This window comes from Geotrypetes seraphini, chromosome 1, assembly GCF_902459505.1.
Source record: "Geotrypetes seraphini chromosome 1, aGeoSer1.1, whole genome shotgun sequence".
Taxonomy (NCBI): domain Eukaryota; kingdom Metazoa; phylum Chordata; class Amphibia; order Gymnophiona; family Dermophiidae; genus Geotrypetes; species Geotrypetes seraphini.
This window is the reverse complement of record NC_047084.1, coordinates 218,662,541-218,925,642: the sequence shown is the minus strand read 5'-3', so window position 1 is coordinate 218,925,642 and position 263,102 is coordinate 218,662,541. Positions and strand designations below refer to the sequence as shown.

At 43.2% G+C, this 263,102-nt stretch overlaps 2 protein-coding genes across 12 annotated transcripts; one reads left to right on the top strand and one right to left on the bottom strand.

The window, feature by feature from the left end:
* Nucleotides 1–16,508: 16,508 nt before the first annotated feature.
* GNPDA2 (glucosamine-6-phosphate deaminase 2) lies at nucleotides 16,509–49,118 on the top strand. 4 transcript variants are annotated; one of them, XM_033946300.1, is made up of 7 exons: nucleotides 16,509–16,632; nucleotides 17,522–17,688; nucleotides 20,769–20,870; nucleotides 29,888–30,070; nucleotides 42,428–42,612; nucleotides 43,025–43,199; nucleotides 48,452–49,118. In XM_033946300.1, the coding sequence occupies exons 2-7, from the start codon at nucleotides 17,565–17,567 to the stop codon at nucleotides 48,511–48,513; spliced, it is 831 nt and encodes a 276-aa protein (XP_033802191.1). In that variant the 5' UTR covers nucleotides 16,509–16,632; nucleotides 17,522–17,564; the 3' UTR covers nucleotides 48,514–49,118. The 4 variants fall into 4 exon arrangements, with proteins under 4 accessions (XP_033802191.1, XP_033802198.1, XP_033802206.1 ...); XM_033946307.1 differs by lacking the exon at nucleotides 16,509–16,632 and adding an exon at nucleotides 17,167–17,185; XM_033946315.1 differs by lacking the exon at nucleotides 16,509–16,632 and adding an exon at nucleotides 17,211–17,287.
* Nucleotides 49,119–77,018: 27,900 nt separating this feature from the next.
* Nucleotides 77,019–206,268, bottom strand: GUF1 (GUF1 homolog, GTPase). Of its 8 annotated transcripts, XM_033946218.1 has the most exons (20): nucleotides 205,560–205,623; nucleotides 201,983–202,046; nucleotides 199,430–199,512; nucleotides 199,141–199,334; nucleotides 197,306–197,417; nucleotides 192,707–192,855; nucleotides 191,870–191,950; nucleotides 184,977–185,054; nucleotides 183,307–183,390; nucleotides 176,602–176,666; nucleotides 166,568–166,771; nucleotides 164,447–164,586; nucleotides 133,367–133,490; nucleotides 117,581–117,713; nucleotides 114,334–114,477; nucleotides 106,468–106,601; nucleotides 99,078–99,179; nucleotides 91,229–91,348; nucleotides 90,247–90,283; nucleotides 77,019–77,344 (listed from the first exon to the last, which is right to left on the bottom strand). In XM_033946218.1, the coding sequence occupies exons 1-20, from the start codon at nucleotides 205,606–205,608 to the stop codon at nucleotides 77,207–77,209; spliced, it is 2,235 nt and encodes a 744-aa protein (XP_033802109.1). In that variant the 5' UTR covers nucleotides 205,609–205,623; the 3' UTR covers nucleotides 77,019–77,206. The 8 variants fall into 8 exon arrangements, with proteins under 8 accessions (XP_033802109.1, XP_033802118.1, XP_033802152.1 ...); XM_033946227.1 differs by lacking the exons at nucleotides 201,983–202,046; nucleotides 205,560–205,623 and adding an exon at nucleotides 206,208–206,268; XM_033946261.1 differs by lacking the exons at nucleotides 201,983–202,046; nucleotides 205,560–205,623 and adding an exon at nucleotides 205,194–205,532.
* Nucleotides 206,269–263,102: the final 56,834 nt, after the last annotated feature.

Genomic DNA, 263,102 nt, shown 5'->3' with positions numbered 1-263,102 from the left:
GTTCATTTGGCCTTTTGTCAAAAAGAAGTTGGGTTGAACAACAATCTTTCCAGTTAAAAAGAACCAAACAGTTATTTTCCTAACAGTTAAGAATGAATTTCACCAAATATCTTCTCAACTTCCATTTTATTTATAACATTCTTGCTCAGAGTAATTCTGACCCCTGAGGCAGGCATACAACACACTGAAACATGGTGCCATGTCGGGTCTTCATTGATGTGAATTTACACAATAAATACATGGTTTTATTGATCCGTTTGGTTCTCTCTTTAATTGGAAAGACAGTTGTCCATCCCCACGTCTTTTGTGACTATTGATCTTTTCATGGGTATTTTTTTCTGTTGAACTTTTTTTTCTTCTTATATTATCATTTGGCCTTTTTTCAGGACTTTTAGGACCTATTTTCAGTTTGTTTCACAAATTTGGCTAATGAAAATACTTAACTCGAGACGAAATCAAGATGGCGACGAGAGCGGACGCCTAAGAGGGAGGCTCCGCTAAATTGTCCTTACCGGCATTACTGAACAACAATCCCCATATTTTAATTTGGGGAAGAGGAAGGGAGCCCCTCACATTAACCCTCCAGCAATGGTGGTGACCCCACAATGGCTGATTCAGACAACTATAGAGGGAGACTTTTGCGATCAGGTGAGCCTGCTATAACTACTTCAGGAGAGAGCCTAAGTTCTTAGGGCAAACTTGGATTACAGGAATGGGTGATGCTAAGCCCGGAGCAAAGGTCAGCTCCACCCCAACCAGGAAGCCGGTGGAGGAAGCGTCTGTGGAGCCGAAGTCCGGACAGGAGGTTTTGGTCCTCAGTGTTGGAGGGCCAGCTGCACCACCCTCACCAGGTGATGGAGTGGCAGGAGAAATACATCAATTATTCCACACCAGGGCAGAGGTTAGAGGTCCTACTAGTGGGTCTAACATAAATTTGGGGGTTTTGGAGAGACCTGATAAGATAGACAAGGAAGCCTTAATGCAGGCCATTTCAGTTATGGATGCAAATCTTAAGCTTTCCTTTTCTACTTTAAACACGGATTATGGGACTATCTACTCCAAAGTAGAGCAGCAGGGTTTAGCTCTAAAATAAGCGAATGAGAAATTGGAAAAAAAGGAAGAAAAACTGACAGAAATGAAAGCTTTAGAAACTGAGTTGTTTAAAGAAATAATTTTTATTTTAAGAAAAATGGAAAACTTTGAGAATCAGTTGAGAAGAAATAATTTGAGATTCCATAATTTCCCTAAGTGTCCCTTGATTGCACCTCTGGAGATGGCAAGGAAATATTTTAAGGAAATTTTGGCTATTCCATCAGAAAATTTGCCTCCTATTGTGAGAGCTAACTATCTTCAATTAAAGAAACCTGTGATGGTGTCAACTCCTAATAGGAAACAAGGAGAAAGTGGGCCAGATTTCAACTTAACTAATTTTCTAGAGAACTCTTTGGAGATTAATACAGAGAGAAAAACCTTGCTTTTAACACTTGCTTTGGAAAGTGATAGGAAGTATGTATTACAAATGTATTTCCATCATATAAATGATCAGTTCTTGGGCTCTAATGTTCATGTATTTCCAGATTTATCTCAGAAATCCCAAAGGTGGAGGAAGGAATTCCTGGCACTGGGCCAAGAATCCTCACCTTGGGAGGTATGTTTCTACTAAAGTTTCCAGTAAAATCTTTTGTTATATATCAAAATAAGAATTACCTATTTTTTAAAACCCAAGCAACTGTTAGAATTTATAGAATCAAAAGAACAAAGGGCCTGTTTTACAAAGCCGCGCTAGTGACTGCAGCACGGTAACAGCCCCGAAGCCCATAGAGATTTAAAGGGCTTCGGGGCTGTTCCCGCTTGGCTTTGTAAAACAGGCCCAAAGTGTATCTGTAGCTTATGAAGTGTAACCTGACATAAACCGGTTGTAGGATATGCAGAGCACTGCTATTCTTTCGTTAGTTCTATGTTTCCACAGATGTTATTTTTTCCTGTTGATTTCGTCTAAAATTGTGGACTAAATAATGGTTGAATTACTTATGTTTTACTTTTCTATTTCTATTCTATAGAATTATTGATCTGTTTCAAGTTTGTATACTTGATTGAAATAAGAAAAATGTTATAAAATAAAGAAAAAAAAGAAAGAATATACTTAACTCACACTATGGGCTCCTTTTACTAAGCTGCGCTAGCGGTTTTAGCACACGCTACATTGCCGCACAAGCTACATGATAACACCTCCATAGAGCTTGCATTAGTATTTTTCGTGTAGCGTGGGGGTTAGCGCACGCTAAAAATGCTAGCGCACCTTAGTAAAAGGAACCCTATAAGTTTTTAATGGGTTCAAATGGTTGAGTTTGACTTTTTATGCATTAATTATGCAAATACAAGTTAATTTAATTTTATATGCACTTGACTACGTTATTTAAGACATTGTTGCTAATTTTTATGTTGGGGCCTTTTTGGGTCCAAAAGAACTGGAGAGCCAACAAATATCTTCCTGCTTGGGGTCATGACACCAACCATTGCTTCTCAACTTCCATCCCCACCAGAACACCTGGCTTGTCACAAAAGCAGAAAACAAATAATCCTCTTCAAATATAGGCCTTCAAAGTAAAAGTACTAATGCATACAAATTAAATCAAGATACTAGACTCTGCACACAGTACACCACCAGAAAAAGAAATGCATTTCTTTCTGAACAAACCTGACCTTTTTCAGTCACTAAACTGAAAAATAAAATCATTTTTCGTACCTTTATTTTTCTGATCATCTTGTTCCCGGTCTCTGGTTACACTTCCCTCTGTTTATGCTCTTAACTCTGTTTCCAGGGTCTCCTTATCTGTTTGAGTTTCTTTTTTTCTCTTTCACTTTTTGCCCTACATCCATCTTTTGAACTTATTTTCATACTCAGCTTACATCCATTTTTCTGCCTCCATCTCAAAACTGTACTTTTCCATCTCTTCCCTGCCCATCTATCCATGAATAGCATCCCCTCCCTCTCTTCTTTTCCCTGACCCTCCATCCATGTGCTCCATCCCTTCCGTCTCTCTTCTCTTTTCTTCCCCTCCCTTCCATCCTTGTGCACTCTCCTCCCTCTCTTCTCTTCCCCTTCGTTCATGTGTATCAACCCCTCCATCTCTTCTTTCCCCTCCATGCACACCATCCCATCCATCTCTATCTACCCTTCTCTTTCATTCAAGTACATTTCCTCCTTCTCTTCCCTTTCCCTCCCCATCCATGTGCATCATCTCTTCCCTTTCTTTGTATCCCTTCTCTTTATTCCTCTGTTCCCCATGCCCATCAGCTCCCTTCTGTGTTCTTAACCCTATACTCTCTCCCCATCTGTCTCTTTACTTCCCTATATGCAGGTTCTCTCCTCTTTTTCATTCTTTTCACCTGCATCCCAAATAAAACAACCACCCCCATATCCAGGCTCTCAAATTTATCTTTCCTTCTTTTCTTCAGCATCCCATGGTAAACAGTCTTCCTGCTCCCCACCTTGGTCTCGCCTCTAGAATAACTCATTCTATCTCTTTCTAAGCATGGTGTTTCCTGCCACCCCCTTCTGGTTGATATTTCTTTCTCTTTCCCCGCCCTACAATCCCTCCCCAATTCTCAAGCCTGGCATCCCTCCTTGCCTACCTCTCTCTTACAAAGAATCAGCTTCACAGCAGCAATTCATCCAGGCTCTCTCTGACAAACCCTTGGGGTCTTTCATTTGCAGCAACTTCCTGTTGGCATATGGGAGGGACACTCAGAGGAAAGACCTCTGGAGTTGGCCAGAGTAAACCTAGCTGAATGGCTGCTGAGAATGGCTTGTCAGGCCATTGGGTAGGCAGGAAATAGGCAGGCAGGCAAGGAGAGATGTCAAATGTACAAAAGGGGTGGGGGGGGGGGAAGAAAGAAAGTTTAGACTGGACCAGGCAGTGTCCTTCAATAAAAACCCTACAACCTGTATGGATCAGCAAATAAATAAAAAAAATTAGGAGGACTGTGTGAGCCACACAAGAGGTCCCCAAAGACTGTCATTGGTTTGTGGGCCTTGCATTAAGGAATACTGATTTAAGGCATGAAAACTAAGGTGACCATATGTCCCATTTTGAACGAGACATTCCCTTTTTCAAGTTTCAAGTTTCAAGTTTATTATTTATTTGTTTAATCGCCTTTTCAATATTCAAGGCGATTTACACATTAATAAAGTTACAAAATAAAATAATTTTAAAATAATTAAAAACTCACAAGACTAGACGATAACTGAACAAACTGGAAACAAAAGGAAGGTAGGGGAAGAAGTTACAATGTAATTGAGCAAAGTGGGGAACCAAATAAGGAAAACACAAAAAGGATGGGATAAAAATAGTTGAATATGTGAAGAAAAGAGAAATAGAAACAAATGTAGTTGGATGATGTTAAAAAGAAAACAATAAATCAGATAACAAATGCATCGTTAAATAAAAAAGTTTTCAGTTTGTTTTTAAATTTGTCTAGATGAAGTTCTTCACGTAAATAGATGGGAAGAGAATTCCAAGTTTGGGGAGCCGTTACTGAGAAAATATACTGACGGCGCGTATTTATTATTTTTAATGATGGAATCATTAATAAGTGCTGTTGGTCTGATCTTAGGGTTCTATTGGAGGAATAAGGAATTAATAGTTTATGAATGAAGGCCGGAGTTTTAAACAGAAGAGATTTAAATGTGAGCAGACAAAGTTTGTAAGTTATTCTGTGAGCTACTGGAAGCCAGTGAGGGTAGGATGGGAGGGGGTGTAGCATTATATACTAAAGATGACATTAAGGTCACGAGAATCTCAGATGTCCAGTATACTGGGGAATCCCTTTGGGTTAATTTGGCCAGAGGGAAGGACAAATGCTTGTATCTTGGCGTAATTTACAGACCCCCAAGACAACAGGATGACCTGGATATGGAAATAATCGAAGATATAGAAAATATCACCTTGCGTGGGGACACAGTACTGCTAGGTGACTTCAACATGCCTGATGTGGATTGGGTTACACTTACCTCTGCTTCCGGCAGCAGCAGGAGGCTATTAAACTCTATGAAAGGAGCAAAACTCAGGCAACTGGTGTTGGAACCAACAAGGGATCAGGCAATACTGGACCTGATACTTACCAATGGAGAAAGTGTCACAGAGGTCTCGGTGGGCGACACATTGGCCTCCAGTGACCACAACATGGTATGGTTCAATATCAGGAAAGGTTTCACTAAATCTACTACACTAACCAAAGTCCTCAAATTCAAGGACACAAATTTCAAAGATATGGGAGACTTCGTTCACCAGGCGCTACAAAGCCAAGAAGAAACCGATAACGTGGAAGACATGTGGTCGACTTTGAAGGCAACCATACAAGAAGCAACAAACCGCTATGTAAAATCAGTAAGTAAACGAAGAAGGAACAATAAGCCACAGTGGTTTACTGCGGAGATCTCAGACCTGATCAAGGAGAAGAAAAAAGCATTCATCTCTTACAAACAATCAGGGAAGCAGGACTCTAGAGCAGACTACCTGACCAAATCAAAAGCCGTCAAAACAGCAGTCAGGGAGGCTAAATTCCTCATGGAGGAGTCTCTAGCAAAGAACATCCAGAAGGGAGATAAATCCTTCTTCAGGTATATCAGTGATAGAAGAAAAAACTCAGGCGGGATTGTACGTCTTAGGACTCCAGATGGAGACTATGTGGAAAAGGATTCGGAAAAAGCCCAACTATTAAATGAATACTTCTGCTCAGTCTTCACCCGAGAAGCACCAGGGCTCGGCCCTCAGCTACAGGCAAGGGTTGGCTCAGTTGACCCGTTTAGTAACTTTGAGTTTACGCCCAGCAGTGTCTACGGTGAGCTGTCAAAGCTCAAGGTTAACAAAGCAATGGGGCCGGACAACCTGCACCCCAGGGTGCTTAGGGAGCTGAGTGATGTCTTGGCGGAGCCACTGTCCGCGCTCTTCAACCTCTCCCTTAGTACAGGCAGCGTCCCGTTGGACTGGAGGACGGCTAACGTCATTCCACTGCACAAGAAAGGCTCAAAGATGGAGACAGCAAACTACAGACCAGTGAGTCTAACATCGATAGTGAGCAAACTAATGGAAACTCTAATCAAACACCAATTAGATAAGATCCTGGAGGAGGAGAATCTACGGGATCCCCGACAACATGGATTTACTAAGGGGAGATCCTGCCAATCCAACCTGATCAGCTTCTTTGATTGGGTGACAGGGAAGCTGGATATTGGGGAGTCCCTGGACATCGTGTACCTGGACTTTAGCAAAGCATTCGATAGCGTACCACACCGCAGGTTACTGAGCAAGATGAGTTCTATAGGATTAGGTAACACATTGACGAAATGGGTTGGGAGCTGGCTTGGAGGTAGGCTCCAAAGGGTGGTGGTGAACGGCACCCCCTCCGAAATGACGGAAGTGATTAGTGGAGTACCACAGGGCTCAGTCTTGGGCCCAATCCTATTCAACATCTTTATAAGAGACTTGGCAGAAGGGCTTCGAGGTAAAATAACATTATTCGCCGATGACGCCAAACTGAGTAATGTAGTGGGCAAATGCACAACAGACGAAGATTCAATGCCTGACAACATGATGCACGACCTACTCCTACTGGAGCGATGGTCTAGGACATGGCAACTCAACTTCAATGCCAAAAAATGCAAAGTTATGCACCTGGGCAGCCAGAATCCATGCAAGTCTTATACCCTTAATGGCGAGATCCTAGCAAAAACGGTAGCAGAACGAGACTTGGGGGTAATCGTCAGTGAGGACATGAAGTCTGCCAATCAAGTGGAGCAGGCTTCGTCCAAGGCAAGACAAATCATGGGCTGCATACGAAGGGGTTTCGTCAGTCGTAAGGCGGAAGTCATTATGCCATTGTATAGATCCATGGTGAGGCCCCACCTGGAATACTGTGTGCAATTCTGGAGGCCGCATTATCGCAAGGATGTGCTGAGACTGGAGTCGGTGCAAAGAATGGCCACCCGGATGGTCTCGGGACTCAAGGATCTACCATACGAAAAACGGCTTGACAAATTACAGCTATACTCGCTCGAGGAGCGCAGAGAGAGGGGAGACATGATTGAGACGTTCAAGTATCTTACGGGCCGCATCGAGGCGGAGGAAGATATCTTCTTTTTCAAGGGTCCCACGACAACAAGAGGGCATCCGTTGAAAATCAGGGGCGGGAAACTACGAGGTGACACCAGGAAATTCTTTTTCACTGAAAGAGTGGTTGATCGTTGGAATAGTCTTCCACTGCAGGTGATTGAGGCCAGCAGCGTGCCTGATTTTAAGGCCAAATGGGATCGGCACATGGGATCTATTCACAGGGCAAAGGTAGGGGAGGGACATTAAGGTGGGCAGACTAGATGGGCCGTGGGCCCTTATCTGCCGTCTATTTCTATGTTTCTATGTTTCTATGTTTCCTTAAGAAGAGGAGTTATATGGTCGAATTTTTTAGCTTTTGTGATAAGTCTGATGGCTGTATTCTGAATAATCTGAAGACGTCTGATTTCTTTTTGTGCTATACCATTAAATAAAGCGTTGCAGTAATCTAATTTTGAAATTACAAGAGAATGGATGAGAATTTTCAAAGAGTCATTATTAAATAGCTGGGAGATAGAGCGTATCTGTCTCAGTCTAAAAAAAGAAGACTTAATAACACTGCTGATATGATCGTGAAAAGTAAGTTTATGGTCCAGAATTACACCAAGAATTTTGGTTTTTTGTACTACTTGTAAAGGGAGTCCATTGATAGAGATTGGCGAAATAAGAGTAGGGTTGTCTTTCCAAGGAAAAAGCAGTATATTGGATTTATTGATGTTCAAAGCTAAACGATTATTGATTAACCAGTAGTGAATTTGTTCAAGTTTTGTGTTAATTTGGGCTATGTCAGAAGGGTTGTCAGGATTAATAGGATGCAGAAGCTGTATATCGTCAGCATAAGCAAAAGTATTGAAACCAATTGATTGACATAAAGTCAACAAAGGAGCAAGAAATATATTGAATAAGAGAGGAGAGAGTATAGAACCTTGAGGAACACCGTACGTTGTGGAAAAAGTATCAGAAATTGTATTATTGAAAGAAACAGATGAGGAGCGATTTGAAAAATAAGATTGGAACCAGGATAGTACCTGGTCTGTAATACCTATTGTTTGGAGTCTGTTTATTAGTAAATCATGATCAATTGTGTCAAAGGCTGACGATAGGTCAAGAGAGACTAGAAGAACTGATTGGTGATGGTCAAGGAAATAATGAATAGAGGTGGTCATACCTATTAAGGAGTGTTCTGTGGAATGGTATTGCCTGAAACCAGTCTGATTAGGATGAAGAATGTTGGTTTTTTCGATAAAGTCGGAGATTTGGTTATAGACTACCTTCTCCGTTAACTTGGATAAGAAAGGGATGTTGGCTATGGGTCTATAGTTTGTACAATCCTCAGTGCTTATTTTGTGATTTTTTGAAATGGGATAAATAATTGAATGTTTCCAATCCTTTGGCATAATGCCTTGTTTTAAACTTTCACTCACTAAAGTATGTATTGTTGGACCAAAAATGCAAAAATATCGTTTTAGAAGAAAAGGAGGAATAGAATCGGTTTGTGAACCTTTTATGTTGATGGTTTTGATGATAGATTCTATTTCAGTAAGACTTGGAATATTAAAAGAAGAGCATTTGGAAGAGAGTGAAATGAGATCTTGTGATGAATGAACTGATTTGAAAGTGGAGTTTATTGTGAAAGAGGATCGAATCTCTTCGATTTTCTTTTGAAAGTATGAGGCAAGTTCATGGGCTGTGAGGTTAGCCTGTCCCGTTGTCCCCACTTACAGCCTCGGGATGCCGAAATGTCCCATTTTCAGTGACGGCGTCCCGAAGCTGTGTGTGGGGACAACGGGATAGGCGATCGCGGGAGAATGGGCTCTCTCCCTGCTTCCCTGCCTGCCACCGCAACAAAAGCTGGTAAGGCATGTCTAGGCGCCAGCCCAGAAGCCTTCTCCCCGATGTTAATTCTGACGTCGGAGAGGAAGTTCCGGGCCTGCCAATCGCTGCCTGGCTGGCCCGGAACTTCTTCTCCGACATTAGAATTGACGTCGGGGAGAAGGCTTCTGGGCTGGCGTCTGGACCTTCTTTTCTTGTTGTGGCGGCAGTAAGCGGGAAGCAGCAGCGGGCAGCTGCAGACTGGTGGAACTGAATAATCTGCGGTAGGCTTCGGAGGGAGGGAGGCAGACAGGCAGGCTGTTGGTTGCTGAGCTTTCCCATATTCAGCGTGGCAGGGAGGGAGGCTGGCTGGCTTTAGGGGTGGGACAAAGGCTGGAAGGCAGTGAGGGGGAGGCAGGCAGGCAGACTGGCTTTGGCAAGAGAGGGAGGGAGGCAAGCTGGCTTGCTTCAGGGGAGGGGGTGGGACAAAGGCTGGAAGGCAGTGAGGGGGACATAGGAAGGAGGGAGGGAGGAAGGAGAGAAAGAAGCAGAGAAGGGGGGTGTTGTAAGCAGAAGAGGCTGTTGGCAGAGGGCAGACGCGAGGTAAGGGGTGCTGCTGGACAGGGGAAGAGATGGGGGGGTTAGAAAAAGGAAGTGAGGCCTACTGATGGACGGGGGAGCAGGAAAGAGGTGCTAGGGGGGAAGAAAAAGGAAGGGAGGCCTACTGCTGGACGGGGGAGCAGGAAAGAGATGCTAGGGGAGAAGAAAAAGGAAGGGAGGCCTTCTGCTGGATGGGGGAGCAGGAAAGAGGTGCTGATGGACAGCGGAAGAGAAGGGGGGGGAGAAAAAAGAAGGGAGGCCTACTGCTGGACAGGGGGACAGGAAAGAAGTGCTGCTGGACAGGGGAGAGATTAAAAAAAGGGAGAAGGGCTGCTGCTGGATAAGGGGAGCAGTGAAGGGGTGGTGGTGGACAGGGAAGGTAAAAGGAAGGGAGAATGGGTGGACAGCCGAGGAAAAAGAAAGACAGAAATACAGGAGAGAGAGAGAGAGAGAAAGAATAAAGACAGAGACACACACATATATTCTAGCACCCGTTAATGTGACGGGCTATAAGACTAGTGGTGTATAAAACAATTGGACAGTTATCCTGCAGTAACTTAAAAATGATACACAGAATCTTGTAGCAAATTGTAACCGGTAAACTGTATACACTAAAACCTTGGATTGCAAGTAACTTGGTTTGCAAGTGTTTTGCAAGACAAGCAAAACATTTGATTAAATTTTAACTTGATATACAAGCAATATCTTGCAATACAAATACATACAGTATACATATATCACAACTGAGCCAATGGTTCTTCTCTCTCTGACGCTGCAGGAGTGCAGTGACTGTTCTTGCAATATAAGTACGTATAATATTTTGGGTTGTGGAACGAATCACCTGAGTTTCCATTATTTCCTATGGGGAAATTTGCTTTGATATAGGAGTGCTTTGGATTACAAGCATGCTTCTGGAACAAATTATGCTCACAAACCAAGGTTTTACTGTATTAATATTAGATCCCTAATATGTGTGTCATATTAGGATAAAAACTTATATCACAAACTTGTACTGAAATTATGTACACTTCTCCCTCCTTATTTGCGGTGATTGGGGCTGGATTGACTCGCAAATACGTAAAAACCGCGAATAACTTTTCATATGGTGTTTCAGCCTCCCCTGCCTTACCTGCAGCCTCTTTCAAACTGAGCCCAGTCCTCCTCAGCAGCTGAGAGAGGGGAGATGATGGGCAGCATTATTTTATGTTAAAAGGCAAAAGGCAGTCTTTCTCTACTATCATTTCAATGTCACTGTCTTTCAATGAGTTCTAGAGCACAATTATTACTAGAGCTCTAGATTCATTTACAGGGGCAAAAAGGTTGAAGAAAGAAAGAAGAAGCAGGGGGTTGAAACCTGTCTTTTATAGATTTGTTTGTTCTAACAATAGTATCTTCCACTTATCAGAATTTGAAATTTGTTTGAAACAATGGCCCTTTATTGACTCTTGACGAGACCAGGTAGATGGAGCCTGTCTTTCTGGGACCCTTTGTTCTACTCAAGTGCCTGTCATTATCATATCTTTTGAAAGTTCAGTGCTTTGCAGGATACTCCCACACATTGGATTTAAGATATGTAGATTGGCAGGAACCATTCAATATGCAGACATTCCCAGGGTCAGATTGTTCAATATAGCAGTGGTTCCCAACCCTGTCCTGGAAGACCAGTAGGCCAATCGGGTTTTCAGGCTAGCCCTAATGAATATACATGAGAGAGATTTGCATATAATGGAAGTGAGAGGCGTGCAAATCTGCTCCATGCTTATTCATTAGGGCTATCCTGAAAACCCGATTGGCCTGGTGGTTCTCCAGGACAAGGTTGGGAACCACTGCAATATAATATCCCAGAATCCATTGCTTGCACTATGGATATACAAGCACACAGCAATGTAATGCTGCCAAACTCCATTTTATGTCTTTTGGGTTCTGCAGCTTCCATGCTCCTATGCTTAGGAAGCTGCTGTTCCGGGCCTCTGGGAGAGATTTTCTCCTGGCAGACAAGCCCTTCAATGTCTCTTCAGCCCTAGAGATCTGAGGGGAGGCTAAGCCCGAAGCTCCCATCCCCTTTACACGCTGCACTGCATATGGCGCAAGAACACTCTTATAGCATCCATTCAGCACACATTTGGCATGAATTAGGGATAAAATAGTCTGAGGACTCCATCCCTGCAAGTTTTTGAGACAAAACAAGGAGCTTTGAAGAGTTTGGAGAACTCTGACAATAAAAAAAATTGGGAAATGCAAGATGGCTGCCAAAGCACCATTTGGTGACTATTGGTTCAGTTATGGCCTGAGTCAAAGTATATAGGTCAGGAGCAATGGAGTCGTCAAAGTAGGCCTTAAATTTCTTATTTATATTACATTACATTAGTAATTTCTATTCTGCCATTACCTTGAGGTTCAAGGTGGATTACAAATGAATTGTCAGGACATTAGAAGTGTGTTGGGAATAGTTAGTACACTTCTCCCTTCGTATTTGCGGTTTCAACAATCGCGGTTTTGATTATTCACGGTTTATAGCTTGTTGGCTCCTCCCCCAAATTACATCTGCTTGCATAAAGAAATCGCTGATTCCAAGCATTTACAGAGAAAATCACCAATTCCCAGCACTTTCTTCACTGTGTTTGCCTCTCCTTCAGGAACAGGCCAGGTCTCCCACAATGTTATTCGCGGTTTCACCATATTCACGATGGTTTTTAATAGAAAACAGCGAATAACATATGAAAAAGTTATTTGCGGTTTTTCTGTATTTGCGGGTTTGTTAATCCCCCTATACGGAGGGAGAAGTATACATTTTTTTAAGTTGCTAAGGATTATATCTGAATTGTCATGATATTAGAGGTACATAAGTAGTTGCAGGTGATGCTTGGGGTAGTTCTGACTGTGTTAGTTCAGTTTTATGTGTTTTTTAAATAGAAGGGTTTTTATTTCTTTTTTGAAGGTTTTGTAGTCTGTGGTCAAGGTCAATAGATTGTAGAGTTGGATGTCAAGTGTTGCAGCTCGAGTCGCTAGGAGGTTGTCGTATAGTTTTTTTCATTTGACGTTTTTGGTTGAAGGGTGTGTTAATGATGCGTGGGTTCTCCTATGTCTGGTTGAGGTGGATTGAATTAGTCGATTGTTCCAATAGGCTGGGCTGTCTCTGTTTATTGCTTTAAATAGTAGGCAGTAAAATTTGAAGTGTACTCTTGCTTGTATTGGGAGCCAGTGTGAGTCGTGGTATGCCTCTGTGATGTGGTTGAATTTCTTCAGCAAATAGACCAGTCTTAGGGCTGTGTTTTGTATTGTTTGTAATTGTTTCATCATGGTTGCTGGACAAGGGAGATATAGTATGTTGTAGTAGTCTATTAGACCTAGGATTAGCGATTGTACCAAGAGTTGGAATTGTTTTCTGTCAAAGAATTTTCAAACTTGTCTTAGATTTCTCATGACTGCAAATGATTTTTATATTGTTTTGTTGATTTGTGGTTGCATTGTACAGCCTCTATCAGTACTCCCAGGAGTTTTAAGGTGGGTTGAATGGGGTATGTTATAGAGTTTATTACCAGGTTTGTTACTGTTGGGGTCTTGTTATTTTTAGTAGGATGAAGTTTGTTTCGTCAGGATTTAGTTTGTGGTCTTTCATCCATGTTGCTACAGTTTCAAGTGTTCTGTGTATTGTATCTGCCATGGATGGTGCTAGTTGATTAATTGGAAGAATGGTGATGTCATCTGCATAGCTGTCGGAGGTTAAGCCTTGTTTGTCTAGGTAGGAGCTGAGGGAGGCAATGTATAGATTGAAGACTGTGGGAGAAAGAGGTGATCCTTGGGGTACTACACAGGGATTGGACCATGGCTTGGATTTTTCTTTGTATGTTTTAACTCTGTAGGTTCTGGATTGTAGGAATCCTTTAAACCAGGGATGTCAAAGACCCTCCTCGAGGGCCGCAATCCAGTCGGGATTTCCCCAATGAATATGCATGAGATCTATTAGCATACAATGAAAAGCAGTGTATGCAAATAGATCTCATGCATATTCACTGGGGAAATCCTGAAAACCCAACTGGATTGCAGCCCTCGAGGAGGGTCTTTGACAGCCCTAGTTTAAAGGACACCCCTGCTTTAAACCATGATAATACCTTACCACTGATTCCTATTGAGTCTAGTATTTGTAGAAGGATGTCATGGTCTATCAGGTCAAAGGCTCTGGAGCGATCTAGTTGGATATTGAGCATTTTTTCGCCTGTACTGAGGTGTTGTCTAGTGGTGTCCATGAGTGAGCCTAGTAGGGTCTCAGTGCTGTGGTTGGTTCTGAAGCCAGATTGTGTAGGGTGGAATAAGTTGTTGTTTTCTAGGTATGAGTTTCTTTAGATCTTTGGCTACTAGGCTTTCCATTAGCTTGACACAAATTGGTATTGAGGCTATGGATCTGTAGTTGGTTGGTTGGTTTTTTTCTCCTCTGGGGTCTTTCAGGATTGGAGTGATGATGATTTTGCTGAGGTCTTGAGGGAAATGGCCGTCAGTGAGCAGATTTTGTATCCATTGCAAGAGCAGGGTGCAAAATAGTGTACTGGAGGTTTTCAATAGGTATGGGGGCAGTGGTTGAGGTCGCAGGCTGCGTGGCTGTATTTATTGTAGAGTTTGCTGAGGTCTGACCATTGCATTGGTGAGAAGTGGGACCATGTTCTGTCTGCTGGAACTACTTCGTTTTCTGTGGAGGGCTTTGTGATCTCTTCTAGGTACATAGGTGTTCCTTTAAATGTGGATCTTATGGTTGCGATTTTGTCTTTGAAGAATGTTGCTAAGAGTTTGCTGGCCCATAAAAAGGGAGGCAAGCTCATGTTAAGTTCCAAACTTTGTACAGGAATTTAGTACTAAGGGTTATAATAATCCAAGCAATTTCAGTCCCCCGACAGGTTTTGTTGGGCTGCAATGCCTGGACAAATTAGCTGTTTTGTGTTATTGAGAGCATTCCATTCAGCTGCCTATTTCAAGCCAATTTAGATCCAGACAAAAAAATTTGAACTGTTTTCTTTAAGACCCTATGGAACATCAACTTAAAATTTTGTTCAATTTGAAGGCAGTTAAGCATGGACTCCTGCCCCACTTGATATGGAATGCCCCATAACACTTACCTCTCTAGTGATAAACCACTGTTAACAAGCACTGTGTAGCAAGTCCTCAGAGTCCTTGTTTCAATAATCAGACAGTTTATATCAGGGCTGTGGAGTCGGAGTCGAGGAGTCGGAGGAAATTTCGGGTACCTGGAGTCGGAGTCAGAAGTACAAAAAACTGAGGAGTCGGAGTCGGAACATTTATCTACCGACTCCATTTTTGAACTTGGCATACCAATCACGAGCGATTCTTTCAGCTATAGCACCCACTATATACACAGTACAAATGTTGTGAGCAGCTTCTGCGGCCTTAGAACCTTGATTAAAAGCAAAAAGAAAGTGGTGTCGAAAATGCTCATTTCTCTCAACTTGACATTCCATTTTAACGATCTGAAAATTAACCAGTGCTGTGGAGTCGGAGTCGGAGGAAATTTCGGGTACCTGGAGTCGGAGTATGAAGAACAAAAAACTGAGGAGTCGGAGTCGGAACATTTATCTACCGATGCCACAGCCCTGGTTTATATAATAAGGGTTACCTGATGTGTGGGGAAACCCAGTCATCTCCTCTTTTTAGAGGACTGTCTGAGTGCCCAGAGGGACTTCCAAACCTGTCAGTTTGTCCAGGTTTTGGAAGTCATGTCTAGATAACGTGACCATTTATTTTTTTCATCAAAACAGGACATCTGTTAATTGTCAGTCCCGCCCCAATCCTGCCCTAGCCCCATCCCAATTTCTTCCATTCATTTTTCATGCACACATATCTTATTAATTCACAATGGTAACCATAAAATTAAAAAAAAAAAACACTATTCGCAGAGAAAATGTTAATTATCATTTATATTTGGGGGGGGTTTCAAAGATGTCAAGGCAGATGACTTTAAAATATACGTCACCTTAAGTAACTATAGAAAAATAGACAAATATAGTGCAAAATATAGACAGTAGATATAAATTCTCAAAACTGACACATTTTGATTACTAAATTGAAACTAAAATCATTTTTCCTACATTTGCTGTCTGGTGATTTCATGAGTCTCTGGTTGCATTTCCTTCTGACTGTGCATCCTTTCTTTCATTTCTTTCTGCACTCAGGCCCAACAATTGTCCCTTTCTATTCCCTCCCTACTTCTTTCCTATGTCCTTAGTGCCCCTTTCTATATCCTTAGGGGTCCTTTTATCAAGCTGTGGTAGGGGTTTAACGCGTATAATACCGCACGTTAAGCCGCCTGCCGCGCTAGCCGCTAATGTCTGCATTGAGCAGCTGTTAGTTTTTTAGTTGTTTAGCCGGCCGCGGGGGGTTAGCGCGTGATGAAATGTCTGATGTGCTAACCCTGCAAGCGCGGCTTGATAAAAGGACCTCTTAGTGTCCTCAGTGCCTCCTTCTCATGTCTTTAGTGCCCCCTTCCTATGTCCTTAGTGCCTCTTCCCATGTCCTTAGTGCCCCTTCCCATGTCCTTAGTGCCCCCAATGCCTCCTTCCCATGTCCTTAGTGCCCCCAGTGACTCCTTCCTATGTCCTTAGCGCCCCCAGTGCCTCCTTCCTATATCCTTAGTGTCCTCAGTGCCTCCTTCCTATGTCCCCCTCACTGCCTGCCAGCCTTTGCCCCACCCCCTCCCCCAAAGACAGCCTGCCGCGCTTGCCTCCCTCCTTCCCTCCAGGGCCGATTCAAACACCACCACCCGTATCGGACTGTTGCCGCCGCTGCCTGTCAGCCTCCCTCCAGCGCCGATTCAAACCCCCTTCTGTCCGCTGCCTTCTTCCCAACGTCAATTCTGATGTCGGAGAGGAAGTTCCGGGCCAGCCAATCGCTGCCTGGCTGGGCCGGAACTTCCTCTCCGACGTCAGAATTGATGTCAGGAAAGCTTCTGGGCGGCAAGAAGGTGCAGCAGAGATGGGCGGATGGGGGTTTGAATCGGCGCTGGAGGGAGGGAAGGAGGAGAAGCGATCGCCTGTTCCATTTTCCCCGCACACAGCTTCAGGACGCTGTACCTAAAAACAGAACATTTCGGCATCCCAAAGCGGTGGGTCGGGACAACGGGATAGCCAGTCCAATATCGGGATAGTCCCATTTAAAACGGGATGTATAGTCACCTTATGTCTGGAGGGTGTTTGCGCATACATGAACATCAACACAATGTCATATGCATATGTGACACCTCAACATCCGCACATACACAGACACCCTCCAGATGCGGTCTCGAGCTCAGGGAGGTTTGTGTGGGAGTGGAACCAGGTGCCCTCTTTTTTTTTATATAGAGGAAATCTGGAAACCCTATCTAAAAATTATGTACAGTGTACAAACACATCCATAAGCTACGAAATAAGTCCACTACCAATGGCAGATGGGTGAGGCGACCTCCACCCGCAGCGACCTAGATGCACGTGAAGGTCGCCACACGCAAGCGCCAGTAGATCAGGCGGCCTCTGAAGTTGCGGCACGTGCACGTGTTGGTCTGAGCCTAAGCAAACAGCAAGAGTTGCTGCGCTGAATTCATGAAGGGAACAGGAGGCGGTACTCGGACGTCTCAGAAAACCCTCGGTACATAGTTGATCACTGAGAATCTCCGCTACTTGGCAAGTGAACCCGCAGAAACAACATCCATCCCCTTTGGCGTCTCGCCCTCCTATTACGCAACTTCCTGTTTCCGGCAACGCGGACGTATCCGGAGGAGAGAGGTTGTTTCATAGTGGGACGGAAGAAAGAAAGCTGCGGGATTGGTGCTGGGCAGTTTCATATCAGTTTGACGGTAGGAGGGGGAGGTGCTGGCTCGCCGACTGGGAGGAGGGGGTGAGGGGGACAAGTTAAACTGGAGAAACAGAGATGCTGATCACGGGAAGGGGGAACAGGTCCTTTTGGAAACCTTGTACTATCTAATGTAATCGTGTGTGTGTTGGTTTTTTTTCCTACAGATTTAGACTGGCTGTTTGAGATTCGGTGCTGTTCATCATCAGAATGAGATTAGTTATTCTTGATAATTATGATCTAGCTAGTGAATGGGCAGCAAAATACATCTGTAATCACATTATCCGGTTCAAGCCAGGTCCTGGGAAATATTTTACTTTAGGTTTACCAACAGGTATGAATTGGTTTCATTTTTCCTTTGTCCAGCAACATTTCTGAGTTGTATAAATGGCAGAATATAAATATATTTATATACTTTTTTTTTTTTGGGGGGGGGGGGAGCTGATGGTGCTTACATCTTTAAGTTTCTCTTTGAGATGATGAGAGTTTCAGACTACTTGAGGAACATTTGATTTTAAAATTTGCACTCCCTGACAGAGGGCTTTTTTTTTTTTTTACACTAATAGAAGGTATCAAAAATCTAATCAGTGCAGAATTGTTTGTACTCTAGAATGTTTGTGGTTTTTTTTAAAATATATATATATTACCACCATAGTTGAAGTGTACGTGAATGCTTTTAAAGATATCTAAGCAGTTGTGTACTCAATTTTTTGTGAGGGGAATGGATAGAAGATTGACATAGGAATACAAAGGGGTCCTTTTACAAAGGCGCGGTAGCGGTTTAACGCGCGGAATACCGCACGTTAAACCGCCTACCACGCTAGTACCTAATGCCTCCATTGACAAGGCGTTACGATTTTAGGCTGCCGCGGGGGTTAGCGTGTGATGAAATGTCCGACGCGCTAACCCCTGTAGCGCGCCTTGATAAAAGGAGCCCAAAGTTTTCTACACTTTGCTGTATGTTTTGCAACCATAGGGCATCTTAAGGAGCAAAAGCTATCAGTACGGAGACACTATTTTCATAGATTGGTGGTTCTAGGGCTAGCTGTAAATTATTTGTATAAAAGGCAGTTCTATAATGTACAGTATATCTAATGTAAGGTGCCAATGTGTGCATCAGATTTATAGAATAGCTGCCATAAATTGGCAATTATGTGCCCAAATGCTAGGTGCTAGTCTCTGTACTTTATGCTTATGTTGCTTCATTTTTTCTCCTACAGATATATATATATATATTTTTTTGCTCCTGTTTTTTTATATATAGAAAGTGTCTTTCTTTCTTCCTTCCTGTGGTCTTATCTGCAGATAGTAAGTAGACTGCAATAGTAGTATCTCCTCTCAGGGTCTAGCCCAGGGGTAGGCAACCTTTTCTCTTTTCTGCAGATAGGAAGTAGACTGCAATAGCAGTATCTCCTCTCAGGGTCTAGCTCAGGAGTAGGCAACCTTTTTAAAGCAAAGAGCCATTTTATCCTAAATGTTTCACCCAAGTTTTACAAACAGGATGGATAGAGAAGGGGTTTGAGATATTTAGGTCTCTTGCACTTTTCCCTCCCCAAGGTCTAGCTTCAATCCCCTCCATTACATTACATTACATTACATTACATTAGGGATTTCTATTCCGCCATTACCTTGCGGTTCAAGGCGGATTACAAAAGGTTAATTTAAAAAAGACAGAATTACAATGATTAGCTAGAGAGGTAAGTTGTAGATCTTAAGAGCATTTAGAGGTCGTGTTGTTATTGCTGTTTCAGGAGTTTCTTGAAAAGTGTGGTTTTTATTTCTTTTCTGAACGTCCTATAGTCTGGGGTGGTCATCAGAAGGTTGGAGATCTGGTTGTCCAGTCTTGCGGCTTGAGTGGCTAGGAGGCCGTCGTGTAGTTTTGTTCTTTTTACTTCTTTGATTGGGGGGGGTATGAATGGGGAGTGCGTTTTTCTGTGTCTGGTACTGGGTGCTTGGATGAGGCGATTGTTCAGGTATGATGGGCTGTCTCCGTGTAGGGTTTTAAATAATATGCAGTAGAATTTGAATTGGATTCTTTCTTGGATTGGGAGCCACTGTGAGTTGATGTAAGCTTCAGTGATGTGGTCATGTTTTTTCAATGAGTAGATGAGTCTCAAAGCTGTATTTTGGATTGTTTGGAGTTGTCTTATCGTGGTTGCAGGACATGGAAGGAAGAGTATGTTACAGTAGTCCATCCCTTGCAGATCTCTACACCTCTCATCCCTCCCCCAGTCCATAGCCAAGGCTTTCTTCCCTCTCCAGGCCCTGACCCTGACCCTTTGAAATCCTTTCCAACCCCACGATTCCCCTCTCCCCAAGGGCCTACTTACCTCAACACGGAGTCTCGGGCAGCAGCGATTAAAACACTCTGCTTTCAGCTGCCTGGAAGCCTCACTTCTGCTGCATCTGGCTCAGTGTGATAGGCAGTGGTGGCGATTAAGACTCCATAATTTATTATGAAGAAAGCTATTGAAATGTTCAACAAAGCTACCTTCTCCTTGCCTTTAACATTGCAGTGCTGAAAGTATGCTGATTCTCACTGCCCAAAGCCTCTCTCTGTTTCACCCTAGCTCTGGAAGAACTTCCTATGTACAGGCAGTAAGAAGCAGCATGTGTTATGAAATGTTAAAGGCAAGTCTGAAGGGCCACCAGGAATGTGGTTGAAAGAGAGTGAGGGTGAGAGAAGTTAAGAACGAGTGAGTGCATGGGGCAGTAGGGTGCAGTAAAGGAAAAGATGCTGTGGGGTAGAGAAAGAGGTAAGCTAGAATGCTGGGACATGCAGGAGGGGGAGGAGAGAGAGACGAAGGGGGGGGGGCTGCAAAAGGAAGAGATTCCATAGAGTAAGCAAAGGGAAGAGGTGAGAGATGTGGGTTTTGTAGGAAAGAGAATTGAGAGGGAAGATGTTAGAAATAAGGGATGAAATAAACAAACGAAGGGTGATGGTTCCCGTGGAAGGGAAGAAAAGAGATGATGTCCATGGAAGGGAGGGAAGGGGAGAGGATATGGTGTTTATGGAGGTGAGGGAACCAGAGAGTATATGGTTAAGGTTATCGCCAGCTGTTAACACCCTTTTTAGAACCCTAAGGGCCCTTAATGCAAAGTCGTGATGGCGAGTCCAACTTGGCAAATGTGACGTAGCCCATTCATTTCCTAAGAGTTGCATCTCATTTACCATGCCAGGATTTGCTACTGCAGCTTTGTAAAAGGAGGTCTTAAGTTTTCTTTCCGAACGTGACTTGGGAGTAGAAGATGAAAGAGGGGTACTAACTAAATGGAATCAACATGAGGCTTTGCTCTTTACATGAAATTTTTTATTTCTTTGTTTAATATATTTTGATCTGCTAGTACACATAAAGCTCTGATGAAATATTTTTTTTTCTCCTGATGCACAATTGTGATTATACTTGTGTGCAGGGAGAACGCCATTGGGATGTTACAAAAAACTGATAGAATATCATAAGAATGGTGATCTCTCTTTCAAATATGTTAAGACATTCAACATGGATGAATATGTGGGTAAGTGATTTCAGGTTCTGTTTTTTGATTTTTTACTTTTTTTTTTTCCTCCTCATGAAGGCCTTCAGACATAGAGGCCCCTATTAACTACATTTTATTAGATATTGAATGCCAGTTTTAATGAGTACGTAACTTAATAGCACATTCCAAAATTATGTCATATTAAAACAACCACTGTGGCATTTCATATTGGGATGAGGGTTAATTACTAATGTGGCAGATAACATGGAATAGATAAGTACATTTGAAGTTGTGCAATTAACTACAGGTACATTCCATGTTAGCAGCTTCCTTCCTGTTAGATCTTCTGTGAAGGGTATCATCTTCAAAACTGTTAACACAGCTTTTATGTGAGAGGGTGCTGAAAAGTTCTCAGCCCAACCAAGAAGGGAATGACATGGAGCCATGAAACTTATTAGTTATTCCACATATTCACCCCTAAGTTCAACACATTTGGCTCATCATGTTTGAAGTTTCTATAACCCTTCCAAAAAAATACTCTTATCTGGTCTCTGAAATTCTGCTTTGCTGCTGCAATCACCTCCATATCTCTTGAAAATTGTCACCCTTTCAAACTATTTTTAGGGTTTGGAAAGAGAAAATGCTACCTTTCAAAACACTGCCATGCTTTCAACTTTCATGTCGCATTAAAAACACTTAATGAGAAATGTTCCCTTTCTGATGAATTAGGTATTTGAGAAGTTGCAAAACAGTCAACTAGTCTATCTTGTTGCTCTTATGAGTTTTTCCAGGTTTTATTTGGCAGGGTTATTAGTTGCATTGGGTAATTTTCTTCCCTATCCTCACCCACCTCCCCTTTCCAGAATCAATTAATAAGACCCCTTCTCACAACAAAAGAGAACTAAATTAAGCGAGCACACAAGAAATGCCCAAAAAATGACTACTTGTAGTTAAAAATGAACAAAGCACATCATTTTTAATATGCAGATAGATATTAACTTATGAAAATGTGCCACAGAATTTGCAAATTCTTGCTGTGGAATCTTGAAAAATCTGCCTTAGGAAAACATAGTCTGTGTTTGCTTGTGATTAGGACTGCATTTTGATTAATTTTTAATTGCATAATTAAAGGCGGGGCATAGCCAGCAGCCCATGGGTGGGGGCACAGGAGGGGCCTGGGAGGGCTATGCTTTCTTCTTTCCCTCCCCACATTAGGGTAAAGGAGCTGGGACTAGATATATTGCTTTTATTGTGTGGGAGAAAGTGACTAGTGGTGTACCCCAGGGCTTGGTACTTGGACCAATCTTATTTAATATTTATATCAATGACCTAGAAGAAGGAACATCCAGTGAGATCATCAAGTTTGCAGACGACGCAAAGCTATGCCGGGTAATCAGATCGCAGAAGGATAGCGAGGAACTCTAGAGCGATTTGTGTCAGTTAGAGAAATGGGCGGAGAAATGGCAGATGAAGTTTAATGTGGAGAAATGCAAAGTAATGCACTTAGGAAGTAAGAATAAGGAACACGAATATAGAATGTCAGGTACAATTCTGGGTAAGAGTAAACAAGAAAAGGACCTGGGTGTACTGATAGATAGGACCCTGAAATCGTCAGCACAATGTGCGGTAGCGGCGAAAAAAGCAAATAGAATGTTGGGCATGATAAAGAAGGGAATCACGAGTAGATCGGAGAGGGTCAGACCCTACTTGGAATACTGCCTCCAACATTGGTCTCCCAACCTAAAGAAGGATATAAAACTGCTGGAAAGGGTGCAGAGACGAGCAACGAAACTAGTAGAGATTCTAGGGAGTTTAGATTATGGGGTGCAAGAGGAATTTTAAGATTGGAACACATACTGGGAAATGAGGGGGAACTATTGAATCATAATGAATTAATGGCTAGGGTGGGAGAAACTTGGGGAGCGCAATTTGCATACATACAAGTGGAACATTATAGAAACATAGAAGATGACGGCAGAAAAGGGCTACAGCCCATCAAGTCTGCCCACTCTGCTTACCCACCCCCTGTCTATGCCCTAATGACCCTAATGACAGAGTGCAGTTGAGTATGCATTTGGGTATTAGATTGAGAGAGTTCTTTGCTCAGGAGGAGGGGATGTCTCTTTCGGTGTATATGTAATTACAACCAGGCAAGGACTATCAGAAAATTAGGGATAAATGGGAGAATGAATTACAACTTAATTTAAGACATTGGGATGTTGCCCGTACTTTAAGAGCGACACCTGGAGTGACATCTTGTTCATGGTTAAGAGAAACATATTATACGTGCCTATTACACACGAACACAATTGTTTTAAAGTGGAGGTCTTCCTACTTCTTTGTGTCATAAATGTGGGAAGGAAAGTCATACATTAGGTCATGCATTTTGGTTTTGTCCCATAATTCAGCACTACTGGAAACGAATAATAAATTATATGTCAAAAATAATTGGAAGATCATTGCGCTTCACTTCTTCTTTCTTTATTTTGGATTTGCCAGAAGCTCTTGGCCATTTACTAAAAGGAAATAGGGTGTTGTGTAGAAAAATGAGTCTCTTGGCTAGAAAATGTATATTACAATATTGGACGATCCCCGATCCTTCGAGGTTCTGGCATTGGAGGAACCAATTACATCAGTTGGCCATTTGGGAAGCTAGAGATGCAGGAATTGTAAGAAAGCCGAAAGTTGTTATTTATACAAATTTGGGATTCATATTTGCAAGATTTGCATCCTAAGGGTCGTAATGCGATTTTAAGTTGGATCTCTTAATTGGGCTTTTTATTAAGTTAAATGAAGAGAGTAACATTGGGTAGAGAGTACTATTGGATGAGAAGGGGTGTGGAGAGGGATGGTTAAGGTTCAAATTCATATAGATAAGTGGGGGTTTAATGATATTGGAATTTCTTTTTTTATTATGTACATTAATAATTGATGCATTATTGATGTCTTTTGATGCTGTATTTATTGGCAAGTTTTGTACCTTAAGGGCTGTAATGAGATTTTAAGTTAAACTTCTTTATTTATGAGAATATCATTGGGTAGAGAGTACTATTGGGTGGGTATGGAGAGGGAAGGTAAAGGTTCAAATTAATATTAGAAGTTGTCTTTTATTATGTTTATTAATAATTGATGCATATTGATGGTTTTTTTTTGATCTAATCTAATCTAAATCTTGGGTTTATATACCGCATCATCTCCTCAGATGGAGCTCGACACGGTTTACATGGTTAGGGAAGGAACGGAACTCCAGTGGAATTATATAAGTATGAGAGAAGAGAGGTTGGTGTGAGAGTGCCAGGAGCGGGACGGGGTTACGTTCTGGAGAAGAGCCAGGTCTTCAGATGCTTACGGAATGGTAGAAGGGGGCTCAAATTGCGGAGAGGGGAAGGGAGACTGTTCCAGAGCTGAGTGATTCTGAAAGGGAGGGAAGAGCCAAGTTTACCAACAAGGGAGATGCCTTTTAAGGAGGGGTAGGATAGTTTTAATTTTTGAGTGGATCTAGTGGAGGTTGGATTTGAGGAATTCCAGGATAGAGGGATAAAAGGAGGAAGGATACCGTGGAGGATCTTGAAGGTTAGGCAGGCACATTTAAAGTAGACCCTGGAAATAACGGGAAGCCAGTGGAGTTTGGATAGGAGCGGTGTGACATGGTCAAATTTACTTTTTGAGAAGATAAGTTTGGCCGCGGTGTTCTGGATTAGTTGGAGTCTGTGGAGGCTTTTCTTTGTTAAGCTTAGGTAAATGGAATTGCAATAATCCAATCTGGAGAGGATAATGGATTGTACGAGGACGGCAAAGTGTTTTTGGTGGAAGCAGGATCTCACTTTCCTCAGCATGTGAAGGCTGCAAAAGCATTTTTTTATCAGGGAGTTGAGGTGGTCGTTGAAGGATAATGATGAATCTATGGTGATGCCCAGAACTTTGCTAGAGAATTCCAGCTGTAGAGAGGAGCCTGTGGGCAGTGGGATGGAAGTGGGTAATTGATCAAGTTTAGGGCCGAGCCAAAGTAGTTTAGTTTTGGACTCGTTCAATTTCATTTGTACAGTGTGAGCCCAGGATTGAAGTTTGGTTATGCAAGAAGAAATGTTAGCTGCGAGATTGGTGAGGTTCGCGTCGGTCTCGATGAGGACCAGGATATCGTCGGCGTAAGTGTAGAGTGTTTCTAGGGGGGATAGGTGGAGAAGATTCAGGGAGGACATATAAATGTTGAAGAGGATGGGAGAAAGGGGGGAGCCTTGTGGGACTCCACAAGTCGGTTTCCATGGGGAGGAAGAGGAACCATGTTTGGTGACGGTGTAAGAGCGAGAACGTAAGAAGTTCGAGAACCAGTCCAGGACTGTAGAACTAATGCCTATCTCGGAGAGTAGGAAGATTAGAATGTCATGGTGGACAACGTCAAAGGCAGCAGAGAGGTCGAATTGAAGGAGAACGGCAAATTTTTTGTGAGAGTGAAATTGTTGGATCTTCGAGATTAGGGAGGCCAGGAGGGTTTCGGTACTGAAGTTGGGTCTGAAGCCGTATTGATAGGGTAGGAGGACAGAGAATCTTTCCAGGTAGGCTGAGAGTTGGGAGGAGACGATGGACTCTAGCAATTTGGTTAGGAGCGGAATGTTTGCTATTGGGCGATAATTGGATGGGGAGGAAGGGTCTAGGTCAGCTTTCTTCAGTAGAGGGGTCAGTGCAATGCGTCCCATTTCAGGGGAGAAGAGGCCCGATGATAGGGCAGAATTTATGAGTATGGTGAGAGAAGAGATGGCCTGTGTGGGTATTTTCTCAAATAGATAGGATGGGAATGGATCCAAGGTGCAGTTACAGGATTTCAGTTTCAGGCAGAGTTTGATGCTGTATTATTGTATTTGATGATATTTGTATCAATAAAAACTGTTTGAATCTAAAAGGGATGTAGAACCTGGAATACGAGGATCGACGTAAGAGATTGGGATTGTTCTCCCTTAAGAAAAGGAGACTGCGAGGGGATATGATCGAGACCTTCAAAATACTGAAAGGAATCAATAAAATAGAGCAGAAAAAATTATTTACATTGTCCAATTTGACATGGACAAGAGGACACAGAATGAAGCTAAGGGGGGACAAGTTCAGGACAAACATCAGGAAGTTCTGCTTCACGCAGAGAATGGTTGACACCTGGAATGCTCTCCCAGAAGAGGTTATTGCGGAATCGACTGTCCTAGGATTCAAAAGCAAACTAGATGCACATCTCCTTACGAGAGGCATAGAAGGATATGGATGACTATAAATTACGCCATGTGTACACTTGGCAGTGCCTCCACGTGTGCGGATCGTCGGACTTGATGGACTGAAGGACTAATCCGGAGATGGGGCTTCTTATGTTTAGACAGGCGCTTACGAGGGTGGTTTGAAAAGTTTGGTTAAAAAAGCAAGTTAATAACCATAGCCTTCATTTAGGGCTATAGACTTAGTCTAGCGAGTTTCCAGTTTCTTCGTGTCATAAGAAAAATAGCTTATGAAAAAATTGGAAACTCGCTAGACTAAGGGGAGTCTTTCACTAAAGCGTGCTAGCTGATTTAGGGCGTGCCCATAGAATATAATGGACGCATTAGGATTTAGCATGCACTAATATGTAGAATGCGCTAAATCAGCTAGCGCACCTTAGTAAAAGACTCCTTAAGTGTATATCCCTTGATGGAGACTACGTTATTAACTTGCTTTTTTACCAAACTTTTCAAACCATCCTCGTATTTGTACCTTTTGCAATGAAGTGTTAAGTGACTTGCCCAGGGTCACAAGGAGCAGCAGTGGGAATCAAACAGGGTGCTGAGGCAGCTGCTCTAATCACTAGGCCATTCTTCCACCTTGGCCAGTCAAAAGAAATCCATTATCAAAGCTACTTCCTTCCTCCTTATGCTGCCTCAGGAGCAAGGAAATCAGCGGGGTGCCTCCAGCTGGCAATGCTGGCATTCCCCAAGCATGCTCAGTTCAGTCACAAACTCAGCATTTTTGGGGTGTGCAAGTGTGGATGGCTGGAGGCACACTGCTGATTTCCTTGCTCTTGAGACAGTATAAGGAGGAAGGATGTGACGCCGGCAGCAAATTACTTTGGCTGACAGGGCTTCAGCTATCCCAGGTACTACAACTTTTCAGGGGACCTGAGCCCAAATGGAGGAAATCGAAGTCTATGAACCCCCCCCCCCCAGTGCCTGTCTCTCTGCCTCCCCTCACCCTGCCCCGTCCTCCCAAGGTCCAACTAAGTCACTTTCTTGCTCTGTACCCCCAGGTCTAACTCTCCTTCATCAGGGGCATTTTTCCCTGTTTCCTTCCTTCCTGTTGGACCTAGTGCTGCTGCTCTTCCACTTCGCTGCCCCCCTCTCAGGCCCACATGATCCAACATCACCTCCCTTCCACTCCCAAACACCAATGTGTACGCTCTGCCACCCACCGTCCATCTTTAAATTTAGTCTTCGACCCTATAGGCCAGCAATAGACTTATAGAAAGGCCAGTTGCAGGCCACAAGCAGCCTTTCTGACAACTTAGTATGGCCCTTTTGACACTACTTCTTGTTTCAGAAGGGCAGGCTGTGTCAGAGGGATAGGCCTGGTGCAGACCACAAGCAGCATTTCTATATGGCTGCTGCTGGTCTGGAGGGCTAACACCTCTGAATTTAAAGGTAGGCATTAGGCACGTGACAGAGAGCAGCCACTTGGGGTGGGGGGTGGTAGTGATGCTGGACTGGGTGAGCAGGCAGGCAAACGGGCATTAGAGGGTTGAATAATTAACTGTGATTCATGTGCAGCCCTGCTTGTAATGAAGCTACATTCATTCACAGCTGATAGGATGAATGATCACTGAAATGTATTCTTATTTGATAATCCATGAATTTTTAGGTTTTTCTGCTTTGGTCCAGAAATGACTTTCCTCCCTGATTTCACATGAGATGGTCTTAAGATTAGCCTCACTAGTTTAGACCAATGGTCCTTCCAGCCCAGCATCCCACCTTGAAGGTGGCAAAGCCAGGTCATAATCACCTAACATAAACCCAACCTATCCGTTTCAATAGCAGACTATGGACTTTTCCTCCAGGAACTTGTCCAAACCTTTTTTTTAAACCAGCTACGTTAACCGCTCTTACTACATCCTCTGACTGTGCATCCAGAGCTTAACTATTCTGAGTGAAAAAATATTTCTATCTATTGGTTTTAAAAGTATTTTCCTGTAACTTCATCAAGTGTCCCCTAGTCTTTAATTTTTTGATGGAATCAAAAATTGATCCACTTGTTCCCGTTCTACACCACTCAGGATTTTGTAGACTTCAATCATATCTCACCTCAACCATATGTTTTTCCATGCTGGAGTGCCCTAACCTCTTTAGTCTTTCATCATAAAAGAGGACTTCCATTCCCCTATTCCCCTTTTCTAGTTCCGCTATATCTCTTTTGTGATGAGGCAACCAGAATTGAACGTAATGCTCAGTGAGGTCACATCATGGAGCGATACAGAGGCATTATAACATTCTTAGTCTTGCTTGCCGTCCCTTTTCTAATAATTTCTAGCTCTTGTTTGCTTTTTTGGCCACCGACGCACATTGGGCTGAAGGTTTCAGTACGCTTGTCTACAATGACATCCAGAACTCTTTTCTTGGGTGCTGAGCCCCAAGTTAGACCCTAGCATCTGGTAATTATGATTTGGGTTATTCTTCCCAATGTGCATCACTTTGCATTTGCCCACATATTTCATCTGTCATTTGGATGCCCAGTTCCTCCAATTTCCTAAGGTCTGCCTGCATTTGTTTTAAAAATTTTATTTATTTAATTAATTAAATTAATTTTCTAGCTCTTTCTCCCCAATGAGCTTCGAGTACTCCAGGGTTCAATTCTTTCTCCACTGCTCTTTAAGATCTTTCTCGCACCACTGATCACCCTCTGTCAATCTATATAGGATTTGCTATCTATGCTGATATACAGCTTCTATATCCTCTCAACACAGAGAATCCTAATGAATTAACAGAAGTAAACGAGAAATTAGAAAAAAAATTAACCAATGGCTTAGGAACAATATGTTATCCCTGAACATCAACAAATTGCAAACTATCTTATTTCCTTGGAAAGAGGGTCTATCTCTAACCGCTCCTATTCAATTAAACAACATTCCCTTACAACAGGTTTCGAGCAATAAAATCCTTGGAGTTATCCTAGACCAAAAATTAACATATCGGGATCAGATAAGTCATGTAGTAAAAAAAACTGATTTTACAAATAACGTATGATCAGATCTTTGGCAAAAGTTCTTGAACCATCCGCCCTTAATAGCCTTATTCATTCCCTCATAATATCAAAATTGGATTATTGTAATTCATTACTTAAATGCATTACTCAGAAATAATTAAGGAGACTGCAATTAATCCAAAATACTGCACTAAAAGTTATAACGAATTCCAAAAAATATAATCATGTAACTCCGTTTCTGAAAAATGCTCACTGGTTGCCTATTCCTCACCACATTTCTTAAAAAATTGCCCTATTATCATTCAAAATTCAACAAACAAACTGCCCTATGTTCTTACATAGACTATTAATGCCCTACTACCCTCAAGAGCTTTACATTTGAGCAAGCAAAATCTTCTTTCAGTGCCCTTGTTAAAAATCATTAATACTAGATGCAATGAAATCTCAACCACTCCCCCCAATTAGGGAACTCTTCCAGCCCACCTTAGAGAAGATAGATTCAAGAGTTCCTTAAAATCTTTTCTCTATAAGGCCGTGTTTGAAATTTGAAAACATTAATCCAAACTTATCCAAATAGAACAATACTTATTCCTTTGCACTCCCCTCCCTTCTTTAGAAGATTTTGTTGTGTCCCTGACCCTTTTCTTTTTTCCTTCATTGTTATCTCTCCTAAAATCATTGTAGTTCTACCCCTTTTTTCTATCACGTTTCTGTTTGTAAATCATCTTTATTCATTTGGTCTTGTTTTAACTTTAATTGTTTCGCATCCCACATTTCTTTGTACTTCACTTAGAAATTTTTATAAGCATTTTAATCAAATTTTAAATAAACTTGAAACTTGAATATTTCCCCAGGACTTCCCAGAGATCATCCTGAGAGCTATCATTCTTACATGTGGAACAATTTCTTCAAATACATTGACATAGACCCGAACAATGCTTACATTCTTGATGGGAATGCTGCAGACCTACAGGCAGAGTGCGATGCATTTGAAAGGAAAATCAAAGAAGCGGGGGGAATTGATCTGTTTGTTGGAGGTATGAAAAATTACCTAGAAGCAATCAGTCAGTCATATGCTGACATTTCTCTAATAATCCAATTGAGAACCTTGTATTCCCTCTGCTCCCAGGAACATGAGAATCGCTGTGAGAAAAATTAATGTTGCTGTTATAGCAAGCAGTGCAAGAAATCCTATTTTGAATTACACTGAAATGTGTTTTGTTCTCAAGTTATAGGGATAACATTCAGTGTGTGTGTAGATGAAGTTTAAACATGGCAACAAAATTAGTCACGATGAATGTTACAGTACAAAGATAGAATGGTGACATATTGTAGAAAGTCCATGTGGCAGAATTTCCTTTTCACTTTTCTACACTAGTCCATACTGATAGGGTGATATAATCTAGCACAGTGGTTCTTAAAACTGTCCTGGGGGATCCCCAGCTAATTGGGTTTTCAAGATATCCCTAATGAATATGCATGAGGCAGATTTGCATGCCTGCCACCTATATTATGTGCAAATTTGCCTCATGCATATCATTAGGGATAACTTGAAATCCCAACTGGCTGGTGGTCCCCCAGGACAAGTTTAAGAACCACAAGCAGATGGAGACTCTGACCTTTGCAATATAAGGAAAGTGATGCAATTTTTAACTTGTCAGTATTTCTCTGCCTATAGCAAATGGTGCAGCAGAAATTCTTCTAAGAAGGTCTGACTCCCCAGGGTACAGTTCACAGGCTGCATTTCTTGAAGCAATTCCGCTGGTGTTCACTACTAAGGATCAGTCCACAGTCCCCTAGTTGAGCGCAAAGGGGTCCCATCCTCTGTAGGTCTGAGCCTTAGTCCATAGGCCAGGGGTGGACAAACTTTTTGACTCGTGGGCCACAATGGGTTCTTAAATTTGCCAGAGGGGCTGGGGGGGGGGGGGCGCCAGGCAACTGGCGACTGGGTTCTGATGTGCTGCACAATGATGATGGAAACAGAGAGGGCTAAAGCAGAAAAAAAAGGGCAGACTGGTCTCTGGTTTCTGCTTTTATCTTCTTTTCACTCTCTTCCTTCCAGCGTCTGCCCTCTCTGTCTCATCAATCCAGCATCTGTCCCGTCCATCCACTGTCTGCCCTCTCCCCTTCTATATGGTATCTGCCTTCTTTCTGTGCCCTTCTCCCCTTTCCATCCAGCCTGCGCCTCCTCTCTCCTTTTTACATTATTCATTCCAGCTTCACTGTTCTCATTTTTATCTCTCCTACACCATGTCTAGTATCTTTGACCCTCTCTCCTTATTTTTCTGCTGACCCCATTCCCAGCATCAATCTCTCTCTATTTTCTCTTTCCTTTGTCTCTCCCCTTTCCCTCATCTGATATTTCCATTCCACCCTGACCCCTTCCCCTCCTCTAATCTCCCTGCCAGCTGTTTCCTTCCTTTTTTCCTCCTCTGCTGTCCAGCAGTACTCCTTCTCCCTTCCTCCTCACCCTATCCAACAGAAACTCTCTTCCCTTCCCTTTCCCTCCTCCACTCCCAGCAGCATCTCTCCTTCTCCCTCCCTCCAGGTCCAGTAGCAGCTCTCCCTTTATTTTCCTTAGTCCAGCAGTTTCACAGCCCCCAACACTCCCCTCTCTTCTCAGTACTTGCCTGGACTAGCAGTGCTGGTGCTTTGCACGGTGGCCCCACTGCGCAGGAGAAGAACCAAGGAGCAGCTCCCCTAAAGCGCTGCAGCTTGTGCCTTCCACAAGCACTTCATCCACTCAGTTGTGAGGCCTCCTCTCGGCCATTTGCGACACATGACCGCGCCACCTGCTATACCGCGCAAATGGAGGTTGGTGGTGATGCTCACGCTCCTTCCACACACTAGTCATGGAGAAGGACTGAACGGTCGGCAGGCTGTAGTTTTCCCATGTCTGCCATAGGCTCTCACTCCCTGAGGTCAGTTAGCAGGGGGTCCTGTGGAGACTCTGGTAGTGGGGTTGCTACTTTTCTGTTTGTAGCCCCCTGCCCTTCCCAGACTAAAAATGTGAAAGAAAGCAAAAGAGAATGGGGGAGAATTGAATAGGTATTTCTGCCGTCTACCTGAAAGTTGTATTAAAATTAGGGCTGCATTTTGATTAAAATTTTAAACATAATTAATTCTTTAGCACTCTCCAGACCAGTAGAGGTTAATTTTTACGAATGGGTATATATCCAATCATGACCAGCAGGTGGAGACTGAAAACAAAACTGTGGAATAGTATATAATATATTCCCTTCTCTATTCTCATCAGTCTTCTTTCATTTTCCAGCAGGTGTTGAGTGATCTGTACCCATCTCCCTTGGTAGGGCTGTTGGAATTTGTTTAGGGGGTTTCTAGTCCCTGTTTTTGGCCGGACAGAGCTTGGGTGGGCCCTGTTTGGGGGTCCGTCCAACCTTGGGGGTGTCACACCCGGCGGGTCTCGAGCGGGGTCCCTCCCCCCACTTCCTCCACCGCCCCACATTTTTTTAGAGGAGCCTCAGCAATAAGCCTTGCCCCCTAAATCAAGCAAGACATATTGCTTTGAGAGCCTGTGGAGTCTGTTCTAAAAAAAAAAAAAATCCAGCGGTAGTGCTGGTCTGCAGGGTTGCTTCCTTGTCAGTTTACTGTATTTTTGCACTAACCGGCACTTTTTATCCTAGCTAGGTCGCGTGTGGAGCAATTGTGCCCTTCTCTGGGGGAGTGTGACACAATTTGGTCCAGCCGCGAGGCACTCGCGTCCGGTCTGAACTCGGCGGTTTGGGCTGGTGTGGTCATGGAGCTCTGTCGGCAGCGGTTGCAGGCATCCAGAGCTCCCCGGCCTTAGTGCCAAGTGAGCCAGCTGAAGGCAATGAGGCAGCCCAGTCTGCTCTCACTACCTCCGGAGGGATTCCCCAAACCGCTGATGGTAGAGGAAAAAGGATTCCCTCTCAGCTGATTTTTCAACAGCTGATGCTGGCTTGCCTGCTTTAGCATCTGGGACAGTTTAGGTTTCCCAGCCGCTACAGGCCCTGGAGGGGTTATTTTGGGTGGGATCTTCACCATTTTGACAGACAGTTCCCTCCATTTTGTCTGCAACCTCAGGTGACCTTCCCCCTGTATTGCAAACACAGGGGCAGGTTTTAGCAGGGACCCCTGGGGGTTTTTTTTGCCCCCAATTTAATTTCTTTCTTTGTGCAGACAATTGGGGGTCCCACGTGCATCTGGGGGGTTTCGGGGGGTGGTTTCCCTCCACACCCCCTGTGGCTTTGCCTCCCTCTTTTCATTTGGCTTCCCCTCTTCCTCCTCCCTCATCCAAGCGCCCGCGGGGGGCTTGGATTGCGAATTGATGGTCGGAGGAGCGTGTTGGCGTGGATGAGGACCTGGCCGCTTTGGCGGGCTTCCAGGATCCTCTAGAGGGGACGGCTGCTGGCAGCAGATGCGTCCATGGTGTGCTTTTTATTCAGAGGGATGCGCTTTTAGTCCTGATTTAGCAGGTCTCCTAGGTGCTGCATTTTTGAAGTTGCGCCACTGGAGACCCCGCCTATGGAGGCCTCTCTGCTTCAGGGGGGTCTGTCCTGTTTCCCGCTCTTTTCCTGTGTGTCAGGATTTTCGGGATTTTGTGCTGGCGCAGTGGACTACGTCGGGGCGCCGTTTTGGTTGGTGCACACCTTGGCACATGGGTATCCCATCCTGGAAGGGGATAGGGCTACCTTAATTTCGCCAGTGGTGGACGCGGTGGTCTCGGCGCTTGCTAAGTGGCATACAGTGCCTGTTAAGGGCGGTTCTGCCCTTAGGGTCTCTGAGGAGCTTATGTTAGAGACACTTCTTAAGTATAATTTTGATGTCTCTGCCTTGGGGGTCAAGGCGGCTATTTGTGTGGGGCTGGTGGCTCGCACCGTGTTTCGGTGGTCTGAGCGTGTCCTGGATCATGAGTCTGATGACTGGTCCTTAGTGGATCAGGAGGTGGTGACGATTGAGATGACTGCCTCGTTCTCTCGGATGCTCTTTGTGACTTGGTGCGGCTAAGTCTGGGGCTTTTGGTGGCCGCGCGCTGTACCTTGTGGCTTCGCGCTTGGTCGGCGGTTGCTGCGTCCAAAACTGAACTTCCCAAAATTTCCCTTTCGGGGGTTGTTTTTGTTTGGAGAGGACTTGGATATGGTGGTTCAGACTCAGCCGGACTCTAAGGTGCCCCGTCTGCCTGAGGACTGTGCCCGCCCGGCGTCTCAGGGTGGCACTGCCCGGGGGCATCTACAGGAATTTAGCAAATTTCGCCCGGGGCGTGGGGCTGCTTGTCTCCAGGCTTCTGGTTTTTCCCAGGGGTCGGTTGGCTCAGCGCATGCAGTCCTTTCAGGGGGCCCGTTGGGGGTCTGGGAGTTCCCCCCCGGTTCCCCTGCTGCCCGTCCTGCACGTAGGCTCTTTGCCGGCGCCCCTTTGGTTCCCGTGGGCGCCTTGCTGAGCAACTTGTTTCCCAAGTGGGCCGAGATCACGTCCGATCAGTAGGTCCTGGTGGTGGTGCGGGAAGGTTATGCTCTGGAATTTTGTCCGCTCTCTGCCGGATCATATCTAGCCTCTCCGTGTCAGGTGGCATGGGAGATGCTAGCCTTTCGCCAGAACCTTCAGCACTTGCTAGATCTCAAAGCGGTTGTCCAGTGTCCCCTCAGGAGTGCGGCACCGGCTGGTACGCCATTTCCTTTGTGGGGCCCTAAAAGGAGGGGACCTTTCAGCCCATCCTCGGTTTAAACCAGGGTCAACAGGGCTCTCAGAATTCCCTTTTTTTCGCATGGACACACTGCAGTCTGTCCTTCTGGCGGTTCAGCCGGGGGAGTTCCTGACTTCTCTCGCTCTGGCGGAGGCCTCCTTGCCTGGTTCTATTCGGGCCTCTCGTCAGCTCTTTCTTCGCTTTGCGATATTGGGTCAGCACTATCAGTTCTGTGTGCTTCCCTTGGGCCTGGCCACGACTCCCTGAACGTTCACCAAGATGATGGTGGTCGTCGTGGCGGCATTGCAGTCGGAGGGCATTGCAGTCAGCAGGGCATCCCCTACTGGGATGACTGGTTGATTTGGGCGAAGTCGTTGCAGGAGAACACCCGGGTTACGGCTCGGGTGGTTGAGTTTCTCCGGTTGCTGGGCTGGGTGGACAACCTTTTCAAGAGTCGGTTGGTCCCAGCTCAGCGTCTGGAGTACCTTGGGGTTCTGTTCGACACCTCCTTGGGGAAGGTCTTCCTTCCAGAGGCCCGGGTAAGCAAATTGCAATCTCAGATTCGCCTTCTTTTGGTGTCCCGGTGTCCTTGGGCGCAGGATTTCCTCCAAGTCTTGGGGTCGATGGCAGCGTTCCTGGACGTGGTGAGGTGGGCGTGGGAACACATGTGACCTCTTCAGTATGATCTGCTCCGGGGGTGGTCACCCTAGAGGCACAGTATGGATGTCCCTGTCCCTCTGCGAGGCTTGGCGCACTGCAGTCTTCGTTAGTGGCTCCAGACCTCTCATCTGATCCAGTGGGTGAGTCTGGATCTACCGCAGTGGATGGTGCTTCTCACGGATGCCAGCCTCCTTGGTTGGGGGGGGACTCATTGTCTAGGTCACTCATCTCAGGGCACCTGGTCCATGGAGGAGACGTCCTGGTCGATCATCGTGTTGGAGACCAGAGCTGTTCGTCTGGCGCTGTTAGCCTTCTGCTCCCTCTTGATGGACAAGACGGTCAGAGTCCTGTCGAACAATGCCATGGCGGTTGCTTATGTCAATCAGGGCACCAAGAGCGCTTCGGTGACGCAGGAGGCGGCTCGGCGGAGCCACACCTTCTGGACCTCTCAGCCTCTCACATAGCCAAGGTGGAGAATGTTCAGGCGGACTTCCTCAGTCTTCACATCTTAGATCCCGGAGAGTGGTGTCTCAGCCCCGTGGCTTTTAAGTTGATAGTGTAGGCTTGGGGTCAGCCCCTGATGGACCTGATGGCCACGAGTGGCAATGCCAAGGTGTCCCGCTTCTTCAGTCATCGCAGGGATGGACTGGCCGGGGGTCTGGATGCTCTGGTTCAACCATGGCCAACAGAGGGGCTGTTGTGCATGTTCCCTCTGTGTCCATTAGTGGGCAGAGTTCTTCTCCGCATTGTTCTCCATCCGGTTCTGGTGGATCTGGATTAGTCTCGACATCCATGGTACGCGGATCCGGTGATGCTCTGGTGGCGGATCCTCTTCCTCTGCCTCTCTTGGACTACCTTCTGACGCAGGGTCCCATTCCCATCTTCGACCCGTCTCCCTTTGGTCTTACGGCTTGGCTTTTGAAAGGGGTCGCCTTGGTAAGAAAGGGTATTCAGATAAGGTGATCTCTTTTCGCGCTTCTCTACCTAAAATCCTAGAGTTCTTGCAAGATGGCCTGGATAGAGGCCTGGCTTGGTCTTCTCTCCGGGTTCAGCTTGCAGCCTTGTCAGCCTTTCGGGGGTTAGTGACAGGTCAGCGTTTGACAGCCATTCCTGATGTGATTCGCTTTTTGTGGGCGGCCAAGTTGCTCAGGCTTCCCGTGCGGCCCTTTGTTCCCTCTTGGGATCTCAATCTGGTTCTATCTGTTCTGGTGCACCCACCCTTCGAACCGTTGGGCGGCTGCTCTTTGAAGGACCTTACTCTGAAGGTGGCCTTTTTGGTGGACATTTCTTCCACTAGGTGTGTTTCTGGGCTACAGGTTTTCTCTTGTAGGGCTCCCTTCTTGGAGTTTTCTAGGGAGTGGGTTGTCTTGAGGCCTGTTCCTTCTTTTTCTGCCAAAAGTAGTTTCTCCTTTTCATGTCAATCAATCTGTGGTCCTCCGGGTCTTGGGTAGTCGGGAGGGCTCTTCTGAGCAAAGACTGCTGCACAAGTTGGATGTTGGTCGGGTCCTTCGCTCTTATGTGCAGCGGACCCAGGAGATCAGGAAATAAGATCATCTCTTTGTCCTTCTGGCGGGTCCTCGTAGGGGGGCTGGCGCTTCTAAGGCTACTATTGCACGCTGGATCAAGGAGACTATTGCTGCCGCTTCTCTTCTGAGGCAGAAGCCCGTTCCGGAGTTTCTCAAAGCTCATTCCACTCGGGGTCAGGCGGAGTCATCGCTCGTGCCTCCAGTGGACATTTGTAAGGCTGCGGTTTGGTCTTCCTTGTATTCCTTTGTCAGACACTTTTGGGTAGATGTTCAGGCGCGTCGGGACACAGTGTTCGGTGTGCGTGTTCTGGTGTCAGCCCTTCGGGGGTCCCGCCCGTGTGATGGACTGCTTTGGTACGTCCCATTCATAAAGATTAACCTCTACTGGTCTGGAGAGTACTAAAGAAGGAGTAATTAGGTTCTTACCTGCTAATTTACTTTCTTTTAGCTTCTCCAAATCAGTAGAGGTCCCCACCCTGTCTGTTTTTGTTGTGTTGGGGCTGTTGCGCGGGCAGTTTTGTTTTTTGCTGCGGGTTCTAGTATTTTTCTAGGGCCGGTGAGAATTAAAGAACAGCGGCTGTGGCTCGGCTGGCGAGCTGTGGGGACATTTTCCTTCTGGTATTTCTCCTCTGCATTTTCCAACAGCATTTGGGTATGTTAGTTGTTACTCCTGTTCGAAGTATTGTTTATTTCTGTTTCAAGTTCTTAGTTCTGCTTGGCTATTCGGCAGACTGATGAGAATAGAGAAGGGAATATATTATATACTATTCCACAGTTTTTTGTTTTCAGTCTCCACCTGCTGGTCAGGATTGGATATATACCCATTTGTAAAGATTAACCTCTAATGGTCTGGAGAAGCAAAAAGAAAATAAATTAGCAGGTAAGAACCTAATTACTCCTTGCGGGACATAGCCAGAAATTCATTGGGTGGGGGGACAAAGGAGGGAATCGGGGGTGGGGCAATGTATTTCCTCTCCCTCTTCTCCACATTAGGTATCATACCTTTGCTGGTGGGGATGCCAAAGCGCCACCAATAGAAGAAATCCACTGCCAAAGCCGTCTCCTTTCCCTTTGGGATTTCTCAAGAGTGAGGAAGTCAATGGAGTGCCTCCAGCCACCAACACTTAAAACTACCCAAGCTTGCTCAATCCATACACATGCTTGGGGAGAGGGGGAGTGCAAATGTTGGTCCTTGCTCTATGGCAGTACGAGGAGGAAGGAGGTGACTTGGGCAGCAGATTTCTTTGGCTGACAGGGCTACAGCTTTGGAGGGGCTTGTGCCTGAAGGAAGTGACCCAGATTTCTGAGAACCCCTCTCAATTTCTTCCTTTTCCCATCCCCAGGTCTCACCCCCTCCCAGCCTCCAGTCAATCTCTCTCTCTCAAGCTTCAGGTGGCACCACTCCTTATATTGATGAGGACACTGGAAGTACAGCTTTTTTGCCTCTCTCTGCTATTTGGGCAACAAAACACGTCATTCCGAACTGATCTAGAAGGAACTGGAGGAAATTTATTAAATTAGTGTAATAGATGAGACATTCTAGACCAGGGGTGCCCACACTTTTTTGGCTTGTAAGCTACTTTTAAAATGACCAATTCAAAATGGTCTACCAACAATAAAATTTTAAAAAACACAAAGCACATTATACGCAGAGAAAATGTTAATTATCATTTGTATTTGGGCTTTTTTTCAGAGGTCAAGGCAGATGACTTTAAAAAATGCAATGTCACCTCAGTAACAACTATACAAAAATAGACAAAAGGTAGGGAAAATGATTTTATTTTCAATTTAGTGATCAAAATATGTCCGTTTTGAGAATTTATATCTGCTGTCTATATTTTGCACTATGGCCCCCCTTTTACTAAACCGTGATAGCGTTTTTTAGCGCAGAGAGCTGTGCTGAATGCCCCTTGCAGCTCCCGACGCTCATAGGCTCCCTGCGCTAAAAACCACTATCGCGGTTTAGTAAAAGGGGGGCCATAGTGCAAAATATAGACAGCAGATATAAATTCTCAAAATGGACATATTTTGATCACTAAATTGAAAATAAAATCATTTTCCCTACCTTTTTGTCTGGTGATTTCATGAGTCTCTGGTTGCACTTCCTTCTGTAAATCCAATATTTCTTTCTGCCTTTCTTACTTCCCCTGCTCCCCTCTTTCTGTCTTTCTCCCCCTGCCTCCCTCTTTATTTCTATCTTTCTTTCTCTCTCCCCCTGCCCCCCCCAAGCCATTGTGTCGACTTCTCCACTTCCCTGATTCTTTCTCTCTCCCTGCCCCCTTCCCAAGCCCTAAGCTCCAAGCCGATTTTTCCCTGCTTCCCTGAGCCAGGCCTGACGTGTACAAATGCTGGGCCCACAAGCCTTCCTCCCCCCCAAACATCAATTCTGACGTCGGAGAGGAAGTTCCAGGCCAGCCAGGCAGCGATTGGTTGGCCCAAAACTTCCTCTCCGATGTCAGAATTGATGTCTGAGGTGAAGGCTTGTGGGTCTGGCGCTCATACGCGCCTGGCGTGGCTCGGGGAGGCAGGAAGAACAAGATCGCAAAAGCAACCCGATCGACTCACGTTGCCTTTGCGATCGACGATTTGGGCACCCTTGTTCTACACAATAGGGCTATTTCTCCATACTTACATGCTCTGCAGAAGAAATTCACTCTGGAATTTTCACTTTGCCTCTGCAGTACTTCACTGATCAGTTTAGCGCCCTCTACAGTCTTTCCTTCTGCATGCATGTCTGCAGCTGTGTGCTGCTCTCCCCATTTTATTGTTTTAATGTCGATGTAGTTTCGTCCCTTTTGCGGGTATTTTCGTGTTTGAAGCAAATTTGGAGCTCTGCCTGCTTGAGAATTAAGACTTTGGTCTGTAGCTGACAGGCTGATCCCTTTTGGGTACCTGCTAGCCAGTCTGCATAGTTTTCCTTGGAGTTTGGGACTGTCCCTGAAGTAGTCTCACCTTCTGTTAAGCAGGGGTCGAGCGTAGACTGTTTAGCATGCTTAGGGGGCTCAGCATGCCAGCTGCATTTTTGTGCCTCTGCCCATCCTGGTTCGCATCCGGTGGTTCGTTGATGTGGAGGCATAGTCACAGTGGAGTCTGACCGGCAGCCCAAAGATCAGCTTTGTGAGAGCATTCCCAGCATTGTGGCAGTGAATTCAAATACAGCTACTGAGTAAGAGCTGTGAGCAGGTGGATTTCAGTGTATCAGGTCACAGTGAGTACAAGGAGATGACAGCTTGTGAGAGACATTGGGGAAAGTTTAAAAAGTGGGGTTTTCTAAGTTTCTGCATGTTCCCCCTCCTGAAAAATCCTAAAATTGCCATTTTTGGACTTTGGGAAGTGTGAGAAATATTGTGTTTTTAGTGCGAATTTGGTGCCGGCGGCCATCTTGGATTTTTAGTGATTTTTTTTTTTTTCTCTTCTCTTCTCCCTGCTTCTTCAAAACTGTGATTTTTGCCTGGAAAACTGCTGGGATGGAGTCCTTTAGGTCTCATGCGAATTCATGTCAGGATTGCACAAATTTAGCACTTTTAGTGCGTCCTTGCACCACATGCCATGTGTGTGTGGGGGGGGGGGGGAGAGGGGGCTTTAGCGACTGGCTTAGCTTTCCCCCTCAGAAGCAGGTGATCATACGCTCAGCCAGCCCAGTGGGGTTATCTAAGGGTGACTCCATGCCCCATCAGAGCTGCTATGGCGATGTCTTTTGTTGCACGTGCCTATTTCTCTCGGCTGCGCATGCTAGAGACTGATGCAGTGAAGCCTCCTCACCTGCTGCTGGCTGGGACACTTTATATAGCGAATGTCTTATATGACCTTTTGACAGTTCTGACAAAGGCGTTAGCATTCTCACTTTTGGCCTGCTGAATGCTCGGTGTTAGGCAGTGGGCTGGTGTTTCCACTTTCACGGTGACTTTAGTGAGGCTGTCTATTAAGGGGCAGTTATTTTTGGCACAGACCTGGAGAGTCTCATGATTTCGGTAATTACCGTCACCCAAGGTCCCTGTCTGAAAGTAGACCCAGACCCTGCAGGGGTTCTGGGTGTTCTAATTTTTGTGGCTCCAGATGCTTCAGACAGTAGGCACATTCAATATCACAGTGATTTTCATAGAGCTACAGGCATTCCCAACCTTCTGCCGCCTGTCCTGCACAACCTACCAGAAAGATACAATGACGCCGAATGCCCCTCTGTGGATAGGGAACTGGTTGCCTGCCTGGATGCACATTACAGCAAACCAGTGGGTCTTGGACATTATTCGATAAGGATACAACCTGGAATTTGCCTAGCCTCTGTTCGTGGTTTGTGGTTTCTCCATCCGGATGACCGGACAAGGTGCTCAGAGTCCAGGCTACTAGCTATAGAGCTGGTGTCACGTGACCTCTCCGGCTTAGTGTGCCAAAGAACTGCTTTGATGATTGGAGGCCTGTTCTGGATCTTCAGCATGCCAGTACAGCTCTCAAATTTCCACGCTTCCGAATGGAGACCGTGCTGTTGGTCATTGCAGCAGTGGCTTCGGGGGACTTTCTAGTCTCTCTGGATCTTATGGAGGCGTGCTTGCACATTCCCATATTTCCAGCCCACCGCAAGTTTCTGCGGTTTCATGTTCTGGAGCAGCTTAGTTTTCGGCCCTGCCCTTTGGACTGGTGATGGCTCGTCAGACTTTTGCTAAGGTGATGGTGGTGGTGGCAGCTTACCTTAGGAAGATGGGTCTGCAAGTTCACCCTTATTTAGGTGACTGGTGGATCAGAGTTCCCTCGTTGGCCAGGGATGTTGCACAGTGGAGCAGGTGCTGGAGGACTTGAGCTGGATTGTCATCCTTAGAATGAGTCCTCTTTAGCCCATGCAGTCATTGGAATTCTTGGGAGTCCTAGTCGGTATGGCTCCAGCCATGTATACCTGCCCAGGACTCGTAGACAGAAGCTGTGTATACAGATTTCTGCGCTTTTGGAGCAGCCGGCTCTAGTTCTAGGTTTTGTGGTTGCCACACTGGATGAAGTTTCTTGGGCGAGGGCGCACATGCGTCCTCTTCAGTCTGCCTTACTCTCTCGTTGGACACCACACCAAGATGCCTTGCAGATTTGTCTGCCATTGCCTCTACAGACTTGAGCAAGAACTGATGGCAACCATTCAGAACGTGGCGCAGGCCCAAGCAGGAGCACAGAAAGCTTGCTTCTGCTGGCTGATACACCACTAGACCACCAGGCTATAAGGAGCATTTTAAAAGGTACGATGATGGGGGGGGGAGGAGTGTTAAAATGGTAACCCTATTTTCTAGAATGTCTCACCTATCTACTGGAAAAGAGCTTACCAGGGTAAGTGCATAATCTCTTTTTCTGTACACTTTCCAGTGCTGAATAGTGGAATTATATTTTAAGTGCCTAGGATTTACTAAGAAACGTAACTCCTGTTTTTTCTTAGAGTTGTATAAAAATGCCCCTGTGTTAAACTTTCTTCTTCTTCCCTTAGTGTAAAATTTGTGTGAGCAGAAGTCTTATCTTACCATTCTTAAGCTGTTTTACATCTTCACAATTATATTTTCCCTTTTTATTTTTAGGGATTGGCCCAGATGGCCATATTGCCTTTAATGAACCTGGGTCTAGTTTGGTGTCACGGACCAGGCTAAAGACTTTAGCAATGGACACCATTCTGGCAAATGCCAAATATTTTGATGGCGATCTGTCTAAAGTGCCAACCATGGCATTGACTGTTGGCGTGGGAACCGTGATGGATGCCAGAGAGGTAGGAACATCAGGCACTTTATTAAAACAAGTAGTGCTTTATAATGGTTCAGTTTGTTAAACATACTTAACTTTGGTTTATGAAGTTACAGTATTATCTTTATCCAACCATTTAGCTATGTTTGAAATGTGGATTTTCAACCTAGTCCTCAGGACATACCTAGTCAGTCAAGATTTCAGAATATCCCACAGTGAACATGCATAAGACAGATTTATATACATTGGAGGTAGTAATTTAAAATTTGTCTCATGCATATTCATTGTGGGTATCTCGAAAATCTGACTGATTAGTTGTATCTTAGTTCTGATATTCAAATTTATTTTATTAATACAAGCAATGCATATTTGTAGTATTAGGTAAGAAATTTATTTAACTGACTTAGCTGCTGCTCAGTCATTTTCATGTTTTCTAGGTGATGATTCTCATCACAGGTGCACATAAAGCATTTGCATTGTACAAGGCAATAGAAGAAGGAGTGAATCACATGTGGACTGTTTCAGCCTTTCAGCAACACCCTTGCACAATATTTGTGTGTGATGAAGATGCTACTTTGGAACTACGAGTTAAAACTGTTAAGTATTTTAAAGGTGAGCAAAGAAGCAGAAATATTTCAGTTTGCAGACTGGGCAGTTTTAACTTATGCTGAGTGTCACATAGAAATTGAAGGTTTGTAGAAATTGAAATTGTGAAGAAAAAAAATGAACTACATTTTTGCTTCTAAGTTAGTGTCTAAATTAAGTCTGTTATAGTTCCCCTGTTGTTAGGAAAACAGTATGTGTTGTACCAGCATGTGAAGTTCCTATATCCAGTTCTTGAATAATCCTCAATTTTGGTTTTAAGGGTAACAAAATATGCAGATTAACTTAGTTGTCCAAATACATATTATCCTTGTGGAATTTTATGCAACTTTGCATTGCAAAAGTTGTACTGAATTGCACAGTCAAACAGAATCCCCCCTTCCCCGCGCAGAATCTCGGATGATGCCATATATTGATAGCAATTCCCACACGCTGCCTGCTGCTAGCCCAAAAGTCTCTCCATGGCAGAGGGGAGGCTTCCATGTTAGTGGCAGGCAGTGTGTGAGAATCGCTGCTGATGCTATGTCCCAGTGAAGAAAGCCTTACTAGGGAGAGTACAAGGGAGAGGAGGAAGAAAAGTTGCTAGCACAGAGGGAGGGGAGGAGTGAGAGGAAAGAAAGATGCTGGCACATGTGGAAGGGAGGGGAGGGAGACATGCATGGTAAGGGGAGAGGATGAAATGTTGCACATGATAATGGAGGAGAGGAAGAAAGAGATGGTGCATGGAGATGGTTAGAGAGGTTTGACCCAGGGCACAAGGCAGGGTGAGAGAGAGAGATGGTGGACATATCAGCGGAAGGGGAGAATGCTGCATGGGGAGAGGGATGTAAGGGAGGGAGAAAGTGAGGTATTGGACATGGGGGTAGATGAGAGGGATGGAGAGATACACAGGAGGGGGAGGAGGAGGGAGATGTTGGATCTAGGAGCAGAATGGAGAGATGTCTGGCAATGGGAGTGAGGGAAAAATGGGAGAAATGCTGGACCATGGGGGAGAGTGCAGGAGGGAAGACAGAGGATGGGAAGGAAGAGCAGATGCTGAGTTATAAGGGTGGAGGAAGGAAGATACTGAGAATGGTAGGAGGAGAAGAGGGTGGCAAGAAAGTGGATGAGATGATAGATATTATAGAGGGTAGAGATATAGTAATGGGGGTATGTTGAAGATGAAAGGGAATAGAGGGCTGAGGAAGGAGTGAGATGGGGAATGGGAGAAAAGATGGAAATTTGAGGTGGTGAAAAGTGAAAAAGAAAAGAAGGGTAAGAACGAGGCAGAAACGAGCTAAAAGGGAATTATCAGTATGTCAGAGGCATAGATAGGAGAGAAGAGAAAAGACTAATGGATAGCAGCTGCTTGAAGGAGAATTAGCGGAAAACAGGAAAGCAGAAAAGAGAAGCTAGAACAACATGATAGAAAAATAAAACATCCAGACAACAAAGGTAGAAGAAAAGCATTTTATTTTAAGTGTTTTAAATGGAATATGGATAATAATTTGCAAAAATATTAAAATTGACAAACTTGCAGAATTTTCTAATTTTATGCACAGAATTTTGAATTTTTTTGCTTAGAATTCCTCCAGAAGTAACATATGCAGATTAATGTTGTCTCTATTTATTGATCAGATTCTCAACACCATGACCTTTTATATATCTGAGGCCTGGATCTGCTTGAAAATAATGAGCCCACTAGTAATAACAGCACATACATAGAATATATATGGAACAACATGGGTGGGCAAGTGGGGATGGGGTGGCGGGAAGCTAGAGGCCAACTGAAACATATTTTCAGTCTGAAAGCTTTTGGCCAAAACCAAAATTGCAGTCAGAGCTCAACACCCGATTTTGGCTGAAGCCAAACTGAAAACTCAATGAAAGCAACTGGGGAATGTCAGAGTTTTCAGCCTGTATCTCTTTACTAATAATAATTTCTGGTGCACATGGTATACGAGTCCTGACGATTGGGTTACTTTCCCCAAACCTTGAGTCTTTGCAGAAGTATGTCATCTACATTCTTTTCAGCTCTGCCGCATTCTTCAGTGGGCTGTACTGTTTCTCTTCAGTTTTTCCTTCTGAAAGGTGTCTTATCAACTGGCAGGGAAGTACCAGAAGTGCTCCGTCATTGTTCCGTTGGGCAGGTCCATTTGCAGGCATTAGCAGCGCATATAGCGAGAGTGGAAAAGGTGCAAGCTGTCTATATCAGCCAGCAGTCTCTGGATCCAGTGGAGTGGTCATCACAGAAGGCCTTCAACTGCATTGTGCTTCATTGGGGATGACCAATGGTTGAATTGATGGCTTTGGCAATAAACAAGAAAGTAGATTGTTTCTTTATCCGAAGATTTGAGCCCAGAATTGCTGATTTGGAAGCTGTAGTTCAACCAGGACTGAAAAAAGTCCTGTTGTACATGTTTCCCCTAGGGCCCATGATAAGCGTCATCTGTGATGCACAGATCTAGTACACCTGTAGAGGGACAAGGGTCTCAAATTGCCAGTTCTTACAGATTTTCTATCACAGGGTCAGTTCCCGTAGAGAATCTGGAATGCTTTGGTCTAACGCCAGGGCTCTTGAGCACACAAAGTTTACTCGGAGGTGGTTCTCCTGAGAGCTAAAATGATGGTGATGGTCTCAGCCTATGCTAAGGCCTGGAAGAAATTTCAGCGCTGGTGTGCTAAAGATAATGTGGAGCCCTTAAGAGCCCCCATCTCGGTAGTCATAGCATTTATGCAAGCTGGATTCAAGAACAGTATAGCTGTTGGCTTCCTCAGATTACAAGTTGGCAGGCCTGTCATGCTTTAGAGCCCGAGAGGAAAAGATTTTGCTGTATGATCATCCAAATGTAGCCAGGTTCTTGAAGGGGGCACTCTGGTTGCACCCTCCTGTAAGACAACCTTTTCATTCATGGAACCTTAACATTATTTTACAGGGCCTCAGTAAGGCTTCATTTAAGCCTTTGCAGGAGGCGTCACTGCTGGATCTTATAGTTAAGACAGTCTCTTAGTGGCTATCGCTTTGATGAGATGAGTCTCTGAGGTGCAGGAACTTTCATGCAGAGAGCTGTTCCTCATGGTTACAGAAGTTGGGGTCTCTGCGCATGGTCCCTTCCTTTTTGCTGAAAGTAGTTTCAGCTTTTCATGTCAATTGAGAGGTTTGACTGCCCACATGCCAGTCCATGGGTTTGAAGAAACAAGACAAATGGTTGAAGTTGCTGGAGGTGTGGAGAGATTTTTTTTTCCCACTCCATTATCTAGAAGTAACTAATAACTTTCAGGCCCTCTGGTCATCTTTTTTTCCTAACTAGTATAACCAGGCTCAGCAGACCAGTGGCTAAGACATATATTTCCAGATAAATTTGCATAGTGAGTTCGTCATCATACATTGGCTGTATGAAACAGTCACTAATATCTTTGAAAGTACATTCCATGAGAAGTGTAGCTTCTTCATGGGTGGAGGCCTGAGCGGCTACAGGGTCCACACTTCATACCTTTACTAAGTTTTATAGATTGGGTGTAGAGGCGCAAGATGCCACTGCCCTTGCATCTTCGGGGTTAAGGGCAGACTCATCCTGCTTTAGATTCAAGGGACTGCTTTGATACTTCCCAGTTGTCAGGACTCGTATGCCATGTACATCAGAAGGGAAGATTAGGTTCTTACCTCAATCTTCTTTCTGGTAACATGGCATATGAGTTAACACTCCACCCTGTCAGTGTAATTATTCACCTACATAATATCTAGGACAAGTATATCTGTCCAGAACTTGAGATCTTCTCATGTCAGTCAGGTATTATTATTACAATGCCATATTATTACAAATACATTAGAGAATATACAAACTTCATAAATGTTGATGTTGGTTCCACTCAGGTGTCTTGGTTGTTCCACTTTGCTTAATATAATATGTTTTGATTAACATTGTTCACTATACTTGTCACAGAGCAGAACAGAAGTGTCTTGTCGGGGAAGTTACCCATACCCCTCCTTCTTATGTCTCCTATTGTTGTGGTTCTTGACTGCTTTGGTATAACCTGAAGGGAGACAATACAGTCCGCTGGGGAAGGAGACAGAGCTGAAAAGAATGTAGATATCCTGCAAAGACTCATGGTTTGGGGAAAGTAACTCAATCGTCAAGACTCATATGCCATGTTACTAGAAAGAAGATTATCGAGGTAAGAACCTAATCTTCCCTTAAATAATGAGACCATATTTTATATTCAAGCAATATAACCTCCACACAGATGGACTACATGCAGTTAATAAAACTGTGGTTTTTAGGGTTTGTTTTTTATTTGCAGTGGTTGACTTTGTACCACGCTTGGAGTGACATCTGATGTCAAAATTCCACTGAGTGGGTATTGAGGGAGGTTTGAGCCTGAGCAAGTTGCAAGCTCAGAACATAATTGCCGCTGCTGAGTCAGACAAGTGGTCCATCGTGCCCGGCAGTCCGCTCCTGCGGCGGCCCGTAGGTCAAAGACCAGTGCCCTAACTGAGTTTAGCCTTACCTGTGTACTTTCTGGTTCAGCATTAGCAGAACATTAGGCAGAATTTTCAAAATTTTTGTGCAGAATTCACCCTGGAGTAAAGTGGTGGTCTTTCATGCACCTTCAAGTATGTTTAAAATAGAAATTAATATTCAGCAGGGCAGTGACTGTAAAGAGATGTGTAAAGTTATCTGTATATCTTTTTTGCATCTATTTAGCCAGTCTTGAATAAATTCTAGTTTTATATGGATAAGTTTTTTTAGATTTTCCCTACTGTCTTCCTGCTCAACTTTATTCTCATACTTGTTGGCTACATACATACAAAAGTTATCTGTTTAGAGGGGCAGCGTTTTTAAAGCAATAGACTTTATACTTAAGACTCTGGAAATTTTATATTGCCCAGATTGATTGTACTTTCTGTTTGTTGATATTTTTAGTATTTGAAATAAATAATATTCAGCCTTTTTTTCCAAATGGATTAAATTACCAAACTAAGTTGACTACTGGTGTTCTGTTTGAGCACGGGATGAAGTACTTCAGATTGTACGCAAAAAACCTCCCAAACAACAACAAACCAAAACTTATCTACATTTGTTCCCATAATGTACTGCATCAAGATTGGTTCTGTTGTTTGAATGGCTCCTACCACACTGTCCCCGTATTCCATTGGATAATGCAGTTTTGGTGTTCTCATTGATCTCCCTCGGAGCATCAAGTAAAAAAGAAAATGTCAGGTATGGACTGTAAATAAATACTAGTAGGGACTGAAATGGTGACTCTCTTTATTCTCCAAGGTTTGATGCGTGTACACAATAAGCTGGTGGATCCACTTCATAGTATGAAAGAAGAAAATTGATGGACTGGTGAAGAGTAAATAGGTCAATGAAGAAAAAGAACTCACTGCTATGCAATGATTTACACTGGTCTGAAGCTGGGAATCTTAAGTACTGTATTTTTTTTTTTAAGTCCTTGACATTCCACATCTGTGTGAACATTTTACTTTGGGGAGACATGTTCTTTAGGTCTTTAGGCATGTATTTCTATACCAGATTTCCCTTTGTGTGTCTGCAAGGACTATGGCAGCTGTTCAGGACCACTCTCATGTAAAGAGAGTATTGGGTAAGCAATCTTGGCTACAATTCTTTTTATTTTGATTATAGATATGGTATGTGTTGTATGTTCACACATAAAAGGCAAGATGCATGTTTCTTTTTTTGAACTATTATTATTATTTGTATTACAGACCAGAATATTTAGATTTGCACAATGTAGTTCATGCCCTTTTAAGATGTACTTGATTTACTGTCACATTGGCTTCTATGCTTTGCTATGATTGCCTGTGTTTGGGTCTGTTATCCAACAGGACTACAGGAGATGTGGCATTCTTCTAAGACTTATCTTTGAGAAGTACTATGTACCACATAACCTGTGAGAAAATAAAGAATACTATGTTATCATGCATCAATCCCCGATGGTGTGTTCTTCTAGACTGCGGCATCTTCATTTATAGGTTTTCCTTTCAAAGCTACAAGAGAACTTTTTACATTTAGTCTCTTCAAAAGGTTTTAGCTTGACAGCATGGTGTGTGGCCGGAGCATAGCTATAGCTAATATGTTAGTAATTCAGACTGTCTTATCCTGCCCTGTGATAGATACCCTCTTATATATAAAAAAAAAATTTTGTGAAGTGCTCAGTACTATATACCAAGCAAGCATTGGTATTATCACATCATAGCACCAGCCCAACCAAACTAGCCTGATGGCTAGGGATAAAATTTATCAGAAAGTATACAAGTTCATAGAAGAGAAAAGTACTTATCTCAGGGTTGATATAAATGTTTCAACTCTTATCTGGTTCGTGGCAGCTGGTAGTTGTAGTCACAAGGCTTGGTTAGTGTAAATCCTCAGGTGAAAACGCGTGAAAGAAATGAAAAAATCCACAGTGCAAAATCAGTCCACAGTTCAAATACTGTGGACTGATTTTGCACTGGATTTTTTTCATTTCTTTCAACCCTGAGATAAGTACTTTTCTATGAATTTGTGTTTGATATGCTCTCTGAAGCAAACAATCCAAAACTGCAGATATGTACACGATGCAGGCAAATTTTATTTGTGACAAATAAATTATGTCTAAAAACCTTTATACCAGGCAAGGGACCCAACATGGTCCGTGTTTCGGACAACCTTCATCAGGGGTCCTATTAGGTACAGATATGATACAAAATACAATATTAAAATTATTATGCAATGTAAACTATTATATAAAATATTTATAAAAACATTTATAAAAACCTTTTAATCTTGTTTGTGCATGAAACAAGTTATAAAAGGAAAGAAGAACCGCATGCGAATAAAAGTAATAATAAACTTTTCATAACATGCATTAATAAACAAACCGAAACATAGTGAACAAACAGTAGGATTCAATAAAAAATTTGTGAAATAGATAATAAGATAACCAAAAACAACCAAGTATTGATAAAGGGGCAAAATGTAACCAAAGTCAACTTAAATGTAAATATTTGAAAAATTTATGAATAGAATAAAATAGAGATAGAAATAGAAACAAACCATGGGCAGAGAGAAAGTGGAAAGAAAAAGAAAAAAATATATATATAAATAAATGAATATATACATACCGTGGTAAAAAAGAAAGGAAAAAATTGTCACAAAAAAATGGAAAGATAAACTATCATAAGACAAAAGAGAAAATTTTTTAAAAAAAATAAGCATACAGACTTAAAATGATACTCAAAGAATATATGGCATTCATCTTAAACCAGCAGACACAACATAAGAACAAAATAACCAACATATATTACCTAAACCAGAAATATGATATATCAAAAAAGGTAATAAATAATAATAATAATCATGCAGAAGCTTCATATCTGAAGCCTCCCATTGGATAGAAATTAACTTGAACTAATACTGATGAGTGGACATAAATAAAAAAGTAAAACAGTATATCATGTAGCTTTAGAGAAAATTGCATTAGACACAAAATGATGGCAATGTTATTCATGCTTTATCCATAAGCATTTGAGTCAACCCCTAGGCCGTGCACTGATATCAAACGCATTGAATCAAAATGAGCATAAGATCTAAATATCTTAAAGATAGAAATTAACCAACTACAGACCCATATATATGTGAGATAACTACTGAGTCTTGTAGACCGGAATTAGATATAAGGGGGAATTATAAAGTGTATAAAAGGCAAGCTGGGCTGTCCGTTTGTGGATACTTTAGAAGAAACTTGCTGCCAAAGAAGAGCCCCGATTACGATCCGCAGTATGTGAATGCATTAAAAAAAACATTTTAAAAAATGAGCCGTCAAAGAGAACCCCAGCTACGATCATGCTAAAAGAAGTTGCAGGTCAAAGTTGCATGAAATAAAATCGCCAAGATGCAAAGATAAAAACCTTACCGTTGTGTATTTCGCCAAAGTTCGCAAACTACTATGGGTAAACGCCAAAGTAAAAATTGCTGTAAAATCGTCATGAAATATAAATGAGCTGGAAACGTAAACCAATGTTGTAAAAACATCGCAAAAAATAAGGATTGTGCACATAGGGAACTAAGCTGATAGATATGTGTATTACTAAAATTTTATGTTTAGGAGGGACAAGAGCCTATAAAAAGCACCCTGTAATACCTACCATATACATATTGCCTAAGATCCACAAAACAATGATTGATCCACCAGGAAGGCCCATTATTTCAGCTATTGGATCCGTTTTAGAACCCCTTTCGGATTTTACTGATTTTTTTCTCCGACCATATGTACCCCTTATACCCTCATATATTCGGGATTCAGCCCATATGATTAATACTTTAGATAATTTTGACGGAGATTTAGAAGACATCATTCTGGTAACACTTGACATTGAATCCCTTTACACTAATATTCCTCAAATGGAAGCAATCAGCATTATTGAAAAAACATTGAACAATAGAAATACCTCAGAACGTATACCGAATAGATTTATTATTACAGCTGCGACCATGGCACTTACACAGAACTATTTCAGTTTTTTAGGTCAATTCTTTCTGCAAATCAAGGGGACAGCTGTGGGAGCATCTATGGCTCCTGATATTGCTAATTTATATGTAGCTGACTTTGAGGAAAAATTTTTGTCAGCACATGAATATCAGAATGAGGTTCGACTCTACAAAAGATACATAGATGATATCTTCATCCTATGGAAAGGAAGTGTCCCCAAACTTCATGATTTTTTAGAATAGATGAATGCGTGTGACCAAAACCTGAAGTTCAAAATGGAATTCCATGAAGATCACATTGCATTCTTGGATATTATGATTTCAAAAACCCGATATGGTTTTCATACTACAATTTACAAAAAACCTACAGACAAGAATAATTATCTTCACTATTCCAGCTTTCATCAACATACCCTTAAAAAAAACTTTCTATACAGTCAATTTTTGAGACTGAAAAGACTATGCACAACACAAAATGAATTTGAACGACAAGCTCCATATATGGCCCATAGGTTTGTCCAAAGAGGTTATCCCCCCACAGAGGTTTCAGAGTGTTACCAACGATCTCAACGCCAACATCGTGAAGATTTACTGCAGACAGGAAACAAAGCACGCAAGGCACCAGACTTCACTTGCGTTCTGAAGCATTCACACCTCTCTGGAAAAATTCAACGCATTATCAAATCACATTGGCAAATTTTGGAATTACATCAGTGTTTTAAGGGCAAGACACCTCTGATCGCTCTTTCCCGTAATCCAAATCTTAGAGACCAACTTGTGCCCTCTGCACTTCCAGCAGTGACCACAATCCAGCACCATCATACAGGACACCAACCATGCATGTCCTGTTCAGTATGTAAGCACTCTTTACAAGCAACCTCCTTCAAACATCCACGGACAGGAATAATATATAATTTAAATTTTAGCAGTAATTGCAACACTCAGCATGTCATTTATATTATTATATGCCCATGTAATCTTCTTTATGTGGGTAAGACCAAGAGGAAAATTAAAACAAGAATTATAGAACATAGACGCTGTATCCTGAGAGAGATTACAACAGCACCCTTGGTCCAACATTGGAAAGATCTTTCTCACACCATCAATGAATTACGTTTTCTTGTTTTCAAAACCTTCAAAAACAGCTGGAGAGGTGGCAACATTGATAGTGTCTTGCTACGCACAGAACAAAGGACTATCTTTGAACTTAACACTATTATACCTGCTGGCCTTAATTCAGAAATAGACTACCGCCCCTTTCTTTGATTTGATTTATAATTAATAGTGCTGCTTTGTTACTGGACTCTATATATTTTACATATAGTATTTCCCATTGTACCTCTATGTGGTTTTTTAATACATATAAATCTATTAAGTCTTTTTAATATTGCACATATCTGTTTTAACTTTAATTTTAAATACGTTTTTATCATTAGCTTTTTTATATATTCTTTTCATTATTATGGCACTTATTTTCTTTAGGAGTGTATGTAAATTAGTTTTTTCGTCTCCCCCCAAAAATATAATATTTAAAACTCCTTATATTTCTTTACATCAAACAGACACGCCCACAACTTAGCCGATTGGCTGGTTTTGCCCTTGGATTAGTTGCTTTTGTGCACAATTTTACCTTTTTCCCACTTTTTATACTTCAACATATAAAGCAAGTTTTGACTTTTTCTAGGATTGTGTGCTGATTTAGCTTTTTTATTAGCTTTTTATAGGCTCTTGTCCCTCCTAAACATAAAATTTTAGTAATACACATATCTATCAGCTTAGTTCCCTATGTGCACAATCCTTATTTTTTGCGACGTTTTTACAACATTGGTTTACGTTTCCAGCTCATTTATATTTCATGACGATTTTACAGCAATTTTTATTTTGGCGTTTACCCATAGTAGTTTGCGAGCTTTGGCGAAATACACAACGGTAAGGTTTTTATCTTTGCATCTTGGCGATTTTATTTCATGCAACTTTGACCTGCAACTTCTTTTAGCATGATCGTAGCTGGGGTTCTCTCTGACGGCTCGTTTTTTTAAATGTTTTTTTTAATGCATTCACACACTGCGGATCGTAATCGGGGCTCTTCTTTGGCGGCAAGTTTCTTCTAAAGTATCCACAAACGGACAGCCCGGCTTGCCTTTTATACACTTTATAATTCCCCCTTATATCTAATTCCGGTCTACAAGACTCAGTAGTTATCTCACATATATATGGGTCTGTAGTTGGTTAATTTCTATCTTTAAGATATTTAGATCTTATGCTTGTTTTGATTCAATGCGTTTGATATCAGTGCACGGCCTAGGGGTTGACTCAAATGCTTATGGATAAAGCATGAATAACATTGCCATCATTTTGTGTCTAATGCAATTTTCTCTAAAGCTACATGATATACTGTTTTACTTTTTTATTTATGTCCACTCATCAGTATTAGTTCAAGTTAATTTCTATCCAATGGGAGGCTTCAGATATGAAGCTTCTGCATGATTATTATTATTATTTATTACCTTTTTTGATATATCATATTTCTGTTTTAGGCAATATATGTTGGTTATTTTGTTCTTATGTTGTGTCTGCTGGTTTAAGATGAATGCCATATATTCTTTGAATATCATTTTAAGTCTGTATGCTTATTTTTTAAAAAAAATTTTCTCTTTTGTCTTATGATAGTTTATCTTTCCATTTTTTTGTGACAATTTTTTCCTTTCTTTTTTACCACGGTATGTATATATTCATTTATTTATATATATATATATTTTTTTCTTTTTCTTTTCACTTTCTCTCTGCCCATGGTTTGTTTCTATTTCTATCTCTATTTTATTCTATTCATAAATTTTTCAAATATTTACATTTAAGTTGACTTTGCTTACATTTTGCCCCTTTATCAATACTTGGTTGTTTTTGGTTATCTTATTATCTATTTCACAAATTTTTTATTGAATCCTACTGTTTGTTCACTATGTTTCGGTTTGTTTATTAATGCATGTTATGAAAACAGTTTATTATTACTTTAATTCGCATGCGGTTCTTCTTTCCTTTTATAACTTGTTTCATGCACAAACAAGATTAAAAGGTTTTTATAAATGTTTTTATAAATATTTTATATAATAGTTTACATTGCATAATAATTTTAATATTGTATTTTGTATCATATCTGTACCTAATAGGACCCCTGATGAAGGTTGTCCGAAACACGGACCGTGTTGGGTCCCTTGCCTGGTATAAAGGTTTTTAGACATAATTTATTTGTCACAAATAAAATTTGCCTGCATCGTGTACATATCTGCAGTTCTGGATTGTTTGCTTCTGGTTGGTTTTTTACTGCAGACAAGGTTGGACCCCTTGTTTCCTTTGGTTTTGTTGCTTTGATATGCTCTCTGATAAATTTTCTCCCTAGCCATCGGATTGGGCTGGTGCTATGATGTGATAAGTATACCAATGCTTGCTTGGTTGATATATAGTACTGAGCACTTCACAAAATGTTTTTTTGATATGTGAGATTTTTCTATGTTATAGTTATTGAGTTGAAAAATCTATATTTATTTTTGTTAGAGGTTACTTCTATATTTTTTGTTATACCCTCTTATGACAGGAGTAGGTAGTATTTTCTATTCCTGTTCAGCGCTTCGCCTCTGCAGTGAAACTGGCTTCTAGAATGGCAACTAGTATCAGTTTTGAAGTGGACTGAGATTGTCAGCTTATTCCATTTTATTCCCCATATAGCTTTAAAAGTATAATAACTTTAAACTGCTCAGTTACTTGAGCAGGATTTAAAGTACTGTATATACTTATCTACAAGTTGATCTTGTATACAAATTGAAGTTGGGTACCACATTGCTCCCTCTGTCTTTCTCCCTTCCACTTCTGGGTCAAATACTGCTCCCTTTCTCCTCTCCAGCTTCTCCTCTGCCTTTCCCTAACCCACTCTTAACTTCCCATAGCCCATAAATTAACAGATTTCAAAAGGGTTAAACAGTGGTGTAACGAGAAAGAGAGAGTTGCTCAGAGCAGTGGCACCTGGCATTGCCGCATTAGGCCCCCCTGTGTAGTTCTTTAAATGTTTGTTGGCGTGAGCAGCATCTTCCACCTACTCGTGCTGGCCTCGACTTCTTCTGATGTCACGTTCTAGTCCTGCGACCAGGAAGTGATATCAGAAGGGAACCAAAGCTGGCATGAGCAGGAAATGGAAGAGGCTGCTTACACTGGATTTAAGGGGTGGGGGTGGGGGTAGGAGAGGTACCAGTGCCCCTGCCAAGATGGCACCCAGGGTGATTTGCCTCTCCTCCCTCTTACTACGTCACTGGGGTCAGAACAAACTTAAAGCCAGAAATTATCAAATTTCAGTATGTAAGGATTGTATATTTATCCCTCACTCTAAACTTTGGGAAGTTCACTAAAGCAAAATGTATTTTCACAAATCCTATCTAAGGAGAATGTTTTATTCAGAAAATGGGAGGGGGAAGGGGATTTGATATACCGCCTTTCTGTGGTTACAATCAAAGTGGTTTACATATTATATACAGGTACCTAATTTTGTACCTGGGGCAATAGAGTGTTAAGTGACTTGCTTAGAATCACAAGGAGCTGCAGTAGGAATCGAACCCAGTTCCCTAAGTTCTCAAGCTGCTGCACTAAGCATTAGGCTGCTACTCCACAATATTTCTCAGCACCCACACATAATTCTGTTTTTTTCTTTTATTCAAAAATGCAATCAATTTCACTCTCCAATTCTTTTAACATGACTCAGCTAAACATCCTCTTTGAGCCTACTGCTTGAGCCTTCAGCCAGTCAAATGACTTTTAGCTGTAACTGTCACCTAATAATCAATTATGCACACTTCCCAGGATGCATGCCCTCCTCTCAGTGTATATGCTCAGAACAAACTTTCACCCAACCAGAAATTTAGGATTCTAAAAACACTTGCTACTATTTTTTTTATCACTCTCCAGATCCATTTGCACACCACACCCCATTCCTACCTAAGCGATGGCACATCTCTTGTTTGGGCGAATTTTACCTAGTGGATGAATTATCGCCAGATGAGAACCTTGGTCTTTCAGGTGACCATCAGGACCCTCGGGGGGAAGACACGAGCGACTGGGTGTCAGAGTTGTCTGCGGGGAAGGACTCTTTAGTGATCTGCATTTTTCAACGGGATGAGTTGCAGGAATTTATTCTCCAGGTGTCTTCTGTTTTGTGTTTTGAGGATGATGCTAAAGACCCCCCCCCCCCCCCGAATGGTGGATCCTCGTCGTAGGATTTGGGAAGCTTCATGTTTGTTTCCCATACATCAAGATATATGGGTTATTGTGCTAATACAGTGGAAAGTCCCAGATGACCCTTTTCAGCTGGCACCATGACCCATTTGTATCCCATTCCTGATACTGATTGGGATTCCTTACACCTGCCGATAATGGATGTAGTGATTTCATCAAAGAGACACACAGTCCTGGTAGAAGGGGGCTTTGAAGCAAGAAATGGTAACACAGGGTCAGCAACAGGCTGACGCTTTGGCAAAAGTAATGTCCCAGATCCAAGGGATAGAAAATAAAATAGCTGGTAGTCAGTCCCAACAGCAGGAGATGTTACAACAGTTTAAAAGCATACAGACAACGCAGGAAGTATGGGCGATTGAAGGAGTAGAGCCTGATAAACTGGATAAGCAGGGCCAGACCAATAAGGCTCAGTTGGAATTGCAAGCCCTGCAGATAGGGACCGCCAAGGATTCTTTAAAAGAGGTGGTGGTGGGTGGGAGTGATATCAATCGTCTACAAAACCAGATGCAGGAAGGGCAACTGGAGGATAGAAGGGTTAGAAGACACAGAGCCCCAAACTAAGTCTGAGAACTCAAAAACCCCTGAACCTCCGGTCCTTCATTGACCGGAGGACTTTGAAAATCTTTGTCCTGACCCAGTCCCTGAGGAAAGGAAATATAGGAATAGTCGTTGTCATTGATACATAGGTTCCTACATTTTCATGCTTATCAGGATAAGCATTCTTTTAGTGAGGGGGTATGTGACCAGTCAGGCTCCGTGTCTGCCTTGGTCACTGTGGTTTGCCTTTTGTCCAGCAGGGGAGCAAGAGAGAAGCAGGACCTGAAAGCAAACAGAGGTCCTATTATCCAGGTCACCACCGGGGGAGCCAGAGAGAGAAGAAGATCCCTGCTGACTCAGGTAGATCAGGGCGTGTCCCTCCCCTAGAAAGGCCAGCAGTCCTCAACAAACTATTAGGTAGGATAGGGAGGAAGCTGAGGGCTCTCTCCCACAAGGACCTGCCTGGCTCAAGCAGAGGTAATGGCTGTGTGCCCATGGAGGTGGAGGAAGCTGGAACACCTCCAGAATTACCAGTAGCTGATGAAGAAACTCCCATGGAATTACAAGGAGAGATGCTTGTTGAGGAACTGTGTGTGATTCCAGAACCGATTGATGTGGGAGTGGCGATCAGCTCAGACTGAGCAAAGACTGTGAGTGTTTGTTCCTATTTTTGTGGCTGGGTTCTTTTTTCTGCTCCTAGTCATTTTACAAGGGCTTTCTGAACTGTGCAGTTGTGAGTAAAGCTAAGAGTGAGTGGGAGGGGGGGGGGGAAGTTTGTTTACATTCGGGAGGGAGTTTTTGAAAGCTGTTTCTGTGCTTTTGGAAAGGCAAACTTATAGCACTCCTCTTTACCCAGCCCTGATATATTTTAGGCTGGAGGCTTTAGGTTTTGGTATTTGCACTAAGGATGTTGGAGTGAAAAAGCATATTCTACAGGCACTGTTTTGAATACTGTGGACTGCATTTAACTGAGCGCTGCTGTGGAGCAGACTTGGGGAAAAAGGAAGTTTGGGATATAAGCAGCCCTGTGAAAGAATATTTCACAAGCAGGAATGGTTCATTAAGAGAGAAATCCTGAATGCTGTCAGGGTTTTCCCTCTGCCTTTTTTTTTTTCCTGTTTGAACATTTATTCGCTACATTGAACTGTGAGCCATTTTGATTCTTTGAGCCATTCTGACTTTATTTTGCAAAGTGAATTTTCTTTATTACCATTTAAACAACTGCGTTGGTGTTTTTTGTTTTTTTTTAGTTCCTTAGAAATCCTGCAGGGTGAATCCAGTCTGAGTCGCATGTCGGTGCACTTTTTTATTGATGGCCACTGGAGGCTCTGCTGAGTCCCGGCCTAGGGCTTCAGTGCTGGCTACAATGTTGATGTAAAATCCGTTTAATATCACCTCTCCTCTCTGTGACAGGAATATGTTCTAATATACTACATTTAAATCCACCAAATTCATGCTTCTTGGCCACTCAGTGATGTGTAAGCACATCAACCTCTTTCCTATGGGTTACATTGGATCGATGTTCAAACAACCTCGTTTTAAATTTTATAGCTATGTGGCCAATATATGCCAAATCACAAGGGCAGATCATCACATAGACCACCTCCTTGGTCTCACAGGTGGTAAACTTCCATAAATTAATCCTTTTTCAGCCAGGAATGTGCATCTCTGTCCTTTCTAAGATGTTATCACACACTGCATATTTGCTGCCGTCTACTGTTGAGAACAAGTGTTGGTGAAGACATAGAATATGACGGCAGAAAAGGGACGGCGGCCCAACAAGTCTGCCCAATCAAGATCCCTCCCACCCTTGAGAAACTATCCCCTGTTATACCTCTGTAGCGACCCTATCTGCTTGTCCCATCGTCTCTTGAAGTCTAGCGTACTACTGGCCTCGACCACCTGATGTGGAAGACCATTCCATCTATCAATCACCCTCTTGATAAGTACTTCCTGGTGTCCCCATGAAATCTTCCTTCCCTAAGTTTTAGCGGATGTCCTCTTGTCACCATGGAACCCGTAAGAGTAAAGATTTCCTCCTCCTCGATGCGGCCCGTTATGTATTTGAAGGTTTCTATTATGTCCCCCTTTCTCTGCGCTCCTCGAGCGAGTATAAGCGCAGCCTGCTCAGACGATCTTCATATGGAAGATTTTTGAGTCCTGAGACCAATCATGTGGCCGTTCTCTGAACCAACTCAATTCTCTTCACATCCTTTTGGTAGTGTGGCCTCCAAAACTGGACGCAGTACTCCAGGTGCAGTCTCATCATGGATCTGTATAACGGCATTATAACTTTGGGCTTTCGGCTGATAAAGCTTCTTCTGATGCAGCCAAGCATTTGTCTAGCCTTTGCTGAGGCTTTTTCCACCTGATTTGTAGCCTTCATGTCTTCACGTTTCATGTTTTGCAGCTAAGTGGAAACTTTCTCTTTTTTCAATATCCTGTGCACAGTGGTGGGATTGTGCCCGTTGAGAGATTGACATTAAAGTGTGTGGAGTTTTTTTTATGCCAATGACAGGTTAAAGAGCAGCTTAAAATCATTATAGATTGCTGCCAAATCATTTTATTTGAAACATTTTCTATATATTTTTTTAATTTTGTAATTTAAACATCTCTATCATATCTCCCCTCTCCCACCTTTCCTCTAAAGTATAAATATTGAGATCTTTAAGTCTGTCCCCATACACCTTATGACGAAGACCACACATCATTTTTGAAGCCTTCCTCTGGACCCACTCCATCCTTTTTATATATTTTTGATGGTGCGGTCTCTAGAATTGTACAGAATATTCTAAATTAGTTCTCACCAGAGTCTCATACTGGCCATACCTCTTCCTATGCACCCTAGCATCCTTCTAGCTTTCGTTGTCACCTTTTCAACCTGTTTGGCCATCTTAAAATTATCATATACAATTATACCCAAGCCACACTCTTCTGTCATGCCCATAAGTAATTCACCCCTAAACTGTATCATTCCTTCGAGCTTTTGTAGCCCAAACGTATGACCTTGCATTTCTTAGTATTAAATTTTAGCTGCCAAATTTCAGACTATTCTTCAAGCTACGCTAGGTCTTTCTTTATGTTATTCACACCATTCGGGGGGGTCTACTCTTTTGCAGATTTTGGTATCATCCGCAAAGAGGCAAATCTTACCTGACAGCCCTTAAGCAATATCGCTTATAAAAATGTTAAAAAGAACAGAACCTTAAGGCACACTACTGGTAACATCCCTTTCCTGAGAGCGATATCCATAAACCACTACCCTCTGTCCTCTTCCACTCAATCAGTTATTGACCCAGCCCGTCACTTTGGGGGCCATCCCGAGGGCACTCAGTTTATTTATTAGACGTCTGTGTGGAATGTTGTCAAAGGCTTTGCTAAAATCTAAATACACCACATCTAGCGTACTCTACCCAATTCTCTGGTAACCCAGTCAAAGAAATTGATCAGATTTGTCTGACAAGATTTACCTCTGGTCCTGAAATCGGCCAAGATTTCAAAATCTTCACCATTCTGTTTTAAAAGCATTTCCATTAATTTGCTTACCACAGAAGTGAGACTTGCCTGTAATTCCCTTCTTCCGTACTTCCACTTTTGTATTGAGGGACCACATCTGCCCTTCTCTAGTACCACTCCTGACTCAAGAGAAGCATGAAAAGATCAGTCAGTGGAGCCACCAGAACTTCTTTAAGTTCCTTCAGCATCCTTTGATATACACCATCCGGCCCCCATCGCTTTGTCTACCTTTAATTTAGCTAGCTCCTCACTATTTTAGTATTTATATATAATATTTTAGTATTTATATACAATATTTTAGTATTTATATACAACTTATAGCCTAAGTGGTTTATATTCAGGTACTCAAGTATTTTTCCCTCCGTCCTGGTGGGATCACACTCTAATATACCTGGGGCAAAGGGGGATTAGGTGACTTGCCCAGGGTCACAAGGGTATATGATTTAAACCTACAGCCTCAGGGTGCTGAGGCTGTAAGCTCTAACCACTGCACCACACAATCTGACATCTTTCTCCTCTTCTTCCTATACATCTGGCATCAGTCTCCCCTCCTCTTCCTTCCTTTCCCTTTGTAGTCTGGCATTTCTCTGTCCTTTGCTTTCCTCTCTCCCCTACAGCACAGTTACTTACCGTAACAGGTGTTATCCAGGGACAGCAGGCAGATATTCTTAACGCATGGGTGACATCACCGACGGAGCCCCGGTATGGACATTTTTCACTAGAAAGTTCTAGTTGGCCGCACCGCGCATGCGCGAGTGCCTTCCCGCCCGACGGAGGAGTGCGTGGTCCCCAGTTAAGATAAGCCAGCTAAGAAGCCAACCCGGGGAGGTGGGTGGGTCGTAAGAATATCTGCCTGCTGTCCCTGGATAACACCTGTTACGGTAAGTGCTTTATCCCAGGACAAGCAGGCAGCATATTCTTAACGCATGGGTGACCTCTAAGCTAACAGAGAGGGAGGAGGGATGGTTGACCATTAGGAAAATAAATTGTGTAACACAGATTGGCCGAAGTGCCCATCCCGTCTGGAGAAGGTATCCAGACAGTAGTGAGTAGTGAATGTGTGAACTGAGGACCAAGTGGCCGCCTTGCAGATTTCCTCGATGGGCGTGGAACGGAGGAAAGCCACAGAAGCAGCCATAGCTCTGACCCTGTGGGCCGTGACAGCACCTTCCAGTGAGAGACCGGCCTGAGCATAACAGAACGCAATGCAGGCAGCAAGCCAGTTGGAAAGCGTCCGTTTGGAGACAGGACGACCTAGACGGTTAGGGTCGAAGGACAAAAGGAGCTGAGGAGATGAGCGGTGAGCCCTGGTACGGTCAAGGTAGTAAGCAAGGGCACGCTTACAGTCCAGCGTGTGCAATGCCTGTTCCCCAGGATGAGAATGGGGCTTAGGGAAAAAGACAGGCAACACAATGGACTGGTTGAGGTGAAATTCCGAGACCACCTTGGGAAGGAATTTAGGATGGGTACGCAGAACCACCTTGTCATGGTGAAAAACAGTGAAAGGTGGGTCGGCGACCAGTGCATGCAGCTCACTAACCCTCCTGGCAGAGGTGATGGCAATGAGGAAAAGCACCTTCCATGTAAGAAATTTGAGTGAAGTTGTGGCAAGAGGCTCAAACGGAGGTTTCATGAGTGCTGATAAAACCACATTCAGGTCCCAGACGACTGGAGGAGGCTTCAGAGGTGGTTTGACATTGAAGAGGCCTCTCATGAACCGGGAAACCAGGGGATGAGCCGTAAGAGGTTTTCCGGAGATAGGCTCATGGAACGCAGTGATGGCACTGAGGTGGACTCTGATGGAGGTCGACTTGAGGCCAGCGTCGGAGAGAGAGAGCAAATAGTCCAGTACGGTTTCCACCGCCAATGAGGTGGGATCGTGATGATGAAGCAGACACCAAGAGGAGAACCGGGTCCACTTCTGATGGTAACATTGGAGGGTGGCCGGTTTCCTGGAGGCATCCAGAATGTGACGGACAGGCTGAGATAGATTCTCTGAAGAGGTCAGCCCGAGAGAAACCAAGCTGTCAGGTGGAGCGAGGACAGATTGGGATGTAGTAGAGACTGATGCTGTTGAGTAAGTAGAGTAGGAAACACAGGAAGAGGAATGGGCTCCCTGGAGCTGAGCTGGAACAGGAGGGAGAACCAGTGTTGGCGAGGCCATCGAGGGGCGATGAGAATCATGGTGGCTTTGTCCCTGCGGAGTTTGAATAACGTCCGCAACGTCAGAGGTAGAGGAGGAAAGGCATAGAGGAACCGATCCGTCCAGTTGAGCAGGAATGCATCCGGGGCCAGACGATGAGGAGAGAAGAGTCTGGAACAGAAAAGGGGCAGCTGATGGTTGTGAGGAGCTGCAAAGAGGTCCACCTGAGGAGTGCCCCACCGAGCAAAGATGGAGCGGAGTGTGGGAGGATCCAGAGTCCACTCGTGAGGTTGAAGGATGCGGCTGAGATTGTCGGCCAGGGAGTTCTGTTCGCCCTGGATATAGACAGCCTTGAGGAAGAGACTGCGGGCCGTGGCCCAGGTCCAGATGCGGATGGCCTCCTGACAGAGGAGGGGAGATCCGGTGCCGCCTTGCTTGTTTATGTAGTACATGGCGACTTGGTTGTCTGTGACAGGAGAAGAACCTGAGGGTAGAGAAGGTGCTGGAAGGCCTTGAGGGCATAGAACATGGCCCTGAGTTCCAGGAAATTGATGTGATGTTGACGTTCCTGAGGGGTCCAGAGTCCCTGAGTGCGAAGGTCTCTCAGGTGAGCTCCCCATGCATAGGGGGAGGCATCTGTGGTTATGATCATGGAGTGAGGGGATAGATGAAAGAGTAGACCCCTGGAAAGATTGGAGGAGTTCAACCACCATTGAAGAGATTGCTGAAGAGACGATGTCACAGAGATGGGATGAGAAAGAGGATCCGTGGTCTGTGACCATTGGTTGGCTAGAGTCCACTGAGGTGTCCTGAGGTGGAGTCGTGCCAGAGGAAGCACATGGACCGTCGATGCCATGTGGCCCAGGAGGACCATCATCTGCCGAGCTGGAATGGAGTGACGGAGGAGCACCTGACGGCAGAGGTGGAGCAGAGTTCGTTGGCGGTCGGAGGGGAGAAACGCCCTCATCAGAGTGGTGTCGAGAACAGCTCCAATGAACTGAAGTCGCTGTGTGGGAAGTAGATGCGACTTGGGGTAGTTGATCACGAACCCCAGGAGATGGAGGAAGGAGATGGTGTACTGAGTGGCTTGTAGCACAAGTGGAGACGTAGGTGCTTTTACCAACCAATCGTCCAAGTAGGGGAACACCTGGAGGTTGTGAGACCTGAGAAAGGCCGCCACCACAATAAGGCACTTGGTGAACACCCTGGGCGATGATGCGAGGCCAAAGGGTAGCACCTTGTACTGATAGTGGCGGTGCTGTATCTGAAATCGGAGGTAGCGACGTGAATTCAGATGGATTGGAATGTGAGTGTAGGCCTCTTTGAGGTCCAGGGAACATAGCCAGTCTTGTGGAGAGAGAAGAGGATAAAGCGTGGCCAGGGAGAGCATTTTGAACTTTTCCTTGACCAGACACTTGTTGAGATCCCGGAGATCGAGGATGGGACGAAGGTCTCCTGTCTTCTTGGCAACCAGGAAGTAGCGGGAGTAGAATCCCTGGCCCCTTTGGTCTGTGGGAACCTCTTCGATGGCATTGAGGAGAAGGAGGGATTGGACCTCCCTTAGGAGGAGAAGGGACTGGGAGGAGTGGGCCGCAGACTCTATAGGAGGGTTGTCTGGTGGGAGAGTCTGGAAGTTGAGAGAGTAGCCGTGGCGGATGATGTTGAGGACCCACAGGTCTGATGTGATGACCTCCCAACGGTTGAGGAAGAGTTGGAGACGTCCTCCGATTGGCTGAGGAAGAGGTAATGATGGTGGAAGACTGGCTATGCCCTGGAGAAAGGAGTCAAAAGGGCTGAGATGGTTTTGACGGAGGAAGAGGCTTGGCAGGTTGGTGAGATTGAGAGCGAGCCTGAGTGTGTTGTGGTTGACGAAGTCTGCGAGGCTGCTGTTGAGGCGGGTTGAGAGGCCTGGCCGAGAACCTGCACTGGTTGTCTATAAGGACGAGCAGGTGGAGCCTTCTTTTTAGGTTTTATCAGAGTGTCCCATCTGGTCTCATGTGCTGAGAGCTTCTGGGTGGTTGAATCCAGGGACTCCCCAAAAAGTTCATCCCCAAGACAGGGTGCGTTAGCTAGGCGGTCTTGGTGGTTGATGTCAAGATCAGATACCCTCAACCAGGCCAGACGCCGCATGGCAACAGCTATGGCGGACGCTCGGGAGGTCAGCTCAAATGAATCATAAATAGAGCGCACCATGAATTTCCGCAGTTGAAGGAGGCTGGAAATTTGTTGTTGAAAGGCTGGAACTTTGCAGTCAGGTATGTATTTTTGTAGGGCGGATAGTTGTTGTATGAGATGCTTCATATAAAATGAGAAGTGAAATGTGTAATTATTCGCCCTGTTGGCTAGCATGGCATTTTGATAGAGGCGTTTGCCAAACTTATCCATCGTTTTGCCTTCTCTGCCAGGAGGGGTGGAGGCATAAACACTGGAGCCCTGAGTTTTCTTTAATGTAGACTCAACTAGGAGAGACTCATGGGGCAATTGAGGTTTGTCAAAGCCCGGAATTGGGATGATCCTGTATAGGCTGTCAAGTTTACGAGGAGCTCCGGGGACAGTGAGTGGATTTTCCCAATTTTTAAAAAAAGTTTCCCGCAGTATGTCATGGACGGATAACTTGAGGAACTCTTTGGGAGGTTGTTCAAAGTCTAAGGCATCCAGAAAGGCCTGGGACTTTTTGGAGTCGGACTCTAAAGGAATTGAAAGAGCCGCCGACATCTCCCTGAGGAATTTGGTGAAAGAGGATTGCTCAGGCTTGGAAGCGGTATCGGTCACTGAGGGTTCCTCGTCTGTGGATGATGCGTCCTCCTCGGTACCGGGTGGGGATTCTTCCCATAAGTCCGGGTCCCTGATATCAGTGTGCGCACGCCGAGATGTCGGGGTGGAAGGCTCGGTGTGGCGGGTCTTAGAAAGAGACTTGCCAGAGCGCATGGAGACGGTACCGGGAGAGGAAGACCGGTGCTGATCCTGGTCCTGGGAAGAGCAGTGCTGTTCAGGGTCCCGGGGAGACCGGTGCCCTTCCTGGTCCCGAGGGGGATCGACCTCAGAGCGGGTCTGTACCACAGGATGAGAACGGGGTGGTTGAGCCGAGAGGACTGGCATGGAAGTGTTGAGTGGCACCGAGGGGGTGGACTGGTGCGAGGCTCGGGCCGGTCTGGTACCGAAAGAAGTGGAGCCAAGAGGGTCGGTAACAGGTGCTGGAGTTGTTGCTGCAGCTGTTCCTGCAATTTGTCATGGAGTATGGCCGCGATGCGGTCATCCAGGGGTGGCACCGGGACCGCTTTTTTCTTTTTCGGTTCCATAGGTGCTGCTCCACGCCCCGGCGATGAGGAGGCCGATGACAAGGCACTCACCGAGATCGGGGCGGAGCGTTTGCGGGGTCGGCATGAGGCCGGGAGGATCGGCGTCGCCACTGTGGCAGGCGGGCGCTCAAGGGAGGTGGAAGGCTTCTTAGCCGGCTTACCTGGTGCCAGTGACCCCGAGGAAGGATCGGGCGTCGTCGAAGTGGTCGGTGCCGTCTTTTGCGGTACCGTCGACGTTGCGGCAGGTTCCATAGCAGATCCGGTACTGAAAAGGATGTTCTGCTGGATCTGCCGATTTTTTAGGGTGCGTTTCTTAAGAGTGGCACGGCGGGTGCAGGTGTCAGCCCGATGCTCTGGACCCAAACACTGTAGGCACCAATTGTGTGGGTCAGTGAGGGAGATCGGGCGTGCACACCGCTGGCACTTCTTAAAGCCCGGTTGAGGGGGCATGAAGGGAAACACGGCCTCCGCAAAATCAAAACCGGAGGCCTGTATGGTGGCAACAGGCCCCGCTGGGGCCGGTTTCAAAAAATAGAGAAAATCGAGAGATTTTTTTTTTTTTTTTTTTGAATCGAATAAAAAAGAGAACCCGAAGTGGGAAAAAGAGAAAAAACGAGAAAAAAGCGCGAGCAGGAAGGCAAAAAGGATGTTTTCAACGGCCGTTGAAACCACATGCGTCTTCTTCGCTCCACGGAAACGAAGAAACTGGGACCACGCACTCCTCCGTCGGGCGGGAAGGCACTCGCGCATGCGCGGTGCGGCCATCTAGAACTTTCTAGTGAAAAATGTCCGTACCGGGGCTCCGTCGGTGACGTCACCCATGCGTTAAGAATATGCTGCCTGCTTGTCCTGGGATAACTCTCCTTTCCTGGTCTGGCATTTCTCCCTCCTCCTCTTTCTTTCCCCTTGTGATCGGTTATCTCTCTCCTCTCCTTCCTCCCTACTTTAGTTTGGGATCTCTCTCCTTCCCTTCCCTTCCCTGGTCTGGCATCTGTCTCTCCTTCCCTCCCCCCTCCAGTAGTCCATCTCCCTCTCCTTCTGCCTTGTGATCAGGTTTCTGCCCTCTTCCACCTCCTCCCTACCATGGTCTAGCATCTCTGTCCTCCCCTCCCCCAAGGTCTGGTATCTTTCTTTTCTTTTTCTCCCCATCCCTGTAGATCACCCCCTACCCTCTTTCTGAACAGATTATAGCCCAGTATAACTAAATCCCAGTCATGGGTCTGTGGACCACGTCTCTGTGATCGCCACTATATCCAACTCATCTTCTTCCATCACAGCTTCTAGATCCAGAATCTTTTTTCCCATTCTTCGAGCATTAGTATATACTGGTTTTGAGACATTGCCCCCTTTTTCCATCCGTGTAGAGGTATTCAGTGATTTACTTACCTGAGGGCCTTACCTGTGCCTCACCCGGGGGCTTTGATCACACTGCCCTATCACTTCTAGGGAGCGAGTGAATACATTGGGACAATGAAGCGAGAGGGGGGCATGAACTTGGGACATGGGAGGCACAAATTTAGGACAAAGGCTAGAAGGAAGGAGGAGGCAAAAACAGGACACAGAAGGGAGCGATGTGGCATGAACTTGGGACAAAGGGTGGAAGGAAAATGAGGGAGGGGGCACACACTTGGGACACAGAAAGGAGGGAGGGAGCATGAACTTGGGACACAAGGGAGAGAGGAAGGGGGCATGAATTTTGAACATAGGATGGAGGGAGGGAAAGATAGGAAGAGGAGATAGGGAAAGATAGGGGAGAAAATAGGAAAAATTGTTGGGCATGGATGTGTGAGTGAGAGGGAAAAAGAGATGGTGCACATGGGGAATAGAAGAATTGTTGGGCATGGAGGGAGAGGAGTGAGGTAGAGATGCATGGTGAAAAAGATGAGGGAGAAATGTTGGATAAGCTGGTGGAAAGGGAATAGTGGGACAGATTGAAAGGGATGCAAGAGGAAGGCATATTGGAATTGGTGGAGGGAATGGAGGGAGAGATGTGAAATGGAAATGGAGAGGGGTGATGGAAGGAGAAATGTTAGACATAGGGCTGGTAGGCAGGGACGAAAGATGCATACGGTCTGGGGGATTTGAGAGGGAGAAATGTTGGATGTGGCAGTAGAGGGGGTAGGAGAGATGCACCATGGAACTCTTTCACTCTTTCCCCTATCTCTTTGCAGTAAGGGAGGGAATGAGAGAAAGAGATGGTGAACAGTGAGAGCGTTGTACTTGGGGGTGGAAGAGAGGGAGAAATGCTGTGCAGGATTGGGGAGGGAAAAAAGAGGGAGAATGATCCAGGATAGAAGGGAGTGAGGATGTTGTACAATGGGAGGAAGGGAGGGAAGAGAGAAATGCTCAACCATTGTAGGAGGAACCAATGGACAGCATGTGGTTGAAGAAGAATTTGCAGAAGACAGGAAAGCAGAAAAAAGAGAAACTGGAACCAACTTAATGAAAAAAATAAATCTCTAGACAACAAAGGTAAAAAAGGGAATTTATTGACTGAAATATATTAGCTTTGGGAAATATACAATATATAGCAGATGTCTGTATTGTGTTTCAACAGAAAATGAAATGCATTTCTGGTTTTCTTTCTCCAGTGTTGAAGTACTTGCTGACCCTTGCTGTGGCTAGTGGGGATCCCCAAGCACCACAAGCTTGAGAACCTCCTCCAAAGGCGGCCAGAACTTCCCTCCACCAAGCATAGCAGTCACAAGCAGCATCTTTGAGCCACTGAGGTGCAAGCATCTGTGATTCGGGGACGCTGCTGCTGCCGTTGCCTTCCAAGCTTGGCAAAAGGGACCCCCAGCCAGCTTCAGAGGACATCCTCAGCTGAGAGTCTTCATCGGCTGGAGTATTTATATTTACGTTAGAGGCTCTGGCAGTCACCTATTTACAAAGTATGTATTCTTCCTAATTTATATTTCCAAAATAATAAAGTATTTTTGCTTTTTTGTAAATGGGTCTCTACCAGAGCCTTTAATTCAATAGCATAATTAAATGGAAAATAAAACTACTTTTGAAGTTCATGGGGACAGGTTTGATTTCTGTCCCCAGGTAACTCTCTCTATACCTTTTCTAATTCTAATGTATCTTTTTTGAGATATGATGACCAGAATTGCACACAGTATTTCAGATGTGATGGCAACATAGAATGATACAAAGGCATTATAACATTCTCATTTTTGTTTTCTGTGCCTTTCCTGATCATTCCTAACATTCTGTTTGCTTTCTTAGCAGCCACTGCACACTAAGGGCTCCTTTTACAAAGGTGAGCTAGCGGTTTTAGTGCACCCTTAGTGCACGGTACACATTAATGCCTCCATAGAGCTGGCGTTAGTATTTTCTGGGGTTAGTGCGTGTGGCATTGTAGCGCGTGCTAAAAACACAGGCGCACCTTCGTAAAAGGAGCCCTTAATGTTAATGATGTACACCTTTTACCTTTGCAACTGCTCCTGTAACTAATTTTTTTACCATTTTCCTTGTTTTGGGGTCCTTTTACTAAGGCGCGCTAGCCGTTTTAGTGTGCGCTAAATGCTAATGCGTTCATTATATAATAATAATAACTTTATTCTTTTATACCGCCATAACTAAAAGTTCTAGGCGGTTTACACTAAAAAGAACTGGACAATCAGCGAAATACAATAATACAGTAAAAAATACAAATATTTGTAAAATAGAATTTCAATAATAAAACTCTCATTAAGTAATAAACTTATCAAACAAAATGGTCTTAATTAATTTCCGAAAACAGCAATAGGATAACATAGCTGAATACATTTACCTAACCAAGAATGTTGCCTACCAGCTTGAAATGCTAGGGTCTTACCTATGAAGGTCTTATATCTATACCCATTAATTTTGGATAAGCAAATAAGTAGAAGTTTCTAGTTTCTCTTGATGGTCTATGCAGCACAAAATGAAGAAAAAGGTAAGCTGGAGACAATCTCGATATCAGCTTAAAGCAGATACAGGAAAATTTGAATAATACTCTTGCCTCCAAAGGCAGCCAATGAAGTAAACGATAATATGGACTAATATGATTGTTCTTTTTTAAACCAAAAATCAATCGAACATCTGTATTCTGAATTATCCTTAATTACCTTAGAATTTTTTGGGTGCTCTATGAGCACAAGCTAAAACGGCTTGCATGCCTTAGTAAAAGGACCCCTCTACTTTTTGAAAGTTAAATGCTAATGTATTGGATTTTCCGTGTGTACTTCAGATTTTATATCAAATCTGACCATGTTATGATCACTGTTAACTATTACCAAATCATATGCTGCACTAAGGACTAGAAGTGTTTCTCCTCTTGTTGGCTCCTGAACCAGCTGCTTCATAAAGCAGTTCTCAATTTCATCAAGGAATTCTGCCTCTCTATCATGCCTTGATGTTATTTTTACCCTTGGGGTAATTAAAATTAACCAGGATGAATAGACGCCTATCACTATCCTTTTCCCCTTTACACATGGAATTTCTATCCATAGGAATTCCAAAGTGTGTTTTGTATCCCGTAGACCAGTGTCTTGTAAACTTCTGGAAATCGCAGTACACTAAACCCTGTGCAGCAGCTGGAGGGCATCCGGAAATGTGTGGATGTCAACATGATGATATGCGCAGGTGTGATGTCATCACATCGACATCTGCGCATGTGTGAAAGCCTACCAGACAGGGCCCTGAGTGGCCAGTAGGGAGGGGGACATGCTTTAAGTGGAGAAGCGCTGGCACCGGCTGCCTGCCTACAGAATATGCTTTTCGCTGTGAAAAGCACGTCTTGTAGGCAGTCAGCCAGTGCCTTTCCTCCTAGCCAGCGTTCGCGATACACTGCTGTAGACACTTCAGATGGTGTGAATAACATGAAGAAGGACCTAGTGAAGCTTGAAGAATGGTCTGGAATTTGGCAGATAAGATTTAATGCTACGAAATGCAAGGCCATGCATTTGGCTGCAAAAACCTAAGGGAACAGTACAGTTTGAAGGGTGAAGAACTTATGTGTACAAAAGAGGCACATGACTTGGGTATGATTGTATGTGATGATCTTAAGGTAGTTAAATAGGTAGCAAAGGCAATGGCAAAAGCTAGAAGAATGCTTGGGTGCATAGGAAGAGGAATCACAAGTAGGAGTCAATACAGAGAATGGCTACTAAAATGGTTGGTAGTCTTCGTCATAAAGCATATGGGGACAAACTTAAAAAGATAATATGTACATTTTGGAGGAAAAGTGGGAAAGGGAAGTTATTATATAGAGACATAAATTATATATTACATATAAACATTTAAATACCTAAGTGGCTTAAATGCACATGAGGTGAGTCTCAATTGATAGCAAACTCTGGAATGAAGGCATAGGATGAAGGTGAAAGGGGAAGAGTCTAAGAACATAAAAATAGCCTTACTGGGTCAGACCAATGGTCCATCAAGTCCAGTAGCCCGGCCTCAAGGTAGCCAATCCAGGTCACTAGTACCTGGCAGAAACCCAACGAATAGCAACATTCCATGCTACCTATCCAGGGCAAGAAGCGACTTCCCCCATGTCTTTCTCAATAACAGGCTATGGACTTTTCCTCCAGGAAATTGTCCAAACCTTTCGTAAAACCAGCTATTCTATCTGCTCTTACCACAACCTCTGGCAATGCATTCCAGAGTTTAACTATTATCTGAGTAAAAAAATATTTCCTTCTATTGGTTTTAAAAGTATTTCCCTATAACTTCATGGAGTGTGCCCTACTCTTTGTAATTTTCGACAGAGTGAAAAATCGATCCACTCAGACTTTTGTAGACTTCAGTCATATCTCCCCTCAGCCATATCTCTTTTCCAAGCGGAAGAGCCAACCCTTTTTAGTTTTTCTTCATACTCAAGGAGTTCCATCCCCTTTATCATCTTGGTCACTCTTCTTTGAACCTTTTCTAGTGCTGCTATATCGTTCTTGAGATGCAGAGCAGGAGATCACAAAATAAATAGGATTTCCTGCACATCAGTATCCCAAAAAAATCCTATCAACTCTCCAAATGTTAATAAATATTATGATCGTGCGGAATTTGAAAACAAGTATGACATAAGAACATAATATAAACAACTGGGTATGATTCAAAAGAATGTTCCTAAAGGGCCTTGACAACAAAGTAACACATAAAGGAACATTGTTCCTTTATGTGTTACTTTGTTGACATAAGAACATAACATAAGAATTGCCGCTGTTGGGTCAGACCAGTGGTCCATCATGCCCAGCAGTCCGCTCACGCAGCGGCCCTCTGGTCAAGGCAGTGGTTGATAGCCATAAGGTAACTTATTTGGACACAGTGGTCATGAAGTCTGCTCACAAATTATCCACTTCGGTCTATAGGAAATCTACTGACCTAACACATTATGCCAGTTGCCATCCTTCTATACTGAAGCAGTCGTTACCTATTAGTCAGTTTTTGAGAATTCGGTGGATTTGTTCCACCACCGCCAAATTCAAGATTCAAGCCAAGTTGTTAACGCACCGCTTTAAGGACAGGGGCTACCCTGATTGGGTAATCAAATGTGCCTACCATAGAGCTCAGTATGCCAACCCTGAGCTATTGTTAGATCCTCATAACACCTCTGCCGCTGATCGCCAAGTGTGTGTCATTTCTTTTTCTGATCAAGCCCAAACAGTGGCTAGTATTATTAGGAGACAATGGCATATTCTAGGCATTCATGACAGCTTTAAAGATTTGCTAGAATTGCTTTTTCTCACCCTAAAAATTTGGGAAATTTACTGAGTCAATCATATGTCAACAATCCTCAAATGCAGGGTAGTCATAAGCCTTGTGGTCATTGTAATGTGTTTTCAACTCTTTGTCCATTTCTACTTGGTGTCATCCTGTTTCCCAGCATGAGTACAAGCTGAGACAACATATGACCTGCTCATCTCAATGGGTGGTGTATGTCATCATCTGCCCTTGCAGACTTCTGTATGTGGGACGGACCAGCCGTAAAATCAAAATTAGACTCTCAGAACACAAGAGCCGGCTGAACACCTCTGCTATTTCTGTTCCTATGGTTTCTCATTGTTTGGACAAAGGCCATGGGTTTGCTGATTTGACCTGGTTCATTATTGAACAAATTCCTGTGAACTTTAGAGGTGACAGGTTGGCTCATATTCAGCTACGGGAACAGTTTTGGATTTTTGAACTTGATGCAGTTCATTCCCATTGACTGAATGAATCTATCGAGTGGAACACTATTGTATATTGCATCTGGGCCTGATTGGCTGTTTCTTTATGACGTATGTGCTCTGTTCAGTTTTTAAGCGCTCCTTGCCTGCAGTTCTGTTAGCTCCTCCCCCCTTCGCTGGCGTGTTTGCTGCTGCTGCTGCTCATGGCCGAATGACTGCTGTCCACTCAATGTTACAGGTTCCTGAGGAAGGGACCCAGAGTCTCCGAAACCGGGCTGGTAGAACCTGACTTTGGCAGTAGGTTCTTGTGCCCTGCCACTGTTTTCATCTCCGGACTATGTCTGTAAGCTAAGTCTGCTTTATTTTTTCCTGGGAGTCGGCTGGGGGACTTTCAGAGTATCTTACTCTGTCTTTACTTTAGCACTGTGAAAATGTGATTTATTAATTTGCTCACTGATTTATTTGGTTTGTGCACACGGGAGGGACCCGATGGTGTGCAGGTGGAGGTTATTAGACCTTCACTGGAATACGTGAGCGGTGGAGATTTTTCTCCTGTCACTGAGCCTTCACACTGAGGATCCCTCTTTCACAGTTTATATGATATTATTGGAAGTTCAATGCATTAGACATAGAGAGCTACTTTGAAAGTCTATTAGACTTTTTTTTGCTGCTGTTTGTGGTGGTTTCTGTTCAGTATCTTGTGCAGTATTTTTTGGAGTCCTAAAAATAGAACTCATCCATCTGATCATAGGGTCACTTGTTGTGTGTTACCCTTCTTTATGTCTTCTCAATTGCAAAAAGTAATTTGTAAACATTGGGATATCTTAAAATATCACCCAGAATTTACAGAACCACCTATTTAAAAGGGGCAAGAATTGAGGAGAACGTTTAAGATATAATCCCAAGAAAGAGTTATGCAAGCAACAGGGAAGCAACTCCGGTTGTGGTACATGTAGTTGCTGCCCTTATTCTATGACTGTGGACAAAATTGACATCTCTAATGTGAATATAACATATAAATTGAAGAACAGGACCAATCAGCTCACATCACTTATGTCATTTTCTGCCCATGTCATAAAATCTATGTGGGTCAGACTACGAGGGCAGTTAAACTTAGGATAGCTGAACACCTCAGCTGCATTCGCACCGGTAAAATAGAGGCTCCTTTAGTCAATCACCGGCAGGAAAAACATTATTCTTTGAGTGATCTGAGATTTTGTGTAATCAGGCAATTTTAATATACCAACAGGGGCAATATTGCTTAGTTTCTCATTTAACATGAGCAACGATTCATTTATTTGTGGCGCACAATAACTCCTCTGGGACTCAACAAAGAAATTGAATAGATAATATCTTGCTAAATAAAGGAATATTTGTTTATCAAGTCCATTACCAAAGTGTACATGTTTAGCTACAGTATTAGCAAAGTATGTTAAATTTCTGTTATTTTTCCACAATAAAGGGCAAATATTGAAGTTTCATTTAATAAAATACTGCTAGATGTTTTGCATAAAATGTCTTTTTATGAATGCATGTTTGCTGAATGTGAAAACATAAACGTTATAGCTATAATACCATTAATTAAAAATAATAGCAAATTTTAAGAAAAATGAAGCTTTATGCAATCAGTGGCTTTGAGCGACCCCAGCATAGATTTTAAACATTATTTTCTTATCAGTCATCTACCAATTGCGTTCCAAACACTCAAGCATTCAATGTCATCTTGAGATAATCAGTGAGGCCTTGCTGCAAGGAGTTAACAGCATCGCAGGCTTTATCTTGACTTATCTCAAGAAGATATTGAATGCTTGAGTGTTTAGAATGCTACTGGTAGATGATTTATTAGCATCAGTTGGCTTTCTATAAACATCAGTTAAAAACGAACCATTATTAACTGAAATTAGGATATAAAGAAAAGGTATACTAGATGTGTGGGAGCCATTAACAAAATATTGTACTGATTAGAGGACATCTTTTCCCTTGAATTTACAAGTTCAATTGTAAGGGCAGGAGGGAGGGTAATTTATTATTACAAATTGTACAAGGTATTTGATTATATGATAAGAAAGGGTGGGAAGGGTAGGTGATATGAGCACATTATTTGTACCATTGATGATTATTAAGTGATATATTTGTTGTTAATTTATTTGAATATATTGTCACACTTATTGTAAGCTTGAAAATGAATAAAGATTTTTTTTTTAAAGGTATACTTTTAGGGCTCCTTTTACGAAGGCGCATTAGGGCCTTAACACACGGAATAGCGCACGCTAGCCGCTACCGCCTCCTCTTGAGCAGGTGGTAGTTTTTCAGCTAGCACGCGCCAAAAATGCTAGTCCACCTTCGTAAAAGGAGCCCTTAGTATCAAACTGCATTGCAAACTTAATATTGATGCCTGGTTTACCCAACCATAAAATTCTTAAAGCACCTCTGTGGTGCCCTGCCAGATAATAAAAACACCCTCAATATATCTCTTCCAAGGTATAATGTTCTCACTAGATCTCTCTCAGACCGGTGTCAAAACATTTCATTTTAACCACAAAGGTATTACATTCTTGGATTGTCTTAAAAAAATTATTCTTAGTATTTTGATCATAAAGCCTGGCATTGCAAAGTGTTCCCCACAAATGTGTTACTGGTTAGCTTTGTGGTGTTTGTAATATACAATTCAGAGCTGGAAATACTGAGAAAAGATCTGCAGCTGCTACTCTAGGACAGTGTTTCTCAACTCGGTCCTGAAGTACCCCATTGCCAGTCAGGTTTTCAGGATATCCACAATGACTATGCATGAAAGAACTTGCATAGAATGGATACAGTATATGCAAATCAAGTTTATGCATATTCATTGTGGATAGCCTGAAAATCTGACTGGCATGGGGTACTCCAGGACTGATTTGAGAAACACTGCTCTAGGAGAATGAATTACTGAAAAATATGTTTCCATTTCCACCAGTGCTGGCCTTCCAACAACTTAATCTGAAACAATGGAGAAACAGGACTCGTGCTAAAGACAAGAATCAACTCGCACAAACACCACATTATTTAACACAAAGCAAACCAGGTAACACATCTGTGGGAGAGCACTTTGCAAGACCAGAACACTGCATTGATGACTTTATGGTCAAAATACTAAAAGAAAATTTTAAAACAATCTAGGAATGTAAGATCTTTGAAGTTAACATGATGAAATATTTTGATGGCTACCAACTAGGACTTAAAGATCTGGGTTTCCTATTGCATTCTAAAATCATAAGATTTTACACTTTGCCACCCTCTGATCGCCTCTCTCCATTTTTCTCATTTCTTCACTACCCTGCCCTACCTTTCCCTGTGAGATTGTCCTTGGAATGCTTTTATGTTTTACTTATACTTTATGATATAGTCATGTTTTGTTCATTTCTGACCTGAAGGCATTGCCTTCAAAAACTGTATTAGTCAAATAAAAAAGGTCATCTTATTATTATTTTTATTTATTTTCATTAAAGTGTATCAACACAGTAGTCACACTATTGCAGAATCAAAAGGCTGATTTTCTATACAGAGTATCTTATCAAAACATAATGGAAAATTACATCAACAGCTACCTCCCATTTGATTTGTGGACTAGTTATTGCATGATTTGCTCAGATCTGGTTTCCCACTATTTGCTTGGCTGTTTTTTTAACACATCGATAAATACATCCTTTGGCACCTCCACATTTCCTATTTTTCTCATTTTCTTTTTGCCTTCTGCTTGCCTCTTCAGAAGCTTCATTTTTCTTGTTATATCACCACCATACTATAAAGAGAGAGAGCACCAAAATGTTAAGAATTTTTTTTTAAAAAAAAGACTGCATGTGATCTACAATGCCTGTAAAACCTCCACAGCTGTTCAAGTACATGCACACACAACACGTAAAAGGAATTTGACAACTGGCAAAGATTAAATTGACACTCCTGAATTTAAGAGTATTTTTCATCTTTTTTGGAGAAATTCACCCAAGGCTGTCTACAGGTAGTTTATAATTTTAGGGGATAACTACAGAGTGCAAGACAAACATTTAGGCCTGTGCTTGTAAATCCAGGGCAGTATTATATAAAATGTTCTCCACGATTTTGTGAGATATGAGTCTCGGGCAGAGTTGATTTCCTATGTAACCTGTCCCCAAATGAAGAGAAGGGATTGCTTTAGAGCTGGGACAGGATAAAGCCTCCATGACAATATGTTCACAAATCTAGAAGAATGTTGCCTCTAAGCAATCAAAATGGGAAACCAAGAGAGCTTGCATGTGTAGTTATTTTGAATAGAGGGCGAATAAAAGATTTTTTACCAGTTTCAGCCCAAACCAAATCAGCCAAAATTCACCATGCAATTTTGGCCGAATCTGAAAATGGAATGTCAACCCTTTGAACAAAAACAAACCCCATTATCCCCCTTAGAACATAATTGACCCCACCCGGGGCTACCTTACAAAACCTGACTTGGATCATTCCTGCCTATGTTGGTACCAATCAAAACATAGCTGCTACAACCTCCCACGGGAAGTTGTGGCAGTCATTTTGACTGCAGAACTAGCATGGGCAGGAGTGATGTGGGATCAATCCCACTCGACTAGGGTACTAGGCAACCATGGTTTATAAGATAGGCCTTGGGGGGGGGGGAGGGGGAAGAAGGCACAGAATGGAGCCCTCTTTTCCTCTTTTGTTTGGGGAGAGGGGAAGTTTCAGTTTCAGCTGAAAATCCACCAGTATGTTCAGCTGAAACCAAAACAAGGTTGAATTCAAATTTTGGGCTAGTTTTGCAATTGAAGCTAAAATTCCGTTAGACCCTAATTTTGAAGTGAGAAATTTTCAACAAGGTCAAATCCTACTAGCCCTGTGTAGACAGAAGCTCTTTATTACATTTTCCCCTATCAGAACATTGATATTCTTTGGCTTCGACCTATACTTCTAGTCTGAGCAATGCAAGAGAGGTAAACTTGTGTTGAGGTTAGCAAATCTTGGACTGTATAAACAGAACAAGACAGTAAGGAGTCAGTCCCTATCTATTTTGGATTTTATTATCGAGAGTATGGAGCTATTTTTGCTGGACATGATCAGATTGGGAAGGTAGCATGAAGTCTCTTTCGTCAGGCTGGGCCCAACCAGTTTAATGTGAAATCATTCAATGGGTGCTACAACTGGACATATTTTTTTATGATTCCTGATGGGGAACCTCCTCTAGTAACATCTCATTGTAGAAAACAGCAAAAGTAGTAGAAGGAAATTTTCAGCAGTGGTATATAAATGGACTACAAATCTAGCCCAATGTTGTTCAGCAACACAGAGGGTCTGCTGTGATCATTTATCATAAACAATGTGACAATAGTGAAAATGAAAAATTAAGAAAACTTGATAAATGTCTGATATGTGTAACTAAAATACAAAAAGGAATAAATAAATCAATAAAAGATGTGAAATCTGTACAAATTATATAAATCTCACAAAACAGCAAATAGTCTAATGAGATGCTGCACCTTAGATAATAAGCAAACTTGAAACTGAATGCATGCTGAAATTGGGGGTGGGGGGAGTTCTACAGATATTCTTCTGACATGTTACACAGGTTTATGCCTCCAGTGAGGCTTCTTGTCAGAAGGGAAACCTTCCTCCCCCAATATTTCCAAATGGGAGCTCTAGACTGATTCACCTCTAAGCCCACAATCTAAAAAAAAATAAAAAAATTATACTGCTTTTTGTTCTGGATTGGTCATGCCTTTTTTCTTTTCCAGCTCAAATGGAACAAATGTGCAAGCCTTGATTTAATGTATATGTTGGTAAATGTTAAAAAAGTGTACCAGGTCACTGTGGTGGCTAGAAATTGGATCCTGGTGAGGATTTTTTCTATATTTTCTATCACTGATGAAAACATTATCTTCTGCAGTGCAACTCAGTTTAAGTTTGAGCTGCGTGGTGCAAAACTCTTTTGGTTTCAAGTCCTGTAAGCAGTGGCGTACCAAGAGGGGGCGGTCCACCCCGGGTGCACGCTCCAAGGGGGTGCACAGCTGGCCGGATCCGGAACCTCCCGCGCTGCTTCAAACGGCACTTCAGCGCGGCTGCCGTACTTAGAGCAGAGTCGGCAGCCGCACTGAAGTGAAGAAGGTCCCGCGATGACTGGGAAGAGGTAAGTGATGTCGGGGGGGGGGGGGACGGGGACCGGCAGCTGCAATCATCGCGGGATTTGCCGCAACTAACTGCGTCTGCCGGCCCAGCCCCCTCTGACGTCACTTACCTCTTCCATCCGAGCAGAAGCAGTCATCGCCGGACCTTTGGGATGCAGAAAGAAAGGAGGTCAGGGTGGTATGGAATCATGCTGAAGGGTGACAAAGGGGGGGGTCAGGGTGGTATGGAATGGTGAAGGGTGACAAAGGGGGGTCAGGGTGGTATGGAATCATGCTGAAGGGTGACAAAGGGGGTCAGGGTGGTATGGATGCGTGGTGGAGGGAGAGAAAGGGGCAGATGCTGATGGAATTGCAGGGAAGGAGACAAGGGGGAACAATACTGCATGGAATTGGGTTGTAGGGAGCGAAAGGGGGCAGATGCTGATGGAAGTGGGGGGAAAGAGAGAGAAGGGGCAGATGATGGAAGTGGGGAGAGAGAAGAGGGCAGATGATGGAAGGAGGGGATAAATAAAAGGAGGGCACATGATGGGGGAAAATGATTGAGTTAAGGAAATACTGGAGGGGCTGAGGGAAAGAGGTGGTAAGCTATAGGTAGACAGTAAAAAAGGAAATTGATGAGAGGGTAGTAAGAACGTAATCTAGATGAATGCAGAAAATAAATTGAAAAGGAAAATGAGGGAAGAAAGGGATTGCAGAAGAGGTGTGGGAGAGGGAAGGAGAGGAGAGAGATGCCAGACCAATGGGGGTGAAAGGAGAGATGGAAGGGGGAGGTATACAGTTTCTGGAAGGGGCATCAAAGGATAGAAGATGCCATATAGGGGCAGAGAGATGGCAGACAGTGGATGGAAGGAAGAAAGTAACAAGAAGATGAGGAAAGCAGAAACCACAGAAGACAAAGGTAGAAAAAAAAATTATATTTATTTATTGCTTTAGGAGACAGTGTCACTGTTTCTGTGGTGTTGCATTGTATGCAGAGTTCAGCTTCTTGCTGGTTCAATTTAACCTTTGTCTATGTATTTCTATTATATCCCCCCTTTTACAAAACTGTGGAGCGGTTTTTAGCACCAGCCGTGGTGGTAGCAGCTCTGATGCCCAGAATTCTATGAGCGTCAGAGCTGTTACCACCGTGGCTAAAATCCACACTACAGTTTTGTAAAAGGGGGAAGGGTTAGTTTGTGATGACATATTCCATACTAGGCAAAGGTGTTTTCTGTGTTCTGTGTGTTCGAAAGACATGGTTTTCTGTTAGGATTGACGTTGTAGGATTGATCTGTACTAGTCTGGCTTGTTTAGTTTTACAATGGGTGTATTGATGTTGTACTGCTCTCTGCATATGTAAGATGCTGCCTTTTCCTAGGCACTCATGTGTGACGTGTGGATTGTTACTAAAAATCATGTTTTTCGTACAGATGGGGGGGGGGGTGCCAAAAAATGATGGGCCCCGGGTGTCACATATGCTAGGTACACCACTGCCTGTAAGAATTAAGAACAAGAGACCAAACTTGAGCTGAGTGGTGCTGTATTGAGGAATATATTTGAACAGTGATGCCTTTGCAACACGAGGAACTGAGAAAGCAAAGGGGGAGGGGAGGCAGGAGGCATCAGAAGAAAACAAAAATGTGTAAAAAAGAAAAAGGAAGGTGAGAAAAATATTGGATGAAGAAACAGGACAAAGAAACAAGAAAAGAGCAGGAGACAAAATGAAAAGATTAGAAGTACTAAAAGCAAGAAAACAGGAAAAAAAGAAAATAAATGAGAAAAAAATATTAAAAAAAAAAAAAATCATAAGATGAGGAGGAGCTTGCTAGCGCCTACATTTTGCTAGTGAGAGAGACCATGAGAGAGATTGGTGGACTTATCACCTTCCTACATATAACAGTACCAATCCTGCAGCTCTCTAGGACAACCAATCCCTCTCCACTACGACTTTTCAAAATTATTGAGTGTGTTAGAACCAATGGAAATTATCTCTCTGGACAGAGTCAGAGTTTGTTCAATATTGAGAGTGCTCAAGCACCCACCGAGCTGGCTCTTTTAGTAATTAAGCTGAGGGATGGATGAAGTCACCTATTCCCAACTTATATATTTTTTCTGAACAGACTGTTGATAAGTTAACAGATATTAAGAAGAAAATTTGTACTTTGGTACTGATATTACATTACAGACTGTTAATTCTTTGGCTATTAAAGATTACTTGTTAATACACCTTCAGACAGAACTAGAAAATGTTTAAAGGGCCAAGATTTTGAGAATTTTTAATTTTTTTATATATTGCCTCTTATCACCAGATATTTTATTGAACTGTTATTTTAAGGACATTTTGCTTTTTGATGATTATGAAAAAATTAGGATTCTGAAAATGAATTGAGAGAATGAGGGAAGTTGTAACAATTTCAGACAGATGGAGAACAATCTTCAGATTATCTTTTTCATGAGACATCTAAAGATATAACTATTTTATTTATTTCTAAAATTTTTAGACTGCCTGTACCCAGTGGCGTACCTAGGGTATGTGGCACCCGGGGCCCATCATTTTTTGACACCCCCCCCATCTATATGAAAAATATGATTTTTAGTACCAATCTACATATCGCACCACAAGAGTGTACCTAGGAAAAGGCTGCATCTTAAACATTGCAGTGAGCACTAGAACACCAACACATACATTGTAAAACTAAACAAGCCAGATCCCGCACAGTCAATTGGTCCTGTAGTCAATGCCAACTGAAAACTATGTCTTTTTCAGAACACACAGAACAGAGATACACCCTCGCCCAAAATGGAATAATCACAAACTAAAAATAGAAATATGTAGACAAAAGTTAAACTGATCCGCCAAGAAACCAGACCCTGGATACAATGCAACACCACAAAAAACAGTAACACATGTCCTCTAATACAGTGCAAAATATAAAGACAGTAGATGTAAATTTGAAAAACCTGATACATAACAATCACCACTTTATAAATTAACAAATAAAAATAAAACAAATAATGAGAAATAAAAAAATACCATTTTATTGGACTAATCCCAATGTTCCCGCTAAGCTGCGCTGGGTGCGCTGGCGCACAAAATATTACCTCGCAGCGCACATGTTTCTCGTCACAGCGCACACAGTGTAGAGCACAGTTCTTCAACCGCCGGTCCGCAAACAAAATCTTGCCGGTCCGCGAAGGATTCGGTCCCCGCCGCAACGAAAGGCCGGCGTCAGCTGACTTGCAACTTCCTGTTGCAGTCGCTGTGCCGGGACTCCTGCCTTCGCCGGGACTCCTGCCTTCGCCGGGACTCCTGCCTTCCACCGCGTTTGCCTCCTGCCTTGTCTCCGCACCTCCAGACCAGCAGCGGCAGCTGTGTATGCTTTTAACTTCGGCACAGAGCTGCCCCTAATCAATAGTTTAGCGCGGTTTCATAAGGCAGCCTCGGGGCCTTTGCTAGGCCGGCCCACATCGCATCATCGAAGCGGGCCGGCTATCAAAGGCCCCGAGGCTGCCTCATGAAACCGCGCTAAACTATTGATTAGGGGCAGCTCTGTGCCGAAGTTAAAAGCATACAGAGCTGCCGCTGCTGGTCTGAACTCTTGGGCCGCTGAAGGAGGGCAAAAAGCAGCTGTCCTGGAGGTTTCCCTTCCTCTCGCCTTTACAGGTTCCTTTTTTCCACCTTTTTTTTTTTCCTTCAAACGGCAACGGGCCCCAGCATCGACATCAATCAAGTAAGTTCCACTGTCAATCAAGCGGTTCTGCTCGGCCAAAGCTTCCCCTGTGACATGAGCCACCCTCAGGGGAAAGAAAGTGACCCACAAAGGTGAGGGGAAGGGGGGCAGATGATGGAAGTTGGGGGGGGGGGGAGAGAGAGAGAGAGAGAAGGGGCAGATGATGGAATGGAGGAGATGAGAGAGAGAGAGAAGGGGACAGATGATGGAAGTGAGAAGAAGGGAGAGAGAGCAGAAGGCAGATGGATGTAAGTTGAGAAGGGAGAGCAGATGCTGAATGGAAGTGGGGAAAGAACACATACTGGATGGAAGGAGGAGATAAATAAAGGGGGAAGAAAATAGTAAGATAATGGAGGGGTGAGGGAAAGGGGTGACAAGCTGTGTGTAGACACAGTGAAAAGAGGGAAACGGGACTAAATAGTAAGAAAGAATTTAATTTAGATGGAGGCAGAAAATAGAGAAGGAAGACCAGAGAAGAAAAGGGAAGAGAGAGCAGAGAATGATCAGATCTGAGTGGAGGAAATGAGAAGAGAGATATGCTAAAAACCACAGGGGGGAGGGAAGGATAGAGATGCCAGACCATGAAGGGAACAGAAGGAAGATGATGGATGCTAGACCAAATTGGGGGGTGGGGGGGGGGGGCAGGAGGAGAGATGGCAGGGAAAGACAGACAGTGAATGGAAGGGGCAGATGCTGGACTGAAGAGACAGAGAAGGTTATCATGCTGCTGTACCGGGCCATGGTACGCCCTCACCTGGAGTACTGCGTCCAGCACTGGTACTTTAAGAAGGACACGGTACTACTCGAAAGGATCCAGAGAAGAGCAACTAAAATGGTTAAGGGGCTGGAGGAGTTGCCGTACAGCGAAAGATTAGAGAAACTGGGCCTCTTCTCCCTTGAGCAGAGGAGATTGAGAGGGGACATGATAGAAACATTCAAGGTACTGAAGGGAATAGACTTAGTAGCTAAGGCAGGGAGAACGAGAGGGCACTCTCTAAAGTTGAAAGGGGATAGATTCCATACAAACGTAAGGAAGTTCTGTGGTAGAAAGCAACATATTTATTTGGCTCATAACTTGCTGGCGCCCGATATTTTTAGCTCACAGTGAAAAAAGTTTGCTCACAACACCCGCCCGCTTAGAGGGAACACTGGTCCCCATCCCCGCAAACCACCTGATTCCATCCACACAAGCCTTGAATTGTTTATATTAAAGTATAAAAAGAAACAATATTCTGTACAATTGTCAATTTATAAATCAGCGTCTTCTCCCCACTCTCTTCCCCATTTCCCTTCAGCATCCTCAGCCCACTCTCTCTCCACTTTCCTTCAGCGCACGCACATAAAAACAAGCAAGTAATTTTATATCATTTTCATTCTATTCATTCATAGAAATTAAAGTCTAGATAATGCCAGTCACATAACAAAACATGATTTTACAAAAATAATTCCCTGCAGTCAAGCCTGCAAGGATTACTAGATGTCTTTCAGCAGTTCCCCTCCCTCCCTCCCCCTTACCTTTGTGGCCATGTCAAAATGATCTACCAACAATAAAATTTTAAAAACACAAAGCACGCTGTACGCAGAGAAAATGTTAATTATCATTTATATTCCGCGGGTTTTCAAAGAGGTCAAGGCAGATGACTTTATGCAATGTCACCTCAGTAACAACTATACAAAAATAGACAAATATTCCCCCTCCCTTTTTACTAAACTGCGATAGCGGTTTTTAGCGTAGGAAGCTGCGCTGAATGCCCCACGCTGCTCTCGACGCTCATAGGCTCCCTGCGCTAAAAAACTCTATTGCGGTTTAGTAAAAGGGGGCCATAGTGCAAAATATAGACAGCAGATATAAATTTTCAAAACGGACACATTTTGATCACTAAGTTGAAAATAAAATCATTTTTCCTACTTTTTTGTCTGGTGATTTCATGAGTCTCTGGTCCTTCTTCTGGTCCTTCTTCTTTCTCTCTCCCCCTGGCTCCCCTCTTTATTTCTGCCTTTCTTTCTCTCTCCTCCTGGCCCCCCTCTTTATTTCTGCCTTTCTTTCTCTCCCCTTGGTCCCCCTCTTTCTTTCTGCCTTTCTTTCTCTCTCACCCTGGCCCTCCTCTTTCTTTCTGCCTTTCTTTCTCTCCCCCTTGACCCCCTCTTTATTTCTGCCTTTCTTTCTCTCCCCTTGGTCCCCCTCTTTCTTTCTGCCTTTCTTTCTCTCTCCCCCTGGCCCCCCCCTCTTTATTTTTTCCTTTCTTTCTCTCTCCCCCTAGCCCGCACAAAGCCATCGTGCCGATTTCTCCACTTCCACGATTCTTTCCCTACCCTCACCCCCAAGCCAGCAGCCGATTTCTTCCTGCTCCTTCCCCGATGTCCTGATGTCCTGAACTTCATCGGGCAGCAGCAGCATTCACAATTCACTGCTGTTGCCCGCTTCAGGCCTTCCTCTCTGTCGGGTCCTGTCTTCATGAAAACTGGAAGTAGGCAGGACCAGGCAGAGAACAAGGCCTGAAGCCGGCAACAGCAGCGAATTGTAAACGCTGCTGCTGCCCGAAGAAGGTAATGGAGCACCGAGGCAGTCCGCTTCTCCCCCCTCCCAGCCGAACCCCCGCTGACCCTCCTATCTCCCCCCCCCCCCGTGAACCTTTCCGACCTTCCCAGCGAGAGCAGCAAACCTCCTTCGCGGCTTTCTCCTCCCTCTGCCGCGTTACTGATGACGTCATCAGTGATGCGGCAGAGGGAGGATAAAGCCGACGCTACTGGAGGGAGGTTTGCTGCTTTCGCTGGGAGGGTCGGAAAGGTTCACTTGGGGGAGGAGAGATAGGATGGTCAGCGGGGTTTCGGCTGGGAGGGGGGAGAAGCGGTCTGCCTTGGTGCTCCAAGGCCTGGCGCCATTACCTTTTTCGATAATGGCGCCGATGCTGCTTTCGCTGGGAGGGTAGGAGCGCGATAGGGACCGGGCCAGCTGTGCACCCCCCCCCTAAGGCGGCACCCGGGATGGACCTCCCCCTCGCCCCCCTTGGTACGCTACTGCCCTGGGGAAACAGCCTGCAACAAGATCGCGCGATGCCAGAGATCTTTGCCTGCTTCGGCTGTTTCCTCCGCCGCGGTCCCGCCCCTCCTCTGACATCAGAGGAGGGGCAGGACCGTGGCGGAGGAAACAGTCGAAGCAGGCAAAGATCTCTGGCATCGCGATCTTGCTGCAGGCTGTTTCCAGACGCGACACCCGGCGCAGGGGGGAGAACTGGACCGGACCGGGAGCACCCCCTCAGGGCTTGGTACCCGGGGCGGACCGCCCCTCCCGCCCCCCCCTTGGTACGCCACTGCCTGTACCTAAGCGGTTAACAGGTAGAACATTCACAAAAGTTCAAGGATAGTACAATTACAAAATACATTCAATTAAATCACAATCATATAATAATCTAGTTTACTTGAGTTACATCAAAAACTTAAGGAATCTACATATTATCCGTCCTCACTTAATAAAGTGCAGTAAGTGTAATTCAGATTTCTTATCAAATATGGCTACTAGCGAAGTTTCAAAGGAAAGCCTCAACATATAGTTGTGTCTTAACATCTTTCTAAACTGTAAACGATCAGAAATTTACTTACTCCACTCTCATGCCATTTCGATTAGACAATACGCTGAAACCTTCTACCCAATGTGCGGAGGGGGCCCAAAAAGCAACGAGATACTAGGAATTATTATAAAATGGATGGTAAATAAGACTAAGGGCTCCTTTTACGAAGGTGCGCTAGTGCAGTGGTCTCAAACTCAAACCCTATGCGGGGCCATATTTTGGATTTGTAGGTACTTGGAGGGCCACAGAAAAAATAGTTATGTCTTATTAAAGAAATTACAATTTTGCATGAGGTTAAACTCTTTATAGTTTATAAAACTTTCTTTTAACAGTTAAAAGAAAAGATATATAAACTATAAAGAGATTTACCTCATGCAAAATTGTCATTTCTTTAATAAGACATTAACTATTTTTTCTGCGGCCCTCCAAGTACTCTGTTTTTTTCTGCAGCACTCACATTTAAAGTTTAATATCTTTTCTTTCTCAAAACTGGCACATTTCAATCACTAAATTGAAAAAAAAATCATTTTCCTACCTTTGTTTGGTAAATTCATCAGTCTCTGGTTGCACTTTATTCTTCTGACTGTGCATCCAATATTTCTTCCCTTCTTTCAGCCTCCTGTATGCTTCCTCTCCTCCTGACCTCATTCCCTCCCCCAACTTTTTCTTTCTTTATCTATGTCTGTCTTTCTCTGATTCCGTCTCCCATTTTTTGCTTTGTTTCTGGCTCCCTGTCCCCCCCCCTTCTTTCTTTCTTCCTTCCTTCCTGCCCTCCCCCATGCCACTACCGCTGGGAATAGGCTGCTGCCGCTGCCGCCATCGGGAACAGGCCGAGATCTCCCTGCTTCTCTTCTCCATGGGGCCGCCCAACTCTCGCCGCCCAACGTCAATTCTAACATCGGAAAGGACATTCCGGGCAGCCAGGCAGCGATTGGCTAGCCAGAACATCCTCTTGACATCAGAATTGATGTCGGGCGGCGAGCGGGAGATCAAAGAACACGTTGCCGGCCTGTTCCCCGAAGGCAGCGGTGAGAAGGGAAGGGAAGCAGGTTGGGCACCACTGCTCTAAACGAGCCACGAGCCATACTCTAGGAAGAACAGTGGAGAGTGGCCAGCTGTGCACCCCTTGGGGCAGGCACCCGGGGCGGACCGCCCCACCCCCCCCATTGATACGCCACTGGAGCAGCAGCGTGTCTGGCTGGCTCATTCCATTCAAAACTGCGGGTGGCGGCTTCTTGCGAGATCTGCGCCTGCGTTGAAGCCTCTCTCATGTTGTGATGTCAGAGAGGCTTCCGATGCAGGAGTGGATAGCGCAAGGAGCCGCCAACCTGTGGCTTTGAATGGAACAAGCCGGCCAGACATGCTGCTGCTCCAAAAGGAAGAGAATGATCCAGTCTAGACCGCGGGCCGCAAATAAAACCTGGAGAGCCACATGTGGCCCGCGGGCCGCGTGTTTGAGACCGCTGCGCTAGTGTTTTTAGTGCACGCACAAGATTAGCGCGTACAATAGCGCACGCTAGCCGAAAAACTACCGCCTGCTTAAAAGGAGGCGGTAGCGACTAGCGCATGCTAAAACCGATAGCACACCTTTGTAAAAGGAGCCCTAAGAATATAATGCCACTGTATAGCTCAATGGTGCGACCTCACCTTGAGTACTGTGTTCAATTCTGGTCGCTGTATCTCAAAAAAATATATATAGTGGATTTAGAAAAGGCTCAAACAAGAGTGACCAAGATGATAAAGGGGATGGAACTCTCTCGTATGAGAAAAGGTTAAAGAGGTTAGAGCTTTTCATATTCACAAAGAAATGGCTGAGGGGAGATATGACTGAAGTCTATAAAATCCTGACCGATGCAGAACGGGTACAAGTCATCAAAAATTATAAAGAATAGGGGATGCTTAATGAAATTACAGAGAATAGTTAAACTCTGGAACACATGGTCAGAGGATGTGGTGCCAGTGTTAACATAGCTGGATAAGTTCCTGGAGGAAAAATCCATAGTCTGCTATTGAGACAGGTGTGGGAGAAATGTTAGATCATGGGGAACGGGGTCTGGGGAGATGGATAAATGTAAGACCATGGGAATGGGAAGAGGGGATTTTGGGAAGGGGACACGTCAGACTGTAAAGGGTGGGAGTGGAGAGAAGAGGACACCTCAGACCATGGGGGCTAGGAGAAATGTCAGACCAGTGGGGGGACAGAGATGCAGCACTGCACAGGGTACATGGAGGGGGGGGGGGGAGATGCCAATATACAAACCCCAATGCCCTCTTCTGTCTCAAGTTGTGTAGGTGGTAAACTTCTCTTAGAAAGTTTTCAATTCCAGTGCGCAGTTAGCTACCTATACAGCCCAAAAAGGAGGACATTGGGATTTGTATAGCTGCATCTCATGCTACCAAGCTGAGTTTTCTGCAGTCACCTTCCCCTTCAAGCTACTGCTTTGCTGAACACTGAAGTTGCACCTTTTGGTTTGAGGAAGGCAGACACAGATCTTCTGGGTTGTAATGTGGAAGGGGAGAAAGAGACAGTGGGGAGGGGGATGGGGAGGATACAGGAAATTGCTGGATCATAATGGGGAAGAAAGGGGAGAGGTAATAAGGAAATGCTGGACCATGGGATAGAAGAAAGAAGAGAGAGAAGCAGAGCTAGACCATAGCAGTAGGAGAGAGAGGTGGGCAGCAGGGAGTTGTTACACCAAACTTTCAACTCTGACTCCTGGAAAAAGTAAATTGATATTAGGTTTTAAACTTTTTTTTCCTGGATCTAAAATACTGACAAATTTAGCATATTTACTAGTACTTTAGATCTAGGACAAAAGCAAAATCCATTTAAGTATAAAAAGATAGGTTTACCATATATTTAAATTAATCTTTTTATTTTGAAGCTGGAGTCCGAGTTGGTACATTTTTACCAACTTAAATTCTGACCACCTAAAACTACTTTCAGCTCTACAATTCTGGTGGGCAGGGCAGGGAGATGCTGGGCTACAAGTATGTGCAGAGAAAAAGAGGAAATGTTGGGATAATGGGTGGTAGAATGTAAAAGTGAAGACTCAGCTACTGGATCCTGGAGTGAAAGAGAAAAAATTTGTCAAACCATGTGTTAAAAATAATGCCACTCTATCATCTATAAGACTTGATTCATTTATAGGTCACTTCAACAATTTCCTGTTTCAATCTGTTATATTCTGTATAGACGCAAAATCTCAGAATTTCAAGTCTATGCCATGTACACTTATAAGTTATACATATATTACTTACACATTTTGCCAAGACATTCTTCCTGTAAGCTTTCACTCTGGAAAAACAATTTAAATGAAAACAGTATTATTTTTTATTTTTTTACCACAGTCCCCTTCCCTCCCCAAAATATAGAACTATACAGTATATACTCCCAAATTAACACAACGTAGGCCTAATTCTTAGACTTATTGTATTTAAGTATTGTTGCTAATTATCCAGTAGACTTAAAGAGCAGTAGAAGGTATAGATAGGCCCTTGTCTGAGTACAAAGGATAGTACTGTGACATTTGTAGGGTGTAAATAACCTTAAGGAACAGAAAGCCTTATAAAGAACCAGTATGTATACAATATGGACAGGTAAATCACCATTTTAGATATATTTTTCTGGGTGTCAATGGTACATTTTGGTTTCTCACTTCCCTAATAGTTTCTCATAAAAACCATTTAAGTAGACGGTGGTATATACATGACGTTGGACACAAAGGCAAGCTACTGCAACCTATAGCTACTTTCATGTACCTTGAAACTGAAGTTTATAATGTAACTGATGTATTTGCTGCTTTAGAAAACTGTGGTCAAATAGTACAAATCCATTTATAAACCTTCAATTTTTAGAAACATGGGAGGGTGGTCAGGGAGAGGAATGAAATGAGGACAGTGATTACAGAATATAGAAATGCAGTAGGGTAGATGACAGAAGAGGACAAAAGTGAAATTGACAATGGTAAAGTTGGGGGGGGGAAGGTTTTAGAAAGAAGGAGATGGGACCTGAGAATGAAGGGGACTGAAATGACTGCCAGTCACTCCTGCTCTGGTGGCTGCCTTATATGGCAGCTTGCATACCCTAATGATAATACTGTAAAAGTAATGCTAAAGATCAACAGCACCATTTTGAAGGCCCTTGAATGTTCGATTTTAGGGCGCATTTTGAAGTAAATGGTGATTACTTCTTTTCCCACTACCACTGTAGTGCAAGAAAGAAAAGAAAGGAAGAACTCACGTTTCTCTAGCAAGGATTTTGCTACCAATGGCAGCTTGGATAGCTATTTCAAATAGCTGTCGGGGTATGGAATCTCTTAGCCGTTCACACATGGCTTTACCCACAGAGTATGCCTTTTCTCTGTTAAAGAAAGCATTACATGATTTTTAGCATGCCATCTCTCTACTCTCCATCAAGCTGGTTCACATTCTCGTGCTTTTCTGTCTCACATTTTCATGACAACCAGCAAAAGCATTTCCAGTCTCAAAACAGGGTTTCATAAACAGATACAGAACTTTTAAAACCAATTCAACACACAGGTGTGAGTGTCCTTCATATTCTTAAGCAGTAAATTTACTTATACAAAAGAAATCTAAAAGTATGAGCACATGTTTTCACATAAAATGTATTCACACAATTAAAAGGTATAAATGTGTGTGCATATGTTTCACAAGGTAATTTTCAAATTTAAAGCAAAATTTATTCTTTTGAAAACTGATATGTCTATGGGTATAACATATCTACATAATTTACACATATGTGTTTTCTTTCATAGTTGCTCCATTTATATTCACGTTTATCAGCCACCTCAATTAGCTCTAAGTCCTTTAGTTGTAAGAATATATACAGTGGCTATCGAGAGGCTATACTCCTCTTTCAAAATGAATGCATTCAAGCTCAACATAATGACACAACAAAAATGAGAAAAATGTTCATAGGATATATACAATTTCTAAAGCTACAGCAACTAGTGAATTAACAGCAGGTAGAGTCCAGAGGTAGTTGCAAAAGTTGTAAAATTAGGCAGCTATTTAGCACTGGAACATGTAAACAGTCTCACTGGAAGCAATGGAACATCTCTATGGTCTACTGAAAGCATTCAGCCATTATGGGGCAGTTCTAAAAATGAGTACCTCTATTCTGGCACCCCAAGGTAGGTGCCTATTCTCTAACAATATCTTGTAGGATACTGAGTGTATTTTAAGGATGTGCACACACAAACTCATTTTAAAGGTACAAAACAACTCTTATTGGTTCAGAAATCTGAGCCTTGATACTACACAGGCTCAGGGTTTGCAGAATAATCTCTTTGTTCAAAATAACAGTGTAATCCAACAACCTGTCTTTAATTATTATCTGGTTTACAAAGTCCAAGATATTCTTGAGGTCAATGTTTGCCACCCTCCAAACACCAGCTGCAACAGTTCATTCGGCATGAAAGGTTGGCTTACCTTAGCTAAGCAGATAGCAACCATCTCACCTTGACAGTCTGCCTCACAACTCTACTCCTTCCCAGGGCTTCTCCCAGCCCATATCTAGGGAAGGCACAACTCCTTTCCTTCCTAGGGCTTCTCCCAACCCACAGTTAGGGATAGTTTCTCCCTCTGGAGAATTCTCCTTTCAGGACCTCTCTCAATTCATAAAAGTGGTCACAGGGATGAAACAGGAAACTACAGGCCGGTGAGCCTCACTTCAGTTGTTGGAAAAATAATGGAAGTGTTGCTGAAAGAAAGGATAGTGTACTTCCTTGAATCTAATGAGTTACAGGATCCGAGGCAATATGGCTTTACAAAAGGTAAATCGTGCCAAATGAACCTGATTGAATTTTTTGATTAGGTGACCAGATTAGGTGGATCGAGGACATATGCTAGATGTAATTTACTTAGATTTCAGCAAAGCCTTTGATACAGTTCCTCATAGGAGGCTGTTGAACAAGCTTGAAGGGCTGAAGTTAGGACTCAAAGTGGTGAACTGGGTTAGAAACTGGCTGTCAGACAGACACCAGAGGGTGGTGGTTAATGGAAGTCGCTCGGAGGAAGGAAAGGTGAGTAGTGGAGTCCCTCAGGGTTCGGTGCTGGGGCCAATCCTGTTCAATATGTTTGTGAGTGACATTTCTGAAGGGTTAGAAGGAAAAGTGTGCCTTTTTGCAGACGATACCAAGATTTGTAACAGAGTAGACACCAAAGAGGGAGTGGAAAATATGAAAAAGTTAGAGGAATGGTCTAATGCCTGCCAACTAAAATTCAATGCAAAGAAATGCAGAGTAATGCATTTGGGGATTAATAATCGGAAGGAACCGTATATGCTAGGAGGAGAGAAGCTAATATGCACGGACGGGGAGAGGGACCTTGGGGTGATAGTGTCCGAAGATCTAAAGGCAAAAAACCAGTGTGGCAAGGCAGTGGCTGCTGCCAGAAGGATGCTGGGCTATATAAAGAGAGGCGTAGCCAGTAGAAGGAAGAAGGTGCTGATGCCCCTGTACAGGTCATTGGTAAGGCCCCACTTGGAGTATTGTGTTCAGTTTTGGAGACCGTATCTGGCGAAGGACGTAAGAAGACTTGAAGCAGTCCAGAGGAGGGTGACGAAAATGATAGGAGGCTTGTGCCAGAAGATGTATGAGGAGAGACTGGAAGCCCTGAATATGTATACTTTAGAGGAAAGGAGAGACAGGGGAGATATGATTCAGACGTTCAAATACTTGAAGGGTATTAACGTAGAACAAAATCTTTTCCAGAGAAAGGAAAATGGTAAAACCAGAGGACATAATTTGAGGTTGAGGGGTGGTAGATTCAAAGGCAATGTTAGGAAGTTCTACTTTACGGAGAGGGTGGTGGATGCCTGGAATGCGCTCCCGAGAGAGGTGGTGGAGAGTAAAACTGTGACTGAGTTCAAAGAAGCGTGGGATGAACACAGAGGATCTAGAATCAGAAAATAAGATTAAAAATTGAACTAAGGCCAGTACTGGGCAGACTTGCACGGTCTGTATCAGTATATGGCCATTTGGTGGAGGATGGGCTGGGGAGGGCTTCAATGGCTGGGAGGGTGTAGATGGGCTGGAGTAGGTTTTAACGGAGATTTCGGCAGTAGGAACCCAAGCACAGTACCGGGTAGAGTTTTGGATTCTTGCCCAGAAATAGCTAAGAAGAAAAAATTAAAAAATTTAAATTGAATCAGGTTGGGCAGACTGGATAGACCATTCGGGTCTTTATCTGCCGTCATCTACTATGTTCTTCTGGTCCGTTCCTGCCGACGTAAAGCTAGCTGGCGTTTCGCTATATAGCTGTGTCAGGGCAGTGGACTCCTGTGAAAATAATGCAAAAAACAGCGCTATTAGAGTAAGACCAGTGCGAGAATACTCCTCTCCATACTTCTACTTACTTGGCGAATGTATGAACGCTCAAAATGGCAAAGATGGCCACTGCTTTGAACTGCCCAGAATTTCAATGTATGGTCCTGGATCATGTGCCACTTACAACCAGAGGAGGAGATAGGTGACGGATCCTCGTGCAGAAAGAACAGGAATGGATTTTCCATTTGGACACCGAAGAGCCCAAAGGACTAAATGCTAAAATAGAGTGCCACATATTTTTTTGACTTTGAAATGAACAACTTTATGGCTAATGACATTTTAACACAGTGATCATCAGTTTCCTATTCAAAGAATAGTAGGTGCAAGCCCTTTCAGACTATTGGATGATGCAATTAGGCTCTTCCCATGTGATGTCATATGTTAGTAGTATAAAACTGGGCAGTTCAAAGCAGCAGCCATCTTTGCCATTTTGAGCGTTCATACATTCGCTGAGTAAGTAGAAGTATGGAGAGGAGTATTTTGGCATTGGTCTTACTCTAATAGCGCTGTTTTTTGCATTATTTACACAGGAGTCCACTGCCCTGACGCAGCTATACAGCGAAACGCCAGCCAGCTTTACGTGGGCAGGAACGGACCGAAGCAAAGAAAACAGAAGCTGAGAGATATAAGAACTCCCTGCCTAATTGAAGCTAAATTCATTATCAGTTTTTTGAGCGTTTTTTGATATACATCATCTTAAAATTAGGCAGGAGGGGGAGAGTGCCGATGAGGTTAGTTCCCTATCTAGTGCTGTTGTATAGTTAATCACTGGCAATGCACGGGGATCTGAGGCTTCTCCTCTATAAAGAACTTCAAAAGTGTGATTAGTGGAGATAAGTCTGATATGAGAAAACTTCATCACTGTTTCTAATTAAGAATTTGAAAATTGAATATAAGGGAGGTATTTTTGTGAACTCCATATTAACTTTTTAACATATTTATCAATGATCTAAAGATGGGAATAGCAAGTGAGATAATTACATTTGTTGATGTCACAAAGTTGTGCAAAGTTGTCAAACACAAGAGGATTGTGAAAAATTGCAAGAGGACCTTGTGAGACTAGAAGACTGGGCGTCAAAATGACAGATGACATTTAATGTAAGTGCAAAGTGATGCATGTGGGAAAGAAGAACCCGAACTATAGCTACATGATCCTGGATTCTAAGTTAGGAGTCACAGCCCTAGGAAAAGGATCTAGGTGTCATTGTTGAAGATATGTTGAAACCCTCAGCTCAATGTGCGGCGGCGACAGCTAATAAAGCAAATAGAATGTTAGGCATTACAAGGAAATGCATGGAAAACAAAGATGAAAATGTTATAATGTCCTTGTATTGTTCTATGGAGCAGCCATAACTTGAATACTTTGTGCAGTTCTGGTTACTGTATCCCCCAAAAATATAAATAATAAAATATAGTCAAATTAGAAAAGGTACAGAGAAGGGCAACAAAAATGATTAAAGGTTTGGGACAACTTCCCTATGAGGAAAGGCTAAAGTGGCTAGAGGTTTATAAAACACTGAGTGGAGTGGAAAGGGTAGATGCCATTCGCTTGTTTGCTCTTTCCAAAAATAGTTGGATTAGGGGGCATGCAATGAAGCTACTAAGTAGTAGATTTAAAACAAAGCGAAGAAAATATTTCTTCACACAAAGTGTAATTAAACTCTGGAATTCATTGCTGGAAAATATGGTGAAATCAATTAGCTTAGTGGGGTTTAAAAAAATGCTTGGATAATTTCCTAAAAGAGAAGTCCACAGACCATTGAGATGGCTTGGGAAAATCTACTGCTTATTCATAGGATAAGCAGTATAGAATCTGTTTTACTACTTGGGATCTAGTTAGGTACTTGGTACCTGGGTTGGCCACTATTGGAAACAGGATACTGGGCTTGATGGACCTTTGGACTGTTCCAGTATAGCAATTCTATGTTTTTATCCTTAAGGATACCCAGAACCCCTATACTTATAGGGAATTCCTGAGATTGCCCCAGGGCTATCACCAAATCATCACCCTGTACACTCCATGTCTCAAGCATACCCACGTGAACATGGCAAAGTAAGCACAGCAGCCATTGGGCCCCGTCACACTAATGACCTTGCAACCTTTGAACGTGACCATCCATTAAACACTCAGAAGCTGTGTCCTCTAGCTGCTGGAACTCTCAGATTCTCCGCTTCCTTCTTCTCAGACCATCCTTTACACTGTAGCTGCTTCCGAGCCTACCTCTTCCGTTTTAAAGGGAAATTGAAAGATTATCTATTTAAAGATGCATTCTCGTTATAATTTCAAAGTTACTTGACTTTGCTATTCTTAAAGAAAGAACCTAGCCTCTCTCTACTAGCCTCCCTAACTGTTTTATCCTTGAATGTTCTTCTTTCCTCAACAACTGTAGTTCCTCCCCGCCTACCCTCATGTTTTTGGTATGCCTGGTAAGTCTGATGTTATGTTTATAAATTTTTATACCTGTATAATTTTACTTTTGTATTTCACCTAGAAATCCTCAAATAGGTAATTATATCACATTTTAATAAAACTTGAAACTTAAAACTTCCTTTTCTTGAACTCTTTGGCTGTTATTGTTATACGGTTTTGTTAACTCCTTCCACAACTGGAAAACTCAGTATCTGCTAATCCTCTGGTTGCTCCCCTTCTTCTATGTGGGATTAATGCTGAGATTGCATATACACCATACTGCTGTTCAATGGTGTAGCAAGGGTGAGGGCGTGTCCACCCCCCACTCCTTCCCGACCTCCCTGCCGTGCACGCGCCCTCCCCCCTCCTTTCTCCCGTACCTCTTTAATTTTCCCAGTGCGAACAGCATCATAAACTTGCTGCCCATGTCATGTCTGCTCTCCCTCTGTCAGTTCCTAGGCATGGGACCCGGAAGTTACGTCAGAAAGAGCCAACAGTGATGCAGGCAGTAAGTTCATGATGCTGCTCCTGCTGGGAAAATTAAGGAGGTTTGAGGGGAGGGGTGGGTCACGCGTACGCGGTGGGGTCAGGAAGGAGCAGGAGGGGCGGAGAGGAGGACAGGTGCCAGCGCCCAGGGCCCCCCACCCCTTACTACACCACTGCTGCTGTTCCCTTCAGCCCTCCGTCTTCAATATCCATCAGGTTGCACTGACCTGATACTTCCAGTTTCAGAATCGTGTCTGCTCCCGGGATTCCAGTTCACCTTGCTCCTGTAATGGTTCAGGGTGAAGTACCAACCCAAAACACATGGGTGTCCTACTCGCTGAGAACTTCATCGTAATGTCCTTTAGCTGCTGCATGGTGGCTCCCTCATAGGTCTGCAGCAACTCACTTAATAGATCTGCATTCTTAGTGTCTGTTCTCCAGAACTCAGGGACACTGGACTAGCCCTCCTTCTCAATACTGGTCAATTTCTGTCTGTTGTGGTCTCTTGGTTTGCAATTGTTCACTTGATACAGCTCTGGTTTGCCACTGAACAACTTCTATCAATGCTTGGACTAGCGCTTACTGGTGTCCATTCCCAGCATCTGGGTCAGTTCTCGGCTGGCCATCTGTAATGCATCTACCATGGCCCTCTTAACTTCAGATTCTTCTTCTAACTCTTGAAGTCTTCCATCTGCAGGGAATTTCTCCCTGATCTGGGCCAAGGCACATGTGCTCTGCATCTGCCACTCCTTGGTCCTGCTCCATCTGATATCCTTAAGCTGGTTCTCCAACCAAGCTCTTGTCCAAGCATCCTTCTTGCACTGGAAAGCTGTCTACTTCAAGTCCTTCAATGTCTTCCCCCTGAAGATTTTCACCTGTCAGCTGTGCTTGGTTTTGGGCCAGTTGGCCTTGTAGTATATGCACTGTGTTCTCCAGTACTGCCAGCTTTTCTTGGTGCTCCTTCACAGACATACTCGGTACTCAAGTCAGATACTTAAGCACCTAGAGAATGTCCCCATAATGAAAAGCAATTTCTTTTTATAAGGCCCTTAATATGTGCGGTGCCAGAACAAATGTATTTTCCAGTCAACTTAACATCCTCATTTTGCCAGTTCTATGGGAAAACTATGAACAGAAATAGAATTATTATGGTTATGAAAGGTTAGTCAAATAATAGTATGGTCAGCGAGTGGTAGCTGAGAGGAAGAAAGAAATAAGAAATATTGGATCTGAGATAAAATAAAATAGCACCAACACACAGTATTGCTTGAAGTTGGTTTTATTTAAACACAGAACATGCCAAATGATGACCAAAAGGCCCATCCAGCATATCAATTTGATCCCCTTACTGCAATACTTCAGACTTTACTTGGTCACTGTCTTTATCCTCTTTCTTTTCTGTTGAGATCAGTGCTTGGCACATGCTTTTTTGAAATTTATTACATATTTTTTCCCCTCCGTAATCTATACTATAAGGCTCTTCTATACATTTCCTACTTTACTGTGAAGAAATACTTCCTCATGTAACTGCTGAATTTACTCCATTTTACTAGAATTTCCTTTCTTCTAAAAGCATTCCATGTTTATACTGGTTTATCACTTTACTTCCATGCAATATTCACTGATTTGAGCTCGAGATTCATACGGTAACTTTCTAACACCAAACTAGGAAATACAATCACTAAGCTATTAGGTCAACTCTCCTGAAGAATTATATTAGTCTTCAGAATTTCATTATAAAATACAAATAAAGGTATTTGATAGAAGAACTGAAAAAAGAGCCTGTTTGCATAATATCAAATTACAGTTCCCCACAACAAAATTCTCTCATTGCCGAGACTTACTTGTGTACAATTGTAGTTAGTTCTTCTACGGGGCGTCCATTTATAAGAATGTCCATTTTAATAAGATCTGTCTGCTGGTATCCGGCTTCCTCATAATCAAAGCTGTAGAAATAAAGGGGATTTAGATTCAGATACATTGTACAAATTGCTTGTTTCAGAGTGGAGGAGTGGCCTAGTGGTTAGAGCAGCTGCCTCAGCACCCTGAGGTTGTGAGTTCATTCCCACTGCAACTCCTTGTGACTCTGAGCAAGTCACTTAACACTTCATTGCCCCAGGTAAAATAAGTACCTGCCTAAAATATGTAAACCGCGTTGATTGTATAAACCACACAGAAAAAGTGGGATCCCTTTTACCCTTTATTTACTGTATTTTTTGCTCCATAAGATGCACTTTTTCCACCCCCAAAAAGCAAATACAACCCCCCCTGCCTCCAGGTACCTTTTCTTAACAGGCGGTGGTCCAGCGCGGTCTCCTGCTGGACGGCTGCTTTTCTCCTTGCAGAGTGGCGCACAATGCAGGAACGCAACCTTTGTGTTTCCTGCCTGGTCCCACGCTGCTCCGTGATTGGCTGCCATCAGTGAACTAATCACGGAGCAGCGCAGGACCAGGCAGAAAGCGCAAAGGTTGTGCTCCTGCATTGTGCGCTGCTCTGCAAGGAGAAAAGCAGTCATCCAGCAGGAGATTGAGCTGGACCACCACCCATTAAAAAAAGTTACCTGGGGATGGATGTGTGTGTTATGTGTATTCACTGCTGCTACAGGCTGCTTCTTCCTAGCACCAGACCACCAGATGCACCTATGTGTAGAGGAGGAAGAACAAAAAAAAAAAAAAAAATTCTAAACCAAATTGTTTTTCTTGGTTTTTCTTCCTCTACAGGGGGTGCGTGCTATGGTCAGGTGCGTCCTATAGAACGAAAAGTACGGTATGTGCCTTCCAAAGACTTCTGATCAATCCACCATTTTATTTCAAGGTTTCTTAAACAACTAAAGGTGTGTATGGGTGTGTGTGTGGGAGGGGAGGGTGTATCAGTCTCCAGCGTAGGAAGGGGGGCATTGGTAGCCCACACTTAGGAATGTGTCAGTGTAACTTGAAACTGTCAGTTTCTGTAAAGCTCAGAGCAGGAGGGGGGAACAGCCCCTCCTTTTTATAGTACTAACAGGGCCATGAAGTTTTCAGCACTTCCAATGCAGTTTCTCCTGAAACAGATAAGTAGGTTTAGATTTAAAGTTTCTTTGGCTATGTTATAAAATGTTTATGTATATTCAGAAATGAATGTAAACAAAAAATATGATTTCTGGAACTTTTATTCCATGTTAAAAAGAAGTTCTTTGTCCAAATTTAAGGACAACCTCTGTTAATGGATTGGTTGACAGCCAATGATGTCTTGCAGGACAAAAGGTATATATTGGGGAGCTACAAATTATTGAGTTGAGATCGTTATCAGAAGGCCAGCATTTTGGCAACTATAACGACCTCCCAGATGACGTAACCAATCTTTTGAGTTCCATGATGAAAATAATAAAAGCAACAATTATTTTGATATTAAACTTGCGTCATGTGTGATTTTCCATATGTATTTTTTAATTTACACACCTTGAGTGAAAGCTAGCAGTTCAATTGGCAACTGCTGCTTGAAGAGTGCGCTGGCGTCCACTTACCCATGCTCATTTGTTAACCTTTGAAATTTCTGTGGATTTACTTGCATTGCAACAGAGTACCAATTTACTTTGCATATGAGGAGTTTTTTTATGCCTATGAGGTTTACCTGCCACCTGTCACTGTAGGATGGAGGTTAGGATCTGAGGCTTTCTCCTCATTTTATTGGTTGCTCGTTTCCTCTGGGCACTTGTTGCAGTGCCCCTATATTAGTGTTTGGTTACACATATGTACCTGTTTTGTTATTATGAAAAGTGTTTGGTGTTGTGTTTGGTTATTATTATGGACTATTTTTATGACATTGATCCATCCATGGTATGTGCCTTGAAGGTGAAGGAGTTAGCAGAAGCAGCAATGTCTATATATACACAAATATATATATAAAGAAATGAAGAAGCAAAACAGCCAGACTGAAATCACAATGTATTTCCAGTGGCATACTAATGGGAAGGGGGGGGGAGCAGACCGCCCTGGGCGCCGGCAACCCATAAATGACTTCAGAAGAGAGCCAGGCTGGTGCAAGCTGCGGGCGGGAGAAGTTGCTCACACTGGCAAAGATTTAAAGAGGCACCGGGGAGGGGGGGGTCCACACCACACTTGAATCCCCCCCTTCATACCTCTTTAAATCTCCACCAGTGCAACTTCTTCCACCCGCGGCTCACGCCAGCCTGGCTCCCCTCTGAAATCACTTCCGGGTCACAGGGCCAGGAAGTGATGCCAGAGGGAAAGCCAACGCCAGCATGAACAGCAGGCTGGAGAAGCTGCTTGCACTGGGGAAGATTTAAAGAGGTATGGTGGGGCGTCAGTGCGGCATAGGGGGTGGGGAAGGAGAGGGGGCGCCACTGCCCTGGGTGCCTCCTACCCTTGCCACGCCACTGTCCCCATCCACCTCTTCCACATCAGCCACCCATGAGGCACCCCCTTCATCGACGCCGCCGCCTCCTCCTCCTCCTCCTTAACCGCAAACTGATGATGAGGATGAAGACACCGCCTGAATAAGTGATCGATACGTGTTACAGTATTATGTTTAACATTAAGAATTACAGTACTGTATATGAATATTGTATATGAACCTGTGTTTAACAAAAACAAAGAAGTGGGTTTTAGTTCATTCTGTACCCTGATATTTTCTATATTGTTGGATTTTCCATGATTTAATGAGATTACAGTACATAGTCAGTTCTATACTATAGCACTTGAATTGTACTGCTAAAGTGTACAGTACAATGCAAGAACTTGTTTATTTCAAATCAATCTACGCACATAAATATGAAGGAAATGTTTATTATTCCTAAATTGATGGTATTCTCAAGGGAATGTTTATTATTCCTAAATTTATGGTATTCTCAAGGGCTATACCCCAAACCCTGCGAATATAAAAGGAAAAGGTTATTTCTAATTTTTTGATATTCACGAGGGGGCTGCACCCCTAACCTCTAACCCCTATATAGTCGTTTATAATCCACTTAACCAAATTCTATGGCTCAAGGTGGATCAGAAGCCTTAAAAGAACTGGGCTAACATCGCAAAAGTATAGAAAAATTTAAACTCTGAAACATCCTAAAAAAAAAAAAGGAATTTATTCCCTCAATAAATAAACAGAAATGTTTTCAAAGAGTATCTGAATGTATAATAATCATTTATCTCTCTTAAGCTGCTTGGTAGTTTGTTCCAGAGCTCAGGTCCACAACCTACAATAGATCTTTGTCCAAGTTAAAATTTTTCAACATTGGAGATTAGATGGAATGGTCAATCTGATTTTATGAGAGGAGTGCAGAGACCTTCCAGCTGACTTCTGCGAGATTATGTAAATTTTTTAAAACAAATAACAGTTTAAAATGAATTCTTGCCCTCACTGGGAGTGAATGTAGTCTAAGAAACAGAGTAGCATGATCAACAGATTTACCCCCTAGAACCAACTTTGCCGCCTTTATAGCCCCTTCTCCTCCTTCTTCATTCAGCCGAATGACTGTAATGATAGTTCCGAATCAGGGGCCAGAGGCTTTACATCCTTCTACTGTATCCCCAGTGTCAGCAGAGCCAAGGAACAGAAACTGAGCTTGGGAATCAAACCCAAGTCTCTTGCATGGTAAACTGAAAGACAGACACTAAACTGGCCCTTGATAACTACATCAAAACTAGAGAGTTGCACATGAATGGAGACCATAGGGATCCTATAGGTTTGACTAACAGGTCTGCAGGATTCCCACAGAAATGGAAAATATTGCTATGGGTTTCCCACAGGAGTGTAGTCTAGATCAGTGTTCTTCAACCACCGGTCCATGGACCAGTGTCAGTCCACAGAAATTTCCTGCCGGTCCACAGAAATTTCCTGCCGGTCCACAGAAATTTCCTGCCGGTCCACAGGGCCAGCACGTGCATCAGGCCCAAAACAGTGTTCTTCAACCGCCAGTCCATGGTGCGATTGATGCGGCGTTATCTTCGAGCCAGCTCCCTCTTCCTTACTGATTCAGTGCACAAAGCCACGGGCAGTGGCTCCTACGGGCATTCTGCACCTGAACCGGAAGCCTTATCTCTGACGTTGCAATGTCAGAGGGAAGGCTTCCAGATGAGGCAAGGTGCAATTATTACTATTATGGAGGTGGGGTCTGGGGTGGAGATTGGGTAGAGATGGGCGGGGTCTGGCCCACGACTTAGCCCAGTGTTCTTCAACTGCCGGTCCATGGACCGATGCCGGTCCACAGAATAATTATTTTATTTCTGCCGGTCCATAGGTGTAAAAAGGTTGAAAAACACTGGTCTAGATCACCAGATGCTAGAGTGAAGCTTGGAATGCCCAGAGAGGCCAGCTGAGGGCTTGGAACATTCACTGGTTAAACAGAAAACACTGCCTATAGAAACCACAGAACTCACTTCTAGAAAGGAGGGGGAAGGCTGTTGAGGTTAAGAAGAAATGGGGTAAAAGACAGTTTGGGTATTAGAAAAGTACCTTTAGGTATGTGACATGATGGAGGAGATAAATTATGGGGACAGGAGGGAGTGGACATGGAATGGATCTTAGCAGGTACAGGTAGCTAAAAGGTTAGAGTTCAGTAGGGACAAGCACAGATGGGTGAAATTTCTGTCCCCATACAACTCACTAGTCTGAATAACTTACTCTGGCACATGGCTTGATGGTTGTTGATACAAGAAATCAGAGTTCAAATAAAGTTTTAAAAGGGTAGATGATTAACTTCCTTTTAAAATATATATGATGCAATTTAGACTTCTGTTGTATATCTTGAAATTTGTCATTTATTTTCTCAAGTAGTACAGGCTAGCCTCTGATAAATGGTTTGTATGGATATAAGATCCACAAAATAATTAACTGTCTTGAAATTATGGCATACTTAATACAGATTGTGTAAATTATGGCCTTTATCTGGTCAGCTTTAAGCAAGAATGTAGCCAGCTTTATATGGTGAGGATGTGTCAGTGGATATTTTCTTATCAGTTTCTGAACTTCTTCATCAGGATTCATTTATGTTCTATTTGATGAGAAATTCAAAATTGTACAATATTTGCATGTTTTTATGGGTGGAAGGCTACAGGTGAATAATATTTCTGGCTATGCTTAGGATAGAGAGGGACAGTGAATGGAGAAAAATGTAAATATCTATATTCATACAATTATAATCCTATAAATATCAGCCAAGGTTAATTTTATTACATATCTTTATAAAAGATTCAGCTACCTCACTGTAACAGGAAAAACGCTACCTTTAAGCTCAACAGCAGAACTGATGAACATAAAGGTAGAGATGCTGAAAGCTTCATTTCACTGATATTTCAATGTGCCTCTACCTTAGTTAAAAATTAGCTCAGTCTCCAGTCAGCAAGGTGTGTCAAACAGTGTCTACCCTATCTACTTTTTCTCTTCCCCTCCACAACAAGAATCTACACTAGAGCCTCCCCAATGGGGTCACAAGTCCCATGTTTGGAGTCTTGGATGGGACAAGTGCCCCAAAAAGTCCAACAGGACAGAGAACCCACGGGTCTAAAACAGTACAAAAGGAAGTGGGAACGGACAATGAACACTCCACTGAAGATCACTGATGTAAAACCAACTTGTTTATTTCATAAAAGGACACAAGCAGAAGCTGTAGACCCAACACAGTATCTGCTTGTGTTTCGGCATCTGAGGAACGCCTGCATCAGGCGACAGGTCTGGGATAAAACAAAGCTCGGTAACTGCCATAGCTTTTCAGTGATTTTGGTTACACTGGCATGTTAGTTGGACTGAGCTTTGTTTTATCCTAGACCTGTCATCTGTGAACATATATGCCACAGTGACCCCCGATGCAGGCGTTCCTCAGATGCCGAAACACAGTGCTGCATCGGGTCCACAGCTTCTGCTTGTGTCCTTTTATGAAATAAACAAGCTGGTTTTACATCAGTGATCTTCAGTGGAGTGTTCATTGTCCGTTCCCACTTCCTTTTGTACTATAGTCCTGTGACACCCAGGAGTCATGGCTGCAGACAGATTAGTGTGCACTGTTTTACACCATCCTTAGTATGCTCAAGTCATTGTGTTTCTTGAAGTATTTAAAGTACAGTTGTCCAGCTTCTGACAGCACTGAATACAAGTTATTTTTAAACAGTTGTTGCATGGGCATAAGTACATAAGTGTTAACATACAAGACCAATCCAGGTCACAAGTACCTAGCAAGATCCCAAATGAGTAAAACAGATTGAATGCTGCTTATCCCAGAAACAGACTGGATTTTCCCAAGTCCATCTTAATAATGGTTTATGAGTTTTTCTTTTAAGAAATTATCCAACCTTTTTTAAACCCTAAGCTAACTGCTTTTACCACATTCTCTGGCAACAAATTCCAGAGTTTAATTGCATGTTGAGTGAAGAAATATTTCTCTGTTTTGTTTTAAATTTATTATATAGTAGCTTAATTGCATGCCCCCTAGTCTTTATATTATTGGAAACAGTAAACAAGTGTTTTATGTCTACTCATTCTACTCCAGTCAGTATTTCATACTGTAGACATCTATATCCCTTCTCAGCCATCTGTTCTCCAAGCTGAAGAGATATAGCCTCTTTAGCTTTTCCTTTCATGAAACGCTTAAATCTGGATTGACAACATAAGAACAGCCTTACTGGGTCAGACCAATGGTCAATCTAGTCCAGTAGACTGTTTCCAATAATAATCAATCTAGGTCACAAGTACCTGGCAGGAATCCAAATAGTAGCAACATTCCATGCCACTAATCCCAGAGCAAGAAGTGACTTCCCCCATGTTTTTCTCAATAGCAGATTATGGACTTTTCCTCCAAGAACTTGTCCAAACCTTTTTTAAACCAAGATATGCCAACTTTTGTTACAACATCCTCTGGCAATGAATTCCAGAGGTTAACTATTCTTTGAGTGAAAAAATATTTCCTTCTATATGTTTTAAAAGTATTTCCATGTAATTTCATTGAGTGTCCCTTATACTTTTTGTAGCTTTTGTGCAGCGAGTTATATGTACATAGAGAACTGGCATATAATCAGAAAACTGGAAAATGTGATAACTTAAATACTAGATTTAAAAAAGTAATAACTATAGCAACAAACTACACCATATCTGTACTAAATGAACCTGCCTGGACTAGAGAACAACTGAAGAATTATGTCATATTCTTTTGTTATTCATCTTCGTAGGTTTGCAGGCTCATCCATTTATTGTCACTTGCAATCCAGTTCTAATACATATCCTTTTCCCCTAAGTATTAATCTTTACCTTGCATATCCTGAAGAAAGGAATTTCAAGCTGTCATAAAAATCGACCACAATTTCATTCAGTGGAAAGAGATATTTCAGCAAAACTCTCTGGTCATCGATATAAACCATGCTCTTCTGAACTGCCCTTCGACCCTAATCAAACAAAACCACTGTAAGGTACACAGTATATAAACTTAGAGACCAGGAAAAGTACAAAGAAGGGAAACAAAACTATCAGGCGACATAACACAACTTATTTTAGCAAAGCGTAAATACAAAATCTGTGCAGGACTCTATCTTATAAAAAAGAATTACTGAGTGGTAGATATAGTAGAAGAACATGGGACAGAGTAATGGTGCGGTTTGTGAAGGGAGAGAAGAAAATTGTGGGAGGGGGAAAATTTAATCAATGGCTCTTGGAATGTTAATGGGTTGAATAATCTGGGAAAACAAGAGTATTTTCTTTAAGGAAACTTGCTAGGATGAAATAGGTTAATAGTTTGATACAGTGCTACTACAGTGTTCCCCCGGTCGTTCGCGGTCGGCGGTTCGTGGTCCTGATCATTCGCTGTATTTTACAACCGTGAACCACTGACAAGGAGAGGGCAGCGGGAGAGGCAGAAGAGAGCAGCCAGAGTGCCGGCGAGTGCAGGAAATCACTCGCGGTATGCTCCGACTGCCTCTTCCTGCACTAAGTCGGGCCTTATCCAATCAGGAGTTGCTTTGACACGCAGCTCCTGATTGGATAAGGCCCGACTTAGAGGCGGTCGGAGCATACTGCGAGTGATTTCCTGCACTCGCCGGTGCTCTGGCTGCTCTCTCCTGCCTCTCCCGCTGCCCTCCCCAGTCTCCTCCATGAAAAACCGTATTTGCGTTTTTTCAAGATTCGTGGGGGTTCCTGGAACTGAAACCCCGTGAATATCGGGGGAGTACTGTACTACTAATCATTTTTATAGCGCTACCAGATGTACACAGCGCTGTACATTAAGGGCCAGATTCTGTATAGGATGCCGGTTTCCGTAGCCACCTAAGAAGCGGCTGAGAATTGCACACATTGGCATCCTAAAGCATGACTTCTGGAAACTAGGAGAGACTGACAGTGAGTGGACTTCTCTATACACATCCAGATTCTGATAATTCTTTCAAGCACCCACTGCTTATCACCAATGGAGAGAATATGCTGGGCTAGAGGGATTCTTGGTTTCAAAAAGTTAAAGCAATTGTATTCAAAAAGTAATTACAGTACACGCTTCAGTGTTTGTTTTCAAAATGGCATTGCCAACCATATGTACACTAGATATGCAGATGGTAAAAAAAAAAAAGTTTGGGTTCATTTTCTAATCAGTTTTAGGGCTCTTTTTATAAAGGTGCACTTATAGCACATGCTAGCCAAAAAATTACCGCCTGCTTAAAAGGAGGCGGTAGTGGCTAACGCGTGCGGCATTTTAGAATGCGCTAAAACCGTAAAAGGAGCCCTTAGTGTGTTTTTTTTTTTTAAACCAGAGTTTTAGCTTTTTTAGTTTCAGACATTAATGCATTTTAAATTTCATTAAACATGTAAAATTTGCTAATACAACAAAATCAATTTTATGTGCATTAATTCAGAGATCTTATTAGTGTGCTTTACATGCACAGAACTTTCTGATCCTAAACTGCAAATTATCCCCCAGATTCTATATATGGTATTCAAAATTGAGTCTCAAAACAGAAATATAAATGTGGGAGAAAATACTGATTATATTATGAATTCACTGAAAACAATAAAAAATATATAAGAATCAATTATTTATCAACCTAATTATAATTTATAAATCAAAAAAATAATAAAAAACTGTATATTAATTATAAGTGAGTGCTCAGTTTATAATATCATTCAATCACAGCAGTGTTATAAAACAATGATATATCTTTCCATCATTGCACCCTCCTATCTCCTTGCGTTGTTTATAGTTGATTAAATAACTTGATGTTAATATGTTTGATCTGCAACTAAAACATATATATAAAAAAAGAAAAAGATGGTACTTAGCTTCAAACAGTAATTATTGATGTCAGGATTCAAGTGCAAGAGGTTAAAGAATTTCCTTTACGATCATTGTCGCTGGTTGGAAATCAAGTCCAAAAAGTTCAGGTGTTCTTGTGACAATAAGTCCCCAAAAAAGAAAGAAAAAATCCCAACGTGTTGTATCAAAAAACCAAATCCTCAGTGTAAAATGCTGTATAATAATCCACAAGACTCGGTCTTCACCGCTACTTCCCTCAACACTGACCGTGTTTCACAAAAATTGCTTCATCATTAATCCTGGATTCTTTTTTACGGTTACCAACCACCGGAGGAAGAACATCAGATTCCAATTTGACGCAGAGCAAACTCAAATCATGCAAGCTGAACAAGAATCATTGACACTGGTATTTAACAATTCTTCTAGGATACTAACAAGTAAGATCATCAATTTTTAAAATATTAATTCAATGATTCATTTTTTGTTTAGTTCACCAGTATGGCTTTATGTTTACATGAATTTTTACTTTGTATTTTGTAGCATTTTAATTGTGTTATCATTTATTAATGTATTTTATACATGGTAATTACCCCTGATATAGGCAGATGCCCAAATATGGCCATTTTAGGTCGATGTGCTGATAAATTTTATCATGGTTGCTATACTGGTGTTCATTGCCATTTTTACTGCTGGCCCTCCTGGAATTACCACTCCAGGTGGTATTTCTTCTGACTCTTTTTTCATTGCCTCTTCATAAAACATAGAAGTTGCCATACTGGGACATATCAAAGGTCCAACAAGCCCAGAATCCTGTTTCCAACAGTTGCCAACCCCAGGTTGCAAGTACTTGACAAGATCCAAATGAATAAAATAGATTCTATGCTGCCTATTCTAGGAATAAGCCGCATATTTCCTGAAGTCCATCTTCATAATGGCTTATAGACTTCTGTTTTAGGAAATTGTCCAACGTTTTTTAAACCCTGATAAGCAAACTGCTTTCACCACATTCTCTGGCAATAAATTCCAGAGTTTAATTACACATCGTGTGAAGAAATATTTTCTCTGGTTTGTTTTAAATTTACTACTTAGTAGCTTCATTGCATGTCCCCTTGTCCTAGTGTTTTTGGAAAGAGCAAAGAAGCAATTCACATCTACCCATTCCACTCCACATAGTATTTTATAGACCTCTATCATGTCTCCCCTGAGTCTTCTCTTCTCCAGGCTGAAGATCACTAGCTGCTTTAGCCTTTCCTCAGAGGTGTCGTCCTATTTTTTATATCATTTTCATTGCCCTTATCTGTACCTGATCTAATTCTGCTATATCTTTTTTGAGATGCAATGACCAGAATTGCACACAGTATTTAAGGTGCAGCTGCACCATGAAGCAATACAAGAGCATTATAACATTCTCATCTTTATTTTCCATTCCTTTCCTGATAATTTCTAACATTCTATTTGCTTTCTTAGCCCCCATTGCACGCTGAGCTGATGGTTTCAATATCTCCTTAACAATGACACCTAGATCCTTTTCCTGGGTGGTGACTCCTAACGTGGAATCCTGCGTTGAGTAACTATAGCTTGAGCTCCTCTTTCCCACTTTGCACTTGCTCACATTAAACATCACCTGATGTTTTGATGTCTAGCCACTTAAGGTCCTCTTGCAATTTAACTTTACACAACTTTATGTCATCAGCAAATTTAATTATCTCACTAGTTATTTCCATCTCTAGATAACTGATAAATATGAAAAAAGCAGCAGTACAAGCAGAGTCCCTTGGAGAACTCCATTATTTACCCTTCTCCATTGAGAATATTGACCATTTAACCCTACGCTCTGTTTTCTATCTTTTAACCAGTCCTTAATAAACAAGACATTACCTCCTATCCATGAAGTCTTTCATGAGGTACTTTGTCACATGCCTTTTAAAAATCCAGATTCACAGTATTGACCAGCTCACTTTTATCCATGTTTATTCACCCCCTTCGAAGAAATGTAGTAGATCAGTGGTTCTCAACCCACCAGCCAGTTGGGTTTTTGGGATAACCCTAATGAATATGCATGAGAGAGATTTGCATATAATGGAGGTGACAGGCATACAAATCTGCTCCATGCATATTCATTAGGGCTATCCTGAAAACCTGACTGGCTGTTCGTCCTCCAGGACAGGGTTGGGAACCACTGTAGTAGACTGATGAGGCAAGATTTCTCTTGACTAAATCCATGTTGGCTTTGTCTCATTAATCTATACACTTAAGAACATAAGAATAGTTATACTGGGTCAGACAAATGATCTATCTTGCCTAGTATTCTGTTTCCAGCAGTGGCCAATCCAAGTCATAAGTACCTGAAAGAAACTCAAATAGTAGCAGAATTCCATGCTACCGATCCCAAGGCAAGCAACGGCTTCCTCCAGCTATACTAACCACTGTTACCACATCCTCGGGCAAAGAGTTCCAGAGCTTAACTATTCCATTTAACTTCTTTGAATGTCCCCTAATCTTTGTAATTTTTGAAACAGTAAAATTTAACTCATATTTACCTAGTCTACATTACTCAGGATTTTGTGGATCTCAATCATATCCCCTTCAGTCATTTCTTTTCCAAGTTAAAGAGCCCTATCTTTTTTAGCCTTTCCTCATATGAAAGGAGTTCCATCCCCTTAATCATTTTGGTAGCTCTTTTTGAACCTTTTCTAATTCTGTTATATCTTTTTTGAGATATAGCGACCAGAACACAATATTCAAGGTGAGGTCACAACACGGAATGATACAGAGGCATTATAATATATCTAGTCTTTAAGCCCGTTACATTAACGGGTGCTAGAATATATGTCTGTCTGTCTTTCTTTCTTTTTCCCTTCCGCTGTCTTTCTTTCTGTCTGTCTCTCTCTGCCCCTGTGTCTTTCTTCCTTTCTTTCTGTCTCCCTCCCTCCCGCTGTCTGTCTTTCTTCCTATCTGTCTCTCTCCCTGCCCCCTATGCAGTAGCAACATTTCCCCCCCCCACTTCCCTGTGCAGCAGCATTTCCCCCACACGCCACTTCCCTGTGCAGCAGCAACAGCATTTTCCTCCCCCCACTTCCCTGTGCAGCAGCCGCAGCAGAAATCCCTCCCCCTCCATTTCCCTGTGTAGCAGCATTTCCCTCCCCTCTTCCCACTTACCTGTGCAGCAACAGCCCCAGTATTTCCATCCCCCTCCACTTCTCTGTGCAGCAGCAGCAGCATTTCCCCATACCCCCTCCTTTCCCTTCTCACGGTCTGGCCTGCTTCCTTAGTCCCTTGCCGCCCCCCTTCCCTTCCCGCGGTCTAGCCTGCAGGATTAGTTTGAGTCCAGAGTTTATTTTTAAGTTTAAAGGTGCCACGGCAGCTTCTCTCACGATCGCCGCCTGTGTCAGAAGCCTTCTCCAACGCAGGTGCAGCTCGTGAGAGGAGTCGCCGAAGTGGCTTTTAACTTAAAAATAAACTTCGGCTGGTAGGGCCGTATTTCCTGGATGGAGGACTGTGCGAGGTGGAGAGCAGGGAGGCCATTGGTTTTGCAATTTGTCTGGCAGTCACTGGCACAGCTAAGCTCGCATGTGCACTCCTGCCGGCCAGGGACCTACGGATCACGCAGGTAAGAGAGCGCATGCGCGCTTAGCGTTTTATTATAGTAGATGGTCTAACTTACTATCCCTTTCCTAATAAATCCTAACATTTTGTTTGCTTTTTGGCCATCGCCGCCCACTGGGTGAAAGTTTTCAGCATATTGTCTACAATGACATTTAATAACTTTTTCTTGGGTACTAACCCCTAAGGTGGACCCTAACATCTGATAACTATGGGGTCCTTTTACTAAGATGACCTAACCGATTTATTTATTTAAAAATTTATATACTGTATATTAACTATACGGTTTACAAAGATTACAATCATAACACATTAAATACCATATACAGACACAAATGCAGAACAGCTCTCATAAAAAAAAAAAAAAAAAATTTAACACAGGAACGTGCTAACAAACAATTGAGTTTCTAGCATGTTCTTAAAATTCATCCTCCTAGTACAGTATCGCAAAATTCCAGGCAACACATTCCAAAGCTTACCACCTGCCACAGACAGCATCGCTGCACCAATCCAAACATGATGGATTGACATCTTACCCTCTAAGCTCAGTTTCATACTATTTTCTGATCTCAGACACCTTCTAGGCTGATAAATTTCAAAAACAACCGGAGAAATATGATATAAAATCTGATGTATAGTTGAAAGAATCTTAAAGTGAACTCTTTGCTGCATGGGTAACCAATGCAATTGCTTCAGGACTGGGGTTATGCGAGTCATTCTTGGAAAACCAGCAATCAATCTTGCAGCAGAGTTAATCAATATTTGCCCTCATCTTCACTTTAGCAACTCCCAAGTATAGTGCATTGCAATAATCCACCCTACTCAGGATCAGTGCTTGTACTACACTACGGAAGTCAAATGCTGGTAACATAGGTTTTAATCGATTTAGCATGCGCTAAAGATTAGCGCACGCTAAATTCTAAGGCACCCATGGAATATAATGGGCGCCTTAGCATTTAGAATGTGCTAATCTTTAGCGTGTCTTAGTAAAAGGACCCCTATGTTTGGAATTATTCTTTCCAATGTGCTTCACTTTTGAATTTGTCCACATTATGGGCTCCTTTTACAAAGGTGCCCTAGCGGTTTTAGCGCACGCATCGGATTTGCGCGCGCTAGATGGAAAACTACCGTTATTCCGCGCGTTAAGGCCCTAACACACCTTTGTAAAAGGAGCCCTAAATTTCAACTGCCATTTCATGCCCAGCCTTGCATATGTTTTAACAACTTTGGATACTTTTCTTCTAGGGACTTCACCTTGAGAAAGCATTTATGCAAAACATGTCGGTGAACTAGCTGTCCCTGTATTCAGACCACAATGAAAAGCTAAGTAATAGCTAAAGCTATTAAATTATATTTATAAATATTTAAAGTTTAAAAACACTAATGAAATATATTTATTGATATTACGAATACTTTATATGAAATTTAAGAATAATCTGGATCCTATGATGATTCAACACATAATGTAATGAAATTATTAGACACAGAGTGGTGTTTCTGAGGACCATAAAATTGTATAAAAGGTGTTATATTATAAGAGAATATCCCTTAATTTAAGTTCTGATTGAAATAACACCTCTATGATATATTAAAGTTGCCTAATATCTGATAATACTATTAAATTAAACAACAGCACAGACCTGAACTAAATGTATAAATTATCCATATGGTGGCTGAATGTCATTAGTATGGAGGAAATTTTATCATCATGATATTTTCATGTATATATAAATAGTACATGTGCATAAAATAGCATTTATAAATTACTCCCATGTAAATGTATGCACAATGACCAGAATGTGTGACACAAGTATAGGGATGTCCATTGGATGAAGTTGAGAGTCACATGTGCATTTAAAAACAACAACACACAGTTTGGGTTGTATTTTATGCATGAAAATTTATACTGTACTTGTTTCTACAAATTCATTTTAGGTATGACTTCTGCTAGATTTCTGTTTGTACTTTAAAAAGACGCAGGTGTCTTTATAAAGCTGCCTTCTTGTCCTCTCAATCTAGGCAACGTTACCTTCCAAACACATATGGCCTCTTTTACAAAGCCGCGTGGCAACAGCCCTGAAGCCCTTTAAATCTCTATGGGCTTCGGGGCCATTAGCACAGCTTTGTAAAAGAGGCCGTTAATTTCATGTTATCTTTCTCATTCTACTTTCCTATTCTGTGAACAATATTGAGGTAGCTACACTTGTTTTCAGCTTGTTTTGTATTGTGGCTAACACAGATGGATGAGAAAGTTACATTGACCACACATGTCTACAAACCTGACATAAAGTAATTATCTTTCCAACATGTTCTTCAGGTGTTATAAGTGTTCCTAAAACCATGGGCTCCAAGTATTGTGACACCTGGGATTTATCAGGAAACTGAGCAGGATTGACAATGGTAACCTCTTCTCTGCCAAACTCCTGCAAAACAAAATGTTATCTATGTGATCAACCAAGCTTGGCTTGCTATAGTAGATAGTATATAATGCAATCATTGCCATTTATTTAACTCTCTTTGATATAGCTAACACTTTCCAAACCTGTCTTCATGACCTCACTACCAGTCGGATGATCAGAATCTACCAGGGCTATCTATGAGATAAAATTTGAATAGAACAGATATGCAACCTATACAAATTTATTTGTGGGAGAATATAAAAACATAGCAAAGTTTTATTTACATACTGCGATAAACCATGAAGTTTGATGCAGTTGACAAAAATTACACAGGCTCCCCCCCCCAAAAAAAAAAAAAAATTATTGGTGCTTTTTTTTTAAACTTATTCCAGGGGTTATTTGGGGCGCTGATTCAGAAAATTGCATCAGCTCTAGTTTTTTACCCCTCTTTTATGAACACATAGCGCATGTTTTAGTACTGGCAGCGCCGGTAACTGCTCCAACGCTCATAGGAATTCTATGATATGGTTGAAATAATTAATTTTTTTTTTACCACTTTTTAAAAGATCTCATCTGCAAAATCAGGATATCATAACAAGCTTTTTTGAATGGGAAATTTATTATTTAAATTATCCACATTTTTTTTGTGTATAATGACCTTTGTTTCACAACTATTCGTCTACTTCCTTTTCTATAATGTACAGTACACTAGCATAAAAATGTAAAGCTCAAATGACACAATGTCATGTTATATTACATAATTATGTGCAAAAAAATTAGATGGTAAACATGGTTTCCTTAGACCAGTGTTTCTCAACCTTTTCAAGCCAAGTACCCCCCAAGCCAGCGGTCGTAAACTCACAGCACCCCAGGTATTATTTTGAGGCCCGCGGTCTGGCCGGCTCCTTTGCTGAAGTCATTCTTCAGTTCAAAGCTACGGGCAGCGGCGGCGGCTCCTCATGTGATCCACGCCTGCGTCGGAAACCTCTCTGAAGGCAGGCTCCCTTGCCGAAGTCATTTTTCAGTTCAAAGCCACTGCAGTGGCTCCAAGAATGCATCAGAAGCCTCTCTGACATCACGATGTCAGAAAAAAGGCTTCCGACACAGGAGCGAGGAGCCACCGCCACCTGCGGATTTGAACTGAAAAATGATTTTGGCAAGGGAGTCAGCCAGAAACGAGGAAGAGAAATGCTGATGCTCACTCAATTGGGGAGAGAGAGGGAAGGAGGGAGAAGGAAGACAAGGGAGAGGAGAGGAACAAGAGATGCCAAGTCCATGGGAGGGAGGGAAAGGAAAAAAGGAAAGGAGATACCAGACCATGGAGGGGGAGGGATAGATGCCAGGGCATGGAGGGAGGGAAGGAGACAGATGCCAGACCAGGGGAAAGGAAGGAAGGAGGTAGGGAGAGAAAAGAAGAAGAGAGATGTCAGACCATGGAAATAGGGAGGAAAGGAGAAATAGGAAGGGAAGGAGAGAGAGATAGGGAAGGTAAGACATGGAAAAGTAGATTTTGAGAAGAAAGCAGAAAAATGGAAAAATTGAATGTTAAGTTAATGCCAAAGATGGATGAAAATACAACAAAGCAAACTGACTTCAATGAAAAAACTGTCTATAGAAGGTGATCAATTGTGTATATAAAGTGCTCAGAGACATGAAACTCTGAAGGGAAGGCTAAAAAAACCACCCTGCGATAAGAGTCCACCTTCCAGTCATTGCAACCTCATAAATCAGTGATCACGCTCTAAGATGTAGTGAACAAATTATGTTAGTCTTATAGTTCTTTTAGTCATTCAGAATTGCTGAGAGTGATATCTTCTCTTCATATATCAAAATACAGCCATCACTGCTTTAATTGAGTGTGATACTATTCACTTAGCTTTTAAATGTATTTTAAGGGGTCCCTTTTGGCAGTTGGAATCTTCAGAACTAACACTGATATCCAGCAGCGATGTGACTGCACATCACAAAGTTAACAGAATTATTACAATCTACAGCACTAAGCATTTTTGAAAATCCATAATCGGGTCTCCTGAAGCAGAGATCGAAAAGGGGCCAAAAGGGACCCCTTAAACTACATTTAAAGTCACCAGACAACATAGATAGGGAAAATGATTTTATTTTCAATATAGTGATTGAAATGTGTCAGGTTTGAGAAAGGAAAGATGTTAAACTTTAACTGTGAGGGCCGCAGAAAAAATAAGGTACTTGGAGGGCCGCAGAAAATAGTTAATGTCTAATTAAAGAAATGACAATTTTGCATGAGGTAAAACTCTTTATAGTTTATAAATCTTTCCTTTAACAGTTTACGCCACATAGATATTTAAACATCTCTATCATATCTCCCCTCTCCTGCCTTTTCTCTAAAAGTATACATATTGAGATCTTTAAGTCTGTCCCCATACGCCTTATGACGAAGACCACGCACTATTTTAGTAACTTTCCTCTGGACCAACTCCATCCTTTTTATATCTTTTTGAAGGTGCTATCTCCAGAATTGCACACAATATTCTAAATGAGGTCTCACCAGAGTCTTATACAGGGGCATCAATATTTCCTTTTTTCTTCACACACTGAGCACACCTACTGGGTTTGATGAACCTTTTGTCTGTCCAACTATGGAAACTCCTATGTTCTTATGTTTTAAAATAGGCATGGTATTTAGGAATAAGAAAGCTACATTTTTTTACATTTGCAATGAACTGTAAGCCAATAACAGTAGCAGTGTTTTGATAGTGGCTTAATACCACATACTCTAATCAAAGCAAGATTCTTCTCATCACATTACTTATCTAAAGGAGACTGCTAATATAATTTTTGTGGATTAATACATTTATCTTTATAAGCGGAGGGAGGTAAATTCTCCCAACTAATGTAACCTGATTTCCATTTCTTTAAAAAAGAGCACAGTTATATATACAGGATAAGATCAATATAAGGTTATACACTATTACACAGACATCACACACAGAACATTTGTTAGAAATAAAAATGATTTTCTGAGAAGATTTAAATGTGTTATGATCCCAGACAAGGGCTTGTTTGCTTTTTGCATGTTTACAGCAGAAATGGGCTTAAGGCTGCCGTTCATTTCAAGCACCATTAAATAGGTCCATCATTAGCAAAGTACCTTTATCAGTTTTGTTGAAGAAAGAATAGCCTTGTACGGTACAGTGGGTGCAGTCAAGATGACCGATGCATTGTACTCCTGCTCCAAACGCTGATAAAATACTTCCATGTGTAAAAGACCCAGAAAGCCCAACCTGTTATAAAAACAAAACAAAACATTTTGGCAGTCAATTATAAACATCAGTGTTCTCCCTAGTGTGTTTTAGCCGGGCACTCCACCCGGCTACTTTAGGTGAGCGCCCGGCTGTCATTTCAGAAGGTCGCGAATCAACCTGACTGATCGCGAACATCACTAAGACTCAAACTAAATATTTTGGGTTTTGATACCACAGCTCCTCAGCTGCCTTGCACTGACCAAAGGAAGAGCCAACACTTAGATTGTTTGTTAACTTTCAACCATGTAACTTTTCTACCAGCCACCACTTCATTTATTGACCAATTGCAAAGCGTTGTGCTGGAAAATTTAAAGAGAGTTTTGGAATGCAGGTTTGGGGGGAATCTGCATTTCATGTATGGTTTCTGGAGAAGGCTGGTTTCTCCTCATTGGTCAAGGGTTTGGACGTTGGACGTGGCCTGTGTGGCGGGAATATTTGGATATCATTGGTTTTTTAAGCTATCAGAGGCCTTGAAGTGTAAAGGCATTTTGGTGTTGGCTAGTGACTCGCCCGTCCCGTGCTGGATTAAGTGGGCTCTCCAAGCAAGACCACTTCAACAGGGGAAGATGGAGTCATGCTGTCCTTCCCGAGACTTGTCCTCGGCTCCTGGTAGAGAAAATAAGTTAAACAGTAAGTGTCGGTGGACTGTCCGCAGGCGCATTTTTCGGCGGCCCTGGAAGCGATGACCCTGAGAAGAAGGTCTCTTAAGTTTAATAGTATCCTGACCCTCCTCTCTTTACTGAATTGAGGCCTAGACTTCTCAGTTCACTGTCATGCCGCTTCTTCAAGGCGCCTGCATCACCTCTTCCTGTCACTTTATTGCCTTAACGGTTCAAACCAACTTGTTAATTCTGCGATCTTTTAAGTAACTAATGTGTTTGTGTTTATGATGCCTTAGCACGGGTTGAACAAACTGTCAAGAGCCCATTTTTTAGGTTTGGATTGGCAATTTGAACTCTCACAAAAGAAATGTGTGGGAATGATTTAATTTTGTACCATACTGAAGCCGGTATTTCTTTTGTTTAGTTTTTTAAAGTTTTGTTTGTGGAGTCCTGTCATTGTTGACTTCTTTGCATGTGCTGAGTTTTCTAGTTACTAGGAAATGAGTTTTTACTGCCGGTGATATTGCTATAATTAAATGGGCATCTAGGGATAAAATTAAGACGGGGCCCTTATAATGCCATATTGCTTGTTATAGAGTGAAGACTGTCCTGTTTTCAATGCTTTAGGGAGGGAAACGGTGTATGTATGGAACTTGGATATGGGAATCTGGAGCAGGTACATGTGTAGAGGGCATTTAGGATAATGTATGTGGGTTAGTTTGTGAAATGGGGAAACTAGGATGCTAGTAGTTTTAAGGAAAGAGATGGCAAATAAGACAGAGAATATTACAAGGTCTCTGTACTGCTGTATGGTGTGACCTCACCTTGAGTATTGTGTTTGGTTCTGGTTGTCCTATCTCAAAAAAGATATAGCGTAATTAGAAAAGGTTCAAAGAATACTCCTAGTGGAATTCTGTGGAACTGCACAGAGCAAAATGTGCACAGAATTCCCCATTCACACAGAATTATGCACAGACTTTCTGTTCTGCCCTGACCACTCTCCCGACCGACTGAAAACCCCCCTCCCCCTTCCATGAGAGCCGACATACCTGTGAGCCTCCTAAAGAAGCAGCAACGGTTAACAGAGGCAGCGCTATGACCAGGCTGTTTGCAACCAGCCCCACCAGGGCCTTCTGATGCATCACTTTTTGTAGATGGGTGAAGTGGCAGAAGGAAGACTCGGGCAGCCGAAAACAGCCACTTCACAGTACTGCCCACAGGTATGTCAGCTCTCATGGGGGGGGGTGTCGATAGAAGAGAGGCCAGACCTGCATGGAGAAGTGGTGGGGACATGGATGCTAGGCCCACATGGAGAGGAGGGGACATGGATGGAAATACTTTTAAAACAAATAAGAGGAAATATATTTTTCAGTTAAAGAATAGTTAAGCTCTGGAATTCATTGCCAGAGGATGTGATAACAGCGGTTAACATAGATGGGTTTAGAAAAGGTTTGGACAAGTTCCTGGAAGATAGGTCCATAGTCTGCTATAGAGACCTAGGGGAGCCACTGCTTGCCCTGGGATTGGAAGCATAGAATGTTGCTGCTATTTGGGTTTCTGCCAGGTGCCTGGATTGGCCACTGTTGGAAAAAGTATACTGGTCTAGATCGGCCATTGGTTTGACCTAATATGGCTGTTTTTATTTATACATGGGGTTTCTGGGGCAGCAGTATAGTGGAGTTCTTTTGAGATGGACTAGGTATGTGTTAAGGACAAAAAAGGTGCTAGTGTGTACAGGTAAGCAGCAGGATGCGAGTTGGTGGAAGGGTTACGTCTAAGGAGGGTGTTTAGGAGAGTGTTGTGGGAAAGGAGCCCTATAGGAGAACCCTGATGTTGATAAAGCTGCTTTGTTCAGCACATAATTCACTACTTGCGCTGTAACCACCTTTTTACGCTGCCCCTAAATTGTGATCAAGAGGCTAAAAGAAAACAGCCATCAATATCTGATACCTGAGCATTGGAAAATAATAATAATTAACTAATAAAAATAGTGCACATTTAATTTTCCCCACCACCAAATTTCCCTGTCCGCCCCACCCGGCTACTTTTTCGTGCCACCCTGCTGGAAAAATTTTCTGGGGAGAACACTGAACATATTGTGACAGGGAAGCTCCTGTCACAGTGAAAACTACTGCTAAAACTCCCCAACATGCAGCACAGGGTCCTGTAAAACCCGGCATGGAGCCAGGACAGCTGGTTCAGCCAGGAGAGTGCAGGAAAAGGCAGGTCCCAGCACAGCCCAAGAGCCAGATAGGGAGGGCTCTGAAAACCACTAATTTCCCCTATCACTCCTTTCCCCAAGTCAGGGAGAAACCTGACACCAATTTGCAAAGGGGTGGAGTCAGACCCCGGAGTTTGCAGGCTGGGAAGCCACAAAGGCAAAGTCAGGTGAAGTGGAAAGGGGAGGACACAGCTGGCCCTGATTACAGAAGCCAAACGAATCATGGAGTTGCCAGCGCTCACCAGTTACCTAAGCCCCATCAGGACCGTGGTGCAGGAAGCCAGCTCATAAGGAGAGGCAGGACAACACTCAGGAGGCAGCTTAAGCCCCAGGGAGAAGGGTTGGGAAATGATCCCCATGGAAATGCTGCAGAGGTTTTGGCAGACATGCAGGAAGGGGGATGGGATGCAGAAATGGAAAGCCAGAGTTCCCATGAGGGTGAATGGGAAATGTGTAGTGTCCCTGGGGATAGTATAAGTGAAGAGGACATGGATCTGGGAGGGCACTGTGTGTGAGAGTCCTCAGCTGATTGCATGAAGAAAGTTTTCCGTGGTTTTTTTTCACACTGAAGCCAAAGCATCTTGGCAGGCAGAGCTGAGGCAGCCCTGCCTAATTAGGTGAGAAAAGCTTGTGTAAATACAGAAAGAGCTGAGACGTGAAAAGGCTGGCATAAGCCGAGCTCAGCTAAAAAGATATAAAGGGGTTGTAGTTCCGAGAGACCGATATTTCTCAGAGGGGATACGAGACCAGGAGAGCACTGGACTAATGTAAAGTTTTGGAGTTTGAATTATATTTTGTTGGATAAAGATGGGCAATCCCGTTCCTCAGTCAAAGCCCATATGACTCACCTGGACTGAGCTATACCAGAATGCAGGAAGCACCTAAGGGAGTCTAAACCCAATTGTGAAGGGTTTTTTTTTTTTTTCCTATTTTGATTTGGGACATTAATAAACCTGATACTGTTTTCCAGAAATCCGGTATCCGGGTTTTCCTTCATACAACCATATAAAAGGCGTTTCAAAATTCTTGCTTGTGGTCCGAGCCAGGCTTTCCCACCTACTCAGGGACAGGCCCGGCCACAATATATATATATATATATATATATATACCGTATTTGCCGGCGTATAAAGCAATGTTACTTACCGTAACAGTTGTTATCCAGGGACAGCAGGCAGCTATTCTCACTAGTGGGTGATGTCATCCGACAGAGCCCCGATACGGACATCTTGCAAGCATGTCTTGCTTGAAGAAACTCAGAAGTTTCGAGATGCCCGCACCGCGCATGCGCCAGTGCCTTCCCGCCCGATGTACCGGGCGTGTCTCCTCAGTTCAGGTAGCTAGCCTGAGAAGCCAACCCAGGGGAGGTGGGTGGGACGTGAGAATAGCTGCCTGCTGTCCCTGGATAACAACTGTTACGGTAAGTAACATTGCTTTATCCCAGGACAAGCAGGCAGGTATTCTCACTAGTGGGTGACCTCCAAGCTAACCCCAATGGGATGGTGGGAGAGTTGGCAACTTAAGAGAACAAATTTTGTAACACTGTTTGGCCAAACTGTCCATCCCGTCTGGAGAAAGTATCCAGACAATAATGAAAGGTGAATGTATGAACCGAGGACCAAGTGGCAGCCTTACAAATCTCCTCAATCGGTGTCAAGAGCCGTCAAAGCGGCAGTTAGAGAGGCCAAATTCCGCATGGAGGAGTCTCTAGCAAAGAATATCCAGAAGGGAGATAAATCCTTCTTCAGGTATATTAGTGACAGGAAAAAGAACTCAGGCGGGATAGTACGACTCAGAAAACCAGACGGAGACCATGTGGAGACGGACTCGGAAAAGGCCCAACTGTTAAATGAATACTTCTGTTCAGTCTTCACCCGCGAGGTGCCGGGAATCGGCCCTCAACCACATACAAGGATTAAATCAGTAGACCCGTTTAGTAATTTCAAATTTACACCCAGCAGCGTCTACTGCGAGCTGTCAAAAATCAAGGTCAACAAGGCAATGGGGCCTGACAACCTACACCCTAGGGTACTCAGGGAGTTGGGAGATGTCTTGGCGGAACCACTATCCGCGCTCTTTAATCTCTCCCTTAGTACAGGTAACGTCCCGATGGACTGGAAGACGGCTAACGTCATTCCACTACACAAGAAAGGCTCCAGGGTGGATATGGCAAACTACAGACCAGTGAGTCTCACTTCAATAGTGAGCAAACTAATGGAAACCCTAATCAAACACCAAATGGATAGGATCATGGACGAGGAGAATCTGCGGGATCCCCGCCAACATGGATTTACTAAGGGGAGATCGTGCCAATCCAACCTGATCGGCTTCTTTGACTGGGTGACGAGGAAGCTGGATGTTGGTGAGTCCCTGGACATCGTCTATCTGGATTTCAGCAAAGCATTTGATAGCGTGCCACACCGCAGGTTGCTGAACAAGATGAGTTCTTTAGGTTTGGGCGACACTTTAACAAAATGGGTTGGGAACTGGCTTGGAGGTAGGCTTCAGAGGGTGATGGTGAATGGCACTCCCTCCGAGATGTCGGAGGTGATAAGTGGAGTGCCACAGGGCTCCGTCCTAGGCCCGATCTTGTTCAACATCTATATAAGAGACCTGACAGAAGGGCTTCGAGGTAAAATAACATTGTTTGCCGATGATGCCAAACTGTGCAATGTAGTGAGCAAAAGCACAACAGACAAAAAAGCAATGACAGACGATATGGTGCATGACTTACTGCTGCTGGAGCACTGGTCTAGGTCCTGGCAACTCAGTTTCAATGCCAAAAAATGCAAAGTCATGCACCTGGGAAGCCAGAATCCATGCAAGATCTACACCCTAAATGGCGAGATCCTGACAAGAACTGTAGCAGAAAGAGACTTGGGAGTGATTGTCAGGGAAGACATGAAGTCGGCAAACCAAGTGGAGCAAGCTTCATCCAAAGCAAGGCAAATCATAGGTTGCATACGCAGGAGTTTCATCAGCCGTAAACCTGAAGTCATTATGCCACTATATAGATCCATGGTGAGACCGCACCTGGAGTACTGTGTGCAATTCTGGAGGCCGCATTACCGCAAGGATGTGCTGAGACTGGAGTCGGTCCAGAGAATGGCCACCAGGATGGTCTCGGGACTCAGGGAGCTCCCGTACGAGGAGCGGTTGGGGAATTTGCAGCTCTACTCACTCGAGGAGCGTCGAGAGAGGGGAGACATGATCGAGACATTCAAATATCTCACGGGCCGCATCAAGGTGGAAGAAGACATCTTCTTCTTCAAGGGTCCCGCGGCAACAAGGGGGCATTCGTGGAAAATCAGGGGCGGGAAACTGCACAGTGACACTAGGAAGTTCTTCTTCACTGAAAGGGTGGTTGATCGCTGGAATAGTCTTCCACTTCGGGTTATTGAGGCCACCAGTGTGGCGGATTTTAAGGCCAGATGGGATAGACATGTGGGATCTATCCGCAAAGATAGATAGTGAGGATCACTGGGGTGGGCAGACTTGATGGGCCTTGGCCCTTATCTGCCGTCTATTTCTATGTTTCTATGTTTCTATGATCTGAGGACGGCAACAGAGGCTGCCATTGCTCTGACCTTATGGGCTGTGACCTTACAGGGAAGGGATAATCCAGCCTGGGCATAGCAGGAAGAGATACAAGCCGCCATCCAGTTAGAGATGGTGCGCTTCGATACAGGTCGTCCCAACTTGTTTGGATCAAAGGAGACGAAAAGTTGAGGAGCAGTTCTGTGTGGCTTTGTGCGATCCAAGTAGAAAGCTAGAGCACGTTTACAGTCCAGAGTGTGCAAAGCAGATTCCCCAGGATGAGAATGAGGCTTTGGAAAGAACACTGGAAGCACGATGGATTGGTTGATGTGAAATTCAGAGACCACTTTAGGCAAGAATTTTGGATGAGTACGAAGGACCACCTTGTCATGATGGAATACAGTGAACGGTGGATCCGCCACTAGGGCCTGAAGCTCGCTGACCCGGCGAGCTGACGTGAGGGCCACCAGGAAAACCACCTTCCAGGTGAGATACTTAAGTGGAGCCTTGTTGAGAGGTTCAAACGGAGGCTTCATAAGATGAGACAGGACAACATTGAGATCCCAAACCACAGGAGGAGGTTTGATAGGAGGGTTGACATGGAAAAGTCCCTTCATAAATCTGGAAACCACAGGATGAGCAGACAAAGGTTTCCCCTGTAGAGGCTGATGGAAAGCCGCAATAGCACTCAGGTGGACTCGTATAGAGGTAGACTTGAGACCAGACTGAGACAGGTGTAGAAGATAGTCCAATACAGAAGATAGGGAAGCTCGCTGAGGTTCCGTGGCATTGGAAATACACCAGGAAGAGAATCTAGTCCATTTTTGGGAATAGCATTGTCGAGTAGCAGGCTTCCTGGAAGCCTCCAAGACCTCCCTCACTGCTTGAGAGAACTGGTGAGGAGTTATGTTGAAAGGAACCAAGCTGTCAGGTGGAGGGACTGCAGATTGGGATGAAGTAGTGAACCTTGATGTTGAGTGAGTAGTGAAGGAAACACTGGAAGAAGTACTGGCTCCCTGCTGCTGAGTTGAAGTAGAAGGGAGAACCAAGGTTGTCTGGGCCACCGAGGAGCAATTAGAATCATGGTGGCATGGTCTGATCTCAACTTGACTAGAGTCTTTTGAATGAGAGGAAAAGGAGGAAACGCATATAGGAAGCGATTCCCCCAATCCAGCAGAAAAGCGTCTGCCTCGAGGCGATGGGGAGTGTAGATCCTGGAGCAAAACTGAGGCAGTTTGAAGTTGTGGGGGGCTGCAAAGAGGTCTATCTGAGGCGTCCCCCACTGTGCAAAGACTCGATGAAGAGGGTCGGAGTGGAGCGTCCATTCGTGAGACTGGAGAAGACGACTCAATTTGTCTGCCAAGACATTGTCTTTCCCCTGAATGTAGACAGCCCTGAGGAAGGTGTTGTGGCGGACCGCCCAATCCCAGACTCGAAGAGCTTCCTGGCAAAGAGGGGCCGAGCCCGTGCCCCCTTGTTTGTTGACATAATACATGGCGACCTGATTGTCGGTGCGAATTAGGACCACCATGTCGTGAAGCAGATGTTGAAAAGCCTGGAGAGCATTGAAGATGGCTCTGAGCTCCAGAAGATTGATTTGATGGAGTTGTTCCGCACTGGTCCAGAACCCCTGAGTGCGAAGACCATCCAGATGAGCTCCCCATGCATAGTTCGATGAATCGGTCGTGAGAACTTTCTGGTGGGGAGGAGAGTGAAACAGCAAACCTCTGGATAGATTCGAAGAGGTCATCCACCAGAGAAGAGACTGCCGTAGAGCAGGAGTGACCACAATGTGGCGGGACAACGGATCGGACACCTGAGTCCACTGAGATGCCAAGGTCCATTGAGGAATTCTGAGATGTAGTCTGGCAAAAGGCGTCACATGAACCGTGGACGCCATGTGACCCAAGAGGACCATCATGTGTCTCGCTGAGATGGATTGGCGAGAAGACACCGAGTGGCAGAGGAGAAGAAGAGCATCCATGCGTTGAGGAGGAAGGAATGCTCGAAGTTGGATGGTATCCAAGACAGCCCCGATAAAGGGGAGAGACTGGGTGGGCTGAAGATGTGACTTGGGAAAGTTGATCTCGAAGCCCAAGTTCTGCAGGAAACAAATTGTAGTCAAGGTCGCCGAAATGACCCCTGGAGCCGACGGTGCCTTGATGAGCCAGTCGTCGAGGTATGGAAACACCTGGAGACCCATGTTCCGGAGTGCAGCGGCCACCACCACCAGACACTTCGTGAAGACTCTGGGCGACGAGGAAAGGCCGAATGGAAGCACTCGATACTGCAGATGTAGATGTCCCACCCGAAATCTGAGGAACTTGAGGGAGGCCGGATGAATCGGAATGTGAGTGTAGGCCTCCTTGAGGTCCAGAGAGCATAACCAATCGTCCTGCTCGAGGAGGGGATAGAGAGAGGCAAGGGTCAGCATACGGAACCGCTCCTTGACCAAAAACTTGTTGAGGACTCGAAGGTCCAAAATGGGCCGCAGATCGCCCGTCTTCTTCGGGACCAGGAAATACCGGGAGTAAAACCTTGGTTTTGCTGATCCAACGGAACCGGCTCGACGGCCCGAAGCCGAAGCAAAGTCTGAGCCTCCTGGAGAAGAAGAGCGGTCTGCGTTAAGTTGGAAGGATACTCTCTTGGAGGGTGGTCCGGGGGGACCCGTTGGAAATGAAGAGAGTATCCCTCTCTTACAATGGTAAGGACCCAAAGGTCCGTGGTGATTGACTCCCATCGATGATAAAAATGATGGAGTCGACCCCCTATGGGAAAAACAGGGGAAGACAGAACGTCGGTTATGCTCCCTGGAAGAGAGTCAAAAAGGCTGAGTAGCCTTGGGTGCAGCCGGCATCTGAGGCTTCTGTTGAGTCTTCTGGGGAGGCTGTCTCTTCGCAGGCTGTCTCGCAGGAGGAGTCTGCCTCGGTTGATAACGCCTCTGGTAGATTTGAGGCGGTCTAGAGGGACGAGACTGCTGAGGCTTCGGCTTAGGTCGCAGAATAGACTGAAAAGACTTCTCATGGTCCGAAAGCTTTTTAGTAACAGTCTCGATAGACTCATCGAACAGATCCGCTCCCGCACAAGGCACATTAGCAAGTCTGTCTTGGAGGTTCGGATCCATATCAATAGTGCGAAGCCAGGCCAGGCGACGCATGGCGACCGAACAGGCCGCAGCACGTGCCGAGAGCTCGAAGGCATCGTAGGAGGATTGCATCAGCTGCAGCCGCAACTGGGACAGGGTCGCCACCACCTCCTCAAACTGGAAACGAGCCTGAGCATCGATGAAAGGGATGAACTTGCGGAGCACCGGCAAGAAGAAATCCAAATATGAAGAGAAGAAAAAATTGTAATTGAGCACTCGAGTCGCCATCATCGAGTTTTGGTAGATACGTCTACCAAACTTGTCCATCGTTCTCCCCTCCCTGCCCGGAGGCACGGAAGCGTAGACTTGGGAAGGGTGAGAACGCTTGAGAGAAGACTCGACCAGAAGGGACTGATGAGAAAGTTGAGCCCCCTCAAACCCCTTGTGGTGAACGATGCGGTATCGAGTATCCAGCTTACTGGGAACTGCAGGTATGGAATACGGTGTCTCAAAACAGCGCATGAAAGTCTGGTCCAGCAGTTTATGCAGAGGAAGCCGAAGTGTCTCCGCCGGAGGGTGAGGCAAATGCATGGTGTCCAAATACTCTTTAGAATATTTAGACCCAGTGTCCAAAGTCACATCCAAGTCATCCGCCATCTGTCGGAGAAAGGATGAGAAAGATAGTTGGTCTGCCAAGGCCGGCCGACGAGACGGACTAGACGAAGTGGAAGCCTCCGGGTCCAGGGAGAGCTGAGACCGGCATGGAGAATAGGAGGTAGATGGTTCCTCATACTCTGGTCCCTCCGGCTGGGATACATCCGACGAGGAGTATCCCAAACGCTGCATCTTTTTCTGCGGAGACACCTCCGAATGACGTGAGGAGTGCCGAGAAGAGTGCCGAGATCGATGCCCCTCCCGGTGACGGGACGGGGAACGAGATCCTCTATGCATCGATCGATCCTTCGAAGCCTCAAAGGAATGGATAGGACTCGATGCCGTGGATCGCAGAGGTGGCAGAGATGCGGACTCACGCAGCGCCACCCATGTCTGGTATGGAGTGCGGAAGAACTCCTCCTGCAATGCAGTATGCCCAGGACTCCGATTATCAGGGGCCGCCCTAGCACCCTGTTGTCGTGGAGGTGTGATGGGCTCCAAAGGCGGCATATCAGGAAGGGAAGCCCTCTTGGAGGATTCCGCCGCCCTCCGCCGATCCCCCTCGTCGAGCAGAGAGATCGAACGACGAGGAGGAGGGGGAGGGGGCGGACCGCCCCCTGAAACCGGGGCCGGAATGTCACCCTGAATGTTGGCGATAAGCCGGGGTCCCATAGTCTGCATAAGCTCGACAAACTGAGCTTCTAGCAGGGATCGAAGCGAAGCCGATATGGAGGGATCCGCACCGAAAGGGGGTCCTCCTGCACGGTCTTCGCGTTCCTTCGTGGCCAAGTGCTTCTGCTTGCTAGCTTTAGGCACTTTGATGACCACGGGAGGGACAGCGGAAGGCGGTACCTGAACCGAGGAGACGGAGGCAGGCGCCGATGCTGAACTCGATGCCGAAGCCGGTGCAAACGATGCTGGCTTCACTATGCTGGATGCAGGAGTCGTCGATGCAGGTTTCGAACGGACCGGCGAAACCTCAGCAGACGTAGAAGCAGACAGGTCCTTGGCAGTCTCCATCTTGAACATCGACTCCCAAAGCAAGCAACGCCTCTTAAACGAGCGCGCAGTGAGCGTGGAACAAGGCCGGCACGATTTCGGAACGTGTTCCGGACCAAGACACTGCAGGCAGCGTCGATGCGGGTCCGTTAACGAAATCGCACGCTGGCACTTGCTGCACTTTTTAAAACCGGTGATTGGCCGGGACATAGGCCGGAAAATCGACGCTGCAAGGTCGAAGGCGCTAGGCCGCAGCTATGAGGCCGGCCCGGCCGAACCGCCGGAAGAAATAATTTTAACTTTTTTTTTTTTTTAGAAAAATAAAGTAAAAGTGAAAGAAATTCAAAGAAATAAACAAAAACGCGGGTAAAGAAGGCAAAAAACTGAAATTCAGTCAGCGCAGAATGAAGAGAAAATTCTCAGCTCCGCGGAAAGAAAAGAACTGAGGAGACACGCCCGGTACATCGGGCGGGAAGGCACTGGCGCATGCACGGTGCGGGCATCTCGAAACTTCTGAGTTTCTTCAAGCAAGACATGCTTGCAAGATGTCCGTATCGGGGCTCTGTCGGATGACATCACCCACTAGTGAGAATACCTGCCTGCTTGTCCTGGGATAAGACAACTTTTCAGTACCTTAAAATCCTCCCCAAAGTCGGGGGTCGTCTTATACGCCGGGTACTGTTTACATGCCCTTACTTTTACATTAGAGAGCTGCACGGGGACGCCCCTAGGGTCGCGGGGATCCCGTGGGGACGCCCCCTAGGGTCGCGGGGATCCCATGGGGATGCCTCCGAGGGTCGCGGGGCTCCTGCGGGGCTGGATGCTCAGTCTTCTGGATGTACGCGGCTCTTCTTCTCCCTACCTTCTCTGCTTGCAGCACAGAGCCGAACGGAAGTCTTCCCGACGTCAGCGCTGACGTTGGAGGGGAGGGAGGGCTTAAACAAAGCCCTCCCTCCTTCCGACGTCAGCGCTGACGTCGGGAAGACTTCCGTTCGGCTCTGTGCTGCAGGCAGGGCAGATAAGGAGAAGGAGAGTAGCCTCGCGGTTCGAGTGGCTACCAAGGGAGAGGAGCGGCCCGTCCCGCACCGGTTGCAGCACAGCCGGCCAGGTTCCCTTACTTTTGTGGCACTTCCCCGACCGACCGATAACAGCCCGGGTCCGACAATCCTCCCTGCCCTCTAGCCGCGAATCTAAATTACCTTCTTACAGCAGCTGTAAGAAGGTAATTTAGATTCGCAGTTAAGGGCAGGGAGGTTTGTCGGACCGGGGCTGTTGTCGGTCGGTCGGGGAAGTGCCACAAAAGTAAGGGGACCTGGCCGGCTGTGCTGCACCCGGGGCGGTAGAGAAGGTGTGCGGAAGAAGGGGTAGTCTTATACGGCGAGTATATAACAAAACTCTATATTTTAACTAAAAGTTGGGGGGTCGTCTTATACGCCCAGTCGTCTTATACGCCGGCAAATACGGTATATATATATATATGTATATATATATATATCCATTTTTAAAATACTGCCTTCTTTATGTACTGAGTAAGGGGTAACTGCTGAGATCAATAGTGTTACATTATCTAACAGCTCTCTCTATGTAATAATACATTGGAAGGTGAAAAGAAAAAAACAATCAAACATATTCTGCATCTACAGCCAAACTCACCCAAAAAAATGGAGAATCCCAATGGCTCCATTAGATTTCATTCACAATTATGTGGGGATTCCCCCCCCCTTTTTCACAAACCTAAGCCATATTACAGCCCAGCCACTGTTTGTTTATTAAAAACTTTCTGTACCGCATAACAGCCTAAAAAAAGGATCCAAGCGGTGTACAATATATACATTTCCCCCTCCATATTCGCGAATTCCATATCTACGGATCGCTTATTAGTTGTTTTAAACCCAAAAACCCATTTTAATTTTTCGGGCTATTTTAAGCCCTGAAAGCCTTACCTGGTGGTCTAGCGGCTTTTCAGGCAGGAGCGATCTTCCTACGCTCCTGCCCCGTGCAGATTGCTCACAGGAAATGGCTCGAGAGACTACGGGAGCTCAAGTCAGCCATTTCCTGTGAGCGATCTGCACGGGGCAGGAGCGTGGGAAGATCGCTCCTGCCTGAAAAGCTGCTAGACCACCAGGTAAGGCTTAAGGGGGGGCTTTCAAGGCTTACAATAGCTGGGGGAAGCGGGGGTTAGGGGCAGAACCGGCCAAAATATTATTTGCAGTTTTTTAATATTTGCTGGCCGGCTCTGCCCCTAGCCCCCGTGAATACAGAGGGGGAAGTGTAATACACATTCATCAAGAAAGGAACTCCATTTAAAAATAGGATAGAAAAGAGTAAAAGCAAAAGTTTAAAAATAATTTTTTCTGTTTTTTTTTTTAATCCTAAAATATTAAGCAATCAAGATCTCCATAATAATAATTCTAATTCTAAAAGCAATTCTAATAGAAACAATCAAATCTCAGTAAACCATTATTAATACATACAGTTAAAAAATTGTTTTTCCATATCAAAATTAATCACTATATAAATACAGATTACAGTCCCAAACTCAATTATTCAATTTGAGAAAGCCAATTGAAAAAAATGTGCTTTTAGGTATCTTTTAAAGTTTATGTATGATTCTTCTTTTCTCAAATCTATGGGCAAATTATTCCATCTATGGGCAAATTATTCCATAACCGCGGAACCTCAACCGCAGGCTAATCACTGATGCACATTCCACCTATATTACATAATAGTGGACCCTAAATCTACACACTGGATGCTGCCATTACACAATGGACTGGGACTTCCTTCACAGTACCCCCAGCGAATTCAAGGAACAGAAATCTTTACACAAGATCAAAACCCAGATCACCTGCATGGCAGCACGTAGCAGTTATTGAGCCACTGAGCCAGCTTCTACCTTCTTGCACTTGAGGTAAAACCATCACCTGTGACGACCTTGCACAGAAATCTATTTCAGTATAATAAATGCCTTAGGTCATCTTCATTACAAAAAAACAAAATACCACAATAATGGGGAGACATGCTACTTTTCAACTAACAAAATTAAAGGAAAACTAAGAAATTGGTTCTTGATTCATATGAATTTTAAACATTCCCTACTATTTGGGATGGCTAAGATTCATATGAATCAAGAACCAATTTCTTAGTTTTCCTTTAATTTTGTTAGTTGAAAAGTAGCATGTCTCCCCATTATTGTGGGCTTGAAAAGGATTGTTTTGTGTTGTATAAGTATTGTGAAAACCTTTTTTTTCCTTGGTATCATTTGATATTGTTAATTATTAAATTTATAAATTTAAAAAAAAACCAAACCCCCCCCCCAAAAAAAATACAAAAAACTAGGTCAGTGTTTATTGAACCTGTCCTGAGGGACCCCCCAGTTAGTTGGGTTTTTAAGATATCCCTAATGAGGTTGGATGGCTGGAAAGTGGCAAACTGCAAACTGAGGCAGATTTGCCTATAATAGAGAGGACAGGCATGCAAACCTACCTCATGCATATTCATTAGGGTTATCTTGGAAACCCAACTAGCTGTGGGTCCCCCAGGACAGGTTTAAGAACCACTGCACTAGATTAACAAATCATAATTTTTCCTAATCCTGGATCGTTACATACTCCAAAAAAATGGCCTAATCAAATCCTTACATCGTGAAGGAAAAGAACACCATCTCTGTCTGCTTTTACCCTACTGGTTTAATTTATTGGATTCAGAGCTGATTAAATGACGTCAGAGAGGCTTCCGACGCAGGTGCAGCTCGTGAGAGGAGCCGCGGCGGCGGTGGCTTTGAACTCAAAAATAACTTCGGCAACAGACTGAAGAATAACTTCAGTAAGGGAGCCGGCCAGACCGCGGGAAGCAGATTAGTACCTGGGGGACCGCATGTTTCAGACCGCTGTTTTAGATGGAGTGAGGGCAGGAGGGAGTGAGTAACCACCTCCGTGCGTCCGTGGTTAAGGTGCCTCCGCATGCACAGTAGAAGGAGCCAGCGTCGCCAAGGAAGGGCGATGAGGAAACTACTGCTGGCTCCTTCTACTGCGCATGCGGAGGCACCTTAACCACTGAGCCACACATCACAGATGCAGAATTCACTGCGTTTGAACTGCGCATGTCCGGTAAGGGTTTTATTATAGCGGATAGGGGAACACATCCCAACAATTTTCCAACACTGACCACAGCTGATGAACGAGCACCATGTTGTTTATGGGTAGATTGTGCACAACAGAGGAAAGGGTTCAACTATTCACAAAGGGCCCCTGTGCTATCACTATGATCAATAGCTCCAAAACTCACTATAAAATGCTAGGATTAGACAAAATGCTAGTGATTCATCTTGGGACATATTCTTGCACTAGCAGAGAGAAGACAGCTAGATGCCCCTGCATATTCTGATTTGAAGGCTAGGATACACAGCAATCTATTTAAAAACCACCCAGCAGAATTAAATATATAGGTGTTTACAAGTTCTACATTAAGTAGAATGCAAAATATATAAAACTTATGCAAATTATGCTTCTCTTTTTAAACTAGATATAAACCTCACCTCCAGCCAGCTCCCAAGGCTGCACTGCTGTCTTGATGTACTGTGACACTGGAATCATTCAAAGTTAGTTTTTCTATAGCATTTTTCAAGTTGCTATAATCTGACTGGTCCACTGGATACATACCTGTCAAACCAGAATAAAGGGATGAAGGATAGAGAGGTGAACAAACTAGGTCTTGTCAACAAGATGCAGTTCCTTACCTGCTGCTTAGAACCAACTGTAGGTATTATGGCAAGTTGTATTACATTTATTTTACTAATGCTGCATGAATGTCCATTTATTACAGTTGTGCTCATCAAAAGCACAAATGACAAAAAGTCCAATTGATACTTCTTATGAAACTTCAGGATACTGGTCCTGAAGGAAACTTGATGCCCTGCAGGTTATAATGCTTAAACTGAACCAAGATAAGAATTATCCAAAGGTAGTATCATACACAAGCTTCACAGATTACATAGATCACTTTTTTCAAATGTGGTCGAGTCATTTCACATCTGAAAGAGACTTGTGTGGTCTCAAAGTCTTCTGAAGATCAAGAGCTCTTGTTATGCTGAAGTAGGTCTAAATGCAGTACTGGAATGTGGGATTCCACATTCTATTTCTGCACCAGGTATGCCTCTTATCCAGCTTCTTCAAAACACACACCCTACTCTTGCTCATAATTGCTTCCATCTTTGCTCACAGCACTCTCATTTCCCTATCATCCCAAGGTTCTCACCTCACTTCCTAGTGCTCTTTCACCTTCTCATCTCACTGCTCTGACTTCAATTCCCTTGTCTTTCCTGGCTGTCACGTATCTCTACCCTTTACCACTGTGCCCCCACCTGTTACAGGCCTAGAAGATAAGAAAAATATTCTTGAGCTTCTGCACCTGATGGAAAACTTATGTCTTACCTGATAATTACACAGATATATTAGGCACTAGTATCTATCTTTATAAGGCCAGAAAATCTAAGAAGCATCAAAAACTAAGCCTCAATCAGAGTTAATATATTCGTTTATGACCTCAGCAGTACAAACTGTGAGAAAGTTTTCATTCACAGTATAACTTGCACTAAAATCTTCATCGGTCAGATTTTTTATCAAATCTTATTACTTTATTTATTTTTATTTAGTTTTCAAAATAAATTAAGAGACAATACTCATCTCATTATCAGAGCATAGCAGGGGTTCTTCACCGACATAGGCTATGTTTCGCCATATAAGGCTTTATCAAGGTAATCCCCTGATAGAGAAGAGAGATATATCATAATTAGTATATATGTTACACATTTTTACCAGCACTTCATAGGGTAACGTTTCTAGCCCATATAAAGTAGAGGAAGATAAAAAATAGGTTATGTCTTAGAGCAATATCTTATTAAATACCTTTATTATGCCGATTCCACATGCACTGCCATCGTTATAATTTGGTTCAGGCAGAACAACATGGCCGCGGCGTTTTTTATACAAAATAGAAGCGTCATGATCTCATAGCTACGCACCCTATCAGCATCCAGAATAAGCTCTGGGGTTAATTAGACTAGTGTCATCCATTCTACTTCCGCGTTTAGACCATTAGGTTTAACGGTATTCAGTGTGTAAATCATTCTTTGTTCCTTAAAATTCAAACGTTCAGTATAATTTCCTCCCTCCCACCCCATATTGATATGGTCAATAATTCTCCATTTTAGAGCGGTAATTTTGTGTTTCTGAATTAGCCAATGTTGTACAAGGGGTGCTTCAAGACTACCGGTGTTTATTTTGGATTTATGTTCGGTAAGTCTTATCATAATTTTCCGACTTGTTCTTCCCACGTACACCAAATCGCACGGGCATTGGATCACATAGATTACATGAGTGCTAATACAAGAAGTATTTATCTTGGATTTAAACGTTTTATTAGTACCCGGGTGAGTCCATTCAGGGCCCACTATCGCTTGAGCACACCATTGGCATTGTCCACAGATGTCATGAGTAAACTGTTGGTCAGTATCAATAACTTTATTTTCAAATTTATATATGGACAAAAATTCTCCAATAGTTTGTCCTCTTTTGTAAGATACAGTGGGATGTTCATCAAAACAAGGGTGGAGTTGAATTATTGGCCAATGCATTTTTAAGGTTTGAAAAAATCTATTGCTGATATCATTGAAAGGAAGCACACATATCAAGGTTTCATCTACCTCATTCACTGTTTTTTCTTTGATCAAAAGGGATCTCTGAGCATATTTAGCACGGAGGTATGCTTTCTTAACAGATTTTTTAGGGTAATGTCTTTCATAAAACCTCTGAGACAATATGTGGGCTTGCTTGTTAAATTCTTCATGATCTGAACAGATCCGTCGGATCCGCAGGAACTGACTCACAGGTATGTTGAATTTCAAAAAGTATGGATGATAACTATCAAAATGCAAGAAATTATTCCGTTCAACATCTTTCCTATATAGAGAAGTTCTAATAAGTTGATCTTTCATTATCATCAGATCCAAATACGCAATTCTATTAGGGTGGGATGTCATAGTGAAAGTAAGATATGGGTCTAAAGTATTAATCCAGCTAAGGAAATTTTCTAGATCTCCATACGATCCGCCCCAAAAAAACAGAATGTCATCCAAGTATCGTTTCCACAGTTTAACATTCTGGAAATATATTGATGAATAGATATAATCTATTTCAAACTTAGAGACATATAAATTAGCTACCAACAAGACAGAGTTTATACTTGGATGAAGAAGACTATGAGCAAGACTGCTACCTCAAAAGAAAAATTGACTGTTAAGCCAACGGATAAACAAGTAGCTTTTGAAGAATCATCGGGGACTTCTGATATAAGTAGTGAAGATGGGAATGATTCATTAAGACCTCAAGGATCTATAGAAAATGTAGACAACATACAACGACAGGGAGAACAATCAAAAGGAAGAGGGAGACAAATGCAGAGATCAAAAGAGCCCCATGGACCAACTGTGCGAACACGGACAAACCAGCGGTATCAACAATAATAAATATTTCATCTACTTCCCTTTCTACACCTCAGGCTCAGGTCTTACAATACGGCCTAGGGTTTATCCCTACTGCTACATACGATCCGTTCCGCATGAGAATAGCTTTTTTTAAATTTTTTCGCAAATTACAATTAAAAGTATTTTTTTCTGAAAACCCCTCTACTACAGATATTTCAGTTTTGAAAAAAGAGTCCAGATGGTGCCCTCCGGGACCGATGCCGTCCTTCCTAATTACCTATCGAGATTTAGTGCTGAAAGATTTAGAAACTATTGAAAAAACTTATTATTCTGTATATAGGGAGTTTAACCTTTCAAAAAAAGAAGTAACTGCTCTTAAAGAATTGCAAAATAATTCTGATATTCTGATACTACGAGCAGACAAAGGAGGTGCTATTACGCTCTGGGATCGATCTGACTATCATAGAGAAGCTGTGAGACAATTGAGTGACAATATAGCTTATTTAAAAACTGAAGAGAATCCAGTGAATCATTTGAAAATAGAGATTAAAGAGATAGTGGAAGAAGGTTCAGAACGAAAAATGATTACGAAGAAAGAAGCTCAGTTTCTTATTGAACCTTATCCTTCTACTCCGAAGCTGTATCTTCTCCCTAAAATCCATAAAGATTTATTGAATCCTCCAGGACGCCCAATTGTTTCTACAAAACACTCTATTTTAGAGCCACTATCTAAATTTGTAGATTATTTCTTGAGGTCAGAGGTACAGAAAGCATCCTCTTATTTAAAAGACTCAGCTCACTTATTGAGAATTCTCGACACTCTAACTAATGCTTCTGAGATCACGTATCTAGTGACACTTGATATTACTTCTTTATATACTCAAATTCCCCAAACTGCTGCACTACGAATAGTAGAAGAAACTTTAAAGAACAAGGATTTAGGCAGATTCAAAACGGACTGGCTTATGAAACTTGCTACTCTTGTAGTTAAATCTAATTACTTCTGGTATCAGGGGGATTATTATTATCAAACCCAAAGAGTTGCGATGGGGGCGACCATGGCCCCCTCTGTAGCTAATTTATATGTCTCTAAGTTTGAAATAGATTATATCTATTCATCAATATATTTCCAGAATGTTAAACTGTGGAAACGATACTTGGATGACATTCTGTTTTTTTGGGGCGGATCGTATGGAGATCTAGAAAATTTCCTTAGCTGGATTAATACTTTAGACCCATATCTTACTTTCACTATGACATCCCACCCTAATAGAATTGCGTATTTGGATCTGATGATAATGAAAGATCAACTTATTAGAACTACTCTATATAGGAAAGATGTTGAACGGAATAATTTCTTGCATTTTGATAGTTATCATCCATACTTTTTGAAATTCAACATACCTGTGAGTCAGTTCCTGCGGATCCGACGGATCTGTTCAGATCATGAAGAATTTAACAAGCAAGCCCACATATTGTCTCAGAGGTTTTATGAAAGACATTACCCTAAAAAATCTGTTAAGAAAGCATACCTCCATGCTAAATATGCTCAGAGATCCCTTTTGATCAAAGAAAAAACAGTGAATGAGGTAGATGAAACCTTGATATGTGTGCTTCCTTTCAATGATATCAGCAATAGATTTTTTCAAACCTTAAAAATGCATTGGCCAATAATTCAACTCCACCCTTGTTTTGATGAACATCCCACTGTATCTTACAAAAGAGGACAAACTATTGGAGAATTTTTGTCCATATATAAATTTGAAAATAAAGTTATTGATACTGACCAACAGTTTACTCATGACATCTGTGGACAATGCCAATGGTGTGCTCAAGCGATAGTGGGCCCTGAATGGACTCACCCGGGTACTAATAAAACGTTTAAATCCAAGATAAATACTTCTTGTATTAGCACTCATGTAATCTATGTGATCCAATGCCCGTGCGATTTGGTGTACGTGGGAAGAACAAGTCGGAAAATTATGATAAGACTTACCGAACATAAATCCAAAATAAACACCGGTAGTCTTGAAGCACCCCTTGTACAACATTGGCTAATTCAGAAACACAAAATTACCGCTCTAAAATGGAGAATTATTGACCATATCAATATGGGGTGGGAGGGAGGAAATTATACTGAACGTTTGAATTTTAAGGAACAAAGAATGATTTACACACTGAATACCGTTAAACCTAATGGTCTAAACGCGGAAGTAGAATGGATGACACTAGTCTAATTAACCCCAGAGCTTATTCTGGATGCTGATAGGGTGCGTAGCTATGAGATCATGACGCTTCTATTTTGTATAAAAAACGCCGCGGCCATGTTGTTCTGCCTGAACCAAATTATAACGATGGCAGTGCATGTGGAATCGGCATAATAAAGGTATTTAATAAGATATTGCTCTAAGACATAACCTATTTTTTATCTTCCTCTACTTTATATGGGCTAGAAACGTTACCCTATGAAGTGCTGGTAAAAATGTGTAACATATATACTAATTATGATATATCTCTCTTCTCTATCAGGGGATTACCTTGATAAAGCCTTATATGGCGAAACATAGCCTATGTCGGTGAAGAACCCCTGCTATGCTCTGATAATGAGATGAGTATTGTCTCTTAATTTATTTTGAAAACTAAATAAAAATAAATAAAGTAATAAGATTTGATAAAAAATCTGACCGATGAAGATTTTAGTGCAAGTTATACTGTGAATGAAAACTTTCTCACAGTTTGTACTGCTGAGGTCATAAACGAATATATTAACTCTGATTGAGGCTTAGTTTTTGATGCTTCTTAGATTACCTGATAATTGCCATTCCTTGAATCATAGCAGAGACCAGTGGATTATGACCATCTACCAGAAGGTGGCGAGAGAGGACAATACTAAATTCTGATATAGAATGGTAAGCAGCCTGGTTAGTCAGTATTTTCAATAACAAAGCAAAAGGATAGACACAGTATCACCGTCCTTTCCTTGCTCACCACTACATAATGAACCCAAAAGGCAATTAAAACCTGTGAAAACTAACAGTAACAAACCTACACAGAGACAAATCAGTTGAAGACACTAGAAAGGCAATCACTGAGGGTGGACATCTGAATTCATCTATTACTAGGTTTTATTGAATTTGATTAACTGTCTAGAGAAAAAACTTTCAAGGCAGAGTACAAATAAAAATAATAAGAAAAGACTAAAGATCTGAAAGGAACTCCAGTATTAAGATGCTGCCTATTCATTGTGGCTCCGGATTCCAGCTAATAGTCCTGCTCTAACCAAACCAATTTCCTTTAGAAATCACAGGGATAATACTAGTTAAAAACTAGAGGAAGTCAGAAAATCCTTGAATCCAAAAATATGAACTGACCTCACATTCAAAATAGTAACCTAGCTGTGGACCGTGACCAGAGATTTTTGAGTTGCTCAGAGACGTGAAACTCTACAAGGAAGGTATACACCCTCCTAGAGATGAACCAGAGCTTACCTTCCAGTCATTGCAACTATTTCAATGCTGGTCACGCTCCATAGCAGGATTCAAAAATAAATAAATAAAGGTTGTCACAGTCTTTCAAAATCTAAAAAAATGTGTAGGAATTCTTTCTTCATATATTTTGTCAAATGAACATCACTTGCAATAGATAATCTAATATAATAAAATGGTAGGACGCACATGCGCACTAAAAAAATCGTGTTCCCTGATCTGTCGCGTTTTTTTTAGTGCGCATGCGCGGGTTGTACGTCACAGATGTTCCTCCTCCACCATGCAACGCAAGCCATGTCCGCCGCCGGCCTCGAGCTACTGGGGGCCGGCGGTGCGAGCCGCCCGGCCGGTGCTGAGGCCCCGCCTCCCGCTTCCGCCCTACACGGTGACGCCAGACCCGGACCTACAAAACGCTGAGGCCCGTCTTCCGACCTACACGGCGCCGCCAGATCCGGCACCACAAAACGGCCCTCACATCCGTGAACATGCTTGCCATGGAAACAGAGGGGATCAGGAACTAAACATAGATTTAAAAAAAAAAACCAAACAACAGTGCACAACGACAGAGACACACAGACACTCACAGAAGGACAGGGGGCTAAAGAGACAGATTGAAAAAAAATAACAAAACACTAAGGAGAAAGAGAGACACAGGTAAGGAGTGCTGCTGGGCAGGGGGAGCAGGGAAGAGGGTCAGGGGGAGAAAAGAAGGAGTGCTGCTGGACAGACAGAGCAGGGAAGAGGAACAGGGGAGCAGGTAAGAAGTGCTGCTGGACAGGGTGAGCAGGGAATAATGACTGTGGAGCAGGGAAGAAGTGCTGCTGGACAGGGGGAGCAGGTAAGAGGGACAGGGGGAGCAGGTAAGGAGTGCTGCTGGACAGGGGGAGGTAAAAGGAAGGGAGAAGGCCTACTGCTGGACAGGTGGAACAGGCAAGGGGTGATGGTTGACAGCCGAGGAAAGAGAGAGACAGAAAGCGGTCAAGAGGAGAGAGAGAAAAAGAAAGAAATAAAGACACACACATCTATTCTAGCACCCGTTAATGTAACGGGCTTAAAGACTAGTTTGTAATATAATGACTTAGCTTTATGAGGGGTTAGGGGTCCAGTTGAAATCTTTTCACCGACAACGTTCTTCAGCGATGTTTATACATCACGAAGTTTGAAACAACTATGAAAGCCTTAAAAGGACTTCCACTATATTTATGATCGGGTCTCCTGAAGAAGTAAACGAAACGGGGCCACGTTGGGACCCCTAACCCCTCATAAAGCTAAGTCATTATATTACAAGTTATCTATTACAAGTGATGTTCGTTTGACAAAATAGTTCGAAGAAATTGATGAAGAAATGACAGATGAGATTGAACGCAACTGCAAGGGAGGCAATGCAGTTATCATGGGCGACTTCAACTATCCAGGGATAGAATGGAACCTAGGCACCTCCGGCTGTGCTAGAGAAACCAAGTTCCTAGAAACTGTAGGCGATTGTTCCTGGAACAACTTGTCAAGGAAAACACAAGAGGAAACACAATTCTGGACTTAGTTCTAAATGGACTGCGAGGACCGGCACAGGATGTAGAAGTAGAAGGGACGCTGGGAAACAGCGATCACAATATGATACGCTTCAACCTGGAAATAGGAGCGAAACGTCAGTCCAGAACGACGGTCAAGGGCCTAAACTTCCGAAAAGGAAACTACGAAGGGATGAGACGCATGGAGGGGAAGAAAATTAAGAAGAGGATAAACACTATAAGAACGCTGGAGCAAGCTTGGTCTCTTTATAAGGATATGGTCACCGAGGCGCAAAATCTATATATACCACGTATCAACAAGGGATCAAAGAGAAAAAGGAATAAAGAACCAGCGTGGCTCACTCTAGAGGTTAAGGAAGTGATCAAAGACAAAAAAACCTCATTATAGAATGGAAAAGATCAAAAATGGATGAAAACTGAAATAAGCACAAACAACACCAACGCAAGTGCCATAAGGCGGTAAAAGTGGCAAAAAAGAGACTATGAGGAAAAAATAGCCAAGGAGGCAAAAAACTTCAAGCCGTTCTTTCGATATATTAAAGAAAAAAGACCCGCGAAGGAAGCAGTGGGATGACCAAGGAATAAAGGAAGTGCTAAAGGAGGACAAAGAAATCGCCGATAGACTGAACACATTTTTTGCATCTGTATTTACCAAAGAGGATATACATAGCATACTGAAACCCATCAGGCTATATGCTGGAAGCGAAAATGGGAAACTGACAGGGTTGATGGTCAGTCTAGAAGAGGTATGCAGGCAGATTGATAGGCTTAAGAGCGATAAATCCCTGGGACCGGATGGCATCCATCCGAGGGTCATCAAGGAACTGAAAGGGACCATAGCTGAACTACTTCAACTAATAGCCAATCTGTCGATCAAAACAGGAAAGATTCCGGAGGACTGGAAAGTGGCGAATGTTACGCTGATCTTCAAAAAAGGTTTGAGGGGAGATCCAGGAAACTACAGACCGGTGAGTCTGACCTCGGTACTGGGAAAGATGGTAGAAGCGCTGATAAAGGACCGTATCATTGATCACCTTGTCAGACATGGTCTGATGAGGACCAGCCAGCACGGTTTCAGCAAAGGCAGATCTTGTTTGACAAACTTGCTACACTTCTTTGAGGGAGTAAACAGGCAGATAGATAACGGCGACCCAGTCGACATTGTATATCTGGATTTTCAGAAGGCGTTAGACAAGGTTCCATATGAACGATTACTTCGGAAAATTGCGAGCCATGGAATCGAAGGAGAAATACTCATGTGGATTAAAAACTGGCTGGAGCATAGGAAACAGAGAGTGGGGGTAAATGAACAATACTCAGACTGGAAGAGTGTCACCAGTGGGGTGCCACAGGGCTCGGTGCTTGGATCCATACTCTTCAACATTTTTATAAACGATCTTGACATAGGTATGACGAGCGAGGTGATTAAATTTGCGGACGACACAAAGTTATTCAGAGTAGTGAAGACGCAGGGGGATTGCGAAGATCTACAACGTGACTTAACCAGGCTCGAGGAATGGGCATCGACATGGCAGATGAGATTCAACATGGATAAATGTAAAGTGATGCATATCGGTAACAAAAATCTCAGGCAAGAGTACAGGATGTCTGGGGCGGTACTTGGAGAGACCTCCCAGGAAAGGGACTTGGGAGTTCTGATTGACAAGTCGATGAAGCCGTCTATGCAATGTGCGGCGGCGGCAAAAAGGGTAAACAGAATGCTAGGAATGATAAAGAAGGGGATCACAAACAGATCAGAAAAGGTTATCATGCTGCTGTACCAGGCCATGGTGTGCCCTCACCTGGAGTACTGCGTCTAGCACTGGTCGCCGTACATGAAGAAGGGTCAAGAGAAGAGCAACTAAGATGGTTAAGGGGTTGGAGGAGCTGCCGTACAGTGACAGATTAGAGAAACTGGACCTCTTCTCCCTCGAACAGAGGAGATTGAGAGGGGCATGATCGAAACATTCAAGATACTGAAGGGGATAGACTTAGTAGATAAGGACAGGTTGTTCACCCTCTCCAAGGTAGGGAGAACGAGAGGGCACTCTTTAAAGTTGAAAGGGGATAGATTCCGTACAAACGTAAGGAAGTTCTTCACCCAGAGAGTGGTAGAAAACTGGAATGCTCTCCCGGAGGCTGTCATAGGGGAAAACACCCTCCAGGGAATCAAGACAAAGTTAGACAAGTTCCTACTGAACAAGGACGTACGCTGGTATGGCTAGTCTCAGTTAGGGCACTGGTCTTTGACCAAAAGGGCCACTGCATGAGCGGACTGCTGGGCGCGATGGACCACTGGTCTGACCCAGCAACGGCATCTCTTATGTTCTTTTTATAAATCAATTTTAAACATTATCATTTTATATAAATAATAATAAGAAAAGAGAAATAGAAATACCAAAAAAATTTTTTTTACAGACATTCCTTACAACATTACTTTATGATCTCCTCTAGTCCACATAATGGGAGAACATTTCTGAAATTAACTTAGGAATACAATAAAATATAATCATGACCTAATCTAAGATCTAATTTTATGGTGCAAAATACTAGTGAATTCCATTTATAATTAATTCAGATGGGAACTATTTGTTAGTTTCTCGAAGCTGTAGAAACTGTTCCAACTGCATAGAGTCCCAGAAAACATATTCACATTCCTTAAATTTCACTAAGCATTTGCATGGAAACTTTAAATAAAATGTGGCTCCTAGAGCCAACACCCTTAATTTCAAGTTTAAAAATGCTTTCCTTCTCAATTGTGTTGCCTATGCCACATCAGGAAATATTAATACATTATCTCCACAAAACTTTGCTAGCTTATTTTGAAAATAAGCTTTCATAATTAAGGATTTATCTAACTCTCTTGCACAAGTAACTAATAGGGTAGACCTAGTTTGGATTATATCCTGTGAATCTTCCAGGAAACCAGTTAAATCAAATTATATCTGTTCCAACTGGTCAACACCTGATTCTGCCGGAACTTTCTTTCTCTGTGGAATATAATACAGATTTGTTAAGGGCAAAGTATCTGCTTCTGTCAGCCCCAAAACTTCTTTAAAATATTTCCGAATCAATATTTCTGGAATCAACAAGTGAGTTTTTGGAAAGTTAACTAGACGTAGATTTTTTGCCCGTAAAATATTTTCCATCTTCTCAAATCTAGTATAGGTAATATGTGAATCTTTAAGAGCTGAAGACGATAAGGCTTGTAATGTTGATACTTGGGACTCTGTTATCAAAGTACGTTTCTCAATAATTTTCAAGTTTGAATCAATATTTTCCAACTTATTAACTACTTCCTTTGAAAATTTTACATTTTGTGTTACCACTGAGATTAATAACTCCTCTATGGAAGCTGCAGGAGCCCTGGGTTTGAGCTTCCCAGTGTACTGCACGGACTGCCACATGTACGACTACCTCCCCTCGGGGAGACAGTCGTATGTGTGCGTACGATGTCAGGAACTGAAGAGCTTGAAGAGTGAAGTCCGTTATCTGAAGCACAGGATCCAGGAGCTGGAGGGACTCTACAGCTCAGAAGACTCATTCCTGACTACCGATTACCCCATGGAAGAGAGGCACATTGAGGAACAGGTCAGGGAACTTGAGAAGTTCATCGAGGATGCCTACAGAAGAGCAGAAGAACAAGAATCCGAGCAACACACATACACAAAGGATGCACGGAGTGGAGGACACGAACTATCTGGCACCAAGGAAGAGGGATCCCAGGGAGAGCACTCGCAGGAGGAAGAGGCAGGAACCTACCAGCACCTGGAGAGAGAAGAAATGATATCCACCAAGGACACTGATCTGCGACCACAGCGGAGACTGAAAGAAGGGAAATCTGCAATCCTGGTGGGAGACTCGATCTTGAGACAGGTGGACAGTCACATAGCAGGAGGGAGAGAGGATCGGCTGGTGACCTGTCTCCCAGGAGCAAGAACCAAGGACATTATCGACAGAATTGAGAGGATCCTGGAAGGAGCAGAGATGGAAGAGACGGCAGTGATTGTCCACGTCGGGACAAATGATGTCGCCAGGAGAGACTACAGCAGGAAGGCACTCACCGAACAGTTCAAGATCTTGGGAGGGAAGCTGAAGATGAGGACTCGGAGGATAGCGTTCTCGGAGATCCTACCAGTACCGAGGGCAGATGTGAAGAGGCAGACGGAACTACAATCAATCAATGAGTGGCTGAGGAGATGGTGTGAGGAAGAGGGATTTCACTTCGTGAGGAACTGGATGACGTTCTGGGGCAAGAACAAGCTCTACAGGAAAGATGGACTGCACCTGAGCATGACGGGAACTAGACTACTAGCAAACAATGTCAGGAGAGGAATAGAGCAAGCTTTAAACTGAGAGGAAGGGGAAAGCCGACAGTCGACCAGATGTTGATGATTCGGAAGACAGTATCCCGAAAAGATACTGAGTGGGAAAAGTGCTGGGAAGATACCATGTACGTCAAGCAAGCAATGAAATACCGATGGAGCCAGACAAATCAGGAAAGGGACAGGAGGAATCTACTCCATGGGGAAGACAATAAGGGCCAAGAAGAAGGGAATGAACGTAAAGAGGAAACATACCATGCACCACAGGGGGAGGACAAGAGAGACAAGCATCAAAAATCTCTAGAACAAGAAGAGGACGGAACAAATGATGAATTGCAAGGGAAAATTCCAAGAAAACAAAACTATCGAGTCTTAAACTGTATGTACACTAATGCAAGAAGCCTGAGGAACAAAATGGGAGAACTAGAAACCAGGGCCAAAGATGAAAATCTAAACATCATAGCAATCACAGAAACTTGGTGGAACGAGGACAACAAATGGGACACAGCACTACCAGGATACAAGCTATACCGAAGAGACAGGATACACCAGAAAGGAGGAGGAATAGCACTCTACATAAGGGATACCATTCAATCGACCGGAGTGGACACAGCAACAACAAATGGCCATTTGGAATCAATATGGGTTAAAATACCAGGAAGAAAGGGAACTGAACTAAAGATGGGACTGTACTACCGCCCACCCGGGCAATCAGAAGCAATGGATGAAGAACTGAGAGACGAGTTGAGGCGAGAATGTAAAAACGCAAACACCATAGTTATGGGAGATTTCAACTACCCGGGGATTGACTGGAGACATGGAGCTTCAAAATGTTCAAAGGAATCGGAGTTCCCGGAGGCTGTGCGGGACTGCTACTTGGAACAGCTTGTCAAGGAACCAACGCGAGGGACAACTGTTCTGGATTTAATCCTTAATGGACTGGGAGGACCTGCCCAAGAAGTGGAAGTAGTAGGACCTTTAGGTAACAGTAACCACCACACTATCCAATTCAAAGTGGAACTAAGTATGCCAAAGAGGAGGAGAACCATTGTAACAACGTTCAACTTCAGGAAAGGGAACTATGATGCCATAAGACAAATGGTAAAGAGAAAACTCAGGAACAGCTCCAGAAAGGCACAGACGGTGGACCAAGCCTGGACCTTATTCAAGGACACGGTGAACGAGGCACAAAACCGGTATATACCCAGATTTAGAAAAGGGTACAGAAAGAATCAAACAAAAGACCCAGCATGGTTAACCAAAGAAGTTAAGAAGGTGGTAAGAGATAAGAAAATATCCTTCAGGACGTGGAAAAAGGACAAAACCGAGGAAAATTGGAAAGAGCACAGGAAGCACCAAAGAGAATGTCACCGAGCAGTAAGAAAAGCAAAGAGAGAGTATGACGAGAGACTTGCAAAGGAGGCACGGAACTTTAAACCTTTCTTTAGATATGTGAAAGGGAAACAGCCGGCAAGGGAGGAGGTGGGACCCCTGGACGAGGGGGACAGGAAAGGAGTAGTAAAGGAGGAAAAAGAAGTAGCGGACAGATTAAACACGTTCTTCTCGTCGGTCTTCACAAAGGAGGACATATCCAATGTACCAGAACCGGAAAAATTATTTAAGGGGGACCAAGAGGATAAATTATCGTGCATGGAGGTAAGCCTCGAAGACGTACTCAAACAGATAGACAAGCTAAAAACTGACAAATCTCCGGGCCCAGACGGAATCCACCCAAAAATACTAAAAGAACTTAGAGATGAAATAGCGGAGTTACTGCAGCAGATTTGCAACCTATCCTTAAAAACGGGGGTAATACCAGAGGACTGGAGGATAGCAAATGTTACACCTATCTTCAAGAAGGGATCCAGAGGCGACCCGGGGAACTATAGACCGGTCAGCTTAACCTCAGTTCCGGGGAAGATGGCCGAAGCGCTAATCAAGGACAGTATCAATGAGCATATAGAAAGAAATAAGCTGATGAGAACAAGCCAGCACGGTTTCTGTACTGGAAGATCTTGCCAAACGAACCTGCTGCACTTCTTCGAAGGGATAAGCAAACATTTGGACAAAGGTGACACCATAGACATAGTATACCTGGACTTCCAGAAAGCCCTTGACAAAGTACCTCACGAGTGCCTACTAAGGAAACTGTGGAACCACGGGGTGGAAGGAGACATACACAGATGGATCGGTAACTGGCTGGTGAATAGGAAGCAGAGGGTAGGAGTAAAGGGACACTATTCTGACTGGAAAGGGGTCACAAGTGGGGTCCCACAGGGGTCAGTGCTGGGACCACTGCTATTCAATATATTTATTAATGACCTGGAAACAGGGACAAAGTGCGAGGTTGTTAAATTTGCAGATGACACGAAACTCTCCAGTAAGGTTAGATCTGTAGAGGAATGTGAAGAACTTCAAGGGGACCTGAACAAACTGAGTGAGTGGACAAATAAATGGCAGATGAGCTTCAATGTAGAGAAATGTAAAGTTATGCACATAGGGAAAGGGAACCCGATGTACAACTACACAATGGGGGGTGGGGTTTGTTCTGGGGGAAGGCAACCTAGAAAAGGACTTGGGGGTTTTGGTAGATAGAACAATGAAACCGGCGGCACAGTGTGCAGTGGCCTCAAAAAAGGCAAACAGAATGTTGGGCATTATCAAAAAAGGTATCACTACCAGAACCAAAGAAGTTATCCTCCCGCTGTATAGGGCGATGGTGCGACCGCATCTGGAGTACTGCGTCCAGTACTGGTCGCCGTACCTTAAGAAGGATATGGCGATTCTCGAGAGGGTCCAGAGAAGAGCGACAAAAATGATAAAGGGCATGGAAAACCTCTCATATGCTGAGAGGCTGGAGAAGCTGGGGCTCTTTTCCCTGGAAAAGCGGAGACTTAGAGGGGATATGATAGAAACTCATAAGATCATGAAGGGTATAGTGAAGGTAGAGAGGGACAGATTCTTCAGACTAGCAGGGGCAACAAAAACTAGAGGGCACTCAAAAAAATTGAAGGGAGATAGGTTCAGAACAAATGCTAGGAAGTTCTTCTTCACGCAGAGGGTGGTGAACACCTGGAATACGCTTCCAGAGGAGGTGGTAGAGCAGAGTACGACTTTGGGGTTCAAAAGGGGATTGGATGAGTTCATGAAGGAAAAGGGGATCCAGGGGTACAATTAAAGGGTTACTATACAGTACTGAAGGCTGTAAAGTAATAGAGTAATAGATCACTACAGGTCATTGACCTGGGGGGCCATCGCGGGAGCGGACTGCTGGGTGTGATGGACCTATGGTCTGACTCAGCAGAGGCAATGCTTATGTGCTTATGTACTCTAGTATTAATTAACCACAGATCTTTAAGGGAAACTTCCTGTGGCTCATTCCGGGTTCCCGGAGCAACTAAAGCTTCCTCCTAAAAGGTGATGGCCTTAGGTATCTCCTCATAGATTAATGAGGAAGGTACCAATTGCTCTAAAGAAACCACGGGATGAGAATTGGAACCATTCTTGGGATCCAAACCGACAGTTGTATTTGGTGGTGGAGGAGGAGTTCTTTCTAGGGAACTGAACGATGCCCCCAATAATGAGTCAGCACCCCGATTACCTCCAGCAACATTAGTAGAAACGAGGTGTCTGGCTATGGGGCCAACCATTACTGGAGTCGATACTTTTGCCTTCCCTTTCCTCATTAGATTTTAAATAACTATTTCCATACATACAGTTCTGACAGTCCCTCGTATCCTAGTGTCTCCCAGTGTCTCCAAGGGGCTTAACGTGCCCTTTAGGACATGCCCTGCGGCCATGCGCCACAGTCACAGCGTCCTTTTCACTCTCGAGTGCAGGACCTGGCTGACGTCAGGGCTTCTGTCTCCGCAGGTGCCCGCCTAGATTTGGCACCTGAAGTCCCAGCTCTAGTTGTTAAAAAAAGAGCACTGCAATCGGGAACACAGGAAACAGTCCCCCAAATGCTGCACCTCAAAATCAGGTAGTCTCCGATATCAGGCAGTTGCGGCGTCCTTTTCACTCTCGAGTGCAGGACCCGGCTGACGTCAGGGCTTCTGTCTCCACAGGTGCACGCCTAGATTCGGTACCTGAAGTCACCAGCTCAAGTTGTTAAAAAGAGCGCTGCAATCAGGAACACAGGAAACAGTCCCCCAAATGCTGCACCTCAAAATCAGGTAGTCTCCGATATCAGGCAGTTGCGGCGTCCTTTTCACTCTCGAGTGCAGGACCCGGCTGACGTCAGGGCTTCTGTCTCCACAGGTGCACGCCTAGATTCGGTACCTGAAGTCACCAGCTCAAGTTGTTAAAAAGAGCGCTGCAATCAGGAACACAGGAAACAGTCCCCCAAACGCTGCACCTCAAGGTCAGGTAGTCTCCCGCATCTCTTATGTTTCAGCATATTGTCTACAATGACACCCAGATCTTTTTCTTGGGCACTGACCCTTAAGGTGAACCATAGCATCTAGTAACTATGATTTGGCTATTTTTCCCAATGTGCATAACTTTGCATTTGTCCACATTAAATTTCATCTGCTACTTGGATGCCCAGACTTCCAATTTCCTAAGGTCTGCCTGCAATTTTTCAGTCTGCAGGTGTTTAAACAAATTTTTAAGTTAATGTTATCCATCTAGCACTGCTTCTAAGAGACTCTTCTACCAAGCTGTGATCAGCACTAAAACATGCATACTGCAGGAAAAAATAGGAGACTCACTGTGGGTCATGCTGAGGCATCCTGTGCTAATTTTTGGACATGTGTAAGCTACCCATGCACTAAAATATAACATTGGGAATGGGTCTATGGGTGGAGCGTGGGCGTGTTCTGCTCTTATTGGTTAGTGCAGCTACACTGCCACACACTACATGATTTAAACACTCATGCCAGTTCTTAAAGCAATGAATGTACCAGCACAGTAGTGATAATTCTATAAAAGGGGGTGGCAACAATTTAAGCATCAAGAACACATGGAAGTGACCATAATACTGGCATATACATACATACATGTGTAAATGTTGCTATTTCAGCTGCATACTACTCTATCAAATAATGCATAAATGCAATGGTGTTTAGTTTGAAGGTATAGGTACATGAGAGGCAGCTAGACAGGGTGCACAGTTATGCATGTAAATTACAGAATATATTTTATGAGGGGGTGGGGTGTTTTTTTGTTTTTTCAATCTAGGTGCAAACATTTATTTATTTAAAAATATTTATATGTGCACCATCTCCAATTCAGTTTGGGTTACAGCCATATATACATAAAAATTTAAAAAAGAAGAATAGCATGCATTTAAATCAACTGTCTAAAATATGTATAAACACCATTTAAAGTCATATTACATCCAAGCAGGCTGTAAAACATTGGCATCAAGGGAAGGCTTGCCTGAAATAATGTGTTTTTAAGTTAGCAGGTGGGAGCAATAAGTTTTTTGCCTATGATGCTTGGGTAGGAGAGTGTGGGTACACCTCTCCGTTTGTCTAAGGCTTTTCTTTCGCTTAAATAATAAGCTAGCTTTCTTGGCTTGTGTGGTACTTTTGTATTGGAGTGATATTTTTGGATTTTTGTATTACACTACCCTCCATTCCTCCCTGTTTTTATGTTAAATCCAATTCATCTAAACTTTCTCTATTTAACTTAATCTTAATATAATATGTTATCTTTCTCAGCCATCATTGTCAACCTTTGCCTCTGAAACTTTGCAAAGATGGCGGCGACAATGATGGCTGCGAAATGTAACATATTACATTAAGATTAAGTTATATATCTTATATTAAGTTAGAAAGTTTAGATGAATTGGATTTAACTTATACATCTAAATTTGATGTTTTACCTTGTAAGGGATTCCTTGAAAAAGTGCTAAGCGAAACAGAGATTATATGTCAGAGAATCTACTCTGCCGTTGAACTTCAGATGAGTATTACTCAAAGAAATAATTAAGAAGCCCTTTTATTAAGGCGCGCTAACTGATTTATTGTGCGCTAAAGATTAGCGTGTGCTAAATGCTAAGGTATCCATTATATTCTATGGGCGCCTTAGCATTTAGTGTGCGCTAAATCAGTTAGTGCACCTAAGGACCCCTAAATGTTTTCAATAAGCTCCTATATAAAATATATTTAAATGATAAAAGAGCAATACAATATGCTTAAAATATTAAGATATAAAGGGCTCCTTTTACAAACATGTGCTAGGGCTTTAACGCGCGGAAAAGCGCGCTATGTAGCACATGGTGTAGCACGCGGTAATATCCTGCGTGCGCTAAAAAAGCTAGCGCACCTTAGTAAAAGGAGCCCAAAGTGTATATGAGCAAATGACCAATGAATATGCTGATGCGTTAGTCTGTTGGAAAAAGGTTTAGGTTTGTACAGCGGCACGGCTAAGGTCACTGCTCGAATATTTACTCCTTGGAGTTTGAGATTTGAATGCTTTGAAGTGAATATATGATACTTTGTGATAAACGGGATACTTCAGAGAAAAGATTGGAGTGCTTTGAGATAGCTGTATTTATAGAATGGCACTTAGGCAGAATGTTGACTTTTTTTTTTAAATACAAATATCTTGAATAAAAAATATGTATTTTCTTATCTGAATTTTGGCATATGCACATTATTTTAACAATTTACATATACAGAATCAGCAGGTATATTTACTTTATAGATTTACCTTACCTTTTACATACTGGGGGGAAAGGTGGTATTGATAATCACTGGAGAACAGTTTTCCAATAGGAAAAGAAGCTAAACACAAACTAAGAAATCATACCTGTTGGTCTGCTCCCTTGCAATAATACCCCTCTAATATCTTCAGTCATTCATGCAAATTCATTTAAATTTCTACCACAGATATTAGAGTGCCAAAGAGCCCACCTCACAATTTTCATGTGTCCCTTAATGCCCCCCAAACTTAAGTTTTTTCTTTCATCCCAAAGGGAACAGGTCAGTTTTGTTTACTTCCACTGAAATCTTAGTGAGATCAGAGTACACTATGATGTCACCAAGTATATTCAAATCTGCCCTGTTATTGGTTAGTGCCTGTAATCAAAAAACAAAACAGGGCATCAAGAAATGTTCACTGATCTCCTTGTTTATGGGAAAGAACAACAGAGTAATAAAAAGGAAATGTGGTTATCAGAAGGTTAGATATTGTTTTGGTAAATTAATTCCACTAAACAACAATGTTACACCTGCAGTTTTATGCTCTTCTTGACATAACCACCTATAAGTTAGAAAGTACACTGAGGACAACAAACTGAGCTTCTGCCCTTCAGAAAGTGTCTCTTTTCCCTCAGGAACAACTGAATCAATAGAAATAAAGAAGTGCTAGTCAAGTTTACCACAAATGCCCAATTCATTAAACACCAATTGAGACAAATGAAAAGCATTATTCCACACCATTAATTATAAACAAGCTTTGTGACTTTATTTCCCAAGTAACATTATAAAAAAAGTGCTAGCATTTATTTAACAGAAAGCTGAAATACTGATGGAGTAAAGAACACGAAAAAGAATAGATTTTTGTTTTTTTGCATTGCCATGGTCCTATATTGAATTTTATATGTATATATCACAGCAGTATGGCACACATCCTAATGTTTTCAATCCTGGGGGAATCCTGCTCCTAAGATTTATAATTCTGCATACTGTATTTATTAAAACACACTGTCTTTGAATAGTAAAACTTTTAAACTGAAAATTTCTTTTGTAAAAATGCAAAATTTTTAAAGCCTTGGTGTAGATTTTCCCAAGGAGTACAATAATAGTGTACTATGGTGAGAGCTTCTGGTTGTCAGTAATTTTTATTCCAGCAAGCCACTGAATTCAAGATACTACTGACTTATTGCAATATAGTACTCCCCTGAAATTCACGGGGGTTCCGTTCTAGGAACCCCCGCAAATTTAAAAAAAACTGCAAATGCAGTTTTTCACTTGTCAAAAGGCAGGGGAGGCAGGAGAAGGCGGCTGGAGTGCCGGCAGGTGAAGAAAATCACTCACTGTCTGCTCCGACCGCCTCTTCCTGTAGTAAAGTCAGGCTACATCAATCAGGAGCTGCTTTGACACCCAAAGCATAAGGCTATAGATCCCTTCCCCACTCCCACCCCCCCAAACACACACATACTGTCACTCATCAGATCACTCCCTTGCCAATATTTTCTCCTATGCCGACTCATCCCCTTCAACATTCTCTCTCAGCTCACTCTCTCCATTGTCTTACCTCCCTCTTCTTCACCCCATACCACACCATATGCCCTCTTATTCAATCTCATCTGTTTTTCCACACATCTCACTAGCTCATCTCTCCTCCTACACATCCCCTTACCACATATATAACCCACTTGCACCCTGTTGTCTCCAGCTCTTTCCATATCCAAAATCATCTCTCATCTCTCCATCCACTTATCCTCTGTTGTCCCTAGTTCCCCCTCCCCCCTCCACACATATATCCCCTATTCCTTGTCTCCTTTAGCTTATCTCCACTCCCACACATACTATACTAACCGGTGCTCCCTCTCCAAATTTTCTTTAGCCTTTTGCCCTCCCAGTACCTTCCTTCCTTATTTTCTGTCCCCAAACTCCATTTCTCCCAGCCAGCACTATTGTTGGATGGGCTCTCCCTGGCTTAGACTTTCCTGCATAGTGTGGATGTTCCAGCACACGATCAATGAGGTTTTGAAATCCTGAAGTGCTCTCAAGTCTCACAAGAACAGCACAGGATTTCCTGTGCTACGCTGATTGGAAGCTAGAAGAGTCAAATTATATATAAAGGCTTTTGTAGCTGCTGTGTTTGAACCAAGTCATTATCTTTCTTCCTTGAGGTAAGTTCTCCATAGGTCAAAGTAAAAATCTGCACCTCCTGTGCGCAGAGAAATTCTGTGCATTGTGTACTCAGCACTAGCTCCATCTCCTCATGGTTAAATCTGTCATGCCTAATCTCTGTCTCTCCCTACAACTTTTGCAACACAGATTATATAATTCTGCCCAGCAGTTGAGTTGCCAATGAAACCCACTCCAGTTTTGATCCTGATCTGCAGTGGCGTACCTAGCATATGTGACACCTAGGGCCCATCATTTTTGACACACCCCATCTCTATGAAAAATATGATTTTTAGTAACAATCCACATATCACATAACAAAAGTGTACCTAGGAAAAGGCAGCATCTTAAACACTGCAGTGAGCACTAGAACACCAACATAAACATTGTAAAACTAAACAAACCAGATCCTGCACAGTCAATTGATCCTGTACAGTCGATGCTATCAGAAAGCCATGTCCATTTCATACACACAGACAGATACACCCTCGCCCAATATGGAATAATCACAAACTAAAAATAGAAATATGTAGAAAAAAGTTAAACTGAACTGCCAAGAAACCAGACTCTGCATACAATGCAACACCACGACACTACAAAAACAGTAATACATGTCCTCTAATACTGTGCAAAATATAAAGACAGTAGATGTAAATTTGAAAAAACTGATACATAACAATCACCACTTTACAAATTAACAAATAAAAATAAAACAAATAATGAGAAATAAGAAAATACCATTTTATTGGACTAATCCCCGTAAGCTTGGTCCTCATCCCCACAAACCACCTGATTCCATCCACACAAGCCTTGAATTGTTTTATATTGAACTTATTATATTAAAGTATAAAAAGAAACAATATTCTGTACAATTGTCAATTTATAAATCAGCGTCTTCTCCCCACTCTCTCTTCCCCATTTCCCTTCAGCATCCTCAGCCCACTCTCTCTCCACTTTCCTTCAGCGCACGCACATAAAAACAAGCAAGTAATTTTATATCATTTTCATTCTATTCATTCATAGAAATTAAAGTCTAAATAATGCCAGTCACATAACAAAACATGATTTTACAAAAATAATTCCTTGCACAGTCAAGCCTGCAAGGATTACTAGATGTCTTTCAGCAGCTCCCCTCCCTCCCTCCCCCTTACCTTCGTGGCCAAGTCAAAATGATCTACCAACAATAAAAATTTAAAAACACAAAGCACACTGTACACAGAGAAAATGTTGATTATCATTTATATTCCGCGGGTTTTCAAAGAGGTCAAGGCAGATGACTTTATGCAATGTCACCTCAGAAACAACTATACAAAAATAGACAAATATACCCCTTCCCTTTTTACTAAACCGCGATTGCATTTTTTAATGCATTTCTTTCTTTCTTTCACCCTACCCCCTTCTTTCTTTCTCTCTCCCCATGCCCCCTTTCTTTCTGTTTGTCTTTCTCTCTCTCTCTGTGTCCCATTTCTTTCTTTCACCCTGCCCCCTTCTTTCTTTCTCTCTCCCCATGCCCCCTTTCTTTCTCTATGTCTGTCTTTCTCTCTCTCTCTCCCCATGCCCAATTTTTCTTTCTTTCACCCTGCCCCCTTTCTTTGTCCCCCCCCTCTTTCTTTCTTTTTGGCTCCCTGTCTCCCCCCCCTTTCTTTCTCCCTGCCCACCCCCATGCCACCGCCATTAGGAAACATGCTGTTGCCACCGCCGCCGGGGAAAGGCTGCCACTGGTCATCGGAAACAGGCCAGCACCGAGTTCGCTTTGCTTCTCTTCCCCGCGGGCCAACCAACTCTCGCTGCCCAATGTCAATTCTAACGTCGGAGAGGACGTTCCAGCCAGCCAGGCAGCGATTGACTGGCCCAGAACATCCTCTCCGACGTCAGAATTGACGTCGGACGGCTAGAGTTGGTCGGCTCGCGGGGAAGAGAAGCAGGGAGGGAAAACTCGGTGCCAGCTTGTTCCTGATGACGGCAATGGCAGCCTATTCCCCGGTGAGTGGCCAGCTGTGCACCCCCTTGGGCCGTGCACCCGGGGCGGACCGCCCCTCCCCCGCCCCCCCTTGGTGCGCCACTGCTGATCTGTTTATGTCATTTATGGAACCTAGACCATAGAAGTCTGCCTAGCATTGGTCTTACTTCAACCTGTGAAACTGCTGTCAAAGCTCACCCTAGTTATGAGATCATTTAAGTTTTGTCTTTCTCTACTTAGTGATCCTGTTTTTATCCCATGCATTCTTGAATTCCATCACCATTTTCATCTTCATAACCTCCTGTGGGAGAGCATTCTAGGCATCCACCACCCTTTCTGTGAAAAAGTATTTCCTGACACTATACCTACGTCTCTTACTCTAAAAAAGATTAGTTTGCATATTAATATTTCTGTATCATATCCCTCCTAACCTCTAAGGCACAGGTGTCAAAGTCAGTCCTCGAGGGCTGCAATCCAGTCGGATTTTCAGGATTTCCCCAATGAATATGCATGAAATCTATTAGCATAAAATGAAAGCAGTGCATGCAAATAGATCTCATGTATATTCATTGGGGAAATCCTGAAAACCCGACTGGATTGCGAGGGAGGGACTTTGACACCCCTGCAGTCTAAGGTATACACATATTGAAGTCTTCAAGCGTCTTCTCAAAAGTCTTTTGGCACAAACCCCATATCATTTTTGTTGCCTTCCTCTGAACCGCCTCAGGTCTCTTGATATCCTTAGTGAGATACGGCCTCCAAGACTGTACATAGTTCTCCAAATGGAGCTTCACTGACAACCTGTATAAAGGCATTAACTCCGCCTTTCTTCTACTGGATATACCTCTTTCTATGCAGCCTAGTATCCTTCTGGCTACAGCCACTGCCTTGTCACATTGTTTTGATGCCTGAAGATCCTCCAACAATATCACCCCAAGGCCCCTCTCCTAGCCTGTGCTCTCATCCTTTAGCAAACAGAATTCTTTTGGGATTTTACACCACATGTGCATCGCTATACAGTATACTTCTTTGAATTAAAATTTTAACTGCCAAATGTTGAACCATTTTTCTAATCTTTTAAAATCACTTCTTTCTGGGGTATCTATGCTGTTGCAATAAGAAACTGTAAAGCAAAACAAGGGGAATTTTTTTTTCAACACTGAGGATGCAGAAAGAAGTGGAATCACGACACACAGTACCAGATAAGTTCAGAACCGCACATAAAAAGTACAAAGAATAGAAATAAGTCATTTATTTAAACATCCAGGGAAAACAAAGCAGCTGTACTGTACACAATACATGTTAAAAACATTAAAGAAATACGGGGGGGGAGGGGGCATAGTGCCAATGAAATGGTGAAACTGCAAATAAGAATCCAATATAGGGGGGTCACATGATGCAGCCTGCCTAGTTGGACGTGCGTATGGAGAGCTCCCGCTCCACTGAGAGAAAAATCGCGACTATATCTGCCTTTTCTTGCATCCCCCCATGTATTCTTTCCATTAACCTGCTCGGTAACTCCCTTGCTTCCCAGGGGCACCTTTGGGGGTCAGCTTCCGAGTTGGGTATGCCCATAAAAACAGCCTGCAGTGCCCGGGATAAGCCCTCGACTACTCCCTCCAAGATGGCGGTGGAACAAGCCACTTTCACTATACCAGCTGGGGACTGGATCACGGACATCACCAGGTCTGTGTCCGCGGCGTTGGCTGATAAAATAAAATCCAGTCGGCTGTGGACAAGATGCATGAAAAATTCGATTCCCACAGCTGACGTCTGACTGAGGTTGAGCAGCGAGTGTCCGATCAGGAGGACACGTGCACGGGCCTGGCGACGCAGATGGCGGAGCTTTGAAAAACGTTTCAGGAGCTGGCAGACAAATTGGAGAAGCAGGAGAATAGGAGCCACTGTAACAATCTGAGGCTCGTTGGGCTCCCGGAAACGGTGGCGGACCAGGAATTGTATACCATCTTCACCACCTGGCTGCTGGCCAAACTGGGTCTGCCTGAGGGAGCAAACCGCTATGGGTGTGAGAGGGCCCACCGCATCGGTGTAAAACCCACGGATGGGAGAAGAGTGAGAACGGCCATCGCCCGCTACACCAACTGGCGGGAGAAGGAGCTGATCCTGGAAAAATTACTAATATAAGAAAATCCTTCAAAAATTCTAACATTCAAATTGAATTAGATCAGAATAACCAAGATGTATTATTTTCAAAATGTTCAAAATTTAAAATACCTAGCCTTAAGGAGATTGAAATTACTCTTAAAACTCTGAATATCAAAAGCTCAAAAGCAGACCAAATACCACCATTTCTTCTCAAACAATACTTTGACATCTTTGGACCTTGGATTCAGGTATTAGTAACAGAAAGTTTAAAACAACAAACAGTTCCACTAGATTGGAAAAAATCATTTATTCGACCCATTCTTAAAGATAAAAATGCTAATCATGATGATTTGTCTAATTACAGACCAATATCCAACATTCCATTTTTAGCAAAGTTAACAGAAAAAATTGTCTTTAACCAGATTTCAGAGTTTGTTGAGCAAACAAATGTGTTACATCCCAATCAAACTGGTTTTAGACAACACCATAGTACAGAACATTCACTAATTGGTATGACAACTTCAATTCAATATTTCTTGGATCATCATCAATCGGTGCTTTTAACATCTCTTGATCTCTCAGCAGCGTTTGATACGATTGATCACCAATTACTCCTTGCTAGACTTCAAGCTATTGGGGTTACAGATGATGTTCTAGCATGGTTTACATCTTATTTCAGTAATCGCACATCTACAGTAATTTTTAATGATTCTTCTTCTTCAACTTCACAAATATCACATGGGGTTCCACAAGGATCTATACTTTCACCTTTACTTTTTAATATATTTTTGGCACCTCTATTGACATTATGTCAATCTATAGGATTTCATGTTTTTGCCTATGCTGATGATATACAGTTATTGTACCCCCTAAACAATAACAACATAAATGAAATTTTGACAATTAATGAAAAACTCGAGCAAATTCATCATTGGCTGGACAAAAACAGATTGGCCCTCAATATCAAAAAAACAAATATCATGCTTTTTCCTTGGAAGGAAAGTTTTTCTTTAGTTGCTCCTATTTTGATTCAAAATATTCCTCTTCAATTAGTTAAAAATACTAAAATTCTAGGAGTAATTTTTGATAATAAACTTAATTATCATGATCACATTAGTAGTATTGTTAAAACTACCTTCTATAGGTTGCGGAAAATTCGATCTATTTCTAAATTTCTCTGTCCCAAAGCACTTAATATTCTTATTCACTCTCTGGTGATGTCTAAAATCGATTATTGCAATTCATTATTTACAGGAATTGCTTTACAAGAAATTAAACGATTACAAATTATTCAAAATGCTTCTATTAAATTAATAACAAAATCTAAAAAATTTGATCATGTGACACCACTCCTTAAAAAGGCACATTGGCTTCCAGTCATTCATAGAATTACGCATAAATTATGTACAATTATTTTTAAAACATTAGAAAATAAGACTCCAGCATTTTTATTTAGGTTACTTATCCCATATTCAGTTAAAAGAACCTTACGATCTAGTGAACGGAACCTTTTATCAATTCCTTCGTTAAAAATTATTAGTACAAGAAGACAATTTATCTTCTCATGTACAGCTCCCCAGATTTGGAATGCGCTTCCCATGTTTTTACGGGAGGAGAAGGTGTTTGGGAAATTTAAAAGCGAATTAAAAACCTTTCTGTTTAAAGATGCATTTGCAAATTAATTAAATTTTTTTATAAAGTGTTATTTTAGTGAATTATTCTGCTTTTTTTGTTTTTCCAACTTCCTTTTGTATTTTCCCTGTATGTTCTTTCTTTACTATAAAAAATGTATTTCATCCCCTCTTACCTTTTGTTTATATTATAATTAATTAAGTGTATGTAATGTTTTTGTTTCCTTATGGATGTATATTTTATTGTACATCGCTTAGAAATCCGATTAAGCGATTGAACAAGCCAATTAATAAACTTGAAACTTGATCCTCCAGGCCTATCGCAAGGCAGGGGCCTTGGAATATGAAGGATCTCCCATGTGTTGGTCTTCAATGACTACTTGGTGAAGGTTGCGGCCCAATGCAAGATCATGGCGCCATTCTGCACGGACCTGCATAACAGAGGGGTGCAGTTCGCACTGGTGTCCCCGGCCAAGCTGCAGGTCTGGTATGATGGCGCGACCCACACCGTGTCTACGACTGAGGAGGCCAGAGCTTTGCTGGCGAAGATGCCTGCCTGAGATGGTCATTTGGGAACTTTTGCTTTTTATCTGCATTCCTTTTCCCGTTGGGCCGGGATTCTGCTCTGGAGGGCTTACGGGGACTGCCCGCGGACCAGGGATCTTTGCAGGATTCCTTTACTTCAACGGGGCCAGAGGATGGCCCACGGGGCTTGCTGTTCCTCGCTGCCCCAAGCTGCAGAGATCTGCTTAAAAGCCTTTTTCGCCTATCAGTTCTTGGGACGTCTAGAACAGTCCAGCTGTTATTTTGAGAGTCCCTGAGGGTTGCTTCACCTGCTGAGGTTCCCGGCTTTGAGACTTTGCCTGCCATTACTTGGGCTATCTGCCTGGACTTGTTGTTATGTTTTGGTTTTCTGAATTTAGCGGCCGGGGGGGCTGCAGGATTGGAGGTTTCTTGGGGAAGTGGGTGGGGGTTTTCCGGGTAGGCTGCGGGACTGTCTTTGGGATTGTGTGTTGGAAGGGAGAGCATGCTTTGGGGGGTAAGGGAGGGGGGCAGGGGGTTGGGGGATTGGGGGAGAGTGGTGTGTGAATGGGGAGGGTGTGTCTGTATGGGGAATGATTGTAGGGGATGTGTGGGAGTACCTTGGGAGCAGAGGCTGCGACTTTTCTTTCTTGGAGTGGTGGAGCTTGGCTGGGAGGCTTGGCCTGCTCCATTTCCGTATACCACTGCTGGTACTGTACCTGAGCTGCCTGTTGAGCCTGGCTGAGCCTCTCCTGATACTGAGGGGGGGTGGGATTTTCTTTCTTTTTTCTTTCTTTCTTTTTCTTTCTCTTTCCCCACTGTATCTTTGTTTCTGTCTCCCTTTGTTTTCTTTTGCTATGGCGGACTTGAAGGTGGTCTCATTTAATGTAGATGATATTCACTCTCCCATTAAGCGGGCTCGCATCCTGACTGGCTTACTTGCAGGAGACCATCTCACTCAGACTGAACATGCTAAGTTGCGGAAGAACTGGGATGGGGAAGTCTATTCCTCCACCTTTAGTGGGCGGCAGCACGGGGTGGCGATTCTGCAGCACAAACAGCTGCCCTTCACGTTACATAAACAACTTCAAGACCAGGATGGGAGATACATCATAGTTCTGGGGGAGGTGTGGGGTCTGAAAATACTCCTCTGTAACCTCTATGCTCCAAATGTCTATTGTCATTTCTTTTCCACAGTCCTTTTCTTAGTGTCAGCTTACCCTGAGTACCAAATGATCCTGGGTGGAGATCTCAATATCACAGCGGCTCCGGGGGTGGACTGCAGACCTCCAAGGGCTTGTCTGAAAGATCATGACAACAAGGGGGTGGGATTCTTGGTGCAACATTTGGATCTGGTTGATGTGTGGCGTGCCTTACACCCTTATGACTCTGAATTTACCTTTTACTCCCATGTTCACAAGGTTTATGCCCGGTTAGACTACCTTCTCCTTGATAAACGGCTGTTCTCCTGGGTTACTAAGTCCGTGATCACTGAGGCCACGATATCTGACCACGCGATGGTGGAGCTCACACTGACTCTCTCCACAGGCCGTAAAACATCTTCTTGGAAATTGTCCCCGCATTTGTACAATGATCCCGAGTTCCGGACCTTTCTCCGGGCGAGATGGATTGATTATCAGGCTACAAATGCTACTCCGGAGGTGGGACCGGTGTCTTTCTGGTATGTGTCCAAGGCGGTCATGCGGGGCCATATTATAGCATACTTGGCCGCTAAGCACAAAAAACGAGAGGGGGAGCTTTTGAAGCTTACTCAGCAATTACATGGGTTTCGTAGGGTGCACATAGCCAACCTGTCAGACTCGGACCATCTGGAATACAAGGGGATTCGGGGGCAAATAGAGGCCCTACTCCACCAGCGTGCGAAACAGTCTCTCTTTTACCAATGTTATAATCTTTATCGCTGGGGCGGTAAGGCGGGGAAACTTCTAGCTAACCTGGATCGCCCCTTTAAAAAACGGCTAATTATCACTGTTATTCGAGATACCAAGGGGAATCGGCACGAGGGGGAGAGGCAGATAGCCGATCAGTTTGTCCAGTACTACGAAGCTCTATAAGGGCGGCGGTCGTTGGACAGGGATGCCTTGGGTGCTTTCTTTCAGGATCTTCAAGTGCCGCAGCTGGATGCCAACCAGGCTGCCTCCCTGAGTCAGCCTGTCACTGTTGAGGAATTGAGGGCTTCTATTAAATCCCTCAAATTAACGAAAGCGCCCGGGCCGAGTGGGTTTGGTCCGGAATACTATCGGATTCTCCCAGACCTAATTGCGCAGCCCCTGTGTGAGATGTATAACACTGTGGCAGCGGAGGGGGGTGCTTTCCCGGATAATATGGCCCATGTGGTCTTAATCCCCAAGCCCGGCAAGAATCCGGATCTAGTGGGTTCCTTTCGGCCCATCTCCTTCTTGGACCAGGACATCAAACTCTTGGCTATGACATTGGCGACACGCTTGAACTGCTTTCTTCCTGCCCTTATTCATACTGATCAGGTTGGTTTTGTGCCGGGGCGCTATGCCTCTATGAATTTGTTGAAGGTCTTGGGTGCTATTCATGCTCGGTCGGGCCGGGGAGGTTTGGAGGCGGTAGCGGGTTTGGATATGGAAAAGGCATTCGATAGTATATCTTGGGAATACCTTTTCTGGGTCCTCGATCAGGGTGGCTTTCAGGGTTCATTCTTGGCCTGGGTGTCTGCTCTGTACACTAACCATAGAGCGCGCCTTTTGATAAATGGGGGACTTACGGCGGACTTTGGGCTGCAGAGGGGTACCCGACAGGGATGTCCCCTGTCCCCGCTTCTTTTTCTCCTGGCCATTGAGCCTCTGGCTGCTAAGATACGGCAGGATGTGGGTATTCGGGGGATTCAGGTTGGTGCCCAGGAGTGTAAAATTAGCCTTTTTGCCGATGACATCCTGCTCTATTTAGATCAGGTCACCTCCCACTTGCATAGAGCTTTGGAGGTGATCCGGGCTTTTGGAGCCCTGTCTGGATTGCAAGTTAACTGTAGCAAATCGGAGCTCCTATTGTTGGGGGAAGTCCCCCGGCATCTTGGCATGCTTTGCTGCTTATTCCCCCTATGACCAAGCCTATGCGTTATTTGGATATTTTCCTTAGTACTGACTTAGCTACTCTTTATACCGCCAATGTTAAGCGATCCTTGGGAAGTTATGCCAGGCTTGGCAGGAGCTACCGCTGAACATTCAGGGGAGGGTGGCCCTGGTCAAGATGGTTATGGTCCCAAAAATCTTGTACCCTCTGCAAACTATGCCACTTTGGCTTCGACGCCGAGACGAGCTCTCATTTAAAACAGCTTTATTTGGAGATCCAGGGCTCCTCGGATTGGGATGCTTAAACTTACCCTGGATAAATGTTTGGGTGGTCCTAATGTCCCAGATCTTCGGATGTATAATGTAGCTGCACTTTTTAGGAAGCACTTTGACATTGAACACTTTTCACCATTTATTGATAAGCTTACTATAAAATATGCTATACAATTTTGTGTCACTTTTTTTAATATATCCATCTTTCTGTTCTATTGAGGAATCCTGAGGAAGGCTAGTTCTGCTGAAATATGGACCATGTTGGGTCTCAATATTGTACATCACCAACATGTGTACAGCTGCTTTATTTTTTTCTGGATGTTTAAACAATTTATTTCTATTTTATGTATTTTTTAAATTTTTATGTGCAGTCCTGGACTCATCCAGGTTCTGACATGCAGACAGATAAATTGGATTTGGATCTGTGACAACCTTACCTGCAAACACCATTGGTTTTGCTGATTTAAACCCAGGTAAGGGCTCCACTGGATGCTTCTGAAGATACAAAGTGTCTCCTATTTGAGCTTCTTGTACATCTTTCATCCCTGCAATCACATAGCCAACCTGTCCTGCATACCTAAATAAAATTGGCATCAGGGTGTCAGTCTTAAGAAGGCAACTAATTTTTCAAAGTACAATTTGAATCTTTTTCCAGATCCCATAAAAAAAGCACTCTGCCTTATTTATGGTACCACAGTTTGCAAGCAAACTAAGCTACCTTAATTACCATAAGAGTCAAGAGATTCAGCACCAAAGTTAATTGGTTTAATACATAGTGGCACACAGCATACAAAAATGAATACTAAGAAGACTATTTGTGAAATTACATCAATTCAGAGATGCTTCTAAGAGAGAGCAATGCATAAGATTTACCACTACATTTGAAGCAGTGAAAAAGGGTTAGGAGAGCTTCCCAAACCAATCTCTTTGCCCCCAACATAGCATTCTGCATTGGCCTCTTTAATTCCTGGTAGTCTACCAACCCCCACCCCACCTCACCTTATTTTCCTGTCCTTGACGTTTAAAAAAAAATCCCTAGTAGCCCACCCACCCTTGACCCCTCCCAGTGTACCTGGGTAGACTAGATGGGCCATTTGGCCTTTATCTGTCATCATGTTTCTAAGTTTCAAGAGACAGGAGCAATGACCACTCACTCCTGCCTCCTTGCTACCATCCGACCCCGCACAATGCAACCTGGGATGCACCAAGCAGGATCAGCCTGATATAAGGGAATTTTTCCCTTATTTGGTAGTCTCTGCTCAGAATACCAAATAACGATGCACCACCCAGGGTCAGCCACCACTTTATTTTTCCCAGATAGCAGTGCAAAGACAGAAGTGAGTGGGCATTGCTCTTGCCCCTTTAAGGTGTACTGGAGGATGAGGTGTGCTGCTAGTAGGGGGTATGAATCAGATCACTTCTGTCCAGGGAGAAGAAAAGGGGGCCACTGGAATACCAAGGACTAAAGGGGCTGATTCAGAAAGCTATGCTGGGTGTAGGGGGTTTGGGCTGGGAGACAGACTGGGCAGCAGATTTTTCTTTTTTTTTTTTTTTAGTTAATGTCTCCCTTTCTGTTACTGTTTGAGTCAATCACCACACACGCACTGACAGGAAGGGGGGCATTTTAGCAAGAACCTGAAGATTACCGACACATTTTTAATGTAGCAGTAATTTGCATGCTCATCAATTACAGCTTTGCTGTAATATATTTTTCAGCTAATTTCACAGTAGAAGCTGCACGTCATTGTCTGCATTAGCTCCTGCCATTGCCCAATGCATAAAGTCACTCCTTTAGCCTCCTATAACCCCGATATGTTTATCATCCGCCCAGGCATACAGGCAGGCATCTTTAGACATTAATGAACATGCATATGTTTTGGATTTAGTGAGTTTCATTCAGGTATGGTAGGTATTTATTTTACCTGTCCCCAGACAGCTTCAATCTAGATTTGCACCCAAGGCAATGGAGGGGTTAGTGACTTATCCAAGATTATAATTAGTGACACCGGGATTTAAACCTGGCTTGACTGATTCTTACCAAACAAAGAAAAGTCATTTTTATATCTCAATAAAGGAACTTGGTTTGACATTGCAAGATCATTGTCTCGACCCCACTTTTATTTGTTTGGTGTGACTGATCTCCATTTCCTGGTGGTTCCCTCTTTTTTGGATTGATTCTCAGCCTGCTGCTCTAACCACTAGATTACTCCTCTGCTCTGATGCAGTATGGCTCGTATAAAACAGGCTACAGGCTGCGATTCTGATTAATAACAAAAATTTCCATTCTTCTGTTTTTAAAGCATTCCACCTCATTCCAAAATATAAGCCACACAGTAACAGTCTTATCTACAAGCCCGTCTGTCTACCTATTATTTAGTGAATTACAACCAAGCAAATGACCACCCAGTCTTGGAAAATAATTACGCTGATGCCAGTAGCGATATCAGCCAGAAATTAATGAAGCAATCATCTGGGTGCAGGGGTGGGGGGGAGCATAAGGTCTGTGAATCCATTATCTAATTGTGCTGAGGTTATTACAGCAATAATTTCTTACTTACAGTTTCACAGCAGGTTGTTCATTTGGTGTGAGGATCCCCACTTCATTAACTTCATAGCTTTTCCCCGTGTGAGAAGACACAATCTTCTGCCCTTTACAAATCTCTCCACCAAACAAAGCAATGTTAGCTACAATTCCCCTGTAGTGGTCAAAAGCGGAGTCAAACACCAGTGCTTTGAGCGGGTCACTGCGCTGTACACTGGGCCTAGAACATAGAGTGTAAGAAATGTAGCAAAGCAAGAGTGTAGTTTTAATTCAGTATCAAATACAAAAATGTGCATTTACACAGACCCACCAATCTATCTATCCATACATATACTGTATATCCACACACACATAAGTATGTGTATATAGACATAGAGATCTAGCTATATATTTTTACATACTTGCAAATTACAGGTATATGCTAAAATTCAGGCACTCCTGGTTAAACTATTAGTTTCATTAAAACCTTAAGGGGGAAATTCTACAAACGGCGCCTTAACATAAGTGCTGGTAGGTGCCCTATCGGCACCTATGTTAGTAGGGAAACACCATTTGAAACAGCAAATAACTTTAAAGGAGAAATTAGGTTCTTACCTGCTAATTTACTTTCTTTTAGCTTCTCCAGACCAGTAGAGGTTAACTTTACGAATGGGTATATATCTAATCATGACCAGCAGGTGGAGACTGAAAACAAAACTGTGGGACAGTATATCCTATCCCCTCTTCTCTATTTCCCTCAGTCTGCCGAATAGCCAAGCAGAACCAAGAACTGGAAAACAGAAAGAAAACAATACTCCGAACAGGAGTAACAATTAACATACCCAAAAAATGCTGTTGGAAAATGCAGAGGAGAAATACCCGAAGGAAAATGTCCCCACAGCTCGCCAGCTAAGCCAGCCGAGCCACAGCCGCTGTTCTTTAATTCTCCCCGGCCCTAGAAAAATACTAGAACCCGCAGCAAAACACAAAAAACTGCCCGCGCAACAGCCCGAACAACAACAACAACAGGGTGGGGACCTCTACTGGTCTGGAGAAGCTAAAAGAAAGTAAATTAGCAGGTAAGAACCTAATTTCTCCTTCTTTAGCACTCTCCAGACCAGTAGAGGTTAACTTTACGAATGGGACGTACCAAAGCAGTCCCTCTCACGGGCGGGACCCCCGAAGGGCCGATACCAGTACACGATCCCCCAACACCGCGTCCCGACGCGCCTGCACATCAACCCGATAATGACGAACAAAGGAATGCAAGGAGGACCAAACCGCAGCCTTACCAATATCCACTGGAGGCACGAGCGACGACTCAGCCCAAGAAGCCGCCTGACCCCGAGTGGAATGAGCCTTGAGAAACTCCGGAACAGGCTGCTGTTTCAGAAGATAAGCGGAAGCAATCGTCTCCTTGATCCAGCGCGCAATAGTAGCCTTAGAAGCGCTAGCTCCCCGACGAGGACCCGCCAGGAGGACAAAAAGATGATCGGACTTCCGGAATTCCTGGGTCCGCTGCACATAAGAGCGAAGGACCCGACCGACATCCATCTTGCGCAGCTGCCGTTGCTCAGAAGAGCCCTCCCGACCACCCAAGACCGGGAGAACCACTGATTGATTGACATGAAAAGGAGAAACAACCTTCGGCAGAAAGGAAGGAACAGGCCGCAAGACGACCCGCTCCCTAGAAAACTCCAAGAAGGGAGCCCTACAAGAGAAAGCCTGCAGCTCAGAAACACGCCTAGCAGCAGTAATGGCCACCAAAAAGACCGCCTTCAAAGTAAGGTCCTTCAAAGAACAGTCGTCCAAGGGCTCGAAAGGCGAGCGCACCAAAAACAGAGAGAACCAGATTAAGATCCCAAGAGGGAACCGAGGGCCGTAGGGGAGGCCTAAGCAACTTGGCCGCCCGCAAAACCCGAATCACATCAGGAAGAGCCGACAAACGCTGACCTGACACCAACCCTCGAAAAGCCGACAGGGCCGCAAGAGGAACCCGGAGAGAAGACCAAGCCAGGCCTCTATCCAGGCCATCCTGCAAGAACTCTAGAATGTTAGGCAGGGAAGCGAGAAAAGAGGACACTCCCTGCGCCCGACACCATTCCTCAAAGAGACGCCAAACCCGCACATAAGCCCGAGAGGTAGAAAGCCTCCGGGACCCCAACAGTGTAGAGATCACCTTGTCTGAATATCCCTTCTTGCTAAGGCGACCCCTTTCAAGAGCCACGCCGTAAGACAGAAGGGAGACGGGTCGAACATGGGAATGGGACCCTGCGTCAGAAGGTCGTCCTAGAGAGGCAGAGGAAGAGGATCCGCCACCAGGTGCCTCACCAGATCCGCATACCACGGACGTCGAGGCCAATCCGGAGGCACCAGCACCACCCGACCCGGATGGTGAACAATGCGAAGAAGCACTCTGCCCACCAGCGGCCAAGGAGGGAACACATACAACAGCCCCTCCATTGGCCATGGCTGGACCAGAGCATCCAGATCCTCGGCCAAACCGTCCCTGCGACGACTGAAGAAGCGGGGCACTTTGGCGTTGCCACCGTGGCCACCAGGTCCATCAGGGGCTGCCCCCAAGCCTGCACTATCAACTGAAACGCCCCGGCGCCGAGACACCACTCTCCTGGATCTAGGAAGTGACGACTGAGGAAGTCTGCCTGAACATTTTCTACCCCGGCTATATGAGAGGCCGAGAGGTCCAGCAGATGGGACTCCGCCCAAACCATGAGCAGAGCCGCCTCCTGCGCCACCGGAGTGCTCCTGGTGCCCCCTGACGATTGACATAAGCCACCGCCGTGGCATTGTCCGACAGCACTCTGACCGACTTGCCCAGCAAAAGGGAGTGGAAAGCTAACAGCGCCATTCTCATTCTCCATTCTCATTTCGCCATCCTCGTTCAATCCACCATCCTCTCCAGACTGGACTACTGCAACTCCCTCTATATATGCCTAACTAAGAAAAACCTCCACAGACTTCAACTAATTCAGAACGCCGCGGCCAAGCTTATTTTCACAAAAGGCAAGTTTGATCACGTCTCCCCTCTCCTCTCCAAGCTTCACTGGCTCCCAGTATACTCCAGAGTCCTCTACAAATGTGCCTGCTTATCCTTCAAGATTCTACATGGCATCCTACCCCCCGTTATCCCACTCCTTTGGAATTCCTCTAACCCACTCTCCTCTAGATCCTCCCAAAAACTGAAACTATCTTTCCCATCTACAAAAGGTATATCCCGCGCAGGAAAACTTGGAACATCCCTCCCTTTTAGAACCACAGAACTCTGGAACAACCTCTCATCCCCGCTCAGAAATGTCAGCTCCTTCCAATCCTTCCGTAAACATCTGAAAACTTGGCTCTTTTCAAAAATCTAATCACCCCTCGTTCTCTAGTACCCTGTTCCCTCCCTATCTTCTTATTCCCTCTCCTATATCCATCTTTGTAGTTCCTTTCCTCCTAACCTCTGTAAACCGTGCCGAGCTCTGCGCTTGCGGAGATGATGCGGTATACAAACCTAAGGTTTAGTTTAGTTTAGTTTAGTTTAGCGCCAGACGGACCGCTCTGGTCTCCAACACGTTGATCGACCAGGCGGCCTCCTCCGCGGACCAGGTGCCCTGAGCTGAGTGACCCAAACACTGAGCCCCCCAACCCAGGAGACTCGCATCCGTCAGGAGCACCGTCCACTGCGGGAGATCCAGACCCACCCCCTGAACCAGGTGAGGGGTCCGGAGCCACCAGCGCAGGCTGCCGCGCGCCAACCCCCGCAGGGGCACCGGAACATCCAAATCTTGCCTCTGGGGAGACCACCTCCGGAGCAGAGCATACTGAAGAGGACGCATGTGGGCCCGCGCCCACCTCACCACGTCCAGGGACGCCACCATCGACCCCAAGACCTGGAGGAAATCTCGCGCCCGAGGACACCGGGACGCCAAAAGCAGGCGAACCTGCGATTGCAAATTGCTCACCCGGGCCTCTGGAAGGAAGACCTTCCCCAAGGAGGTGTCGAACAGAACCCCAAAGTACTCCAGGCGCTGAGCCGGGACCAACCGACTCTTGGAAAGGTTGACCACCCAGCCCAGCGACCGGAGAAACTCCACCACCCGAGCCGTAACCCGGGAGCTCTCCTGCAACGACTTTGCCCGAATCAACCAGTCGTCTAGGTAGGGGTGAACCAGGATGCCCTCCGACCGCAAGGCTGCCGCGACGACCACCATCACCTAGGTGAACGTCCGGGGAGCCGTGGCCAGACCAAAGGGAAGCGCACAGAACTGATAGAGCCGCCCCAAGATCGCAAAGCGCAGGAAGCGCTGATGAGAGTCCCGAATGGGAACATGCAAGTAGGCTTCCGTCAGATCGAGAGAAGTGAGGAACTCCCCCGGCTGAACCGCCAGAATGACCGACCGCAGAGCTTCCATGCGGAAAGAAGGAATCTTGAGAGCCCTGTTGACCCCTTTCAAATCCAGGATGGGCCGAAAGGTCCCCTCCTTCTTGGGCACCACAAAGTAAATGGAGTACCTGCCGGTGCCCCACTCCGGAGGGGGCACCGGCACCACTGCCTTGAGATCCAGCAAGCGCTGCAGGGTCTGGCGAAAAGCTTGCGTCTTCCCTGGAGACTGACATGGAGAAGCGAGGAAAAGGTCCGGCAGAGAGCGGGCGAACTCCAGAGCATAACCGTCCCGCACCACCTCCAGGACCCACTGATCGGACGTGATCTCGGCCCACTTTGGGAAAAATTCGCGCAGCCGGGCCCCCACCGGAACCAAAGGGGGCGCCGGCAAGGAGTCATTGCGCAGGACGGGAAGCGGGGGAGCCGGCGGAGGGATTCCCTGCCCCCCGACGGGCCCCCCGAAAGGGCTGCATGCGCTGAAAGAACCGACCCCTGGAAAATCCCGGAGCCGGGAAAGAAGCAGCCCCACGCCCAGGGCGATACTTGCGAAACTCCCGCAAACGCCCCCGGGCAGCGCCACCCCGAGACGCAGGACGGGCACGGTCCTCAGGCAGACGGGGAACCTTAGAGTCCGTCAGAGTCTGAATCAACTTATCCAATTCCTCCCCAAACAAAAAAGACCCCCGAAAGGGAAATTTAGTAAGTTTAGCTTTGGACGCAGCATCCGCCGCCCAAGCGCGCAGCCACAAAATACGCCGCGCGGCCACTCCAAAGGCCATAGACTTAGCCGAGATCCGCACTAAGTCATAAAGAGCATCAGAGAGGAACGAGGCCGCCATCTCAATCTTTGCCACCTCCTGATCCACCAGAGACCAGTCATCAGACTCCCGATCCAGGACGCGCTCAGCCCACCGAAAAACGGCGCGAGCGACCAGCCCCCCACAAATAGCCGCCTGGACCCCAAAAGCCGAGACCTGAAAATTGAGCTTAAGGATATTCTCCAATTTGCGCTCCTCAGAGTCCCGCAAGGCAGACCCGCCCTCAACAGGGACGATATGCCACTTAGAAATCGCCGAGACCACCGCGTCTACGACTGGCGATACTAAAGTAGCCCGATCCCCCCCAGGGATGGGATACAAACGAGCCATGCTACGCGCCAGACGAAACACAAAATCCCGAAAATCCTGACGCACAGGAAAAGAGCGGGAAACAGGACAGACCCCCTGAAGCAGAGGGGCCCCCATACGCGGGGTCTCCGGCGGCGCAACTTCAAAAAAGCAGCACCAAGGAGACCTGCTACATCAGGTCTAAAAGCTCATCCCTCAGAATAAAAAGCGCACCACGGACGCATCTGCTCTGGAAGACGGGAAACCCGCCGCCCCGCTGCCAGCGGGCGTCCCCTCTAGAGGATCCTGGAAGCCCACCAAAGCAGCCAGGTCCTCAACCATGCCAACCCGCTCCTCCGACCACCATTCCGCAATCCAAGCCCCCCCGCGGGCGCTTGGATGAGGGAGGAGGAAGAGGGGACGCCAAACGAAAAGAGGGAGGCAAAGCCATAGGGGGCGCGGAGGGAAACCACCCCCGAAACCCCCCAGGTGCACGTGGGACCCCCACTTGTCTGCACAAAGAAAGAAAATAAATTGGGGACAAAAAACCCCTGGGGGTCCCCAGGGACTCCCTGCCTCAGCAGGGGTCCCAACTGAAACCTGCCCCTGTGTTTGCAATACAGGGGGAAGGTCACCTGAGGTTGCAGACAAAATGGCGGGGCCAGACAGAGAAAATGGCGAAGTTCCCGCCAAAAAAGCTCCCTCCATGGCCTGTAGCGGCTGAGAAGACTGAACAGTCCCAGCCGCTAAAACAGGCAAGTCGGCATCAGCTGTCAAAAAATCAGCCTCCGTGGGCGGTTGGAGAAGACCGGGCTTCCCCACTGCTCCAAGCCGACTCGCGAGGCACCATCGGCGGGGAGCTCTGGGCGCCTGCAGCCGCTGCCGACGGAGCTCCACCACTCACCGACCCAAACCGCCGAGTTCAGGCCGGCCGCGAGTGCCTCGCGGCTGGACCTAATTGTGTCCCCCTCCCCCGGAGAAGGGCACAATTGCTCCATACGCGACCTAGCTAGAAAAAAGTGCCGGTTAGATGAAAAAATACAGTAAAATACAGTTTTCTTAAAGGGAAACAACCCTCCAGACCAGCACTACCTCAGGATTTTTTTTTTTTTTTTACAGAACAGACTCCACAGGCTCTCGAAGCAATATGCCTTGCTTGATTTAGGGGGCAAGGCTTACTGCTGAGGCTCCTCTAAAAAAATGTGGGGAGGTGGAGGAAGTGGGGGGAGGGACCCCGCTCGAGACCCGCCGGGTTTGACACCCCCGAGGTCGGACGAACCCCCAAACAGGGTCCGCCCAAGCTCCGTCCGGCCAAAAACAGGGACAATAAACCCCCTAAACAAATTCCAACAGCCCTACCAAGGGAGATGGGTACAGATCACATCAACACCTGCTGGAGACTGAAAGAAGACTGAGGGAAATAGAGAAGAGGGGATAGGATATACTGTCCCACAGTTTTGTTTTCAGTCTCTACCTGCTGGTCATGATTAGATATATACCCATTCGTAAAGTTAACCTCTACTGGTCTGGAGAGTGCTAAAGAATTTAAAGCGTCTACCAGCGTCTAAAGAAAAGGCGCCAGAATCATGCCTCTGGAGATGCCTACCAGCGCCTAATGCCAGAAATGGAATTAGGCACCATAAAGCACTTATATAGGCACTTATATAGGCACAACTATTTTTCTCAGAAGCGCAATTCTCTACATGGTGCCATCAAGTGACTGACACCTGATCGACAGCCGCCGATACCGGCGTATAGAGAATCCAGGTCTAAGTGAACATAAGCCATAAACCTCTTTATACCATAATTTTTAATGCATAATTGCTATTTATTTTCAGTATTTTACAGATTGAAAATAATATAATAATTTAAAAAAAACTATGAATATATCAAGTACAATAGTTAGAACATAAGAATAGTCATATTGGGTCAGATCAATAGTCCATCTAATAACATAAAAACATAAGAATTGCCTTACTGGGTCAGACCAATGGTCCATCAAGCTCAGTAGCCCGTTCTCACTAGTACCTGGCCAAAACCCAAGGAGTAGCAATATTCAATGCCACTGATCCAGGGCAGTGACTTTCTCAATTACATGAAAGGCAAGGGGATGTCTTAAACAACCAAAACAAGTTTTTAATCAAAATAATGAGTTCCTTATTCAAAGAAATAAGTCTCAACAGGGATCCCAGTTTCAGCGTTTGGAAGATGCCTTCTTCAGGGGACATTTTGCTGAAAACAATGAAGATACAAATGAACTGCTGAAGGCGAGCTAGCTCCCAGAGGAACAAACCCCGAGTTTCCATGTGGCACAGAGCAGGCCAGCTCAACAGGTGTACCTTCTGGTTACCCTGTGAGCTGCAGACCAACCACGTGGAGTCTGTGTCCTCTCCCAGGCAGAGCTGCTCCAAATTTGGGGACGTCACAGCACCAAGCCTCTCAATCCGGATACAAGATACCCAAAAATAATTAAAAATGAGCAGAGCAGATCAGAACACAACTTCTCAACTCGCTTGCAGAAGAAAAAAACGAAAAGGGAGCTACAGCCCATTAGGGAAGGAGGCAGAATTGAAAAGATGTGATTGATACTCTTCTGCAACAACTCACAACCATTGGATATTTACTTATCAGCAAACTATTTGGTTTGCATTTGATGTATATGTTAGGAAATCATGCACTGTGAGTGAGAGAACGCTAATAGAGTGCTCCCCCTAGAACCCTTGAGAAAGCCTCTTGTGAGGCGAAACGGGTCCCGTCGGGCCATAATGTTGGGGCAAGCAATATCTAAGAAAAATAAAGATAAAGATTAAGAATCACAGTGTGTTCTGTGTGGATTTCTGGATGTGTGATAAAGAAGAGTTTCGATTCTGGAAGTTTTTCCCTACAGAGTGAGGATTTCTTTTGTTGCAAGATTTGATATTACCTCGCTTTCCATCTTCACCTTCTTTGCTCTAATGCATGGCTTTCTGCAATGGTCACAACCAAGTTATTTCATCTTGTCTATGATAAGTTTATAGTTTGCCAAAGGTGCTCTTTTTCAAAGCAGATAGAAGTCTCAAAATGGCCTAAAAAAGCCAATCTGCCGAAAACATCCAAACCACGATTTTAGAAAGGCAGAATCTGGCCTTTTTCCATTGCAGTTCATCCAAATAGCAAGGGACTGTGCTGAAAGTGTTTTGTGTGTAGGACTAGGATGGGCCCAAACTTAGCATGTGTTTCAGCTATAATGGAAAGAGAAGCACCCAAACAAACAACAGAAGGATATCTTTATTTAGACTTGCTTCAATCATGTCCAGGATACAAAAAAGGTGCCCTGATTGAGCAGCTGGCCACTAGAGAGATGAAGGCATGATCTTTCCTTCATCTCCCAGTGGTTGCTGACCCTCTTCCACCCACTCCTAAGAAATGAAAGTGACAGTGGATACCAGGCTCTATGATAGCTTGAGGTATTATGGTCATTCCTAACAGAGAAGCAAGCAAGTGTAAAGAGCAGCCTACTGGTCAGTGCAAAAGATTTTGAACAACAGGATTCAGGTGTAACTCATTGATCATTTCTTTACTAATACGTAAGCTCTTCTGGAACACAGAAATACCTAATGCACCTGAATTTATAAGAGACCTGCAAGCGTGATGGCGACTGTAGTGGTATACCTTTTGGTACAGTATGTTTTCCTGGAGGGCTCATAACATATAAAGGAATTAAGGTGGGATTTGTACCTGGGTTGCGTTGTTTAAAGTCAACTGCACTGACTATAAAGGTGCCCCTCTGTTCTGCAGGGACATCGGAGTAACCATTTCTGTATAAATAAGGCCAGACATTTTGTACTAGGCTTTTTGGTGTTTCTATATTGGTCAATTCATTTTGGGAAATGGCTTTTCATTTTGAATGTTTTCAGTGCAAAAACGTCCTTCTCACGTATTTTTGAAGAGGAAATCCTGATGTTTTTCCTGTTCAAAAATGGTTGTAAGATGATAAGAATATTGTCAACATTAGTTTTTCAAAACCAGGAAAATTCCTTACAAGGATTCAAAATCTTTAAAACTCAGTGTTCAAATTAATTTGGTATTTGATATACTGCCCATTGGTACAGCCATCTGAGCGTTCACAATCAGTTCACAATCTAATCAGGTACTCTTAAATATTTTTCCTACCTGTCCCACAGGATCACAATCTAACTATGGTAGCTGGGGCAAAGGAGGGTTAAGTGAATTGGCCACAAGTGCTATAAGGAGCAGCAATGGGCTTGAACATAAAACCTCAGCAATTCTAACTACTAGGCCACTCCTCCAGTAAAATGTAGGCACTAAAACCCTCAAAACTATGAGGAAACAATGACATTCATCTTACATGAGTGTGCATAGCCTTGGCAACGTTAATACTCATAGTCACAGCATCCCTTACTCACAGACATTATAAAATCTGAGGTTGACCTAAGGAAGGTGCACCAACTCTGCTCAAGATCACTAAAAGAGGAATGGACAGAGTAAACCAACCCTTAAATATAAATCCCCAGAAAGAGTTCTTATGGTAGAGAAAAAAAGGAAGTCACATAGAATCATGACATGACATGGACTCACGGAGGAATTCTTGAAATTACTTCTCGAAGAACATTTTCAACATTTGTTCCTAATTTGGCAGAAATCTGTAAAGAAATAAATAGTTTCATGAAAAAATAACCCATTTATCGCCAAATTAAAAAAGTATCTATTATTATTGAAAAACTGAGTAGGCAAATTCTCTGAGACAAATACAAGCAGAAGAAATGAAACATACAATTATGTTTTACACTGCACAAAGAATGATCCAGTGTGAAGGAATCTACCACTGCTTCTAACAGAGGCATGCTCCACAAAATGACATTAAATTAAATTTCACAATTTTCTTAGCCAAAAATATGCATAGACAATATGAGATCATTCAGATTAGTTGTCTATATTCAGGGATCATTTCTTGGTATCACATTGCTTTTTTGTGAGGCAGTATCAGTCAGGTATAGCATCAACTGTTTTCCCTACCAGCACCCTCTGGTAAGTACAGAAAGGCATGGTTTCCAAGACAGAAAAGGGAGTTGGCGGAAAGAACAACAGAGCTGTGATATACCTTTCTCCCAGGGCCTCAAGAAGGTACAGTTGGGACGAAGGAGGTTTACATGTAGCCACCAGTTGAATAGATGCCAATGCAACATCCAGAGCTGTAGCTGAGAGAGTGTATCTAGTTCATCCACTTGCAAAAATGGTGCCAGTACAGCTAATGGAGTCAAATGGATGCAGAGAATCAAGAATCGAGGAGGGGAGAGGAATGAGGGTAATAATACAAGAGGATAAGGAAAGACTTCAGACTCACCCCACTGGAAAAGGACCCTGGGAACCACTGCCAGTCTAAGCACTGACCACGGACTCAACCTAAGGGCCGCAAGACTGTGGCTTATGGAGCAGACCAAGTCTCTAGTCCTGCTGCAGCAGTCTGATCTGTTCCATCTACTGAAGGCAGAGAAATACTGTTCCAGGCTGCATCACTCCTTATGATAGTGATGTCACTGGAACATCAAATTTCTCTGCCTCTATTTTCTGCTAGCAGTCAGGCACAACACACTAGAGTGGACTGATCTAGCAGGATGATAAGGGTGAAGGATTTTGTATAGCAGTGAGTCATAATTATGTAGCATACTCATTAGTATAGCGGATATTGTGATTGTCTCTCACTCAAATTCTGTATCCCCTTCTTTATTTCATTTTCTCTAAAACATGTGATCTATCTCCATCTCCTTGCTTACCTTTTCCTGAGTTCTTTGCCAAACTAGCTCTGCTACCTTTTTTGTCTCTAGATTCCCTCCTTTCCCTCACAGAAGGGAGGAACTATCTTTGGCAGAAGACTGGCTAATCTACTGAAGAGGGCTTTAAACTAGAAGCGATGGGGCAGGGTGATCAAAACCTCCGGGTGAGTATAAGCCCTCAGGTAAGTAACTCATTGAATACCTCTACATGGATGGGAAAAGGGGGTCAATGTCTGGAAAGCAGTAAATACTAATGCTTGAAGTATGGGAAACAAGGTTCTGGATCTAGAAGCTGTGATGGAAGAAGATGAGTTTGATATAGTGGCGATCACAGAGATGTGGTTCATGGAGAATCATGACCTAGATGTAGTTATACTGGGCTATAATCTGTCCAGGAAAGACAGGGTAGGAAGAAAAGGAGGGGGAGTAGAGTTATATGTTAAAGATCATATTAAAGCCACACAATTGTAGGATCTGCAGGGCAAGGTAGAGGCACTGTAGATCAATTTGGAAAAAGGGAATGGTAAATATATTAACATTGGTGTGATATATAAGCCTCCTTCACAGATGGAAGAAGTGAACAGAGATTTAATAGTAGACATTCAGAATATATTTAAAAAGGGGGAAATTTTACTAATAGGTGATTTAAACATGCCAAATGTTAATTGGGGTATCCCTATTGTGTGGTCTTCTAGAAGTAGGGTGATCCTGGATTCTCTACAAGAAGAACTGTTCCAGCAGTTGGTAATGGAACCCATGCAGGGATCATTTAGTGCTTACAAACAGGGAAAGTGTTTCTGATGTTACAGTGGGTGATCATCTGGCATCCAGTGATCATTGCATGGTGTGGTTTAATATTAAGACAGTTATAGTGAGAGCTCATTCAAAAGTAAAGGTTCTAGATTTAAAAAAAAAAAAAACTTTGTTTGGATGATGATTACATCAAGGAATTGTTTTCTAGATGGGAACATCTGGAAGGAGAAGAAATACAGTGGAAAAAACTGAAAGGAATTATTTTAAGAGCAACAGACTTTTTTATGAGGCAAGTAAGTAAAAGTAAGAGGAAAAGAAGGCCACTTTGTTCTCAAAAGTAGTAGCTGAGAAGGTAAGGAATAAGAGGTTAGCTTTCATAAGCTATAAAGGATCGCAGAAAGAGGAAGACAGGCAAAAATATCAAGTTTCAAGTTTATTTAAAATTTCTTATACCGCCTAATCAGACTTCTAGGCAGTATACAATTTTAGTAAAAACAGATATTGACTCTAATACAAATTTAAAATTAATAGACATCTTTAGGGGGGGAAGTTAAGAGACGCTGTTTGAGTAGTCAGGAAAGCAAAGATGCAAATGGAAGAAAAAATAGCTGACACAATAAAACGGGGAGACAAGACATTTTTTAGATAGGAAGAAGTGCAAAGGAGAAATTAGGTTCTTACTAATTTTCTTTCTTTTAATCCCTCAAGACTGGCACAGAAACAGATGGGTTTACGCTCCTCTGTCAGCAGGTGGAGGCAGACATTGACTTTTGGCTGTAGTACAAGTGGGCTATACAGTACCCTCTACAATCAATCTGACAAATAGCCAAGCAGGAACTAACTAAGAACTTAAGAACTGTGAACTATAACACCACCAATGTCACTCCCAGAAGGAGAATGCCAAGAAATTGTCCGGTTTGGACAGGGAAAACACTGTTGGATATTGATTAGAATAAGAATCTTCAAAAACGTTCCCACAGCTCTCCAGCTAAGCCAGACGAACCAAACGCCACTGCTCTTATTGAGCTCCCAAAAAACCCAGACAAAAAGATAGTGCAGAAAAAAAATGTACTCTTTGCGAAAAGACACCAAATAAAAATGTGTGCCGGTTTGGAGGGACTAAAAGAAAGAAAATTAGCAGGAGGAACCTAATTTCTCCTTCTTTAGCGTCCCTCCAGACTGGCACATAAATGGATGGGACATACTAAAGCAGTACTCATCATAGGTGGGACCCCCGAAGGGCCGCCACAAGAACATGCTCACTGAACACCTCGTCCTGATGCACCTGAACATCCACACGGTAGTGCCAAACAAAAGAATGGAGAGAAGACCAAACCACAGCTTTACAGATATCAACCGGAGGCACAAGAGAAGACTCAGCCCAAGAAGCTGCCTGCCTCCGAGCAGAATGAGCTTTTAGAAAATCTGAAACAGGCTTCTTTTGAAGAAGGTATGCCGAAGCGATAGCCTCCTTGATCCAACATGCAATAGTAGCCTTAGAAGATTCGTCCCCCTTAAGAGGGCCCGCAAAAAGGACAAAAATATGATCCAACTGACAAAACTCTTGGGTTCGCTGCACGTAAGCACGAAGGACTCTGCAGACATCCAATCTGTGCAACTGTCTCTGCTCCAAAGAGCTATCCCGACTACCCAAGACTGGAAGGACAATTGACTGGTTGACATGAAAAGGTGAAACCACCTTCAGCAGAAAAGAGGGAACGGGGCGCAGAACAACCTGCTCCCTAGAAAACTCCAGAAATGGGGGCCTACAAGAAAAAGCCTGCAGTTTGGAAACACGCCTCACTGAGGTAATGGCTACAAGAACACCACCTTAAGAGTAAGGTCCTTCAAAGTGCAAGAGCCAAGAGTCTCGAAAGGAGAATGAACGAGCACGGAAAGAACTAGGCTGGAACCGAAGGACGAACTGGCGGCTGTAACAATTTCACTGTTTTCAAGAAGTGAATCACATCCAGGGAAGAGGCCAAATGCTGGCCATGCAACAAGCCATGAAAAGAAGACAAAACCGCAAGCTGTACTTAAAGGGAGGACCAGGCAAGACCCTGATCCACACCATCCTGCAAGAACTCCAATTTGTGAGGCAAACACGCGCAAAGGAGAACCACAGCATGTGCGGAACACCACTCCTCAAATAGATGGAAAACTCGCACCTAAGTCTGAGAGGTGGAGAGTCTCCGAGAACCTAAGAGGGTGGAGATCACTTTATCCGAATAACCTTTCTTACTTAGGCGTTCTGTTTCAAGAGCCAAACTGTAAGACAAAAGGGACCCAGATCTAACATTGGAATGGAACCCTGAATCAGAAGATGGGCCAGAGGGGCAGCGGAAGAGGATCTGCCATGAGAAGACAAACCAGATTCGCGTACCACAGGTGCCTGGGCCAGTCTGGAGCCACCAGGATCACGCACTCTGCGTGCCGAGCAATATGAAAAAGCACTTTGCCTAAATTGTCCTTGATTAAGTCCCCTGAAGTAACTCTACATTCATTATGGGATTTAGTAGCAAATCTGGGGAAGTCATTGTATCCCTAAATTCATTGTCTGGAAGAAAGAACAAAAAAGCAAGAAGAAGAACTGAAAGTAATATAAGTTGAAACAGGATTTTTGAAATTTCAGTTTGATAAATTGAATAAAGACTTTAGCGAGTTACGTCAAACGCAGGAAACCTTGATAAAAGATAATAATGATTTGAGCAGCGAAACAGAATTATTAGAAAACTATTCCCAAAATAATAATTTACGCTTCCTGAATTTCCCTAAGGTGTTTTCAGTTACACCTAGAAAGATGTTGAAAAGACATTTCTTGGATATAATTTTAGTTCCTGAAGAATCAGTTCCTCCTTTTTCTCAAATTTATTATCTACCAATTAAGGAATCACAAGAACAACAAAATCAAGATTTAATATTTACTTACATTTTGACTATTTTGGAAACCTCTGATAGAGAGGCGGCTAAATTTTCAACATTAGTGACTTCGGTGGCACTTTTGCCTGATAAAATGTAGATTTTGAAAATGTTTTTTAAAAACAGAGAAAAAGAATTTGGGGGGGGTTTAAGATCATGATTTTTCATCTAGCACCTGGATACAGAGTATAATTCCATTCTAAGAGCTCTAAACTTCATACTCCTTAAAGGTGCTTCGTAGATAGAAAAGCAGTTAGGTGAGAAGGTTCAAAGAAAACATTTCAAAAATTGATATCTCACTATATATACATTTGCATGGATATCTTAAATAAAAAGTTCCACCAATGAAAGTCACTTCTGGATTCAAAAGCAAAAACTGACATCTTTGCTTCTGTGTATCCTGGGAAACATCTGGGAATATCTGGTTTTATTATAGATGATTCTATAATTTCCTTAAATACTCTACTCTGTGTAATTTTGGATTCAAAATAGTGGACTTCAGAAAGTTTAGTCTGTTATATTTTCTTGCCTCTTCTTTCTTTTCCCCTTTTTAAAATATGAATCTAGACTTTATCATTCTTTTCTATACAAGTGTTCTGCTTGATATAATGAATGAAATACGATTTAAAAAACCAAACAAACATAGAATGGTGACATTTCTGGAATCCAGTGGATTATAAGACTGGAGGCAACATGGATTCACTAAAGGTAGGTCTTTTCAGACAAATCTGATCAATTTCTTTGACTGGATGACCAGAGAATTGGATAGAGGGAGTGCGCTAGATGTGGTGTATTTAGATTTTAGCAAAGCTATTGACAGTGTTCCACACAGGCGTCAAATAAATAAACTGAGTGCCCTTTGGATGGGCTCCAAAGTGACGGGCTGGGTCAGGAACTGGTTGAGTGGAAGATGACAGAGGGTAGTAGTCAATGGAGATTACTCTGAGGAAAGGGATGTTACCAGTGGTGTGCCTCAAAGTTCTGTTCTTGGGCCTGTTCTTTTAAACATTTTTATAAGTGATATTGTTGAAGGGCTGTCGGGTAAGATTGAAAGATTAGGTTTCTTACCTCTTCTAATCTTCCTTCTTGTAAATCTCCTCTGGAGGCTTAACTAGAGGGCAAGAAGCTATCAGATATCACTTTTGGGGGGTTCATTCTGCTGAGAAGGTTTCTGTACTTTTCCTACTAGCAGATTATTTTTAGTCATTATTTCAATTTAGCACACAGATTTCCATTGGAAACTGAAGGCGAGTTACATTCAGGTTCAGAAAAGTTGTACAACTGTTAATGATTGAAAATTAGAGTTTGTAAACTAGGGGCTCCTTTTACAAAGCCGCGTTAGGACTTTAACACGCTACACTGCCACGTGCGCTAGACCATTGAGCTGGCGTTAGTTCTAGGAGCGTAGTGCGGAGTGTAGTGCGTGGTAATTTCCTGCGTGCGCTAAAAACGCTAGTGCACCTTAGTAAAAGGAGCCCTAAGTGTTGCCTGGCTTCTTCAGATATCAAATCAGGGAAACTACCAAAACCACCATGCCTAAATCTAGCGGGAGAGTTTTCTGATAATATTAAACTTATTGATCACTCAGGAAAAAAACAAATCCAGTCCAAGTAGATTCAGCAAGCAGAACAAACTGTAACAACTACATGTCAATTTGCACACTATTAAGTTGGACAGCATAAAAGGGGTAACATTTCAGATGCTGTACATCAGAGCACCTATCAATCTGAATGGTTTGGATGGGAGGGAAGGTTGCCCGAGTCAGAAGAACTGGAATATGCAACAGTAAAGCTCTCGTGCTCTTAAAATATGAAAAGGAAACTCTTGAGGATCTTACCCTAATACATTCTTCCTTTGGAATATCAAACATCTTTTCAATCTGCTTCTCAACTCTTTCAGGATCAGCATTCTTCAAGTCAATCTATAATGTAAGTATCGCATTAAGTATCCAACCTGGCACCTTTCATAGACAGCAAATAAAAATCTAGATACACTTGAGGCATGACAGCCACTAAGGGTCTGTTTCTATAAATAGCACCTAACTTGGTAGATGCCTAGGGAAACAGCTCCTGCCATGTCTAGTGGCACTTGGTAGATGTCAAAGACTTGGCACCGGTATATTAGGTCAGGGTTTTCTTGGCCTAAAATGCCAGAACCATCACAATCCACACCCAAACTCTGAGCCCTAACCACACCTATTTTTTGGGCAGGCACCTCAGTCTAGGCGCCTACCCAAAGCTTAATTTTTAAAAAATGTTTTTTTAATGGCATTATTCAATTAACAGCACCAACTGAATCAATTAAAAAATTAAGTTAGGCACCTGGATCGGCTAGACATGCCGATCTAGGTGCCTAAAGGCAGGTACCTTTTATAGAATCAGGGCCTAAATGCCTATTAAAAACTAGAGGCTGCAAGACTAAAGCTCAATAAATTAAAATCTCTAGACTTACAAGTCTAAAGGCATGTTAAGAGCATCACCATTATACCTTTGGGTTACTGCTCTTTCACAGAGAGCAATGTTTCTTTCCTTACTCAAGAGTGACCCTAATACCTCGAGGTGATATAAGAACATTAGAGTTGCCATACTGAAACAGACTGAAGATCCATTAAGACCAGTATCCTGTTTCCAACTGATCATTCCAGGTCATAAATACCTGGCAAGATCCAAAAAAGAGTAAAACAGATGATTTTATGCTGCTTATCCTACTAATAAGCAGTGGATTTCCCCATGTCTATTTTAATAGTGGCTTACTGACTTTGCTTTTAGGAAATTATCCAAACCTTTTTAAAATCCTGTTAAGCTAACTGCTTTCACCACATTCTCTAGCATCAAACTCTAGACTTTAATTACAGGATAAATAAAGAAATATTTTCTCCAGTTTGTTTTAAATCTACTACTTAGTAGCTTCACTGCTTGCCCCCTAGTCCTAGTATTTTTGGAAAGAGTAAACAAACAATTCACATCTATCCATTCCAATCCACCCAGTATTTTATAGGTCTCTATCATATCTCCCCTGAGCCATCTGTTCTTCAGGCTGAAGAGCCCCAGTCACTTTAACCTTTCCTCATAGGGAATTTGTCCCATCCCTTTTATAATTTTTGTCGCCCTTCTCTGTACCTTTTTTAAATCTGCTTTATCTTTTATGTGATGAAGCAATCAGAATTACAGTAGGTGGAATCCAGATAATTTTCGGTGGCTGCTGAAGACATAGATATTCAACATCAGCAGGTGAATATGGCCCAACATTGACTATCTAAGAGCTCCTTTTACTAAGCTGCGCTAGCGGTTTTAGCGCACGCTACACGCACTAGACGCTAATGCCTCCAAAGAGCTGGCGTTAGTTTTTCCGCATAGTGTGGGGGTTAGCGCTCACTAATCTTCAGCGCGTGCTAAGTAAAAGGAGCCCTAAGTCTACATCAACCCACTGTGGCCAGCATTTAATGTTAACCATGGCAGGCTGAATGTTGACCGGAGAATATAAAACACTGAATTTCAAAACACACACCTTGTTGACAACAGGAATTATAGACAGTTGAGTTTCAAAGGCAAGGAAGAAGTTTGCCACCGTCTGTGCTTGAATACCCTAGAGGAAGGATCAAAGACACCAGAACATAAGAAAGTGACTTTATCCAGTTGTCACACTTGTCTGCCAAAGCAGAACACGCTCACTTCCTGAACCCGTTGTAAATGATAAAAATAAATTGCCCTTGAAAAGAATAAAAAATATAAATGCAACATAGCACAATTTGTAAAGTACTTGCTTGTTATCAGCAGTTTATATTTCTTTTCATTCATTCATTTCTTTATTTGAATTTACACATCTCCCTCATTATTCGCGGGGGATAGGGGCAGAACCAGTCCGCGAATAGGGAAATATTGCAAATATCCGGCTCTGACCAACCCTCGCTTCCCTCCCACCTTCCCAAGGCATCCCGGCCTTACCTGGTGGTCTAGCGAGCTTTCGGGGCAGGAGCAATCTTCCTACGCTCCTGCCCCGTGCAGATCACCAATAGAAAATGGCTGCCGTGAGTTCCCGTAGTCTCTCGAGACTACTACGGGAACTCCCCACAGCTATTTCCTATTGGCAATCTACATGGGGCAGGAGCGTAGGAAGATCGCTCCTGCCTCGAAAACCCGCTAGACCACCAGGTAAGGCCAGGATGCCGGGGGGGGGGGGGAAGCAAAAATATGGGGGGGGGGTGTTTTCCCCTCCCCCCAAAAAATTATGATTTTGTGAAATCGCGAGTGCGGAAACCACGATGGGGAGGGGGAAGGGTATTTACTTACTGCTTTTTTTTAAGCTATTTATCCAAGGCAGTATACAGCAAGAATAAGATGAGCAAAGGCAATAGACAATTACAGCAGTAAAAATATTCAAACAACAGTACAAAGGGCTCCTTTTACGAAGCCGCGTTAGCGGTTTTAGCGCATGCATCTCTTTTAGCGCGCCCTAAACCCGTGCTACGTGGCTAGAATTAATGCCCGTGCAATGCTGGCGTTAGCATCTAGCGCAGCTGGCAGTTTAGCGCGTGCTATTATGCGCGTTAAACCGCTAACGTGGCTTCGTAAAAGGAGCCCAAAGTATGGTATATGGTATGCCACTTGCAATGTCAGCACAATAATTTTTACACAAATATCATCATATGTTTTTCTATTTAAAAAAATGAAAAACTAAAGTTCATTGTCAAAGGATGTGCTGCAGAATATTTCAGACTAGCAGGGTGAGAGCTTTGATAGACAAGGCATCAATATAGAAAGAATGAATATGTTACACTGCAATTCCAGCTTCCTTGCATGATACTTATGATACACATGCTATTTTACATAAATTTTTCAGAACCTTAAAATTGAAATTACACTTTGGATGGCAAGAAGTACAGACTTGTGAGGCTAGGGTAAGACCTTTTTCAGAACCACATCATGTCCCATCTTCTTGGGTTCCTCCTGGAATGACGGATGACACGATTGCTGCATATGAGAAGCTAGTGATAAGGGATGTGAAGAAGCTTGAAAATAATAGGGTGCCTTACCATCATAATTTATCACATGCCCAAAGGTTGGCACTGAAATCTCTTATGAATGATGCTTCTGTAGTTATCACTAGAGCAAAGGGGGTGGGGTGGGAATATTAACCAGGACTGCATATGACCCACCCCTCAGTTTCAAAAAGAGGTATATGAAATGCTTTTTGTATGCTAATGTTCAAGGGATTATATCAATGAAAGAATTTAAATACTTTTTATATTATAAGTTTCCTAACATCCCATGAATATTTTTTTTGCCCAAAGTGCATAAATCAACCCATAAGCCCTCTGGCCGTCCTATAATCTCCTGTTGGAAATCTCTATTTGAACCATTGTCTCAGTTCATTGATTATTATGTTCAACCTTTTGTTCACATGATCCCCTCATATTTGTGGGACTCTGTGGACCTCATGCAGAAATTATCTGAAGTGATTATCCCTTCTGATGTCCAGGAAAACGTTCTGTTGGTGACTTTGGATGTCACAACTCTCTATACTAGTATACCCCAATCGGAAGCTATTGTGGTGCTTGAGAAATATCTAGAGAACGCCTCTTCAGTGGGCAATAAATTGGAGCTGCTATTAACCATGGCAAGTTTTGTGATCTAGAGGAATTATTTCCAGTTTGAAGACAAATTTTTTATTCAAACCAAAAGTGTAGCCATGGGTGCTACTATGGCTCCTTCAATTGCCTGCCTCTATATGTCAGAATTTGAAAGTTCATTTGTGCACCCATCCAGATATTCTTTTAGGATCATTATTTATTTATTTCTAAAATTTCTTAAACGCCTATAACTAAGCGATTTACAATTTAAAACATTCACAATGGTTCAGAGGATAACATACATAACAATACTTTAATTATGTGGAAATGTTTTATAGATGATATATTGTTTATATGGATGGGCACACAAAATGAGCTAAGCGATTTTAGTGAGTATTTAAATAGATGTAATCAACATTTGAAATTTACAGAGATGTTTGACTGCAATAGCATTACTTTCTTGGACATTAAGATATAATATATATTACAGGATAGTGTATATTTTATTAGTAATGTAATGCTTTAATATTAATCACTTGTTTGTCAGTTTTAAAATGAATAAAGAATTAAAAAATAAAAAAAAAGATATAATATAATATGGTTAATTTTCAAACAACTATATTTAGGAAAAAGACTGATACAAACACTCTTCTCCATTATCAGAGCCACCATCGTAAACAACTTAGGGTTAGCATTCCAGTGGGCCAAATGTTAAGGCTAAAACGCCTATATGCTCGCTTCAATCAGATTTTCAAGTTCAAGTTGGAGAGATGGGCCATCGTTTTCGTCAGAGGATATCTTAAACAATGTTTAAAGAAAGCATATCAACGTGCTCACTGTGCCAACCAAGATTGGCTGTTATTGCCAAGAGAGTAGGATATGACTGACAATAGAATGACTTGTATATTGCCTTTTTCCCCTTGGCTACCCAAGTAAGTCAGGTCATTTTTAAATATTGCGACATCTTATATTTTCATTCAGTTTTCTCTGAGGACCCTGGAATCATGTTCAAACAAAGTAGGAATCTAAGTGAACTTTTAAAACATCATACTCATGATACCACTGTGTCACTGTGAATACGCCCTCAACATCAATCACTTTATAATCCCTAATACTGATAACATCTATTTTTTGAGAGATAGAACAGACTGTAATTCATCACAGGTAGTATATGGGATTAGATGTCCATGTGATAAGTTATATATTGGTCAAACTAGGCGTAGTATTAAGCTTAGAATAGCTGAACATCTAAGCTGCATACGGACGAGAAACTATGATGCACCGTTAGTAATGCACTGACAACAAATGAATCACCAATTGAGGGATTTAAGATTTTTTGACATCAAGCAATTTTATTTAAACAGAGGAGGGGACATTTCTCAAATATTGAGATATCATGAACAGTGTGCATTTATGCATGGCAAACTGTGAGCCCCAATGGACTGAATAAGGAAATCGAGTGGATTACACTATAATTACATTAGCACTCCTGATTTAAATTCTGATTGAAACATAAGTGACGTCACTACTGACAAGGTTTATTTAGATTGATTTGGACCCCATTAGGTAATTGTCAGCTGATGTGTCTAGCTTTCAGTTCTGCCTGGTAGGAAGCCAACTTTATTGTGTGATGATTGACTAGGAATGCTAAGAATTTTTTTTAGGGTGTTATTTGACTCTTCTTAGTTTTATTTCTCTCTAGTTCTATGTTTCCTCCTGATGAAGCTTAAAGTGAAACACATTCGTGATGAGGAAGATAAACTGTTGATTTGAATGTGGAGCTGGACATATTTGATTTCGATGGAGTTTTGAACACTTTTCACTATGAGGGATTTAGCCACTGGCAAGCCCTGACCTGCAGTCTCAGAATTATCATACTAAGCCATCACTGCATTTACAACGATAAGATAAGTGGACTATCATATTTTTTTGAAGATTTATTAGTAGGCAGGCAGGGTATGTGTGATGATGTGTTTTGTGACGCCATTTCCAGTGATTTGACGTTAATTTAACTGAGCACAATTCATTCACTATTTTGAGTATTATTTGAATATCTATTTATGATTTTAAGATCTTTTTTGTTAGTAGAATTTGAATTGAAGATCTTACAGTTTTTTAAGAGTCTCCTGACTTATGCTTACTACACTGCAATACAGCCAAAACTTACTCTGAAATATATGCTAAGGAAGAAGGTACATCCTGATGTAGAAGGTAAAAGATCTATTAAAGTCACAAAACTGACCTAGTCATTGTTGGGTTTCCTTAGCAGTGAGATCCACCACATTTAATGTTTGCTAGAGGCTCATGGAGGCTTAGGGAGTGAACTGTGGATACTCAGGGGTCCTTTTATCAAGGCGCGGTAGGGGTTTAACACGCGGAATACCGCACGTTAAACCGCCTGTCGCACTAGTCGCTAACGCCTCCATTGACGAGGCGTTAGTTTTGTGGCTTTCCGTGGGGGTAAGCGCGCGATTAAATGTCTGACGCGCTAACCCAGCTAGCGCGGCTTGATAAAAGGACCCCTCAGTGTAATAGCATAAATAATGCATTTTTTAATTGATCTATTGGATTGGGAATGCTGCATCCAACCAAACAAGGGTATTGGGAGAAATAATCCATAGAGAAAACACAGAACCCCACTGTGAAACAGTAGTCAGTACTCTAACAAAAGCCACAATCCCTTTTGCAAATCCTTTTAATATAGGGAAGAAAATGCCAAAGGACTAAGAAGAAAAGGTGGTATTTACCGTTAGGGGCTGCAAATGTGTTTTTTGGTTGGAAGGGCCAGTCTCCCATTTTACATTTACACTAATGAATATAGTTTTTCATGTGGGCTAATCATTAAGACTAGAGCTATACATTTAGCACATTTTTAACATGATTAATGTGTTAAAATATTAACAATTGACCAAGCAGCACAATAATTCAAGTTACATTTTCTGTGAGAGTATAACCAAACTTCAGATTGGAAGGGTATATATTCTCTTACCCCTCCTAACTCTCTTCACAGATCCTCAGAAGCACCACCTAGCACTCATACAAATTCATTGTGTCAGGCTTTATGCACTACTTCCTCACCGGATCTTCCATATTTTGCTATTAAATTTATAAACACTTTTTTCCACCTTAGTGTATAAATAGTTTAAATACTTAGCTTAAAACTTGTGGTCATGCTTTCAGGGATTTATACCACCAACATGTTTCATCCAAAGGGGTTTTATCAAGGCACCATATCCCTTTCTAAAGCTTAACGCTGCTGTAACCGACCACTGAATAGTACTAGGTGGTACTTCTGAGGATCTCTAAACGTTGTATTACTCACTGTGAAGAGAGTTAGGAGGGGTAAGAGAATATATACCCTTCCAATCTGAAGTTAAAATATTAATATGCATTAATAATTTTAACACGTTAATCACATTTCCCTCCTCCCAGCCGCAACACACACTTGATCTCTCTAAATCTGTCCTGCTAGTCTATCCCTTCTCTTTCCACCTCCTTCCTGTTCCCAGCATCCCTCCCCTTTTCTTCCTCCCTGTGTCATTCTCTAACCACATCTACCGCGGTGATGAAAAAAAAGTTAGATGGATTGTGGGAAGGAGGAGAGGGATTGACAGACATGGGAACCTAGAAAAGGAGGGGGAGAAAAGAGGAGAGATGCTGAACCAGGAAAGGAGCTGGGGGAAGACCACCCAGGGATGTAGAGATCCAAGGAAAGGTTAGATGGATGGTGATGAGGGAGGGAGAGGGATAGACAATGGAGACTGGAAGAGGAGGGGAAAGAAAAGGGTAGACACATGCTGGAACCAGGAAAGGAGGGAGGAAGAGCAGTGCTGGAACCAAGGATGGAGAGATGCAAGAGGTACTGGACCCAGGAGTTGGAGGGATAAATGCTGGACCAAAGGTGGGGTGGAGTAGAAGAAAGGGAGAGAGAGAGACTGAGGCTGGACGAGAGGAAGAGAGAGGTAAAGACATTGGACCAGGAGGGAGAGATAGTAGACTGGGGGGATATAGGCCCCAGGGTAGGGGTATGGGATGAAGGGGAGAGGAGGACATAGAAGACAAACAGAGAGGTAATGTTGGGCATAGAGGGAGCTTAGGGACACAAAAGAACAGCACTGGACAGAAAAGGAATAGGGGCACAAAAAGATAATGTTGGACATGGGCGGGTTTACACTGATCACAGGGATATGGACTTGGGGTAGAAATGCAGGACAGGTCAAGAATGGGTCACAGAGCAGAAATGCTGAATATAGGGGAAGATAAGATCACTGAGAAGGCAAAAGCAGAATGTGGAGGGATGGATAGAGACAGGGACAGAGATAAAGAAGGGAGATACTTGACAGGATGGATAGGAGCGCAGATGGTGGAGGATATGGGGGTAAAAAGAAATGCCAAACTAATAAGAAGCACTGTAAAGACAAGAAGAAAAGCAGAAAATCACAGATAACAAAGGCAAGATAAATGATTTTATTTCCAGTTTAGTAACAGAATTATGTCAGATTTGGGAATTTACATCTGCTATCTATATTTTACACTGTACAGGAGGAAATGTGAGGGGCGCTTTATGCGATTAATCATGTTATTAAAATTGTAATTAATGTACAGTCCTAATTAAGACATTGATCACATAGGCAAGAATACTAAGACATTCCACTTTAGTAAAAAGGAAAACCGGGAGATAGTATAAGAGAACCCACTTATTACCCCACTGTTCCTTTTTTTACCTCAATCCACAGAAGGTATTCAGTATCTAATGTACTCAAATCAGCACATTTTATGAGTGGTAAAATCTATCAGCAAACCAAAATTTAAAAACCATAATGCTCTTTACCTCATTTGCATCCACTACAAGTATCACACCTTGGCAAGCAGAAAGTGATCTTGAAACTTCATAACTAAAATCTACATGACCCTGTGAAAAAGAGCAGATAAATTAATAGAAACATAGAAACATGATGGCAGATAAAGGCCAAATGGCCCATCTAGTCTGCTCATCCGCAGTAACCATTTAAATGTACAGCGCTATGTACGCCTTTCAGCGTTATAGTAGTGTATGTTTGTTTATTGGAATCCATCTAGAAATGTTGAGAGAGCAGAATATAAAATAGGTAGTTGTAGAAAAAAATAAAATGGAAAATTACATGACAGTATTAAATACTGAGGGAAATTCAAGAAATTGCACCCAGAGTTAGATACTGGAAAGATCCGTGCTAAACTAGTGCTCTGCAAAGGGCGCTTTGCACAGAGCATCCTCTGAAGAATATTAGTTCAAAGTGAATCTTGTGTCAAGCTGTTAATTTACTCTCCTTAAATGCCTCCAAAGTGACTCAGCCTCTGCCAGCTACTCCACATAGGACAGGGAGTGGCCGAAAGACAAAAGAGAATCAGCAGTTTGGAGGTATGCCAAGGGAAAAGTAATTAAATCATACCCAATATGATCTGCCCTTGACTATCATCAGGTAATCAGAACATGGAGAATGAAAAGCTCTGAAGAAGCAGAGCTCATTTCCTCAAGATACATCAGTTTTTATTGTTCTTCAACCTACACCTTTCTGAGAGCGCTGTTCTTTTCAATGTAAAACCAATTTTTTGGTCAAAATGTTAAAAAAAAAAAGTTTTATCTTTATAAAGAACCCATAAAACACGTATGTATAAAATGCTGACTTACCGGTGTATCGATAAGATTCAAAAGGTAGGTTTTTCCTTCAGAAGGGTAAAACAGAGATGCTGTCTGTGCCTTTACAGTGATTCCCCGCTCCCGCTCTACCTGCAGTTTATCCAGAACCTGTTTGTTGAGCTTGGTTTTCTGAATTGCCCCTAAAAATAACAAATTCCAGTTACCAGTTAAATAGAAGTTTATTCTGAATATACCTGCCTGACTGAAAAGTATTGATTCCATAGTAATGTACAGCTTCATGGTTTCAATGGGTCAGAATCAATGCTCCCTCTAAAGAATGGATAGACACATGCAAATTTTTTTTTTCATGTGAGCAACAAGTTCTAAAAACCAACAATTTTCCAGATTTGCAAGTATTTTTGTGAGCAACCATGTAAAATCTGTGAGCAACACTCCTAGAATGTATGAATGATTACTTATGCTCTCCGCTTAGAGCCAAAGAACTAAGTATCACATTAATAGGAGTGTTACAATACTTAATAAAGAGTTAAAAGTTTTCGGTGAACATTCCCCACAGCCGGTCTGTTGGTGCCGTCTTTTTGACGTCACAGACAGCTTATCGGGAGGTATTTAGAATGAAGAGGAATACGCCACGGCCATCTTGATAATAGGAACTCGGTGGTCGTTATGCGGGTGATTAGCTTCACAAAGGTAGTAATTATTCTAAGAGTTCTGATGTAGATATAAATGTTTAAGATGTTTTGAAGACATTGATTTACAAGGATAAACTTTATTAATAACGCAGGTTTTATTGTTGCAGGGATAGTAGCCTTGAAGAAACCCTTTGGGTGAAACATGTCGGCTGATTAATCCCTCAGAACCTGATCACTTAAGTGAAGTATTAAATAAATTACAAATGATTTATAATATTTATAAACTTGAAGGATACAACTACATCCAACTAAAAATATAAAAATTTCTGTAAGAGACCCGGTGAAGATTAAATGCATAAAGCCAGATACTATGAAATGCACTTAAGTATCTTGGTGGCATTTCTGAGGGTCTAGGTGACTAACATTATATGAGAGGGGGATAAAGAGTTGGTCTAGGTCGGACTATTATCGAAGCAGCATACTCCGCTTAGAGGGAGCATAGGTCAGAATATCCCAGTCTCTGCCTTATTAATTTAGTGTACAGTGCTGCATATGTCTAGTAACATTATAGAAATGATAAAGTACTAGTAGAACAGCAAACATTCTCTGTGTAAAGGACATTTAAGACCAAATTGTATAAATCAGGGGTCTCCAAAGTCCTCGAGGGCCGAATCCAATCAGGTTTTTGGGATTTCCCCAATGAATATGCATGAGATCTATGTGCATGTACTGCTTTCAATGCATATTCATTGGGGAAATCCCGAAAACCTGACTGGATTCGGCCCTCGAGGAGGGACTTTGGAGATCCCCTGGTATAAATAGTACCAAAAAATAGCCTAAGTGCTATTCTATAATAGCATTCTGAGTTGGGCGCCACTTACAGAAAAGAGCTTAGGACCACACTGAACTTTTAGGTGCAAAGATTTACACCAGTTGAGTCCTGGTATAAATTCTTGTGACTAATACCCTCTTTTAGGAACGTATAGCATGGGTTTTAGTGCCGGCAACGGCGGTAACTACTCAACGCTCATAGGAATTTTATGAGCGTAGGAGCAGTTACCGCCGCTAAAACCTACGCTATGTGTTCGTAAAAGAGGGGGCAAATTAGGCATGATCTTCTTTAATACTGGATGCATTTTTAGTGTCCCTCCCATGGTTATGCTTTCTTTTCAGATCCACATGTTAGAATTTATGCACGCATCTTTATAGAATAGTGCCTAGCAAGATAGACACGTAAATTCGAATTATTGTCAATTTTTTTATTTTTTATTTATTTATTTTTGAATTCTTACAACAAGTGAATTAAACATATTATAACCAATTTTCGTATATCACTTGTATTTACAAACAAATCCTCTTGTAATATAGAATATATACCCCCCCTTTTTATCAATATTCCTAATTCCATATGATATACATTTCCCACCCCTCCCCCACATATCTACTACCCATGTGCTATGTCAATACTTGATTGTTGGTGCTCAATTATCAGTGCTAATTGTTTTGTTAAGCGATTATTTATTTATTTAAAAATTTATATACCGCATACAACTATGTGGTTTCCATACATAAAATCTTGTTTCCCTCCAATTATCACATATAACAGACATGTCAAGAAATCATTAATCGTCCCTGTTATAATAGGGATAGAGCACAAATTCAATCAGTTCAGAAGTACAAAACAAGCTTTAAATCATACAATGATGTCAGAAAAATTCTAAAAGGCGATTATCAACTGAAATATATCTTAGCTTAAGAAGGCATTGGCAAATAATTGAGTTTTCAGCATTTTCTTAAAATTCATCCTCCCCCATACAAAACCGCAGGATACCAGTCAAGGCATTTCATAGTTGTACACCAGCCAGATATCATTGATGCTACGATCCTAGCATGCCTAATCAACATTCTACCCTCCAAATTTAATTTCCTCCCATTTACATCTCTAAGCTCTCTTCTAGAATTCTTGTAAGATCTTTGGGGAAGCATGATACAATGTCTGATGGATAATCGCAACAATCTTAAGCTGCACTCTTTGTTGCATAGGTAAACAGTGTAGTTTTTTCATGAGTTATATGGGTACTCCTTGGAACCCCTGTGATTAATCTTGCAGCGGAGTTGATAAGCATTTGCAAAGCCCTCAACTTCCCTTTCACAACTCCTTAAGTATAGTGAATTACAATAATCCACCCTACTCAGGATCAATATCTGAACCATAGTACGGAAATCATGTGCTGGTAATATTGGCTTCAATCTATAAAGCATTTGAAGTTGCATGTATCCCACCCTGATTATTTTTAATATTTGGTTTTCCATTGTCAAACAGCTATCTAAGCACACTCCCAGGACAGTCATTTCCTTTTTTCCGGCAGTTTTCCCCCTATAACAACCACATTTTTCAACTCAAAATTGTCTCTTTGACCTTTCACCACCATTACCTCCGTTTTGTAAACATTTAATTTCAAGTCATATTCACTCATCCAATTTCTGATCATTTCCATATACTTTTGCATGCAAAGATCTATATTAAGGATGTCTTTTATTGGGAAGAACAAAATATCATCGGCATATATTCTGTATTGCACACCCATTTCTTTAAATTTCTTCCCCAATGAGGCCATATAGATGTTAAACAGCATTGCCGATAAGGCTGACCCTTGTTGGACTCCTTTTTTTGAGCTCTCTCTCTCTTATATAGACCACCACCTCTCAAATCTGCTGACCACGATGCCCAACTACAAAACATTCAGGAAAGAACTGAAAACCATACTATTCAAGAAATTTGTCAAATGATCTAACCAAACCATATCGACCATACCCAGATCCCGACGAATACTATAGCTATCAACCTTGTAATCTCCTTGGAAATGCCCAGGCTAATTTCTTGTTGTAAACCGTCTAGAACTGAAAGGTATTGATGGGATAGAAGACATCAATGTAATGTAATATAATATAATATATCGTAAACTTTGTAAAACCACAGCATACTAAACTCGGGACCATGGCTGCAGGGCATCTGGAAGTGAGCAGATGTCGGCATGATGTCATACGCTTGTGTGACATCATCATGTCGACATCCGAAAATGTGCTGGAGGAGGAGAGGTGCCAGCGAAGAGTATAGACGCCAGCACCTGCTGACTGCCTATAGGACATCTTGTAAACAGTCAGCCAGCACCTCTCCTCCTCGCCAGTGTCTTGTGGCACACCTGGAATCTCGCCATGGCACACAGTGTGCGACACATTGATAGATATAATTAAGGGTGTGGGGGTAAATTCTATATCGGAGCTCTCCAATGTTGTGTGGTGACAGACTATTCTATACCAGCACACGGGCACATCTTATAGAAACATAGAAATAGACGGCAGATAAGGGCCCACGGCCCATCTAGTCTGCCCACCTTAATGTCCCTCCCCTACCTTTGCCCTGTGAATAGATCCCATGTGCCGATCCCATTTGGCCTTAAAATCAGGCACACTGCTGGCCTCAATCACCTGTAGTGGAAGACTATTCCAGCGATCAACCACTCTTTCAGTGAAAAAGAATTTCCTAGTGTCACCTCGTAGTTTCCCGCCCCTGATTTTCAACGGATGCCCTCTTGTTGTCGTGGGACCCTTGAAAAAGAAGATATCTTCCTCCGCCTCGATGCGGCCCGTAAGATACTTGAACGTCTCGATCATGTCCCCCCTCTCTCTGCGCTCCTCGAGCATTCTAGTGCAATCTGGCTTTGTCAGACCTATCATTTATGTATCCGCAGCTACATAATTGTGGTCACGTAAATGCAGTGAGGTTGAGCTTAACTTACAGTATGTTATGTACTTAAGTGGCAGCTCTTCCCATGCTCCGCCCATATGAATACCCCTTATATTTACATGCTATGTCAATTATGCACCTAAATTTGGGCACACTACCGAGTTATGCCGAGTGGTTAGAGCTACAGCCTCAGCACCCTGAGGGGTTCAAATCCCATGCAACTCCTTGTGACACTCTTTAAAAACATACCTGTTAATTCAAGCAGCCTGTCTGCCAGAGTGCTTTTACCATGGTCCACATGAGCTATGATACTGAAATTTCTGATGTTTTCTACAGGAAATCTAGACATATCCAGTTTATCCTTAAAAATAAAAAAAACAAAAAAAGATATTAAATTTGTCCAAGGCACACTTCAATGCACACTTGCTAAATCGTGTGCTCTGGATCCCAACGGATTATTTCACCTTTTGATGAGGGTTTGTTTTTTTTAATTTAGATACTTGATGCCAAAGAGCTTTTTCTAAAAAAAAAAAAAAAAAATAGGTTTAAATTTTCAATTACATTACCAAGCAAACCAAACTATAGAGAAAGTGACCAAAATTAGGTAAATAAAAAAGCTACTATTTTAGGAAATTGTCACTCAAATCCACATTTAATGCCAGAGAGCTTTAGCTGGGCAGAAAAGAAAGCAGATAGAAAGTCAATGCTACTTAAGTTTGACAGAAGAAAGATGAACACAGCAGTTTTATAATATGCCACTGAAGACTTCTCCATCTGGAGCTAATCTGGTAGTCACCTCAAAGCCAAATGCTCAAAACAGCCTTTTTTGGGGAGAGGGGACAGGTTATTCACCTCAGACTCCTAGTCTTTTCACAACCTGTCACTCACTGCCATTAACCTCACCCAATAGGCATATTTCCATTCATCTCCGTGCAGCTCTACTAGGCTTTTCTATGCCAGGTGCTGATGTTCTGGAGGCAGGTATGTACTTTTTTATTCCAATTTTTATGGCAGTGGGGGGTGGGGCAATGATCACTGGGGGAGTGTGTGTGGGTCTTTACCTTGTCCCTGCAGTGGTTATCTGTTCACTTTGGATACCTTCTGGGCACTTATACCTGTTTTTAAATCACTTAAGTTACAATGTATAAGTTCCGTCTAGGAAGTCTTGTTAAAACTTTTGATTATCGCTGCAGGACGACTAAGTCTAGGGTGGACCACATCTCGCCTACCTCCCACCCTAACCATTCCTTCAAAAATGCCCCTTTTCACTCTGGATGTCTAGCGGCAGGGAAAAGGCCTTAGCTGCTTTTAGATCTATTTATTTATTTATTTCAATTTCTATCCCATCCTCCCAGTAGCTCAGAACGGGTTACAAGCCAACATTCACAATGGAAAACATTTTGGACAGTGCAAGACTGTACAACAACTTAAGTACATTTTGGACAGTTCAAAGACTATATAGCAACTTAAGAAGTGAAGAAAGGAGAGGGTCAAGGGGTAGTTTGCAGTTTGAATTTTAGTTGAAGAGGAGGGTCTTTACTGCTTTCCGGAAGGTCATCAGAGAGTTCTATAGTCTTATTTGTGGGGGGAGTTTTCCAGGGATGGTGGGTGAAGTAGCTGTAGGAGCGTTTGTGAGCAGTTTCTGACAGGAGAGACCTTCCTGGGGGGATGCATAGGCGCTTCTCCATTTCAGAGCAGAGGAGGCAGGTGGGGGTGTACAGGGTTAGCTTGGATCCTATGTATGCTAGGGTTGTGGCGCAGATTCTTTTATGTGCTATCACCAGGGCCTTGAAAGCACAGCATTGGTTGATCGGGAGCCAGTGCTTTGTGCGGAGGGCTGGGGAGATAGGGACATGGTAGTTGAGGTTGTGTAGGAGCGGATTGCTGCGTTTTGTACGCGCTGGAAGCGTTTGAGATCTAAAACCCGTTTCAATTATCGGCACTAGAATGACCTGTCTCTTTGATCGTCCAAGTGTCGATTTAGGAGGGTTTTTAAACGTATGTTTCAATTATGAACCTCTTAGTTTTCAAGAAAAAAAATTGCATGTTATTTAAGATCTGGTCTGCACAACTGAATTCCTTACCTTCTGAATCTGTGAACTATACGGCCTAAGGATCACAATGTTATCAGGAGAGAATCTTCTCAGCCAGTGCCTATGCCACAAGGAAGCCGCTTGATAGCAGTTCTGTGACCTCCAGAGATGGTTTTGGAAATGTAGAATCCGGGTCATAGATGGTATGCATTTTCCCGTAGGAACCGGAGTAAGCACAAGCATATCTGTGTATAATTAAATGGGAGCTAATACAAATTTCATAAACAAGGTACAGTTTGTGCTCATGGGGATCCGATTTCTAAGTTTGAGAGTTGCACACCTCCAGATCTCACTGGTCCTCTCCAATTTATATCAATCTTAATCAGAAGGGTGAGGTCATGATCTTCATTATCAACATAGCACCTATGACAACAAATAAACATTAAAATAGCAGCAATGCATACTGTATAGAGCCTGATGAACTAAAACAGAGCTTCTCACATATTTCCTAGGGACACCACAGTCAGTTGAGATTAACATAAGATGTGCCCACACTGAGTAAGATCAAAGGGTCCATCAAGCCTTGTATCCTGTTTCCCAAGACTGACGAATCGAGATCACCAGCAGGATTGGAAGAGCAGATCAGGTTTCAGGTTTGATATGCTTGAATCAAATTACTAAGCAGCTTACAGATATTAAAATTTTAAAATAAAACAATAATTGAGTCAAAAGTCAAACATTCAATTTTAAAGATACATTTTAAAGTGAATTTATTTTAAAAATAAACAAAAAGAAAACCCTAATTGAAACAACAAATGGAGAAAGAGGAAACAGGCAAAGAGCCAGTTCATTAAACCTGCATGCACGTATCTAAGATTCCCTTGATTCAGCACGCAGGAAAAAGGACTAACAGCTTTTGCAAAGCCACAGTAGAGGTTTTTACCGTAGGCCAGTGAAATAAATGATCTGACACTCACTGAATTCCTATGAGGATTGGAGCATTTATCTCACCGGCCTGCAGTAAAAACCTCTACCACAGCTTTGTAAAAGGAGCCCTAAGATCAGAGGAGAGTTTGGGATGACAAAATCTCTCCATAATCCATAACAGTCACCCTAGAGTACCAATCGCATTGAGATCCTTCCTGGTGGAAGGTCTGGAAAAAAAAGGTTGGTTGGAAGTACCATATATACTCGAATATAAGTCGATCAGAATATAAGTCAAGGACCCCCATTCCCCCCCCAAAGGAGGAAAAATGGTTGACTCAAATATAAGTCGGGCAGCTTAATATTCAAGTGTCCTGCCCTGCCAGGTTCTGCACTCAGCCCCCCTCCCTGCCAAGTTCTTCACCCAGCCCCCTTCCCTCCCTGCCCTGCACTCAGTCCCATTCCCTACCAGGCTGTGAACCAAGCCCCCCTCCCTAACAGGCTCTGAATACTGTCCCACCTTCCTTCCCTGTACCCTCTTCCCCCTAAAAAAGCCAACCTCATCAGTGATGTCACAATGACTTGAATGTCCCATACTCCCCTCTGCCCTCTAACCCAGCCAGCCCTCTAACCCTGCCTCTGCCCTTAACTTAACCCAGTCTCTGCCCTAGTGGTAAGTCGGGACAGGAGAGATCCCCTTAACTTGGTAGGCCAGGATAGGAAAGATCTGCCCTTAACTTAGCCCAGCCTCTACCCTAGTGGTAGGCCGGGACAGGAGAGATCCCTCTCATCTCCTGCCCTGGCCGACACTAATATATACCACCTTCCCTCCTTCCCTCCCTCGCATACCTCTTCCCTGGTGGTCCAGCGTGTATGCGCTGAACTCTTCCTTTGTAAAAGTAGCAGCCAGCAGTGCACCCGAGTCGGCACACAGGAGAGAGCTTTTCGTGCTCCCAGCCGGCCCTGCACCGCTCCTTGATAGGTTATCACGAAAGCCGCGAATCCCGCGAGAACTCGCGGCAGCCTATCAAGGAACGGTGCAGGGCCAGCCAGGAGCATGAAAAGCTCGCTCTTGTATGCTGGCCTTAGTGCGCCGCTGGCTGCTACTTTTACAAAGGAAGATTTCAGCTCATACATGCTGGACCACCAGGGAAGAGGTACGTGAGGGAGCGAAGGAGGGAGGGTGGTAATTATTAGTGTTGGCCAGGGCAGGAGATGAGAGGGATCTCTCCGGTCCCGGCCTAAGGCAGGCCTGGAGGAAATCCAGGAGGGTTTCGGGTGGTCACTGGGGATAATCTGAATATAAACCGGGACCCCATTTTTGGGACAATTTTTGGCCCAAAAATCCCGGTTTATAGTCAAGTATATATGGTAACACATTTTTAGATTAGCCTTGATTTTTTTTTTTTTAATTAGACGGCTCCAGGTATAGGCAAGAGGTAGTTCATTCCATAATCAAGGGGCCATAGCAAAAACAATTTGTGTCATTCTCTACATCAGGGTGCTAAGGCTATAGCTCTAAGCATTGCACCACAAACTCTCAGATAGTAAACTGCATGTCAGTTCCAAAGCCAAGGTTATATCCTCTTGGTTTACAGTCATTTCTCTAGGATAAATATCAAACATGTACCTTCAACAGTTATCCAATTCCTCTTATCGCCTCTATGTTCCTCAAAGTACATGAAAAAAAAAAATACATTGCATACTAAATCCTCTATTTTTTAGTAAGAGGACTGCTTGCAAAAGCAGGTCTACTTTTGAGCGTGAGTTGGGTGCTAGATAGGCTTCAGTTAGGTGGATGCGACTTAGGCATCTCTTAGGCATGCTGGAGGCATCTGCATATATGTGAATGGTGCTTCTATTTTTTACATTTAATAATGTATTACTTAAGCAAAGCACATGAAAATATATATATATTGCATACTAAACCTCATTTCCAAAGGGTAAGAAAAAGAGATATACTACTCACAATGGCTGTGCTTCAGAGTAGAGAATGACATGGTGGCTGTTACCTGCGGCTAGCTGCGGGTAACCTGCCAAAATGGGAAGAGAAAAAATAGTGATCGCAGCAGGGATGGGGACAAGGTCATTCACTGCCCTGTCGAGTAGTGGTCTTGTCTCCGTAGTGAAGTAAGGAAACGTGTGTGTCATGGATCGCGTGGTCCAGCAGCCCCCTCCTGCCTGATCGCCATGTCCCGCCATCTCCCTCCCTTACCCTCACCTTATGTGCCAAATTTAATTTTTCTTCTCCCAGTGGCATGCTTTCAACAAGTCGAGTGTGGCTGCTTCAGTTGAATCTTCTCCTCTGATGCAACCGGAAACAGGAAGTTGCATCAGAGGAGAAGATTCAACTGAAGCAGCCGCACGCGACTTGTTGAAAGTGTGCCGCTGGAAGAAGAAAAATTAAATTTGCCACATAAGGTGAGGGGGAGGGAGATGGCAGGACATGGCAATCGGGCAGGAGGGGGTTGCTGGACCTCACAGCAAATATTCACTTCCACCTATGAGGAATGCACTTGTCATTACCACATAAATATTCATCCGACAGGCAAGTACTCTGGCTTGCTTTCCCTCTTATGTAAGACAAACAAAACCCCTGAGACTGTCCCAAACTCAATGGGTCAGAATGGAAAAATTTCCAGACGTGATCCCTTGCAGAGATGAAGGCAGAAGGAAGGAAGGGACCATAAACTTTGTATTCTTGATTTTTGGAGGATGGGCCAATCATGAGCCAGTTCATGTTACACTTGTGTGAATCTTACGTATCAAAATTCTTAAAACTAATGGGGAGCTCCTATCCCCTTCCCCACCCAGGGACCCAGAGGAAGAAGGGAGTGAAAGGGAAAGAGATGCTGGGCAAAGGGGATGAAGACGGAGATAAATATTGAACCCACAGCCGGAAAGAGAAAGGGGAGGACAGGCAGGTGAGCCAGATACTGGAAGCAGGGGGAGAAAGAGGGAAAGAAGCTAGATGGAGTTGGAGAGGAGAGAGACAAATTGGTGTGGAAAAAGAAGAGGGGAAATCTGGACACAGGAAGGTAACAGAAATAGAGGGAAAATAATGTGCATGGGGGCATAGGGACAGAGACCTAAAGGGGAGATACATGGGGGTGGGGATTATGTGCATGGGGGCATAAGGACAGAGACATAAAGGGGAACTACATGGGGATGGTATATAGACACAGGGGGGATCATTGCCGGACACAGGAGGGAGTATACAGATACAGAGGGTAGATATTAGAAATGGGGAAAATAGGAACACAAAAGGGAGATGGTTTGTGCGGATGGGATCAGATGGTTTGCGGGGACGGGGACCGAGCTCGCAGGGACGGGACAGGGACCAAGCGCACGGTGACGGGACAGGGAGCCGGGGACGGATGGGGACTGAGCTCGCGGGGACGGGGTGGAGACAGGGACAAATTTTTTCTGTGTTATTCTCTACTTCAGAGCAAGTGGACATGTCTGATGCTCAACCTTGACATCATCGTGACATCATCAATATGCACCTAGATGGAGAATGTCACTAAAAAATAGGAATATGTGCTGGGGTATCTGACCATACTTGGAATTTGAACCCATGACCTTTGGAAGATGGAAGCAGTGCCTTTAACCACTCAGTTACAGGCACTTTCTTTTAGGAAGGGGTTCCTGCCATGTGAGATGATACCTTAGGACATCATAACCATCTCAGGGTAAAAATAAATTTCCCACTGGACCCTGGAAAAGGCAGCATGCTAACGTAAATGGCAATGTCCACAATCCATACTCTTACGAGACAAAAAAAAAGCTGTTAAGGTACTGGGAAGGGGGGGAATAATGAAGGATGTGGTGGTGGAGAGGGAACAGTGGGATGGATTTTATGACATAAACAGAAAGCAGCAGTTCTGGCTATACCAAAAAGTTTAGAAACAAAAACACTATGTATGTACTGTATAATATGACTGAAGCAAATCATTCATTCCAAGCTGACATGAAACCAAACACTCTGGAAGGAACTGAGGCATAGCTACATATGGTACCTGAAGGTCAGCTGAAGGGTTTCTGATACCTTAGCCAAACGTTTAACCCTGAGATACCGGGGGGAGGGAGTCCTCCCCTCCCCTCCCCAGAGTCTTGCATTCCCACAGTCACCTCACCCCGCTCCCCCTGAGTACAGCATATCCCCTTTACCCCTGCCCATGTCCAACACCTCATCTCCCTTTTCCTATCTCATCCCCCTTCTCTTTCCCCTGCCACCGTCACCCTACTTCTTCCTGATTGCTACAAATGTATTTAGCGGTGATGTACGAACTTTTCACTGGAGGCCTGTGTTGAAGCACTCCTATGTCTCGCCTCCCCTCTCACCCAATAGGAAAGAGCTTAACCATGGACTCTCATCTGAAAGTACCCACACCAGATCTGAGTAACTTTGGAACACCTGGAAAGAGGTAGGGTGATAGTGGCAGCAACAAGAGATAACTCCAGTTTTGCTTTCATTGGCTTATGCCACTAGGCGATACTGACTCAAAAGTGGGAGAAAGAGACATAGTGTTACACCATTGTGCCTATGTCCTTGGGTAAAATCTCAGCATTTTTTTTTTCACATTCATTCTCCAGAGATGACAAGTTAACCAGTTCCAGACCGGAGATTTTGGAACAGTCCTCTGACTACGCCATCCTATTGCATTATGGGACTTGCAGCGCTTATTTTAATAGGCAGAATCAGGCATTGTAGATCCCCACTGCTTCACGATGTAAATTCAAAACCTGGATTGGCCAAAAGTCTCCAGCCTGGAACTAGTTAACACGCATCACTGATTCTCATACATGCAAAAATACCACAATCTCCAGAGTACAATCTGAACACGGTGGGCATGTGTGCGAGTGTGGTGTGGAGATCCCTACACATTGGAATGTCTAAATCCCAACACCATACTGAGTTCTAGCTAGCTGAGCAGTGCCATTAAGGTTGACTCGGAGAATAAGTACAATTATGTAACACAATTTCATCTCCTCTGAATGCAGCTTTGCCGAAGAAAGCAGAGTTAAACAACCCGGTTTCTGGATGATTTTTTTCCCCCCAGTTTATCAAACTGCTAGGTGCAGCTTTGCTTTCTCTCTTTCAACAATATCTGTTCTGCAAACAGCAGAAATTTGAATTAGGAAGGAAGCCATAATGCTTCCCTTAAATCTTACTATACCTGCACTTCGCGTGCCGGCTTCCGGTCCCGCTTCCTCCTTCAGCATGGTATAAGGCATTCCCATTGGATGCATTGCTGTCAATCAGGCAATAGAGAAGGGTCGCAAGACCGGAGCCTAAAGAGCTATAAAACTAGAGAAACAAGTTCTGCCGCCCCCTGTAGGGAGATGGATGCAAGGCACAGGCTTAGGGTACTGTAGCTCAGGCGCAGTGTTTCCCGTTTTGTGCCAAACTGAGCTAGTTTTGAAGTCCGGGGGGGGGGGGGATTTTTGGCGATACGGGTTTTTGGGCTACTTTATTACATTATTATTGACGCCCGAGAAACAGCTTCAGTCTGCGGTTCGGATGTCGGTGTCAAAACTCTAACCTTTAGTCTGGTGCTCCAATAGCTTCTCGCAGTGTATCCCAAGCCTCATTCTGGTGCTCCAATAGCCTGCTCTGTGTTTCAAGCCTCACTGTGGTGTGACACACTTCTTTCTGCAATGACTGCATCACGTTTCAAAACTGTTTGTAATGGTTGATATTTCATTACTGCAGCTTGCTGCTTAGTGATGGACTTTACTACAACTGTTGTTTCTAGAACACTACCAGACGTACAGACTTTGGAAACAAACAAAAAAAACCCAAGGAGTAAGAATAAACTATCTTCTGCTGCTAACTGCGCTCCACCCTATATTCTTAATATCTGTTCTGTTGTTTTCCTCATATTCACCCTGCGTTTTTTCTTTATCTGCATCCATTGTCCTTATCTGCATCCAATACCCCTGCCTTTCTTCCTCCAATCCCCAAGAATCTGTTTTCACGTTTCCTTTATGTATAGCAGTATTTTTCAACTTCTTCAAGCCAAGTACCCCCTAAGTCTTAACAAATATCAACCAATTAGCCTGCCCAGGCTCCGCCCCTGACACAACCCCCATAATAATATTATTAATTGTAATGCAATTTCTTCCATCCATTTTTCATATAAACAATATAATCTTATTAATACAAACAATATAATCTTATTAATACATACATCTGAATGAGGCGGGGATGCACCGAGAGAGGCCTATGGGCCTGATTGGCCCAGGTGCCTAAGGCCCTGCCCGTAGTGGAGCCTTAGGCACCTGGGCCAACCAGAATCTTAGGTTGGCCCATGTGCCATGAGCTTAAAAAAAAAAGTGGTTTTTGAGCCTGGATTTGAATACTGCCAGAGATGGAGCCTAGTGTACTAATTCAGGCAGGTTGTTCCAGGCATACGGTGTGGCAAGGCAGAAGGGACAGAGTCAGGAATTGGCAGTAGAGGAGAAGGGTACAAACAAGAGGCTTATCCAAGGAACAGAGTTCTCAGGGTGTGGTGTAGGGAGAGATAAAAGGAGAGATATTGAGCTGCAGAGTGAGTACACTTGTAGGTCAGTAAGAGGAGTTTGAACTGTATGCAGAAGCGGACAGAGAGCTGATGAAGTGACTTGAGGAGAGGTAACATGAGTGTAAGAACACTGGCAGAATATGAGGCATCTAGCAGAATTCTGAACAGATTGAAGAGGGAGTGATAGGTTAGAGGGAGACTCACAAGAAGCATGTTGCAGTAATCGAGGCGAGAGGTGATGAGGGCATGGATAATAATCTTGGCAGTCTGCTCAGAAAGGAAACTTCAGATTATAGTGATGTATAGAAAGAAGTGACAAGTTTTGGCAGTTTGTTGGATATGTGAAGACAAGGACAGAGATGAGTCAAGATGACCCTGACTTTGTGAGCCAACGAGACAGGGAGGATAAGAGTGTTATCCACCGAAATAGGGAATGCAGGGAGAGGAGAAGCAGGTTTAGGAGGAAAGATAAGGCGTTCCATCTTGGTCATGTGTAATATAGATGGTGGCAAGACATCCATGTAGCAATGTCAGACAGGTAGGCCGAGACTCGGGCCTGGATTGCCATAGAAATTTTGGGTGTAGAGAAGTAGATTTGTGAGTCATCAGTATAGAGATGGTACCGGAAGCCATGATAGGAGTTTAGAGCTCCAAGTGAAGAAGTAGATGGAGAAAAGAAGAGGTCCCAGGACAAAGCCCTGAGGTATGCCGACCAATAGCAGAATGGCAGTGGAGAAGGATCTTCTAGAGCACATGTTAAAAGTGCAATGGGAAAGATGGACAGAAAACCATGTGATAACATAAGAATTGCCGCTGCTGGGTCAGACCAGTGGTCCATCATGCCCAGAAGTCCGCTCACGCGGTGACCCCCAGGTCAAAGACCAGTGCCCAAACCAAGACCAGCCCTACCTGCGTTCGTTTTGGTTCAGCAGAAACTTGTCCAACCTTGTCTTGAATCCCTGGAGGGTTTTTTCCCCCTTATAACAGACTCCGGAAGAGCATTCCAATTCTCTACCACTCTCTGGGTGAAGAAGAACTTCCTTTCGTTTGTACAGAATCTATCCCCTTTTAACTTTAGAGAGTGCCCTCTCGTTCTCTCTAAAATCCAAGCAAGGACAGCATAAGTAGGCAGTGATCTACAGTGATCTACCACAGATAGATCAAGGAGGATGAGGACAGAGTAGTGACCTTTGGATAGGGCCAGGAGCAGGTTATTGTAGGCTCTATCAAGGGCAGTTTCCATAGAATGGAAAGGGCAAAAGTCCGATTGAAGGGGTTCAAGAAAGCTTGAGATCAAAGAAAGTCAAGACAATGGTGGTGAACAGCATATTCAAGTAGCTTGGATAAGAAAGTGAGGAGGGAGATGGGACAATACTTGGAGAAGCAGGTAGGGTCTAGCAAGGGTTTTTGAGGAGTGGCGTAACTATGGCATGTTTGAAGGCATCGGATATACTCACAGTATAGAGGGTAGGTTGAGGATATGGCAGATAGCAGTAATGATAGTGGGAGAGATGGTGATCTGTTTCTAATTCAGTAACTTGGCAACTTTGTAGATATGACTGGGGCCTAAAAGTTTTTATGAGAACTGCTGCTAGAAAATGGAAGATACTCACATGATGAGGAAAACTTTCCAGAACAAAAATTGCACACCTATGAATTACCTATGCTAACTCAGTTTTTTTTTTTCTACAACCACTAGGTGGCAGCATAAGACAATATCTGAACATACAGAACAGAACTATAATATGAAGTTACAGTGGGTATACAACAGCAAAGAGTAAACACTCAAATCATTTTCAATTTAATTTTTAAAAAATCATTTTCAATTTCATTTTAAAAAGCTAGCAGGTGGAAACTTTGGCTCCGGCAACCCGATGGAAAATACCAGGTTGGAAGTGAGTTTTATTCTCCAGGCAATGTTCAGCCCAAATTGCATGCAAATTATATGCACGCTATTTGTGCTGAGTATATAAGCCATAGTATTAGTTTGTAGATATGATTTCTGAGGATTGTTTGTGTGTCTGTTTCATTGTGTTTTTATAATATTATGTATGTAAATCATGTAAACCGTTTAGTTTTGAACGATATAGAAATTTTTTAAATAAATAAATACCACGTGAAAGAGGGAGGAACTGTATCTGGCGCTTGCACACAAGAGCTGAGTGTTAGGTACAGCTCTTGTGCGCAGGCCCAGTACAGGGACATGATCATGGAACTCCGGTAAGCAGCAACAAGGGGGTGGGGGAAAACTTTCAGCGGCAGCTGAAGCCTCTTTTGCTGCAGAAAGTTCAGAAATCTTTTGTTGTTGTTGTTACATGTTGGTTTAAAACAGTGGTTCCCAAACCTGTCCTCCTGTCCCAAACCTGCCCTCCAAAACCTAATGGACCCAACTGTACACCACAACAATAGCGCTTATGCTTGCAGGCATCACCTATATGTAAGTACATTGGGATTTGGGTGGGTTTTGGAATGTTCACATAGTCCAGCATATGCATAGTACACTCCCCCCTCCATATTTTTGGGTTTAGGATTTGTAAATTCAGTTATTAGCGAGTCTCTACCACCCCACTCCTGGACCCCTCCACAGCTTAACTTTAAAAACCCTGGTGGTCTAGTGGTGAAGCGGGGCAGGAATGATCTTTCTACGCTCCTGCCCCATGCTGATACGCTATCAGAAATGTCTGGGGCTTTGTGGATGAAAATATGGTAACCCTACCTGGTAGGAATGGTTTGCTTTAATTTGAGCAGTTTATGTGTCTGATGTGTGTGTCCCCCCCACGTTTAACAGCCATGTTTTAAACCAGTGGTTCCCAAACCTGTCCTGGGGGACCCCCAGCCAGTCAGGTTTTCAAAATATCCCTAATGAATATGCATGAGAGAGATTTGCATACCTGTCACTTCCATTATATGCAAATCTCTCTCATGCATATTCATTAGGGATATTTTGAAAACCTGACTGGCTGGGGGTCCCCCAGGACAGGTTTGGGAACCACTGGTTTAAAACATGGCTGTTAAACGTGGGGGGGACACACACATCAGACACATAAACTGCTCAAATTAAAGCAAACCATTCCTACCAGGTAGGGTTACCATATTTTCATCCACAAAGCCCCAGACATTTCTGATAGCGTAGAAAGATCATTCCTGCCCCGCTTCACCACTAGACCACCAGGGTTTTTAAAGTTAAGCTGTGGAGGGGTCCAGGAGTGGGGTTGTAGAGACTCGCTAATAACTGAATTTACAAATCCTAAACCCAAAAATATGGAGGGGGGAGTGTACTATGCATATGCTGGACTATGTGAACATTCCAAAACCCACCCAAATCCCAATGTACTTACATATAGGTGATGCCTGCAAGCATAAGCGCTATTGTTGTGGTGTACAGTTGGGTCCATTAGGTTTTGGAGGGCTCACCATACACTTAAAGGGGGTTATGGTGAGATGTGTACCTGGGACTTTTTATGTGAAGTTCACTTCAGTGCCTCACTGTTCTGCTAGAATGTCTGTGTGACCAGTCTACTAAATCTGCTAGCCCCTCCTACATCCCAAATGACTTGTTTTGTTCATTTTTCTTTTAGATATATGTGTTTTAAAAAAATAGTTTAAAAAGATAGACATACTGAGGACAAGCACAAGTAAGAATTGGCCATTTTTGAAACATAAAGATAGCCGTTTTGTTTCAAAAATGGCCATATTCACTACTGGGTTTTTCTATATGTTTTGCAAAATTTCCAAACTCGGATTTGGACATCATATTGAATATGCTCCTCCACATATCCAAAGTGTTATAACTGCAACGCTCATAGAATTCCTATGAATATTCCTATGAGCATTGGAGCTAATACCATTGCAGCCGGTGATAAAAAAAAGCCTAACACAGCTTCATAAAAGGGGGCCCTTATTAATGTATAATTAAATAAAATAATATCATAAAATATGAAGGATTATCATCCTAGATAAGTTCTTATTATGTTCCCTAAATAAAAGTTGCATTTAAAAAAATCTTGTAAATTCAATGAAAATGTATGAACACATAAAACAATAGCTGAGAGGTATTTCTGGAGATGCCTTTATTCCCATATTTTTTAAAAGGAAAAGGACTCACAGAGTGGTGAGAGCCACTTTGGGTGCGCTAGCGTTTTTAGTGCTCGCACCGGATTAGTACGTGCTACCTGAAAGGAGGAGGCAGTAGCGGCTAGCGCGTGCAGCATTTTAGCATAAGAACATAAGCAGTGCCTCTGCTGGGTCAGACCAGAGGTCCATCATGCCCAGCAGTCTGCTCACGCGGCGGCCCATCAGGTCCAGGACCTGTATAGTACTCCTCTATCTATACCCTTCTATCCCCTTTTCCTTCAGGAAATTGTCTAATCCCTTCTTGAACCCCAATACCGTACTTTGTCCTATCACACCCTCTGGAAGCGCATTCCAGGTATCCACCACCCTTTGGGTAAAGAAGAACTTCCTAGCGTTGGTTCTGAATCTGTCCCCTCTTAACTTTTCCGAATGCCCTCTCATTCTTGTAGTTTTCGAAAGTTCGAAGAATTTGTCCCTCTCCACGCGCGTTAAGGCCCTAACGCACCTATGATAAAGGAGCCCTTTGTTTCCTAGAAGGTCTATATTATAGATTTTTTAAAAACCTTGTGTTTATATGGAGGAGAGTGTGGTGCAGTGGTTAGAGTTGTGGCCTCACCACTATGAGGTTGTGGGTTCAAATCCCATTCTGCTCCTCGTGACCCTGGGCAAGTCACTAACAGCACTAAATAGGATTGGGAAGACCACATGGGTCTGCTGCAATCCAATTTTTGGCCAATTCTAAAAGAGCTATCGATGCACTATAAATTTTGCATGCAAATGATTTGCGCTGAGGTTCATCAGAATCCCCGTCTGTCCTGTCCAATTGATCGGTGTGAGAGTGACTCTCAAATGTGCAGAGCCGGCAGGGGAAGCCTCCTGACACTCAGCTGTTCAGGGCAGGAAACCTTTTTTTTAAATGGACAGATGTTGTGGGTGTGTTACACACAATACAATATCTGTCTCATTACAAAAAAAAAGCCCCCTCCTCCACTGATGATGGCCGTCCCTGACATCTCCTGACAAACCTGCACTGGGGATAGACACCCCCCACCACCACGCGGCAGTGAAAACAGCAGGACGGATGCCCATTCCCTCCTGCCACGCTGACATCCTCCGCATGAGAAAAAATTGGCAGAAGGGATGTCCACTCCCTCCTGCCAACTGAGGCCCCTGAACTACCCCCACCCTCCACCCTTCCCCCCCCCAAAAGGCAAGAAGGATGCCCACTCCCTCCTGCTACCGGATGCTCCCTGAAACTCCCTCCCCCCAACTCCTTTATCTGAAGAAAGCAGGAGGCTCAGTCTCTCCCGCCGATCCAAAATGTCCAGCCTTCCCTTTAGTGCATCATGGGATTCTTGGGGAGGGGCCTAAGGTCCTGATTGGCTCATAAGCCTAAGGACCTTCCCATCGCTGACTTTAGTGCATCCAACTCGTAATCCTCCACTGTCCCAGCTACATTACATAGATTGTAAGCCTGCTGGGACACACATGTAAAATTTTTGAAGTACCTGATTTGTAACCTAACATATTAAATGACAGCAGATAAAGATCTAAACAGTCCATCCAGTCCACCCATTAGTTATTCTCGTTAGAAATACATGATTAAGTTAACTTGTCTCTTCTTTGATATTTCTGGGCCATAGACTAAAGTCCACCTGATAATGTCCTAGGTTCCAACTGCTGAAGTTGCTGTCCAAGCTCACTCCAGCCTATCCAACCATCCTGTTGTTTGCAGGATATCTACCGTAAAATGTGGCCAGTAACGTCCTCATGTTCCAAGTTAGTAGAGCTCCCATTGATGCCCTCCCCAGCCCATCCTACCCGAAACACTACATATGGGACACAAACCATACAAGTTTGTCCAATACCAGCCTTAGTTCTTTATATCTTTTCTTTGTTTTCTAATTAGAGATCCTTTGTGTGTATCCCATTCTTTTTTCAATTCCATCACCATTTTCCTCTCCACCCCTCCCTCTGGAGGGCATTCCAGCCATCCACCACCATCTCCGTGAAAAATAATTTCCTAACATTACTCCTAAGGGCTCCTTTTACGAAGGTGCACTAGCGTTTTTAGCGCGCGCTATAGCGCATGCTAGCCAAAAAACTACCGCCTGCTCAAGAGGAGGCGGTAGCAGCTAGCGTGCGTGGCATTTTAGCGTGCACTATTCCACGCGTTCAGGATCTAACTCGCCTTCATAAAAGGAGCCCTAAGTCTTCCTCCCTGCAACCTCCTCCATTTTTCCTTCTCTGGAAAAGATTTAGTTCTATATTACGGTAATACCTTTCAAGTATTTAAACATCTGTATCATATCTTCCTTGTCCCTCCTCTCCTCTATAGTAAACCTGTTCTGAATTCCTTTGGGAGGACAGGCTAAATACAAAGATATTAGTGGATAACCACCAAACATTTCAGTGGTGCCTACATGCATTGATTGAGCCATGTTCTATAAACAGCACGTACTTTGGATGCCCAGCTATGCCTAATTAAAATCTGTGAGCAAACCAAATTTTGTTAATTAACTTAAATGATGTGGTAATTGACTGCACCATTGAAGTTAATTGATAAACAAGAGTTCTGTGTGGAACTCAGAGTGGCACCTAGCGATGCCTAAGTTGAGGCACCTTCCAACACCTACCTGAAAAGTAGACGTGGTACAATAAGCCCTCTAAAATCAGGCCTACTGTACTGATGCCTACCTCGATGTCACTATAGCCCCTGGACTCCTATAGTACCCTGTGGCTGGTTATGTGCACAGGAGGCAGGCAAGAAGGACACGATCAGGTAAAAAGAGGGTAAATAGTACCACTAGAAATTTCCCCCTTTACCAGAATATTCAGGGTTCTGGGACACTGATCCCCTGAGCTATATGCATAGAGGTAGCCTGCTGCTTAGAGAAATTATCTGCCAGCTCCCACAAAGTTGTTAACCAGAGAGAGACAAACTGTTTCTCCTTACTCCCTTCTCCTTCTGACTTTAACTGCCTCTCTGAGCCCACTGTACACTGTTTATCAAGCTAAAAAACTACCCCTCTGACTCTTTCAAAAGAGCCAATGAAAGCTCTCTCTGCTCTAATAGCCAACAGTAGCTTTTTTGCTCCAGACAGTGGGAGGAGTCCACACAGTGTGCATGACAGCCTCCCCATTGCCATGACATCAGAGGCAATAGAGAAACCTCAAAAATATTTAGTGAACAGATTAATCCCCTCTCCTCCTAAATCCACTTAGGCGTTGCTAGGCGTGATTCTACAAGTGGTGCCTAGTGGTTGATTGACAACCATGCAGAGCAGCACCTACAATGTAGGTGCGCTTAGGTGCCGTTTATAAAATCTGGCCCTTTCTCTCTTTGTCTCTTCTATCATACCTTCTTTCCCAAGACACTCTCCTTTCTCCCTCGTTTTACCTCCCGGGTGCTCTCGCACTCACCCTATCCCTCCCACCTCATCTAATATAATAAAACGCTAGGCCGCGCATGCGCACTCCCATTGCGTGCGTCCGCTTTCTGTGAGCTGTAGGGCACTGCAGATAGGAGTGCGCATGCGCACGAAGCTCTCTCTCCCTCCTCCCGAGGTGGATGTCGGCCGTGGCGGCTGTCGGCGGCCCGAGGCGGATGTCAGCCGCGGCGGCTGCTGCCCGCCCGAAGCTTGCTCTCTCTCTTCCTTCCCCCCCCGAGGCGGATGTCGACCGCAGCAGCCCGAGTCGGATGTCGGCCGTGGCGGCTGCTGGCCGCGGCGGCTGTCGGTGGCTGCAGGCCGCGGCAGCCAAACCCGGAAAGCATTTTAACATAAGTAGGGCATGGAGTTCAGGAGGAAGGTATGGGGGGGAGGAAAATACTGCACAGGGAAGTGGGGTGGGAGGGAAATGCTGCAACACACGGAAATGGAGGGCAGAAAAGGGGTTGATGGACAGGGGAAGAGGTGCTGATGAACAGGGAGGGGGGCAGAAAAATGAAGACAGGCCTACTGCTGGACAGGGGGAGCAGGAAGGAGGTGACGTTGGACAGGGGGAGGTAAAACAAAGGGAGAAGGGCTTCTGCTGGATAAGGTGAGCAGTGATGGGGTGGTGGAGGACACAGGGGAGGTAAAAGGAAGGGAGAATGGACAGGGGGAGCAGGCAAGGGGTGGTGGTGGACAGCCAAGGAAAAAAAAAGGCACACAGAAATACAGAAAGCGGCTAAGGAGAGAGAAAAAAAAATAAAGACAGACACACACACGTATATTCTAGCACCCGTTAATTTAACGGGTTATAAGACTAGTTTAGAATATTTTGTACAATTCTGGAGACCGAATCTTCAAAAAGATATAAAAAGGATGGAGTCGGTCCAGAGGAAGGCTACTAAAATGGTACGTGGTCTTCGTCATAAGGCGTATGGGGACAGACTTAAAGATCTCAATCTGTATACTTAGGAGGAAAGGTGATAGAGGGGAGATATAATTGAGATGTTTAAATACCTATGTGGCGTAAATGCGCATGAGTCAAGTCTTTTTCATTTGAAAGGAAGCTCTGGAATGAGAGGGCATAGGATGAAGTTAAGAGGTGATATAGGCTCAAGAGTAATCTAAGGAAATACTTTTTTACAGAAAGGGTAGTAGATGCATGGAACAGTCTCCCAGTAGAGGTGGTAGAGACAGAGAATCTGTCTGATTTCAAGAAAGCTTGGGATAGGTACGTAGGATCTCATAGAGAGAAGAAGAGATAATGGTTACTACGGATGAGGAGACTAGATGGGGCATTTAGCCTTTATCTGCCATCATGTTTCTGTATTTCACGCTTTTCCTTATTCTCAAAAGCATAATAGGTGCTACTCTATAACTGCCAAATTTGATGCCCTGATGCATCTAAGAGGTGTGTAAATATAAGTACCAAGCTATACAAGTGTCCTGTAGATTATAAATCAGGCACATTGCTAGACCTCAGAATTTTATTTTTTTTTTTGGGGGGGAGGAGGAGTTCTGAGTCCAAGGTGGGAGAAGGCCCACATATTTACTCCACCCACATACTTGATCTGGCAGGGGTCCCCAAGCCCCGTCGGCAGAAACCTCCTCGTGAAACCAGTAGCTGGTGACTTTTTTTCCTGAGCTGCTGCCACCATGCTGGCTGACACCCCCAAAGTACCTGCTTGGGTTTTTATTTGGGAAATAGTATTTGCAAGAGAAGCTTTCTTCCCAGGTCTTCCTCGTGCATGCTCAATTTCACATAAAACAAGCATATGCGTGTAATGGAGTGGGAGTGGGGAGGAGAGTCGGTGGTGGACCAGGAAAAATGCCTGGCTTTGCAGGAGGCGGGCTTCTACTGGCAAGGCTTGGGACCTCACCAGCCAAAGCAGTAGGTTGTGCCTTATTTTTTATTTTTTTTAGGGGATGGAGGACCAGGTCCCCAAATCGCCCAATGTGGCTGTGCCACTGCTGCAAATTGATGCCCTTTTACCATCTCAATCTAGGTAACTCAGAATTATTACACTTCTAAAAGCTCTTAGGCCCTCTTTTTCTAAGGTGTGCTAACCAATTAGCATTTGCTAATCGATTTAGCGCACGCTAAATACTAACGCATGCATATTAGTCTATGGACTTGTTAGCGTTTAGTGCAAGCTAATCAGTTAGCACACCTTAGTACATGAGGGGGTTAGTTTTGCTGCATTTTATGGATTTTATATTGGACTATAAATAAAATGTTGAATTGTTTGTGCTGCAAATAAAAAGAAAGATTCTTTTAAACAATTATCTTCATAAAAAGCAACATTGAAAATTTGTTTCTAGGTTAAAAAGCATGTGTTACTTTTACCCACGTTTTCATGTCAGTGTTCCCAGGGCAGGATTAGACCAGGGTAGGTAACGACATGCATAGTTTTGCATTTTCAAAGCTACATGCGTTGTTTAGCTAGAAGAAGTACCTATGGAAAAAGTGGAGGCAAATCTCTGCAGATATTTTTACATGGGTAGTTTTCAAACAGGAAGTATACTCATACGTTCCCTTTAAGAACTGGGACAAGATCTGTAGGGGAAAATGCTTGTGGACTTTGTGTCTCTGACATGTTTTTCAAAACTTCCCTAAAAGGTCTCTAGAATAATCGTTCTTTTTGTTTCTATTTGCATTCCACAAGTTATTGAAAAATACTGATTTCCCCCACTAGGTGCCACAATTGATCTGGTTTTGTTTTTGGCTTTTTCAGGTTTGCACTGCACCATTTTCTTCCTGTGAGCAATACTTTTAACGTTTGCTGTCACACGGTACAAAAACACAAATACACTAAAAATGGATGCATTTTCATTCTGCACACACCTCTAGAATTTTTTTTGTAAACAAAAGGGAAGGTCATGGTGTTAGTGCATGTGTTTTTCTGAGAATTTCATTTCACTAGCTTATGAGGTGTTTTATTATGAAGACAGTTACAGTGTATATGATTTTTTTAAAATATCTTTTTTCTTTATGATGTGCTAGCCCAGGATTGTCCAACCTATGGCCCAGGGGCCAGAACCCGGCCCTCTATGTGCTTTTTTTTTCTAGCCCTTGGAAGCTTGGCAATTCATGTGGTGCTTATAGAAAGATTCAAAGGAGCCAACTTTTGAAATTGATTAGGGTGCTGAACTCAAAACTCACAACAAATTTCCCCTCATCCAACAAAGAAAAACAAAATACAACTATTAGTGAATGACCAGCCTGTATCTCACATGTCAAGAGCAGGGCAGGTAAAAGCTATGATCCTGCCACTCTCTCCTCCCTCATGCAGCTTGTCAGCATCATACTTTCTCTCTCTCTTCATTCAGGCCATCTATAGCACTTTTCTCCAACCTGTCCCTCAGTCCATCATCTACACCATACTTTTTTTCTTCATTTTTTGCACTTTTCTTTAATTTCCTTTTCTTCCTTGCTGCTCCTTGTTTTCCTTCCCTCTCTCCCTGCTCCCTCTGCGCATTTTAATTTTTTTTCTTCTTTAGCGAGGCACACTTTGATGTTTTATATCTGGGAGCAGGAAGTTTAAAAGCTTTCTTCCTGCTTCACTTCCTAAATCTTTTAAGCCTGTTTTGCTTCTCATTTCCCCTTGACCCAGACTTCTATTTTCCTGCACTCCCCAGTAAGCTCCAATGCCCTTTTTCCTAACCAGTTGCTGTTCGATACAGGTTTAGCTCACCCATCCCTTCACTGCTTCCCACTTCTCACTCTGTTCTACAGGTGAGACTTCCTTTCCTTGGCAGGTTTAACTACCAATCTTCATTTTGTGACTCCCTATTGATCACAGGCATGTATCGTTTCCCTGCTCTCCTCTCCCTGGCTCCAGGCACATTCCTGTTTTCTGGTACCTCACAGATTCCAGGCCAATGACCACCCTCTGCCTGTAGAGTCTACTTGAAATTATTTGCCACATGCTCATCCTGAGTTCTGCAAGCCCAGCAAGGATCACAGTTTGAAACCTCAGAGATGACATGTCAACTGTCTCGTGCATGTTTAATGTACAGCGTTGCATTTTTTTTAAGTTCAATATTTTTTATTGACATTTAAATAAATCATACATAAATGAATCACAACAATATAAGATAATCTGAGTCGAATATATGAGAAAAGAAAAGGTAGCACAATAAAAATAATTAATAGTAGTAGTAGTAGTAGACTGGGAAAACATATTCCAGCAGCTCAGGGCATAGAAGTATGCATTCATATTAAGTCACTGTATTTGGGCTGCCTACATGATGTTGCTCCAGGGGCCAAGGAGCAATCATCCAGCTCAGGGAACTGAGCTGAGATCTGGCAAATGATTGCAGAATTTTACTAAGAGCCAAGAACAAGGATTTAGCAATTCAAGTTTCAAGTTTATTCATGGCTTGATATACCGACCATCACAAGTATCTGGGCAGTTTACAACGTTAAAAATTAAAAAGGTCTAATATTATTTGTGATTTGGGTGGGGTAAAGTAAAAAAAAGGGTAAACTTATAACTATAATAAATTAAGACTAAATAGAAACGAGAGGTTTTCGGGGATAGGGAAGTTTTAATTACAATGATATATGAAAATAAAAGGAAGGGTAGAGGGAAGGGAAGTAACGAGAGGGAAACAGGGATGTTGTTTCTTAAAAGGTCCCCCCCCCCCCCCCTCTATAGGTAGGCATCTATAAAGAGAAATGTTTTGAGATTAGTTTTAAATTTACACGAGAAATGTCAGAGAGCCAAACCCAGAAACGCACAGTTTGTGAGACAATATCTTCTCCCCCTTCTCTCCAACTGTGTCAGTGATCTCCTGCCACCTGCTACTGCTGTTCTACCTTTTAAGGCTCCCATAGCCCAGTGCCCATTTCTACCTCCTATGGGATATAATGGGGAATAATATTGTTTTAATGCTACTCTCCATTTCCCTTCATTTCAATCCCTGACCATAGACCCTCTCAGTGCCAGAGCTGCCAAGAGAAAGTGCATTTTAACAGGGAGATTTCCAGTTCATGGAATTCCATGCTTCCATAACCTTGTTCCCTTTCCCCATCCTTCTAATGAAACACCTTATTTATACCTGTGACTGCAAAGTTGGAACAAGAGCAGATACCCAAAACTGGCCCAGCTCAATTAGCAATATAATACATTCCTACCCAGTGTTTCTTAGGCTCACTCAGTTGGGGGAAGCAGCTGATAGATTTGAACCATGCCCCCAAATCTGAAAAAATCTGGACCATTTTTTCTTTGCTTGTTCTTGATTTTTTTTTTCTTCCTAATTTTACCTCTCCTCAGGGCAGAATTAATTTGTCGAGGGCCCCTAGGCACACAAGTACACTGGGCCCCCTGCCCCGCCCCACCCCACCATGCGCCCAGGCGGAAACAGGAAGCTGATCAGAGGGAAGCTTTGGGCAAGCAGCATCGCTTGCAAAATTACAGTATCTGTTGCCTTTCTTACCCGCATTGCTTGCTTGTCTTACTTTCCGTCGATGGGGGGGCTGCGTTGCTGATCGGGAGGGGGCCTGTTGCCAATCGATGCTGGAGGGGCCCATCGCCATTTGGAAAAAACAATGTTGATGCCTTCCTTCATCGGGCCCCCTGACCATTTCGGGCCCTAGGCACGTGCCTACTTGGCCTATTGGTTAATCCTGCCCTGCCTCTCCTGTCACTTCCATCCCTCCAACCTGATCCTTTCTCTTCTAAAATCCCTTTCCTTAGACCCCCCTACTCTTTGAACCCACACAGTTCCTCTCCTTGTCCTCATCTTTGGTTTTCTTTCTTCAGCCCATCCCTTACCCACTTATCTTTGTATAATAGCCCATGCCCCCTTCAGCTTACATTCACTTCGGCTCCATTCTCTTTATTTATTGTCCATGTATCTTCCCTGAGCCTCTCTTCCACCTCTCAGTGCCTGTGCTACTCTTTGCTTCCTCATTCCTTTCCCAGAGCCTTTCTCTCAGTACTTCTCCTCCTCTCTCTTTTATGGTAGATCTAAAGCAGGATGCTTGTCTGACCTACACTGCAGCTTTTCTCTGCTATTAGCCAATTGGTCAGATGTTCCTTAGCCAGCCAATAGACTGTAGGGGAAGGTGGGACCAGTAGCTTAAAACAGTATTTCTCAACCTTTTAAAGCCAAGTACCCCCTAAGCCTAACAAATACCAACTGAGTACCCCCGGCCAAACTCTGCCCCAGACCTGCCCAAACTCCACCCCTGACTCCACCCCATAATAATAATACTAGTTGTAATGCAATTTCTTCCATCCATTTTTCATATACACACAATATAATCTTATTGATACATAATGGCAACCACAAAATTAAAAAAACACAAAGCACACTATATGCAGAAAAAATGTTAATTATAATTTATATTTGGGGGGGTTTCAAAGATGTCAAGGCAGATGACTTTAAAATATGCAATGTCACCTTAGTAACAACTATTGAAAAATAGACAAATGTAGTGCGAAATATAGACAGCAGATATAAATTCTCAAAACTGACACATTTTGATCACTAAATTGAAAATAACATAATTTTTCCTACCTTTGTTGTCTGGTGATTTCATGAGTCTCTGGTGGCACTTTCTCTCTCTCTCTTTTTCTTTCTCTCTTTCTTCCTCCTACATGCTTTCTCTCCTCCAGACCTCATTCCATTCCCCAACCAACATCTCTCTCTGTCCCTCCATGAGTCCAACTTTTCTTCCTCTCTCATCCCCCAGATCATTTTCACCACAGCCCACCAGCCGCATGCCAATTTCTCCTAGCACCCCTCTCCAACACCATGCCACATCTCTCCCTCCATCACTATGCCCAACATTCCTCCCCATTGCATCCCCTTCAATCTATCCCTCTGTTCCCTTTCCACCATCATATCCAACATTTCTCCCTCTCATCCTTCTATTCCCCATGCATCTCTACCTCACTCCTCTCTATGCCCAATTTCTTCTTCCTTATTCCCCCATGTGCACCATCTCTTTCCCTCTCACTCACACACTCAGGCCCAACAATTGTCCCTTTCTATTCCCTCCCTCCTTCCTATGTCCTGAGTTCATGCCCCTCCCCCTCACTGCTTTTGTCCTTCCTCCCTCCCTCCTTGCCATGCCGAAGCCTGCCTGTCTGCCTCCCTCCCTGCCATGCCGAAGCCTGTCTGCCTGCCTCCCTCCCTGCCATGTTGAAGCCTGCCTGCCTTCCTCCCTCCCTGCTACGCTGAAGCCTGCTTACCCACCGCCGATTCCTCCTCCCCACAGTCCACCACTGCTGCCACTCGCCCCAACTCCAGGAAGGGAAGGGCCAGGCTCGTGCAGCAATTGCTTGCCGCTGGCCCACAAGCCTTCCCCTGACGTCAATTATGACATTGGAGAGAAGGTCCAGGCCAGCCAAGCAGCGATTGGCTGGCCTGAACCTTCTCTCTGATGTCAGAATTGACGTCGGAGGAAGGCTTGTGAGCAAGCAGTGTGCAATCGCTGCACTTGCTTGGCCCTTCCCTTCCTGGAGTTGTGGCAGTGAGCGGCAGTGAGCGGGCAGGCAGCAAGCGGGAGGGTGGCAGTCAGGCAAGGGGTGGGTGGTGGTCAGCCCGTGTACCCCCAACAGGTGGATACGCATACCGCAAGTTGAGAAACCCTGGCTTAGAAGACAACAACCTTCTGCCCTGCCTTTCCCTGTGGCCTATTGGATGGCTATGGAATGTCTGACCAATGATGTCTCCTAAGCTAATGGTCCTGTTTCCTTTGCAGCTTATTGGCTAGCTAAGGAATATCTGACCAATAAGCTGCAGGGAGAGGTGGGAGCAGTAGCTACAGAGACACTACCTTTCTTCCTGCTTTCCCATGCAGCTAGCTCTACATTGAGAAGATTTAATTTGTGATGCAATATCTAATCTAATCTAATCAGGATTTCTTAATCATACTTATCCAGTATAGGTTCAAGGCAATTTACAAGACAAGAGGACCATGCAGCATCATGGGGAAAAGATTACATCATGTCATAGAGAAAGGTTACACTGTTACAATAGGAGAATAAGGTACAACACATTATAGAGCAGGGGTGTCCAACCTGCAGCCCACGGGCTGCTTGCGGCCCCAAAAAGTATTTTGTGCAGCCCTGCTCACGCTCGAAAGTGATGCGGTGTTTTCTGTCTTGCCAGCGCCCTCCTCCATCTTCCTGCAGTGTTCACTGAAAGCTGCGGGCAGCGGATCCTATGTGCCTCTTGCGGCTGACCCAGAAGTGTTCCCTCTGACATCGCGACATCAGAGGGAACATTTTCAGATCAGCCGCAGGAGGTGCATGGAAGCCGCTGCCCACAGCTTTCAGTGAACGCTGCAGGAAGATGGAGGAGGGCACCGGCAAGATAGAAAACATTGCATCACCAAGGCACCCGGCAAGAAGGTAAACACCCTTGAGCCTAAGCAGGGCCGCATGCGTCTTGCAGAGAGAAGCCCATCCAGTGGTTTCTAGTCCAGAAGCGTGGCGCGGAGTTCATTCATTCTCCCCATCACCTTCCCTCCCTCCCCTCCTTCTGTAGAGCTCATAGATTTGAGGGAACTTCAGGGACTAAGCCCTCTCTTCTCCAGTCTCATAACGATCCAAGCTCTTCCCCTGTGCTAAAATAATCTTTAAAATCAATGGGCTTAGGAACTGGGAGTTACAGACACCAGCAGCAGTAGCCCTTCAGGAGAAGGCAGAGAGGGCTGGGGGCAGCAGTGAAGGAGACAGAATGAAGGAAAAGATAGAGGGAAGCATGAGCCATAAGATGGAAGAATGGAGAGAGTGAAGGAAAGAGATGCAGAGGTGAGGGAGATAATAGAAAGGGAGAATTGGGTGTCTGAGAAAGGGAAAGAGATGGTGCAATTGAGGAGAGAGAAGGGGAGGGTAGAGGAAGCCTCCTGGACTTTTTTTTAAAAGTACAGAGGGGGAGGGTATTAAAAGAAGTGCTAGATTGGATATGGGGAGAGAGCTTATAGGGCCAGAAACAGATGACAGAGAGATGATGGCCAGAAACAGGGCAGAGAGATGGTGGGCAATAGTCTGAAGGGAGAAAAGTTGGACATGGGATGGTGTGGAGGAAGAGGGAAAGAGATACTTGAAGGGAGAACTGTTGGAAAGAGAAAGGGAGAAATGGTGGACCTGGGGGAATGCAGGCAGGCAGGGGGAGAGATGGAATGGGGCAGTTGGAAAGAGAAAGGGAGAGAAGTTGGATTTGGGGATGGAAGGGAGGGAGACATGTTAGGCCTGTGGATGGAAGGCAGAGAGATATAGCATCTCTCTTTTTTTTCCCCTCCATTTCATTGTTCAGCATCAATGGGGGGAGGGAAGAGGAAAAACAGAAAAGAGAGGGAGCAAAATGTTGGATCATGGGGATAGAGGAGCAGAGATGGACCCATAGGAGGGCAGGAGGGAAGAGAGCTGGGATAAGAAGATGCTAGGAGATGGAAAGAAAAGGACAGGGAATTATAGCCTGACCAGAGGAGAGATGGAGGGGGATTCTTAAAGTGGTGAGTCAGATGGATGAGGTCAAAAGGGAGATGACAAGATGAGTGACAGAGCAGTGAGTACAGTGGTAGAAATGTGGTAATGGGGAGTAGACAGCAGGAAATAGGAGGCTGGGAAAGGAGTGAGATGGGAAATGGGAGAGTTAAACTGAGAGAAGATAGAGAATTAAGAGGTAGCTGAACATTTAAAAAGAAGGGTGAGAAAGAAGGCAAGATTTGAGCAGACAAGCAAAAAAGAAAAGAAAAAGTTAAGAAAACTGAAAAGGAAAAATCAATACACTGGAGACAGGCATAAGAAGGAAATGGAATGAGAGAAGAGGAGAAAAAAGTGGACAGCAGACACTGGAAAGAGAATTAGTTGAAGACAGACAAAAAGCAGAAAGAGAAACTGGGACCAAGATGATGGGAAAACAAAACATCCAGACAACAAAGTAGAAAAAAAATTGTTTTATTTTGAATTTATTAACTGGAATATGTTAGCTTTGGGATATGTGCGTCACAAATATTTTTGTATTCAGTGGCGTAGTCATATACAGCTGATTTGGGGGAGGGACTGGAGCACATAATTAGTGGATGGGCACCAAAGTTTCTCCCTGAGTGCTATTTATAAATACTTGAGCTAGTGGGGATTCCCAAGCTCTGCCAACTAGAGACATCTTCCTCCAGTCTTGCAACCCAAAATCTCCAAGCTTTGCAGCCAATGGCAATATCTTCTAGTTGCTACTGCTTTCATGCATGCATGAATGTCAAGGGGGTGGCAGGGAGGAGGGAAGGCAGTCACTCTGCAATATTGCTGCCAACTGCAGAACTTGGGAAGTTGGAGAGGGAGAAAGTGGCTGTCAGTTGATGAGGCTTGGGGATCCCTACTAGCTACAGCAGGGGAGATTTTCATTATGAGGGAGCCTAAGCTCAAAGTGGGAGGCCCAAAAAACCAGTAATATTTACCCTGATTAAACGATCCTCCATGTGCGCTGCTGACAGCTGATTCAGCATCCCCGCTCTGATGAGGCTCACCTCTGAAGAGGCTCACCGTAGCTGTAATAGAAGTGAATGGGAAAACCAGGAGCGCGCAACCCCTGCTCATCAGAGTGGGGATGAGGAAGCCTGTGGTTGCTCCCACTGTCAGCGGTACACGTGGAGGATTACTCAGTCAGGGTAAGCATTACTGCTTTTTTGGGTTCCTCTCCACAGTGTCCCTTTAATGAAGGTTTATTATTAGATACGTACATCTTCTATATTAGTGATTGCAAATTTGGGACCTGCTCAACTTTTTTTTTTGCTCATCAGCTAGTGTTAGTGTTTGTGCGGCCCCAGAAAATTTTTTTTTCGGCCATTGCGGCCCAAGGAAGCCAAAAGGTTGGACACCCCTGTTATAGAGGAAGGTTACATTGTTGCAAGAGGGGATGTAGTTACAACATGTTGAGGAGGACTGTTACATTGCCAAGGAGAGAGGGCAGAGTTACTGAGCTGAAAGGAATTGATCAAATAGGTACATTTTCTTGAAGGTGAGGTAGTGCAGTTCTGTGCTCTAGCACCTATAGCACCAGTGCCTATGGCAAGATTCTTGCTTCCCTGACATGGCTCAGATCTCTGTAAGTTTGAGCCGAGCAGTACTATAAGTTCAGATTGGTCTTGTGAGACTTAAAACCATGAAACCAACCTGAACTTCGGGCACCATGCAGCTCAGAGAGCCGTGTCATGCTGGGAAAGCAGGAAGCCCATTGTTTGTTCTGCAACTGAAGCCAGGTGAAGAGAAGGAGACTGGGTAAAGCTTGGGGGAGGGGAGTACATGAGAGAAAGCAAATAGACTGGATGAGAGAGAGAGACACTGTGACGGGATGCACACTGTTGTATTTTGCAAATATTTGATGAAGCACATGGCAAAATAAATGGTGCGTGTTTTGGCCCTCTGAATGTTACAAAATCTAAAATGTGTTCCCTGATAGAAAAAGATTGTGCAAGCTTGTGTTAGCCAATGTGATCGAAATACATATCTTTTCACAAATTCCTTTGTATTCAGATCTTGGTAAAGGTAATATACTAACATATCATTAAAACAGTTGAGATGAGTTTTTTGTTGTTGTTCACTTTTTCATTACTTTCCACCCCCTCCCAAAAAAATGTTGTATCTCTTGGTTTTTTGGCCTTGAGGGAGAAAATGGGCATATCTATTGCAGGTCCTAATAAGAGATATAGAATATAATCATGTTTCTAGGACTGAAACAAATGTTTACAGGAGGAAGAGTCTAATGGTTAGGGCAGCTATTCCCTGGGGAATGCTGTTCCTTGTGATTCTAGGTAAATAATCCTCCAATGCCTCAGGTACAAAATAAGTACCTGTATATAATATGTAAGCTGCTTTGACTGTAACAACAGAAAGGCAGTATATCAAATTTATTTATTTAATTTGTTTTCTATCTCGTTCTCAAAGAGCTCAGAATGGGTTACAGGTTGACATACATCCCGTCTCCTTTCCCTTTTCTTTATTGAGCTGTTCCCCATTGCTCTCTATAGTTCTGAATTTGATTGCAATCATCTTTTTTCACATATTGTAGGCTACCAGCTGTTTTTCAGATGATGAAGAGGAAACAAATAATCACTCCAGTGTGGATAAAGAAGGTTGAAATTAATTTAATAATCATCTCCCTGATAAACTTTTCCATCGCACCACAAGCTTCACCTCTGAATAAAATATACAGTAGTTATGCTTATCACACAGCCACTTAAATCTTGCATTTGTCATCATCCCTTCAGATAAGTTCAGATGTGTGAGATGTACATTATCCTAGGACAAGCAGGCAGTACAGTATATTCTCAAATGTGGGTGATGTTATCCATGTAGCTCCGTATGGACAGTGCTAAAGCCTACCTGAAACGGCTCATGGGACCATCAGTTCTCAGTTTTCCGCAGAACTGAGAAGCTGTGTATTTTCTCACCTGTAAGTCAAATTACTTTGGTAGTATCTTCCTGTTCAAATTTTACTACAGTTTCTTCATTATTATGTTTATTTTCCTTGGTAAATTTTTTCAATTTTTTACTGATTTTTTTTTTCATTTTTGGACCTTTGGGCTTACCTCAGACTGTTTTCAGGCTGAGAGCATAAAGTTGTTGTTTTTTTTCAGTACTACATCTACTCAATTTCTCTAGACAACTGAGTCCTTTGATTTTGCATTGGTTGTGTTCCCATTGATGTCCAAGCCTTTCAGTGGCTTCAGACGGTGCAACAGGATCATTGTGGTTACTGACCCACACAATTGGTATGTCCAGTGCCTAGATCCTCACCACCAACCTGATTCTTGCCCGTACTCATCTGAATTGCAGAAGAGGTCACTTAAGGCTTGTTAGCTCCAATTTGAAAAATGTTTTGGAAAGACTTCGGGAGCATTGAGAATGTCGGTGAACTCCACCAATGGCACCAGTGCAGGCTTTGACACTGAGTTTGACATCATTGTCATTGGTATTGTGTCCATCAGGAGAATCAACTAAGAAAGCTAAGAAGCAAAAATGTTCTTCCCCATCCAAACATACATGAGTGCTATCTCAAGTGTCTACACCATCGGCATACCTCAAGTATCGATACATTGAGATGAGATCACCTTCTCTTCAAGTGGTGTCCCCTTTGAGGAATGCCTCATTATTGAGGTCACCAGCATCTCAGCACCTGACACTCCCAGCACCATCTATACCAAGCACTACCACAGTACTGGTACCATCCTTACAGGAGCTGCTTCAGAGAGAGTTGGCTACTATTTTGCAAACTCGTCCAGTACAACCACAAGCCATGACACATCCTGTACCAGAGCAGCATTCTCTGTTACCACTGAGAATCAGATCTTGGACTCCACATTGAAGCTCGAGATCCAGGACAGCTTCATCATTGAGGCATCATAGTTCTTCATCCCGATCTAGGCACTCATTGGATAGATACTGCAGAACACCTCACAGTGTTTCTCGATGCTCCCCTTGATGTCATGCCTGATGTTCTCATGAGCATTCTCCTTGACATATATCTCAGCACTCGCCTCAACATCCTTCTCGACGCTTGCCACCATTGAGGCAAGATATCAAGGGCTATGACTCAAATTTATCTCAGCATTCATCCTCTGACTATCCAGATCTTCCTACTGAAGAGTCATATGGATTTTAATTAGATTCATCTCCTACACCTCCTCGCCAGAAGACACCACTGGAGACCCTCTCCTTCACAAAGTTTTTAGGCAGATGAGGCAATTTCTAGAGTCAGCATCTGAGCCAAGCCGCTGCCAAATGCAGATATGTTCCACTATCTACATCTTTCAGAGCTCTTCCACAGAGATGCCAGAGACAACAGAGACCTCAGAAATCTTAGCCCCAAACTCTTCAAGTCTCAGCAGTCCTTTTGACTTACTTCAAGAGATCTTTGCCAACATAATAGTACCACTTCCTCAGGCTCTCCCTATATTGTAGGCGGTCACCTCGCTCACTTTTACCGTCGATGGGTGCTTATCACAACAGACCACTGGGTCCTCTAGATAATAAGACATGGTTATGCCCTTCATCTATGCAAAACACCTCCCACCCACCCTCCAAGAAAGTTTTCTTTCAGTATCTATCAGACTACCCGTCCTCACCAGGAGCTCTTGGCCCCAGTGGCGTAGTAAGGGGGGGAGGAGCAGTCTGCCTGGGTGCTGCCTTGGTGGGGGCACCGGCACCCATCCTCCTTTCAGCCCCCTTCTCCTTTCCAATCTCCTGCTGTGTGCGTGTGCCCCTTCCCTTGTACCTCTTTAATTTTCCCTGCATGAGCAGCATAACAAACCTCTGGGTCCCACACTTAGGAAATGATGTCAGAGGGAGAGCAAACATGACACAGGCAGCAAGTTCATGATGCTGCTTGTACCAGGAAAATTAAAGAGGTAGGGGGAAGGGAAGAGGGGTGCATGCATGGCAGGGTAGTTGGGAAGGAGCAGAGGATGAAGAAGAGGGTGGCGGAGGGGCACTGCTGCCCCAGGTGCCAATCACTTTTGCTATGCCACTTCTCGGCCCTCCTCCATCTTAATGCAATAGAACAAGTACCTCTGCAGGAGAGGGGCTGAGGGTTCTACTCAAAGTATTTATTCATACCAAAAAAGATCAGAGGTCTCCATTCAGTCCTGGACCTCCATGCTTTCAACAAATAATAAACCATACTTGGAGAAAGAGAAATTTTGAATAGTCTCTCTGGGAACACTATTACCACTATTAGAAAATAATGACTGGCTCTACCCTCTAGATCAGCGGTTCCCAACCCTATCCTGGAGGACCACCAGGCCAATCGGGTTTTCAGGCTAGCCCTAATAAATATGCATGAGCAGATTTGCATGCCTGTCACTTCCATTATATGCAAATCTCTCTCATGCATATTCATTAGGGCTAGCCTGAAAACCTGATTGGCCTGGTGGTCCTCCAGGACAGGGTTGGGAACCACTGCTCTAGATCTCAAAAAAGCCTACACACACATTCCCATCCCCCCCCAGCCCACAGGAAATATATTTATTTTCAAGTAGGGGCATACCACTTCCAGTACAAAGTAACATACATAGTAAATGATGGCAGATAAACACTTGACTGGTCCACCCAGTCTGTCCATTAGTTATGCTCATTAAAAAATATATGATTAAATTAACTTGGCTCTTCTCTGATATGTCTGGGCCATAGACTAAAGTCTACCTGGTATTGTCCTAGGTTCCAACTGCTGAAGTTGTCATCTAAGCTCACTCCAGCCTATCCAACCATTCAATTGTTTGTAGGATACCTACTGCAAAGTCTGGCCAGAAACGTCCTCATATTCCAAGCTAGTGGGGTTCCCATTGATGCTCTCCCCATTTGAACTAACATCAGCACCCAGAGTATTTGCAAAATACTTAGTGGTAGCTTAAGCAGTTTCATGTGTTCCCATACCTAGATGACTGGTTGGTGAAAGCCTCATCATCTCAACAAGCTCATCAGACCATAAATTCAACAATATGTCTCTTGGAACTTCTTGGATTTGCAACCAATTATGACAAATGCCGCTTATAACCTACTCAGATTCTAGAGTTCATAGGACCGTATTTTACCTCAATAGAAGTTCAACACTATATTATAGATCTGCTAGAAAATATCTAACCTCCAACACATCACTGCATGCCAAATGATGCATCTTATAGGCCACATGGCATCCTCTGTTCATGTAACTCAGTTTGCCCATCTACATCAGAGGGAACCTCAGTAGACTCTCTAAATGCAATGGTCTTGGTCCATCGGAACACTATCCCAAAAGATACAACTCATCTCTGACCTTCGTTAGTCCCTTCACTGGTGGCTCTTATCGACCAATCTCTCCAGAGGCTTTCTGTTCCATACTCCACCACTTCAAAAGATATTAATCATGGATGCTTCTATGCTGGAGAGCTCACCAAGATGGCCTTCATATGCAAGGCAGCTAAGGGTTTCACAAGAAAACTCTCCATATCAATCTCCTCAAGCTTCGAGCTATCTAAAATGCTCTACACACATTCCAGGATTGCCTCCTCAATCAAGTGGTATTCATTTGAACAGAAAATCAGGTAGCCATATATTACATCAACAAACAAGGTGGCACAGGGTCTCGCCTACTTTAAGATATTATAGTAGAAGCTGGTATTTAATCTGTGTATTTTCATAAGCATATTGCTACCAGCAATTTGATTATTTTATACTCCTATCACTTTATGGTTTCTTTTGTCCCATATATGATATTTAAGGAAGTGTGTTTTTGAATTTTTTAGGTCCACAAAGTCCCTCTCTAAGTGCTAAGTGTAACTGCGAGATTAATTATTGTGGCCGAATTCAAACAGACACCTTTCAGAATCATGCCATATGCTGAGTCCTGATATGGTCAAAAGTGACCACAAGGTAATGCTGTGCTTATTTGTATTAACTAAATAAAAAAGGATGCTGAATTATGCACTTTTATTTATTAAAAGCTTTGAAATGCTTGCTTAACAATTTGTAAATTTAAAATTAATTACTGTAAAACTTCAAAAATGTCCATTGGGGTATATAGTAGAATACTGTAAAAATGGTGTCTATACCACTTGAAAAAAATGATTGGATACTGATTTATCACTGGATACAACTGGTGCATACATGCCTTTACAGTGAGTGCTCTTCATACAGGAAGATCACATTTGCTACAAGAAATACTGCACTTCTAGTCTTTCTACCTTGGGCAGAGGAAACAGTGAGTACCCTTCCTTGACTGATTGTCTGCTGCCATCATTGGTATAGGGACTTCTTGTACTGAGTCAATTGCACCATTTCTTTGCCCAGGTGCAGAAGAAACAGACTCCACTTTGCTTGCAGTTCAGGACTGAGGGCAACCCAGATGATAAATGCATTCTGTCATTACATTAATCATATTGTAAAATACTGCCATTGGCCAGCATCATGTCATTCCAGCAAGGGGCAGGTATTAGTATTCAGCACTAAGGCCCTGATTCTGTATAGGACGCCCAGCAGAGGTGTCCTATACAGAATCGGTCCTACACTAAACCCCGATTCTGTAACCGGCGTCCATGGTACAGACGCCGGTTAGAGAATCGGGTTAAATTAGGCGCGGCCACTATACTTATGACAGCAAGGGATCTCCCTGCTGCAATAAGTATAGCGGCCGCGGCCGCCTGTCCCATTGCCGGAGGAGGATGCCCAATCCTCCTGCCGGAACTCCCCTGGAACCCCCCTCCCCCCCAAACTGGTAATCGCCAGCAGGAGGATGCCCAATCCTCCTGCCGGAACCCCCCTGGAACCCCCCTCCCTCCCAAACTGGTAATCGCCGGCAGGAGGATGCCCAATCCTCCTGCCGGAAAGCCCAACGACCCGACGACCCCCCCAAGCTAACCTCCCTCCCCCAACTAACCTTTAAATGTTGATCGGCTGGACGGGTCTTGCTGCTGTCCAGCCGACAGGCCTGCCTCGTGGAAATGAGACGGGCCCGCCCCTTCTCGGCCCATCTCCGCTAAATCTAAGGCTTGATTGGTCCAAGCATAGCGGGCCGCCCATCCCCACTAATCCTAAGGCCTGATTGGTCCAGGCTAGGGGATTCTGAGAAGGGTCAAGTACATGCCCTTCCAGTTTGTTCAACAGCCTCCTATGAGGAACTGTATCAAAGGCTTTGCTGAAATCCAAGTAAATTACATCTAGCATATGTCCTTGATCCAGCTCTCTGGTCACCCAATCAAAAAATTCAATCAGGTTCGTTTGGCACAATTTACCTTTTGTAAAGCCTCAGATCCTGTAACCCATTAGATTCAAGGAAATACACTATCCTTTCTTTCAGCAAAACTTCCATTATTTTTCCAACAACCGAAGTGAGGCTCACCGGCCTGTAGTTTCCTGCTTCATCCCTGTGACCACTTTTATGAACTGTGTTGGTGTCGAAGCCATTTTGTGAAGGGCTGAGCAGCTGGCCTTTCAAGAACTAAATTCACTGAAAGATGTTAACAGTGACAAACACTGGCCTGAAAGAATGATACTTTAAAGAAATGCAAAAAACGGAACTATTTTCTTTTCTTTTATGTCAGTGCAAAACAGTTGTGGAGTTGAGAATAATCCAATAGTGTTTCTTTCTTTGGAGTATCCTGAGGGGTAGGGCTGTTTGAAGGTTGGGTTTCCAAAAGCTGTATTTGAGACCAAGCCAGCCAAACTAAGCACTAGATAAATGATTAATTCAAGAACTATGTAAGGATGTGGCTGAACATTAAAAAGCTGTGTCTTAGAAGGAACTTTGGGGGATCTTTCCTTACCAGTTTCCATTAAAGGACTTGAGTAGGTTTTTTGCTGGGAGAAACAAAGAGGCTGAATTGTAAGAGCCCTTAGAATATTAATTGCCAAAGCCTGAGGTGGCTAGTAGAACTAATCTGCATATGTGCTTACATATTCTAATCTGCCTTGTTTCTGTTCCTATTTATGAAAGAAATAAAAGACTTTGAAGTTATTAAGAACTGATAAATATCCTATAATCATCTCAGCAGTTACTTTCATGTTCTATATTTAATTGTTTGATGCTGAATTGAGTTTCACCCTGAGAAATAAAAGGAATGGGATGAAAAACTATTCAAATGAGGTAATAGTTATTTTTGTGGATTTCTCTTACTGTTTTCATTGGGAGTTTAGTTCTTAATCTATCTGCCCTGCTGTGTTTGCTATTGGTGCAATGACAATAGAGATAGATAGATATAGTGATGTAAATGGATAGGTATTTTAAAATAACAGGACCCCTTTTATTTTCATTATAATAAATAAATAAATAATAATAACTTTATTTTTGTATGCCGCTGTACCACAACAGTTCAGAGTGGTTTACAGAGGAAGAGATTGTACACAGACAGCGATGTTACATACAAGACATTCAGATTAGCTTAGCAGTTGGGATTAGTCAGGTATATCCAGAAGCATATCAGGGATATGAGGCAGCGATACAAGGCATGGAGGGAGTCGGAGAAATCAAGATGTACCATAATTTACAATTGGCCAGCATAGTTTTTTTTGCTAGACAATAAGCACCTAATAAAATTTCTGAGACTTATGTGGGAAGGAGGTAATTTTGAACATCATCTGAATTATAAAGAACAATGCTGTATTATAGTTTGGATTCAGTATTGCAAAATACCTGATTGAGGAATTTGAGTGGATACTATGTATTTGGATTTTCAAAAGGTATTTGAGAAAGTACCTCATAAAAGAATTCTGAGGAAATTAGAAAGTCATGGAATAGGAGGTAATGTCCTATTATGAATTAATAACAAGTTGAAAGACAAAAAGCAGAGAGTAGATCTAAATGGTCAATATTCTCAACGGAGAAGGGTAAATAGTGGAGTTCCCCAGGGGTCTGTGCTGGGACCACTGCTTTTTTAACATATTTATCAATGATCTAGAGATGGGAATAACTGGATCCATGTGGAAGAGTTCTCAAGGAGATAAGTGAGCAGAGTAATGAGTATACGATGGTAAAAATGTGGCAATAACAACCAGATAAAAGTGAATAGGAGGATGAGAAATGTGAAAGCTAGGGGATGAGAGAAGGAGATAGAAATTTGATTAGAGAAAAAGTGAAAGGGAATAAAAGCAATGTTCCCTCTAAGCCGCACAACTTGTGGTAGCAGGCCACTCAGCCAGCATACCAGGACCTCTGGCCATACTCTGCTGCTACTGTGGCTTTGTGAAGAAAGAAGTGTGGCTGGAAGGAAGGAGGAGGAGGCCTACTTGGATGTCTTAGAGCCATCCAGAACACAGGTACATACCCTTGGGAGAAGGCATGAACTTGGGCCCCAGAAGGAAAGGAGTGAGAGGGGCGCATTGGAACATGAGAAGGAGGGGGAGGGGTATATTGAGACACAGAAGATTTATGGTCCACTAATCAGTTACATGTTAGTTTCTAGGGAAGACCATAATATTACATTACATTACATTATATTACATTACATTAGTGACTTCTATTCCGCCTGTACCTTGCAGTTCTAAGCGGATTACAGTATAAGATGGCTGGACATTTCCAGGAAGTTACAATTTGCAGTATAAGATAGCTGGACATTTCCAGGAAGTTACAATTTACAGTATAAGATTGCTGGACATTTCCAGGAAGTTGTCATTTAAGGGACACTTACACAGTGGATGCAGGGGACGCTTATACAGTGGATGCAGGGGAATTACAGATTAGGGGAGTTGAATAGTAAGGCAAAGGGGAGAGTTAGGATCACTAGAAGGGAAGAAGAGGTTTAGGGTTGGTTTCTTGATAGGGTCATAGGGCTTATAATAGTAGAAGGGAGGAGGTTAGCTGGTAGTTTGCGTGGAGGGGGAGGAAGCGAGGGGGGAATAAGAAGTTTTTTGAAAAGCAGAGTTTTGATTTCTTTTCAGAATGATTTAAAGTCACTTGTAGTTGTCAGCAGGTTGAAGATGGAGGGGTCCAGCTTCGCTGCCTGCATCGCTAGGAGGCCATCGTACATTTTTTTGCGCTGAGTTCCCTTGATGGTGGGTAGGAGAATAGGGTCTGGATTCTTCTTGGTCTGGATATGCTGTTATGATTTAGACGGTTGTTGAGATAGGTGGGTGCAGTTCCATTTGTTGTTTTGAATAAGAGACAATAGAATTTGAATTGGATTCGAGCTCGTATCTGTAGCCATTGTGAGTCTAGGTAGGCATTGGTGATATGGTCAAATTTTCCGAGTGAATAGATCAGCCTGAGGACTGTGTTTTGAATGGTCTGTAGTTGGTTTATCAAGATTGTGGGGCAAGGAAGGTATAGGATATTGCAATAGTCCACTAGTCCTAGGACAAGGGATTGGACTATGATCCTGTAATGATCTTTTTCGAAAAATTTTCTTATTTTTCATAGGTTGCACATGGTGAAAAATGTTTTTTGAGTGGTTTTGTTGATTTGGATCTGCATTGTGCAGCATCTATCTATCGACACTCCAAGGATTTTGAGAGAGGGCTGTATGGGGTATTTGGTGGTGTTTATTTCTAGTTCTGTTATGGATGGGGTTTTGTCCTTTTCAAGTAGTAGGAATTTTGTTTTGTCCAAGTTTAATTTCAGTTTCTGGTCTAGCATCCATTCTTCCACTGCTTCCAGTGTTGTTTTTAGGTTGCCTAACGAGGTGGGGTCTTGGATGTCGAAGGGGAGTAGTATGGTTACATCATCAGCATAGCTGAAAGATGTTACGTTTAGGCTATCTAGGGTGATGCCAAGGGATGATAAGAAGAGGTTGAAGAGCATAGGCGACAGCGGTGATCCTTGTGGGACTCCACAGGGGTTAGACCAGGGGTCCGATTTGTAGTCGTTTGACTTGACTCTGTAGGTTCTTGTTTTTAGGAATTCTTGGAACCAGTTGTATACTACTCCTGAGATCCCTATGGCGTCGAGTATCTGAAGTAGTATGGTGTGGTCAACCAGGTCGAATGCCGCTGAGAGATCGAGTTGAATTAGCAGCATTCTTCTTCCTTTACTAATGTGCTGTCTTGCTGTATCTAGTAGCGTTGCTAATAATGTCTCTGTACTATAACTGGATCTGAATCCTGATTGAGAGGGGTGAAGTATGTTATGGTCTTCTAGGTAGTTGGTGAGGTATTGTGCTACTAGTCCTTCTATTATTTTAACGTATAGTGGGATTGAGGCGATGGGTCTGTAGTTAGAGGGGGTGTCTATTGGGCCTTTGAGATCTTTCAATAGAGGGGTGATTATAATCTCACCTAGTTCAGGTAGGGATTGACCTTCCGTGAGTGTGGTTTGAATCCATTGCATGAGGTTGGCTCTGAATTTAGAAGTGGCGTTTGTTAGGAGATATGAGGGACAGTTATTTAAGTCACATGATGCTTTGCTATATTTTTTGTAGAGACGGTCCATGTCAGACCATTGAAGTGGGAAGGTGGTCCAGGCCCTGTCTGCTGCTATGGGTTCTTCTGTTGTAGGTTTTGTTATAATCTCGTCAAGGTATGTTGGTGAGTTGTTGAAGGTGGATCTGATTGTGGTGATCTTGCTTTTGTAGTGGTCAGCTAGTTTGGAGGCTGTTGGTGGGTGGATTCCTTGGGTGGCTAAGAGAGGCTTGCTGTCAGTGAGGTTCTTTACTAGTTTGAAGAGCATTTTAGTGTCTGAGGTTGCTGTGCAAACTAGTTTGGAGTGATAGGCTTTCAGTTTTTCATTAAGTTTGATCTTGTATTGTTTGATTAGGTTTCTCCATTCGACTTTGGTTTGATCCTGGTTCTGTTTTTTCCAGGCTCTTTCGAGTTGTCTACAGCGCCTTTTTAGTTGTAGTAGTTCGGTGTCGAACCATTTGTCTGAAGGCCTGCAAATTCTGTTTTTAGGTTTTAATGGGGCTAGTTCATTCAGTGTTGTTTCACTTAAGGTTTGCCAGTGGTGTATAAATTCTATAGGATCTGCTGAGTCTATAGCTGGGTCTATTTTGTTCCAGAATGTGGTTGGTTTGATTTTTTGACGGGTTTTGTAGGAGGTTTTGTGAGGTTCAGGTTTGTTGTTGCTTTGTGCCCAGTTGATATTGAAGGTATATTTGTGGTGGTCTGACCAGAGGGAGGGATGCCAGGTACCGTTGGAGATGTGGATATCTGGTGTGTGGGAGTTTTGGGCTGTGTAAGCTATAATATCAAGTTGGTGGCCTTTTTCATGCATGGGTTGGGGGTTAAGGATTTGGTAGGAAAGTGCATTAAGGTATGAGAGTAGATCTTCGACTTGTTTTGAGGTGTGGTCTTCTAGGTGTAGATTAATGTCTCCGAGGAGCAGATTATGTGTTGAGTTAAGAGAGTTCTGGAAGATGAAGTCTTCGAGTTCGTGTTTGGAGGTGTTCCATTTGCCTGGTGTAATATAGCAAAGAAGGCAAGTTAAGGTACCTGTGAGTGTGTGGTCAAATAGTTGACAGGCTAGAAGGTCAAAGTGGGGGGAGGAGCGTTTATCCAGGACTTTTAGGTTAAGGTTGTTTTTTTACTAGTATGGCCAGTCCTCCCCCTCACTTGTTTTGTCGACAGACTAGTTCTAGTTTGTATCCTCTTGAGCAGAATTCGGTTATGCGTGGGTCTGAGTCGGAGGTTAACCAGGTTTCGGCTCAGAAGAGGGAACCTAGATGTTCTTTAGTTATCCAGTCTTTGATTAGGTCTGCCTTTGAGCTAATTGATCTTATGTTCATGTATGCACAGGCTAAAGAGGTGAATTTTTTGAGAGGAGTGGAGGTGATCTTTGGATGGATAGGTGTCTAGGAAGTGTCCAAGGTTTTTGAAATGTTGTCTTGAGTTTTGGAGGTGGCCTTTTTCCCCAGATGGGGGGATGCTTTCGAGGGTTGCCAATGGGTAAGGTATAAGATTTCTGGGGGAGAGAGGTTTCCTGGATGGTTGGAATTGTCTGTATGCTGCTGTCACTGTTGGGATTGGGTGAATGTGGTAACCTGCTATTTTCCAGTTTGTTAGGAGCAGGGAGAGCAGTGAGAGGGTCAGTATGAGCCTATCTGTGCTGGTTGCCATTGCTAATATGTAGGTGGCGTTTGTATGAGAGGCGGATCTTTGCCTTTTTGTTCTTTGTTCAGCTTTCTTTGCCTACTTACATGACACCAGACCCAGGCTAATGAGAAATACTTTTTATTATGAAAATAGAAAAATAAGCCAGCAACAATAACTAATTATTGTTCACAAAATATCCGATTACATATATGAAACTCAGTACATAATTATCACAACACACTTGCTAGATAAATAAGTAAAACTAATTCTTACACTCTAAATAATTCCTTATAATAATAATTCCTGATTAGCAGCAATCTATTACAGGTTATCACCAAGAGTAGCTTCACTTCTCCTTATCCCGAACCACAATAGGATTCGTTTATCTAACCCCAGCTAATAAGATAATAGAATTCCGTATTCTCACCATCCAATTAGGCCTTGGCACAATATCAGGGAAGACGTCTTCTACTCAGCACTGAAGATAAGAATTCTTTTGGTACCGGAACAAGAGTTCGTCAGCCACTAGAGAGGCTGTAACTTATGTTGGCAGCAAAGGTTTCCTTTATATGATATGAAAACCAGGTCTGGATAAAAGTCCTGTTCCTTCACTCCCTGGAAGAGAGCTAATCACAAGAGGTAACTTCTCAGGTCTTAATTATTATAAAAGAAGTGCATGGAGAACACCTATGATAAGATGCGAGTTCACCCACATCCTAACACAGACTAAATTATAATTAGCACATTTTCACTTGGATCTCATCACATGACTTCTCCGGACCAATCCAGAAACAGAACTTAAATGAATAGCCTTTCTGTATAGAGTCTCGTACAATCTGGGAGACAGAGGCGCCTTCGTTAGATAAGAAGCACAGGAGCAATAACTCCCCCAAGATTCACATAGGCAGAGTATGAAGGCATAGCTGGATGTCCTTGACTAGAATACAGTTCTGGTACATACCCAGAATGCATCTGGCAGAAACAGCAAAGATGTGTTCTTCTTTCTCTTCTTGCTAGGTTCAGGCTGGAATGATTTCTTGCAAATAATGTTTCAGGCTTGATGATGTCAGAGAGGCCTAACCTTCAGGTGTGAATAAGGAAACACCACTACAGGGCATGAACTTGGGACACAGAATAAAGAGAGGGAACATGGGGGAAGTAACTGCTTGCCCTGGATCGGTAGCATGGAATATTGCTACTCCTTGGATTTTGGCCAGGTATAAAGAATGATACAGTGGCTGTTACCCATGGAGCGGTGAATGACCTAGTCTCCGCAGTTAAGGGAGGGAACGCATGCGGTCACTGATTGTGCACAGCCCCTCTCTCCTTCCTACCTACCGGCTGCATCTATCTCCCTCCCTCCCCCTTACCTTCATGGTGCATTAGTGTAATTTGTGCAAGCTGTCGGAGGCTGCCTGAATTCGCGTGCGTCTGCGGGCGGAAGCTTCTCCTCTGAGGCAACTGGAAGTTGTGTCAGAGGAGAAGCTTCTGCCCGCAGACGCACACGGGGATAGTGGTCGCAGGGACAGGGACAAATTTTTTCCCCATGTGAGGCTCTAATTCTGACTTCAGTGCCAAAACACGGTGAGAGGAAAGAATATTACATTGCCTCTCAGGTTTCAATGAATCATAGGCAACCTTGAGGCAAAATTTCACCTACCTTTAGATCTCCAATCCAGCTGAAGTCCGTGATGTGGGAAGATGGAATGGAAAGGTGCAACTATTGATAGGCTTAAAATACTGAGAGTAGCATCATGAATCATATGTGAGAATCCAAGATTCAGAAACCAAGGAAATATGTTGTTTCACCAGCAAGGCCCAGAGAGAGGTGTCTTAGACTTCTTTCAGGGAGGCCAAAGATACATATTATAAGTGATATTTAGCAAGCAGTGGACAGCATTTTTTGGGGGGTTGCCACTGGCACTGAAATCAGATATTCAGTGACAGGCCCTGTGTGGCCTAAGGGATTGAATATCCATTATTTTAAATACCGACTAGCACATGACCAGTTGTCAATATTCAGACTTACTGGCCATGGGTTAGCAGATGAAGATGGGACTGCTATTAATGCAGTCCTTTTTAGCCACTAAACCTGAATATCAGAACTTAATCAGTCACACCCCTGAAATGCTTCCGAAATGGTCCCAATGCATCTGGCTTGAAGATTGGTGTTAACTGGTCCTTTTCAGAGGCAATAACTGGTTAAGAGCTGCTGACAAGCAAATTTTCCAGTCAGTGGCTGTTCCCTGGCAGCTAACTTGCTTTGAATATCAGCCAGACTGAATTTCTGATTCCCTTTTTTTTACCTGTGTCTCCATTGCCCAGTAGCTTCAGATGCCTGTCCTAGGATTCCTAACCTGGGCCCAGAAATAGGTTAGTACTTAGTTTAGTAAGAGGAAGTTTTTCTGTGCTAAATGATCCTTTCGTTTTAGACCAGTTATGATGGGGAAACCTAATTTGCAGAGCTACATTATATCAAATTTATGACCCTTCACCCTTTACCCCCTTTACTATAACAGTGCTTCAGTGCAGCAGCTATAGAAATACAGGTGTCAATCTGCACATTTTTACTTTTGTCCATTAAAAGCTGGTGATACACTGGCACTAAAACTCGAGTGCTTTTTACCTTGTGAATTTAATGCTGGTTAGTATGTAGCTCCCATAGCACGATATTGTGGTTTAGAAACAGGGCCAGTTTTAAGAAGATACAGGCCCTAAGGCTCATATTCTGTGAACAGTGCATATTTTTTAGGCACTGGTAGGCACCCTACTGGTACTTAAGTTAAGCAAAAAATACCACTTAAATGATATTTTAATCTGATTTTAAAAGTGCTTAAAAAATGGCACCAGAATCATGCCTTAACAGGTGTTTTACGGTGTTTAATGTCACTGTAGATGCTGGAAGTGGCATTAGGTGCCATAAAGTGCCTAAGGAGGCATGATTCATCATGTCAAAGGTAGGCGCCGGAAATGTAGGACTGGAAAACCCTGGTCTACAGTTCTGGCACCTACCTTTGCTGGAGGTGCAATTCTCTAAATGGTGCTGTTGCAGGACTGACATATGCAAGGCAGCCACTGGTCACGGTGCCGTTTAGAGAATCCAGCCCTGTTTGCCTGCTTTACTTAAAATCTTGAGTTCTTCATCTGTCTTGGATGTTTTCATCTTTATCTTTTCACTGTAATCTCTCTTTAAATAAAAATAATGGAAGAGAATCTTCCTCCCTGTACACCATGTGCGCGCAACTATTTTGTAAGCCTGCTGAACACAGGATACCTGCACTGTAAAATTATTTCTTTACAAAATCACTAATAAAATAAAGTTACAATTCAATTCCATAAAACAAACCTTTTAAAAACATAATTCAAAAACCATCTTGTGTCTTTACAGGATTCTCTCGTTACTGAACTATTACTATTTATTTTTATAAGCATCAGAAAAAAGTTTTTTAATTCAGTTTTAAACTTATCAAACGTTCCTATTAATCAAAGTGTTAATGGTGTAGAATTTCAAAGCTGCGGACCCATTACAGGAAAAGAAGCTGCCCTAATATGCTCATTCTCACAATAGTTTCATAATAAATCTAGTTCCAAATTTTTAGCTTGTGCAGTCATTTAAGAGCAACATTCTATGCTTTAAAATGAACTCTATGAAATACAGGGGTCCTTTTATCAAGTCGCGCTAACCCCCGCAGCCTAAAATCCTAACGCCTCGTCAATGGAGGCGTTAGGTACTAGCGAGGCAGACGGTTTAATGCGCAGTATTCCGCGCCTTGATAAAAGGACCCCACGGTATTATAATGCTCATATATTTTATTCAGTTTTCTATACTGTTCTCCCAAAGGAGCTCAGAATGGTTTACTTGAATTTATTCAGGTACTTGAGCATTTTTCCCTGTCTATCCCTGCAGGCTCACAATCTATCTAATGTACCTGGGGCAATGGGGGGATTAAGTGACTTGCCCAGGGTCATAGGAAACAGTGTGGGTTTGAACCCCCAACCTCAGGGTGTTGAGGCTGTAGCTTTAACCACTGCACTACACTCTCCCACTATCACTGAATTTATTTTGACCTTATGGATCTTGAAAGTTTAAAGTTCTCATGTTGAAAACATGTCATTCATTGCATCAAACTGTATAAAAATATTTGAGCACACCTTAGGGCTTGCAAAGGAAAACAGTTTCCTGTAGAAAGTTAGTAGGAATATGCATTTCTGTCCCCAGTGTGCTCTCTCTTATACACTTTCATTTGTCACTAAGGAATAATAAAGCATTTTCTTGGGCCTTTGATTCTAAAGCCATATCACCTGATTTTAAAAGCTTTTTGAAAAGGAGACAGGGTTGATTTGGATAAGACAATATTGCACATAGCTAAGAAACTGCCCATGTAGATAAGCCAAAGAAACAGAGGGTAGTAATTAGTTCAACTGTTATGGAGCTCAAGTTCCTTAAAATACAACCATTTTATGCTGTTGGAACCGTTGTCTGAGGTGAATAAAATGACTAGCTTTTCCTTTTTCTATCAGTTTATCCTGCAGCCATCTATTTTGATTTTAAGTGATCCTGTCTTAAAAATACACTAGTTAGGCCTCAGGGTGACAGAGCCTCAGGACTGGTAGGGAAATAACCTTTATTTAGTTACAGCATTGTGGGAAAAGAAGAGATAGGAAACATGGTGCATGTTAAAGTAGTTGTACAAATAAGAATGTCACTTTTACTGAATTCACTAAGGTTAGATGGACCTCTCTAAGGGATAACAGATAACAGAAAACTGTGTACAATTCATGGCATGCAATTATGTCTGCACCTGCTTTCCAATTCAGGAAATCCCATGTTTAAAATGGGACAGAAACTTCACTTAAATGGAGTCTCCATTTGGGGGTCAAAGAACAATTCAGTTCTTAGAAAACAAGATGCCAAATCCTATGCAAAAAAAAAAATGAAAACAGCTGTCCAGATCTCTCAAAAGCCAGAAGTTCAAATATGCAATATTTGCTACTAGATTCTGACAGAACATGTTATTCATGGGCAGTGGCGTAGTGAGGATAGGAGGCACCCGGGGCGGTGGCATCCCACTACCATTCCTTCCGTACCACACTCATGCCCTCCTTTCCCACCCCCCGTATCTCTTAAAATCTTTGCCAGCACGAGCGCAAGCAGCTTCTCCAGCCTGCTGCTCGAACTGGCTTTTCTTCTGACGTCACTTCCTGACCCTGTGACCCAGAAGCAATTTCAGAGGGAGCCAGGCCGGCTCGAGCAGCAGGCTAGAAGTAGTTGCTCGCATGGCAAAGATTTGAAATAGGTACGGGGGAGCAGGGAAGAAAGGTCTTGAGTGTGGCGTGGGGGGCGGAGAGGTGCTGGTGCCCCCATCAAGATGGCGCCCGAGGCGTTCTGCCCCCTGCTCCCCTTACTACGCCACTGTTCATGGGAGCTCCTGCTATGGATTCTGAGGTGGGGAGTGAAGGAATTTGATGTGCAATGAGGACTTATGTTTGTTCTGGCAACCTGCTTGTCTTAAATCACTTGCACATAGAATTTGATGGCCTCATCTGTACAGTGATGAGCAGATGGAAGACAGTGCAATAAAGTCTCGCAAGAACCTTTCCAAACATGTATCCCCACCTTGCTGCACCTCTGGGGGCTTTGTGTCCCTTCCTTTTCATTGAGCTTTTTGGAACAACTGTAATGAAATAAATTCATGTTACCAAAAAATTCTGACATCTGGAGCTGGGAAGGTTTATCTACTAAAATCCTTTCTTTTTTTTTCTTCTTCAAAAAAAGGGGGTCTTATACAAATGATTAGAGCGTGTTTTCTGCAACAGGGCCCATAGGAATAAAACATTTTTTTTTAAATTTGTAAAACTGGGCATTAGATTTCTTGGAGAGTATTCTCATAAGTTTTAGATTTTTGTGGGACTATTCCCATGATATAGGGATACCACAGATTGCTTGCATCAGGGGTCAGTAAAGGGCAAATATTTACTGCACCTTGATGACCCCACCCCCCAAATGAAATCAACTTTGTAAAACAAGGAAATACATGACATATGACATGCATTGATAAAAATATCCTAAATTGTTTTAAAATAATTTAGGATATTTTTATTAATGTATCTCATATGTCATGTATTTTCTTGTTTTACAAAGTTGATTTCAATTGGGGGGTGGGGTCATCAAGGTGCAGTAAATATTTGCCCTTTACTGACCCTTGATGCAAACAATCTGTGGTATCCCTGTACCGCAGATTATTGAATCCCATCCTATAGGAATAATGCTGCCTGTGAGTTACCTTGCAAGCAGTGTTATTCCTGTGGCCTAGGAGAATTGGGCTGTGCAAAACTGCAACCCGATGCTCCTGGACTGCAGTCTGGATTCCTCTTGCCAGTGACTCCTCCCTTCCAGAGACCCCCAACAGAACCCCCCACCAGAGACCTTCCAAGAAACCTCCCCTCTGACAGAATCCTCCCACAAATCCTCCCTGGCCCCCCTGGCCCCTATGGCTACCTGTAGTCTAGTGGAGGGTCTGATGGGATCTTGGGTGGCAGGGGGCCTATGGGAGGGGGTTCTGTCAGAGGAGGGGTTTGCCATGGGAATTTGTGAGGGTTTCTGTCAAGTGGGGTTGCTGGGGGAGGGGGGTCTCTGGCAGGGGGGAATTCAGGCTGCAGTCCAGGAGTATCAGGCCACAGCTTTGCACAGCCTGAAGCACCCAGATGGTAAAATAACCCCAACAAAGAGCTGGAGTTATTTTACCATTATTTTTCAGCCTTAACACAACTTGCAGTATATCATTGTAAGTCACATTTGCTAATTAGCATAGTATTACAATTCAAAACATTTATTAAATATTGCCGCACAACTTTTGCCCCTGCAACGTTAGAGTTTTTTAAGTTATGGTAAGGGCCATTTACCTAGGGTTACCAAACATCCAGGAAAACCCGGACATGTCCTCATTAGATGGGCTTTCCAAAACTCCGTAGGTGTGTCCAGGTTTTAGAAAGCCCCGACCTCCTGGCTGCATCTGGAGGGCCTCTGAGCATGCACGGATGATGTCATACGCATCTGTGCATGCTCAGAGCCCAGATGTGGCTCAGAGGTTTGAAAACAAAGATGAGGCTTTGTGGGGGCGGGGCTAGAGGCATAATAGGTCATAGTTGGAGGCGGAGTGGGGCGTGGCTATGGGGCAGAATGGGGTGGAATCATGTGTCCAGATTTCTCTGGACAAAAAAATCTGGTAACCCTACATTTACCACAACATAAAGCCCTAACACTGCTTGATGAATTCCCCTTAAATTAATTAAGGAGCTCCAGAAATATTTTTTCACAGAATGGGTAGTGAATGCATGCAGTGGCCTCCCTGTGGAGGTGGTGCAGACAAAAAGAATATCTGAATTCAAGAAAGCTTGGGACAAGTATGTTGGATTTCTAAGAGAGAGGAAGGGATAATAGATGCATGGTTAGGCAGGCAATATAGGCCATGTGGTATTTATCCACCTTTATTTTACTATGTTTCTATCCTCCCCTGTTACAAAGCCAGAATAGCGGTTTTTAGTGCAGGCCAGTGTGCTATATGCTCTGTGCTACTCTCGATGCTCATAGCAACTCTATGAGCATCGGGAGCAGTGCGCAGCATTCAGTGCGCCGGCCAGCACTAAAACCTGCTATCGCGATTTTGTAAAAGGGAGGGGTATATTTATTTTCTTGTGGGGATCCTTTTACTAAAGCTTAGTGCATGCTAATAGACATTAGCATGCACTAAGTGCCACATGGCACATAAGTATAAGAACATAAGAAGTTGCCGCTGCTGGGTCAGATCAGTGGTCCATCGTGCCCAGCAGTCCGCTCCTGCAAAGACCAGTGCCCTGAGACCAGCCCTACCTGCATACGTTCTGGTTCAGCAGGAACTTGTCTAACTTTGTCTTGAATCCCTGGAGGGTGTTTTCCCCTATAACAGCCTACAGAAGAACGTTCCAGTTTTCTACCACTCTCTGGGTGAAGAAGAACTTCCTTACGTTTGTACGGAATCTATCACCTTTTAATTTTAGAGAGTGCCCTCTTGTTCTCCCTACCTTGGAGAGGGTGAACAACCTGTCTTTATCTACTAAGTCTATTCCCTTCAGTATCATGAATGTTTCTATCATGTCCCCTTTCAGTCTCCTCTTTTCAGAGGCCCAGTTTCTCTAATCTCTCACTGTATGGCAGTGCTGCATTTAGCGTGCTGGAATTTGGCTAGTGCACACTAAGCTTTAATAAAAGGGCCATTAACTAAATTAATCCTTTATATGTTTGTTTAGCTAGCCTTTTGTTTTGTTTTGAATGGGCCAAGCCTATCTGTTTGACATGGAGTTTGAAAAACATAGAAATTCCTGCAAATTTGGGCATATACCAGAGGCTGGGTGTCATCCTCAGTTTAGACAGGAAGAGCTGAGGTCCCTGCAGCAACTGGAGATTGGATGGAGCAGAGGACCAGGCAGTGTTTGCTCATCCAGGACTGGCCCCAAATATTTGTACTGCTTGAAGCTGGGCTTCAAAAGGGCATGCTTTAAACGATAGACAAAATGGTTCAGAGACCTGTGCTCCCATTGCCCTGTATTCCGTAGGGGGATTAAAGACAAGGACGGGTTCAGGATCACATGAGTTAAGCATAATTTGGGGTGTGGGTTTTTCTCTTCTCCCTTACTTGCACTAATCCTAGATAGTGAAATAGGCAGATTTCCTTATTTATTTTCCCCTGCTCTTGACTTTGATGCATTCTTGGAATAATCAGACCTGATGGAAACACTGAGGTCAGCTAGTGCATGCCTCACACATTGGGGTTGTGAGACTTCTATCATACAGTGCTGCCATCTTTCTAGAGTGGGTGCATTCAAATAAACCATGATTTGGAATGTACCATAAACATATCTGGTAATTAATTAAAAAAAAAAAAGCTGAAGATTTTAAAAGGTACAGTTGGTTAAGATAACTCTGGGAGAGAATAGGGTAGTTTCTGCAGCTCCTGTGGTAGGAAACGACTTGATTACAGCTGTGATCATCTATAAATAAAGAGTGAGTTTAGCCCTTACAGTTCTCATTATTTTACGTGGCCCTGATCAAATATCATCCTACTTGGGCTTTGCGATCTAATCAAGCAGGGAATTTTGTCATTCCAGGTTTGCTTATTTTTGATCAATTGGATCACAGCAAAGAGGTTTGTCAGGAGCTCTGTGAAATTGTTTTTTTTTCACAGCACCTAAAGATGACATCCAATTTCATTATTTTTGCTCTCTGTCATCTAAAGATCTGCCATTTTGAAACACTGAAGCTGGATTAAAGCAGCATAAATGAGTATTGTGTTCTTAGTATGTTCACAGCTTGGAACTTCCCCTGTCAAAGGAATTTAGGTTAACGTAGGCCCAGTATTTTTGGCGGTGTAGTTCTCCCCATTTGGAACAAACTTTCTGTAGTTTTGAAGGACTTAAATGATTAAGGGGATTTTCATAAGCAATTAAAAATGTAGATTTTAATGTTTGTTTTATTGTATGTTAATATAATAAGGATGGAAAAATGGGTATGTAAGTTTGGATGTGGACTGAATGTTAAGATTAGTTTGTTTTATTCTAAATTGTAAACTGCTTTGTACAGTTGTCAGGTCAAAAATCATGGGTTATAAAAGCCTGAATTAAATTTAATTATATTATCTCTATCCATTTTCCAGCATCTGCCCTTCCCTCTCTGTCTTCATCCCAATCTACTCTTGCCTACTTTCCTAGCATCCACTCCTCTACATCTCCTTCTTTTTTTCCCAGCAAATCATCTGGCCTGTTCACTCTCCCTTCAGAGCATCTGCCCCTTGTGTAGAATTGATTTGCATGCATTGGAAAGTTCTAACATGCAATACAATATTTGTTTTTGTTAAAATGACTATGTGCAATGAACTAGAAAAAAAAATCCCCAAATTGTGAAAAAATCCCACAATGAATCAAACCATGTTTTGCCTGTTCACAATTCTAGTAATTGTGGTTGATAAGAGATGCAAACCTAATTTGGCATCCTGTGTGATATGCTGGCTACCGAGAGCCGAGATCCAATGCATAATAGATTGGCTGCTTTCTATGTTATTCCATGCTGTGCTTCAATGTGGGCACTGATTACACTTTCAGCTGCCATACTGAGCAGATCAGCAGCGACTACAGGGCTCTGGGAACAAAGCTTATATGCACACATGTGCATGCAGTGTTCTCATTAATTCTTCTGGTCAAGGGTAACGGTTCAGAGGGATAAAACTGCATCCTGGAGATGAATGTACGACAGCATAGGCAGAATTGGCAGCAATGCTTCAGTTTTCTTGACTTCTCATGAAGGACTGCTGAGAAGAGCTGGGGTCCACCCGACAAATAAAGCATAAAGGATAATATATAACTGGCTTTCTAGCTTAATGAGGAAGAATTTATTCCCATCAATGTACGGAAATATTCAGAGTTCATGACCTAGTGCTAATGTTGACTTGAATTAGCCAAACATTTGTTCAGAAAATGTAAAGCAGGGCACAGTTAGGGCACTTTTCCAAACAATCTAGTTAACTAACTAAAGAACTTAGGTAGGGGGGATGACAAATGCAATGAGATGAAAAATGTATAATTGGATCTATGTCCCTGTTTAGGGGATGCTTAATTATGAGTTATGTCTGCAGTTAACGGATACTGCATAGTACTAAAGAGCATAGGCAGCGGAACGCTGCTTTGTTTGGGGGGGGGAGTGCCAAGGAACTCTGCCCTGGCACACAAGCTCTAAACAGCTCCCGAGTCCCCCACCCACATCCTCCCTGTGCTTAAATCTTCAGCAGCCACCATGCAGCGTCCATGAGCAGAACAAAGGGTAGAACAAAGAGTTCTAGGGTAGACCTGCTGTCTGACACTGCATGGAGGCTGTGCAGTGGCTGCCCAAAGATTTAAGCAACACCATAAGAACATAAGAATAGCCTTACTGGGTCAGACCAATGGTCCATCAAGCCCAGTATCTCGTTCTCACGGTGACCAATCCAGGTCACTAATACCTGACCAAAACCCGATTCAGGGCAAGCAGTGGTTTTCCCCATGTCTTTCTCAATAACAGACTATGGACTTTTCCTCCAGGAACTTGTCCAAACCTTTCTTAAAACCAGCTATGCTATCTAGGGAGAAGGGTGGGTGGTAGGACCAAAAAAAAAAAAAAAAACTACCAAAATTTTGGGGGGAGGCCATGGCCCCTGTGGCCTCCCTTCCGACGCCTATGCTAAAGAATATAGATGTCTAGGATGAGATGTGTTCAGGTCTGATAGTATATCATAAAGGTTCTGCCAAATGCAGAGTGCCTGATATTCAGTGCTATTTAGCTGGCTGGGAATGGCTCCTGCTGGATAAATATCACATAGCTGGATATCCATCAATATTCAGTGGGACATTGCTGGCAGTCTCCCACTGAACATCTTGTTCAGTGGACAGCCTGGTGACTGGCTATATTGCAGGACATAACCAGTCATCACCAATATTTATTGGCTCACTGGCTAAGTTTAGTGACCTGATAGATGGATGGATCATGTCATTGAGACAGCCACTGACTCATAGCAACATGCACAGTGAGGAATCCACCCTGTGATGTTTCATGGCAGAATACAGGAGTGGTTTATTTTATTTATTAAAAAACATATACCCTGCTTAAACCTAATGTAACCCAAGAGAAAATAAAATATGTTTAGGGCTATTTGAGGGTCTGTAGCTTTAAGAATTCAGAGCTGCATGCCTTTAGAATTCTGAACCTCACAGCTCTCTCCAGGAAGTGTGTTCTAAACCTCCAAGGAGAGCTGTTGGGTTGGTTTTGTTGACAGAGACAGGTGTATGTTGTTTGTTGTCCCTGTAAAATTTGTCTAAAAATAAATTTTCACTTTGGTAATTGATTTGGTTTAGAATATTTTTTTATTTGAGCTGAGGTATTAGCTTTATGCTAGCTCAGGTGTGGTGATTTGGTATTTTTTTACTGGATGAGATCTATTTGTGATAAGAGTAATTTTACTGGAGATATCAGCAAAGTTTTTATTATAAAGGATTTGTTTTGTTGATTGAATTAAAGTGAATGTGGTTAAATAATTTTCTGAGTAAAAGAAAATAGAAATTTTGACAGATGTTTTGTGGGAACCTGGTTTTAAGGCTTCACACTAAAGATAAAGTGAAGATTTTAGTTCATTTGAGCTTCAGTGGTTATATCTACTTCTTCATTTAGTGCAATATACTCTAACTTTCCCATCTTATTTTTTAGGCTTCTAGCATTTGTATACAGATAATTCAAATTGTGTTTTTTTTTTCTTGCATTTACAGGCTGCTTAGAAATTGATAGGGATAATTTGTGTCCTTTATTCTGCTTTCATCTTAAACACTCATGGCTTTCTTTCACCATTTTTTAAACATCTCTATTGGGATTCCATAAATATCCTGTTTTAATAGAATCCATCAAGGATACTCCCATACAAACCATCCACTCCTGGGTGACTGTCAGCTTCACCTCCTCCCCTCCTCCATTTTAGTTTAAAAGCTGCTCTATCTCCTTTTAAAATGTTAATACCAGCAGCCTGGTTCCATCAGGAAATAGTGCATAGTAATCAAAAAGCATCCAAAATCTTTTAAATCAAGTCTTTATCACTCTACATGTAATCATTCACTATAATTAATTCAAATTGTATAGCTATGTGCTATTTGAACTGCTTAGTATTCATTATAGGAAAACGAAGGAGCACTTTCATCACTGCAGATATTGCATGCAGTAATGATGCATTGTATTTACAAACAGTGGCAGCTATATTGCAAGGGTAGTGACTTTTTACCATAAACTACAATTCCTGTATCATACTCTACAAACTATGGGCAGTTTGATAGTCTATTAGTATGCTCAGCTGCACCCTGAAATGTAATTTGCAGCATTGAGTGATTGCCATGGACCAACAGGAACACAATAAAAATCTATGAATATAAATCACATTCAGCTTTACCAGGGTGTTTGGCATTCCTGGCTGGTCTTCTCTATGCAGAAAACTTATAGTGTTTTAAAGGCTGGAAGATTGTGCCATGTGCCATGTGCATTCTGAAGAATCTTTTAATGCTATAGTGGAGAAAGGTATTTGCTTACTTATAAACAAGTTTAGATTCTGTTTAGCATGTGAAAAATTGAAGAGGATTGCATAGCACTGTTTGAAGTTATTCTAGTTGCCTCAAAACTGTGGAATGTTAATTGTACTATACATTCAGACATTGTGTACCATTTTAGGATTGAGATTTTAACATCTTTTTTTTCTCATTCTACACTATGGGGCTCATAATTGAAAGAGAAAAATGTCCAAAACCGGCCTAAGTCGGCACTTGAACGATCATCTGTCAAAAACGTCCAAGTGCTGATAATCAAACCGGGTTTTTGACATATTTATAAACGACCTAGGCCTTCACAGTGCCTCTGAACGACTATAGCTAAACGGGGCATTTCATGAGGAGTGTCGAGGACAGGATTTGGGCGGGACGTGGGCAGGCTTAGACTTAGTCGTACTGCATATATAACCAAAAGTTATACAGCACAGGCTCGACGGAACTTGTACGTTGTGACTTAGATCATTTAAAACATGGTCTAAGTCATGAAAGCCCACCTAAAGTGACCAGATAAGCACTGCAAACACATAATACAGACCCCCACACACTACCCCAGTGATCACCAACCCCCCCCACTCCCATAAAAATATTAATCACAACTTGAAAATTGTGCCTCCAGAACATCATTACCTGGCAGCCTGGCATAGGCATCTTAAACCATCTTGGGGGTGGGTTAGGGACCCATAGAGAGGTGAACCCATGCCCATAAGCCCTTGTAATAACTGCATTGATATTGAAACATGTGCATTCCCCTATACACCCCCAAAACCGTTTTGTACTGGCATATAAGTAGCTCCTGCAGCCATAAGGGCTATTGGGGTGGTAGATAAGAGGGTCTAGGGGATTCTGGAGGTGGTTTGGGGGGCTCACCATGACCTATAAGGGAGTTATAGTGAGATGAAGACATGGCACTCTTTTTGTGAAGTTCAAAGCAGTGCCTTGTAAGGTACCCCACTATTTAGGTGCCATGTCTGGGTGTTCAGTCCATCACTTTGCAGACCCCTCCCACGTCTAACTGGGTTTGTTCTAGGCGTTTTTGACTTGGAGGAAAAGTTGGATGAAAATGTGGTATATATATGGACAATTTAGCGACTTGGACGATCAGATCAGCAGGACCTATACTTAGACGATTTTCGAAATGAAAAAAAATTTGGACATATTTTTTGAAAATGTTTCCTAGGCAGTTTTTTACTTTGGATGACTTGTGACTTAGACGAAAACGGACTTAGACGTTCCTTTTGATTATGCCCCTCCACGGCTATGTGAGATATAGTTACATGTTAATTTGTACAAGACAGTATACATATTTGAAAAATGTTGAATTCTCTGTTCAATTAAATGAGAAAAATACATTTGAAGTAGAAAGGGAAGGGAATGGAGGAATTGTATACTGCCTTTTTGTGGCTTTGGTATTTCAAAGTGGTGGGCACTAGAGAATTAAGTGGCTTGCCCAGAGTCACAAGGAGCAGCACTGGGATTTGATCTCACAACCTGTGGGTGAAAAGACAGCAACTCAACCAGTGAGCCACAGCCCTTATAAAATTTCTTCTGATTCAGTGAAGATAATTTCAAGAAAATTCTATCTACCATCAGCTGCCCTCTCTGAAAGAACTGAAGCTTGCTTCCTCTCACCCCAAAGTCAAGCCCAGAACTTACAACTTTCATCAAGTCAACTGATTCTATATTTTCCAACTCTAAAAAAGATAAAACCTCAAAAGCTATTTTGCTTATCTATTCTATATCAAACAGCTGTAACTTGGAACTTATGAAAATTCAGATAAGATTGCAAAGACTATTATATATCTAGAAAGGCAGTAAGAACCTTCCTTTTACAGAAATATTTGATATCTTCCTCTTAATTTATTTATTAAGTGCTATTTAATTCCTAGTTCTGACCTAGCCTTCTTATCTTTTGTGAATCTGAATAGAACTAGAAGATAATTGCAGAATACAAGGTATGTTCAAAATATTCCAGGACAGTTTTAATTGTGCACCAACAGGACAATCTTTTGAGATATGCTAGGTGGCACCGAGTAGCCTGAAACCTCATGAGTAACCTAATTTTTTCTGTTTGTTGATATCTGTTTTTTTCTCCGAGCTTCAGCACTTTTAGTGAAGGTGTGTTTTCACGACTGGCTATTTTTCATCATGTGTGATCTCAATGAGCAGTGCTACTTTGTGAAGTTCTGTTTTAAATTGGGTAAGACCAATACATAAACTTATGAAATGTTGAAAGTTGCTTATGGAGAACATGTCATGAGTCATGGAAGGTGTTTTGAATGGTATTCACACTTCAAAAGTGGTTGTGATTCAGAGGAAGATCATCAACGTCAACTGATTATGATCATGTTGATCAAGTGAGAGTTCTTATGCACGCTAATTAGTGTTTAACTGTCAAAGAATTGGCAGAGGAATGCAAAATCTCCATTGGTTCATGCCACAACATTCTAACAGAGAAGTTGGGAATGTCTTGTGTTGCGGCAAAGTTTGTTCCATGGTTGATGACTAACGACGAGAGGAACAACCATGTTATGATCTGTCAGAATCTTCTTGAGCAGGCACATTCCTCTCTACCAGTTTGTGGCATAAGATGCCAAGGGATCTCTCTATATGAAAGAAAATTGTTCTATTTTTAAATTGAATTTTAAGATGTGTCTTTTTCAGCAAGCATTTGACCAATATTTGACTCAAATAAGCAGATGAATATAGAACATTATTTATTTATTTATTAGGATTTATTTACTGCCTTTTTGAAGGAGTTCTTTCAAGGCGGTGTACAGCAAGAATAATTCAAACATAGTCAATAGACAATTACAGCAGTTAAAAAAATATTCAGATTACTGTACAAAGTATGGCATTCCCCATTTACCTCCCTTTTCTTTTTATTTTATTTCAATGTATTTACAAACTTACCTTCCCCTTTCTCCTTTCGTCTCCTGGACGTCAGTGTGAATATGCCATGTATTTGTAACCTTTGATACGATATTTCATTTAATTTGACTTTTTTTAAAAAAATCTCATTTTATTGTACACCGTTTAGACACATGTTTGATAAACGGTATATCAAAAATAAAGAAGCTTGAAACTTGATACATTACACTGTCAACACAATGCATGATAAAACATTTTAACAGGGGGTAAGCAAAGAAGAAGTATATAGATAGAAGAGATAGAGTAATAGAGGTTAGAAAATAAGGGACTAATTTGAAGAAAATTGCACATGAAGTCAGGCTGGTGCTTAAAATCTATCTCATCTAGGGTAGAAGTGGATAAATATGTCCTGCTATAATATGTGCAGCTAAGAGGAAGAGAGTGTGGTGTAGTGACTAGAATTATAGCCTCAGTACCCTGAGATTGTGGGTATAAACTAGAGAATGACACGGGGACAAAGTTTTCCCTGTCCCCGTGAGGTTTGTCGCTGTCCCTGTCCTGTAAGCTCTGCCTTAACTGCGCAAGCTTCGAACACTTATGATTTTAAAGTGTTTGAGGCTTATACAGATGAGGACAGAGCTTGCAGGAATGGGGCAGGGACAGGAAAAGAACTCGCTGGGATGGGATCAGGGAAAATGTGTCCCCATGTCATTCTCTAGTTTAAACCCCGTGATGCTCCTTGTGACCCTGGGCAAGTCACTTAATCCTCCACTGGCCCAGGTACATTAGATAGATTGTGATCCCACTGGGACAGATAGGGAAAATGCTTGAAGTACCTGTATGTAAACTGCTTTGAGTGTGGTTGCAAAACTACAAAAAGGTGGTATACAAGTCCGAATCCCTATCCCTAAGTATCACTCCTTGTGTGTGTGACTAGCAAGTTAGTTACTTCTTCCATTAAAGACCTGGTTGAAAAGCCAAGCTTTTACCTGCTTCCTGCAGCAGAGATAGTCTTGTGTTAAGCAAAGCCTTTCAGGGAGTGTATTCCAGAGTGTGGGGGCTACTCCAAAAAAGGCTCACTGGCAGGTGTCACATTGTGTAATGTCCTTCAGAGAAAGTGTGGTTAGAGATACTCCATAAGAGGACCTTAGTTACAGTACTTGAAGGTTTACAGAGGGAGATCCTGTTCTTCAAGTACTCTGGGCCATTTCCTTTGAGGATGTTAAAGGTCAGATACTATAGAGAAACAAATAATATTTACAGAAAAGTTCTGAAAAATATAGCATAAATTTACTAAGAAATAGGACGGTGACATCTGCCAGGTTTTGGAGAATTTTTTTTTTTTTCCACTTCTTTATTATTTTCAATACTTACAATAAGTGTAACAGTAAATATAACATTTTATGCTCAAATATCACACTTAATATTCTTGTAATATCCATTTCAGAATTAATCCCCCCTCCCCCTAAACAATCACAATGCCCATACATAAAATATCTATAATCATCCCATATCAATTATTCAAAATTCATTAACCTACCATCCCCCCATCTCCCCACCTTTTTTTAAATTATTTCCATGTCATACAATCATCAGCCCCAGACACACATGCCTGACGTGTTTTTAATATACTGGCAAACCCGGACCAGCTGGTAATTTTGGGGCATTACAAGTTGGCATTTCAGTTTGTGCATCACCAGGCAATGTCAGAGCATTGCCTGGAGTGCTTGTTTTAATATTAATGGCCTCATTTTACTGCATTTGTATAGCAGAGTCAGAGGATGCTATGAAGCATGGAAAGACCGCAGCGAGCCATTATGAGCATCAGTAGGTAAAATACTTTGACACTAAGGGCTCCTTTTACTAAGGTGCGCTAGCGGTTTTAGCACACGCACAAGATTAGCATGTGCTATAATGCGCGCTAGCCAAAAAAATACTGCTTGCTTAAAAGGAGGCAGTCGGTAGCGTCTAGCGCACGCGGCATTTTAGCGTGTGCTATTCCGCGTGTTAATGCTGAGAAATGCAAGATCATGCATTTGGGCTGCAAAAACCCAAGGGAACGTTATAGTTTAGGGGCTGAAGAACTTTTGTGCATGAAAGAGGAGTGGAACTTGGCTGTGATAGTATGTGATGATCTTAAAGTGGCCAAGCAGGTTGAAAAGGTGACGGTGAAAGCTAGGGTGTGTAGGGAGAGGTATGACCAGTAGGAAAAAGGAGGTATTGATACCACTGTATATGACTCTGGCGAGTCCTCATTTAGAATATTGTGTGCAATTCTGGAGGCCGCACCTTCAAAAATATATAAACAGGATGGAGTTGGTTCAGAGGAAGGCTACTAAAATGGTCAGTGGTCTTCATCATAAGGCATATGGGGACAGACTTAGAGATCTCAATATGTATACTTTGGAAGAAAAGCAGGAGAGGGGAGATATGATAGAGACATTCAAGCACCTATATGGCATAAATGTACATGAGACAAGTCTCTTTCATTTGAAAGGAAGTTCCGTAATGAGAAGGCAAAGGTGAAGTTAAGAGGTGATAAGCTCAGGAGTAATCTAAGGAAATACTATACCCACCTGTCTAGAACCATAATAGCCCTTATGGCTGCAAGTGGCACTTATATGGCAGTAGAGTAGGGTTTGGACATTTTTTTTTGGGTGGGCTCACATTTTCCACCATGAATATATGGGTTAGAGTAGCTTATGGGATTTGCTATTCCTCTCTTTTTTAAATTCTTTATTTATTCAGTTTTCCAAAATTTCAAACAAGTACATTAATACTTTTATACAGATTTGCAAAAAAATCAAAGAAAACTAATAAACCTAATACTACTCACAGCAGTAATATGAGGAAAATAGAAAGAAAAAGATATACATTATTTAGTCCACAAAATTAAGAAGTAAAGATCCAAGCATTAGAATAAGTATAAAGAAATATACAAAACATCAATTAAAGGAGCAGCCCAGGGGACAATAATGTACACCCCGCAACAGCCTGTACTTTAAACTGCAGGAGTAGCTAACGGACCAATCACCACTCCCCCCCCCCCCCCTTCCTTGGCCAAACTAAATTCCAACAATTGCTTTGGCTGGAAATTTCAATAAAAAAAGATGCACCCAGGGACAAAGTTCTAGGTTTGTAAAGAAAAAATTATTTTCGCCTCTTCTGTGTCTCTTGAGTAATATTTGGAAAAATCCGAATAGCCTAGCCAAAAAACTTATCATTCATATGTCTGAAGTAAATTCTAAAAACCAAGTCTCTGTCATGCTCTAAGGCAAACGTCACCAGGAGAGTAATCCTTTCCATGACTACTTCCAGGGAATTCTCCAAAAAGTCTGTTAAATTCATTCTTTCCATATCAGCAGGAGTTGAACTATCCTGTTTCTTCCCTGAGGATATAAATTTAGCCGTAGTGATAGGTGGCAGATTATCTTCTGGGATCATTAAAATATCCTTCAAGTATCTACGCACCATTTCAAGTAGAGATAATACTGGAGATTTAGGAAAATTTAATAATCTTAGGTTGTTTTTTTCCATATATTCAAGTATTTTTTAATAAAAGATCTTTCTTTAATAATATCCATTTCTACCTTTTTTTATCTGAACAATTTGTTCTTCATGTTTTTTTTAATTAATCTCCTTGTTCTTTTAACATTTTCTTATAGGCCCCTACTTGAGAACTGACAGACACAATCCGCCTGTACCTTAGTCATCGCCTTTTGGAGGTTAGAGTCCATGATTTCAATAGCCCTTCACAGTTCATCTAAATTTACTACTGCTGGCTTTGTCAGCTGTCCAAACTGAATGTTACTCACAGAAGTTGAAATGTTTCCTTTCTCTGTTTCAAAAACCGATGTATGGGCTCCAGTGGGGTATTCTTCCAGCACTCCTTCTCCTCCCACTGCTCCTCCGGGGCTAGACAGCAAAACACCTTCCTGGACAAGCTGGTTAGCCACATTCTCTACAGGGCTTCTTCCAAGTTGGGCAGGACTTTGCCCCTGGATCAGGCTAAGGGAAACCCGATCATCACTGAGGTTCGCCATAGTCGGCGTTCCTTCCAGAGTCAGGGGCGTCTCCTTCAGCTGAGACGCAAGTCTTCCGTCCAGCGTCGTCTGCACTAGGGGCTTGGCGGTTCCAGTCGCCGGAGGAGTCGGCCGGGTAGCGCCCTTCTTCTTACCCATTCGGGTCGCATTCTGTGCCTGGTCCAACAGTGCAGTTCGGGTCCCATGGAAAAGAAAACCAGATTCAATCGCTGACAGAAAAAAGGACAACTGCCGGCGATATTCAAATACCCCGCAGACAAGCCGCGTTAAAGGTAAAAGGGAAGATTTATTCCCCGTAATGCAGCAGCGCTAGAGAGGAGCTCACCTCTCAGCATCTGCTTTAAATGCCATCTTGGATCTGCTGCTCCTCTCTATGGCTCACTAGTTTACCCACCAGGCTACTTAAGACACCTATGTGGAGCTCCACAAGGCTTTCCTATACAAGGTACTGATATTCTGGAGACAGGTATATACAATTGTATTCTGATCTTTGTGGGTGTGAGGGGGTCTGTGAGCATTGGGGGAATGTCATCTGGTCAGTTCGGGCACCTTTGTAGCAGACTCTTCTAAAATAGGTCTAGTTCCAAATGTATAAGTTCTGTCTAGGATGTCTTGCAAAATGTTTGATTATTGCAGCAAGACATCCATGTCTAACCCACCCTTGAGACTGCCCAAAGCCCGCTCATAACATGCCTCCACTATGCCCATCTTGTGCTCTGAATGTACAGATGCCAATCTAGATCACAAGTATCTGGCAAGATAAAAAAAATAGTTAAACAGATTTTATGCTGCTTATTCAAGGGATAAGCAATAGATTTTCCCAAATCTATCTTAATAATGGTTTATGGACTTTTTTAGTTAGTTATTGAAACCTTTTTTAAACCCTACTATGATCTCGGGAATCTCACGTAGAGAGCATATTACTCTGGTGCTAAAGCAGTTGCACTGGCTCCCAGTGGCACAAAGGATTTGCTTTTATGTGCTATCAGTGGTGCATCAGAATTTGTATGGTTTTGTTCCTTTGAATTTTCAAACTCTTTGGGAGGTATACCTACAGATGAGATGCTTGAGGTCTAAAAATTCAGTGAGATTGACCTCAAGGAAGGAGAATACTGTTCGGTATGTTAAATCAAGAATAGCAATGCAATGATATACATGGCAGGAGTAAAACTATAGAATCTCCTCCCTGGCATCTTGAGGACCTGTTCGGACTGGTTACAGTTTAAGAGACTGTTAAAAACACAATTGTATGTAGAGGCCTTCCTTTGAAGATATGTGGAAGGGAGATACCTAAAGAGGAATTTGAATTATGACCTGTGTTTTAGGATTGTTGAGGATTGATGATATGTAATTTTCCTGCAGGTTTTCTGCTATCTTTAGTAGGCTAAATGTGTGTACTGAAAGTATTGTAATGTAATGTTGTCCTCTGAGCCATTGTGAATGTTTTACATTGTAAACCACTTAGTTATAGGTGGTCAAGAAATTTTTGAAATAAATAATAATTACATTACATTACATTAGAGATTTCTATTCCGCCATTACCTTGCAGTTCAAGGCGGATTACAAAGGATTTAGGGCAGATTACAAAAGATTTAAGGTTGGTCTGTTACAAGAAGGGAACAGTGGTCTGTTACAAGAAGAGATCAGTGGTCATGACTAGTGAAGAGGGCGGGTATTCTCAGGGAGTTAAGAAGAAGATAAGAGGAATGAGGTAATCAGGGATTTCTTGAAAAGTATGGTCTTTATTTCTTTTCTGAATAACCTGTAGTCCGTGGTTGTTATTAGCAGATTGGAGATTTGGTTATCCAGTTTCGCTGCTTGGGTGGTAGGAGGCCGTCGTAAAGTTTTTTTCATTTAACTTCTTTGATGGGCGGGTGTGTGAATAGGGTGTGAGGTTTTCTATGTCTGGTTGAGGTATTATGAATGAGTCGGTTGTTCAGGTAGGTTGGGCTGTCCCCGTTTATGGTTTTAAATAGCGTGCAGTAAAATTTGAATAGTTTCTTTCCTGGATTGGGAGCCAGTGTGAGCTCATGAAAGCTTCAGTAATGTGGTTGTGATTTTTTAGGGAGCAGACGAGTCTTAGTGCTGTATTTTGGACTGTTTGCAGTTGTTTGATCATTGTTGTAGGGCAGGGGAGATAGAGGATGTTGCAATAATCCAGTATACCTAGGATAAGAGATTGAACTATGAGCTGGAATTGTGCTCTTTCGAAAAATTTGCGTATTTGTCTTAGGTTCCTCATTACGGCGAAAGATTTCTGAATTGTTTTGTTTATTTGTGATTGCATGGGGCAACATCTGTCTATTGTCACTCCTAGTAGTTTCAGGGTGTTTTGAATGGGGTAATTGATCGAGTTGATTTCTATATTGGTAATAGTTGGGGTTTTGTTATTTTTGAAGAGGATGAATTTTGTTTTGTCTGGGTTGAGTTTCAGTTTGTGGTCTTCCATCCAGTTCGCTAGTTTCCAGAGTTCGGTGTAGAGTGTCTGTTATGGTGGTCTTTGGTTGATCAAAAGGTATGAGGATGGTGAAGTCATCTGCATAACTGTAGGAGGTTATGCCTAGTTTTTCCATATACATTCCGAGGGAGGCAGTATATAGGTTGAATAGAGTAGGAGATAGAGGGGATCCTTGTGGTCCTCCACAGGGGTTGGACCAAGGCCACAGGGGTTGGACCAAGGTTCAGATTTTTCTTTATCTGATTTAACTCTGTATGTTCTGGATTTTAGGAAACCCTCAAACCATGAGAGTGCATTGTTTGAGATACCTATTGAATCTAAAATTTGCAGTAGTATGTTATGGTCTACCAGGTCAAATGCTGCGGTTAGATCCAGTTGTATGAGAAGCATTCCTTTTCCAGTGCTGAGGTGTTGTCTAACTGTGTCCATAAGGAAACTTTGTAATGTCTTTGTGCTGAACTTGGTTCTGAAGCCAGATTGTGTGGGGTGCAGTATGTTATGATTTTCTAGGTAGGTGGTGAGCTACTAGTCCTTCTATTAGTTTGACATATAGAGGGATTGAGGTGATGGGTCTATAGTTGGAAGGTTGATCAGTTGGTTCTTTAGGATCTTTAAGGATCGGGGTGATGATGATTTCACTGAGGTTAGTTGGGAAAAGGCCATCTGTGAGCATGTTTTGTATCCATTGAAGGAATAGAATATGGAATTTTGTACTGGACGTTGTTAGGAAATATGGTGGGCAGTGGTTACATCAGAGATGACCTTTACGGCAGCCATATGCAACTACAATGCTCAGGCTGCTGTAAGAAGGCAGTTTAGACATCGCTGGCCACAGGGCAGGGAGGTTTGTTGGACCGGTCCTGTTGGGGGGAGGTGAAAGCGCTATGAAAGTAAGGGGGGGGTGAAAGCGCCACAAAGATAAGGGGCAGGGAGGGAGAAAGGGAGGAAAAGTGGGGTGGAGAGAAAAAGACACTGAAGGGAAATGTGTAAAACAGAGGGGGGAGAAGGACGCTGAAAGCACATAGGAAAGACAGAGGGGGAGAAGGACGCTGAAAGCACATGAAGAAGACAGAGGGGGAGAAGGACGCTGAAAGCACATGGGGAAGACAGAGTGGGGAGAAGGACGCTGAAAGGACATGGGGAAGACAGGGGGGGAGAAGGATGCTGAAAGCACATAGGGAAGACGGGGGAGAAGGACGCTGAAAACACATGGGGAAGACAGAGGGAGGAGAAGGACACTGAAAGCACATGGGGAAGACAGAGGGGGAGAAGGACGCTGAAGGGAAATGGGGAAGAGAGAATGGGGAGAAGACACTGAAGAGAAATGAGGAAGACAGAGTGGGAAGAAGACGCTGAAGGGAAATGGGGATGACAGAGTGGGGAGAAGATGCTGAAGAGAAATGGGGAACAGAGAGTGGGGAGAAGATGCTGGAAGGGAAGAAGACAGAGATGCCAGACTATGGGGGGGAGAGGAGGGAAGAACATGGGTGCCAGACCAATTTGGAAGGTGGGAGAAAGGGAGAGGCACAGTAACAGAGGAAATGGAAGACACAGAGAGAAGAGAGACAGTGGATGGAAGGAATTGAATGAGAAGATGAGGAAAGCAGAAACCAGACAACAAAGGTAGAAAAAAATATTCTATTTCTTTTTTTGCTTCAGGATAAAGTAGTATATTAGTTGTGTTGATAAAAATTTATAAACAAAGACCTGCCAGCTGAACATCTCTTTCTACAGTTCAGCAGCCAGAACTTTGATTTATAAGGAAGGAATAAGCTAAATATTGCAGTACTGAGGCTTGTATGGATGCTTCGGGGACGGTGACGAGGCGGTGAAGGGAATGGCGGTGATGGAGCGGTGAAGAGGACGGTGCAGTGACGGGGACAGATTTTTTCCCCAAGTCATTCTCTAGTGCTCACATGAAAAGCTTCCCTCTGACTCAGCTTCCTGTTTCCGCTTTTGACTGAGCACCGTGTTGCCGATCTGAAGTTCTGTTGATGCCAGGGGTAGAAGTTACTGATCTTAAGTGTCATCGCGGGGCAGGGGGAGGGCGCATTGCTTATCTTGTTGCCAAAATCAGAAAGGTGAGGAAGGGAGAAAGATGGGCCTATGGTGGATGGAGAGATTGAGAGAAGGGGGCAGATGATGGAAGTGGGGAGAAAGGGGAGAGAGAAGAGGGCAGATGATGGAAGTGGGGAGAAGGGGGCAGATGATGGAAGTGGAGAGAAGGGGAAGGAAGAAGGGACAGATGATAGAAGTGGGGAGAGAGAAGAGGGCAGATGATGGAAGTGGGGGGAAAGAGAGAGAAGGGGCAGATGATGGAAGTGAGGAGAAGGGGAAGATGATGGAAGTGGGGAGAGAGAAGAGGGCAGATGATGGAAGTGGGGAGAAGGGAGAGCAAATGCTGGATGGAAGTGGAGAAAGAGAACACATACTGGATTGAAGGAGGGATAAAGTAAAGAGAGAGAGAGGAGAGAGAGAGAGAGATGCCAGAGAATGGGAAAGGAGACAGAGATATAAGATCTGAGTGGAGGAAATGAGAAGAGAGAGATGCTAAAAACCACAGGGGGGAGAGGGAAAGAGAGATAAAATGAGAAAGATGCCTGACCATGAGGGAACAGAGGGAAGATGATGGATGCCAGACCAAAGGGGGGGGTCTAGAGGAGAGATGGCAGAGGGAGACAGACAATTTCTGGAAGGGGCAGACAGTGGATGGAACGGGCAGATGCTGGATTGAAGAGACAGGGCAGACGCTGGAAGGAAAAGAGTGAAAAAAAGATAAAAGCAGAAACCAGAGACAACAAAAGGTAGAAAAAAATCATTTTATTTCTATTTGTCATTAGAATATATCAGATTTGAAATATATATCCTGCTAGAGACATAACTGGGGACTGCAAAGCCTAGGCAGTGCTTCTTTAGCTTCCAGCTGGCTTAGGGCTCTCGGACCAGGGGGCAGTTGCCCTAGTTGCACTCCCCTAACACTATTCCTGTCATGTGTGATTGCAGCATTCTGTTAGTATGATATTTCTATATAGCATTCTATAATAATTTGGCTTGTTCAGTTTTCTTGATAGTAGAGGGGATATATGTGAAGGGGAGGG

Bases quoted from the DNA above. Each gene is read 5' to 3' on its own strand.
- GNPDA2 (XM_033946300.1), top strand. From the start codon at position 17,565: ATGAGATTAGTTATTCTTGATAATTATGATCTAGCTAGTGAATGGGCA. The intron at 30,071-42,427 runs GTATGAAAAATT...TTTTATTTTTAG, and splicing joins AATTGATCTGTTTGTTGGAG to GGATTGGCCCAGATGGCCAT. The intron at 42,613-43,024 runs GTAGGAACATCA...CATGTTTTCTAG, and splicing joins CCGTGATGGATGCCAGAGAG to GTGATGATTCTCATCACAGG.
- GUF1 (XM_033946218.1), bottom strand. From the start codon at position 205,608: ATGAGGCTTGGGATACACTGCGAGAAGCTATTGGAGCACCAGACTAAA. The intron at 133,491-164,446 runs GTAAGGTTGTCA...CTGGTTTGACAG, and splicing joins AAAACCAATGGTGTTTGCAG to GTATGTATCCAGTGGACCAG. The intron at 117,714-133,366 runs GTGAGGTTTATA...TTTTTATAACAG, and splicing joins GCCTTGGGAGCTGGCTGGAG to GTTGGGCTTTCTGGGTCTTT.